This window comes from Chamaea fasciata, unplaced genomic scaffold (genome assembly GCF_029207755.1).
Source record: "Chamaea fasciata isolate MVZ Bird 193981 ecotype frontalis unplaced genomic scaffold, bChaFas1.0.hap1 SCAF_4, whole genome shotgun sequence".
Taxonomy (NCBI): Eukaryota; Metazoa; Chordata; class Aves; order Passeriformes; family Sylviidae; genus Chamaea; species Chamaea fasciata.
In genome coordinates, this window is record NW_027094089.1 from 53,750,162 (window position 1) to 54,021,245 (window position 271,084).

The 271,084-nt window shown below is 43.0% G+C and overlaps 3 protein-coding genes across 7 annotated transcripts in view; 1 reads left to right on the plus strand and 2 right to left on the minus strand.

The window, feature by feature from the left end:
- Positions 1–75,996: 75,996 nt before the first annotated feature.
- LPL (lipoprotein lipase) lies at positions 75,997–93,138 on the minus strand. Its single transcript, XM_066181605.1, has 10 exons — positions 92,930–93,138; positions 85,887–86,053; positions 85,598–85,777; positions 84,889–85,000; positions 82,798–83,031; positions 82,304–82,546; positions 81,106–81,226; positions 80,113–80,295; positions 78,836–78,940; positions 75,997–77,868 (listed from the first exon to the last, which is right to left on the minus strand). Exons 1-10 carry the CDS (start codon positions 92,991–92,993, stop codon positions 77,823–77,825), a joined length of 1,455 nt encoding a protein of 484 aa, XP_066037702.1. The 5' UTR covers positions 92,994–93,138; the 3' UTR covers positions 75,997–77,822.
- Positions 93,139–132,974: 39,836 nt separating this feature from the next.
- Positions 132,975–243,401, minus strand: PSD3 (pleckstrin and Sec7 domain containing 3). Of its 5 annotated transcripts, XM_066181607.1 has the most exons (16): positions 243,306–243,401; positions 230,412–230,520; positions 217,151–218,219; positions 215,288–215,668; positions 202,234–202,440; positions 202,052–202,132; positions 198,355–198,467; positions 195,484–195,542; positions 191,782–191,871; positions 169,782–169,825; positions 161,804–161,997; positions 159,318–159,388; positions 153,345–153,502; positions 152,288–152,432; positions 148,990–149,133; positions 132,975–142,660 (listed from the first exon to the last, which is right to left on the minus strand). In XM_066181607.1, exons 1-16 carry the CDS (start codon positions 243,324–243,326, stop codon positions 142,448–142,450), a joined length of 3,099 nt encoding a protein of 1,032 aa, XP_066037704.1. In that variant the 5' UTR covers positions 243,327–243,401; the 3' UTR covers positions 132,975–142,447. The 5 variants fall into 5 exon arrangements, with proteins under 5 accessions (XP_066037704.1, XP_066037705.1, XP_066037706.1 ...); XM_066181608.1 differs by lacking the exons at positions 230,412–230,520; positions 243,306–243,401 and adding an exon at positions 218,376–218,439; XM_066181609.1 differs by lacking the exons at positions 215,288–215,668; positions 217,151–218,219; positions 230,412–230,520; positions 243,306–243,401 and adding an exon at positions 212,566–212,855.
- A 23,046-nt stretch (positions 243,402–266,447) lies between these two features.
- Positions 266,448–271,084, plus strand: part of NIPSNAP3A (nipsnap homolog 3A) — a 9,263-nt gene continuing 4,626 nt past the window's right edge. The window contains 3 exon segments of the mRNA XM_066181612.1: positions 266,448–266,562; positions 269,196–269,346; positions 269,349–269,396. Coding sequence (XP_066037709.1) covers positions 266,464–266,562; positions 269,196–269,346; positions 269,349–269,396 — 298 coding nt within the window. The 5' untranslated portion in view covers positions 266,448–266,463.

Sequence of the window (271,084 nt, forward strand, 5' to 3'; positions counted from 1 at the left end):
TTGACTCTACTGGTAGAAGTAAGTCTCCGTCCTCCTGGCACTTAAATTTGTGCCTGCTTCTTTCATAGTTTCAGCTTTGAAAATCGTCAAGCGCACTGGAGCTAGAAATCAATTCAAGTGCTACACCTTGTCAATCATGAAAGACCAGAGAGGCCTTAGAGAGAGGCAAAGAACACAAAACATGGTCTAGCAGACTACATATCTACTTTTCTAATGCTTAGCTAAGCCCTAGTCATTCAGAAAGATCTGACACACCAGCATAGCTGAAGTGGAGATTACTGGTAACACATGTGAAAATATAATTACCCACACTTATTGCTTTTCTCAGGAAGCATGGGTGTACTCCAGGCAGGTATAGAAAACAAATCTCTTTTTAAACAAAGCTGTTTAAACAATGCTGTTTAAACAAACTGTAGTACAGTTTCTCTGCATCAGACTTGTACTTTGGTCTAGTTCAACCCTCTAGATGCCTCTACATGGATGTTAAGCATGTAACAAAGGCTTCCTTGTAAAAAGCCATATTGCCTACTGAAGCAGACAACAAAAATTTCAGACCAAGGAAAAATATGACTCAGTGTTTTATTTATTTTGATAGATAATTTTTTGTGTGTGTATTGTGTTAGTTGATTTGAAGCAAAGAATAACTGAAACAGTGCAAGATCCACCTATTAGAAGAACTCAGCAATATACTTCAGGACTTGATGGGCTATTTAGTTTCCATGTGCCTTCACAATTTTTTAGTTTTTCCCCTTCTCCAACGCATAGAACCACTGTGCACAAAAGGAGGTATGAAATGAGAGGTTCTTGGCAAACTGCTCAAAATTTTATTCAAGTGCCCCCTCCTGTGGATGTTGAGCTACATACAACTAAATAACAGTTTTAGATGCAATTTAGAATTTTACTTGAGGTTAACTTAACAAAGACGATGAAACAAATATTTTGATGAAGGAAGTGAACTCGGTCTTGTGAATGGGTCAGATTAGGCTGGCTTACACCACAGCTTTAGCTTTGAAAATACCTTTTGTTTTAAGAATAAGTGTTGGCTCTTGGATGTACTCCATATAGCACCTCCTTTGAAAATCATGGTTTACAGAAATAGTTATGTCAACTCAGTCCAACTCTTGACAGTAATGTCAATGATAAGAGGAAGAGTGACAGTCAGTGATTATCTCCGGACCTGATTAAATGAGCAAAACTGCAAAAGAAAAGCATTATCTGGGGGAAGAATAACCAAAAATGACCTACTATTGATTGCTTTCTATTGCAGAGTTAACCAGAAATGTAGTCCTGCCAAAACACTATATAGTTGAATCAGGGGAGACTTAACAGAAGCATATTTAGTATTTAGCATTTAGTATTCTTCCTACTAGTTCCACAGTAACTAGCCACTAAGAGATAGTTAGTGTGTTCTAAAGAGATGGTGTGTTCTAAACATGACCTCAGTGTCAAAAACCACTAGCTTACCAAATTCCCCAAAGAATCTGCTACCATTTTACCCATGCAGAATCTGCTCTTCACAAGTCAAGAATAGTTAATAGGCTGTTCCTGTAGACAATACAGAGATGACAAAGCCAGGTCTGCTGCCTGTTTCCCTCACTCTCTCAGGAAGAGGCCTCAATCACAGACCAGATTTGGGCAGAGCAGGTACACACCTGTGCTAGTGAAAGGTCTTATTGAGCCAAGCAAACTTCCAGCATTGAATTCATGAACCACACTATTTGTGAATCTGGGTTCACCAATGTGGCTGGATTTCTGGTGTGACTAACAGTATCTCAGCACCTGGGATCTCACTGAACATGACCAGACTTACAGTGCTGAGTCATTTACAATCAGAAATGAAGCCTAGATGCACCCAGCCCCTCTGATTCTTCCAGGACCAGTTTGAATGCCAGATTTTTTCTTCTGCCAAATTTCTATACTGTTAATGTGTCTTGGTTTGGAAAGACAGGAAGGCAGGAACCTCCCTTGAAACGGAAAATATAAACCCCCTCCCTCTGAGTTACAATTTTGAACTAACCAGGCTCTCCGGCAAAGATATGGGAATAGGAATGAACAGTAGGAGAATTAAACTAAGAATGCAGTAATACAAAAAACAAAACTCTGACTGAGTCAGTATACAACCTGACACCCTGTTGGTCAGGGGTTTTGGTAGCAGTCCAATTTGGAACATGGCTCCAGTCCTCCTGTAGTGACCGATGTAGTTCTGTTGAAGAAATGATGCTGTAGAAGGGTGTGGTGAAGGTCCAGTGGTGGTGTAGATGGGTTCAGTCCTCCTCTGGGAATCCAGTGGAAAACCAGCTACTCTGGTGTTCCGAATCTCAGATATTTTTTTCCAGGTAGGAATGCGCCCCTTGGGTGAAATACCTCACAATGGGATGATGTAATTTTATCAGTCATGCAGTAAGACTCAATGGCCTATTAACAGAAGATATCCCCTTGGAGGGAGGATGGGTTGTGGAAGATATAAAGAACACTGCCCCGCCTGGTTTTAACAGCTGGTAATAGAAGACACACTTTTGGTTACGTCTGGCATTGCAACCCAAGAAATAATGCAACACTTGTCACAAGAGAGAGGACATGGGGCTCAAGCAAGTGCCTCTCAAGGGACTGCCCTGGCTGTGTCTTGGGCAGGTGTGCTCAGCAGGGACTCAGGAGATACAAAATGCCTGTGTCACTAATAGTTCTGGGAGCCATGACACATCATGCAGCCAAAAATCTTCAGAGCCATGACATCTGGTGGCAGTTGCCGTGGGGCTTGTGCCAGACCCAAGAGTCCCTGGGGAAGCACATGGCCACACCCTGACACAGCAGCCGCAATTGAAAAGGAGAGATAGATCTTAAGGGTCATCCAGTCTAAATTCCCCTGCCATGATCAGGGGACACCTCTCACTACACCAGGTTGCTCAAAGCCACATTCGGCCTGGCCTTAAACACTGCCAGGGATGGAGCATCCACAGCTTCTCTGGCAAGCTGTTCTGGCTCCTCACCATCCTGACAGTAAAGAATTTCTCCTAATATCTAGTTTAAACCTACTCTCTTTCTGTTTCAAGCCATTCCCCCTTTCCTATCACTTCATACTCTTGTAAAACGTCCCTCTTCATCTTTCTTAGAAGCTCCCTTCCAGTACTGGAAGGCTGCTATAACATCACCCCAAGGCCTTCACTAGCTGAACAACCACAGCTCTCTCAGCCTTTTCTCATAGGAAAGGTGTTCCATCCATCTGATCATCTTTGTGGCCTACTCTGGATTTACTCTAAAAAGTCGTCTTCCTTTTTGTGCTGGGGCCCACAGAGCAGTCCATAGTACTCCAGGTAAAGTGTCAGAAGAGTGGAGAAGGGGGCAAGGATCACCTGCCTTGACCTGTCACACTTCTTTTACAATACTGAAGGGGGTAATATTAACAATGGTGATTCCTGATTTCCTTAGCATCTTCATATTAGTTGCTAACATGCATTCAGTTCTTCTTCTTTTCATCACCTTTTTTCTTCAGGATGGAGATGGTTGGTTACCATTCATGCTACTTAAGTTCTGCAACATTTTTGCACATGCCTCAGGAGCCTGGGCTCTCTTTGCTGCGCCACACCTTCTCTGCTTGTATGACAGTGCACAGAGACGACATCATACCCCTCCCCTAAACACAGCAGTGTGGCACTGCCCACATACACTCCCACCCCTTTTATTGCAACTTTTCAGTGCAGCCTTTCTGCTATGATATCCTAGGTGCTGTGCATAGAGGGCTGCTGTTTAGGCAGCGTCAGGGAGGCTTGTCTGTCCATTCCCAGTTCAGCTTGTTTGGATGAATTGGCTTATTGGTGCAGGTTCTGCCACAGTACAGAGGTGTTTGGGAAAGTTTGGATCCATCCTGGATTTTGTTTATGAGTGCTTTAAGCATTTTCCCATCTACGCCTCAGAAGTCTGTTTTTAAAAATGTCAGTTTGCAAGGTCAGAGCATGAGATGCCTCAGTACACATACAACACTAGACACGGAAGCAAGGAAGAACCCAGGAGATGTGAGAACATGTCAGCTCAGCTGCTAAGAATGAAGCACCAACTTTTCCCGTGCAGACATCAGTTGTTTCAGTTTACACAATGCTGTGCAGACAGAACTTAACAAGCATCTGCTGCAGGTGACAACAGCTAATGTACTAGCACCCACAGAAACACACACACCCACACTCACACCTTGTAGAGTTGCTGCTGATTAGAAGCAGCATGTTTATTACTTAGAGAAATTTAAATGTTTCGTTTACTTCTACAGCTAAGAGAACTTTAAAATACACATGCATATCCCAGAAATTGTCAGTTTAACATTCTTCAGTTTTGGGGGGATAGAAAGTGGAAGGATTCTTTTCCATAGAGACAGCAGATTTCTGACAGTGGAACAGACCTTTCAAACCAAGAATTGAAGAGGAACACACCATAGCTAAGGAACACCTGATTCATAAAAAGCCTCTCCTTTTGTATGTAGTTGGCTTTGTACAAAGAGAGACACAGCTATTTGAGTCAACGTCTTGGTAAAACTGAACTGTTCCCCCTCCTGCCCAAAAATCCTTGAGTACACAATCTTTATTTCCATTTACTTGCCAAAGAGCCATCAGAGTTTCTCAGGAATCAAAAGTGTGTAAATACAAGCCCTTTGGGCAAAATAGAACCGTTTGGCTTGTAAGTGTCCACTGAAAGGGCACAGTCGAAAAACAAAGAGGAAATCAAGTGGAAAAACATACTAGCTCAAAGAAGAATGATGTTAAAATTGCTCTGGGCATCCAAATCTCTGTGGCTGTGTGCTGTGTAGCTATATATCACATCAAACACGGCTTCAGTAGCTACTGGGACAGACTATGTTCAGGTACTTTGGATGTCACACAGAACACAGTGCTCTCAAAGGCATTGGATACCCAGCTTGCTTGAGTTCAGACTGATTGCAGAATGCTGAGGTTCTTGCAAAATCAAAAACAACTAGCAGAGTTTATATCTATTTAAAATTAGGTTATGGTACTCCCAGAAGAATAGACACTTTAAAAAACTCCACTGCCAAAATATTCCGCTGCCATCTATTTATCTAAACCAAATCAATGCTTTCTGATGTGTTGGCCACATGTGCCTATTAAGTGTCTCAGTATTTTGTTTTTACACACAAGTACCAAGTCTCTTTCAAATAAATAAATAAATAAATAGTCTTCTCTCTCAAATTTCCTGTGTGCATTAAAGTAATTCCCAGTTTTAATAAGAACAAGCATGTAGGATCTCTGACATAATGAAGTAAGAGTGCACAGATTAAGATTTCTTGAATTCCTTAATGTCTGGTTTTGGATGCAACTAACTGGCAGTGAAAGAGACATTGAAAACTTTCATGTAGTTTTGTGTCTAAGTGTTTATCTGCTATGTAGAAGCACACATCTAAACAGACACCTGAAAATGGTGCCCTATGTGTTCAGATTTTTCTAATATTGATTGTGTATATATAGTTGAAATTCCTTTCTGAAAGCCAGTGTATTGCAAACTGGGCTTTTACAAAGCGATTCCAGCCTGCCCTTAGTCTGCTGAAAGTCTAAGGGAACAGAGCAGGGAAGAGCAATCTTTGTCATCCACAATTCTGAAAATAGTTTAAAAAGATCAAGCACTTGGCATCTAGTCACCTTAATCATAGTGATATTTCAGTTCCTTGCTCTTTCAGACTCTGAATACCCTAACTTCATCTTTCACTCAGCAGAACTGCAGACCATCACCTGCAGACGGCTCTGTTGGCTAGCTGTTGTCAGAGGCAACCTGGCATTACAGCTAGGTGCCATGCAGTTGCACCCAGACCACTACCCTGCCAGTATGACAAGCATGAGAGAGGGGTTTTGCTCACCATCCTCCCTTGTGCTTCCTTCTGGCCCACTCCCGGCTTGTGTCTTTGCACTAAAAGGACTCAGACTACTGGCCAGCTCTGGCTTGCCCTGCAAAAGCCAATCAAACTGGCATTAGCAGTCTGAAGAGCCATCTCCCTGAAAAGCTGCTTAGATTACAAAATCAAACACAACCTAGAGCTTAAGAGAAGGGGGGGTTAACTTGTTCAAGGCATCAACAGCTAGCAGCTAAAGAGGGGCCAGGACGACAAATGCACCCAAATCCTTCTGGGTCAGTTTTGCGTTGTTTGAGATGGAATCAGTAATTTTTTTTTTTTTTCAGCTAGATGGATAGATTCACATCCATGCCCAGTTCCAGGTGTACCACCACACTGGCTGCACTGAGTGGATCAAGCACTCATAAAACCTGCTAATTCTGTATTTGTGGCTCAAGCCTTCAGACAGCATAATAAAAAGTGATTAGTGACATTTTCACTAGACACAAATCTGATTGCCTCACCAGAGAACATCTTCAGACACAGATAAGGAGCTGTAAGGTCAGATATCTACAAATACTTTAAGATGTTGGGTGTTTTGGTTTCTAAAAATATTGTGCTATAGTTTCTGTGCTTTCAGCATCAGAAATCTTCAGAAGCTATGGGGGTAAGATGTCCAGATAACCAGTGAACTTTGTCTGATGCTGCCAGTACCTAAAGACAGTTGAATGCTTTGGCACATTTGACATTAATCTGTAGCCAGTATCAGTGATGCAGCTCAGGGATTAATATGACAATCAAGGCTCCTTATCTTCTTCGTCCACCAGTGTGACAGGACAGCATGTACTCAAACAAGTTTGAGGCTCTGTGCACACCTGTGGGGAGATTTACATTGAGCATTTATTATTAGCTGTGAGCAATCCCAAAGCAGGGGCAGAAAAGAATCCACAGGAGCTGAGGCAACCAGCCTTACGCATGTGTGAACAAATAACACAAATTCAGTGTACCAGACAGTTTTTTGGAAAATCTAAACTAAAGGTGTGAGGCTTCTTAGAATGTGTTTGTGAGCAGGACAGTAACCTCAGTGCCATCCAGTGGTCACTGGATATCAGACAAGAGGAAAACTGCAGAACGTCCATCCATTAGCACCAATTTCCCAGCTTCCTAATGATACATTGAAAAGACAGTCTGCCTGTAACAGAGATAAACAGAGCTGCCAGTTCCTAATGCCAACATATTTATAATTTTCACAGCAGTTATTAGGACTTGCTAATAGTGTTTGGGACCTGACTTAATGGGTGAGAATAAATTGTCTGTTGGCTTCTCAGGGCTTCAGAAGTGGCTGCCCAAGTAGGAGTAATTTGTTTGAATCTAAACAAGCACGATTCAGATTCCTGGCCAGTCTTAGCCAAATATTCACCTTGAGCATTCCGGGCTCTTTCCATCTGATGAGAAACTGAACTGCAGTCATCAGAGAGCTTTACTAGCCATTGTGGCTGTTTCCTGAATAAAACTGAGAGGGAACTAAGACAAATAGTTTATCCAGTTTCCAATTAAGAATTTTGTAAAATACAATTTATCAAAGTAATCAGACAAAAAAAATTGTTCAGGAATAGTCTTTGCCTTTCAACTGCAAGATTAAAGAAGTGGTCACCTAGAGACTGCTTGTTCTCAGGAGAATCACAGCATGGAAAGCCATTTCATCTGCCCCACAATGCAAGGGAGCAAAGCAAGCAACTTCCCAGTACCGTTATCTTAGGATGGGCTCCTCAGAGAGTTTACCCAAAACCATACTGTGACAAGATCTCAACAGTAGGTTTCATCCAACATTCCACACTATGATATCAATCTCAGCACTTCAAGCGACTGACAGAAACAGAAGAGAGATTATAACCTCTTGCATCATGCATTTCTGAAAGGACTCTATTAAAACTGCAACTACACTATGTTGTAGCATATTTGGATATTACATACCTATTTATGGCTTCTTGACTCTAATGATCTAGACAACTGCATTAATAAGGCTTATTTTTTGAAGAATATGCTTTAGTTGGGCTTGAAGTTATGGCCTTTCAAGTTATATGTACATATATAGTAGCTCTTCTGGTTCCATCTAAGGAAATGCAAAAGTTTGACACTACTTGCTAAAGAAACAATAGCAAAGCAAGATTAAATATAATTTTGGCCATGGTTGTCTCTAATCTGGCCCAACAGGTTATGTTCATATATGTATTCTAATACAACAATCAAAGAGGATGGATAAAATTTTGCTTCCAACTTCATGCCACAGTACTTGCCTAACCAAATGAGTAAATGAGACAATGCTGACTGAGCAACTTAAATTTCCAACCTCTGTAATCCTATAACTGATAGTCGAATGAGGTGATCAAACGGCCCTGTTTACCTGCAGTCTGGTTTGGATTCCACTGGTGTCCAACAACTGAGGAAAAGCATTTTGTTGTTTAGTTTCAGACAATTCTGACAGCCAAGCTGATGACTTCTCCCAGTAACACTTGACATTAGTGAAGAGCGAAAAATAAGCTTTCTGGTTGTGAGTAGGTTTGAAAAGTCTCACAGAACTAAAAATATACAGTAGTAGCCAAGAAGCAGGCAAAGAAGGATAATTTTTATTAATTAGAAACATCAACATCAGAATTGGTTTCAGCTTCAAAGACACAGAAACAGATAAAGTATGATAACATTGCACTGTGAAGACTGAAGTACCAGACAGCAGGAATTCCATGCTGCACATGTGGCAGACATAAAAAACTCTTACACTCCCATGAGTTATTGGTCACTTGATAATAGTTGTGTATACGTCAAAGGCATGTCCAGAAAGGGAGAAATGAATGTTGCTATTAATATTGCAAATGAAAACCAACAGGCTTCCCCCACTCATTTGTTGCTTAATGACTCTACTCCCAAGACACTCCTTCTTTGGTAGTAAAATAATTCAAAACCCCCATTTTCTGTAATCATAAGAGATCGTCCAAATAGCAGTCTACCTGCAAAATGCAGGAATTCTTCTGGCCAAGCTAAAGACTGCTGCACACTGCCCTCATTTTTGTGCTTTATCTTTAGTGAGATAAAGCCTAATGCTCAGAAGCTGCCCCAAACCAGTGGAGGTAAAGTTAAATGAGTTTTAGGCTGAGACATGGATATTCTTGCAGGTTCTCTCCTGCCTGCCAGTACTTCAGTATTTCAGTGACTCAAGTCTTCGTGTTGCTCTGCCAGGTAGTGCTAAGACCAGGTTACTCTGCACTCTGCTCACTTATTTCATCCGCTTACATCTTCATGGCCTCTTGAGGCCCTTGCGTGCAAACCCTACTTGACCTGTTATCAGGATTTTGTTTCAGATGCCTTTTGTTAAAAGCAAGTATTTCTACCTCTGTCCAGTCTCAAAAGACCAAATCCTGGAATATTTGTTAGGGGACTGTTCCAAAGTCTTCATGCCTTTGGGCATTGGTTTTCCCCATGAAGTGATGCAAGGGGTGCAGTATGTTTGTTACACTTATGACAAACCACCACAGTTCGATGAGCAGTTGTTCTCTCTTTCATACTCTGTTTTCATTGAGAGTTTTTGAGTCTAGGGACAGCTTAAGGATGAATGCTGAACAGCTTTCTCACAGGCAGCAGAGCTGTCAGCAAAGGAAAGAAACTGGAAGAACCAGGTATAAAGCAAGGACTGATTTTAGATTGCTTGGCTATCAGCCTTTTCTGGTTCTGGTCTGGCAGCTCGTGTTCTCAAGTGCCTTTGACATGCTCAGTATGAGGATGAACATACCCTAGACAAGGATTCTGCTGCCAATATTCTTTAGTATTGCTCTAAATATAACTCCTTTCCCCTTGCCAAGCCCTTTCCTACTACATTTTATGGGAGAGTATGCTCTGCATCAAGCAATGCTGCACCTTCATTCTCCTTTCCATTCCCTCCACCAGAAAACTACCACCTGAAGAAATAAGTCTTAAAACGATGTAATCTTGCTAGAATTTTGTGCTAGGCTGTCAAGAGTTTTATTTTAATTTCAGTGCTGTCAGGTATGTTCCAAAAGACCTGAAAGAACAAAAACTACCTGTAGAAAGATATCAAACAAGACATGCCTTTTGTATCTAGTAGGGAGAAGTACAAGGAGGTCCCATAATTGAAAGAGAATCTAAAGGAAATTGAACCTTGAATTTTGCACATTTTCATCCATGATGATAATTAATCATTGGCGTGTTCAACTAAACTTTATGACAAATGTTAACCACCTCCATTCAGACAGGCTGAAATGCACCAGCAGAAGAAGAAAGAACGGGGAATACATATTCTTCCTGGGAAGACAGATTGGTTGATCACAAAGATCTGTCTTAGCCTTCAAAGAACAGATGGGTCAAGATGGGAGACTGGAGGAAAGCTGTTCTTCCGTCACAAGGACACATATTGCACTGAACCATGCTGCTACAAATATTGTGACCTCTGCCATGTACCTTACAGCAAGTCCTGCTGTAATCTGTATTTGTCAGAAAAGTATATTCCATGTGTTCTGAGGAGTTCATCAAAAGCACATGGGAGATGATTGGGATGTGATTAGCAAGGCTCTCTCCTGTCTCTGGAAGAAGACGTCCCTACAAGTCTTTCATTCACCTCTTCATGCACGTTATGATCATGCTACATTTTTGGAACAGTGTTGGGAATCATTCCTTCCTCTTTTGATAGACAGATATTTACAACAAAGTGTCAAGTCTGGATTTCTAAGACCCAGACATCTTATCATAAAGCTCATTTTGCTTTGTCTTGGTCTTTGGAAAGGCAAAAATTACAAAAAATTGCACAAAATATGTGCTTGGCTTTTGGGCATAAGGGGATTTGACTGTGGCTTTCAAAATTTCAGATACATTTTAGGTGTCTATTTGACATATATATGATTGAATGACGTTCTCATGACAAGGTAATTTAGAATACAGCGCATGCATTCTTTGGGAGAGGTGTGAACTTCTTTTAATGAGAATTACCCCCACCGCAAAGTAAAGGAGACACACAGATTTCTGAACCCTGCCCACTGCAATGTCTGTTTCTTCTGGTTTTGGAGAGAGGGAGAGGGTATGTGTATGACCAGCTCCTTTGTAGTTCTGAAATCAGAAAGAGTGGATATAAAAGCAGATTTTTTTTTTAACATTGGATATATTTAGGTTCTCCAGCTTCTCTCAAGAGATTTTACTTTCAAAGTGCATGAATAGTTTTCCCTGCTGTGCTCTTAACCATGAGGACTTCCAGAACTGGAAAGACAGTCAGTACTTGCCTCACAACAGATGAGCATTTCAGATCTTCCTGTGTGGCATCCCTGACTGATTCTGGGTCAAAGGACTGGGGAGAGATGGAAAATTGAAAGAGGGTAAAGTAAAAGGTATGCCTGGTTTCCCAACTGGCTGAACTCTCTTCTTGCTCTGTTCCAGCCCAAGGTTCTGGTCCCTCTGTCATAGAAGCCATACAGTGTACCAGCCGATCACCAACCCAGATCAGGGCCGGAGTGCTTTCAGAGGACTGGCAGTGTCTGTACTTCTCCTTCCCTTGGTAGACAATTCCCTTAGAGCTAACTGTCATTTGAACAGAACAAAAAACAATTCAGAGGGAAACAGGTCTTAAAACTACCAGGTGGTTATTCCTAATTCTTGCTTTCCTGGCAAGTGTCTGCATCCTGTAGATTTCTTAGGTTAGAATTCTCTGTTTCATCCACTTCCAAATACATTTGATAAACAGCCCTTGAATCCAGCTCAGACTTTTGATTTGCCTCTATGTAGAGATAAGTTACTTTCCAACTACTCACACTAATTTGATCCATTAACTCATAGCATCAAAAAAAATTTTATGTCAAATTTGTGAGGAACAGAATGGGCATGAGAACTTCAATTTTGTCTGGTGCATCATGAAAACCTCCCCACCTTTAATGCTTTTTGAGGTAAAAAAATCTGGTGTGATATTTATCAGCACAGTTAGAGTCTCCAGTAAAGAGTTTGTAGGAACCCCTCTTCTGCATATTCAACATTTTTTTCCAGCTCACCAAATGACATGACTGGGGGAAACAGAGCCAAACCAGGAAATAATCATCAGCAGTGATGTAAGAAAGGAATTTGGGTTTGTTTCCTTTCCCGTACTTTGAAATACAAGTGTCATTTAATCTCTAAGTAGAAACCAAGGGGTGTTTATCTGCTGCATTATTTTATTGTGCTACATGGTTCTCAGGGAAATGGATGAACAGCAAAAGGGAAATGAAGAATTTTCTGTATCATATACCCTCAGCAACGTCATAATTCATATGTGGAAGGCCTGTTGCTCTGAGTTAAAAAAAGATCATGCTACTTTCAGAGTGACTCACGGTCCAATCTGTTCCTTTCTGCAGAGAAACAGCTTACAGAGCTCTGGCTCATCACAGTATAAAGCACTGTATCCTCCTAGTGATATAGAATACGTTTAATTTTAAGGCTCTTCCTCCTTTCTATGCAATTAACTAGTCAATGCTTCTCTTCCCATCTCTCCTCTTGGGCTCTGAATCCTTCACCTTCAGCAGCAGGACTAAGCAGGGTCCAAAGGGGACATAAATGTGAAAAAATTCCAGTAAGACTTGCAAGGCCAGGAAGTTTGGTTGTCCATCTCTGGAACATACTGCTGATCAAAGTCCTAAAGCCTCCAGTGCGGTGTTGAGTTGCATGTGACATGTGGGGGTGTAGTTTCAATGCTGACAGCTCTGCTTATCAGTTCTTGCAGACTTGGAGCGTGTTCCTCCTGTCGCGCTTACACTGAAGCTTATGCTCATGCAATGTGATATAGAAAATTAGAAATCCAGCACCTGCTGACCTACATGTCACTGGTTGTCTGTGTGGGGTGTACTCTCCATCCTGCATCCTGACACCTTCTACTTCCAAATCCACAGGGATATGTGGCAAGAAATGACACCTTTGGCTGTGTTGAGAAAAATCCCTCAAATATAGGATTGGACCCATCAGCTTCTGTTTGCCTGTGCTTCAGTGGGACCACCTAATGTGGCTCTGACCCTCCTGTCAAAGAGAAGAAAATGAACCACTGCATCACTTAACAAAGACATACGCCAGTTAATAAAAGAGACATTAGAGCTTTCCAGAAATCCTTTCTGACTGCAACTCTGATATAAAAAACTCACCCAAATAAAGAGGCTTTGCACTAAAGAAATATTAACAGAATTGGCAGCAGGGGGAAACATCAGAGAAATTTAAGCTGCCTGTGTTTTGGATTGTTTGTGTTGGTAGTTATGGTACAAGCCAGCCAGATCATTAGTACAGCCATGCATGATGAACAGCCTTGTTTGCCACTTGGCAGAATACAGTTTTGCTCTTTCACCCAAGAAATCTAAACTGAGATCAAGAATTAGGTAAGAACTGGCCCACAATGCTACAGAGTCAACTTGACACTGGACAAGAAGTCTCTCTAAAGAACACAAAGATGCTTTTCTCCAATGCTGCATGCCATTATGTGGCTGTGTTGGGAGCTATGGGTAGCTATATGTGTTCTTCTCTCTAAGCAGCTACTTTTTCACCCCAACAGACCATTCAGACCAGTCATGAATGGATGGAGCTTGGGGATTTAGTCACAGACACAAGCCAATAGTGCTTACATGTACTTTCTTTGGAAGGACGGCTTCTTTCTCTGGTAGCAGGGGATCAAGGAGTTCTGCCTTCAAACCTTTAGCCACTGACAGCAGCCACATGGTATCCTGTCTGAAACAGATGTTAGATACAGAAAGGAGAGGTGTGGGAAATTTTCTTTGTGAGAAAGCAGGGACAATGGGACAGCTGTGGGCAGAGGTGAGTTGTGTCTCACTGTGGCAGCTGGGACACAAGGCCAGGACCTTAGTCAAGGGAAGAGGGATATTTTCTAGCTAGCAGCCTCCTTCTAACCTCCTTCTAACTTCTCGGACCATGACTGGTGCAAACCATGTCCATTCAGGCAGATACTGACCTGCCATAGTGTTTGGTCTGACCCACTCATGCAATACAGATGTGCTGTGTTCGAAAGGCCTCTTCCGAGGAGTGAGGTTCACAAGCTAAACAGAAGGCAAAGGAATGAACAGGAGCCTTTTGAATAGTTAAATAATACATTTGCAATCCACCTGAATTATATTCTTCCCTTTTGATTTTTTTTTTCTCTTGTTGATACTGGAAAAACAAAGGCTTGAGCACATCCTAGAAGGATAGACTAGATGAGAACAGTGCTCCATACCCTACGATTCCAGGTAAGTTTGTCCCTCAAAGAAAGCTCTTATCAGTGTCTTACAAGCCTAGCAGTGCCAATGTATTTAGAAGTGTAAGGAAATGTTACACAAAGGGAATTTATTCATGTCAAAACCTACCAAATTAGTAGGGGTTAAGGGACCTACATGCCATTTGGGCAGATTATCTTTCTTGTGCACTCACCTTCTCCTTGGCCAATACCAATGATATGTAGAATGGAAGAATAACTCATGTATGCTAACTACCTCTTTCAGCTGTTTTCTCTTTGACTGCTATTTAAAAGCATGGATTAGTTTTGCAGCAGACACTGACTGGGCTGCTTTCCTCTCTGATTTTTTGCCACATCTCCGGCTAGACAGCCAGAGGATCATGGATGTTCTGTGTCAGAGAGGTCAGTGTTCAAGTGATCAGCATCTCAGTCACAGCGACAACCTATTTTCTTAGCAGACCAGGTGAGATCTCCAGAAAACTTTTCTGGATTTTCATCACCAGATGGTGCCCCAGCACTGGGCTAGTGCTGCCTTGGTCACTTGCTGAAGCACCAGGTTCTCCTGAAGCTTTGGGCTGCCTGTTCTCCTGCAAAATCAATTGCATCATTCTGGTCTGCAATTCTGATTGCCTCTGCCTTGGGCCTTTCTTCAGCAAGGGTGAGTGAGCCCTCCACCTGTTTCTCAGTAGCAGTTTTCTCATTGATTTGGTTAGCTCACAGGATCTGTCCAAAACAGGCTGTGGCCTCTTGCACTGCTCCCACAACAGGCATTGTAGTTGGATCTGGCCATACTTCAGGCCTCTTCTGCTCCTCAGATCTCTTTTCAGAGCATGGCACACTTCTATCATGATTTTCTTCACTGAAGATACCAAAGTCTTTTCCTGGCCTGGAGTTTTGTTTTAGCACCAGCTAGACTGAAGACCAATCAGGTAGACAATGTATATGACATGAGTGTAGTGACTCCCTTCAGTATGCTTTTGTTCCCACATGAGGAGTTTGAACCTGGAGGGGGCTCAGACATTCCCCACACAGCACACAAGCTGCCGTGAGCTCAGTGAGGTGGGCAAGGCTTTGGGGAAGTGCAGAAATGCTGGGGCCAAGAAGCCTAGTTCTGGGGAGCAAAATGTCAAGTTACACACCTACAGAGTGGCATATGCCAAATAAGTCAGCTCCTGAGAAAAAAGAGATGTCAAAGCTGTAATAGATGTAGTGTATAAAATTCGAGTATTAAAATTGTATGTGGAAAATTATACATTGGAATTAAAAACCTGTTCTTGGAGACAGTCCGAGGGCGTCTCCAAGAATTCCAAAGTCTTTTTTTAGTTTGGAGGTACCACCATGACGTTTGCAACATAACAGAGGAGTTAACGTGAAAATGGCTCATTAATAACAGGCAGGCCACATCTTCCCAGCCACTCAAGGATCTGATGTCAATCGCAATGGAAAATCTAGCAGATGATTTCATGAAGTGCCCCAACAAAAAATTCAGTGACTCTTTTTGGACTTCTTTACAATTCTTCAGGAAATCCTTTCAAAAACGTCCCTCCAGGAATGAAGGACATTGAAGCAACAGTGCTTTTTGCCTTAGGGCAGAAAAACCATATAAAGTTCCTACCCTGGGACTCCGAATTTGTGGCCATACCTGAGAGCACCATTGTCGCTGCTGGGTTGTCCACCCAACATTCGATCAATGTTGTCCTGATTTATCGTGGCTTTTTCAAAATTGATTTTTGAAATTGTTGAATAAATCTTTAGATTTTGAATTCGCTCGTAATCATTTATAACAAAAGTTATGGCCTGTAAAGCCAGAAACTCCAGTGGTGCCACCATGCTGCTTCTGAGACCACAGAAGAAATTTTGTAGGCTACCAGGCAATGCCCATAGACACACAGGCTCTCTGAAAGCACACTGAATGCAGCCAGATTTGTTTCAGCCAGGCTGGAGCTGAAGTTTCTCACCTTGCACTTGAGAACAATAGAAACTCACTCCACCCAGTCTGGGAAAAATAAAGTCATTTCCACAAGCCAGACCTGTTCGGTACAAGGGAATTCTGCCCTGCACATACAACAATGGGAGCAGCACAGTCCCAAAGAGGTTTGAGAAATCTGCCTTTTTAAGCTCAAATATTTTGGTAAATGACATCATCCAAGCTTCATGGATTTGGCTTTGTCCACATCTAGTCATATAACCAGAGCATAATAAAAGGGGCTTTTCAACCTAACTGCTCCTAAATCTCAAAAGATGCAACTTTGTGCATGTGCACATTGGGATGACATAATGATGTTTACAGTTCTTTAGGGGAAAAGGAAAGACAGGTGCCCTTTCCCTTCAGATGGCCAGTGCCCCGGTCATGTATGGTGTCATACAGTGGTTTGTATCTTTGGATTGCATTAGAATAAGCAGAGATCTGAAATCCACTCTCCCAAACTAAATGTTGAACACCTCAGACACTTGCTTTGCCACTGAACTGGGAATTACACCTCATGACTGAGACATATTTCCAATAGAAGTTTTTGGTGAACAACAGGAAAGTTGTCAGGAAGCACTTTTGGTAAAAATATGCTAGCTTTGAAATTTGACATTCTAGACAAGACCTGCTTATGCATTCTACTACCTCAAATCTAGTAGGTAACAAAACAAGAGACACTTTCTTTTACCACTAAAGACCTGGATTATATCCCTCAAAATGTACATCACAGAGAATTTATTAAAAGCAACCTAATTTGGGATTTGTACTGCAGATCAGAAAAAATATGCGGACTGTCCTAGCCTTTTCCTGGTATTTATTTGTCTCTGGCTTTGTTTTTCAGCAAGTCTGTTGATTACTCCAAGCTGGTAACCTTAGGTCATGCAAGACATGTCTCTAGACCCAAAGGCAGCATACATGAGAGCAGTTTCTTCTCATGCTAAGGAGGAATATCTCACAGAGGCCCTCTGTTTTATTACACGGTTAAACATCATGGTATGAATGCAATTTCTTGCTCTGGCTCATGTGTATGTATGACACTGGTACAAGAGTCAAGACATTAATCTGTCTGCGGGCAGCCTGAAAACATGGCTGATATCACTGAGAACTACTCGGTTCCTTTAGAGGAATGCTAAGTCTGATGTCCATTTTTATGACTGCTTATTAACCCGAGTAAATGAAGCTATGCTGAGGGAATTAAATATGATCCTATTTGACCAAGAAAATCCAATTAAAACTCGTAATTTTGTACAAAATTTGAAAAGGTACTTATTTCACTTTGCTTTCTAATTTGATGTGTGAAACATAAGATATGCCTTGACAGTGGTTATTGCCCACTATATCACACCAAACCAGTATTTATATCATGCAAAATATACATGCAGCATTTTTACATCTGTGCATCTGATTCAAAGTCTGTCTGTGAAAAGAGTGTCATAAATACAGCCTGAAAACTGACTTAATATTATGAAACAAATAAAGAAGAGCATTTCTTTATTTCCTCACTTTTTCTTACAAATCCAGATTCTTGGAGCTGGCACAGCTAATAAAAAAAGAAACTGTGATAAAAAGAGCAACTCATATTTGATGAAGGAATAATTGCAACAGCTGCATCATCAGAAAATTACAGAATCATAGAATGGTTTGGTTTGGGTTGGAAGGATCTAATTCCAACCTCTCTGCTACAGGCAGGTACAACTCCCACTAGATCAAGTTGTTCAGAGCTCCATTCAGCCTGTCCCTGAACAGTGCCAGAGATGGTGCATCCACAGCTTCTCTGCCTCACCACCCTCAGAGTAAAGAATTTCTTCCCAATATGTAATCTAAAACTACTGTATTTTAGTGTAGAGCCATTCCCCCTCGTTCTGTCACTACATGCTCTTGCTAAAACTGCCTCTCCATCTCTTTTGTAGGCCCCCCTCAGGTAATGGCAGGCAACAATAAGGTCACCCTAGAGCCTTCTCTTCTCTGAATAATCCAAATTCTCTCAGCCTTTACTCGTGGGACAGGTGCTGCAACTGTCTGGCCACCTCTGTGTCCCTCCTCTGGACTCACTCCAACAGTTCTATGTCCTTCCTATGCTGGGATCCCAGAGCTGGATGCAGGGCATCACAGAGCACAGCAGAGGGGCAGAATCCCCTCCCTTCCCTGCTGCCCATGCTGCTTTGGATGCAGCCCAGGACATGTTTGGCTTTCTGGGCTGGGAGTGCCCATGGCTGGCTCCTGTCCAGCCTCTCACCCACCAGCACCCCAAGTCCTTCTCACAGGGCTGCTCTCCATCCCTTTATCCCCCAGCCTGTGCTGTTACCAGGGGTTGTCATAGCCCATGTGCAGCACCTTGAACTTGGTCTTGTTAAAAATCATGAGATTCATGTGGGCAAATTTCTCAGGCTTGTCCAGATGTCATTGGATGGCACTTGTCCTTCAGGGATGACATGAAATACATTTTTTGTGATACCTTTCTTGTCAGAACAAAAGTTTATTCTTTTTTTACTTCCCTGGAATAGAAATCACATCCACCATCTTTTTTGTTAGTTTATCTGAATTAAGGAAAACTCAAGGAAGATGGAAACTAAACACAATGAGATGAAACAAGTTCCAGCATTTAATTTTCACCATGAACTCTCTGGGATGAAAGTTTTGTTAGAAAAGCAAAATACGTCTGGAAATATAACTATGAGGGACAACCACTGTATAATTAGTAAAGAAATTTAGATTTTATAATAGATTTGGGAAGTTTTAACTTTGTTTTATTATTGGTGACACAATAAAAACCAGTAAGCAGATAGTAAATAGTAGATAGCAAAACTTTCCAATGGTATCCATGTTTCAGAAAGACATGAGCAAGCTAAGTAGAGATGCTGACACTCGTTAGCATTGCCAAAGACATCCAATGGAGATAGCCAGAGACTCCTCCTAAGAAGTTCATTATGTGTTCCTGATCAAACCTTTAGCCTATGCAGCTGCATTCTAGAATGGAGGAGACATACTCAGGCTTAAAGCTACCTGGGGAGGAGCACTGGAGGTTTTCCAGCTCATATTTCAGTAACCTTCATCAAAAGTTTATTCTCTAACAGCTGCTGGATTATTTTATTTCCAAATTAATTATGCTACATCTACACTCATATCCACAGCTGCCTCAGTCTCACCAGAGATTAATACCTCACCCTGCCTGCCTGGAATGCAAGGAGGGAAGTTTCCTTCGCCCAAGGCACTCACAAACATACACCTGCTTTGCAGTATGCCAGACAGCTGGGGACAGACAAAGGCCTGCCATGAATGTCATAGCAGTGCAGTTGCATGGCTTCCTACATGTACCCCACACGCGCACAGAGGGGGTGTTTGACAGCCCCAAAAATGGGTATAGGACTGTGCTAGGGCAAGAGTCATTCCCTCAGCACTTTTGCTCCCAGAGTAGAAAGACAGAATACAGATGCTGTAGGGAGATGAGAGTCCTTTTGTAACTTTTCCAATGGTAAACCAGTATCTGTCTTGCGCAGTAGGAGAAAGGCCAGCATTTTAGATGACACTTCTGCATTGTATGCAAAACTTACTATTTAAATATACAGCATCCTGGAACAACTTACCTCCTCAGTCTTTCAAAGCAACCTAAGATGGAACACCCTGTTATATAGCTAAAAGAATGTCCTGGGTTGAAGTACATTCTATCACCATCTTCATGAACTGTTGAAACCAAGTGAGGCAGTGCTCCCTGCCTCCCCCACTCTGGCTTCTGTTAATGGGCCCATCAGCACCTTTGCCACACGACTCACAGATAACCCCCTCCTGGACTATCTCCTGTTAATGGGCCCATCAGGCCTTATCACATGACTCACCATCCCATTGTGAGATGCTCCGCCCAGAGGGAGAAACCAAGCATTCCAGCCTGGATATAAGCTGAGACTCTGAACACCAGAGGGGCACTTACCCAGTGGATTCCCAGAGGACCCGAGCTACCAGACCTTTCTACAGGATCACTGCTTCAGGAAGACCGCCTCATCTGGACTGCTTCCATCACTCTGCTCAGGTTGTATTCTGACCCTGTCAGTGGTCTTTTGTATTATTGCATCTATTTTATTTTACTTTCTTTCCTTTCTGCCTAATAAATTGTATCTCTGACTTGGAGCCTCTCATTTGTTTTGCTTTCAAACCACTTCAAAGAACAACCAGGAGTATACCAGAGAGATTAAGGCAGACTGCTGTTTTCATGACAAGACATTATTACAGAACACTAAAAACTGGGCTTGAAAGTAAGCATGAAAAAAAGCACAGAAGCAAAACTACTTTTTGTGGTATGCTCCTTCCATCATGTCTCTAAGCTAGAAGCTAAATGACTGACAGAACTTAGTCAGAATGCTCCTGAAGACTAGTGGAAGATGAAAGGGTGTATGTGGAGCGGTCAGCAGACTGTGACAAAAACATCTTGTTTTGTCACCACTCTTCCCTTTCAATGGTGAGGGTTTGTTTCAGGTGTTCTAAATCTGACTTTGGCTTTCTTGTCCTTTTTTTCCCCCTTGCTTCCACAGTCTTTGTTTATAGACAAGGAAATTCAGGGCCTACCCTCCTCCTCTGTATCCCTTCCTGCTAAATTGTTTGAGTTGGTGACTCAGGGCAATTTGCCTGCATGGATCTGCAAACCTCTCTGCTCAAAGCACGAGAATCACATGTGGTCTAAGGAGACAAAGTTCTACAAGTTCAAAAGTATCTAACAGACCACCTTACACCAGTTTTGTGGTTTGTGTTAAAACCTGTGCAGTTACACTTTACAAATACCTTTGTGATGGAGTAAGTAATAGGATTCCTGCTCCTACAGTCAAAGTACTAAATGTGCATGGTTTGAATCATAGTTCCCATGAAGTTAACTTCAAGCAATAATAGATTGTGTCTCAGTGTGTGCCAAGGACTCAGCCTAGAATGCTGAACATATCCCAGCTGGATTAGCTTCTTGCAGCACAGACTAGTTACATCTTTGAACACCAGCAGTGGGGGTACTGGCCCTCTTTAATTCCTTGGCCTGTCGTAGACATCTGTGTGGAAAACCTTAAGTTAGCTATTTTAGGCTGTAATGCTTCTAAAAGTGCATACCAGTGCATGAACACTTGTATATTTCATCAGTATAAGGCCAGTTGCATTGGCTTCTTGTGATACTTACACTAAAACACTCTGTGAAATAGCTGCAGTTAAGTTTCTGCTAGCACAGCTCTCTCAGTCCATGCTCATCTGCTTGAAAGCAGCAGTCTGCAGGGCCCCACTGACACCAGATAAAGGACAGAGCTCAAAACAGATGTCTGTGCCATCCATACTGCTTAACAAACACAGAATGACCCAGATCTTGTGCTCTTGATGGCTGTCAAATCCCAGTTTCCTCATAGGAGAAAAGTAGATTTGATATGTAAATAAGACATTGGGTGTGGGTGTTTCAAATATGGCCCAAGTTTTTCTCAAATGACTGCTTCAAGCATCACTATATCTCTGGGAACCCTCTGCAACATAGATGCATACAAGATACATCCATAGTTTTTATTAGAGAACAGCCTCCAGACATTCCTCCATGCCTTTCCCCTTCCTTTGTGAGTACTGTAGGGAAATGAGAGTTGTTAGCTCATCAGGTGCCATGAAAGCCAATCACCAGAGTGTCACAAATAGGAAGCCTGACTGAAAGAAGGGCACAAATTATTAAAGAAAGTCTACATTATCATTTCTTTATTCTATCTTTGGGGCTGGGTGTGCTTCATAACACAAACAAATGGTGGAGAGTAAAGGTTCTTCTTGGTCTCACCTTTCCAAAATAGTTCTACAAATGATGCTTTTTCAAATCTCCCTGGAAAAAGGCAGAATGGAGAAGGTAAAGGTGAAGCCAAACAAAATTTTTATCACAGATTATGGTCAACAGGAAAATGCAAGTAATGTCAGCCACAAATAGAAAAGGCATCTGCCACTCTACAAACAGCCAAGTTTACCTTTAACAGATGAAATTCAGGGAACTCATGACATCCAGATGGTCCTAGCAGATGATCTTTGCTGGAAGGCACTAAAAAAAATTTCAGAAGTCCCTGGCATGTTGTTCTAGAAGAAATCTCATTTCTGCCCCACCGGAAGCAGCTGGATTGACCTTGCATATTTAGGCAAGGAACACAGCAGGAGGACACATTCCTGTGGACTCACATCAATCTTCATGATGCCAGCTCTGACATTTTTGGGGGTTTTTTTTGTTGATTTTATAAAAGAAATAATATTGTTTCTGAGTTTAAGATCCTCACTTCCCTCCAAGGTGCACATGCAGTATTGACATGAAGTTTGAAAAGGGGGTGTAGTTTTAATTAATAAGTCAAAATTATAGTGTGGTTTCAGGGCAGTAAGTGTGCAGTGCTGGTCTTGCAAAATGGGGAGGATGAGATGACTCTTGAAACCGTAGGCTGTGACTTGGACCAGGAGTGCTGGCCTGTCCAGGGGATTTCTGCAGGAGGATCTCCTCTCTGTGTTATGCCACACAGACATAACAGGAATACAAGTGCTTGTACAAAGCAGGCCAGCACCAGCAGGAATTAGATGACTCACTGCCTTGTCTTGGGTACTGCATGTTTCCTTGGGTGATGAGTCTTTGATGGGGGCAGTGTGGCTCTTCATCAGACAAGGACACGGAGCCTAAAAGGCAAGAGGGAAAGAATCAGTATGGATATGATTAATATAGTCAAGGAGCAACACTGAAGTGGAACACTTCTATCTGGTAGAAGACAGCAGCACATTAATGCATTGACTTGTGCAAAGTGGTACTGTCTGTGTCTTTAGAGCTGCTGTAATAAGCTGTCTGGTTTTATACCACACTTCCAGGAGCACTAACTGCATGATACATTCATTTTTACACTCCCTCTTTAATACTTTTGAAGCTGTGTGTACCTTGACTGCCACGATATTCCTTCTGAAAACCTTTATCATTTGCTGTTCTCCTCTTCTGTCAAATTTGATCCTTTATGCTCTCTCCATAAGGAACTCCTGTAGTGGACTTGCTTTTATTCCCTCTCTGAGAGAAGTCTTCAGTGCAATAAGTGATCCAAAGGACAACCAAGACTCCTCATTTCTTTCCCCAAATCTGTTGGACATTCCTGATCATGGAAGAGCTCCAACAAGGCAAATGCTTTTAATAAATCTTAACTTGCAAAAGCAGTGTATGTTGATGACATTACAGGACTGAGCTCCTGAAAAATGGAAGCATAATTCCTCTACAATCCCAAAATCCCAAATGGCTCTTTCTCTCTCTGGAAGTGGGTGGAGAAAGATAATTATATATTGGAAGTATATTCCTCCTTTCCAGAACATGACCAAAGGTAATAGCTGTAGCCTGAAACCTGGAGCTCCTGCCCTTGTTTGTTTTCATCTTTCTTGCTTCTTATCACTTACCTGTAAGCACTTGAGCCAGTCTCTTTGAATTTTGATTTGTACATCAAAATCAGGTCAACCTGAGTATGAAAGAGCTCCCCTATGACAAGCAGGTATGATAACCAGACAGACTGCTGTAAGACTGACCAAGTGCTCTGAAATGCATTAGATGAGAAAAAATAATTAGAAGTTAAGTTCATACTACACAATTGTTATGTATTTTTTAATTCATCCCATGCACTTGGTTTAGAAATGCTTGAGTGGCATTCAAATGTGTCACAAAAAGCTGCAGAAGTGCAGCTGCTCTTTGAGTAATCAGGAAATCTACTATGACTGTTGTTTGCAAGATCTGTGGAACAACTTTAGACATATGAAACAACCAGGAGTTCCCAATAACACAGTTTCCAGTATGGGTTGCATTCAACATATGTATCACTACCTTTTTTCACACTATCCAGGGGAAGATGCAGCAAAGCCTTGTTCTGCCACTTTCAGACGGGCTGAGGAGAGCTTCTCTAACCTTGTTTGCAGGCAAGAAAGGTTTGACTGGGGTGGAAAATTGGGCCTGTGTTATTTCTTGGCATACCCTCCCCATCCCTGCTCTCTTTATCCCCCTTTGCTTTACATATTAACAAGTCTCTGGTCTTGGACTAGATCTTGGATCTCCTTAGCCAATGTATCATTCAGAGGGCATACATATATGGTACAGAAGCAGGACACTTCACAGTTCTTAGAAGACCTTTACCTCCTACATAAGTAACTCTTAAACCTGCATCACGTCAGAGTACAAAGATACACAGTCTCTTATTTCTGGATTTTCAGAGGAATTGGACTATAAAAATGGAAGGTACAAGGCCGTTAGGGGGAAACTGAAGTTCTTCTGCTTTGGCAGTGGTACATGTTTCCTCAAGAATCCCTCTACTTCATTCTGCTGGATGCTCAGGGTCATTTGGAACAGATCAGTCAGTCTGTGGCCATGCCAGATATACCATCAGTGCCTGCCATCTCCTGTGATCAGTGAACACTTGTTTCTTGAAATGGGAAGTGGCCCTCAGCTAGGGACATTAGACTTGAAGAAAAAAATTACCATCTGAGTGTGGTTTTAAAAATTTAATGATTATGAATCCTTTCTGATCAGTTTCCAAGACTGAAGTATCCACTTGGAAAGAAGTTTTTTTTCAGTTATCACACCTGCTTCTCCCATGGCCACACCACAAGACTTCAATTCTTATTTAGATTTGTCCCCTGCATCGTGCCTAAGTAGGATACAGAAGTTTTACAGTGTGAACCTTTGTGATCTAACATAATATATATTAAGCTTACATCAACCCCTACAAAATAGTGCATTGCAAAGATCTTGAAGTCCTTGGTTGTGAATGAAAGAAGACTGTGAATACCCAGAACAGTGTTACTGATTCAAAAAATTAAGGCTGTCTTGTCTTATGACCTCCTAGGATCAGATATCTCTTCTAATGTGACTCACCTGCATTTCTTCAGAGCTCCCTATGTCAAGTTTTGCACAGACTTCCTGACATACTGTTTTGGTTTGGGAAGACAGGTATCTGCCAGGTAAAAGCTGGAGTTTCCTTTGGAATGGAGAGTGTAAACCCCACCCCCCTCCTTTTTTTTCTTTTTTTCCAATTATAAATTTGCAATCAGAGGCTCTTAGGCAAAGATTTAGGAAATAGGAATAGCAGCTCTTTACTAGTATGTATTACAAAGCAAACAAAAAAAAAAAAAAAAAAAAACACCACCCCAAAACTACAGCATGAATAACAAACGAAAACAGTACCAAGAACCTTGAGGGCTTTGTTTCACAAAACCCAGGGCAGTTTGGTTTTGGTGTCCCTGCAGGATCCTCAGAGCAGCAAGCTGAAACAGTGGAAAGTCCCGGGCTGGTAGCTGGGATGGCAGGGTGTCCCGGCAGGCAGCGGCAGGATGTCCCGGCAGCGCAGGGGGTGCAGGGTCACACTGTAGCAAGAGGAGCGGTGCCGAAGAAGCCAAAGGCGAGGCAGGGCTGGCCCAGCACCCGCGGGTGGCAGAGAAAACTCAGGATTCAGGCCGAACCGGTGATAGTAGATTTCTCAGGACTGGATCCCTTTGGCCACAGTGAAACTCTTCCAGCCAGCAACAGCCCAGCTGTTCTCTCTTCCCGAACGCCGAAAAAAGAACAGCCAGAAGCTGCCTCAAGCTCTGTCTTTTACCTGCATTATCTCCCTCTTCCCACTTTGTCCACCTCTTTGTTTCAGTTAAGTACTCTCAAGTATCCAACACTTGGTCTCCTTGGTAACTTATGGGGAAAAAATTCTTTAGAGAAAGAAGGAACAAACCTAACCCCCAACACATACAAACAGTAGGGCATGAGCTATGCAAGGCAAGTGTCACAATAATGAACAAAACTATGGTCTGGGGGAAAAACTAAATGAAAAACTAATTCTGGCAGAAATTTCAAAGTAAATTTTAAAACAAATTTTGCTAGACTGAGAAGCCCAGTGTACATTACTGAACAAGAGGGTAACATAAAGGTCTGAGCCATGGCATTGAATTCAACAGCCTTTCAATTCAAGCTCAGTTTTACCTGCAGCAATGCCCACTGAAAGGATCGTTGTCTGAGGGTGAGCAAAATTGAAATAAACTTACCCTTTAACATCCTGCATATGATGGAGGAAACAGCTGAGGGTAAACCTAGATAAAACAAAAAATAATAATCAGTGAATTAAGCTGATGCAACTGAGTAAAAGTGGAAAAAAATGGAGAATAAGACATTGGAAATAAATGGGCTGTGGCAGGGGTTGTTGTGTTTTCCTTTGCTGGATTCACATGCAGCTGGGTACATCAAGAGCAAAGAGAAGATTTTGATGGTTTTAGCAAGTGTTCAATACCATGAATGCTGGAAACAATGACAAGGACTCTACTTTTGGAGGCACAGACAGGTACAGACGGCCAGTCTGCTTCACTTGTGTGCCTACTGCTGGCTGCAGGCCAGAGCCATTTAAATGCATTCGCTCAGGGCTGTACATATGCTGAATGAGACTATTCAGTTCCTGGAAGAGAGCTGGTCAGTCTTGCCATCAGCAAGGGCAGACATAGCAAAGATGTATCTGCCTACATCATTTGTGTAGGTGCAGCTGAAAACAGCATTGAGGCCCTTGAAGAGAATTTATGGCTTGGTTTTACAAATGGATTTTTTTATACAGATGGATGTTTTTTGACTTTTTCTGACTTTCTGTCACAAATTAAGTCTCATCAGGTGATTCTTGCTTCTGACAGAGAATAGGATAATTTTGTCTAGTCAAGAGTAGCCACAAAAAAATGGCATAAATATAATTGTGTTACAGTAGGTACCGAAGTTATGCAATAAATCTGTATCTCCTTGGAACTCAAATGCCCTGAGTTTTGTGGTGATAATAGGTACATTACTTTAGGAAAAAAGCAGTCAGTGCACATATTTGAACAAGACTAAGACTCGCTGAGCAGGAAGAGAATCAACTAAGAGGTAGCAAAAGAAAGAAATGTTAAATGGCATACTGCGTAAATGGAATGTACTTGGCTTAGGTAAAAAGTGTATCTATATGAAGGAAGTACTTTACCTAACCTCCCGTCAAACCATCTCCTGTTCTTTGTACATTTTCAGCAGCAAAGAAAGTAAGGAAGAAAACAAGCCATGGTTTGTGGGGGAAAAGGAATGGTAATATCTGTTACTAGAGCAACCGACAAAGTTGGAAAAATACATAAGCTTTCAAGCATACTAGGACTTTTTTAACATTTGCATTATTTTATTTCCTGAAATAAATCCATATGGTAACAGAGTTTATTTCAAGGCTAATAGCACAAAGATAGATAAAATAATGCTATGACATTTTGTCTGAAGTACCACCCTCTACCTCCACAGACAAAAAACCTCAGACTTCACAGGGAAAGGAGATTTGCGAGTCAACCTTTATCTGTAGAATATAGGTCTAGCCTTGCACTGGAAAAGAACAAAACCTACACACCCCTCAAAGTTGTCAGTGGGTTTCTATTGAATAAGACAGCCTGAAATCTATCCATTTTGCTACTATAGAGCCAAATTTATAAGTCAAATGAGCACAAGCTACTCCAGCTGAAGATCTCAGAGGATATATTCTGTCCTGACTTGCATGATGATCACCTCTGAAAAAGTATTCCGTTACTTCCCAATGACATTCATTACACTTTCTCCAGACTGAACTGGAACTATAAAGGGTAGTCATGCAGAGATAAACAATGAGATCACTGTACCATATCCAGCTGTGGTAAGAATTTGGCCACTACCATTCCTAATAGAAATAAACACTGTCTTATTTCAGGGAGTCAAATTGCAGGGATGGGTCTGGCAAAATATCTGTAGCAAATAATGTCCAGAAACTTGTACAAGCCAAAAGAAAAGATCCATTTCAATGGGCCTACATAAATGAAAGATGCCTACTGTTCACTTTTGGCAGCTGGCAGCTGCTGTTGCCATATTCAAGAAAGTTCTTAGTGAGATAGCTGCCACCCCTGTAGGTCTAGGATCTGCTTCAGTGCACAAGGCTGGGACTTTCTTGGGCAGCAGCAGTGGGTTTTGATCTTGCAGCCTAGGTTGATGTGGTCAAAGAGGTTTCTGCTCTTGGGGTGGCAATGGTGTAGGACAGATAGGCATTGTGTATTCATACTGCAAGGAAAAAATACAATGGTGATTGAACTGTGTAAAAAAATATTATCTTTCTGCTGCTGTCATGATGTCAGCTTTTTTCCAGAAGGAAAAAATGATGGATAAAGAAAGTAATCTGCCTTGCAATGACTGAGGTGATTTCTCACAGTGCCCTGGTGGCACCAAGTGTTTGTCTGTTCCATCCACAACCTTTACAATCAAATCAACTGCTGCAACATGCTCTTCAAAGTACCTAGAAAATTGTTGCAACTTCTTGATTAACCAATGTAGAGTGGTTTCTGCCTCAGTACTATCTGTGTGAAAGAAAATCCCTCCAGCATGATGATAGGCAAAAGTCAAGCTTAGATTTGGACCTTAGGTTTAGAAGACAAGCTTAGGTATGAAGCCTGGGCTTCATATCTGGATATTTACTTGCTAGTGGTGTCAATTCATTTTGGGATGGCTAAATGATTGGCAAAGGCAATGCTAGATCTCTGTGGCAGAGCAGGTATTCTTTCCTCAACATCAGATCTCCTGGGCTAGCTACTTTCCCAATGTTAGTTTTTAACATTGCCTGGCATAGATTACTTCTACAGTGTATTTTGACAACAGTCTCCACTTGACTTTTATTAAAAACTTCCATTATTCAGCTGTACCCTAGGGATAAGGTGTTAGATGACCTGCAGCACCTCTGTAGAAGTCACATTCATATGGGACTCTTCATCTGAGAACATGGAGTTTGCTTCTCATGTCAGCAACCCTGCCACTCAGATATCATATTATCATGGAACCACAAAATTATTTTAGTTGGTAGAGATCTTAAAGATAACCTGGTTTCAACTCTACTGCCACAAGCAGGGACACCTTCTACTACACCAGGTTTCTCAAAACTTCTGACCTAGTCCTTCTCCTGTTTTCTTGTTGGCCCACTTGGCATGCTGGAAGGCTGCTCTAAAGTGACCCTGGAGCCTTCTGTTCTCCAGGCTGAACAGCCCCAACCCCCTCAAGCTTGTCTTGATAGGAGAGAAGATGTACTCCAACCTTCTGATCGTCTTCATGGTCTCCTCCAGACTCACTCCAAGGTCCATGTCCTTCCTGTGCTGGGACCCCAGAGCTGGATGCAGGGTTCTAGTTGGGTTCTCACCAGAGCAGAGCAGAGGGGCAGAATCCTCTCCCTCCCCTGCTGCCCACACTGCTTTGGATGCAGCCCAGGACACGTTTGGTTTTCTGGGCTGGGAGTGCCCATGGCTGGGAGATGCCCAGCCTCGCACCCACCAGCACCCCCAAGTCCTTCCCAGCAGGGCTACTTTCAATCTATTCATACCCCAGCCTGCAGCATGAAAATGTGAAACAGGGATTATCTTTTTTTTCCAAGGAAATCGAAGTGACATTAAGTGTCCTGTCAAGATGTCAGAAGAAGTTTGAGGTTAAGTACAAGCTTCAACCTTCTATATCATGGTTCAAGTCCTTAAACCATGGATAGATTTTTATCAAAGTGTTTGCCTTCTTAAGGTCTGTGATGTAAAAGACTGAACTCTTTGGGGGTTTGGTTTGTTTTTTTCTGAATATCTAAAGCCATTATGTACATGACTCTGTCAAGACATGTCATTTTACATTGCAGTCTGTTTTCAGTAGTGTCTACCATCAGCTGCAAAAGTAACTGAGTGTCATTACCTATTCTGCTAAGCACTATTAGAATGAAAACCTAGGACATCTACAGAGGAGGGTTTTATTTTTTTAATCTGTGTGCTATTTTAATTCATGTGTTTTTGCAAACACATATAAAGTAGACTCAGACTTTTTTTATAAATATGCACATATGACAAATAATATGTTACTTGAAAATAGAGGAATAACCACTTGCAGAAGCATGTTTGTATTCTGTCATCCACATTATCTCATCTTTTCAGAAACAAACAAAATTATCATAATTGTTCATTCCTTTCATACCTTACCATTTTCCATTACTATCACTGTCACCATTCACCTAAATGTTAATGCTCTCATCTGGTTTTATCTCATTGCAAGCCTCCTCTGGTTGAAAAACAAAATCTACTCTTCAGAATTTTTAAAATACCTCTGCCTGAAATGTCATTTTATGCTGCTCAACATCATGCAAATTATATTGGAGATCTTCTCATGCAGTGAATTATGCAGGCTTGTCACATTGCAAAAGTGTCAGTGAGAAGGAAAGTTTGCCTTAAGAACAAGGAGAAAATATTTATCTTGATAGAGGGAGACAAAAGAACCGTTTGTTTAAAAAAAGCTTTGTCAGAAAGGTTTCTTAATGAAGCTAGTTTTGTACTAATGTAGTCAGAACAAAAGTAAAGTAAAACAGTTTGGCATGTCCTCAACTTTTCACCATCCTTGATGAATATTATCACTGTTTTTATTTGGGCTGTTCATGAATCATGGTCTAAGTGAATTTCTTTGCTTGTTATTCATCATGCTTGCTTTCTGAATAAAAACAGTTTAAAATATCCTGGGACTTTTTCAACAGCATGATCCATTCTCTTAAGAATATGATATTAGAGTCGTCCAGAGTGCATCTTTTTTGTTTATTTTGCTTTTTGTGGTAATCAGGAGTTCCCTTCTTGAATGTTTGCTGTTTTGAGAGGCCTGGCTGGGCCTGCTGATCTGCCATTGAAACAAGTGTGAATGCTACAAGAAATCGGCATTCCTTGAGGAATATACCATGACATCTCTACAGAAGAGAGGTTTTCAGTAATAGAAGCTGGAGGGAGCTGATATTGATACAAAAACTGCAACCATATGTCCTGGTTACAGAGAAAAGGGGGTGGAGCTTTTAGGGCTTTTAATTTCATACTGACTGTAGCACTGGTGGGGATAAGGTTTCATCAAGAAGAGCCAAGTGCCAGAAATTCACTATCTTGCCTGGCTCTCTCCTGGCTTAGTGGCCCCAACTCCCTCTCTGCCACCACCCTTCCATCTACTCCTTCAAGCCCAGCAGAACACGTGCCCCCAGGACTGAGTCAAGCTGGGCCAGCACTGCTGAACACAGAAAAACAGCAGGCAGCACAACTCGGATGATCCAGCTCCCAAGGGGGTTGTTTTGTCCCAGTTCGTTGTGGTTTGTTTTGGGTTTTTTTCAGACCTGGGGTTGAGGAAGAATTTTAAGCCATGAGAGTTCTTCTCAATGTATTGCCTTTGTCTGAAAACCACATGGGCAGCGATGCTTTCGGAAGCCTTTTTTTTCGTTCCCAGTGGTGAGCAACTTTTTGTGGGTCCCTCTCTCTTTTATACAATTTCTGCTATCACTGACTATCACGAACTTAATAAGTGGCTATTCCAATTTACATCTTCTCTTCATTGTTCCTCCATTATTGGAATGGGTGGGGCAAAAGGGTGGGGCTTGTTTGAAATTTACTTCCCTGCTAGTTGGTAAAACCAGCACACCATAGTAAGTGCTGCAAGGAAACTAAGGGTAAATCCAGCACCTCACTTTACACAAATACCATCTGTTAAGACTGGGACATCTTCAAAACAGCATTATTGTCCACCTATTTGAATAAACCATGGCTATCGTTAGCAACTTCTAATTTAACTGATGGGGATGTTAAGATGGCAAGACGGAACTACCTCAAGATTGTCATTCTGGTTTGCCTTATTAAAAAGTTTGAGTATCAAGTTTGATCCTGGTGGCTTTTTTCCCTTCTTCCTTCTTTTCCCTCCTTCCTTTCCCTTCTTCTTCTTCCCTTTCCCTTACATGTCATAACTTGTTTTAATGAATTGGATGTAGGTTTATGTCACTATGTCGTGTTGTTAACATCATCTTATTGAAATACACAGACCACAGTAAGGCTTGGCAGGCAAGGAATAATTCTATTTTCTTGACCAACAGGCATTTCCTAAAAGATCATCAGGCAATCAGCCAGAAGCAAGTAAGCTGCTCTGACATGAGGGACTACTAGAGGCGAACATGAGTAGATGCAATGCAAAAATACCAGAAGACCGAAACAAAACTTCTGAAGAGGGAAATGCAAGTTTAACCATCAAATTTTTAAGCTACACTTTAATGCATAAATTCTTTTCTTCCAAATGAGTTGTATTTCAGATTATTACACAGTTTGTTTAGTGAAAAGTGTTGTCCTGCTGTTCTCCTCTCGTTTTTCTAATAGTCAAGGAGATTGAGAAATGTTTAAACTGAGTCATCAAGATTCTGACCATCCCTATTTCTGAGGCTTTGCTCTGCATTTTAAGGACTACATCATATTGAACCATGATAGGCAAGAGGTGACAAATCACAGTAGGGAAGATATTATCTGCAACAATACTTATCCTTTTTCATTTGCAGCTGACACCTTATTATTCAAGGTGTGATCATGCATAGCTGGAAGGGACAGTACAGAGCTCAAGATTTATAGCTGCCATTCCCTGTGGCCTAGCACACTGAAGGGACATCTGCAAGTAGACAGAACAGACATGAGAGCCCTCTTGAGCAGGGAATAATACCTACAGACACGGAAACAAAACAAGCTAGGGGAAATACACTATGTGTACCTAGGGTTATCATATGTACTGATATAGTACCAACTTCAATATAACATGAAGAACAGTGATTTTTCTCCTGTGCTTTACATTTCCGTGATAAGACACAGGTTGTGAAAGGAGTCCTGCTTCTTTTATGGCACAAATTATTACTGGTGTACAGATTTTTAGAGTTGGTCAAACTCTCTTGATGGCATCAGCTTTGAATGGACACCACAGTTAGGTCTGTTCACCCGTATGGAAATCGCCTCCTTTAGCCAATGTGTGGGAAATCAAGTTTGTGAGGTTTCCATGCTGGAGCTGTGATCTCAGGTGGTGAGGAGAGAGGACACAACAGGAGGATAGAAATAGAATGAGTCTAAACAAATACAAAAATATTTTTGTAAAGGACTCTCCTCTTCTAAAATATTACATCTTTTCAGCAATTAAATCGTAGAATCATAGAATATGCTGAGTTGGAAGGGGGCATCAGGGATCATTGAGTCCAGCTCTGCACAGTATCATCCCCAAAAATCACATTGTGTGCCCAAGAGTATTGTTCAAATGCTTCTTGAACTCTTTCAGACCAACAGAACTTGAATTCTGTCAGGAACCTCCCAGACCAACTTTCCTGTGGGGCCTGTTATAGTGCCCAGCCACCCCCTGGGTGAAAAATCTTTTTCTAATACCCAGCCTACACCTCCCCTGACACAACTTCAAGCCATTGCCTTGTTCCTGTCACTGGTCACCAGAGAGAAGAGATCAGTGTCTGTCGCCCCTCTTCCCTTCATGAGGAAGTTGTAACTGCAATGAGGTGTCCTCCCAGTCTCCTCTTTTGCATCCTGAACAGCCAAGTGACCTCAGCCACTCCTCCTACAGCTTCCCCTAAAGTCCCTTCATAATCTTGGTTGCCCTCCTTTGGATGCTCTCTAATAGCTCAATGTCTTTGTAATAAAACTGCCCCCAGCACTCGAGATGAGGCTGCCTCAGTGCAGAGCAGAGTGGGACAATCCTCTCCCTTGCCCGGCAGTGATGCTGTGCCTGATGCCCCCCAGGACACAGCTGGTCCTCCTGGCTGCCACAGCACTGCTGACTCATGTTCAACTTGCCCTCAACCACAACCCCTAGGTCCCTTTCCATGGCTCTCCATTTTCTCATCCCCAGACAGTCCATAGATACAGGGTTGTCCCATCCCAGATACAGAATCCAGCATTTCCTCTTGCTGAACTTCTTACAGGTAGTGATTCTCCTGGTCTTTAATTTGTGAGGGTCTCTCTGCAGGGCCTCCCTGCCCTCAAGGGTGTTAACAGCTTCTCTTTGTCTTTATCATGTGCAAACTTGCTTAGTATCCCTTCCAGTCCTGTGTCCAAGTCATTTATGAATCTCTGTATTCTTCTCAAGTCACCTGACCTTGCTTGCACTGGGCCTACACCTTCCTTTTTGCCTTATCCAAGACACCAGATCACTTTTCATTAGGAAGAAAGTCATTTACAGTTCTGAATCTTAGTCTCAGGAACCTTAGCTTCTCCTGTTGGTGTTTTACACAAGCTTCCTCAATATGCAATGAAGACCAAAAAAAAAAATTTTTTTAATTAGAGGCAGCACCTAATTCTATTTACAGTTTTTGACACTGACGTGAACACTTTCAAGGAAACAATAGTCTATTTACTGACAGAAGCTACATTTCTTCAATTAATATAAAATTGTGCCCAAACTTTTAGTCCCAGTATCATTAAAAAGGGTCTGGCAAATGTTATACCTGCCATTTGAAGATGCTTAACTGGATATTTGTGTTATTTTTGTCTGTGCTGTTCCTGTGTTTGTCTCCTTATGGCTTGGTGCATGTATGTGAACATTTGTCTTTCCAAAAGAAAGAATTCAAAAATATAAACAACAGGGCCCAAGGATATTTATGTTTAGAATAAAAGGGTTTGTGGCACACTTTCTACTTATGTAACTGAACAGCTGGCAGAAGTTCAGCAATAAGATGAATTCCCAGTTCTCTTGAAATCACTTGCTTTTTCAGGCAAGGTACCTTAGTGGAATTGGACCTGAATCCAATAATCACACCATATGGTTTTGTCATAAATATCTGCCAATGTTTGATAATAAAACACATAAGGATTTCACTGTTTTACCCAGGATTGCATTAGTCTGAATGGGATCTATGTATTTAAATATCTTTGAACCTCTGAACCTAGAACACCAGGCTCAATTATAATATGTGGTTACAAGTGTTGAGTCACAGCAAGATGGCTGCACTTTGGTAAATCATGTTCTCCAGGAGGTTGCAGGGCATGTTTTATCAGTTTTAGAATCAATTACAGTTCCTCTGACAAAGTTCAGGTTCCATTCAATACCTGTAAAGCAAACATCTACATGAAGCATGGATCTGGTTTGATATCATTTTTACAATCCTTGAAGATGGCAGTTTGTCTTCCCTATAGTGTTGTTTTGGTTTGGGAAGACAGGTATCTGCCAGGTAATTAAAAAAAAAAAAAAACAACTGCAGTTTCCTTTGGGATGGAGAGTGTAAATCCCAGCCCCCACCACCCCCTTTTTTTCTTTTTCAATTATAAATTTACAATCAGAGGCTCGTAGGCAAAGATTTGGGAAATAGGAATAGCAGCTCTTTACTAGTATGTATTACAAAGCAAACAAACACAAAAAAAACCTCACCAAACAACTACAGCATGAATAACAAATGAAAACAGTACCAAGAACCTTGAGGGCTTTGTTTCACAAAACCCAGGGCAGTTTGGTTTTGGTGCCCCTGCAGGATCCTCAGAGCACCAAGCTGAAACAGTGGAAAGTCCCGGGCTGGTAGCTGGGATGGCAGGGTGTCTCAGAAGGCAGGGGCAGGATGTCTCAGCAGCGCAGGGGGTGTAGGGTCACACTGTAGCAAGAGGAGCAGCACTGAAGAAGCTGAAGGCGAGGCAGAACTAGCCCAGCTCCCGCGGGTGGCAGAGAAAACTCAGGATTCAGGCCGAACCGGTGATAGTAAATTTCCCAGGACTGGATCCTTTTGGCCACAGTGAAACTCTTCCAGCCAGCAACAGCTGTTCTCTCTCTCCCTGAACGCTGGAAAAAGAAGAAGAAGAGCCCGCAGCTTCCTCAAGCTCTGTCTTTTACCTGCATTATCTCCCCCTTCCAACTTTGTCCACCTCTTTGTTTTGGTTAAGTACTCTCAAGTATCCAACACTTGGTCTCCTTGGTAACTTATGGGGAAAAAATTCTTTAGAGAAAGAAGGAACAAACCTAACCCCCAACAAGCGTACAGGAGAAAGATTCAACTACAGCAATTTTCTGGCAGGAGCTTAGCACCACCAGCCCACCTCCTAAGCACCTCAGCAAACCCTAGGAAATACATAACCATCATCCCTTTGGATTAGGCAAATATGGTAATATAGGAACTTCCCTCATTCTCTCCAGAAGAGTGGACAACCATTTCTTAAAGTGAGAAAGTACTGACCTCTCTCAGTAGGAGCACAGTTTCTGTTTGAGCTCCATTATGTGGGGACACAAATTCACCATTCCTTTCCCACCTGGAAAAGAAGCTGATGGTGCATGATTATCATTTGAGCACAGCTGCCTGAAAAGGGGAGGTAAAGCAAAAACAGTACACAGATTAACCCGGGACTGCTCCTCTGGCAGCTTCAATGACACCATTGTCATTCTGCCAGCTTTTCTGGAGGCTGGCAGGAAGGACTGGACCAAGTTCACCAGCAGTGCCATTAGGGTTTGGTAGCTGGCCTGCTGGTAGCATACGTCTATCCTGGTAGCATGAGCCAGGAGGGGCCCTGCCTGGCCATGCAGGAATGACATGCCTTGAAATCCAGATATAACAAGTCCAACAAGGATCTCTGAAGCTTTCTAATGGAAACAGAGACACAGCTAATAAGCAGAAAGCCTGGGATTAAAAGCTGTACTGCTGCAGGTCAACAAATTATATGCTACCTGAACTGTTGAAAAGGAATTGTGTGCACTTCTGGTGTGCACAAAAGGGGGATAAAATAAGCCAAATTATATCAAGTTTGCAGAGGGCATGCTTACCCCTTCATTAACCATGGCCTAGTGCTTGTTGCACCATTGTCATCTACAGATGCATCACTGTAGACTTTAGCACTTAGGAAAACAGCTGTCTTCAGAAGGATTTGCCTGTGAGCTTTTGGGAAGTGTTCCTGACACTTCTTTTGAGTACACAATACATTCCCAGGTACAGGATAGCAGCAGATAACTTGGGAGAAGCAGGGATGCTTCTGGAACCTGTGCGCCTGTCAATACAAAATATATGTGTAAGAGACCATCTGGGCTTAGAAGCAACCCAGAAGATAAAAATAGGCCAGCCAAACCACACAAGGGAAAGCTCTTGCACAGGTAAAGGAATGAAAACTGCTGGATTGAAGACCAAAATGAATACTGCAGATTTTGGTGGCCGTAATTCCTTAAAATAATACAACAGCAAAACTGCCAAGAAATGCACTTATATTTTGGCAATGAACCAGTCTCTCACACACTATTTCATATTCTGGCAGTACAGAAAGAACTACTCTGAGTCAAAGGGCTAACTTCAAGCAAAACCTGACAAGAGGGGGGACAGGGCAGCAGTAAGTAGCAGATTTCTGGCTGCACGAAGAAAACCTATGATATTCTCCTGTTTGCCCTCTTCCAACAGAAAGGAACTGAAACTTTGAAGAGGAAAGAAAGACAACTGCTCCAAAAGTGATGGGAAAGAAGTGACTCCCCATACTGCACTTCATTAACCTGTTGTCTTGGGTTTTGTAACCTAAAAAGGAAAAAAATGTTTATTCTATTCCATCTACTGAAACCCAGTTGGGGAGTTTTTTTCTTTATCTGTGGTGACTCCAGAAGGGAGAGGGTAACTGCCTTCTCAGATAACAAGCTAGTTGTTAAAAACTGGGTGGAGCATTGGTTCTTATCTCTGCTCAGTGGGGCAATGTTTTTTATCTCCGCTCACCTTCCCATTCCCTCCCTGGGGATATCTTTTGTTAATGGGCCATTAAAGCTCACCAATGACATGACACATTACATCATATCATTGTGAGATGCTCTACCCAGCAAGGAGGAGCCAAACCATCTTCACCTAGGTAAAAGGAGCCACAAATGTCACCAGTCATCAAGTTTTTCACTGGATTCCTGGAGGAAAACCAGACCCATGTCACCATTACTGGATCCCTTTTCTATGGGACCATCTCTACTCCAACAAAACTACATCTGCCACTCCAGGAGGGCTTACTTTGGACAGCTTCCAACACCCTGACCAACAGGGCATCAGGTTGTATTTCTGACTCTGTCACAGTTTTCTAGGATTTCGTGTTTCTTTGTTTGTTTGCTTATTCTTCTGTACTACAACATTTGTATTTTTATATCCCTAGTAAGGAACTGCAATACCTATTCCCAAAATCTTTGCCTGACGGCCTTTTAATTGCAAATTTATAATAATTTGGAAAGGGGGGGAGGGGCTTACATGCCAAGGGAGACTCCAATCTTTCCTGGCAGATACCTGTCTATCTAAACCAAGACACTTGTGGAATTAGCTGCTGAAACATCTCTCTCAGGCTGACCAGAAAGATAGATTAAACATCATAAAAATCTGAAGTATTTCTACATCTAATTTAAAATCCCCAAACCCCACCTATAATTACATGACAGAAGACAAAAAATATTTATGAAAATAATAAAATCACTTCTGCCTTGGCATATAAGCTGCCATTCTAAGTAGGAGACAGAAATTTCTTTTTATATTTAGTCATTGTTTATTGTGAGGTTTCTTCCACGTTTAGCTGAAACAACATCTCTAGTCACAGTCAGACATGAAATTTTGGGCTAAAAGTAATATTAATACCAGCAATTCACCCTGACCTTCATCTGTTTCACTGAGTTTATCCTCCAATACAAAAATTCTAAAAAAGTAAAAACACTACTCGCAATTTTCTCAGGGCTAAACAACTCTTCGTAAGAAAGCAAACAAGTACAGTCTGCTCAAGTCAGCTTAAGGGCAGTAGATCCTTTTTAATTTATAGTCACCATAAATTTCCTAGAAGAAGGAAAGAGAATGATACCTTAATGCTTCCTTAAAAGACATATGTAGTCCTAAAATAAGGATCTTAGGCTCGGTATCCACATAAAAATTTGAAGTCATTTAACTCAGTAAGTTTGAGCTTGCTATATCTGTACCAGTTCTTATTATACTTGCAGAGGCCTTCAGTTAACTCAACTTTCTAAATAAACAAGAAAAATGGATATGATTACAAACCTAACATTAAATCACTTTCGGTTACCTATTGATATTAACAACTGCAGAGTTGTATCTTCTCAGCTGAGATGTTGTTGAACTGAGTCAGGCAACTTACACGCCCTTCGCCTTTTGAACTTTGAAGTAACATGTCAGTTTATGACTGCATGTTTATTTCAATCATAAATAAGAAGCACATGGTTCAGCCAAAACATGATTTCAGGGATTCAGGTTTCAGAACTGCTTCTTTTCAACTAGCTCTGTCTAACAGGAATAAAGTTTTCCTGTGATACATTGATAAACACATCAAGCATAAGACAGATGAATGTTTTCTTCCTTAGAATGAGAAGATTATGGAAAAGTTGTATGCCTTAATCTGCTAGCTATTCTCTTTTGAGGCACCCGTGGCACACTCAGTTCTCCTTGTTACAATGGGACACATCAGGCTCACGTCCAGCTTACTGTCCACCTGGACCCTGGTTGTGCTAAACCGCTTGGTAAGCATGAGTGTATTATTCTAAACTGCCAGTGCTAAGCACTCTTACCCGTAGTCCCATTTGGGTGACTAAAATGGCAATCATCTGTGTCACCAAAAACCAAAAGAAATTGAGGACAGTAGGAAAAATGAAAAGGTGATGCACTAAAATAGCTGGCAAATTCAGTCAGTAATTCTACAACATGGAGCTCAGGCAGACCAATGACAGTTTAGGCATCTGCTATGCAAGGTCTTATCCCTGGACAAATCATAGAGATTTCCTTATTCTGGAAAGCAGAATGGATGTGTGGGAGGATGTATTCCATTTCAGCCCAATGGAAAGAGAATACCAAAAGATGTGAAAACACCCGAGGAAATAGAGGAAATACAGTCTCCTGCTAGCCTGGAATGTCATGCTGCAGAACAGCTAAATTGGTCAGAGGAATTGTGTCCTATTTCTGTCTGAAAAGGAAGGCTCGACAAATAGATCAAGGCAGCCTTTTTGTTTTTCCTGACATTTTTCTTGGGATAATTTGAACACAACTAGGTGAAGTGGAGCTGCTGGGACAGTCTGGCTGGGAGGACCTCAGAATCTGCTCAATCACAGTGGAACAAGACTGAAGCCAGAGCTGACCCCTGAGGAACCCCACCAGCTACATGCCTCCAGCTACCCCCTGTGCCACTCATCACAGCAGCTGAGCTCTGTCATTCAGCCAGTCCCCAATTCACCTTACTGTCCTCTCAGCTAACCCACACTTCCTGAGCTACCTATGAGCATATAGGGAAAAGAGAGTCAAAAGACTCGCTGAAGTCAAGATGTCCCCACTTTTCACTTTTCCTCTGTCCATGCAAACCATATGTAGTTTTGACAAAGCCCTCATTCAGAGATATTTTCCCCAGTTTGAAACCAAATTGGAAAAACTCATGAGAAACATATGTAATTGTTTGATAGCTGTTTTTATATTGCACATTTCTATTCCTGTCCAGCTCTGTTCTGCTCCAAAGGATTTCTCATGCCTTGATCTGTACAGGTATTTAGGTCACAAGCTATGTCCTGCTTTTGCCATTCTCTGTTGTGAAATACATCTCTTTCCTGGACAAAATGACACTCAGATGGTGCCACAGTACGACCTTAGTGAAATTAATGTATCAACATGTTGTTGTTGTTATTGTTGTTGTTGTTGTTGTTGTTATGACCAATGATTTATAGTTCTTAAAATTATAATTAATTACAATAACTAATTGCTACTAACAGCTGCTTACCAAGTTGGTTCAGTTTAGATTTGCATGGTAGGGAGATCTTTTACCCACGCCTAGTCCTTGACTGCAAATTTTCACTCCAGTCTGTAGCATGATAAGCCACAATTTGCGAGGTGGAAATTTCTTGGTTGGAAAGTGAGAAACTGGGCTAGAAGGATGTGCTACACTTGTGAGAGGGATACACAGCCTGCTCACATGAGAGTAACCAAAACCTCGTGAGTTCATAAACAAATTACTGCATGAGGAGTTGTTGATTCCTGCCTTCAAACTACAGTTGACTAAGGGCTTCCACAATCCCAAATTGCATCCCAGAGTAAAAAAATCCTGCACATGGTACCTCTGTCTGCTGGGCAATATTAGGCAAAGTGCTGTATGTCTGCAGCAGCTACACAATCTGAAATGTGAAAGCAGGCATTTGCAAACCCCACTGCTTTAGATGTTCCTCATAAGAAGAAAAGAAAAAATACATGACCTTTGCAAACAGCTTAATATTTTTAGACAATCAAGCTTTTCTTTCAAGGTTCAATTAGAATTCTACTCCTGTACATTAAAGCAGCTTTTATCTGACACTTCTGTTAAAATCCAAAGACAGCTCTTATCCAAGAATAATTTCAGCTTCTGAATTAGAGACATTTTCTCTACACAGTAGAGCAATGAATCAAAGTATTTAAATTCAGAGTGCTGTAATATTTCACAGTCCTGCCAGAAACAGAAACACAGTAGCCAAGCGGTAAACAGCCCTGTTTCCTTGCAGTCCTGCTAAACCTCATGCAAGCTCTTACATCTCCCTTTAGCATTGGAACCCATAGAACAAACCATAGATGTTAACCTAAAGTTGTGCATAAGCATTTTCAGGACTGAAATTCGGTAATTCAACTGCAAAAGTGCATGTTTTTTAGGTGAGTTCTTGAGCATCATGAAGAAGCAATTCTTTGAAGGTATTTTTCCTTCAAAGGAAAATATAGGTCCACTTTATTTTTCCTTTTTTCACCCCCTTTTTTAAGAAGGTATAGCAACACCAGACAATTTGGAAATCCAGGCCAAGAAAATCGATTGGACAGCTTAGCTGCTTTCTGAATTGTACTTCTTCAGTTTATTTATTTATTTATTTATTACTATTAGTAACACTAGGCAAGTACCAAACAGGAATCTTCACAAGTTAATTTTCAAATATTCTCAAAAGCACAGATAGCTCATGGAATATTTTTATCCTGGAAATGAAAACTATTACTGATCAATTTTATTTCACTGTAACACAAGTTGCAGAAAAAAAATATGACAGAAAACTGTGCCGGAAAAATGTAATTATAGTCTTTATTTGAGAAGAAATTTTTTTTTTATCACCTGCCTGAAGTTTTGTTACTGCTCACATTCCAGTGTGCCTTACCCATGGATAGAAACAAATTTTTGCTTGACAGAATATGGCTTGATTAAACTCTGCTTACCTGCAGATAAGTAGTTATGTCTTCCCACAAGCAGTCTTCAGTCTCTGGCTTGATATCTGCATGAAAAATAACAATATTATTCTTTCTCTCATCTGTGCTTTCAGAAGAGCATAGCCTCTTACTACTATTCAAGCATAGCCTATTACTACTATTCATCCCTGCAGCAACTTCTCTGCTCCAGTCTCAGGCAGTACCCAGTGGTGTCTGAATCATACATGTTTACTTACAAAGACCTCCAGATGTTTGCAATGCCATGAGCACCATGCCCAGTTTGAGTTCTGCACTACAGACTAGACAGAAGTTATTTAGGTTTTGACCACTCTCCAGTGTTTAATCAGTTGCATTATCAGTCACAGACACATCATTATGACTCAAAAGCATCTCCCACTCAGAACCAAAACTCCTTTAGAAGTGTTATAAATTATCAGAGCCAATTTCCAAAATCAAAGATTTATTTAACAAATTTGAAAAGCAGTTTCAGAAAATGCCACGATAAACTCAGACAACATCGATCAAATGTTGGGTGGACAATCCGGGAGCAGCAAAGGGTGCATCTCCAGAGTACTGCCTACAAATTCGGGGTCTCAGGGTAGGTGTTTTATACCATTTTTCTACCCCGAGGCATAAACAAGACGGTAACAAAGAACCTGAAGAACATTACATCATGTACATAACACAATCATTGAAATGTCCGATATCCCGCAAGGAATATCTGAAAGAGCTTCCTGAGAAGTTGAAAAGACGTCTGAATGAAAAGTCTCTGAATCTTCTGTTGGAAGGTTTCTGCCACCCTCTGCCCAGATTGATATCGGATCTCCTGATTAATTGTGAAGATGTGGTCAGCCCATGCTTAATGGGCCATTTCCCGGTTATCCCTCTGGCAGATGTCAAGGTAACACTTTTGGACTAAGAAAAGACTGTGGTATGTATAGAGATGCCCTGGAATTGTTTCCAGGAATTCAGGGGTTTTTACATTCCACTGCAAAGTTTAATACACACAATTTTGATCCACGAATTTAATACCATATATCTATTACAGAAGAAACCGAGGAAAACAAATATGATCTAAACAAATCTGAACAAGTATCCCTCTGCATATATTAGGGAAATCCTTGAAGAAAAGGTTTGTCACACTTCCACATGAAAGCTGAGCAAAACATCTTCTTGCAAAACCTCTAGCATGGATCCAGAGCATATGTTAGGAATTCTTTTCATGTCAACAAAACAGGCTGAATTTGCAGGTAATATTTTCAGCTGACATTTTTCCCACTCAAGATGTAAAAAAGCTACATTATTTTGCTACAGTATCTGTCAACATCAGAATATTTTCTCATTTTTTGTTTTGAATTCTCTTGAAATTTTGATTGTTTTTAGCCAGATACAGTGCAGGTCCTTTTTAAAACTATAACCTGGTGATAATCATTCTCTAAATAGGCCTTCTCATGGAATTTTGCAGTACTATAATAAGAATTACGTAGGAGCTTGACAGGTCAGGATAATTAGTTTATGTGGATCAGCTTAAATTGTATTTCCCCATTGCCATTGTTGGTCCAGTAACATTCATGGGAGAAGATACTTTGTGCTAAAATCAACTGAAGCTGACCAACACCCTGAGCACTGTGGCTGCATTCAAACATCTAAAAAGAAGGCACTACATTAAACTAGGGGTGGAAGGAACTTTCCTTCCAAAGTGACATGATTAGAGGGCCACCTTTATTTTGTGGTTTTTCTCAATTTCCTTAAAGCCCTTACTGTGCTCCTTAATGGAGCACAGTAAAAAAGCACCCCAGGCAGACATCTAGCCATACCAGTTTCACCGTGGTCCCATTCTCACATGGCTCTGCTGTTTGGAGAACTGTAGGGTTGTGAATTAGTGCATCTCTACTGTTTATCCACCTTGAAGAAATGACATGATGGAAAAGCACAGTCTTGGTGTACTCTGGAGGTATGTCTCTGCCAAGGGATCACCCCTCATGTTGAGAAGTATGGAGCAGGTTAAGTGATCACATTTTCACCCTCAAATACTCTTTGTAGGAGTTGGGATCATAGAATCACAAAATTTTTTGGATTGGAAAGTACCTTAAAGTTCATCTAGTTCCAACACTCCTGCCAGGGCCAGGGACAGCTGCCACTTGATCAAGCTGGTCAGGTTTTATTCCATCCTGTGGCAAAATGTTTTGATCAAAGCACAGACTAACCCGTAATGAAAAGCAGAATTGCTAGCATCAGGTCTGTGTAGCAACAGGCGGAAAGGAGTGCTTTTTTTGGAGAGTGTAAGAGGAAATGATTAAACATGCCAGCTCTTGAATATTAAGAGGAGATGTAGGAAACAAATCCTGATTGGCATAATGAAGAAGAACACTTTTGCCCTCAAGAACTCTACAAATGGAGGAAACAGCTTGGACCTAGATTCAACATGACCAGGACAGCAAACATAACATTTGTCTTGCCTAATACCTTTAAAAGTTTCGTTTAACCTTATTTTTTTCATGATTTCCTGCTCATGATCCTACTACCATTTAGGTACACCTCTGATGCAGTAAAACAGTATCGCTGTTGCAGAGATACTTAAGAAACGTGTCGTTCTTTCTCTTCAGGTTCAAACTGATTGTTAAAATTGCCTCTAAACAAAATGTAAATTTACCCTCCAGTATTGGCCAGGACATTTTGCCTGCTTAGTAAAATACAAACAGATTATTTTCACTCTGTTTAAGTGTGGATAAATTGCATTCTTTCTGCAAAAATCCCAGTGCATGCTAGGAGCTAGGATTTGTTCCCCTCCCTGTGGACAGTGATGGACACTGCACCTGCTATTTTTGCAGGGCAGAAATGTGTCTTTTGGTGAATAACAAACCCAAGAAGAATCCCATCTGTTCATTTTTTAAAATCCATCACTCTATTAATAGCGCTAAAGGAAACATTTTCCTGGTGGTTACGAAAAGAGGTTTAAAAGTTCCCAGGGAACAAAAAATAGCTCCATTTCATTTTCCAGAAAACAGAAAGCATTTCAAATTCTAAGTTCACTGGGATTGTCAGTCATCTCTTTTTTGCTCTTTGAATCTGCATGCATTGACATGGACAGCAGTATCTCCCTCTTAGTCTCCTCTTCCTTGTCTCCCTGCGTGCCAAGGTTTGACTGGAGCCAGAAAACAGGGTTCAAGAATGCAACCTTGTCCTTTGGTGCCAGCATGACTCTGAAAATACAAAAGAAGCCTCTGATACAAGTGTCTTAATCTGTGTAGCATATGTATTGCCAAGGAAACAGTCAAGTCCCATGGGAATAACTATGAACAAGAACATAGTCTGGGCTAATTTATGTCCATCTGTGCATTAATGCTTTGCTCCAAGAATAACAAGAGCAAGACAGCAAATTTTTCAAGCTGTTACACCAGTTCCCTGCAATAATGTAAAGATCTGTGCTGTGGTTACAATATAAGAACCCAACAGCAAACTCACTGCTAGACCCACCCCCTATTAAGAAACAGGCTCTCTTGCCAACTACAGACCTCTCTGAGGCAAGATAAAGACAGGAAGCACTTTTAATTCACCAGGTCAACTACCTCCTTGGAAACATTAAGACACAGTACTATCACAGATGGAAGACTCACCCTGCAAATGCAGGATGAAGACATTGGTGCTCCCTGCTGCTGCTGCTGCAGAGATGAAGTGTATGAGCTCAATCCCACGAAAATCTTTATCACCACTAAGAGAGGCAGCCACATCTCATGCTGCAGTCCACTGCAATTCAGCAGACTTTCCTTGTGCTAGGTGAAGGACATACACAGGTTTACAATAGCTCAAGTCTGACAGTTTTTAAGTATGTTTTTTAAGGATACATTTCAGCTGAAATATTCTTAGGCCTGTCTGACAGTTTTGTTGCATTAATGTTTATCCCAGCAGAAGCAGAAGAACAGGAACTGGAATACTAGGATGGGAGTTTCCCTGTGAGGACCAGTGCAGACATATAAAATTTTAAAATGACAGAAAACCACAGAGGGGTTTTTTTTGTTGTTTTGTTTTGTTTTGTTTTGTTTTGTTTTGTTTTTTAGGAAAAGGAACACACAGAAAAGAAGACATCTTCTTAATGTATATAACCTTGAAAATCAGACCATGTCCCTGATGTTCCTAAATTCCAAGGAATTTAGCTAAGATAAGCTAAGCTCTTTGGAAAAACACTTCCCTTTTCTTTTCCATTCTCTTCCCTCTAGTAAGCAAACAACAGAACAAAGCAAGATCAAAGCTGAGTCCTTGGAAGTTGGGCAATATTACACAAAACTGAGTAATAACAAATACAGCCTTGTTGTCTCCATGTCTGTGATCCTTGTTTGTGGCTTAAGAATCCGGATGCCAGATTTCTGAGGGTTTTAAAGATAAACAGTGAAGTGCAGCAAATAAGTAAACATGCAATAAAGAAGAGCTCCTATGAGTGAAATTTTACTGGATGAATTAGCATAATTAAGAAAATTTATTCCTACCCCTCCTGAAAATACATTCATATAAGTATACTGTTATTCCACACTGCTGTCTGTCAAAAAATGTCAAGATAAGGCATCTGGGATGTGCCTGCCTAAGGGAAAGAAATTTTCTGTAAATCTTTCTTTCTTCTTTGGGTAATGGCAGAGTCTGGCCCTTTCCTGTAACATGCTACCATGACTTTGCAAGCTCATTCCCCCAAATCCTTAAGCAAACTTTGAGTTTATGATTCCAAGTTTCCTTACTCAACAATGCATGTGAGCAACAGTTGCTGGCAATGAGGCCTCAGTGGCTTCTCAGTGAAAAGTTCATGAAGTGCTTTTTGGATAGAGATGGATTAACGGACTGAGACTCCAAAGGTGAGTACAGATAAAACAGTTCCTGCATTTAGTGAAGTCCTTCTTTTAAATAAATTCTCATTCACAGTTTTTGCTTTGGGTCCCATCCAGCTTATAGGTGCAGGAGAAAGTGTTCACATGTACTTGTTAAGATTCTCATTCTTCAAGACCCCCTATACCTCAGCTTCACTCTTTGTTGGACTACTTGTCTAGTTTAGCCTTTCCAGAAAGCTTTATCTGTCAATGACCCCCAGAGCAGACTTCTGCAGGACAGGGAACAGCAGGGAATAGCAGTCAGGGAGCAGCAGACAGCTCCCAATCCACTTATCAATACATTGCTATTTTTAGTTTCTTGATAGAAGAAATATTTGATACAGTCAGAAAACACTAAAAAGTGGCAAAAAGCTCTATCTTCTGGACTCTAGAGAAAATAGAGTTTATCTGCAAATGCATCTGTGAACCATTCTTCACTTTTCATTGCTGGCACACATTTTGTAAAAAACCTACAGGCCTATGCTTTGCCACAAGTATATAAGCACACTGGACTTTTCAGGTTTTGTGTGGGTTATTTTCTGGACTTTACAGCGTAAGTATTGTATTTTATGCACAGCCTCTGGACTCCTCACAGTGAGTGGAAAATTCCAGGTTTTCATTCATCTTAAAATATTTCCAAACCCTGAAAGCAGACAGCTTGAGATCATCAAATAGCAATAATATCCTTGTATGAAGGCTTGACCATCTCAGCAGCTGATGACAGAAATCTGCAAATCAATGACAGCCTTAGACATCATTACACATATATTTTCTTTGTCTCAGTTTACTAAGTCCAGAGGGCTTTCTTGAACCAATCTGAAGACTCAGCTCAGGAGAAGCTCCCTGTTATTTTCAAGAGATTTTTTTTCCCCCATGATGAAACAGCCATGTATGTCCAAAGATTGCCATTCTCATTTCCCATATTTTTGGATCCATTCAACTGAATTATCCTGAGCTGCCCTTGTGTACACATATGGGGAAATAATTACATTTCTAGCACCTTCATTTGTCAAAATTTGTTTAGGTTTTCTTTAGTTCTGTTATGAGAAACTGACTTCTTTTGAATGCCACCAGACTTACATCGAGATGAACAACCACTTTTATATGGATTTCCTCCCCAGTGCTCATTTTGTTTTCTTGAACAAAACAATACAAAGATTGGAATATAAAGCACACAAGAAGAATCAGACTGGTTCACACCCAAGACCCATGTGGTCCTGATTCCCATCAATGCACAAAACCACATACTTCAGAATCCGTGTAAGGTCAGAGCAGAACTGCTATTATACTTCTCCAGATTATTACCACAGTTAAGTTTTGTGGCTCTGGAAATATCATAAGCCACAAGCATCTATGAATTAACCACCCTCCACGTGGAACAAAACAAATTGTTTTCCATCAATTTGCCCTGTCTCCTTCTGAATCCAGGCAAAATTAAACCTACAAAATTTTGGGGGGAAGAAAGCCCATGGCTCACCTACATATTATGTGGAAAGCCATGTCCTTTCCTTTGTTATGAACGTGCTATCCCTTAGTCTAATTTGCGGTTCCCTAGTTCTTTTAGTGTGCGAAACATTAATTTCCTTGTTTACCTTCTCTGTTCCTTTCAGCACAGACCTCGATCATATTCCTGTCAGTCATCTCTCTGCTTAAACAATCCTGCTTGTTCCACACCATCAAAATCCCAGTGTTACACACATACAAAGAACCACAGGGCCCTAATACCAGTTGGAGATTCTAAAAGCTACAATAGCACAAATACTACAGATAGAAAAACTGACAAAAATCAAAAGGAAAACTGATAAAATAAAATCTAACATTGTCAAAAAAAATATTACAAATAACTGAAGGAAGCAAAAAAATATGAAGAGCATGCGTTTCTATAACCTTTTCTTCAATGCAAGGCAAAGATCACAGAGTTTCCATTTGCATTTCAAAAGATTTACTTTCAGAGAAATGTGTGGGGATGGCTGCAGATCAGAGAAGACATTAATGTTTCTCTACCAAAACCCTGGTCATTGTGACAAAAAGTCACCTATGTATAACTGAGCTTCAATAGAAAAGCTGATACTGTTCTAGGCTGAACACATCAGCCTAAAGTGTCCCACTTTTCCCTCTAGTATATGATGTGGGATTTGAAGCACCTTGGAAACAGCAAAAAAGTGAATCTCATTAATCATAAAATCCTCTTATGACTGGACTGACAGCTACTGTGAGAAATGTCAGCTTCATGTGACACAGACACAGAGAAGAAGCTTGTAATGGAAAATCTGCCTCATCTGTAACTAGAACACCATGAATTAAAGGCAATAATTGGCCTTACAAGTAGAGGATAATGTCATAATTATTCTTACTACTTGTCACTTTAAGTCTTGGTATTAGATGATGGCTCTAAGATGTTCACAGCTAAAAATTTCTGGCTTCAGTCCACGTGAACATGTTATCCCCTGTCTATTTGAAAAGGAAACTGCAAATAGCCACGTTCATATAGGACCTCCATCTGGAGTGCAATTTCACTGTGAAAAACTGGCATGCTCTAACTACGGCTAAGCATACTATGAAGTCAGCATGAAACTCTGTGCACTATGACGTTTTGATCTTTAAAAGGATGATAACCTTAATTTTCCAGTTAGATTTTTACATACTGAGAATAGGTCCTATTACCAGGAAGAACAGAAAATCTGTTACCCAATCGTACAAAATTTTCTTTTTATAATACCAACACTTCAAATAAGTCAAATTCTTAACATGAAAAAAGGCAAAGTGAAGAAGTGTTTCAATTATACTTTGTTAGCATCTCCACTATTTCTACTGTGTGAAGTCTTCTACATCTGTGGCACCTGAGCTGCTCCAAACTCTGTAAACTGAAAAAGCTTGTGCTTTATATATGTTTCAATTTCTTAAAGGGAAGCAGTTAGCCACTGGAACAGGGATGACATGACATGACAGGATGTAATGTTTCTAATAGCAATTTTTTTTTATTAGAACATACACAAGGGATACAGGAACAGTTGAGTGAACTCACAAGGCCTGTTTACACCAGAATTCATATTATATGAGCATACATTCCTTCTTGCCCAAGAATCTACTCTCTGATTTGGTGCAGCAAAGACTTCAGCATAGATATGAAACACAAAACACCAGGGAATGTCTATTTTTGGCTGATGTACACAGCAAATGGCAGGACATCTAGAATAAACATAACTCACTTCTGCACAAAATGGCTTAAACTCCTGGTATTAACTAAGAATTTGGCTACTGAAACCAATCAAATATTGGCCTCTTGTACAATACTGGACTTGGAGCTGGTATCATCATCACTTTAAAATAAACTTCTCTAAAATCTCTGGGTATGCCTCTCAAATTAGTGTATTTTTTCTTTGGTGAAGCCCCTCATTAAACTGGCTCTGGACAAACTATCCAAATACAATTTTTCTTCCTGAGAAGAGTCTAGATCCGCACAGAGACAGCCAGGATACATCTAAGTTTGCCTGCAAAAAAAATTTAATGGGATTTAACAATGTAATCTGACCAGGACAATGGAAAGTTAATTTAGAATAAATTTAGGTAGTGAGGACTAAGATATCACTTACCAAATGTTTCCTGTGATGCTTGGATGAATCCTATTTGTCCAGTGCGTGCAAACTTTTTTGTCTCTATCCTTCTTACCATCCTTTGTTTGGCCAGGCCCAAACCACTTCAGTTTTGGGTTGCTGGTGGTTTGTTTTTTTTCTTTAACTGTTTCCTACCCTGTCAGTTTTCAAGTACTTTGGAAATCGATGTCATCTCTTAGTAAGAGGTCTTAGTCTATCATCTTCCTTGGAATCTAAAGCCAGTGAACTGAATCATCATGGTTTTCCTGGAATTGCCAGGTACAGAGAAGATAGACAATTCCTTGAACCACCTGCAGGAATCATGCAGTGTGAATTTTCAAACCAAAATGATGAGAAATATATTAATACTCTCTTATCTCATCAGGATAATGATAATAAATTAAGATAATATAGAAAACTGTCTTCTACTCTCATCTGATAGCATTATTCTTCTTTTTTTCTGACAGGAAATAATACCTATTTTTACCAAATTGATTATTTACTTGACAATCTATGCTCATTAGTTCAGACAAAGTTTTCCAGTGTCCTGAACAAGGCCAAACAGCACTTATTTTCAAACTGAGTGGTCTTCTTTCAGTAGTAAAGTAGCTTAAATCCAAGCAAGTCTGTACATAAAGAACTGCAAATGTAATGTAAAAGTAGATGAGGAGATTTAATTACAGTCAGCCTCACAGTTACCAAAGAATGAGTTCCTTTAAAATCTAATTTTATTCCATGAATAACAGAGAATCAAAAGTGGTTTTGTATAATTTCCTTGCTTTTTAAATTTAGTGGTTTTCCTCACTGGAAAAAAAGGACTCCCAATCTGATTAAATGTAATTAACCACAAGGAAAATGTGGTTTCTTTTCAAATTCCAGTGAGTTGCCACTTAAGAGAAAAAGAAAAAGACTTCTGGTTAGCATTATAATGAACTTCATTAGAATCAAAGCAAAATAGAGCTGCACTGCACTGTGCTAAGAGACCTCATCTCCAAGATAGGCCTCTGGGCTAGACAACAACATATGCAGTTAAAAGGTTTTTGCTGGAAGAAAGGGAATATGTCACTGGCCAGGTAAGCTTGTTAAAGCAGTCTAAGAGGAGACAGTGGCAGGACAGGCAACACCGTGGAATTTTCAGTCTGCTCCACCGTGTGACTTCTCTTAAGCACTCTACAAAACAGTGACTTAAATCCACAGTGCATCTTCCTGTAGTGATGATAGGTGAGTACCCCAGAAAAGAGACAAAAAGGTATTTATAAAGTAAATTTTTGATTGTTCTTCCTTTTGTCTGAACAGTGTCTACAATGGGTCAGATGCTATCTAAATTAGGCCTGCAAGCAAATAATATTTCTTTCACTCTGGGAGAACTTGTGGTGTGATAAAAAGGTGAGAGTTGGGGCACTCAGTTACTGTAGGCTCCTTTGAAGGCCAAGATTGTCAAACCTGAATTCCTGAGATAGCATTACTATCCATATAGTTAAAAGAAGAGTAATTTGTCCCATTTCTGAAAGTCTTGCCATTTCAGATTGCATAGCTGCAAACTGGAAAAATAAATCAATCTCCCAGATGAAAAGGCATTCTTCAAATTGCTTACTGAATTAATTTCCTTTAATGAAATTGTATTTTACAGCCAAAGTATAAACATCATTTCAAACAGAGGAGACAAATTTGGAAGGTTTGGTCCTTGAAAGTACAGTCTATAATGTAAGGAACCAAGGAAACGCCAAAACTCAGTCTGCCTCAGCATCTTAAGGAAATAGGCCACCTGGAGAAAAATTACTCTTCAGGATCTAGAGTGAGACATGAGGAAGCTGAAATACAGACTTGCAGCATGAGCCTGTTGTAGCCATGTTCAAAAATGTAGCCATGGACTGGGCTAGTGGAGGATTTTCCTTCTATAAGCTTTTGACTGTTTTTCTCACCTGAAAAAGTTCCAACTAGGGAGACAGGCAACGTAAGTTAAAGAGGTGCCTTTTATAATGGCTGCCTTCACATTATGCTGCTTTGCTGATGATTTTGTAAAAGGCTGAAGATATTCTGCTATAATGCCCTTGTCAGAAAAGCTATGGGAAACCCAATCATGGACAGCACAGCGGTTTGTGGAAAAAAGAGCCCTTTTTGAAAGAACATGCCCATTACTGTCATTGAAAATAGTCTACCCTTTCTTCACCTTCCTCTCTGGCTCCTATCTCTTTGTAAAGCTAAATATAAGGTGCCTGGCTTTGGTTTTTGCACACTTCTCAAAGCCTGCTCATGCCCTAATGTTTACCTCATTTGTTTGTTTGTTTACCCCAAGTACCTTGGGAGCTGTGGTAGCTTCTCAGGACCCTTAAAATTTCATTGTAGCAGGATTTCTAAGGATTTTTAAGACTGAGACTAGTCCGATGAGGAGATTTGTCCCACCTGCAATCATTAACATCTACATAACTACCACACTGTTCTCAGAACTCCCTTCTTTTGAGGTTCTTCCCAAGTTGAACTGCAGGGGTAACACAGGAATATTTCCCACACTGATGAAGTTGTCCCCCTGTTTTGTGTCATCTTCTGGCTTTTCTGTCTATCCCTTGTGCTTAACACTCAGACTGGATGTCTTCCTGGACCAGGATGCTTTATTTTGGACCGCCCATATATAACCACACAGCAACAACATAAACAAGGTTCTTAACCACAACATCCAGCATCTTTATAACAGCAGGTCTGACTTTCAAATATGGCTTGTGGTAGGTCTGATTCTCTTCAATTCTGTGTTCAAATGAGATGTGAAAATGTGGGAAAGGGGTCTTGAAAAAGCGCATGCACACATATACATACACACACATCTATATATTGATGACATGCTAAAGGCAGATAGCTAATAAACATAAATGTGCAGTGGATCTGTTTCCTGTCTCACTTTTCCATAGTCCAGCACATAAACCCCTGTGAGACTCTGGGCAAATATTTCTAACCCAACTCTCCCCTTCCCTTATCCCTTCCTCTGCACTTGGCTGGTTCTCTGAATCACTATGCCCAGGGGCTGCCAGATGTGTATTCTTCTTGCAGCTGGAGAGGGACCAGCAGGCACATCTAGCTAGGGGCAGCACACCCTGCTTTCTCCTCCCTTGCCCAACAACAAAGATGTGTCCTGCTGCTTGCAAGGAGAGACATGGCAGCAGGAAGGGAATTGTCCATTCTTGGATACCACAAACAAGGTAGGGAGGATATTCTGCAGGCTGTGGGCTTCGATTTGAAGTTCTGTTTGTGATCAGCATGGAGACAGCCCCAGGTGGGGGTTGATGGTGAGGCAAAAGGACCATTTTGCTCTGGGCACACTAGCTCTGAGAACCAAAGTAGTAGCCACAAAGGGAGGCACCATCCCTTATGTGAGGCTGCAACTTCTAAAGTAGCTGGACCATGGCAAGCAAGTCAGAGTGGGCTGTCGGAATGTATTACAGATCTCCAAGACCTGTGGAAAGTTCATTTGGCCAGGAATAAGGAGGCCAAATTTATGAGTTGCAAGTGTTTTGTAAAATGGAGGAGGGTGTCTGTGGAGAGAAGATTCTGATGGTGGCCAAGCCTCCCTTCTGTTGGAAGTCAGGCAAGGCAGACTTCACCCAAGCTTTCAACCCCAACCACATGGATTTTTTATTGTCATTTTAACTATCCTTTCCACTATGGAGGCAAAAAGGCAAGACGAATCAGATGCATGTGACACACCTGGATGATTTAAAGTCCCTTGAGAAGAACTGAAACACACAAATTAAATTTTTCTAATTTGGACAAAGCATTCAAGGATCTAACATTGTCTCTTGACAGTCTGTGGAAAGGAATCAAGACCTTCATAGCTCTCCTAAAAGCTGGAGCCAGTTAATACAGGCTCAGAATTGTTTTGGTTTGTGGGTTGACTTGTGGTAATTTGCCTTTTTTCTGTTTCTGGTTTTGTATGTGCATGTTGTGCCCAGCCTACTCTGATGAGTCAGCCATAGCCTTACGTCTGTGGTAAAGATTGCCAGTAGAAAATGTTCTAGTGAACCTTTCTTATGGTATGAAGTTGAACTCTGAAGGTTCTACTGTCTTCTGAATAGCTTCTTTAAACTATTGTGGCTATTTTCCAATTTCTGGCTTTTCTCCAGAAGCGTGATTGAGTTTTGATTTTTAAGATTTCCTCATAGGCATGCTCTGATATCAAAAAGAATAAAAACTTAAATAGTTGCCAGTAATCAATGGAAGTGCTTGAATTAGAACAGAAAGTCAAACTGGCTTTTTTAACATATAGTCCAAGCTGCAGTCAAGGGCAGACTTCCTGCTTTGTCTTTGTTAATTTTATACAGAAGGTTTTAGCTGAGGGTGTAATTAATAAGGCAGAGTTCTACAAGTGCAATCAGAGTTCCTGTTGCAGTTAGAGAACACTTGGGTTTTCATTAGCAATAATAATAATAATTCAAAAGCAGAACAAAAAAGAGACAGAGATTCAGTTATTGAAAATATTAATGACTATGCAAAGTCTGCATTTAAAAGATCAAAGATACAAATTTATGAATAATTCTGGGGATTTATTTTCATGCACCTAAGCAGTTGCTTGAGTGAAACTTAACTACGCCTTGCAATAGAGATAAATTATAAACATTCTGCATTTTTCCAGATTTGCCTTACTAAACAAGCAACAGTTATTTTCTGGGCTCATTGGTATTGCCTATTTCATAGTTAAACAGACTTTTCCTAACACTGTCAAGACAGTACTACAGCAGCAGAAAGTTTGTGATGTTGTAAGTACAGAGTATGTTTTTATTAGCAGAGTAAATTCCTTCAGGTATACAGCAACAGTATGGTGAATTCAGCATTGGAGAAATGTGTCAGAAAGAGATTTTGGGGCTTTTACCAAATATCCTTCACAAAGCTGGTTTTGATTTTACGTTATGTCTGCCTAGTATCTTGGTTTACAGAGCAGCAGAGCGAGTGGAGTGGTTAGACCAATACCAGAGGCCCATGGTCTGACCTTCTGTATATTGCTAGGTAGGTGTTAGGAATGTGACACTGCCCAGATACAGTGCAGATGCCATTTCACAACTGAAATCTGTGCATTAATGAAAGAGGAAGTTAAACAATGAAGAACAGAAAGATGATATGTGAGCTCAAAATTTGGAGATGCAAAGGAAGCAGAACCTGTTGGACTTCTGTGTGGTAAACTTAGGGTGCATCACTATGCCCTAAACATAGTGAGAATGACCACAGGCTAGCTGGAAACTTACCCAGTAGCCTATGCCACTACTAGAAGTAAAATGGTTAAGTCTAAAAAAAAAAAAAAAAAAAAGCTTATAGACATAGGACACACAAAGTAATTTAGTCTAATGATAGCTCTCATTTAAGAAATAAAACAATGAAGCTATGGACAACTAAAACATGGACTTCAGCTTGTGTAACGAATTCTCTCTTATCTTCAAGTCTTAAAGATACTAAAGTGACATCTTTAATCACCAGCAATTTTATATTAAATTAAAATTTTCTAGGATGTAAAAAACCCCTGTTCATAAAGAAAAACATAATGTAAACAAGCAGTTCCAACTTAAAAGTATAAAACAAATGGAAAACCTGTGAAGAGCTACTTGACTAAAGCAGTCAAAAGTTGAAAATGTGGTGAGTTTAAAAGTGTACAGAAATAGGAGCATTTATCGCTATAGTCCAGCATGCAAAGATCTGCATATTGTTGCAGAGAATGTTATTTGTGATGCAATTAATTTCCCAAAGTGTATCATTAGACAAGTGAGATGTTGGAACTGTAAAGCAAGTGGTTGCTTAGTGTTCTAGCCTATAGAGCTGGCACTGCTGGAGGGGAGAGACTATTATCAAAGTCTGACCTTCATCATGTTGCTAGGTAGTTGTTAGGGAGGTACCTCTGCTTAGATAAAGCACAATTAGGCAGGTGTTATGAAAAAAACTCCCAGCTACTGGCAAAAAGTAGCACATCTAAAATGATTCTAGAATATTTGCTCCATGACTCACTACACTCATCATTGCACAGTATTGTCGGAGAGATCCATGGGCCAAGAAAGTGTCAACAGCCTGGGAGATGTCCTCCTGTTCCACCTCCACCCAAGAGAGAGGAGGGTGACTACTCTGGGGGACATCTGGCAGTGGACAGGCTGCAGGGAACCCTGCTCTCATGGCCGGAGCTATCTCTTTTAGCACCCTACCCCTCTTGCCTCCTGAGGGCTCCACTCCTTCCTGTCTTCAGGAAAGGCGAGTTACAGGTAACTGCTTTTACCTGGCTTTGCAGTGTCCTTTGCAATATTAGCTACTGTTTCACAGAGGCAGTAAACACCCAAACTGTTTTTCCATTTATGGAGTAGTAATGACATTGTGCACTGTATCTGTCCTATCCATGACGTTTGAAAAATCTCATACAGGAGCAACACCATTGTATGGAGCAGCAGATAAAAATAATCACAGTCTTGTTTCTTGGGTAATCTGAGAGGGATGCAAAGCAGCCAAGTGGGTGAGTATTTAAACCCTTAACTTTTAACTCTAGGTATGAAGGCAAAGATTATTCAAGTGATTTATCCAGGGTCACAGAGACAGTCTATGAAACTGATGCTATATCTCTTGAAACATTGGGCTAGTTCCTAGGTTGCCTCTGAATCCTCTTTTATTCACTTGCTTCATGTTCCACTTTCTTGCAAAGAAATGTTTCATAAAATAGTATCACAAAACTGGTCTTGTTGGGGCAGGATCTGTCGCTGCTCTAACAACTTGCAGTTTGTTCATCACAACTTAACTTTCAAAGCCAAAACAAGTGAGAGACATTAAACCTACACTGACCTTTTGGCCCTTTCTGTTAAACAAAGCAGCTAGCACGCAGACAGACTGTTGTGGCTCTCATATGTATTGTTGTTTCTGTTGCCTTGAAAAAATATGTGTATCTTTTCTCACAAATATTTGGAAAGGTCAATTAGACAATGCAAACCTCTGCATCTTCTGTTCACAAGCTGTCTTTAACTTCCTTGAACCAGTTTCCTCTACAAATAATTGCATGTGTCAAAATAGGGGAAGGTAATTTAAATATATTTCTAGGTATTTTTATATGTATGTCTGACAGTACCATAATCTGGTATCATCTCTCCAACCTCATGTGTAAAATGACATCAACAATTATTCACATACATTTTTGAAGGAATCCCATTCCCTTGGAATGAAAAATATAGGTGAATACAACGTGGCATTATGCTTAAATCCATCCATGGAGAAGGCCAAGGCACAACATGCTTTAATTGCAGCAGAAAGTTTCAGATGACTCCGAGTGGAAGCTGTATGCCTATCTTCTCTGGTCTCTTTTGAAGAGCCCAGCCTAAAAGGTTCTATCTAAACCAGTCTGCTGTAATACAAAATCCTTCCAAGAATATTTCTTCTCTTCCTAGCTTGGCATTTGTTGTCTTCTTTCCCTGTACAAGATAGCTGGTCACTTCTACCTTCACATGTGTTTGGTTTGGAAATCCGACAACTTAATTCCATGGCTTTCCCCATGGAGATTTCTGGATAGATATCGCTACCATAAGAAATCTAAATTCTTCACAGCTGGTCTTCACACTGTTCCTACTGTGATCAGAATTCCAAATAAAATGTAACAAATAAAGTTACATCTCATATATAAGTTGAGTATTCTTAAGAATGCTTTCTTAAGAAATATTCAGCCTTTCCATAATGCTGAATACTTCTAAAAAAAAAAATAAAGTATCCTTCAATACCCAGAGAATATGAAACAAAGTATTTCCCAAAGCTAATTTCCTTTCATTATGATGATTTCATTATCAGTAGTAATGAAAAAATACGGACTAACAAAACCTGGTGACAAAATGACTCCATACAAATAAATTCTGTTCAGATGATTGCTCTTCTGTTTGACTTTGACCACAGCCTAATCTTTTCTGTGCCTTGATTTCCTTTTCTCTCTCATGTTTAGCTGCTGGGCCCTGCAGTGGAGGGATGCACAATAACTAAGCACAATGGGGTCAGGATCACTCTGTAAGATTCTCACAGTTTTTGCAATAACCGTGTTTTCTTCATTTCTAGCGACAGAATTGTGTAAACTGTGGCTGGATTAAACTTGAAGATTCAGGGTTTTGCCATTGATAATCCTCAGAAGGACCTGCTGGCTTTTTTCTGTGTAGCTGACACTGTTTCATTTTTATTGCATATGCATGGGCAGTGGAATTCATAATTGGATTTAGCCCACTGTCAGCCTTTATCTGTAAAGAAAATGGAGACTGGACTCTAGCAGAACACAGAATGATGTGTACATTTTTGCTTCACTCCTCTAGAGGGAACTCTTACTTTAAATCTCTTCATGCATTTTTCTGTAAATGCGGTGGGTTGACCAAGATGAGGGAAGACCTACAACCTCCTTTTGCCAAAATGAAACTTGGCAGAAACCAGCAGTGGTTGTCTTCAGGTACAATGATTTTCAGTTTTTCTCCTTTCTTAGCATGGTCTGGCAATTCCATCTCCAAGAAACATGCAGGACACTGTTAAGGATGCCCCAGAGCACTGGATTTGGATCTTTTCCGGTCCTGACACTGTGTGTGCTACATCAGTTCTTCAGGCTGACAGGAGAAACATGAATTCTGTTGTTTGAGTATTGGCCTCAGACAACAGAAAACTTTGTCCTGAGGATTTAATGTAAAAGATTGCTTGGGGGTGTGAGGACTGGGGAGAAGTGCAGAGTACAGCAACTGTATTACAAACATTTCTAACCCACACCATCCATTTGTGAAGCTGCCCTGTTAGCTGCAAAGGCTGAGGACCATTTTCAGACCTGAGTAAGTTTCAAGATCCATGGCTGGCAAATAAAAAGAAGAGTACTTCTCTGTGGGAGGAACAACTTCTGCTTTCAGAGGAGTGTGGAGAGTCGTCTTGTGGATATCATGAGGTCTCTGTTTTGGGCTGTGCTGCTCACAGTAGATGAATGCAGTCCTGTCACGGGATCTCAGAAGAATGACTGGATAATAGGGCAGGCTTCCTCCCACTACCCACTCCAGATCTGTGCCTTTCCCAAAGACCAGTGTCAATCTGCCAGCTTCTCTGATTACCCTTATATGGAAAAGTAATAAATCACCACTTCTGTTCATATTGCTTTGGTAGAGTGCCAGCCTTCCTACACTATCCAGATGTCTTTACAGGGAACATGCCATGACAGAGTGCAGATGCAAACCCAACAGTGCAGCATTGACTAGCTTACTTCTAGGAAAAGGGACAGCCATGAATATAGAAGAACTTTGGTCTGACTCAGCTTCCTCAACAGCTGGAAATTACAAGAAACAAGATGGAGAAAAGTGGATAGCAAAGTCTGTTGGCACTTCATACTTTGCATTTTGCAGAATTCTCCAGTCCACTTACTTGGCTCTCTGTGAGAACCACTTCCAAAATTCTCTGAAAAATAAAGCACGTAACTTCAGTTATGAGCAATTTGCAGTCCCCCACTTGACTGGATAGATCATGTGTACTGGAACCAGAAAGGAGGATAATAATAAAACAGCAGCATTTTGTTCTTTTCAGGTCTTTTGGGTAAGAAAACATTTGCTATGGGCAGGAATTTCTAATTTACCAGCATTGGTTCATTAGGGAATGGTGTCAAAAAAAGTTATCCAGGCAAGAAAAAGATGACAGATCAAAGAAAAATTGCCCATGTTTCTTGTTGTTAGGCAGCTGTGAGGACTGATTCATGCCGGTGTTGCCAAGGGGTCTAGGTATGTGATAAATTCAATTGTTAGAACAACAGTAATCACAGGAACTAATCTGATTTCATGAACTCTTCAAAGTGAATGATCAAGAAGTGGGTAAAGGTTATTCTAAGTCGCATTTATACCAAACCTAACATCTCAAATTTTATACCGTCTGATTCCCAGATTCTGTCTCATTTGTTTCTGCTGTATGGGCCCCCTGAAGATCTTGTGCATTTATCAGAGGGTAATTAGTTCTCTCTTAGTGCTGAACCCTCTTCTAGTCTGCTTCATTGCTCTGAGATAATTCATGACAGATAAATAAATGCCAGAGCCACTCTTTTCAGGGAGAAAAAATGGATTGACAGAACAGAGGTGTGCCAGAAAATTGACAGTCCAGGGGAAAAGCTGCTTTGACTACTTCCCTTCTTCTACCTTGACCTGGTCCTATTCATACTGCCTTTACAAACAAGGATAGGACATGAGCCCCAAACCAATCCCTAGCTTGTGTAGATTCAGGACTTTCTGTGTGGAATAGTTTCATTTGCAACATATATTGAGACCTTATCATCGGGGCTTTTCAAGAAGTTGTTTTGTTATTTCTACTGTATTTGTTCTGGGACAGTAATTCCTTTTCTGTGGCAAGAAGGCTCTTTTTGCAGATCACCATGACAATGCCATACTGTCAGGTAAGTACACCTGAGGGGGAGCAAGAGGCTTTTGAGCATGCAAGTCCTGCTGAGACAAAGCTGAAGGACTCTCAGGTATGTGCAGTACAGTACAATGCAGATACACAATTTAGAACAAAATGTGCTCTCAACAGTTTATTTTCAGAGGGAAGTCCAGAAGATATCTCGAATGTATGCAACATGATCAGTGAGGGCTTGAGCCTGGGAGTGAAATGGGGACAGAGAGCAGAACAGTTGAGTATACACGGGCTGCTAAACAGGCACTAACATACATTTGCTTTTCTATGTCAGAGGGCAGCTGGCTTGTCTTTTTGCAATTGCAACTTATCTGGAAAGCCTTGCAGAAGCAGGTGGCAGAGTGAAGTACATGTTTTGCAGCAGTATACACAGCAGTCATACATGGCATTTCTGGTTTGGTGTCATTAACCAGTCCTGCCTCTACTTGCATGAATGTGCTTTCCTGAAGTTTACAGTCTACCTCTATTCATAGTCCTTCAGTAAGGACTGCTAATCATAAGCATGTCTGGCTGTGGTCCTTGCCTAGTTAGGAGAGAAACAGAATGGGGAAAGTCCTGTCATTCTTCTGTTTGGGCAAGCCCAGAATGCAACTGTCAGAGTGAAGGAAATTCATGCTGTCAGAATTTACGTTCTTCTGACACAACACCATGTCCATCTTCAAAGCACCTTCCTTTTCTAGCACGGGCGAAGAAGAACCCAGAGATACGGAATAATCTGCAAAACCTTAGGAACTAGAAAGATGCTGGATTATGAATCCCAGGTTATCATGTGGCCTGCTGCTAGGCTGCTGTACAGGATATTATCCCTACACCTTCACAGGGTCCAGCAGTTCTGCCTGTTGGAATTAGAGGACAGGAGGGCATCTCTCCCATGACAGCATCTGTTGCTTGGCACTAAGGAGAAGTCTATATCTACAGTCTTTGGGATGCAATGATCAGTCTTCCAGAAATACAGTACCATTGCCTCAGGAACAATATTCCTTCAGTGTGGAACAAATGAGAAAATTTTTCATGAGCTGAAAAACCCACCAAGTGTGAAGGCCTTCCTTAACTGCTAATTAGGCTCTGTCTGTCTCATTACTGTCTTGAAATCTGAGATTCTATTAATACTCATTTACCCAGAAAGATACTTGAGCTGTGTCTACACTGTAAGACAGAGTAGTTCTCACAAGGAATCTTGTTACACCGAATTTTGTAGGACCAAGAGAGAGAAAACCAGCAAATATCTATTTTAAGCCTTAGCTTAAAACCTAATTCTAACTCTAATTCCCTCAACATGTTAACAAATGAACATTCAAGGACTGTGTACCTTGGCCTTTAGTATAAACAGTTTAGCAATAGGTAGTATCATATAACATACTTTGTACCTGCATACAGTTAATGTATACACTTAGATACAAAAATTTTACTTCACAGTAAAAAAAAAAAATTACTTTACTTCAGTTTATCATGAAACCTTCATTTTTAAACTAATATCTTCACTGTCACTACAGAGAATTTTTAATTTCTGTTTGGATATTTAACTTGTTAGAATAGAAAATCAAAGTTATTGTTTGTGTATCTACCCTCTGGGAAATCTCAGGTTTTCAACAAAGAAAATAAAAAATATCAAAGGGCTCACCTGCCATCCTCTTCTAAGCCCAATGAGCAGAGAAAATTTACACACTTACAATTGATTTTAACCATCTCCTTAGGGCAAACCTAAGGACCAAGACATTAAATAAACCTTGTTTAAGTGTACTAGAATTTCTCTAATTTGAAAGGTGAATAATATGTAAATAGGACTATCTGCTAGAATATGTGCAAATGCCTAGACCAAGCTACAGTTTTACTGGCTAGTAATTCTTCTCTGAGAGTGATAAGACCAAGCACCTGCAGAATAAAGCAAATGTAGCCAAGATTCTACAGGATGATTTCCCAGCCTCCAGTCAAATGATGCCCAGATATTTCCAGTACTACAGACAGTATTTCTGTGCATGACAGGCCAAGACAGACCTTTCTTCAGAAGCAATATCTGATAATTTCTGAGCCACATAGTCCTTTCGCATCTAAAATTCTTGTGTCAAGGTGCCCCACCTTTAAGCTACATTTTCTGTGAAATACATCCCTTCTTTTGGTTATATCACAGATACATTACTGTCACCATCTGAACTGTAAATGTGAGGAGGAAAAGTTCCCACAAGTATCCTTAGCACACCAGGGTACATTCCGAACTGCTGCTTGATGAACCTGCTACGTTTGTTGGCCACATGGCATGCATATTGTGTATTGTAGAAAGTAGGATCAGAATAATATATCTATTTTTCTTGAGAGTGTCCTGAAACATTTTCCATACATGTGAGCTCCTCACATAGCAGCAGTATGGCTGGGAATGACACTGTGAAAAGGCACAATTAAAGAACTTGCAGAACTTTTTCTCTAGTCCCTAGGACTGCTGTGACAGTCGAGATTCAAGGTCTCATTGCAGAGCTGTTGACCTGAAACAGTGGAGCAAGGACCATGAAAAAGTAAAAAGACCTCCTGTCTAACAGTGAGATAACCAAAACACCTGCCCAAGGGTTAAACCTAAGTTTCATTCAGAAATTACCTAAAGACACTGTAGATAAACTCTTCTGCTCTCTTCAAAAGTGCAGGGTTCAGACTTTCAGACACTATGTTGATGACTCTAGGAAATTATGGAGTCATCCTGAATGAGAAAAATGGGAAAGACAGGTCTGTCAAACAAGGATGTTCCCCACACCCCTTCCCTTCCCTTCCCTTCCCTTCCCTTCCCTTCCCTTCCCTTCCCTTCCCTTCCCTTCCCTTCCCTTCCCTTCCCTTCCCTTCCCTTCCCTTCCCTTCCCTTCCCTTCCCTTCCCTTCCCTTCCCTTCCCTTCCCTCTCCCTCTCCCTCTCCCTCTCCCTCTCCCTCTCCCTCTCCCTCTCCCTCTCCCTCTCCCTCTCCCTCTCCCTCTCCCTCTCCCTCTCCCTCTCCCTCTCCCTCTCCCTCTCCCTCTCCCTCTCCCTCTCCCTCTCCCTCTCCCTCTCCTCTTTCCTTGGACTCAACTTGAAAGAAAGTTGATTTTTACCATTGTACCTTCATACAGTGATTCCATGTTTTTACACACACTGGGATCTGAGGTGACTGCAAAATTCTTTTCTCCTCCTAATTATATTTGAAGAGCCAGACAAGAAAGAGGCTAATGAATTAATGTTTATGAGCACTGAGAAACCTGCTTACAATTTCTGAATGATCCATGGTCTGTGTAGGTGAGTCATTTAATCTAGCCCACTATTTCTGTTCTGTATTTCTTAAATATACTCAATTGAGAATAAAATTCATTAATGATTGTTGGACATGCAAACTTCAGGAAGGTGTGGACCCACAAGAATCTAGATAACAAAGTGGAGGTATAAAATGGAAATAATATGCCAGTCCAAACCCATCTTAGCTGGCAGTATCTTAGAATAAAAAAGAAGACCTTAAGCTCTGTCAAAAGTTATTCTCTTAGCGTGCCTGTATTCCTAGCCAAGACAATCCTTTCAGAAATGTTACTTCTGGAGTCAACTGCTCAAAACATCCTAGCATCTTACGTCAGCATCAAACTTAGTGTTCCCTCCTGCACAAGTTGCTGTCACATGCAAATAGCCATCCTGGCCCTGCAGCAGGAATTTTTCCAAAAGCAACCTTTCTCCGTTGTTTAATTCCCTTCTCATGTTAGTCTCATGGTGGGCTGCTTTACAGGCAACACCTGTAACAAGCAGGAAAAGGAGTTTAGATCAGTCAATACGCAAATATACATAAATATGTATATGTATATTCTTATGGATTATATGTATATGTAGTGATTTTAAATGGGGTAGTACTGCAGGCTGCTGATAACAGAGACTTCAAGCCCTGCTTTCCCCTGGAAGGAAAGGAAGGTTTTATTTCCATGTGGGAAGAGATTGTCATGGGCACTTTGAAAGGTATTTGTAGAACTTAACTCTTTATTCCTCTCTGGTTTTCCTCATGTGCCTCATGCTGGGAAAGCTTCTGCAGGAAAGAGACTGCTAGCCTGAAAATGTAAGTGGATTGGATTGAGATCACAGAGGTGAGAGAGGTCAGGAAAGCACTGGAAAGAGCTAAGCATCTATTTGTACGCTGGGCACAGGGGACACAATATATTTTGGAAGGTGAGTAACATGACAAGGATAGAGTGTGTAACTCCTCACTGCCCACTTATTCCATTTGCATACCATTTTTTCCTAGCCTATATTGCTTTCAAGTTGCTGTCTCTTCCAAAGCCATAGGTTGCCCAGTTTGCCTGCTGGTGCTAGCTGCTCCATGCCTACCCACACCAGAAGGGGAAGGGTATATCTGCAGAGGCTGTGGTTTTCCCAGTGTTGGCAGGTACCACTGCCACTGTTGAAAAGAGCAACTGGCTGGCATTTTAGCTACTTTTACAGTTCTCAGACCACTCTAGATCTGTTCCTGGAGAATTTTTCCCCCTTCTAGCTCTCACTAACTTATCTCCTCCCCACGGGGCCTCTGAAAGAGACAAACAAGTCTCCAGGAACTGATAATGTGTAAGGGTCATTTTTAACACATGGTCAGAGGGAGACATGAAGCCTACCCACCGTTCTGTGGAAATACCCCAGGCTCAGAGCCTCTTTTCCTCCTGTGGGAAATGTACAAAGGAGGTCTTCTAGGGAGCAGTAGTCAAGGATTGATCTCTCCAGGAGAAGTAAAGTCTTCTAAATCTGTCCACCTGATTCTGCCATTTACCAAGAGAGCAGAAATTGCTCAAAATATCTGAAGCAACCCGCTTGCTACTCTGTACAACATGAAGAGGTTGTGCACAACTGCTGGAAGTTTTCTTTGGCCATAGCTATCAGGAAATTTAAAGACGTGTGTATATGGAAGTATGTGTGTGTGTGCCATTACCGTACATGCCCTGTATAGTAATTGAGAAGAGATGTGATAACAAGTCCAGCAAAGGAGACTGGCAATCCATTCTTCTCATATCAGCAGGACCTTAAACATCCATAGGGATTTTACAATGCCAGACTACTGGCCTACATGCAAGGCTGCCCATGCATATATCCCTTGGAGAGTTCTTGGTAATGCTGCAAAAGGACATTTTCATCCCCAGTTTTATTCTGAGGAATTTTTCAGTCAAAGATAAAAACCCTCTGACCCTAGAAACACTGCCTGTCAATTGAAATGAAATGTGAGAAGAAAAAAGAAAAAGAAAAAGAAAAAGAAAAAGAAAAAGAAAAAGAAAAAGAAAAAGAAAAAGAAAAAGAAAAAGAAAAAGAAAAAGAAAAAGAAAAAGAAAAAGAAAAAGAAAAAGAAAAAGAAAAAGAAAAAGAAAAAGAAAAAGAAAAAGAAAAAGAAAAAGAAAAAGAAAAAGAAAAAGAAAAAAGAGGAAAGGATCAGATTCCTGAGTTTACTGTTATATTGTTCATGCTTTTAAAGAACATGGGGTTTTCCTCATGCTTCCTGAGGGAGAAGAGGAAGATCTGGGGTTAGCAGCAGACCAATACAATCCGTCTGGTAAGAGATTTGGTAAGAAGCTGAGGAACTCTGGCCTAGGTGTGCTGTGACTGAGTAAGAAGGAAGCCTCTGTTTCACAAGGCTGGGAGGGTGAGTATGCATGGTATCCCTGTACTGCACAGCAGCGACCACCTTATCTTCAGCATTCAGTCTTCAGGGTAGTGACTTACCAGGAAAGCTTTCTTACCCACCCCCCTCCCCCCCCTTCCTCTCTCTTTCCCTCACTGTTTTTCAACAAATGTGAAAGGTGCTGATAAATACTGCAAGTGAATGATACAGTATTTCCTTGTTTATGCTCCCCTTCATTTGTGAATTTGTCTCAACGTTGTTAAAGAGCAAGGATGGTTCTTTCATTGCTTTTTCACACAACCATGTCTGAAGCCCAAATATTGATCAGGGTCATCTTCTCCTCTCTGTTAACTCTTGTTTCTTCCAGCTGCTTGGAGATTTACACTGGACTTTCCTTTCTTTACAGAAGATTGATTCTGAGATTTGTACTCTGTAGTTAATTCAGCAAAGGCAGCAGGAACACAGCCATGATTCTAGTCAACCTGCATGTACTAAAGAGCTCTATTCCTGGCTACTCTGCTTTACTATACTTCACACCTCTGTACCTGGTGACAGTAGCATTGACAGGTTTTCTTCTACAGAAGATGGCATGAAATTGAAGTTACAAAATCAGTGAATATTCTTAGGTAAAGACAACAGAAATATTGTTCATAAAAGTTTCCTTGTGATGTGTTTTACTCTGTCAATCCTTAACAGAATATGGGGCTACTCTTAGTCCTGAAACCAAGATATTCCTTTCTAAGTTTTGCATCCACTAAATGTTTTCTGACATAGCTACTGTCACTTTTCAGTCATCTTTCCTTGAGGCAGAGAGCTGTACAATGTTTTCCCCAAAGTAGCACCTGAAATCCCTGTGTTGAGTACTCTGTCAGGGATTTAGGTGTTCCCACATGCCAAGATGTTTCACTTGCTCATGATTGATTGAAGATGCAAAGGTTGGGTACAGCCTTGGCTTCAGTGACGTGGTGGAATTCAGGATCTGGCATGGAGGAAGCAAAGCAGCAAGCAGGACTAGAACCCTAAATTTCTGGAGAGCTAACTTTGACCTCTTCAAGAACCCATTTGGAAGGATCACATCAGCTATAGATCTAGAAGAGAACAGAGTCCAAGAGGGCTGGTCAATGTTCAAGCATCACCTCCCCCAAGCTCAAGACTGATGAATCCCCATGAGCAAGAAATCAATCAAAGGAAGCAGAAGACCTGCATGGATGAGCAGGGAGCTCCCAGCAAATCTCAAATGGAAGAAAGACATTTATGGGGTGTGGATAAAGGGACAGGCCATGTGGAAGGACTGTAGGTATATCTTCAGAGTACACAGGGATGTGACAAGGAAGGCCAAGACCTGCTTGGAATTCAATATGGCTAGGGATTTCAAGGACAAGAAGAAGGGTTTCTACAAGTCAACAGCAAAAGGAAGAATAAAGAAAATGTGAGGCTGCTGCTGGATCAGATGGGTGTCCTGGTGTTGGCAAACACAGAGAAAGTAGAATTATTGAACGCCTTCTCTGCCTCAGTCTTTGCTGCTGAGAGCAGCCCTCAGGAATCCCAGACCTCAGAGGTAAGAGAAAAAGGTAGAAGAATGGAAAACTTATTTGTAGAGGGTTGGGTTAGAGAGCAGCTAGGTAGATTAAACACCCATAAAGGCCCGATGGGATGTACCCATGTGTGCTGAGGGAGCTGGCAAATGTTGCTAAGCTAGTCTCAATTATCTTTAAAAAATCACAGAGTGGGAGAGATGTTTAATAACTGAAGGAAAGCCAATATTACTCCCATCTTCAAAAGGGCAAGAAGGAGGACTGGAAGCTACCAGCCAGTCAACCTCTTCTCCATCCCTGGAAAGGTGGTGGAACAGATCATTCTGGATGTCACCACGCATGTAAAAGAAATTAAGTTCATCCTTACTCAGTTTGTTTATCAACAACTTGGATGAAGGGATAGCATGAACCCTAAGCCAGTTTGCAGATGATACAGATCTGGGCAGAGTGGCTGACACACCTGAAGGCTTTGCTGCCACTCAGAGAGGCCTTGATGGGCTGGAGAGATGGGCAGAGAGAAACCTGACGGGGTTCAACAAGGGCAAGTTTAGAGTCCTGCACCTGGGGAGGAACAACCCCAGGCATCAGCACAGGCTGGGGGTGACCTGCAGGAAGTCAGCTCTGTGGAGAGAACCTGGGGGTCCTGGCAGACAACAAGCTGTCCATGAGCCAGCAGTGCCCTTGCAGCCAGGAGGGCCAGTGGGATCCTGGAGGGGCATCAGGAAGAGTGTGGCCAGCAGGCCAAGGGAGGTGATTTTCCCCCTCTGCTCCACTCTGGTGAGGCACATCCAGAGTGCTGTATCCAGGTCTGGGCTCCTCAGTACAAGAAAGACAAGAACTACTGGGGGGGCGTCCAGTGCAGGCCACAGAGGTGATTTGGGTTCTGGAGCACCTCTCTTACAATGAGAGACTGAAGGAGCTGGGCCTGTTTGGTCTGGAGAAGAGAGAGAGGGGATCTCAGCAACACATGTAAATATATCCAACGTGGATATACTCTTTTCAATGGTGCCTTGTCAGGGGGCTTATTTAGTCAGGACTAAATAATCTCCAGAGGTCCTTTTCAACCCTAACAGTTACTTGATTTTGTGACATACATTAACCAAGAGATGAGAGTAAGGGATCTTAACTGTCTCTGCTTTCATGTGATGGCCCCTCACTGCTTGATTGTACTGATTCTTTCAAAGTTAAAATGTGTAGAAAGTGTTGAAAGAACTTGCATCATATAAAAAACAAAGTGTTCAGGAAAAATATTACTGAAGTTGTATTTTGCTCAAATGCATCACTCTTCAAGCTTGACCTGTAGGGAGCTCACAATTAATCCTCTTCTCCTGCAGTCAAACATGTCTCAATATAGTTTGGGGGATTTATTCATTAAATCCCTTCTCCAAATCTTCAAGCATTTCTTCCATAAACAGTTGAATTTATTTCCGTTCACCATTAGTTTATGTAATGTATGAAAATCTAAACGCGTAAAATGGCAGGAAACTTGAACTCAATATAATGTTAATTCTGTGGACAGTTTTTCCTGCAGTCCAATACAGAGTATGCTACTTAACTGAATGAGGAAAGTATTTCTCTTCATGGATTTAATGTCCTGCATCTTATCTCTAACATTAAATACAGAATTTAAACTCTAAAATGTGTATTTTGGGGCTTTTTTAACTAACACTAGGCAAGCATGTAAAATTGAATCCTCCCAGCAACACACACACAAAACATTATAGAGAGAATTGTGTTCCTGCTTAACAACACTTTTTGTACATCAGCAATGAATACTACAGAAAACAGAATATAGAATAAAGATTAATTTATCTACAAGATACACATCTAGAGTCTTCAAGATGTTGTCATGGCACTGAGGAAAGTGCCATGGAACTTTCTGCAACAGGAAATTTCTGCTCTTTCTTTAGTTGGACATACACTGCAATTGAGAAGACAGTGTACAGCTAGGTCCATTTATTCTGATCAATGTATGGAGGACCTTCAAACACCTATTTTGTTGTCTTGGTACAGTACCTTTTTCTCCCCATCTCTGTGGGAGGTTTTGAACCACATGGTGGGGTGAAATGGAACCCAATAGAAAAGGCAAAAAGATGCTGTAGGACCCTTAGAGAAGTAGCTGATGCAGGCTGGTCTCCTATCTGGGTGGAGGCAGGATATTCTTGCAAAGAGTAACACACAAATTTACCAGGGCCCTCTACAGTCATGGGACAGGGAGAACAGGGGTGTTGGTAGGAGGAAGGAAGCTGAATTCTGCAAACTTTGCCAAAAGAGAAATGAAAAGAGAAATGGCAAACAGGATTCAGCAGCAAGCTAGGATAAGTTTGGAGAGAAGGTCATAGAGACTTAGTCATACCTACACAAAGATGCCCAAGCATCTGGTCTAAGCTTGGTAAGAGAATACAAGCTTTCATCTCTGGTTATGTAAAAGCTACTTGTCAGTGCTCTTTGCCAACTTAATTACACTTTGTCTGGAAGAAAATGCTCCCATATAACTGCACTTATCCCTACCCCTAAGACATCCAAGGAAGTCACTGAGACTACTACCTTGTCAGCTAAAGGGGTGCCTTCATAGGCATCCTGTCAGAAAATGACTAAAAACAGAATGATGTTCAGGGACTAATCAGTCAGAAGAGGCACCACGTGAAATGTCTCAGAGAGGGTTGCTAAAACACTGACAAGAAGCCCCAAACAAACCTAGTATAGAAGTACTGCCCTCTTTTCCTCTCCTGATGTCTCCCATGCAAATTCAAAATTATGCTTTTGAATTCAGAGGAGAAAGAGGGGTATGACACCCAATTTTGAACATGATTGAGTGCTTCAGCCTTTCATTAAAAAATATCCAGCCATGAAAATGGATTTTTTTTTTTAGTGGGTTTTTTTTTTTTTTTTTTTTTTTTTTTTTTTTAGTTTTTACACAAAATATGCGAGTAAAATTGCTGTCTAAAGAATGTTCCCCAGCATTTCCCATTTCTCCCCGGGCCTTTAAATTTGCTGATGTTAAAAGAAAAAAAACCAAAGAACTACGAAAAGGCACATGAACACAGCTCTATAAATAAAAATGGGGTGTGGGGGGGGAAAGCAAGCATTTTTTGTATTTTGAACCAGCCATTGTATAGGCATTTGCTTACTCCATCACTGCTCTGTGCTCAGGACATAAAGAGAAGGCTGATACTAGAAGGAGTCTTTCTACTGCATTGAGTCTGACTGACTTTCCTTTCTAAGGCCTGGGAAATAAAATTGGAGAGATTAAGATCTACTTTTTACCCTTGTACTGAAAAACTTCACTAGCAAAGGGCAAACTTTTTCCAAGATAAACAAAAAATTTGGCTTAATTTTGTGTCTGAGTTATAAATACATTAGAAAGGGGGGAAATTAGTCATATGAGCATATAAATAATAGCTCAATTACATTCAAGGATATGTGGGTGGGTGTCCTGGGTGGAATAATTTGCTAAAGCAGAGTTCTTCTTCCTTGCTATTCCTCTTCCTCTTAATTTATTCCTCTTTCTGACTATGTGCTTCTTCTTTTTAACCTTTATTTATATCTTGCTTTTTGTTCTTTAATCTTGGTGATCTTTCTATAATGGGTCTATACACATTTTTCTTTAGGATTGGTTTGTTATGGACTAAATATTTTTAATGGATACCAACACAGCGTAAAGCACTTAAGTGAATACCTAACCTCTAGTGCACACTTCTCTTCCCCTGATGTCAAAAAAATGCATATTTAAAATCAAAGGAATGCTTAACAGCCCTGTCGTGCAAGTCTTGGTATTGTTGTTTTCACCCTATTGCAGTGCAGTACAATACTGTACAACCTACAGCAACATCAAAGACCCCTCCATCCTTCTTGCCTTTTCTTAGACATTTCTGCTTTTGCTTTTTACTTCTTGTTTTGAAGCTGTTTGGATTTCACTGAAAACTGATGCTGACACATAATAAAATTCTCCAACATTTAAATTTCTGTCAAGCCTCCTGGCTGATCGAGGCCGTCAGGCTGATCGGCCCCCTGATTCAGATCCAGGAGCCAATCACTCTAGCTACACTGTTTCTTTTTGTGCAGCTTGGCAGCAGTGAGGAATTTAAGTACCAATGTAACCAAGCCTGGCTTCAGGGCAAGACTCAGGAAGGATCGGAAGGAGTAAACCACCTCCAGACATGGGGTTACTGCAGAGAGCAATGAGCTGGAGCCATGTGAGAGCATCCCTGAGATGGCTCCCATTGTCCATGCCTGCCTGCAAGAAGGGCAGGGGAAACACTGGAGTTTGTTTGTGATTGTCTGGGTCTCATACCTTCCTAGATGATAAATAAGGTACTGTGTTTTGTGTATGTCTTTCTCTCAGGTAGTTATTTTCTGTTAGTTGATCTGTTTTAATTTTTATTGGGTGCTATTTACATCACTGCAATTATGCAGTTTGTTCTGGTGTCCCATAAATACAAATGTTTTTACTGCCAAGAGATGCTGGCAATATTTGTGAGAAGTCATCCAGATCCAATATTTAACCTAGTACCTGAGCAGAACATGACCTGACATTACATGCACTCAGTCTGGAAACACTGCATAAGAGTATCAAACACAAGAAAGTCGGAGCTGTGCTTTCATTTTAAATCTGGGATCTTGTGTTAGGAAAGCATTCAAAATTCCACAATGTCAACAGAGATTTTTCCTGGCCTCAGTGGAGTTCGGATTGTGTCTCTCACTGAAGGCAGGGTTGGCCCTTTCACCAGAAGCACAGGGCTGGTAGCCCCCTCCTTACATACACAGTTAGCCATGGGAGAGGTTTCGAATCCAAAGGATAAGACATGAGTCCAAAGGTAGTTTTGCACAGCATAAATTTCTCAGGCTGTGGGAGCAAACCTCAAAAGCTCCTGAATGAAGCCTCCCAGAGGAAAAAAGCAAGGGCTGACCAAAGCCTGAGGACCTGTCAAGAAAAACTGCTGGAGTCATTTTTTTTTCAATGTTACTTTTGAAAAAGTGTGAATATTCTTAGCATCTTTTCAACCTATTCTATCATAGGAATCTGTTCCTACTGCTCCTAATTTCTGTATTTGGAGTGTCCTTCTTTCGCTGTTTAGAACATTCCATATTTACAACGAATTGTCAGTAAAAAAGCCTTTGGTAGGTGGAACAATATGAGACATACCCTCACTTCCTGACTGTTTTGAGGACAGTAACCCATGGCCAGGCAGGCTTCCTTACTTCTCACTGAATGGTCCTACACAGTGGGGTGATGCACAGAAGCAGATACTCTCCAGTGTTATTGGCAAGAAGTGGGACTGGTGATATTGGGTCACTTCCCTCAGGAAGAGCCTACAATGAAGAACATGGTGTTTATCTGACATGAATGGTTGGGAGATTATGTCATTGAAAATGCACTGCACCCCCACACTAACACCTGCTACATCCAAAGTGGTCCCCATTTAGCATCTGCATTTCTGATATGGATGCATTGTTCTGTCTGAGTTAACTTGAGCTGTTTTAGGGAAGCATTCTGAGTGTTGCTGAGCAGAGATAGCACCACACACGGATATAAAAGCATTGTTACAGCAAGCTTTATATGGGATTATCTGCCAAATGGTTCCCTCCCCTTCCTCTTCTCATTTCCTTGTTGTCCTTCACCCACTGGAGAATGCTAATCCCTTTATTTGCTTATGCGTAAACTGGTGACTTTCCAGACATGCCACAAAAGACATTTGACTAGATGACTTCTGGAAAGATGCAGCAGGAGGAGATGGAAATGTATTTCCTGAGGATTTTAATGCTGCTATGTTTGTATTGACAGTCAGAATATGGAGAACCTTGCACTGACAGCTGTAAATAAGAAGGACAATACTACAGTTAGTTCCATTCTTCCCTCTTACAAAAACTTTTTTTCAATATCTGTTTTTGACCTTTAGAAACAACACATGCACAATGTCTTGCTCATCCCAAGCAGCAAGCTTTGACATTTTGTTCTTAACACACAAAAGAGCAGGCACAGAACTATAATCTGAATGGAGAAGGTATGGAGACACCCCTGGAGAGCAAAGTCATTGCTGGTTCAAAGAATTTCTCAGAATTAAATATGAAAATGACAATCTAGGCATTGAAAACCTGAGTCAGGATTTCCTCATTTTGCAGGTACACTGGCTAAAATCCTTTTTCTTCGCTCTTTCCTTCCAGCCAAGAATGTCTCTTTCTGTTTGTTCACCCACTGGTTGACTGCTGGACAGTTTATGCCCACAGCCCATTCCAGAGAGATGGCAGGGTGAGCAGAGATCATCACCTTTTCTGGTGTGGCTGGGCATTGCAGAGCAACACGCAAGAGTAAAGGGGCCCAGGATTTACTTTAAAGCATCACAGGAGGCACCTGGATTCTTGTACCTCCACCAAAAACTTCTCTGCTTTACCTAACACATTTAGTGTATTGAGGCTGTTGTGATGTTAAAAGAACAGTTATATCATGGTATTTTTAGGAGATGTTATCCCAGGCCACGTCTTGTATAACTGTAGGAGTCCTTCTAGTCCCCTAACCCAGACACTGACATAGAGGATGAGCAATGTCCTTAGAATCCCCCATTTCCAAGCATTCCCAGTCTGCAGATTGGGTTCTTCCTTCTTCCACTGATTCCCTTCCCTTCCCTTCCCTTCCCTTCCCTTCCCTTCCCTTCCCTTCCCTTCCCTTCCCTTCCCTTCCCTTCCCTTCCCTTCCCTTCCCTTCCCTTCCCTTCCCTTCCCTTCCCTTCCCTTCCCTTCCCTTCCCTTCCCTTCCCTTCCCTTCCCTTCCCTTCCCTTCCCTTCCCTTCCCTTCCCTTCCCTTCCCTGTTCTTCTTTAATCCCTCCCTCCATTCATCCTCTTCAACCATCCATTTTCCATGGCATAGCTTCCCTCTGCTTTCACAGGGAATGAAGTTCTGCTCTTGTCAAAGAGCAGTTATCTTTCACCAAGGAAGACTGTTGGGAACAGAGTATCCCAGGTCATCTGAGAACTGCTCTAATTACCGCCAGTATGATCCCCCATGTGTGTGGGATTCTCCTTAATGTGTACAGTTCTCCTTAATTCAAGCAATCCCCATCCATTGCTTGGGTGGAGCCTCACTGTGTATGACAAAAGAAACTCTTCAAGTGAAAACCTTTCTTGAGCTCAGCTGCACTCAGAACACATGGTTAAGAGTGATTTTTCACTGTAACTTCCTAAAACAATAGTGGTGGCAAGGAACTGGTGCATTCCTCCTGCACCCACAGTGTCAGAACATTTCTGTTTCGGTAGAACATCTCCATTTTCGTGGAACAGAAGCATAGTTCTGACACCTGCCAAAAAAAAAAAAAAAAAGGAAACGAGCCTCTCAAAATAAGGACAGTTCTTGAACAGTTCTTAAAAGGACCTGAAATTTGTAAACCACAAACTGCAGGTGAAAAACTACTTCTTTTATGATGCGGGATACTTTCTTCCACACCGTGATTTCTTGATGTCTTAATACATGAGTTTTGCATTTTCCAAAATTAAATGGGGGAGAGCAGCACAGAAATCACATATTGCCTTTTCTTTCTAGTGTCTCATTCCATCTTTCAGCCCAGAATTCAAGGACAGGCTCTGGCCTTCACATAAAAGTTATAAAGCAGATGGTTTCACCAAAAGGAAAGTAGTGACTTCAGATTTAGTTTGAGAATTTTATTAAAACCATAGGTTTCTGTTCTATACAAAACTGAGGAGATTTCTAAAAAAAAAAAAAAGGCATTAACGACATAGGAAACAATGCAATGTAAGTGGCTTGTTGATAAAAATCTCTGAAAGCTATATACAGGATTAATTTCACTGAAAACTGTGAAATGACTGTATTAATGTAGAGACAGTCAGCAACTACAGCAATATATACAAACTACCTTTTCACTCATAAATATCTTATTTACAGCTAATAAATAACATCCAAAGCTAAATCATGTTTCCTTATGAAAAGAACCTTCACTATTTTGTATCCAAATTCTAAATGTGTTTGTATTTGATCCTGTATTAACAGCACAGGTGTCCAGATACTTAGCTGAAGAATTTTACTTTTAAGAGAAAATTGCAACAAAATGCGGAATCTATAGGGAATAAATCACTGTATTTATTTTTAGAGGTCTCAAATGCAGTGGCTCAATACTCCACCCCACCCGCAGTGACTCATCACATCTCTGCTGTAGTTTAATCAAATGTGAAATCAAATGTGAGCAAATTCAGAGCTATTAATATTCCAACATATTGCACTGTTTAAGACTTTTATCCCAAAATATACTAGCAGCTACAGTTGGAAATAGGAAACAAATCGTGCACATAAACATACATTTTTTTCTTTGCTTTTAAGATGGGATGATGTTGGAGAAATCACCATCTCCATGCTGTCTTGCACATGCAGGAAAAAGCTACAACACCCAGCATCAATAGCTAACATTACACTTTTCCAAATGTCTAACTTCAAGCCCGTGTACCTCCCCAGCACTTTGTTTACCCTCTAGAAAGCTAAAAGAGGTCTATTGCACCTTTCAGCACACTAGAAAATTATATGTTACTTAAAAATGGGGAAGCAGACTGCCTTCAATATACCTATTTTTTAAAACTTCCAGCATTGCTAATTTGGGTGTTTTTCAGAGCACTCCTTCTTGTGGAGCACACAACCAGGCTGCTTTTAATTGGCTCAGCTCCTGCTTGCAGCTGAATTCCATCTCATGGCAGAAAACGAAGCAGCTCTTAGCACTGTACCACAGCCAAGAAACAAACTGAGGTGGATCACTGGTAGTCACAATTCCAGTACAGGGAAGTATAAGCATCCTTGTCAGCTATCAAGCGGATTCACTTGCACTGAAAACTGCGTGCAGCAGCCACTCAGCTGCATGACTGACACTTAGTGTCAAAGAGCAGAGAAACTGTGACAGTTTTGGCAAACATGACTCAAGCAAGCAGGGAGAGGGTGGAGGGTGGGGGAAATATCTGTTTCCTGCATTTACTGGTAGCTCAATTCCTCTGCTGTTCCATTTTCACAGTGTTGAGGGCTAGACAGTTTCATTTGCAGTAACTGAAAGCATAGATAAAATATTAAATGTCTGCACAAGACACTGGCATTGCTACCTTCTCCTACAGCTGTTACTTATTCCAGGGTAAGAGGCATAGAAGTATATAGCTTAACAGATCATACCTATTGCTAAGCAGCACTGGCATCTACCCCCAATTAAATACATTCATAACCACAAACTAAAAAATTCATCCCCATATTAAATCAGTCCCTGACACCTTCTAATATTACACACAGCAAAGGTGAGTTTTTTTCACATGGGAAACCTACTAATTTGCTATACACACACTTGAAAACTCTGAACTCTCTCCACTGAACTGCCTGAAAATTCAGTTAGCAAGACAGAAAAAAAATCTATCTAGTTTCAAATGACTCCTGAAAAAAACAAACAAACAAACAAAAAAACCCCCAACCAAACCACACAAAAAAAAAAAAAAATCAAACAAAAAAACCCAAAAAAACCCCACAACAACCCAACAAAAAACCAGATAAAACCAAGTACAGGGCTTTGTTTCTTTTCAATAAATACTCAAAAATTGCTATATAGGATCTGATGTCAAGAAACCTTGTCACAATTTGCTTTTGATTAAGCAAAATTATCTATATCTTTTCAGCACTCCAAACTTCAGCAAGCTGTTTTTCAGGTTTCTTTTTGTTTTTAACTATTTGGATAACGTATCTTTACAGTTAGTAACTTCATATGCTGAGACTTTTTTACAACAAGTCTCTAAAATAGCTAGGAATAGCAGGCAAAAATCCAGCAGCAGATAAATATTTCTATATATTTGATTCTGAACATCCAGTCCACAGGGATGAACAGACTCTTCTCCTCCCCAGTGTGAAAAACCTTTGTTCTTGTCACTTAAACAGATTCATGAGCTGAATTTTCTTTTGAGGCTTTCTTGGTACTGTGAAGAAAAAAATAAAATATAAAGGTGATGGGGAAGATGTAAGATACTTGTTCTCTCTTGTCTTATTTTTGAGAATTAAGATTTTAAAACTCCCTACTTAACAGGAAGATAAATTACATGCTTGGGCTTCTCCTGGCTTCTGCTTGATTTTATATCAGATACACACACAGAGGTCTCAAGGCCTGCCCCAGGTCATTGCCCCAGAGTAATGGTCAGCACATGTGCATTTTTATGCAGAGCTAGATCTCAGTCCAGAAGTGTCCCCATGTGACCATTCACACACACCAACTGAACTAAAATAAATATAACCACTCGTCTATCTCCAGCTTTAGTGGGTAATGTCCAAAGACTGTTCCCACAATAACCTGGGTCAGGAAAATGATTGATAAAAATATTAAAGTGCACCAAAGGGGTATTAAACAAAGGCAGAATTTCTGATCCACAGAGAGGAAAATCTCAGGAATTCTCTCACTTAATGGTTGCCATCAGAAAGAAGTGTGCTAAGAAGAGCACCTTCATATGCTTGCTCCATTCCTGTACCAGCCTCCAAATCTTCTCCTGGCCAGTAAGGAGGGAGGGCTCTGAGCTGACCCAGTATAGAAGTTTGAGTGTTCTGCAGCTAAGGGTAAGTGCAGGGAATCTTGAGACAGAGACATACTTTCCTCTTTGGGCTAGTGCCTTCCCTGTAACCCTCTCCAACAGTCCCTCATACTTGGCCACCAAGTGACTGTGAGAAGCAGTGACTAGCAACTGCTTCTCAGACATGTCAACAACCACACAAGGATGGCTAGCAGAGAAGTAAGCTAAGAGCTTTTTTAAGTGGCCATAAGCAAGCCTCTGGTTAGTCTGAGCTCTGAGGTTCCTGAACCCTTGAGAAGAATAGTGCACAGGTCAATTAAAGGGAAGTTTTATTACCACTCAGGTGGTAATAAAACAATCTAAAACCAATAGTGATTACTCATACCCTCCTCTCTTCCTGTTGACGGGCTGTTCCGAGCATTTCACAAAAATTGCTGCTTCCTCCCCCTTACCAAGACGTGAGGTGCCATCTCGAGAACAGAACACCACTCTGTGGAATAAATATTGGAAAAATCACATGACTGAGCCAAACATCCCTTTTTAATCTTAGAAAGAAGACTTGTGCTTGGAACCAGTCTTTATACATTGTCACGTGGGGCACTGCTACTTCACAGGCCTGTGAGAAAGTTATTTTTAAAAGAGAACTCTGTAACAAAAGAAATACTGTGCAAGAACTGGTAGATGAATTATATGTGGGCATCAAAGCATAGCCATAACTTTCACTGATCCTTTGCAAAAAATCTTTTTGTGGCTAAGACGGCACAAGTTCTATCCCAAAATCTCTTGGATCTTTATTTACACCAGTCTCTGCTTGAGTTTTTTGTCAGGTGAATGAACTTGGAAGAAAGCCACACTCCCTCAAATGTTTGCAAATGAAGCAGGTTTCAATTTCCAGAAAACATGAGCACTTGCTTTTCTATTTATCAGCACTTTCCCCACCCCTGTATTTGTTCAGCTCTGATAACTGTTCTTTGATCAAGTGACTGACCTGCTTATTCAAAGAAGGAACTTATTATTATTTACTATACAATACATATGACACGCATACTCTGTTCTGGGTCCATGTTCTGCAAACAGATCTCATGTTTAGTGAATATGAGTATTTCAAAAGATTCATGTCAAAGCACTTCTATTCAGACTTTGATGTTTCAACATTCCTGCCTTAGCAATGTCTTGCAACAGTCACTTGTTTCAGTTTTCAGCCACCATTCAGGTATTCAACCCCTAAGAAAATCCAGCTTAACTAAGCGATAATTTCTTGCGCAAACCCACTTTTGGAAGGATTTTTAAAAATCTTCATCTAAGCATGCTCTTTGTGACAAAATCTATGCAAACACCCAGCATGAAAAAGGAGGACAGAAATTGCAAACAGTCACTGATGCTGGTTCATGGAGATACTCTCCTGTATATTATAACTGACCTTATAGCAGGATACAAATTAATTACATGGGAGTAAAACTACAAAATGCAGATCCCAGTGGAAGTAAACAACTGAACCCAGCTGATGTAAGTGGTGGTTTGACACCACTGAAGCCCTCATTATCATTATGCTGCACTTACTTCTAGTTGCCTAACAGGTTTCTCCCAGCCTGGGAGACACCAGAAATTAGGAAGCACTGTCAATTAGAACTAATATAGCTTATAACAATCAAAACCAGTTACTTTTTCTGAGTTTCTCCTGACTTCACTCTGATTCTCTGAATGTCAAATGTAAAAGGAGTCCACCAGTCTGACCAGCTGAAGAAGGTGTCTTTTTCCCACTGCAGCTTCAGCATAAGCAGGTCTCCAATATCCACTTCTGTGTAAATGAGGAAGGAGAAGGTCTTGTTTGAGGAGACCTCTGGCCTATTGAAAGGAGAATAAGAAAAAACAAAGCAAAACAAAACAAAACAAAACAAAAAAACACCTAAATAAAACCACCTGAAACTCTTGGACACACAAAGAAAATTAAGGAGCAATAGTATGTGTAATTTTTGTACTCCAGTGAAGGAAACAACCTTCTTCATAGTTCTGATGGATGAAGTAAGGAAAAAAACCATCTCTACCTTTTGTAGAGGCAAAAGGAACATCCATCTGCAGCAAGGCTGGTAAAATCCTGGGACAGTCTGCCAAGGCAGGGGCTGTCCTCTCCTGTCCTGGGGACTCTCAGAAAAGCCAGACAATTGCCACCCAAAAACAGTATACACTCCTCAGAGTAGAAAACAGGCTTTGGTGTTTTCCAGCTCCATTCCCTGCCAGCCTGTGTCAAGGGACGTACAGACAAACTTCTGCTTATTTGCTGAGCTGTGAAAGCAAATCCCAAGTCTCTGTCAGCTTCTGCACTGAGATCTTCAGACATGTATGTCTACTTTAAAGAAGATGTAACATGATATAAAGATACTAAGAAGAAAGTAAAAAAGCACTGGAAAAACTCTTATTAGGCTGAGTCACAGGTCAGACTTCATGTTTCCATATTTCAGATATCTTGTTAAGAAGAACTCCTGTTTTGGTTCATTAGCTTCAGAAGTGAATGCAACTACCTGATCAAGGACAAGAGCAGATTCTGGGACCCTGTAAGATTACTGGAGCTGGAGCTAAAACAAGTTTTTCAGTTGGGACTTTAACAAATTAAGGTAAACTCAACCGGACTTTGCAGCTGTTTCTGTAGCTACTTACAGTGTGAAGGCAATGCTCTCACTCTCATCTAGAGTGCCATAGAGAGAGATCAGGAATGGCTGGTCTGTCTTGGTCATGTTAGTCTTTCCAAAGAAATGGATCTTGACCTGGTAATGAAAGACTTAAAGAATACAAAAGAAAATGCCATTAGGAAAACTCAATCTCCAGAGAGACAGCTGGTGACAAAACTACCCTGCCTCACCTCTGAAAATCCTAGAAATCCTGGAATATGCCAACTTCACTAAAATGAGTTTATTTTCCTGCAGATGTCCAGGGAATTATTTTTGTAAGAACTTAAATATTAGCAAGCAAGGCAATCACCATTAAAGAACACCTTTGCAGTTCTAGCAGCTAAACTCCGCACTCAAGCTTCCACTATAATAACTTTAGGGTATGTAGTATCACCTTCAAACTTGCTATTGAACATGTAAGCCTTGCTATACCTGACCTGAAACAAGTGAACTGTGCCCTTCTCTTACAGGAGGCTTGGTAAAAGGAAAAAAAAAATCAACCCACTGACACTGCAGATTAGCACCAAATGCCATCAGAACACCAGCCTTGCAGCAGCTCTAACAGTGCAGGAATGTACCTTATGACTGGTGGTCCACCACACAATTCACACTATAAGCATACCATGGGGTACAGGCAAAGCTAAGGAGAAAAATAAAGTAGTAAAATCCAACACTATTCTCCTAGCTGAAAGCCTCACAGTTCTCTCTGGCATTGTCCTTCTCAGACCTCCCACAACTGCAACTGGAATCAAGAAGTGCTGTGATATTTTAATGAGGGCTGGTGCTCCTCTAGCACATAAAGTACCAAAGGCACAAATCTGATGCTTGCATATCTTTAAATAAGGCACTCACCAGACTGAGTTCTGCTGATTATTTCCCCAGCAGAAGGAAGTCATTTGGATGAAAAACACTGAAAATTTTCCAAGTGATCGGGCAGCGGAGGAAGTCTAGCTTTTGCTACTTAGAAACTTGTCACTAAATCCCTCTTTTTGTACTCTACCCCACACCACAAGTAAGACAACACTTTTCTCTGAGACTTGTATTCAATGGCAAACTACAGGCCAGCTTCACCCCTGTTCACCACAGGCACCAAAGCACCAATATTCTCATCTGCAGCACATGCTCACCAGGACACACAGCTGAGTAAAAGTGCCAGTCTTGTTCACCAGTAAGCAAGGAGTACCTACCTTTATAGGGCATCTGAGCACGGGTTTTCAGATACATTTTGGTGTTTCTCTTTGTTCTCACTCTGTTGACCTTGTAACCCAAATTGTTGCAGCGGTTCTTGCGGCAGCTCAGGCAGAGGCCCTTCTCAAAGGCCTCCTTTGTGTTGCAGCGGTAGGCCATGCTGGGCTTTTCTTCATTGAGGAGAGAGTCAATGAAGAGGTGGATGGATCTTTCATGGGAGCATTTCACCAGCTGATCCACATCTTGAAAGAATGAAAATGTGTAATATGTATACACACATGCGTATAATGATATAAACCCCTAAGCAATGCTGTCAACAAGCACGGCAGCTTGTTAGGCTTTATGGCAGAGCTGGGCTTTACAGGATGACTTTTAAAACCACTTGAAAGAACATATTCCTGTGCCTCTCAGAGATCTTTCCTTGCAAGATACCTTGCAGGGTTATTCAGGATTCCCTCGGAATGTTATACTGTTTGTTTCAGATCAACCTCACCTCCAAAGCCTTTCTCAGCAATCAGACGCAGTGCCTCTCCCAAATTGCAACCTGGCTGGAAACCTCCACCATTGGGATAAATATCAATGTGTCCAACAGGCTTCTGGATCCCAATGCTGCGGTCTGGAGAGCCTCGGGTGTAGGTATGTAGGACATCCACAAACTGAGCATCATCCGGGGAGAGGCGAGTGAGTTCATCAGCATACTCAAAGGTAGGACCAGCAGGATCCAGGCCTTTAAGGGGCAAAGCACAAAGAAAAACTGATATTGTCTGCCAAAGATACTGACATCGATAACAAATGCCAAACTCATGGCTGCCACATTGGGCTCACTGGGAGTATTGAGTTTTCCGGCAGATATTACAGATGGATCCTTTGAATAACATTCATGTATACGGATAATCAAATGCATTATCTTGAAATGTTGTCACTGTTTAAAAAAATAAAAGTGTATGCAAACAATGGAAGGAAGTCCAGCTAACTTCCTCAGAGCTGTAGCATTTCCAGTGGATGGAAGAAACAAGCTCATAAGTATTTTCTCAATGTCTTCCTCTTTTGTAAAGAACTGTAGAACTTGTATCTGAAGTGTCTGAAGTATGGAAAAGTCTTGCTGGCAGCTCCATGCCAGGAGAACAAGGGGGAAACATAAATGAGGGCTTCACTGTCTACATACCTGAGGGGAAGGGGATTATTACGGTGACCTGCCAAGCTGCAGCAACACCAACATCAAAAAAAAAACCAAAAACAACCCAGAAGTATTCTGCCAGTGAAAAAGTACTATCTCCTGTTCAGACAACTACCTGAGAGATGGCTGAAGGGACACATCTTTTCTGCAGCCCCCAGCTGGGGACAAGCATCTGTGCTGTTCACCCAGTTAGCTCAGCTCAGTCTGAGCTGCCTCCCCCTCAGCTGTGAGAGCTTCAGGGGCCACATTATGCTGCTCCCTGTGCTTTCCCCAGGGAAAGATTCATACTCAGCATCAAGAGGAACTGTGGAGGCATAACAGAGGGCTACTGACATGTCAGTGATTTGGCAGCCTGAGTGAAATCAGCAAAGCTGCAAGTTAGAGAAAACAAAAAGGCACTAGAGCTTTGGCCTCCTGACTTTAATGTGCCACCTCTCAGGACTTGACCTTTCCAGATGTGACTGCTGCCTAGCCCACCTCTCAGCATTTTTGTGGATCTGGGGTCATAGCCAGGCTCAGGTGAAAGAGTAAAGCGTGCCAGGAGCTAGACTCCCTTCTGAATAGTGCTCTCAATCTCTCAGCAACAAAGACCACAGATGAGCAATTTTCTTAGCCTCATTTGCTGACGCTGGCAATTCCTTTGTCACCGAGATCAGTCCTAGGGGCTCAGCTCTCCAGGTGCTGAGTTGTAAACCAGTCCCAGAGTGGCCATGCACTCTGCCTTGTCTAGCAGATTTCTCAGCCTCCAAAAATCATCTTAAACAGACATCTAAGCAGACATGGCAACAGGGCAAGTGTATGTCTTCCCCAAATTCTCACAGTACTATTTACAGCCTAGAGTATTTCTTGAGCCTGCTATGATTAACTTTGTAATAATCCACACTGGATCTCTTCTGGTTATCTGTCCAGTCTCCCTGTAAGCCCATATAAACTTCTTACATCTGCATCATTCCATGGCAAAGTGTTCTGCAGGTACTAAACGTGCTGCAGCAGAATTTATTTCCTGTTCTGTTTCAATGGCTCCCATCAGCTGCAAGGAATGACTACCTGGATAAAGACAACCTGCTGAATTTCTCATGCTGAAAGAGATACTGTGACCTTTTCCAAAACATGGTTTCATCAGTCCCCACCACAACCCCCAAACTACTCTTTTATCAGGGCCTATTCACTCATTTCTTGTAAAGAAGCAAATAAAAGGCTTCTCACTCACCACTTTTGTTGTTATTTTCTGAATCTTTTTCCAGTTCTATCCCAGAAATATCAGCTCTGCTGTTTCATTAAATCATGAATACATAACCAAAGTACTGCCAGCAAGCAACAATTATTCTGGTGATTTTTCAGTGGAACAAAATATTTCAGTATGGAGAGAGTTACATCTCTCCACTCTGCAATCACAGGCTTTCTTACCAGTAATTCTGTTCACCTTCTTTTTGGTCAGGTTCCCAGCAATCCCAGCAGCATGGGCCCCTAGACTGTACCCCAGCAAGTGGAGATTGTTGAGAGGATAATTGAATTCCTCCTGCAGAAGAAAACAATTCAAAAACAAACACAAAAACATCAGAAGACACAAAATAAAATGTTTTGTTAATACTGTGATTTTTGTTTGAGCCGTGAATAATAGAAGAAACTCTACACAGTTATCATGATTTTGTGCCATTGTAGGTTTCTTGATCTAACTAATTTATGGCCAAAATCTAAACTGAGAGGAATGCAAAATAAAGGACAGAACACAGGGCTGTTTATTTATAAAGGTTTTCAGCCACCCTATCCCCACCAGTTTCTGGATCTCCTAAGGCAGAGCACATTTCCAATTCCCTAGGGCTGGCTGCTATATAATGCATAGGAACTCTTCTTTCATAGCTATCTCTCACAGAGCCCTCAGAAATACTCTGGGCCCACAGACCACAATGTAAAGTTTCTGGAATGCAGTAAAAAAGGCCTGTGAGTAGGAGACAGCCAGTAAATCAAAGCTGCAATTTCACCAGTCCAGGAGAACATCTGTCTGCATAGAGTTTAACTCCATCTACCCAACAGAGGATGATTAAAACAGCTGCATCATTGCTGTTTTGTCTCCTATGAGATTACACAGAATGCGAGATGTGTCTCCACGTCTTACCTCCAGCCAGTCAATAAACGTAGCAACATCCTTTCCCACCAGCCTGGTGTACGCTGCAGACACCGGGTAGTGCTGCTGAGCTCGAACTAGCCAGTCCACCACAATGACGTTTGAGTCAGGCTCCCTCTTGTACAGAGCATCCACCAGCTTCGGCACCCAACTTTCATACATCCCTGTCACCTGTTGGTTTTGGTGATTTTAATTAAAATAGGAGATATGTTAATATATCTGTGAGACACTTCTGCAAAATTTATTGATTAAAAGGGAGACTGCTCCTACTTCCTCTTACCGTCCACCCGTGGATCACCACGAAGGTTTTACTGGTATGATTGAAGTTGCACTGTGCCAGGCTGTTCACCTGCCCAGGAACCAAGTAGCAGACATCCTCATCAGGATCTGCAGGTGTCCGTAAAGAAAACTTGCTCTCGATTCCTTCAAAATTGTTTTCACCTTCCGCTGTAAGAGCAGAAAAAACATATAGCAGGGCTTTAGGAGTACTAGGACAAAGTATGAAGGCATAGGTACAAAGTTGGAGAGATATTTGGAACAGTCAAGAAATGGGATGCGTGGTTTTCATGTCCTACAACACACAACGGACACAAAACAGCCATGTAAAGAGGAAATCAAAGGGTGAAAATTGCTCTCTTTCTAAGGTCCTGCTAAAACACCAACAATCTGCTGAGCTGTCAGAGAGGTATGAATCCATTTTAAGAGTCAGTATTTTCCCCATTACATTAAACAGGAAACCTCTTAAGTATCACAAAAAAACAGAAAACTGCACGGAACAGTCACAGACAGTCATCCAGGACAGCAGTGAGTTACTACCATATTATTACATATTTTGGTGGTGTGTCTTCCACATCACCTCACCAATAATCACTGCCTAACACAGCCTTTTATTATACCGTGTAGTTGCAGTGCATTAAAAGCTGTGAAGTCACCACTGTTTTACAAAATACTAGTTTTAAGCTTTGACCAACAAACAGCAGGTGAGAAGATCAGACAACCATCAGAGAAACTGAACTAGCAAACCAGCAGTCTATTTTGGAGTACATTTTCAGGTCATCTGATAACCTACAGAAAAATAAGCTACAGAAAAATATCTTCTGCTGCCTGAGGCAGAGGGAAGGACCGTGGGGAAGGAGGTGCAGATCATGTACTGGTGGTAACAAAATACGTCATGGCCTGCAAAGATCACTCCCTCCAACTTTCAGATTCAAAATTTAAGTACTCCTTTTCCTGGCAAGACAGAGAAGTGACTTTAGGTTTCATACTCACTATTACCTTTGGGAAGAAACTTAAATGTCTCCTCTTTTTATGTCTTATTCAACTCTTAAATGCCTCTATGTACAGCACACCCTGTATTTAACTTTTCAAAACCCAGTTTTGCCCCAGTTTGGCAACTTGAGTTAGACAAATATTGATTGCCTCTTTTTCAAGTGCAGCTGAACTTACGCCAACTCTGTACTGCTAAGCATTGTCTTTTCTGGCATCAAGACCACCAACCTTTCACAAACTCCTAAACACACATTAATCAATGGCTCCAAGCCACCATAGGGAATACGAATGGACAAGGTAAGGACCTTACGCTAGGCATGCAAAACAGATTTCCACTCTTTTTTTCCCACTGCAAAAGAGGTTTTCTGTGATAATAGGTAGATTTGTATTTCCTGCATTAAGTTGTACTGCATCACTCAGGTGATAAATAACTAACAACTTGGGTTTTTTTCCAAAAGAGTTTTTCTGGCCTTCTCATTCAAGCTACCATAAACAGCAGGGCACTGACTTATGTCTGAGCTCACCTCAGGGAGCTCTATAAAGTCTGGGAAGTTCTTGCTGTGTTTGGAGGGACACAAGAAATCAGGGTCTAACCTTTTGCATTAGGTCTGAAAACAGCACAGAACCTTGTAACAAATGCTTATGTAGCAGTCTCAGAGAAACTTGTCAGCCATAATCAATGGCTTAACATTGCCCAAGTTCAACAGGATTTCTCACCTGTCAAAGCACGAAAGTAAGAACCGTTCACTGAACAGAGGCAGTACTCAGCTTTAGGTTTTGACCTTGACTGTGCTAGGTTGGCTAGCTAATCCAAGATAATTACACTGAGGGCCCCCTTCCTGCCTTCTTCCTCCTAAAGAAAGGTGTTTTTCATAGACCTTACCCTTCCTTCTACCAGCAGAGGTATTCACATAATGGTAAATATAACATTTTGCCCACTAATGAAAGCTAAACTTACCAAACTAACCAAATGTTTGAACCTTTTCTATATTTTTGCATGTTCAAAATTTCTCTTTGCCATCAACTGATGGTATAAAACACCTTTTTGGAACAAATCTTTAGACCTATATTATTTATCTTTTAGCCTGAAAAAGAAAAAGTCCCAAAGGCTGGTTGGTCAAATACCAGCTATAACTTTTCACTCAGCTGTGAATCAGTAAAACCTTGAAAGGAACAAGAACAGCTTTCAACTGTAAGGCATACAACGCTAGGACTTTCAATTATGTATATTCCCTCCTAGTACAGGAAGGTGAAAAAGAATAGTCTACCTGCTCACTAGCAAATAGTGCTTCCTCTCATACTTAGATATCATTTCCCTTCTGGATTAAAATTATCTGATAATCATCCAAAATCTAAATTACATTGATATCCTGTCTTGTAGTGTATTTTCAATTACAAACACCTGCCAGAATCTGCATGTAAGTTCAGACCACAGCTCTTTTGGAAACAAGCTCAGAGCAAATTTACAATTCAAAGTTTACTATATTTAAGGGTACACTTGGAAAAGTGTACCAAGCTTAGAAAGATTGCGGGACAGTGGCACCTGCCACTGAAGACGTGCTAAGTGCTTCACACGTATTTGCATGTTTTAGTCTAAAAATCTTTGATGGGGATTTGAGAACATAAAATCACTGAGATACAGTCACCACCAGGAAAGCAGCAGCTGCAAAGCAACAGCCTAAGAGTTAGGGAAATGGCAGGCAGCCACTTTTCTCATTTAACTATGTTGTATGAGGAATTAGAAAGTCAGAAGAAATTACTGTTATCATCTTATGCCCACAAAAAGTGTCATGTTATCTTATGTCCACATATGGTCAGTTCCCAGCAGGCAAGATACCCTTTGCATGAGGGAAGTGTGTGTAGTGGAGTTTATTACATACTTCTTGATGGTGTGCTCATCAAGAAGCTTTCCTCAGAATTTGCCTGAGCTTGGCTTTGCAAATTCTATATGGCTCAGGGCAGAAGACGTCTTGTCTACACCAAATGTTGTGCTGCACACATGCTGCAGTACCACCTCACATCCCAGCTTCTGCAGAATACAGGTACACATAGTCTGTACACACTCACCACACAGACCAACACTTACATTAACCATGCTTTAAACCTGAAGCAGAGAAATTACACAGCATATCATTTCAGAAAACCAGCATTTACTACTTCTGCTTTCATACCTCAGCGTATTTCTGGGTCTATTTAAAAAAAATTATTCAGAACCAAGCTTTGTCATTCATAGACTTTTGCCACAGACCCTTCCCTCACAGACTTAAAGGGAGAAGTCTCCTTGAATCATGTCCTGAGTCAGTGAACCATTGGGCCTCATTCTTACACAAAGAAGTGCAGGGACAGCCAATGTACACATTCACCACGGTTTAGTTAATAAGATTAACGTTAATTAAACCATGGAAAAAACAAAAATAGGTTGATTTCAGCATGTTTCTGAGAGGTGGATAGAAATTTATCTGAATTAACATCATATTTTTCATAATGTCAATACAGAAATTAGATATCAAGAAATATACATACATCCATGCTGAGATACCAAAGTAGCTTTTCATGAGAAGAATGCAAGTCCCATTTCTAAACAAGGCCTTTGAATAAAACAGGAGGTAAACACATGCAGACAAAAAAGAAACCCATGCTTTTGCTAAAAACTACACTTTCCCAGACATAGTTCAGAAAAGGTACAAAGGCACATGTGTATTGCCAAAGCTTCCAGGCACACAGTTACAAATACAAGCACCTGTTGCAAAACAAAGTTTTCTATCTATTGCTATGTGTTCACAGTTAACATGACCTACAAAGGGATTATTTAGAGAACTGAAGCAGAATTAAGGGGGCAGAATTAAGAATTAAATTGCCAATTCCAGATGGAAGCTGGCTTTTCAGGCTGCATCGCCAAAACGCTACCATTTTGTCATGCTATACAAAGTTTTCTGATGCTTTTCTTACACCTCTACTTCCACAATATGATTTTTCATATAACAAAAAAAAAAAAAAAAAAAAAAAAAAAAAAAAAAAAAAAAGCAGCTGTCTTGTGCAGCAAGGTATCAAGAACCTCACAGAACTCAAAGAAAGTGGGGGAGAAAAAAAGGCTTACTAACTGGGAAGTCAGTAGTTTTTTTCTTCCTGTCCAAAGTTTGTGACACTTTGGACTTGCAACTTGTGAAATTCCGTTCAGTTAGGGACCCCGATCAATTATCAATTTTGAAAGCATCCCACGGACTTTAGGCATTCAGACACACTAATCAAGAGAATTCAGTTTGAAGTTTCTTTCACAGGAAGCCCAAGGCAACTTGGCAAATTATTTTGACTGTGAAACTTTTTACCACTGGTTAGCTAGGTGGAGAATGTGAGTCTTCAGGAAGTAACAACAGCTGGAATATTAATGAAAAGTTACATTGCCCACATCACACAGGTTGCCAAAATACGATAACGATACGTTTGCCAGAATGAGTGCACCTAAGCTATGGTTTAAAAAAGGAATCTTTGATAAACAACAATTTTCTAGCATTATGCACTCAGAAACAGTAATGCTATTAGCTAGGTTCAAAGATCCTTAGAAATTATACTGCTAGACTGCGTCTACTATAGCCCACAGAGACATGCACGCACATACGTGCACAGCACCAAACATCTGCACAAAACATTGAACATTTACCAGCTGTAGTTAACTGGGCTAAAATCTTCCTTCAGCAGACAACCAGCATTAGGATCATCCATCAATCAGTCATACTAAATTTCTAAGAGTTCTGAAGCAAATTCACAGCCAGTTGTAGTAAAGGCCTTATACCACAGAAACGGTTATCCTTTAATTTGATCTACACTACAAACTGAAAGCAGATTACTGTGTGTTGCAATTCCAGAAAACCTACCTCATACATCAGGTTATTGTTTAACCTTGCTGCAAAAAAATTACAACTTCAAGTTTATTTATATATTCCTTAACGGCAGAGTCCTGAGATTAAGTTCTGCTTCACTTCCCAGGTGGGGCCAATGGAAAGAGCAACACCTCTGGAAAGTTACTAGGCACAAATTCAGAAGATAAGCAAGAACCCCCCAGCTCAAGTTCTGCAGCTGGCAAACTGCTGTTCTCGCACTGTACACAGGGGTGCCCACCCCTCTCCATGGTACTCCCTGTCAAATCTTGACTCAGCTGCAGCTGTGACACTCGAAGCTCAATCCAGCAGATATCTAGTCATCCATCAGTCCCTCTGGGATATCTGGAATTAGTCCAAGACAATTAAAATGCAGCCACTGTCAGACTTTGCAGTAATATAGAGGTAAGGATGCATGAGAAAGTCCTATCATGCAAGTACTTCTGCACAGAGGAGATTCCAGCAAACTTTTAGGACTGCTGGTGATCATGCTAATCTCCAGCACAACTTCATGCCTGAGAACCTCACCTCCTTCTCAGAAAAGCGTTTCTCAAAAGGCCATGCCACAGCTGTCCTGGTATGTCTATCCCAAACAAAAGCCATAGAAAAATTCAGCAGCTCACATCACACAACACTGTAAATATGCTGACTGTGGTATTACACTGGTAAAAATAAGGATCTGACTGTATTCCTAGCAATGTTTTTATCTTTTCCTGGAACACCAACATTTTCTTCACCTAGAAAGTCTTTTTCTATGTTGTTTTTTTAAATACTCTGGATTCCTGGAGGGCTGGATCATGTGTTTTCTGTGGTTTCAAAAAACTTTTTACTGGGGTGTGCATGGAAAAGTGCGGAACTAAAGGCTTGAATTGCTTTAGAATGAATACACAACTTGCTTTCATATAACCTGCTCCTAAGAAGAAATGAAATTATTAGTAAGTCTGTGGAAAATCAGTTCCTGCAGGGATAAAAGCTTTCTATGAGAGGAGTTATTTTACTGTATAGAACTTGGATACTGTGATGAAAACTGATTTTGATTGTCCCTGATGGCACAAGATTAGATTCAAAGCTAGAATACATTCCTTTCGCCGTACCCTAGCATCCCATCCTCTTACTTTTGAATACTTCCCTTCAGCTTCCTTGTACATAAAGAAGTAACAAAGGCATCCACAGCAGAAAAAACGGCAGTTTATATATTCCGGTTTAGAATCACAAAGCAGCTCTAGGAGCTACAGCCACCCTTTCTTCTAAGGCAAAAAACTTTTAAAAATAGATGCTATGTGTGGGAGATCAGTGTAAGAAAGTGAGCCTGTGACAGGGCACTGGTAACAGTATTTTAAGAACTTTTTTTTTTAGTTTTTAAGCTTGAGGAGGAGTAGTGGTCTCGTAAAACTAGTCTCTTTGTTCATAACAGCTTCGATTACATTGTGATTAATTGAGAGAACATTAGTGAAAATCTAGCAACATTTGCACATCTTCCACTTCCTGTAGCCTGGACAGAGTGTCTATGCACAAGTGCAGGTACAACAGGCAGAGTGCAAACAGAGCCATTAGTGAACCTCGAGAGAGTAAATCTCTCTTCTCTGTCCACTTTTCCCCGAGTAGATTCTGCTCATTACAGGCGTAACTACAACTCAAACACATTACCACATTAACGATGAAACTCAGCCTTGCCTTGTCTAGGATCAAGAACTGTACGAAGCTGGGATGCTGGGATGGATGAGTCCCACGGAGGAGGAAGCCGAGGGACCTTACCGTGGTACTACCGCTGCGCAAATCCCTTGCTGGGGCAAGGGAATCTCTGAAGACACCTTGTCTCTGGGAAAAAAATATATCCCAAATATCAACAGGTCGCGCCATCAGCCCGGCAGGTTGTGCCTGAGTTTGGGCTGGGGAACAGGATCCAGGTCTCTCCTAACAGGATGGTGGTTCCCCCCAGTCTCGCTCTCCAGCGCCCTGCAAGTCCACTCCGCGGCTCCCGGGTCCCGCAGCATCCCAAGCACCCCGGGACAGCTGCACAGCGGAAAGATTACAAACTCCTCTTTCCCGCCACGCCGGCAGCGCTTCCCCTCAAGCCCCCCTCTCCCAAAAGCAAAAGGCAGGCCCTGCAGCTCCCTGGCGCACCCCATGCCCCGGGAGCGCTCCGGGCGCCGTCCCGGCCCCCTGCCCCGGGACTCACCGCCGAGAGCAGCCGCCCAGCGCAGGCACAGGCACACGGCCGCCAGGAACGCCTTCCTCCACATCTCGCCTCCGACCACAAAAGTTTCGTGGCGGAAAGAAAAATAAATTTTAAGAAAAATTAAAAATAAGTAAGTTTTTTTTCGCTTTAAAAACTTACGATAACTAAACAGAAGTGTGGCGCAGAAGCGCAACGATGGACAGGGCAGCCCGGGGAGCGCCCAGCAGCGCACACACCGCGACCGCCCGCCCTTATGTCCCGGGCAATATGCAAATATACAAATGGAATATGCAAACATGCAAATGAGGGCCCCGTGCCCATTGGGCGAGCGCCTGTGGGCGGGGCGGGGCCGGCGCTGCCCGGGCCGGGCGGGGCGCGGGGCGGGTTCGGGTCCGGGCTCGGCGGTCCCGGGGGGCGCAGCAGGGCGCGGGACGGGGTGGAGCGGCACGGCACAGTACCTAGAGCCTTTGGCTCCGAGCCCTCCTTGGGCCTGGCTCTCACAGCCTCCCACAGCCCTCTGGCCAGCCCTGTACGCACAGCCAGGATGCGGCCCCGGCGTTTCACCCCCTTGGTCCTTCCTGCCTGTAGCGTCCTAGCTCTGCTATGCCTCTGGTGGGGTCTTCCTTCCCATTTCTGCTTTTTCACCAGTAACCAGCAGCTAACTGCATTTTCTGTACAGTGCTTGCAAGGGACCTTCTGCTGTTCCCTTGAAAAATCTTTGCCAGGACCTTGTTTTGCCAGCACTCAAGGGGATACAAGTTTGGAGAAAAAATTAATTCAGTGGCAATTGCATCTGTGGTCCTGAGAAACAAAAATTTGGTTCCTTGAGCTCTTCAACTCTCTCTGCCCTCCTCTCAGAAATGTGGTTTGCACTGAGATTTGCATTGGCAGCCACTGAGTGAAAGATCAGTTATGTAAGGACATTAATTTAATAACAATGCCAGTTTTAATTTCATTGTGCAGTTTGTTGCCACAGGCCCAGCTTCATAAAGAAACTTATGAAGAAGAAACACAGGGAATGAGGACTCCCTGGGTTTTGCAATACGAAGCAAATGGGATTCACTTCAAGGGGAACAGATCTTTCTCATCATACCAGACACCTTAGGAGACCAAAACATACCTGGTTTATATTAGTGAGATTGTTCAGTAAGAGATTGCTGAAGTGTAGCAGTAGTACTGGGTCACCTTTCCAAATTCAGGTTCTGCTCAAAGACCAGTAATATCTGTAAGTGAGAATACACTTACACTTACCTCCAAGACACAACTAGAGTTTCCTCCATCAACAATCGCTATTTATATCCAGAAGGCATCAGAAGAATTTACTGAGGGTACAAACTGTTCATGCTGAGACTTTTCTATTGAGACAACTGAGTGGCAGGAAGGGGGCTAACGCAGCATGTGAGGCAGGGAGAGAGGCTAGAAGTCTGAGCAGGAGATTGGAGATGAAGAGGGAGGAGAGACCAGTCTTCCTCCACAGAGGATGGTGGTGATGTGAACAGGGAAAAATACAGTTTGTGCTGCTGCTGGCTAAGTACTGAGCATATCCTCTGACACACAGCATTTGAGACCCTCTTGTCAAAACAATAGCAAGATCTTTTTCATGTCTTTCTTTTCCCCACGTATGGACTAAAAAATGCATTTCTCTTGATCTAATTTGGTTGAAAGTCTATAGTGTAATTTCCCCCTCTAGAAATCAGCCTGACTCTATCTAGGGTCAGACATCCTTCATAGAAAATTTCATTCCCTGATGGCAGCATAAGGCAAACTAAAAGAACAATTTAAGGCAGGCTGCTGTTACAGAGACTGTCAGGTCATCCTAACCACAAGTGATGCTACCTACCCATCAGAACAAAACAGAATATGAAGTATCCTGATTTGCACAACTACATCCACGGCTACTGCAGGAAAAAAAAAAAAAAAAAAAAGAAAAAAAAAAAAGTTGCATATTACATTAATTTTCTAGGAAAAGAAGTAGCGTCGTTTTAACTGCTTATAGGATCAGGTAGAAAGGAGCAGTGGCAGTGCTTGGCACACCAGCCCTGGATAGATTGCTGTGGAATCTATCTACCTGTCTCTATCTGTCTCTAAATCCACAGGCTGTAATCAGACTTACAGTTAGCTCCTGATATAGTTTGTGAAACCCATCAATAGCAAGGCCAGGCAGCAGATTAACACAGAATGAAATCTAATTTGTTACACTGAAAAAGGCTTATTTGAATGATTTTTTCTTCATGCCCGTGCCTCACTTTAAGACATAGTTATGTATTTAAGAAAGAGTTATGCAAAGTGTCCACCAAATTATGAGGGAAAAAAAAAGAAAGAAAACTAAAAGAAGGAAGATTAAAACCAAAAAGCTAAAAAAAACCCTTTCAAGTGATAAAAGATGGGGGGAAGGGGATAATTCTGATTTCTTGGATCTTGAATAAATTGCCTAAGTCTGTTGTAAACTCAGATGTAAAATAATCTGAAATAGATGGGACACAGCACATTTTCCAACATTTAAAAAACGTTTTTCCCTTGCAGATAATAGTGATTGGATGGAAAAGAAGCTTCATGGCATCAACTCAAGGGGCTTCAGTGCAATCATTAATTGGACTTGAGTTCCTCTTCCTCTGTGAAATAGTTAATCCTGGAGGGGAAAGCAAAGATCCATCTGTAAAACAGAGCCTGATTTACAGTATTCATGGATTTCAAAGTGGGTAGAAGGTACTATAGTAAGAGCTAAAATACATTGCTTCAAATTAGGACTGGGGAAAGCCTGGACTTTGGAGAGAGAACTTGCGTAACTAGACTGGTACTTGCACCCACAGACCATGTAGAAGGTTAAAGTGAAAACAAGCCCAGAAGTGTCTCCAATACAACATGGGCAGCATTGTGGTGCAGCTGTGCCAAACCCCAAGCAAATTCACTGGCCTCACACAATGACAAGCAAGGGGAGAACCAACCAGAAAATTTTATTTTCACAACAATGCTCCAAAGGGAGCTTGAAGCACAGTGAGAACAGAAGGGGGGTGACACAACATGACACTTTTATGTTAAAGCAGTACCAAAACATTCAAAGATTTTATAACTGAGGGTGAGAAATCTTCCAACTAAAGTACCTGCTTTAAGCAGAAAACATTCTAGTCTCCTTGTGACTAGGAAATACAAATAAGAAGTGGTTTGGTTTTTTTTTCCTTTCTGTAAATATTTGAATTTTTTCTTTCCCCACCCAGAAGAAAAATAGTGAAAATAAAGCCAAAAAGTCAGCATAAGCTTACAGATGATTTCTGCACTAGTAAGTTCAAAGAAAGAAACAAAAAAAAGATCCTTTTCTCCTATTTTTAGTTTGTTCAGAGATATCAGTGAAATGGTTATTTTTATAACTGTATTTTCTGAAAATCAGTCATGGTTTAATGAAACTCCAGTTTGGGAATAAAAAAAATTACTCTTCCCTGCCTGGTTCAGTAACAACTAACTGGGCTACAGCAATAATTTTACACGCAGCAGAAGTCCTCTTGTCCTGGGCTGAGCCTCTTTGCTTCAAGTAAGGATCAACACAACATCAAGACATCAAGACACCCAGGCTTGAGGGTGACTATTGAGCCTGTCCCACCTACATTCATTAACAGGCCCTTTCTGTGGCCCAGTATTTGCCTGCTTTTCCACACTGGCAGTGAGCAAGGAACACAGGTGTCTTTCGGCAGGGGCAGGGACAGCCCGGTGACAGGCAGGTGTGCAGAGAGGTGAGAGCTGTAGTTGCACCAAAGCCTGTGTGTGGTGGTTATCCTCAACCTCTCTACACCAGCAGTAGTGGGAAAGGTGGCAGCAGGAACAGCCTGGGTGTCTGCTTAGGAACATAGTATGTGTGCCTTCACTAGCACCTGTTAGTACCTGGAAGAGCCCAGCAAAGACATAGAAATATGGGGAGCTATGCAGCAGCTGCAGCTCTGACTGCAATAGACAGGACACCTGTTCCTCCTGCTAACTTTCCTACTTCTCAGAGAGGTTCTTCCAGTCTTTGGTGTCACATAGGAAACAAGAGCCTTGTGTTAAACAGCCTTTAGCTGTTATGTCTTGAGATATTTGTCCTTTCTATTGCTGTGATATCACTTGCTGTTCTGTTCCCAGGTTGTCTTATCTCACAGACAAGGTCCTATAACTGATTAGCACAAGGATTCATTCCTCTTCATCCCACTCTCTTATTTCCAATGTACTATGTAAGCTACTAATTCCTTAAAAAAAAATAGAGATATGGAATACAGAAGGATGCTCTGCTCGGGTAGTGAGTTGTGGAGTAACCTCATGCTGTGATTTTCTCAACTGCTCTTTAATTAATTATCACACTAATGGCAGTGCCTGCCAAAGTCAGCTAGCTGTCTTGCCAGACACATCTTTCAAAATGCAGTGCCAAGGGAGAGACATTCCAGCACCCTGTTTGGGGTGGAGTGTAGGGGAGTGTAGTCCAAGTCCCCCATTCATTGGCCATGGGACTGGTGTTCTGACCAACTATGGTCCCTTCTTGCTTTTCCTCACGTGGGTCTCAAGTCCTGCCTGCAGTAGGTTAAAGACGACATTGTCTGAAACTTTTGTGAGGTTACGAAAATGTGCAAGGGCATGAGGGAGAAGGAGAGAAGAGATTTTTGGCTGACTGAAAGTACTAGCAGTGCTCAGGTGCCTGTAAAGGCAGAAGCAAGTTCCTGCATTTTGCCAGCAGTGTGCCTGGTAGAGAGACTTCAGGATCCCCTGTTCTCTCATGTTCTTCTCCTGCAATTTGCTACATCTATATCTCTAACCCTGGGAAGAGAGCCTTCTCATGCAGGTCCCAGGCTGGCAGTCTGTGTTTCTGCTTGCCAAGGGGAGAGTGAGTAGGATGAGAGAGCAATGCACAGCAACAACACTGTGGGAAAATGAATGTGTCATTTCTGTCACAAGGAATGTATCAGGGAAGAAAATCCACTTCTCTGGCCTCTGGGCTATCCAACAAGGGAGAGGATAATTGCAGGCTCTCTTCTTCTCCTTTATTTCACTCTACAAGGTTGACAGATGGTGTGTGGTGCAGCCAAGGCTGGATTCCAACTTGTATCTCCTTTAGTTGCTTGCAACTTACTGAGAACAGATTCATCCTTGGGCTGACATTTCCATCTCATCCCAAAGGGGATTTGTTTCAATTTTCATTTAAAGTTTTGGCTGACTTAGCATTGCTTCTCTGGAGTTTTGCAGCTGGTAAGTAAAAACACCGCCTTGGCCTAACTCTCCTGCTATGGACAGCCAAACCTGGCGCTCATGGAGTGAGGGTGTGCTCCCCAAAGGACAGCTCAGCCTGCCTGCAGTCAAAGCACACTTGTGCAGTGCCTCCAGGAACTACAGAGAAATCCTGCAGTGATTTTGTGTTCCTAACCTTTATAGTTATCGATTTTACTTCTCATGGAGGTTTAAAAGATTTCAGGCAAAGCCTGAGCTCAGTTCATGATTTGCCTTCAAACTATGACAAGAAAACAGGCTGAGTTTACATACACACAGAAAGATTTCCCTGACTGATCTATTTTATTTGACACACATACGCAAACAAGAAATAGTATTTATTTCCACCTACTTCTTTAACTGTATTACTTCACTATCTTGACAAGTATGCTGACATTTTCAGGAGCATGTGCAGCTATGGTCACTGTCCCAGAGATACTCTTGCCAAAACTAAGAGATGGCAACAAAGAGGAGACCCAAGAAAGAAGAGAAGGGGAAAGCAAGGACAAGGGCCACAGTGATAAGATCTCACTATTCCTCCATCAGCTCCAAACACAATGGAAACTATGGGAGAAACCTGAAAAATGGCCAACCTGAGTCCCTAGTAATGGAAGTCTTCAGACCACAGACAGGATTCTCGAGGTTGGAAAATCACATTTTCCCTGGGGGCCTCTTTTTTAGAGACAGCTTGTGAGGGAAGTAGGCATTAAGTACATCAACTTGGCCTTCAGGGCACCAAATGATGCCATGATTGTCATCTACAGCCACAAATCTGGCAAACACTTTTTCTGGTTTTGAAGTTGCAAAGTGCTCAGTTTGTCACATTTTACTGTGCAAGTCATGTTCCTGTCCTTGAAGATATTGCCACATAACACACCACAGAAAAGGCATATTCCAGCTCCTGCTGGAGTCCAGGGGCATCAGCTCTGCGTATCAAGGGCAGCCTTGGAAGCAGAAAGAACAGCCAGACCACTTCAGGGTCCTCTCCACCAGCCAGAGCACACACAGAACAGATGGAAACTTGGCTGATTTGACGGTCTCTGACACCACCTTCCTCCTGACTCATTGTGGCTGTTCCTCAGCACTCCCGTGGGATCCTAGCAGGCAGCAGTGATCTGGGTGAGAGGAAACCACCCCCTACAGCCCCTAAGGCCTCGTGTAAGCACTTTACAGGACAGTGAGAAGCTGAGACACCAAAGATTGAAATGGCTTGCCCCAAGGCTGTGTACAAAGTGAGGAGCATAAAGAAACCCAAGCATATACTGCCCTCAGCACGGCAGGCCCCCCACTTAATGTTCTTCCTAAGGGATGTAAAACCAGGAAAAAAAACCCCACAAACAATGGAAAAGAGGGAAAAGTATTTTCTGCCTCCATCTCCTCCAGAAGACACAGATATCAGGCTCCACCAGTACCTTCATCTCCTCCACGCTCACATCTCCCAGGGAGTCTTGTGTAATTTTCGTTTTCATGTATAGTGGTGACAAAGTAGTCATGTGCATTTATACACAAGTCTGTAGTTGTGCAGATGGTAGGACATCAAACAAAATGGTTATTCTTATAAACTGTCCTGTTTTCCCACTATGGTAGGCACCTGACTAAATGTCCCTGTGTTTAAAGTTATAAAGAGGCCATTCAAGGCATCACTAAAAGGCTTAGAAATCTCCAAGGATCAGACTCCAGGCATGAATTAGGTAATGATCACATTAACAGAGCCTGTTTTTCCAAGGCAGCTGATAACATTGTAACTACCAAACTATGACATAAATTTGCCCCAGGAAACAAGCAAAATAGCTTTGTGGGTTGTTTCAAATTACTTATCTTGAGGGAATTTTAAGAATTCCTGTTAAATAATTAGAGACATGTGAACTTGATTTTAGATCTGTCTGATGCCATGAGAACTCTGGGAATGCAGCTCTTTTAATGTATTGGTTCCTTTGTTATTGAGTGAATTTCTTCCTCAAATTTTCCAGTGTCAGGATTTAAAGTCGTTCACATCCCTAGGTACTATTTTAAATTGGTATAAGAACTGAGGCTTCCAGTCCTTTGCATGTAGGAACATAAAAACACATTTTTCAACCTAAGGCAAATATAAAAAATTTTTTTTTCAACCTAAAACTCACGGCTAAATAAAATCATGTGAAGTTCCCAATGAACATAGTGCTGTGAACTCAGACAACTGAGGTGGGGCTGCAGAGGCAGTGAAAACTGGCTTTGACTGAGTGGGAAGGTCCCAGTAACATGTCTGCTTTGCTGTTGGAAGTGGACCCTCACACCAGCCATTCACCAGCCCCCCGGGACCAAAGCTGACCTTTTGCTGGGCACAGGAGCACACCACAGGTTTGGTGCTGCCTCAGCCAGCACACCACAGTGCACCAAGGCCTGTGTGCTGGAGCTAGGCTTTTCCTCTCCAGTGAAATTACTAACTCTCCACTGCTGATTTATATTTTCCTTCAAGCAGTTTCCTGAGGCTACTTTGATGTAAACCTGACAAAATTTTCTTTTGCACAAGATTTCCCACAGACGACCAAATGGCCTCAGCCTTCTTGGTGCTCAGTCTTACCGCTCAGCTCTCATTGGATGCCTTAACTTGCCTCCAGTCCAGGACCAAATGAGCACTTTCCCATCTAGGAGCTGGAGCACAGACTTCTATGCAGAAGGCACTTTCTATCTCTTCCACATGCTCCCATTGCTCCTAACAGAGATGGCTTTTTCCAAGGAAATCTGCATTTACCAGTCACTCCAAAGATGTTTGGCTGCTTGATGCTTATGCACCCTGAAGACCAAAATGAGGACTCTCTTCAGTAGCAGTCCTGACCTAGATGTGATCCTGAGTTCAGCTCTCAGAAATGCCACTAAACCTACTCTAAGTGCTGTTGCAGAAAAACGTGATGGGGGGCTGGGAATGGGATGACACTGCCCATCCCACTGGAGAGGTTGGGTATGCATGAGCCCAGCCCATGCATACCTTGTGGTGTTCCATCACAAAGAGAAGCAGAGGTGCATGCAACTGTATGCATATCCTGTGGTTTTCCAGAAGTCCTACTTCTGGTTGAAGTGTGGGGGTTGAACTGACAGGCTTGAGAAGAAACTACAGAAATTACAAACAGCAGAAAGAATGAATACTACTGAGCCGAGCTTAAAAACTGCTAGGCTTTCTTTGTTTTGTTTCAAAGGACAAATGCTGAGGTGATTTTTATTTGCCTTCTGGTCTTTAAGGTTTAACATTCTCAACATCAAACCCTCCTTTGTGGCCATGAAGGCTAAATATTTACTCATCTGTAAAGCAAGCTCTGAGTCATAAGCAATTGCGGGACTGGAAGGGGAGTCTTACAAAAAGTACCTGCTTCTATAAAATATGCCTTCATTCCTGAAAGATTCAACCCCTTTTAGGACTAGTGAACAGTTCATAAGCTGCCACTGATTTTCTCTTGTTTGCTAATCTCTCTCTTTTATCATTTATTTATGTTGATGAGTAAATTAGTGGAAAGCCACTCTCTGACTCCTTCAGTAGTTTGTATCTGGGTATTGTGGTTTATCATCTCAGCCAAGCAGGGTTGAATTTTTTAAATTGCTGCATTTATTTGCCTGTATTTCTTTTCCTTAACAGTCAAGGGGGGAGGGGGGGGGGGGGGGAAGGCTTTGTAGAAGAAAAAAAAATAGCCTGAAAGGAGCTTCCATTATTAAACATGGTAAAACCAGTTCCTATGTAAAGTTTTTCTTTCACAAGGGAGATCTTAAAAAATTCTTTCCTTGTGTTTTAGGGGCATTACAGGACTTTGATTAGAGGAAAAAAACTACCCTGTGAGTTGCTTTGCAAGCAATTGAAGAGGACAGTCCTCCCCTGTTTGGTTCTGGGCTGTCACCTTTATTCCTTCCCAAGATAAAGAAGAGACAGACAACAGAGCAAACAAAGCTAATGGATTAAGGCAAATTTGGGGCTGATTAGGCATGGAAAAGGAAGGATTCAGTGCTCCATGGATAATTCACGATGAAACAGCTGCAGGCTTCTCTTTTGAGGCAGAAGTAGAGCTCAGCAAAGTATTTTCAGCCTAAATAGTTCTTGGCTTTGGAAAGTTAGGCCATGACTCAATCACCAAATTTTGCAGTTTTGGGTTAAATTAACTAAATTGCTCAAGATTAAAAAGTAATTCCATTCAACCTTTTTGTTTTGACACTTTTAAAGCAAAACACTGATTTTTCAAAAATTCTGGTTTATAATCTCCTTTTAAAATTCTTTCTTAAAGACTAAAAATGGAAATGACCCCCCAGCCCCTGAAATTGAATTTGAATAATGAACAATTTTTTACTTAATTGGATTTTATTTTATTTTATTTTATTTCATTTCATTTTATTTTATTTTATTTTATTGATCACTGGTGGTTTGAAGAAGCATTTGTGTTTGATCTTAGCCAGGAATTTCAATTTTTTTTACTTTCCAATTATCATTTGTCTGAAGGAAGAAAATGTAGCACCTTTTAATATATTTTTATCAAAAATGAAACATATATCCCCACAGAGTAATTTCCACAGCTTTATAATATCAGCATAAATTTTATAATTCTGAAAACAGAGTCTGAAAATGCAAATACATGAAAAATATAAATGACAATTCATAATTTGGCACCTGTGTAATTGTTGCATTCGCTCTCTGTGAAAAAAGTGCTTTCTTCTGGAATAACACACTAAATACCATTTAAGTCAGCTATAATTTGCTACTAGTAACTTTGCAATATCTGGCACCAAAGGTGTCCTTACAGTGAAACAAGATCTTTTACTATACTGCTTTTTTCTTTGCCAGATTGCCCTCCATCTACAATGATGGGTTTACACATGTGGAAACAGTCTGGTATCTCCTTGAAGAGGAATTACTGATTACTCTGATAGGGTTTGCAACGGAACAGGTTCATTTCTCCCAGCCCAGCCCGTTGGTAGGTTTTGGTGCTGTTGAAGCACAGGGCTGGGAGCATTGATTGACTTGAGCAGGGAACAGTATTAGTTTCCTCCTGGGGGCCTGCTAAAATATGTCAGTGTGTTTATCTGTGCCTGGTTACTCTTTCTGTTGCACTCGCTGATGCTCAGTGAGAAATGCCCTTCCCCAGTTTTTTTTATCATGGTTGAATGCAGGTATAGAGAGCAAGAGACTTACAGCAATGGTATATTTGCTCACTACCTGTCAGCCAGTGACCACAGCATGCGTTGTGGAAGCTAAGTTTCCAAAACCTCTGTAGGGTGGGTTGCCCCAGGAACAGAAAAAAGGAAAGAGTCTGGAGGAAGAGGACTCTTGCATCCTGAAACTGCAAGTGAAATTTATATGGACAACTGCCTAGGAGGTTATGACCTCCAGGATCATGTGAAGTATAAAACACCTGATGAATCCAATATGTCTGAAGGAACATATTCCTTTGTGTCAGCCAGCTAGCTAGTGCTGGAGTGGTGTACCTGCAGCCCTCCCCTAAGCACCTATGCCAGAGGCAAAATTTTGGACTGCACATAGGGTGGTATAGTCTGGTCCATCCATCAGCCCCTTTTGTTTACAACACTCCTGTAACATCCAACTCGAAATTCAAAGTCCCGAGGTGCATACACCAATCCTTGTGAAATGTACCATGAAAAAAAAGGTCCCGAAGTTCCAGCAACTTCAACCCTAAAAAGGAACAGCAGATTCATGCAGACAGTTGCCAGTTTCTATGGCAAATAATTCTTACAACATCTGTATAGTACAAAAGTGGCTTCCCATCTACCTAATAGGAATTCAAGTAGGATCAATTCACTAGCTTTGTGTGCTATAGCTGCACAAGCTGGAAAGATGTCTCATCTTTTAAAACGCTCCAGATATGTGATCAACCAGGGCACATGAAAAACGATTTGTTTCTTGCTAAATTTAAGAATCCTGCTGAGAATAAAAATATATACATTGTAAATTCAGTTTTTGAGTTCTTCCTCATGTAACAAAGCCCTCTTTCATCTGTTCTCATAAAGGTCTGTATTGCAGGAATATACCCCTTTTTCTAATTTTTTCTTGTGCTGATAACTTTTTTCCTGCCTTGTTCTCACTTAAGGACATCCTTTTCTTCTAACACAGTAAAGCCAAACTTGTACTTAAGGGTCTTTGCACTTGGGTAAACCATCTTAGTAAATGACTGCATAATAACCCAAGAGAATCAGGCGTCTTCCCCTCTAGCCTCGAACTTACTTAAACCCCAGCCTGATTTTTTTCCAAGACCTTACACCATCCTTTCTCTATCTACACCCACATCTACTGGAAAATTAACCTCTTCCCCAAGGATAGAGACGGGCTATCTCAGTCTCTTGGGAATCCAGTCATGACCTTTTTAAAAGTTAGAGGCCTTTCCTGCATGACACAATACCCTGGAGAGAGTACACAGTTGAAATTGCGTGAACTGTGCTTGCAGTGCAGCCAGCCTTGCCAAGTGATTGCTAAATGAAATTCAGCATCCACCACAGATGATTATCTACATCCTGCAAATTCCATCTCTCTGTGGTGGATCTGGGAATTGGTGCAGCTTTGGAGACAAGTACTTGAGGCAGGGTTGATGTGCATGCCACAGACTGAAAACACTCCACTGTAAAACTACCCCTTGAATACAGCTGCAGCATGTTCTCACCTCCTTCTGAGACTTCTCATTCATTTACTGGGTCTGGACATTTTTGATTGTCTCAAGTGTTTGTATCTGTTTCCACATGGGCATATGGGGGCAACTCACTTAGTTATCGGACACCTTCCCTGTGAAACCTCATCATGGGTTTCAAAGAGGGCCTCCGAAGTGCTTTATGTGATTACACAGAAATGTCCTGATCCAGCATAGACTTATTACAGTGAAGCATTTCTGTGCATCCTGACTGGAAACACGACAACCTTGTAAGACTTTGGTTGACTGAAGACCACCCAGTGAGGTCTGCTGAGAAATAAGCAGAAAACATGTCTGAGTATCATGTCTTGAATGTTTTTCCCCCTCTTCCCCCACAGAGGGCCAGTACTCACCACTTTAAGCCCTTCCAAGCCTGAAGTGCCATGGCAAGCAGTCAGCACTGCAGCCCTTCCCAATCACATGTTCAGCCATGGGAACCCCAAGAGAGTCAACTGGAACTACTCTCTAGGAGAAAGATGACTCTGTTGCTATCCCACCACCTACTCAAGTCCCTACCACCAACTTTTGGCAGTCACCTTCTAATTTTTTCCCTTGCTCCTTGTCCCTCCAGTATATAGTTCAACCTCCAGAAAGTCAAACATAAATTCTAATTCAGCCAGAGGAAAGTTCCAGTTGTTTTTATTAGATTACACACAGGATATGATGAACTGGAAAACAAAGCAATTTTAGGGCCTCATCCAACTCAGAGTGTTCTCCCACTGTATTCTGTTTGAAACTAGATGTCAAGACACAGATGTCATGCTGAAAGATGAGAAGTTTCACAGTTTCTTAGGGGAACACTTGACACCCATTTATTTCTAAACTGGGCACCTAAATCCATTAACTATTATGGAAGAACTCCACATCACTAGACAGTATCAAAAGCAAACAGGCTATTTAGGAAGGAACTGTCTGCAGGAAAAGCATGGGAGTTCCTGTATGTTCCAGACTGGGTGTTCAGACATGAGAGTTAAAAGGACACACAGTTCTGAAAGATTTGTTGCTAGTTTTCCATGCCCTCAACAAGGAGCTCAAGAGCATTTCTGTTATACCAGATGAGAGCAGGGGAAATACTAAGAAATTAAAAAAGAGTTTGCAGGCCCAATACATACAGCATTACATACAAAAGATAAAGGAGGAACCCTCTTGGCAGCTACTGACAAGACAGCAAGTTAAAGGCAAAGGGGGGGCAGGTATTCCCGTAAGTCTGTATCATAAGCAGTGAAATGTGGAAGAACAAAAATCTTCAGACAGAAGACCATCATTGTGCTACAGAAGTATCCAGATTGTTGTGAAAATTCAGGAAAGAACAGCATGAATTGGTTAATTTTGCAATAGGACATAAACTCCTACCATTCATCCCTGGTGTACAGTTAAGAAAAGACAGTATTACACATATTATGAAACATATTGCTAGTCCTGATCTATTTTAATTTTTCTTCATTATTACTTAAATTAAATGCAAGCTAAGAAGTTCAGAAATATTTCTTAATATGTTTTTGCCTCAGGAAGGTCAGTTGCTGCAGGAGAATTTATTCCAATGAGGTTGATCAGTATCTAATAAACAATGTTAGAACAATTTACCATTTTACATCCTGTAGCTCTCTTTCAGCCAAATTGACCAAGACAACTTGGCCATAACCAAATTGACCCTTGACAATTTCCTATACTTTGGACAAAACACAGTTTAAGCCTTAAAGCTACTTGAAGCAAGCAATCCCTGTGCTAAAGCATGTAATCCAAAAGCCTGCCTTCAGTTCAGGTATCATGTTCAATACTGAGATTGCAAAATTCTCTGGACTAATTCTGTTTCATATCTTTTCTCAGAGGCATCCCCTGCAGGTCTTGGTTATGGGCATTTCAGTCTGCAGGAAGGAACAGATATGGCTTTTCAGCGAATACTGGTTATTTTTTTTCTGGTGAGCTGTTGAAGAATTTGTGGCCCTCAGGAACTGAAATACATTCATGCAGTCCTAAAAAGGTACTGGAAGACTATATGACATGACCCTGGAAGGAGAAATGATAGCACAAGGCAAATCTTCATTTCAAACTGAATCTGAAAGACCTTGGTCACTAAAACCCCTGACACATGGGCATCAAGTAATGTTCATTATGGGCAAAAGATCTTGTACCACTTTCTCCCACTCTAGAGCCACCACAAACACTATCAAGATAGGTGAAACACTTTGTCATGCCTCACTTTCCTCCTTTGGGTCTTTGATCTGTCAAACTGTGGGAGACTCATTGAGGTTCACAGCACTATATAGCTGAGGTTCTTGGCCAACTGGTATTTCTAGGAGCAGAGCAATCACAGGCATATTCAATGTGCATTCTTGCTCTGAAAACACACCGCTTGTTGCCAAACACAGCCATGACAACTCCTTAGCAATAGCTAATATGGCCTTAGAAGGACTTACTCCTGAACTGGAGGAGAAAAACCCTTGAAACCTACTCCAAAGGAACTCCACTGCTCATGGAGTGATTTGGTAAGAAGTTGCGTCTGTGATTTATTGCTCAAGAAAAATAGACCTTGTGGACATTGAGAAACTATTTCACTAAGTGTCTATCATGTGAAAATAGTAGAAAGAGGACCCTGGTCTCAGAACCTCCAAGTTTCAGCATGGCACAACCAGCAGTATCTGGTACAACTCAGATCAATGCTAGTGCTTGCTAACAGGCTACGAATGGAAGAAAAGATTTTTGGAGTTCATTGACTAGAGGTACAAAAAAATCCCAAGGCCTATCTCTGTGGTATATCCTGACCAGCTTCTTCTTTCCTCTAATGTAGAAATACCCATTGGCTGCAAATCCAAGAGTCACACAGTCTTTCAGAGACACAATGTTAGAACAATTTGTCATTTCCTGCTGCTAGATGGTTTTTTTTTTTAATTTTCAGGACTCAAGAAAGGTCCTAAGGAAATGTGTATTCTGGACATATCAAACAGCAGAACAGGCTCCCAGCCAAGTCTGAGGAGACATCACATGTTTTGTGCTGCTGCTGCCTCAGAACTCTCTTAAAGGAAAAGGCCCATCCACAGAAGACTGACCAGTGAGATGTGTAGCCAAGAGCATTATGGCCACAGGTGGAGGAGTTGGATTCCCCAACAGTAGACAAAAAAAATGGTCATGACATAGAATATGGAAATTATGAGCCATGGGAACTAATTTCCTCATAACTCCTCCAATGTCAGAGAACAAAAACATGCAAAAAAAATTTGTAATCTATATCAAAGGGCTAGCGGGCTAGCTTTGGTAAGTTTTATCTTGCAGTCAATAGTCTGTGAATCCTGTGGGCCCACAGGTGCCATACCAGATCTGCCTATTTTTAGTGGAGGGTTTGTACACCCTAGGAATATCTAAAATATGTCTGGGTACATGTGTTTAGGAATCTGAATCACCCTCAAACTTTCTTTGAGAGTCAGCAACCAAAAATGGTAAAACGACTACGTAAGAAGACAGTCTGAATCCACTCGGGAGAACATCCCACAGCTTGTCATACATCACTTTCCAAGAAGAATAGACTCCAGTGCTTTGCTACAATTTAAAAATAAATCATGAAAATGTAACGTAAGTAGGCTCCCTAGAAATCATATACAAAGGAATCAAAACTCTTTTAATTCACAGTGAACATCACCTGATGGTAATTATATTCGTCACTCAGGAATCTTCATTCTGGAACAAAGGAATATTATGAAACAAACTGAAAGGTATTTAATAATGGTCATCTGATAAGCAAATGTATTCTCCATGCCTTGCTCTTGCTGCACAGCTGATGTTCAAGGGCCAAAAATCATCACCTCTTGTCAGCAATTTCAGGCAAGAGTTAGAACATAAAACCTTTCAGGTATGGGTGAAGAGAAAGAAGTCCTAAAGTCACTGTCTGTGTTTTCAGGATTCCTGATGTTTTCCACATCAGGTTCCCCTTCCAGATAAGCCACATTCCTACTCCATCAAGACCAAGAGTGGCATCTCACTGGGATTGATGAAAGATCCCAGTGGCACAGGAGAGACTATGTAAGGCCTGGTTCATTAGAGCTATTTGAAAGAGCAGACATGCACTCTAACAAGCCATTCCTAATCAGAAAATAGGGGCAGCATGTAGTAGAAGACCGGTATAGAGCCAGGAATGGCCTGTTTGCCTTTGCCATGGGCAGATTGCATGATATGCAATCAATATTCCATATTTGCCCAATATTCCATATTTGTGTCAGCTGCCATGCATAGTTCAGAAAAAGGTGGTCTACCTGCTGTGCAAACAAAGGCAGAGTCATCCTGGTTGCTGGAGGTAGAGCACTGGCATGTGGTCCTGTTCCAGAGCCAAGTTGGACCTGGTTCTCATTCAGAGAGCTGCTCATCACTTTTGTGCACTGTCCTCTGGCAGCAGGTGAATCACACAGTCTCCCATCAGCATGCTCAGAGCATAACATATGAGCATGTGCAATGTGCACGTCCCAACATGCCACATGATGACACAGAAATGGTTGGATAAAAGTTGTTCCTGGACCTCCACTTCCCTGAGCCAGCATGAACAGAAAGATGGTTAGTCCTTTGCTTTAGACAGGAGCCCAGGCTGATCTAGGCCACGCCACATATCCTATCCATTTCAGGACATATCCATGTCTTCTCATGAGCAGCTGAAAGATACGTCTTCTGCTCATAAATCTAATCTAGTGGTGTTGAGTTCTCTTAGTCCTCCAGGAGACTCCTTGCCCACAAAAAGATGAGAGACACTGAAGTTTACCCTGGAGTCATGTATGTGTCTGTGTAATTTTTCCTGGATGCAAGACAACATTGAAGGCAGTTCGCACTTAGACTTCCAATTGCCTTTGTGCTGCTTGCCTTTCTCCTCATACACCACCCCTCTTCTAGTAGCCTGTAGGGAGTCATCTCCTGTGATGACACCATAGCCATCCCCAGCCTGCCAATATGTCTTTCCTGGAGTGCTGATTCTTAGCAAAGCTGCATTTGCAGTGCCAGGAGCTTTCAACATCCACTAGGAAAAATCTCTCCAGTCTTATTATTATGAAGAGATGATGTTCCGAGTGCTATATTTGCAGGACAGGAAATGGTTATCCATTGGGAGAAAGACGGCAAGGCCATATCTTTGTCAATCTGTGTAATGGAGTGACATATCATGATTGCAATCAGGGGTACAACCCAGCACAAGACAGAGCTGTAATTGCCAGTGGGAAGGCTCCATTGAGTAGACTGCATCAGCACGCCACTGTAGAAGTGGCAAGATCATGGACTGCTGTTCTATCATATCACACACATGCCACCTTGTTCACAAATTTAGCATATTATGGCACAAAAGTACCTAGTTTTTCTGCTCCTGTAATTTCAGCAGGGAAGCACTAGCACAACTTCATGCCTCTTGGGGATAGAAACCAGACTGATTTCCAGCCAAAATTTAGATGCTGGATTTGGAAGCTGTTGCAATGTTGGGAAGGGCCGTGACTTTCCAACTAGGTACTACTTCTAAAGGCTTGGCCAAATGTTTTGCTTAACTTTTGGGCATTTAAGAGAGTAAGCAATGCCACCTACTGGCACCAAAAAGGAAAACTTAACTACTACAATGGACTGGTGCGATGGAAAGATCATAAAGGAGAAGGCTGTCAATGTTCTTCAGAGGGTCTTTTACAGCTGAAAGCGAGGTGGAGGCAAACAGGAACTTTTCTCCTCGCAAGTGTTACTCGGTTAAGCTCAGTAGGAAACATTTAGGAGTTGAGTCACCTGCTGTCACCATTTGAGAATGAATAATGAGTAAAGCAGCATCTAGACCTTGGTGTTGATGTGGAGCCTGCATGCCACCAAGGCAGACCCTGAACTTCCACAGAAGGTGAACATGCAATGATTAGGTGAAATTACAAACTTGCCTAGCAATATTTGTGGGTAAGTGCAAACTGGGTGTAGGAGACACCTCTGAGGAAGGCAAGAATTTCATACAGTTTCAGGGATCAGGACTTCAGGGATCAGGACTTCATTTCAGAAGGAGAAGTCATAAATGGAAAATTTATGCTATGTCTCAAACACCTAATGGCTTGGTGGATGGGCAGGTGAGTAATTCCACTTTCATAGCAACATGGATACAGAGAGATTTGCAAATAATAGGCTTAGATCACATGAAGAGAAATAATAAAGCCTGCAACTAAACTACAGAATATGCCAGAGGCAACCACCACTGTTTTTGTGGGTTCCCCCATGCTGTCCAGCTGTCAGATGCACTGAGGCAAGCACTTACACAAGAATTAGTGCATCAGTGGAGAACATTTCCAAGGTGCTGATTATTTCCCAGTCTTGCTTACTCTGATGTCCAAGCAGCGGAGGATGCAAAAACCCAAGACACCATTGCCAGGAGTCAAGCCAGACAGCAAAGGTGAGTGCCAGTACTGAAGAAGCCCTGGGAGGGAAGACTCCCTACTTTTCCCTCTGCAGCAGCCATGCTGCTTTTCCACGACCCTGTTAAAGGTAGCTCTGACCATTTTGTCAGCCCCTGTTCTTGCAAGCACAAGTGGTGCCACAGACACCCACCTCAGGGCCAGTCCTATGCCCCTGGCTCCACCCAAGAAGGACTTTCCCCCTGGTTTGCCAAAGTTTCCTTTCCCCATCCTCCTTTATGCCCACAGCATGGATAGTCAAGTTGTAGCAGGGATGTACACAAAGCCAGTATGTGAGAACAGGACAAGAATGGGTCCTGCATTCCTACCTCTGACTCACCGGCTGAGTGAAAGCACACAAATATTTGTCCAGTTTCTGATGCAAAAAAAAAAAAGAGTGTCAGATCTAGAAAAGGGTGCTCTTCTTTGCCTGTTTCCCATCTTCCAGGAGATGCTGCTCTCTGTCTCCCTCAGTGCATTGTCATGAAACAGGGCTTTCGGTGTGTGTATTAAAACAAGGGATACTGGTGCTGCAGAACCATACTCTCTTGACTAAGTCCCATGCTCAAAGATAGACAGGCAGCAACATGCAGTTTGCAAAGATCTGAGACAACTGGAGACACACTGGGAAAGGGGCTGGAGTGACCCCAGGGCCATGACCAGACTGCTGCAGAGGTGACACACAGAGCACAGCAGTGCCTGGACTCAGTGATTTTAGAGGCCTTTTCCAAACCTAATGGTCCTGTGACTCTATCTATGCTAGCTTCCAAGAAGATGTACCTGCTTTTGTCCCTCTCAGTCAGAGGTTTGTCAGCATTGGCCACAGCAAGCCAGAATTTGTTACTCCCCAGAAATCCTTGTGGGTAGCCACCATCCTTCCAGTGCTTTCAGGTCCCACTGCCTTCTGTTACTGTGACCAGTGGGGGTGACATCGTGCTGCCTAAACATCTAGACTAAGGCAGCAGCCAATGATGATGTACTACCACCAACAAGGTCTTTTTCTTCCTAAAGGTTTCCATATGGTGAGCACTGGGAGTTCACAGCCTGAACAGACCTGCTCATGAAACCTACAGTCATAAACCTGTAAGGACTGCTCCATCTTTTGTGTTGGCTTCCCTGACCCATACTCTCCTTGTCCACTTCTGTGGCCTGGCCAATTGTACAGCTAGAAAAATCAGTAAAAGCGCTGCTAGGTCCATGGAAAATCCTTCTTGTTGCATTTTGGACATACAGAAGATCAAGCCTTATGGCATCTTGCTAATAGTTGCTGGCATCCACATGCAACAGGAAAAAACCCTGAGGTGTTGCAAGTAGTGAACTCAGAAACACATACAGCAAAATAAAGCACCAAGCTGTGATAATGAGGTGGTACCACAGAAGCAAAGTAGAGCAGCATGTGGGACATAAGACCCTACCAGCTGCTGTCAGTCCTTGCAGCTGGTGTATCTTTGGCTGCAGGTGCACATTCTGCTCTCTTTCCTGAAAAATAAATTATAGAACTAAACAACCAATATTTCATACATACAGGTTTTCTTCTTCCTGTACCCTGGCTGGATCCTGCCCAGTGTTTTTTCATAATTTTTCTGCCTATCCTTAATAGGAGAAATTAATAGATGAGCAATGAAGTAAAAATGGCCCTAAGGAAAACCAGAGAAACACTGAGACACCTCAGTGAATAAAAAGACAGAGTAAAACATATGAAGTCACATCATTTTACACAGTGCAGTGTCTTCACATTGTACTACAGATACAGTTTAATAAACTGAACATTCAGTCAAATGCATACAGATAGTTCATTGCTGCTGAATTCCCTGTTCAGCTCTTGTGAATATTTTGTGATACTAGACCGTATCCAAGTTAATAAATTAGAAGAGACTACAATTAATTGCTGTTTAAATGGCTGAGATTGAAGACACCTTTATGGAAGCATTCACCTTCTCCCCTGCCACCTGTTCCTGAAATTAGTTGCAAAGGAAAAAAAAAATTAACAAGCAAACAAAAGATATAAAATCTGAAAGAGTACAAGTCACAGCTTTGCTAAGACTCTTTTATTTTCACACCAGCTTCAGTTCAAATTCATTTAAGCACATGCTAAAATTACATTGAAGCCAAAGGAGTTGAAGTCATCCAGAATCAGCAGCCAGAATCACTGTAATAAAATAACTTATCTGTGACACGAAGTGGGTTTAGGCAGCGGTTTAGAAGAGATGGATTCATTTATGCCATATTATTTTCCTCATGGGCTAACACTCTTGGACATAATAGGATGTGTACCTCATAGCATAGTTGCATTAATGCTGCATCAAGTCATTGGTGGTGCAAGATGAACTGTGCCTAAATGTACTGCTTCATTTCCAATCCAGTAGCACCCTTCCAGGAGATGGCATAGGCATCTGACTACAGTAATGTCTTGAGTCACCTAAACCTAAACTAAAACCACAGAGAGTACAGGTTAGGAGGGTGTTTGCACACTGCCAGGATAGGAAATAAAGTAGTATGGTAGTAGAGGAAACCTGTAGGCACACAGTTTGTGGTGATTGGGAATGGGTCTGCAGCCAAGCCTCATCCCTAATAGGGTACAACTGTGTAGGACAGATGAACAATATTGAAGGTAAAGAAACATGGAATGCTGAGATGTACCTGACCAATCACAGAAGGGTAGATAAGGTGCACAGGTGGAATGCATGTAAGATAAAGGGTATAAAAGGCTGTACTAGAAAGCAATAAAATGCTGATGCTTGAAGCCTTCTTTGGTGTCAGCCCTACTTCCTCCATCAAAAACCCCAACTAGGACCCTCATGAGCAATGAAGACAGTATGCTGCCAGAGAAAGTACAAAAAACTCTCTCTGAATATAGGGAGAAGGGGAACAGAAAGATCCCCCTTTTCCTTGCCCACAAGACAACCTGGCAGAGCTGTGGCTCACCTGAGCTGTAGCTGAGCCCTCCACTCAGTGTCACCATCCAGGCCCTGGAGGATGTGCCTTACACACACCAGTCTCCAGCAAAAGCACCCACTCTCAACAGCATTTAGGCACAAGCTCCACAGAACTGTCTCTTTCATGATAGCGTGTTGTGGGTAACCCAAAATGTTATTGTATTCCATATCTATCTGTGCCCAAAATTTTTTAGTCTCTCTAAGACCCTGCCAGGAAATGGAACTGGGTGGGGGGAGGGGAATGGTACTGCAGGCGCTTTTAAAGTCTGCTCAGACAGGCAGCTCGGCTTCTTGTACCACGTTATTTTTGCTTTTGCACTTATATTTACTCGTGTTTGTTCCTTATTGGTGAAAATGGATTGGCTGAACCTATAAAGAGAGGCAGCTCATTTGAGAGTGTTCTTTAAATTGTATAAACCCAAGACACAGCATTAAGGGCATGAAAACTCAGGCTATTCCCAAATACTACTTCTGCCCAGCTGTTGTGCTCAACAGTGCACCAATCTTGTTCACCTGTGAGGCCTACCAGTGTACTGCCTTGTTGGGCTGATGTTTATGGATGTGTTGAGCTGCTGATAGACTGAGCACAGCACCTACTGAAGTTCAGGAGCTCACTTAGGATCTGGCAAAACCCAATTAATTCCAGGAGGGAGATGCATCAGCAGCAAGCTATCAAGTACACATCACCCATGGAGACACTAAAAATCATGCACACAGACACCAAAAATCATACATGTAGAGACCTCTCCAGGCCAAGGCAAGGCATCCAGGCTTTCCAAACAGCCAAGCATGGGGTCACACTGATTGTTTCACCACCACATATTCTTCCTGAATTCGGGAAAAGATTTCAGTTATGGTGCAAGAACAAGATCTGCATACCCCAGTTCTTTGGAAAAAAACAAGGAATAATTAGTTCAACACAGTGCCAGCAGAAATAATATCACCCACATATTTTCACTGCTGAGGGCAAGAAGAAGCTCAGGGCCATCCATCTGGAGCAAATTCACCCAGAGACCACTGTGGAGTCCAGAAAAAAATGCAATGTTCTGTTCTGGCTATCAGCACCAACTATTAAGAGCAGGATTTTTCCCTCTGCAAAGTCTCTCCAGAGAGGCAAGCTGTGTCTCTGCACCCCATGTGAAGGAAATCAAAGTGGTAATAACTGTCTGAAAACACTGTCCATTAATGCCCATGAGCAGGAACATTGAGAAAACTAGAATGCCCATTTGAGGCTAAAACAAGAGCAGATGCCTGGTAGTGGGAAAGAGTGAGAGCTCAATCTGTTTAACTCATCAAGAAATAACTAAATAGGCCATGACGGCACTGCAAGAGCACCTCTTGCAGGACAGAATATTCTGGATCCTGACAGGCTGTTTAATCAAGTAGAGAAAGGTACCACAGGAACCAACGGCTGGAAATTGAAGTCAGATATTTACAATGAGTTTAGTGATATCTGGAAAATTAAGGCAAAATTAACCATTTGAGGGAGGTAACAAGGACATTTAGACCCCTTCTGGGAGTGCAAAGCTTGCTTGGCTTATCCATTGTACTGACATACACACTACTGAGGCAATACAGGCAAGGTAGTGCAAGTCTAAATGGCATCACAGCACCTCCATTGCACCTTCCCCACTTTTGATTTCCTTCACATTGTGCACCACTGGAAGTGAGTGCAGGTGGACTGTTCAGTAGCACCATTACCAGCAAGCTTCTGTTTAGCCATTACAGCCCACTGTAGCACTTTCCAGTTATAGCATGCTATCTTCCTTGAGGGATTTTTTATTTCTTTTCTCTCCTCCCTTTTTAAAATGATAGAACACCTCCTGAAGCCCTGGAATCTTACCCATGGGTTTTTTCCTCATGGCTCTTGCTATGCTTTCCACGCTTCTGCTTTTAGGAGAGCAAACCTTCTTTCCCAGTTCAGCCCTAATAAGTGAGAGAAGGACACCTTCAGCTAATTTACATCTAAGTGAGCATTTGTCAGAGTAAAGAATAAAGGTCTTACTGTGCAAAATGGTTCCTGTGGCAGCACTAATCAATAGCTGCTTGATGGATTGCCTGCCAGGAGTCTTTCAGGCACATCATTTCAGCTGCTTGCTCACTGCTTAACGAAATAAATAGACATGAATCATGGTATTTAACATAAAGCTCCAACTCAGAATCAAAGCTGTTTAAAATGCACAGTGGTTTGCCCCACTCCATCCTTCCCTTCCCGTTGCTCACAAACCACGTTAAGTCCCAGCTTCTCTGGAACAGGCACAAAGCATGAATGATAACCTCTTCACCAAGGACCAAGAACTGCCTTTTCTTCTGCAATCAGTGCTTACATTCTCTATACAGCATGCCATTCCTCTCTTTCTTATGAAACAGGAGCCATTTGGAGAGAAAAGAATGGAGATGTATGTCTGTGTGGCTGATGGAAGGCTGATATTTCACATATGGCTTTCTTAGCTGCTGTGATGCAACAGCACAAACTGTTCCCTCTGCTCCTGCACCCATTGTGCTACAAATCTGTGTGAAAGCTCCCACCACTGAACAGTCCCCACGTGCAACTGCATCAGATTTCAAAATATAAAAAGCAACAAGGAGCCACATTTTTTAGAAGCAATTGGTTTTCCAGTAATAATGAATAAAGTGTTTGGATCTCCAGAAATTCCTATTTCTATTCAGAAACATACCTTGTTTCAGATTTTTCTTAATTTTTCTTAATCTGACTTTTAAATGGATAATGCTTTTCTTGAAAAAGCACTGCCTACAGTCCACTAATAGCCTCAGAAAGGGTGAATAATCATAGCATCAATTTTTTTCGGCCAAAGAGCAACATCTAACTTCATCTAGCAAGTTCTTCCCCCTCTTTTATCTTGCCAAGCCCATCAACACCCTGTGGCACAACTTGATCAGGTGGGAAGCTTGAAGTGATGTAGGATGTATACTCAGACTCTGAGTAATGACTCATGTCTCGCTGGCACCAACACCAGCAAAAGACTTCCAGGCCAAGGCTTAGGGCAAAGGATAGAGGTGCCAGTGTTTCTCCCACCCAGTTCTTGCTTGACCTTGCCTCTTTGTAAGTCTCCCCTCCTGCTCCTTCATCCTCTTCACAGCCAGGAAAACTTGTCATGCTCCTGTGATCCAGATTTCTTCACAGCACTGAGTTTTGGTTCTTGCCCATTGCTCAGTACTTCAGCCCATTCTGCCTTTCAAGCCCTCTCATGGCAGATTCCCCTGGCCACTCTCCCAGAGCACCACAATCCCTTGGACTGTTACCAGGGTTTTTGTATTCTGTCAGGACATTTTGAGCTCTGCTCTATCACATTTAAGGGGCTCCTGCCTTTTCCTCTCCCTCCCCACGGGCACTGACAGCTGCAGTCACCAATCCCTCATCCCTTCTATAACAAACAGGCTCATGCAGCCATCCAGAGGTGAGGTGACCTCTTCATCTACCTCTGGGGAGCATTGCTCAGTACTGCTCTAAGCCTTCTGATTCCTCCAGCAGCACTGGCAGAGGAGCTCAGGCAAGAGCCAGGCAGGGTACATGTTCTGTGAATCGTGCAGATCACACAGTCCCCTCCCTGTCTGGCAGTTGAACATGGGGGAGATTTCCCAGTCTCATGCAGATCAGAGCAGCCAGGAGGGTGCCACTAGTGGGAGAGCTAACAGGGAGAAATTTGGGCACTGAATGCTGGAGCATCAAAAAGGATGAACCCAAATAATCTGGGTTCAGATGAGAGCAGACGTCTGAGCAAGACAGCATTGCAGCTGCGCACCCAGAGAGAGTCCAGGAAGCTGGGAAATCCACAAGAGAATGATGAAGAGTGAATTTGGCAGGAAAGAGGTGCTGCATCCTGTTGGAGCTCAGGATTTTGGAGCACAGCACTACACGCTGGCATGCTGTGGGGCAGAAGCAGCATTCAAGACCTGGATGTTCCTAGGGCCATGCATACTTAGTGCCAGGGGCAATGTTATTTTGGAAAGTCAGAGGGGAAATCTGACATTTACAAGTTGATGAGTTACAGACGTAGCTCAAGTCCACAAAGGAGCAAGATGGACTTATAGCTTGAAAGCTCTACCTCTGCAACCCCACTTCTCCATCCTCCACTTACAAGGGAGGCAGCCCAGGGATGTAAATGGAAAGCCAGTAAAGAGCATAGCACTGGGAGATACTAGAACGATGCATTGTCATCCTGCTGGGTGGAGTTCTTATTTTTGACAATGCTACAAATATCTTATGGCTACACGGTACATGAAGAGCACAGCACGGCACCTCTTTTTCATGTGAAAAGCAGTTTAACTGGGCATAACATGGGTCCCTTGAGAAATTTCCATTGGGGCTTTCCAAGCTCAAACGTGTGGGAACTACAGGGTGATGTTTTCTGGAGCAGCCTTTGCAAAAGCTGGGACTGCACTAAAGGACACAGTGCAGTCAGTCAGCTAATCTGCTGTCATCATGTGATGACAGATAAGTGCCAGTAATAATAACCCCATCCAGTGCTTTGCAGACTGAGCAGTGCTGGCTCTATCACATTATCAACAAGGTCATTCCTAGCCATAGTATCAGGGATTGTTTCTCATTTGCATCACCCAAGGAAAAATCATGCATTCAAAACACTTTGTTATGGTTTTGGAAAATCCTTCAGTTTCCAGCATCCTTGTCCCTCCTCTTCAGCTTAGTTGTCACCTGACGTATCCATGTGTAATAATTTCTGTGTTAGCAAATTGTTTAAATTATACATAAAGAATTCAAAAACAAACAGAGAAGAACTTCAATATTTCATGTTAAAACTAAATGCTTTATGATAGCTTATAGAGTGAAATTAATAAGGAGACTGTGTCAATGCTGTATAATTTACGCTATGCTTAAGTAGAAAACCAGAAAGACTCTAGGGCCTAGCTCTGTTTGAAGTTGTGCTTTCCTTTTCTCATCTGGCAGGATGAAGTTCTAGGGCAGAACTTCTAGGGCAGAACTAAGCTCTACCCTCAATCCAAAGAGCTCCTATTTTTTTGTTTATTGTGAGTAAAACCAGCTTTAAGAACAGTTAACAGTAAGAATCATCTGATCATAGGCAAATAGCCAGTGTTTCTTTGTTTTTCTCTCTTTCCTAATTATTTTGTCTGCTAATTTTCACGCTCTGCAGCCAGTCAGTGTGCCCTGACCTGCGTGAAATTTAATGGCAAGAAGTCCAATAAACCTCTACCCCTGAATTTCAGTTTGGGCATAAATCTTTGGAACAAATCCATGGTCTGGAGGTATGAGAGGCCTACACATTGCTTAGCATACTAGACCTCTGATCTCAGATGATGACTGCTGCACAGGTGACCAAAAATACATCAGTTCTATTTCTTGGTCCAAAAATAGGGTTCTGCACTGAGTTAATAGAGCTGCACATGTAACAGAGATGTTAGCCAGAATTGCAGAGATTCAGCCAGTTGCTGAAGTCTTCCTTAATGACAATCCATAACTAAACAAGCTGAGAGCAATAATGAAGGATAAGACTGAGATGATCTTAATAAAGGAGATCATAAAGCTGTCAAAGTGGTGGAGGCAGCAAAAAAAGGAGTGTGACATAAAGTGATTCACTGCTTTTTCTGGAAAAGGGGAATTCACCTTCCAGATGTGTTCACTAATTCCTGTGTCACCCAGTCACTTAGGCTTTATGTGCTTTGTTTTCCCTGTAGAGGACATAGGGACAATAGCTCTCAGAGAAGATACAACCTGGTGTGGTCAATGACAACAATAAGAGCACTAAAGGGCACTGATAGGCAAAGAATTACATACTCCAATGATACCAGTAATACCAGCAGGCAGAACAGTAACAACGAAAACCACAGTAGCATTACACCATTCAAGGTGAGACAGTGTAAGGACTGCAGAAATTCATCAGGCCTCACGGCGTACATGCTGAGGAAATATGGAACAAAAGTTTTACTTTAACAGGAGTGTCCTGGGTTGAAGTATATTCTATCACCATCTTCATGAACTGTTGAAACCAGGTGAGGCAGTGCTCCCTGCCTCCTCCACTCTGGCTTATCTTCTGTTAATGGGCCCATCAGCACCTTTGCTGCACAGCTCACAGATAACCCCCTCCTGGACTATCTCCTGTTAATGGGCCCATCAGGCCTTATCACATGACTCACAATCCCATTGTGAGATGCCCCGCCCAGAGGGAGAAACCAAACATTCCAGCCTGGATATAAGCTGAGACTCTGAACACCAGAGGGGCGCTTACCCACTGGATTCCCAGAGGACCCGAGCTACCAGACCTTTCTACAGGATCACTGCTTCAGGAAGACCACCTCATCTGGATTGCTTCCATCACTCCGCTCAGGTTGTATTCTGACTCTGTCAGTGGTCTTTTGTATTATTGCATCTATTTTATTTTACTTTCTTTCCTTTTTTTTTTTTTCCTATTAAATTGTATTTCTGACTTGGAGCCTCTCATTTGTTTTGCTTTCAAACCACTACATTTTTGGCGCCCAATGTGGGCTCGAGGCACTGAGAAAAGTCAGAATTACAATTTTGTATTGAAGAAGACACCTGTTCGCTATGATGCTCAATATGCTTACATGTGTTTAATATCTATCTCTCTATATTTTTCCACAACTGGGGCACTATCTGCCAGTCTTAATGCTCCTGTGTAGACCAGGGTATGGTACTAAAATTGCTTTATTGGTCTATTATGTCTATTGTTTGATAAACTCCGAGGCAATGAACATCATTCAGAATATACACCCAGTTTTGTTTTCTTGTTCTGGTCTAGGATGCTACATCTGGGGGCTCAACAATCTCACCCAGCCCCTGTGGGGAGGGGTGAAGAATGATTTTTTCCAGCTTTTCAGGCATGACACAGCAGTTTTTGAAAATATGGAGTGCCCTCTGGATGCCAAGGACAGCATGATGTTGTTGTTAGTCCTGCTTTGTCTTCTCTGCACGGCCCGCACCATGCTTAGAATCAAAACACTACATGGTGTGATACAGCGTGTTCTGAAGGAAGAGGAAGAGGGAAAAAGAAGCAGAGCAACAGTATCAGTGTCTACACAGAGTGTCACAGAGGCGAAAGGAACCAAAGGCAAGGCAACAGTGTCCTCATCTACACAGACCTTCACAGAGGAGAAAGAAGCCAAAAGTGAGGCAACAGTGTCCACATCTATGCAGACTGTCACAGAGGAGAAAGGGACCAAGGGTGCCATCAGCATCTCCACACAAACCATCACCGAACCGGAACAGCCTAAACCAGTAGCAGTTGCCCCCGTTCAGAAGAAGAAATCAAGGACCAAATCAGTCCGCATAGTGACTGATGAGGGTGCAGCAGGACCTTCACACCCAGCAGAAGAGACAGAGCCAGAAATCATCACTCGCTCTCTATCTCTGGGTGAACTGCGTGACCTGCGAAGGGAATTCACCCACCAGACCAAGTCCATCCTGACCTGGCTGCTCCGCATCTGGGACACTGCAGCCAATGACAACATTCTGGATGGAAGTGAGGCCAGGCAACTGGGATCGCTGTCCCAGGATGTGGTCATTGACCCGGGGATTGGGAAAACCCAAGAACCTCTCAGCCTCTGGCAGCGACTGCTAACTAGTGTGAAGGATAGATACCTTTGTAAAGAAGACCTCCAAGGGCACCAAAGAAAATGGAACACAATAGAACAAGGTATCCGATGCCTGAGGGAATTGGCTGTGTTGGAGATCATTTTTTCAGAAGATGAGAGATTTCCTAAAAACCCAGATGGTGTCTAGTGCACATCACGGATGTGGTTGAGATTTGCACGGCTTGGACCCGAGATGTACTCACGTTACCTGGCAACACTGCAATGGAGGGAAGGTGAGGACAGGGTAGGTGTCTTGGCTAATAAACTAAGAATTTACAAGGACACCGTCACTGCCCCAGTTCGTACCCATGTCTCGTCTGTGGAAACAAGACTGGCTGAGCAAGTCCGGAGCTTGATTGAAGAAGGCCATCAGAAACTGAAAAAAGAACTTAAGGAAGAAATTTACCATATCCAACCAGAGCCAATGAGAGTCTCTGCCATTAGGAGCAGGCGCTCCCCAGCCAGGGAGAGAGGATACACACCATGAGGCAACCTCTGGTCTTTTCTTCGGGAGCATGGAAAAGACATGAGGAAGTGGGATGGAAAACCCACCTCCTCCTTAGCAGCCCGGGTACGTGAACTGAAAAGAGAAACACCTACCACAAAGAGCCCATCTAGAATCAATGCTGTTCCGGTCTCTTGTGCACAGAACTCCAGACGATACAGGAATGATGATATGACTGATCCTCTTGAAGGAACCTCAGAAACATATTTACAAGAAGAGAGCAATGTATGCCATGACCAGGAACAGGAGGGCCCTGCCTCTAGCCAGGTAGAGGAAAGGGACAATCAGATCTACTGGACTGTGTGGATTCGATGGCCTGGAACATCTGACCCACAAAGATATACGGCTCTGGTTGATACCGGTGCTCAGTGTACTCTGATGCCATCAAGGTATGTGGGAGCGGAACCCATTTCCATTTCTGGGGTGACAGGAGGATCCCAGGAGCTGACTGTACTGGAAGCTGAAGTAAGTCTAACTGGGAACGAATGGCAGAAACACCCCATTGTGACTGGTCCAGAGGCCCCATGCATTTTGGGCATAGACTATCTCAGAAATGGGTATTTCAAAGACCCAAAAGGATACCGCTGGGTTTTTGGCATAGCTGCTCTAGAGACAGAAGGCATCAGACAACTGAGTACCTTGCCTGGACTCTCAGACGACGCCTCTGCTGTGGGACTACTGAAAGTTGAAGAACAACAGGTGCCGATCGCCCGAGCAACAGTGCACCGTCGGCAATATCGCACCGACAGAGACTCTGTGGTCCCCATCCATAAGATGATTCATGAGCTGGAGAGCCAAGGGGTGGTAAGCAAGGCTCGTTCACCCTTTAATAGCCCTATATGGCCCGTGCGTAAGTCCAGTTGAGAATGGAGATTGACAGTGGATTACCGTGGCCTGAATGAAATCACACCACCACTGAGCGCTGCCGTACCAGAAATGTTGGAGCTTCAGTACGAGCTGGAATCCAAGGCAGCAAAATGGTATGCGACCACTGATATTGCAAATGCCTTTTTCTCCATTCCTCTGGCAGCAGAATGCAGGCCTCAGTTTGCCTTCACCTGGAGGGGCGTGCAGTACACCTGGAACCGACTGCCCCAGGGGTGGAAGCACAGTCCCACCATTTGCCATGGACTGATCCAGGCTGCACTGGAAAAGGGTGAGGCTCCAGAACACCTGCAATACATTGACGACATTATCGTGTGGGGAAACACCGCAACAGAAGTCTTTGAGAAGGGAGAGAAGATTGTTCAGATTCTCCTGAAGGCCGGCTTCGCCATCAAGAGGAGCAAAGTCAAGGGACCTGCTCAAGAGATCCAGTTTCTGGGAGTGAAATGGCAAGATGGACGGCGTCAGATTCCCACTGAAGTCATCAATAAGATCACTGCAATGTCTCCACCGACCAACAAGAAGGAAACACAAGCTTTCCTAGGTGCCATAGGCTTCTGGAGGATGCACATTCCCATGTATAGCCAAATCGTGAGCCCTCTCTACCTGGTTACCCGCAAGAAGAACGATTTCCACTGGGGCCCAGAACAGCAGCAAGCTTTCGCCCAGATCAAGCAGGAAATCGCTCATGCGGTAGCCCTTGGCCCAGTCAGGACGGGATCAGAGGTGAAGAATGTGCTTTACTCTGCAGTCGGGAGCCATGGTCTGTCATGGAGCCTTTGGCAGAAGGTGCCGGGTGAGACTCAGGGATGACCACTGGGATTCTGGAGCCGAAGCTACAGAGGATCCGAAGCCAACTACACTCCCACAGAGAAGGAAATCTTAGCCGCCTATGAAGGAGTCCAAGCTGCCTCAGAGGTGATTGGTACTGAAGCACAGCTGCTTCTGGTACCTTGACTACCGGTGCTGGGGTGGATGTTCAAGGGAAAGGTTCCTACCACACATCACGCCACCGACACCACGTGGAGCAAATGGATCACCCTGATCACACAGCGCACCCGTATTGGAAACCTGAATCGCCCTGGGATTCTGGAAATTATAACAAACTGGCCTGAAGGTGAGACCTTTGGATTATCCTCTGAAGAAGAGGAGGAGCAAGTGACACGGGCCGAGGAAGCCCCACCATACAATGAGCTACCGGAGAGTGAGAGACGATATGCCCTTTTCACCGACGGTTCCTGCCGAATTGTAGGTACTAACCGGAAATGGAAAGCTGCTGTATGGAGCCCCACACGACGAGTTGCACAAGCTACCGAGAGAGAAGGTGGATCGAGTCAGGTCGCAGAGCTTAAAGCTGTCCAGCTGGCTTTGGATATTGCTAAACGAGAAAAGTGGCCGAGGCTCTATCTCTACAATGACTCGTGGATGGTAGCTAGTGCTCTGTGGGGATGGCTGGACCGCTGGAGAAAGGCCAACTGGCAGCGCAGAGGGAAACCCATCTGGGCTGCTGAGATTTGGTAGGACATCGCCACCCGAGTAGAAAGGCTGACCGTGAAGGCTCGACACGTGGATGCGCACGTACCCAAGAGTCGGGCTAATGAAGAACATCACAACAACGAGCAGGTGGATTGAGCTGCCAAGGTGAAAGTATCTCAGGTTGATCTAGACTGGCAGCACAAAGGAGAATTATTCCTAGCTCGTTGGGCTCATGATGCCTCTGGTCATCAAGGGAGAGATGCAACATATCGATGGGCTCGTGACCGAGGTGTGGACGTTACTATGGACAGCATCTCCCAGGCTATCCATGACTGCAAGACCTGTGCTGCAATCAAACAGGCCAAGCGAGTGAAGCCTCTGTGGTATGGTGGACGATGGTCAAAGTATAGGTATGGGGAAGCCTGGCAAATTGACTACATCACCCTTACCCAAACCCGTCAAGGCAAGCACTGCGTGCTCACCATGGCTGGAGACCTACCCTGTGCCTCATGCTACTGCCCGGAACACCATCTTAGGCCTGGAAAAGCAGGTCCTGTGGAGACATGGCACCCCTGAGAGAATTGAGTCAGACAACGGGACTTATTTCAAGAATGGCCTCATAAGCACTTGGCCAGAGAACACGGAATCGAATGGATATACCATATCCCATATCATGCACCAGCTGCCGGGAAGGTGGAATGCTGCAATGGACTGCTTAAAACTACCCTTAAGGCACTTGGCGGAGGGACCTTCAAAAATTGGGAACTGAACTTAGTGAAGGCCACCTGGATGGTCAGTACCCGAGGGTCCATCAATCGAGCTGGTCCTGCCCAGTCTGAATCCTTGCACACAGTGGATGGAGATAGGGTCCCTGTGGTACACATGAGAGGTATGTTAGGAAAGACTGTTTGGATTAATCCCACCTCGGGCAAGGGCAAACCCATCCGTGGGGTTGTCTTTGCTCAAGGACCTGGTTACACTTGGTGGGTGATGCAAAAGGATGGGGAAACCCACTGTGTACCACAAGGAGACCTTATTTTAAGTGAGAACTGTGTGTAGGTTTTCATTATACATATGTGTGTGTGTGTGTAGTTTAAGGAAGGTATTGATTTGGGATGATGTAGATGGTGATAGAATAAGGGGTGGATAATGTCCTGGGTTGAAGTATATTCTATCACCATCTTCATGAACTGTTGAAACCAGGTGAGGCAGTGCTCCCTGCCTCCTCCACTCTGGCTTATCTTCTGTTAATGGGCCCATCAGCACCTTTGCTACACAGCTCACAGATAACTCCCTCCTTGACTACCTCCTGTTAATGGGCCCATCAGGCCTTATCACATGACTCACCATCCCATTGTGAGATGCTCCGCCCAGAGGGAGAAACCAAGCATTCCAGCCTGGATATAAGCTGAGACTCTGAACACCAGAGGGGCGCTTACCCACTGGATTCCCAGAGGACCCGAGCTACCAGACCTTTCTACAGGATCACTGCTTCAGGAAGACCACCTCATCTGGATTGCTTCCATCACTCCGCTCAGGTTGTATTCTGACTCTGTCAGTGGTCTTTTGTATTATTGCATCTATTTTATTTTACTTTCTTTCCTTTTTTTTTTTTCCTATTAAATTGTATCTCTGACTTGGAGCCTCTCATTTGTTTTGCTTTCAAACCACTACACAGGAGGTACCTGAATGGAAAAGAGGGGGGCATGGGCTTTTTTTTCTGCTCTTTCATTTTAGCGCCCTCTGGCAAAATCAGGGTTCCACGGACTTGAATGAAAAACCTGAAAATCCCATCACTTGGTGCAGGATTTGGTTTCCTTCATCTTTTAAAAACTATTTAGATGAGAGACAGATTAGAGCAAATTAACAAGGGAAGTTTTTGGGGTTTGGAACCCCAGTGAATCTCCAGGTTTTTCCGCCAAAATGTTCAGTTCTCAGCTGATAAAAGCTACTGCATATTCTCTGTCTTTAGTACCTGAGTGATCTTTCCTTGAACTTCTGGGAGCTGGGGTCAGTTGCTCCAACTGTCATTTCAGTAGCTAGAATTTTTAAGTCAAACTCCTTAAATGCTTAAATCAAGTGGGTATCAGGGTTCACATTCAAGGAATCAGCCTTGGTGAGTCAGAGGGAAAAGACTGCTCCTGTGATTGATCACACTAGTGACTCAAAGCCCAAGTACACATTTGAACAAACTAAACTGGCCCAAGGGCTCATAAAACACCATGCCAGGTGTTTCACATAGCAGTCTCTGAAAGCCAAACAGTTTGCAAAATATTAGGATTAATATTTATTGGTATTGAATGTACACAGCCAAAGCCCCTGCCTTGAAGAGTTTGCAGTTTAAGTAGTATAGGCAGAACCGGCAGGCACAAATGCAGCTCTGGCCCTGGTCTGCTCCTGGGGAAGCTGAGGGTAAAACCTCTCAGGTTTTTCTAGGCACAGAGGCAGATCACAGTGCAGCTGTGCTGGAACTGATAGCTCCTACCAGGAGCACCAGATCCTTCTCCGTAATCATGGGAGGCTAAGCCCCAGACTGCACATCAGCACACAGGAGTCCCTGCAGCTCCTAGCACTTGGCAAAAGAGGCCCTGTCAGTCACACTGCACACTGAACTAAACATCAAGACATGTTTGATGAATCACAAGTGCAGAAAGAACTCAGAGGGCTGCAAAATACCTCCAGAGACTTGTTTGTGCCACATTTCTTAAGAAGTTTGAATTAGCTAAAGAAGTGAATCAAATTGCTGTGGAATTAAAAAACTAGATTGTGCTTTGTGTCCATATTTTGAAAAGGGAATCGTCTTGTCTCGCTCTGGAAGCTACATGGAGGCCACCCTGCCTCTGAATTGGGAGGTCCACACCAGTGTTCAGTGCAGTGCAGGTCATCCATTTTAAAAGCAGGATTACCTCACTTGAGATGTAGCTATCCAGTCCAGCCCTTTGTGGTGACTTCAGACATGGGAGTGGGGCAACCTTGACTGACAGTGCAGTTCAGCATTATGTTCATGAAAATTGTCTCCCCTGAATGCCACTGTGGCTTCAAAGGCTGGACAGCTCATCTTATCTTCCTGACATGTGTATTGTCGAGAAATGAGGAAAAACCAAATAAAAAGTGAGCAAGCAAGTCAGTGTAAACCAAGGATGCCCACCATGACAGGCAGATACATATCCTGAGAACAATGCAACAGTCCCCAGTCTTCACACAATGGCAGTGTAAATGCTACAGCTGTGAGATCTAAGCACCACATTGATTAGAAATGTGACGTCTCAAAATCCCCAGTTCCAGTGCTTGTCAGCTGGATGGAGCCCAGTGCTGCAGGATGGAGAAAGGCAGAGCAGCTCACTGAAGTAAAGCCATCCCCCAGGAGGAGCTGTCGTAGATGGAGCTCCCAGGAAGGCTGAAGCTAGACCAGAAGCATGTGTCTTACTGGCTGACTGGGCCCTTCACAGAAGAGGTTTCCCATCTACATTCAAAAATTCCCTTTATATTGCTGCAGCCCAACATTTTGGTCTCTCGATCACCTTCACTGCACTCAGAGGGTTATGTGCTCACCTGCAGGGGAACAAGAAGCTAGGGATTATGTACCTTGAGCAGCTACCTCTGTGGCTTCACACCTCTTCTCAGTTCCCAAAGTTGGATGTTCAGACCCCAAAAAGGATCTAGTGAAGGATGGCAAAAAAACTAGCCTGAAAGGAGTTTGGAGAAAGAAAGCAGCAGCGAAGGAAAACACAGCTCTGCAAGGTTTCAATGTACCAAGTCCCCATCATGTGCCTACATTTTGCCCACACACCATTTAATCAGCATGCCAGGGAGCCTGGCTCCCTGCCAGTGGGAATGCAGATTCTGACAATTCGTCCAAAGTGCCATCAGAAATTGCAGCTAAAAGGAAAGAGCACTTCATTTTTTAATTCTGTGTGTGTATGTATATAGGCCTTTTTTCTCCCATGAAACAATTACAACCTCTAACTGCCGCCCACACTTCAGTTGCCTGAGAAACGCAGCGTGGGTACGGCTGTGGTAACAGGACTCGGGTTTTACACCATTCTTGCTATCACTGGCTGGCTGTAAGGCCCCCACAAAACTGTCCTGGCAGCTAGACATGGAAAGTATTCCTGTCCCAGGTACAGACCACTGCAAATTTCTGCCAAGGTGAGCATCTCTAGTGTCTTTATTACTCAGGTAATTACACTGCTAATGGCATTGGCCCCATCCCTCCCTGTCTCAGTACTTGTACCTACAGAGTACTCAGCACAGTTCAGCCTGGGATGGGATGGAACAGGAAGCAGAGCACACCAAGAGCTGGGTATCACACATGCATTTCTGACTGGAGAGGAGCATTTTCTACACCACACCCACCCTCAGAGCAGCATCCCCACCACCATCTTGATCAAAATAATTTCTTCTCAAAGGACAGGGCACATGTCTGTGCTGAAGACTGTACTCGCAGTAAGTGCTCAGCGACACACATGTTGGTTTACAAGCCCTGACTGGAATTAAAGAAGAAGTGTACTTTTTTTTGGCACTGGACATTTGGGCAGAGGAGAAGGTTGCCCAAGCTGACTAAAAATAGTCACCTTCCAAAGAGTTGACGGAGCATATCTACTGCACTTCTGAGTGAGGTAGAGCAGAAAGATGATTTCTGGCTGAACAAAAACCATTTTCTTGAAAAGGAAGAAAGCAAACCATACCCACCCACCTAAACCACTTATTTTGAACAATCTTAGTATAGTGATGGTGGAAAAAAGACTTCAGCTGGGTTTTGGGTTTTCCTTCTGTCCTTTTGGCAAAGACACGCCCCATCCAGCACACAGTGCGCAGCCCCAGGGATACTGCTGTCTTCCAAGCTACTGGGTGCAGGGGGGAATACCTACCTTGGCTAACTCCAAGAAGGCCAGCACACAGCATGCTTTCCTGACCCTATAGCAAGTCCTGGCAGTATTCAAAATGCCTCTGTGAACAACAGGGGAATTAGACCTTTTCATCAAAAAGCACTCTGATAAAGGGAGTGGTCAGGTAACCTTCACAAGAGGCTGGTCCTTTCCTATTAATGGACTGTCTTTTCCAAGTGGTAACTGAATCTGTGTACTGTTCAATTGCCTCCCTTTACAGTCTTGTTCAGTTTTTGTCTTACCTCTGGCTTTCAAATAAATCCTCTCCCTTTGGGCAAACCCTCCTTGCAATCTTACTTTCCACAGAGTTTTCAGTCTTCAATGCTATATTCTGCTTTCTTCCACAAATTTTTAATTTTCCCTACATTTTATGACTGCATATGATAAAGGCCCTTCAGTTCCTTTACACATTGCAGACAAGCAGTGTTAGCTGAGAAAACAGTACTTGTACACGATGAAAGTCCTTCCCTGAGATTTTAATTCAGAGACCTTGCTTTCCCAATATGTCATTTTTATGGCATTTGCATTCTCAAGACTCATCCTATTTAGCTTGTGGCCTGTGGTTACTGGCATAATTCAAATATTCACAAATATTCCTGCAAGCGTCCTTGCACTGGTCAATGTGTTGTTGCTGAAGCAAGTTAAGACTAGGTAGGAAATGTTCTTTCCCTCAATATAACTGCTACTTCAGGAAGCAACTCCCTCCATTTAGATTGCAGTATCATGATATAAGTGCTATAACAAAATTACAGCCTTTAGTGATTAACAACACACTACTAAGGAACTGGTCAATCTATTATGTAATCGATATACTGATTACCAAACAAACACACCACTATTGCAAAAACTGCAATTATACTATTTTCCACCCTGTTACACACAATTACAAAAAGTGCTTATTTCACACTCTTAAATCTTATGAATACATAAATCAACTATTCACTTACAAATCCATCACTTTACCTCTTTACATGACATACCACTGCAGTGGAAATCTATCCCTCTGAAGCCTACCCTCTCACAGCAAGTTTTTCAGACTCAGTCCTGAAGGGAATTCCTGGCAGATCAGGCGGCAAACCAGCAAGGCATCTGTAGGTACCTGCACTCCCCCTTTCAAAAGGTGCCCTTTTCTTTTGTTCTTTATCTGTTTTTTTTTCTTCTTTGCCTTATTCATCACTGTTTCTATTTCCTGGAACAACCTTTTTGCCATACTTATGCCTCCCCTTCTCTGCCCAGGCTCCTCCTTAAGACACACCCCTTGTTAGTTTATCCTGACTGGTCAAATTCAACAAATTCTGTCCCAAAGTCTCAACCTCCCAAGGTTGTCATTGGGACAAACTCAGACTGTTATTGATACACCCTTCCTGAGAATAGGGGACAAAAACATTCCTACAAACTTTCAGTTCATAATAGAAACACAATTACCTCCACATTATTCAGGGCAAGTAAGTGTACTTAGTCTTGATTTCCTTCACCTGATCCCAGTTTCACTCATCTTTGCATCTTATTGTGAGAAGCAGGCCCGCAAAACAAAACCCCACATCATTTATATACTGATCTATCCAAAACCTAGCTGTGGAATGGGACCAAAAAAGGTGTCATAAAATGAATATGACCATGACACAGCAAACTTGGCAAGGTGGACAGCTGTTGTGCAGTACCTCATGTTTCCTGGGATGGCCCTTTTTCTGGGAGAAATAGTTAGCATAGTGGCTGATACAATTTGAGAAACATCAGTTTAGTAGAAAATGCGGAAAGAAACAGATGTGATGTGCAGTGACCTGAAACATGAAAACCTGGGTTATCATCACAGGATTTCTCTTCCAGTTCTACCTTAAAAGCTTCTGGGTATTTTTGCCCTTACCTTGTGGATTAGGAGGCCACTGCAGTACGTCAGTGCTCTGATGGGTAAGTACTTTCTTCTCATTTCCAATCTAGAGATAACCATGACAATTTCAGACCAAACTGTGCATTACATTGGGTTAAGTCTCCTTCTTGTGCTACAGTGTTTATAAATACCCAAAGAGCTCCTGTAGACTGTGAAGGTTTCTCCTGCATACACAAACTAGCCTTTACAGTCTTCCTTGATAATTATATTCTGTACTTGGAAACTTGAAGTGAAAATGGACAATGAAAAGAATATAAATGCATCTGTCTTTCATTTTGCACATGTTCTGTCATTTTGTTCTAGCTCATTGCATTGTGAACAACGTGATGTGACTAATGATTCCAGGTACAAAAACCACCAGAAAATGCTCAGCGTTGACTCTGTCAGCTAGGAAGAAACAATAAGCAAAGATGTGGTGACCAGTACTGACATTAACATTCAGACACAGTTCAAACATTCATTTGGGCTTAGAGGAGGCATTTAATACATTTTTGTAAAATACTCCCACCCATCCTTACCACCACTTTGTTTACTCTTTTCATTAGAAACATATTAATCCAGAAGCATGCACTGGAATCAAGAATCCCAAGTGCTTCAAAGTAACCAGGATGATACAACAATAAAAAAATCTGATATCCCAAGGCATAGCACAAAAAAACAAACAAACACAGAGCTATCTCAAGTGTGAGTCTTACCATTCATCTAAAGGCAACATACTGAGGAAAAAAAAAAGAAACAGTCACCTCAAGATAGTCAAACATTCACAGAAATCTTGGTAAGAAACATGTCTTCCTTACTATTTTTCCAAGCTGCCAGCCCTGTTGTAAAGCTTGGGCATGCCCCACCTGTGTTGGACACATCATCTCCCATCTGCCCTGTGACCCACTCTCCACACAGTGCACTAACTTCCCATGCTGAGCTATGCCCAACCCAAGACCTGCAAGCACAACACTGTTTGCTGTGTTGTACAGACTGTTCCTCCTTAATTTGGATAGGCATAATTTCCTAACCAGTCCCACATCTGCCTTTTTTACACTCCATCTTTTTCTTTAGTGTCTGACTCTTCTGCCTTTCATGGGTCTTTTCTTCCCACACACCGTGTCAGCAGAGCAATTCCCAACCTCAACAGTGAGCTCCTCATACAAATTTTGAGATCAACTCCCAATCCTTTCTAAACAGCTATTTATTGCAGCCTCGCTCTTTCAATCCACATACTGGTAAACCCATTTTAAATCAGCTAATTCCCTTCTTGCTGTCTCTTCACAGCAAGCAGTGGTAGCTCTGCAGGCTACAAACCCTGAAACAGCTGGAAGGGATGCCACCTCTTGTACAAGTGCAGAAGGAGGAGAGATGTGCTGCTCCAGCTGGACTAATCCAGACTAATCCATCTGATCCTCACACAGGACTCATGTGCACGAAGTGCCACTGGCTCCATTGGTCACCCCAACCGCAGGTCAGATCCAGACTGTAAGGCAGACAGTACACATATGCTTGAGTTCTGGAAACCTTGAAATTACTGACTGCCAGGAGTCAGGAGCAGGATTGTCAGCCACTGTAAAGCCACCTTCATGTTCTTACTTGTAGGAACAACTGTCAGGGTTCAAATAAAAAACATGCAGCTGCAGAACATGAAATACATTTGGTTTATTTCTTTCTAAAGTTTGTACATATACATATATCATTATACATATGTGAGATCCTTCAATAGGGTTGCTTGAGTTCAATGACATAAAAATTATTGGGAAGCTTGCAGGCTCTTTGTTGCCCGTAAGCAACATTTATTCCAACTTATAAAAACACAGAGGAACAGAGTTATAGTCAGGAACATGGACACAAGAGAGAAGTCTACTTTATATCTCACAGTTTCAATACATCAAAGGCAAATTATTTGTCTGTATACTGTAGGCTTACTTTATCAGCAATGATAAAATAGAGGAAAATATTTATATACAGTCACCTCAAGTGAAAAATAAAGCAATGTAAACTTAAATTCCAAAATATTATTTTAAATGATATAACAATATCCCCAAAAGTCCTTCTTCCAAGGGGAAGAGGACTGATTAAGTGCCTTCATTTATCAGGAAATGATCATTCTAGTACCAGATACATGAAGCAGAATAAGGGAGGGCATCCTGTGATACCTGTAGAAAAGAGTGACAACTCCGCTTCAGGAAAGCATCTCTGTGTAAGCAAGTGTATGTTTGAGTCCTTATGGACATCAGCAGCACATGGAAAAATCTCCCCTGAACCAGGGCTTGACTTAAATCTGCACAGCTCTGACTCCTACCACCCAGTCTGCTTTACTGGCCATGCCTACTCCCAGGGACAAAACAGGGTGTCCTGGTGGTAGGACAGCATCCAACCTGAGATGATGACCTCCCCAAGAGTCAGAACTCTAAGTTCCATGCTGCTGGAAAAGATTTAATGGCTACCTCAATGTTGTTGCTTCACAGCAGACCAAGAAGTTACCACAAAGTGGTGAGACTGGGACTGTGTCTCTAGTGTATTACATGAAAAACACCCCAGCAATTCAGTGATGAAAATAAACTGAATTCAAGCTTACCAGAAAGAAGGTTCCTACACATCACAAAAGCGATAGAAGACCACCCAGAGGAAAGGTCTTGCAAGGACTGCTGTCAAGCTCTGGAAGGTTAGTTCTGCACACAAGAGATGTATAAGGTGTATGTACACGCATGTGTAAAATGTTTCTCTGCACTACCACTGCTGAGAGTTATGCTTCCCATATGGCTACCAAGCAACATTGACTGAAAATTCAGTCCTCTTTCTCAGCCTAAGAGAAAACAACATAGCAACAGCTCAGGTGGAGGGTAAATGACACTTCTTAACTGCGACTCTGAAACTGACAGTGCTCACCCACATCTTGCCATCACCCTGGAGGGCAGGAAACCCGAGGGAGAAGCCCAATACCTGAAAAAAGATTACAGGACTACAGCTTGCCTAAAGCAAGGTGACAGGGTGGTCCCCTTCATTTCATTCTGAGCTGCAGCTCACTCGTGTCTCAGCTCTGCAAGACATAATCACTCTGGCTGTGGTCCAGTGAAGTGCAAAGGCATAGTTTTACTGAAGTTGCTCATGTGCTTCAACCTAACTGCACGACAGAGAGTTTTATGACTCCAGCTAAGAACCACACCCTCAGGTTTTGCTCTCTGTTTCCAAGAATAAAGCAGATCATGCTACTGTTGCCCTTACTAGAGCACAATAGGAAAACCTGCTGGGTTTCCCTATGTCTTTTTCCTCAGACCAGCAACTTGTTAAAACATTGTTTAATGCTCCCAAGGGAAACCTCTGGGATGCCCATATGAGATGCCCAAGAGAGAGATTTCAGCCCTGCTGCTCCTCTTCCCTGCTGATGAGCCACTTTTCTGGAAATTTGTACAGTTGCAGAAAATAAACCCCCTCACTACTGCTGTACGGCTGTATCTGCAGGAGACATCACAGGCACCTGTCCTTCTTGGACACTTTGGACATGATGTCCCTTTGCTGAATTTTCACAGAACAAGGTCAACGTTTTCAGAAGTAAAGCTGTGTATTAGATCCCCAGAGCATGATTTTCAGAGGAAGTCAGCATGGCTGCTCCTTGTACAGGCATCGGCTGATATAAACAGGGAGAAAGCCCAGTGTTAAGCCTGCAGAAAATTCCACCCACTAACTCTTGCTTCAACTCTCAAATATATGCCTGGCTTTCAACACGCAGAACAGGCAGCCCCTGGTGGACAACACATGAAGATCAAGGCAGCTCAAAGTACACCTTAGATCTGCAAAAGCTCTGATAGCTGTTTAACTAACCATCATTTGAGAACAATTAGAACAAGGAGCATCCGAACAATGTTTGCAGTTGCTGAAGTGCTTTGACCAAATAAGCCTCAGAAAAGAACAACTGCAGGCTTTGCAGTGCTGAGCCATAGAAGCCATACTATACTTATGAAATACACACATCTATAGACATCACTTAAATATGTTCACCAAGTAACATAAGCCTCAGAGTGTACCTCACACAGAGAAGTGATTTTAAAATTTTTAAACAGCCAAAAAACTCTGTCCTTTTAGCCAAATTATAATTCTAGACTCAACTAAGAGGACACAGTTGTCATGAATATGTACAAATTTAAAAAAAACTCAACCACAACCCACCCCTGTTCTCATCCTACAGTCTTTCAGAATCTGACAGCTCTGAGCATGAGATTTTCATAAGTGTGTGAGTTAAGACTTATATTACCAGTAGAGTTTGCCCTGTGTGGTGACACAGACTCGATAGCATTTATCTCCCTCTTCCCAGCAAGAGGCTAAGGGGAGTTGGAGGATTTTGTGTCAAACAAGTCTTCATGGCAGTTTAGCTAGTTGCTCTGTCACTACACAGTGATACTCACTTGGCCCAAGCTGAAACCTGGCCTGTTTAGACAGAAAGTATCTTCTTGTGCTAGTGTCATTTAGGTGAGTTACAGATAGGACCACTGCTAGAGTGGCTACTAATTGCAGTGGTTTATGTCAGAGAAAAATCATGCCCTTGTGGCTTGTTGCACTTTCAATGCTTGCATTGCTAAGTGATGTACGTTTATTGGTCCAAATAAACCTCTGGCCTTTACCCCAGCTGGTTCCTGGCCCAGATTCAAAAGCAGATGCCATGGGAGGTCCCTCACTGATTAAACATCTGTAATTTTTATTGAATAATTAAGCGTTCAAAGGCGGGGAAGAGAGAACACTTTGAACTAGCCTAAATTTGCTCCTTCTGACCCCAAGGGCAACGTCAGGTCAATGGTCCAACCTTTGGGAAAGTCCTTGCTTGCATTTGGTAAGGGATGGGCTCTAAAGAGTAACCAAAACACAATCTTAATGCAGTTAACAAAACAAATGCGCAAGGGACATTCTCTCAGGCAAGGCTGGGCCTGCCTCCTTTCAATGTTCAACTGTATGTTGCCATCAGCAGCGCAGATACTCCCAGGTGGCATACAAACTTTCTTCAAGGACCTGTCCTCCTTGCTCTCATGTAAACCAGTCTCCTCACAAAGGGACTATGGTGACCCTGGACAAGGGTGCTGCTGTCACATGAAAAGCAGCAGGTGATAAGGACAGCTCCTCAAGCAGCATGGACTAGAGGGAAAAGGAAGCCAACCTTTCTCATTAACCCCAGCACTGAGGGCAATGCTAGAGCTCACAGTCTCCAGCAGGTGACCAGCCATGGAGGGTGGCTTCCTCCTACAGCATCACTGTCTGGTGCAATGGTGCTCATTTCAGGTAGTACCATTCCTCTGAAGGCTGACAAAGACTCTTCTTCCTGGAGCTCATGTCCCCACAGTGAAGCTCCAGGTGAAGCAGCTCACTATGCTACACCTTTGCTGCTGGGAGAGTTCTGGGAGAGAGGACAGGAGAGGCCAGACATACTGCTTCTATATGCACTAAAAATAACCTTTAAAAAGCACAACCTGCAGACTAGCTCTTTCTGAGACAGCTTCTATGGTTCATCCCTCTAGGCAGCCTAGATACCAGAGGCTGAGAACACATGCTGGAGAGCAATGATTGTGCTCTGACAGGAAATGTGGACTTCTTAACTGCCCCCTCAGAGCAGCTGTGATGTCCCAGAGCCCGGGGAGAGCAATACTGGAGAAAATTTAAACAAGCAGCAAGCTGTAGGATTGCTGGACGTAAGATGTGTATACTGCCTTTGACCCTGCAGAAGCAACCAGTGTTTCCAACAACCTGGGTACTAGAAGAGTAGGAATGTTGCAAGTGTCTGGCCTAAGTGCAGAAGGGGGGGAACTTTGCATCCCTGCAGCACGCAACTAGAGGATCATAGCAGTCTAAAACTCAGTCTCGCACCTCCCAGCTATAACTGTGGCTGGAAACACAGGCTATTGACAAGCACAGTGAAAAAGTTTTTCACAGGGTTATCCACTCAATGCAGCACTGCTTCAGAGCCAGTTTTCTCAATGCAAGATGGAAGAGTCAAATTTTCTGGATTTCTGCAAGCATGGAAGGAAACAGACCTGTTATACAGAAGCAGCTGAGGTGCTAAGATGACAGACGAGCAGCTTGACAGAAAAGGAGGAGGGGCTGTCAGCTAACTGCAGTAAGACCAAAATTCACTTAAAAATGGAGAATGCAGACACAGTAAGCAGTATGCCATCTGCAGAGAAAAGCCTTTCCCACTTTCAAGAACATTGCCATGCAATGCCTCCAAGAAGCCTGATGATAACCCTTGTCATCTCTGACTTCCTCCACTGCCATTACACGTCTTCACTGAATGGCCTGCTCCAGTCAAGCAAGAACCTCATTTCCCCACTGGAGAAAGACAAAACTTTTGGCTTTTTCAAGCCATACGAGCAACCAGCCTTGTTATCCTGGCATTAGAGCTGTGAAAAGTCACTGAACAATTCCAGTCCCTGGAGGTCTGCGAGGCCAAACTCCTCCTCAAAACAGGGCTGTGCAGAGCATTTCTCTCCAGGAGAGCCTCATAACAGGGACAGACTGCAACCTGTGAGCAGGCAGGATCAGAGGGAATGTATTTTAGTGGACCAGCTGTTACTAATCATTAGAAAGTTTCTGGTAACCATTTACAAGTGACTGGTTACAGATGAAAAACTCTGAGTTGGCAACACAGCTGAACAGCATTCCAGCACAACTCTGCTGCATTAATCACTCTGCTGGCTGACTTATCTCTCTACATCAACTAAAGACACAACATAAATACTGGATTTAGAAGCTGTAGTCATGTTCACTGGTTCATGCGTAATTTATCAGCAAGATGCAGATAAACACACAGCCAGTCCAGGGACTCTCTTTTGCAGCTGCTTATGAACAAAAACCCTCTCAACCAGTGTGCGGTTTTGGCTTCAGGAGAGTATCTCACCCACTTTGGTTGCTGAGTGGGGAGAGGGGAAGGCAATTTTCCCCTTCTCCATCAGCTCTCTGCAGTCAGGTGCAGATTAGCGGGGCCCTTTCCTGTCTCTCCTTCCTTAGCTGGGGATAGCAGGTTCAGCCCCTGGAGGATGAGTAAGCCAGCAACACTTCAGGGTGGGTCCCTCCAGAACCACTGTCTGCACCTTAAAAAAGGGGAAGCAAGGGGGTGTTGGTCCCAGTCTGCAGCCCCGCTCTCTACATGCAGGCAGAGGCTTGACTTGAGCACAGTGGAGCATAGTGGAGCAGGGAGGGTGACAAGGAAGGATGACACCTCCCTGCATCACCAATGCAAAGGCTCTCCTGCAAGCACACATGCTCATGGTGGCCAGCCAGTAGCTCCTGCTTGCACAGAGCACACCCAGAAAACTGCAGGCTGCTCCAGTGATTTGCAGCTCAGGTCCCAGAGGAGGGCTAGAAACCAGCAGAATATCCTTACATACTGCAACCGGAACACCTGACTTGCTGCAGTCAAGCACTGACCTCCCCTGAAGTCAAACATTTCAGCAACGAAAGGCAGCATGCAGGGTACCATGCAAAGCTACCTGGTCAGATTCTCAATGGTGCTACTCAAGGAGAAGCACCACTCAGACCACCTGAGAACCTGCCCCACCCTTTATATCGGGAGAGAAAGCAAGGAATTAGAGTACTGATTGGTAGATGAACCTATTCCCAAGGGATGGCAGAAGTCTTAGACTTTCACAAAGGGATCACATTTTTTTCTTGATCTCCAAAGCAAATGTGTGTTTCTACATGGGTACTCGGATGCTTATAAATTGTAAAGTAACAGAGGAAAATGGACTTAAAACTGGAGCAGAAACGATAAAATCTGGGTAAACTAATGTGCATGCCTTAGCAGTCTCAGCAAGACTGCTCTAAGCTCAACAAACATTTAATGACTAAAAAATGCAGTGAAAAACTGCATTTGATATGCCCAGATGAAACCTAAAAAACCACCCTAATCCATTTACAAGTATACATGGAAATAGATAATAAATAATGACAAAAACATCTTTTTTGCAGTTCTTTTTGATTTTTCCTATTGCTTCAAATAATCTTTTCTGCAATGACTTTGAAGAGGAATTACCCAGTTTCTGTGTCAAAGCTAGAAAATGCATTTAACAGGAGTCATTTCTTTTTGAGCTCAGCAATTTAACTGGAATTTTCAGCAACCAAAATACATTTAAAGCCAGGGAAGAAGAAAGTTAAATGTCACCTTTTTGCCTTATGAAGCAGTGCACTCCATAAACACAAGAGGTTTGCCAAGTGTGTTCTAGCCTGCCTTCAAAGAGATCTAGTCAACCCAACCCTGACATCCAAGCAGGGCCATTTACAGATCTGCACCTTTCTTGGGTTTTGTTTCTGCTGTATGTATCCTGTTGCTATATAAAATAATGTACTGGTTCTGGCCAGGACAGGGTCAAGGCCTGTACTTGAAGGTTATGCTATACCACCTCCTGTCATTTTCCAGCAACAGAACATGTCCCTTATGGGTTGGAGTATTGGAAAGCGAGTGGTTGGGTATCGTTGGGGTCTGCGTGGTGAGCATTCTTGAACACACTGTTATTAAAACTGTTGTTTAGCATTCATTTTCTTATCTCATTGCCATTTCCAGTGAATAGTTGTTAGCTCAACCTGTGATCTTTGCCTTTTATGCCTCCAATTCTCCTCTTCAGCCCAATGTAAGGATGGGGAGGGGAAGGAGGGAGCAAGCAAGGACCATGTAGTTTGGAGAGTCTCAGTGGGAACACTAAACTGGGGAATACCACTCCTTAATCTTCACAGAGATCAAGTTTTCTTCCTAAATGTGCAATCAGCATTCCCCAACTGAATTTCTTCTCTCTGTTCTGCGTGCTCGTTTTCAACCTCCAAAGCATGACAAACAGGGATCTTTGTTACCCCTCCACAAGCTGTTGATCTACCACTCTTAATAAAACAATCCCTCCCAATGAGCACTATCATGCATCTCTCTACACTGAGTTTCCTCACTAAATAGGCTGCACCACACCCCTTTTGCTCCAGTAGCAAAGACATCTCACTTTTTCGAGAACTAAATGCTAACTCCACCTTAGCAGAATGCACAACTTCTAAAGCCAAAGCATTGCCAATTTCTACTCAGAACTCTGCAGCTTTTAGCAACGTTGCCAAGATTAGGAGCCAACCCCCTGACTTTTAGCACAGAGTGGTCACTCTCAGTGGCAGATGCCAGATGGATGCGCATCCCAACATCACTCATGTGAACAGTCTCATCTGGTTTTGCAGCCAGGCTGCAGCTGCAAGGATCAATTTGCTCCAAAACCTCACATCTGAGAGTGCAACGTCATTGCTACAGCCAACAGTCAGCACAATACCAGGAAAGCTGTTGCATGGTGACACACGGTAGGGGAGGCAACTCATGCAGTGCCTGTTAAGGGCCTTTTCTCTTTGATCACATCCAGCTCTGCCCACTGGACTGGCAGGTCAATACACTAGATGAATTGACTTGGACCCTTGGGAAGCCTGACAGAACACACATCCACTCAGGTAGCAATTTTTTTGATGTGTGGCCCTTTGACTACTTGGCTGCAAACAGTGAATTTCTAAACAGTCCTTGCACTGATCTTGATGTTTCTGTATGCATTAATAACTGCATTCATCAAGAAGGTTGTCCTGTGCCAGGCACAACAGATGAACAGCAAGGAGCAATTTTCAACTGGCCCTCAACATTATCTCCCAAGGCCCTCCACGGGAAAGGCCAGTTTGGTTGTACTACTTCATATAGGGAAAGGGCAACACAAAAGAGACACGTGAGAGGGCGAGACCTGTCCAAGCTCACCCTGTGGGCCAGTATAAAAACTGAGATTAAAATCCAGGCAACAGGAGAGCCAGCACTCTCTGCACAGGCATGACACTGCCACATAAGAGGGGCTGGGAAGCAGAAAAAATATTTCTATGTCATCTTTCTGCTCTCTGTGCCTGAAAACTGCTGGCCACCACAAGGGTCTATGGCACAAATGGGCCTTTAAGGTATGAAAAGATCTAGCCATGGTGGTCTCTGCAGGTCCTGTGCTTCCCCTGGAAAGCCTGGTACAGGGTATGCAGGAACTATGAGGAGGCAACAGCCTCTTCCACCTGTATGTGAGCTAAAGAAGGAAAATGGAGAACTAAGAAGAATCCCTTTCTGAAGAAAAAAGGCAAAGTGCTTTGTCACTATGAGAGTAATTGAAAGCAGCTCTCTGTGCACACCAACAAGGAAACCCCTGGAAGGGGAAGCAACAGGACACAATATATCATAAGGCTCTATATAGCAGCTAAATGAGAGCGTATAGTTTAAAACTACACAGAGGCTCTTTGTCTTTAATATATAATTAATATATAATGCTAATGGCTGACATCTACAGCAGCCTTGTCTGCAAATTAATGTGAAGCCCAGGATAGCCATTCCAACTGGGTAATCCCTAATCTTCCTGACTGCAGAGACAGCATGGGTTTGGATGCCTTCCAGCCTGCAAACTCAGGAGAAGGCTCTCTGCTTGGAAGGAAGAAAACAAATTATTCCAGTGCCCTCCTCCCAGCATTGCCAGAGGTTTCCAGGTTTCATTCCTTCGTACTTGTGTGTCCAGGGTCAATGCAGTAACAATAAGCAACGGTGACTATTTACTGTGCCACCTGCTACTAAGTACCAGTACCAACATGCCCCATATTGTCAGGAAACTAGTGTTCCCAGCACCCAATCTTTAGTCAGCCTTCTGCAGCTGCATGTTTGCACAGCTTTTCTCACAGCTACAGCTCACATTCGCAGCACTGCAGCACTTGTCCAGTTATTTTTCCCACCCACCACGTAAATAAAGTGACAAGTGACTTGAGAGATGAAAGCCACATGCCGATGGGAGGAGATAAATGGGAAGGAGACAGAATAAACGTCACAGCGCTCTACACCTTCCCCAGCTCCTTTAGAAACAGAACAATACAAAAAAGTCCCGATGCTTCAATTGCTAAATGATAAATTAACAAAGCAATGCAAAGCAAAGCAGGAGCAAAGACATCTCCCACAACCTGCACAGAAACAGCAAAATATACAATAGAAAATGTCACTAACACCCCATTCAGGCAGATGCACTTATTTTTTCTGAATGACAGGTTATTAAATGAAAAAATTTTGACCACCGATACTTTGCTGCATGGCTGTTCCCCTAGGTGTCATTTCCACCCTAAGTGACCTTCTGCTTAATGCTGGGCGTTTCTGGCCTGTAGTCCTTCCTCTCCGAGACATTGCGTTTCACCTTGGCACTAACTGGAGACTCCTGATTCAAAGAAGGACTTGAGTGGGATTTCTTCAGTCCTGGCGCATCATTCTCTCCTCCACTCAGCAGCTCCTTCACCCCTTCTTTCAGTAAGCCAACATAAATCTCATAGCGATTTTTCTAGGAAATGAAAAGAAAGGCACAAATCAGTCTGGAAGAAATTCTGCAGGGACACATGAAAGACCACCTAAGTAACTTAATGCTTTCTGCTGGCCTTTAAAGCCAGGAGCTCAACATGTATGCCAACAATGGCGCCTGATGTGAACATGAACAACAGTGGCTAATGTAAATTAAACAAAGAGGATTTCAGGCAGACTGAGGCCTGAGGTGCTGTGTAATTAGAGGCACTCAGTCCTGCAGCACACAAATTCTGATGCTCTGCTGAGTGGTGGCTCCCACTGCAAGTAACACCACCAAACAAAAGCTTGCGACCTTAGTCATGCTAAGACCTAAGCTGTGCTCACACATACTGAGATCCTATGTGCTCAGGCAGACATGGAGATGAAGTGCATTAAACTAAGAGAAAACAGAAATCCTGCTCTGATGCAATCCTCCACTCCCACCAGCAGGTCTTGCTTTTCCTGCTTTTCTTATCCATGGGGGAGAAACCAAAGAAGGGTTTAAGTCTAGACAGTACTAGCATGGCCACCACTAGGCCCCTGAGACAATCTTCTAAAAAGCCAGACCTTAACAAAAAAGAGCAGATGAGAAGGCTATGACAGCAGCATGGCATGCTCCCCTGCTACATCACTCACAGGGAATAATGAAAGTTGCTGTCTGTCCAACTGTATTTTTCAGACACTGTATTTTTCAACTGGAAAAAGTTCCCTTCAATGTGCTCCATGACCATTTGTTCTATTCCTTGTCTGGACCAGAGTTTTCCTTCTCCAACAGGAAGATTTTGTTCTGTTTGCTGCAACTGCACAATTTTCCAAGAAACAATTCAGCAAAGAAGAAAATAAGGGTACAGAAACAGAAGTTCCCTGAAGGGTCTCAAAAACAGATGTTGGGGCACGGGATCCTGAGAACAGAGCAATCTACTTCACAGAATTTATTTAATAACCTGCCCCTGATATATCCACTAACGACACAGCGCAGGCATTGTAATTACAGCGATCTCGGTGTAAGGGAGTCAGGGAAGGTAGATGTAAACATTGGTACTGATTGCTAACTTGTATTTCAAAGTGGCAAAACAGCAGCCAAGCTATTATGTTCTTGACAGAGGAAAAAGTATTTGAGAAAATATTTTACATTTTCTAATAAAATAATAAAGTTCTGTTCCAAATAGAACTTTTGAGGGCATGAAGTCAAAAAGCATGCTAACCACTTTGAAGTGTAGAATATAAAGGGGGGAAAAAACCAGAAGAGAACATGACTGGCTTTTGAGAATCCTTTGAATAAGCAAACCCTCATAGAGGAGCATCACAACAGAATCCTCCTACAAATTAAATAAATAAGCATTCCTATGACTTCCATATCTGGAGCTGGAATTCTCCACAATGTGAGAGACAAACACATGAAGCAGGTAAGATGTGCCATTTAATAAAAATGGAAATGGAAAAACAGCAAGAAGAACCCTGACGATGATGCACTGAGCTGATGGATGATTCATCACAAAATGAACCAGACACTCTGCAAAAGGCCACCCAGCGCCCTTAGCTTGGGAACAGTGTAATATCATGAAAGGAAGAGGGGGGTTTTACTGCTGTATGGATTTATGCTTATACTAGTCCAGTAAACACCACCAGAGTCTCAAGACTCAGCAATCAGAATGGAAATCCAGGACCCGCATGTGTGCAAATGGCCGTTTTCCCCTGGGCTCTGTGGACCCTTGATTTCTATTACAATAATCAACACACTTCTACTTTGATTTCAACCACAACGAAGTTGTCTTTCAGTGACCTGACATTTGAAGTTAGGGAAAATCCGGTGGAAATTTTGCTTTAAAATAAATTAATTTGGAAATTTCTGTCAAGAAATAAAACCACAGAAGTTGAAACAATTCAAAAGTTTCTGCAACATCTCTGAACAATGAATGCACATAATAAACTATGAGGGAGGTAGCCGCACATCAGTATTCTGGCTTCACCTCTCACCTGACAGCACTCAAAAGATCTTTCTCTAACTGTAAATTTTCTGCAATAAGCAACATTTTTTCTGCAATCAGATGCAGTACTTCCTCAGAGAGCAGGCAATGAGAACTGTTCCCTCTATGGTGTATAAGCAAAGACACCATCAAAAACAAATGCTACTGGCTGCATTACCTGAACAGGGACCAGTTACCTTCTGGTTCACCTCCCCTCCAGCTGATTTGTCCTTCATCAGGAACAAGAATGAAGGCACTGCCAGTGTGTGACCAAAAAGAAATTGTAAGGACCTACAGAAGAGGAAAATGGCATTTTCCTTCCTAAGCTACTGTGCTGCTACCTTCCTGCTGCTTTCTTTTAGTGTGTTTCCTGAGACGTATCAGCATGGCCCCTTGTACACAGACACTTGGTTTGGCTTGCAGTCTCAGTCTGAAAGAGACAGTTGCAAAATCCTACCTCACCTGCCTCTTGCCCTTTTCATTTAACCTCACGCAGCCAATCTCTTTCATCACCGTCTGCCAACCCTGACAGGTCATTGTTCTAAAGGGAAGGTTTCCATTCACGAAGTTTCCTTTCACAATTTTCATAGAGCTCAACATTTAGGTTTGGTGTGGGATTTTTACTGCCTCAAAGAATAACAGAATAAACTGAGTTGGAAGGGGCCCACAGGGATCATCCAGTCCAAGTCCTGGCCCTGCACAGGACCATCCACAAGAATCACACCCTGTGCCTGAGAGTGTTGTCCAAATGCTTCTTGAACTCTGTCAGACTTGGTGCTGTGATCACTTCCCTGGGGAAGCTGTTCCAGTGCCCAACCACCCTGTGCGTGAAGAAGAACCTCTCTCTAATGTCCAGCCTAAACTTACCCTGACACAACTTCAGGCCATTCCCACACATCATCACAGACATTTCAGTGCCTGTCCCTCCTCTTCCCTTCACAAGGAAGTTGTAACTGCAATGAGGTCTCCCCTCAGTCTCCTCCTGGCTGAACAGACTAAGTGACCTCAGCTGCTCCTCATACAGCTTCCCCTTAAGGCCCTGCATAATCTTCACTGCCCTCCTTCAGAGGTTTTGGGGCTTCATATCTGTCTTACACTGAGGGGCCCAAAACAGCTCCCAGCATTCAAGGTGAGGCCTCCCCTGTGCAGAGCAGAGCAGGACAATCCCCTCCCTTGCCCGGCAGTGATGCTGTGCCTGATGCCCCCCAGGACACGGGTGGTCCTCCTGGCTGCCACGGCACAGCTCACTCATATTTATCTTGCCCTTGACCAGGCCCCTGCTCTCCATTTTCTCATTCCCAGATGGTCCATACACCCTGGGTTGCCCCATCCCAAATGCAGAATCCGGCATGTTCCCTTGTTGAACTTCATACAGGTGGTGATTGTCCAGCCCCGTAATTCGTGAAGGTCTCTCTGCAGGGCCTCCCTGCCTTCAAGGGAGTCAACGGTTTCTCCCAGTTCTGTATAATCTGCAAACTTGCTTAGTATCCCTTCCAGTCCTGTGTCCAAGTCATTTATGAAGACACTGAAGAGTACAGGGCTGAGGACAGAGCCCTCAGGAACCCCAGAAGTGACAGGTCACCAGTCTGATTCACTGCAGCCCTTTGTGCCTGACCTATGAGCCAGCTGCTCAGCCATCACATGATGTGTTTGTCCAGCTGTGGGCTGGACATTTTCTCTAGAAGGGTCCTGTGAGAGACAGTATCAAAAGCTTTATGAAATCAAAAAATTACATTAACTGGCATCTGTTGATCAACGAAGTGGGTTATCCTGTCATAAAAGGAAATCAGGCTGGACAAGTAGGACTTTGCTCTCATGAAGCTGTGCTGGCTGTGATGATGGCTCCAGTGTCCTCCAGGTGTTTTCCAATACTTCCCAGAATCATTGTCTCTGTAATTTTACCAGGCACCAAAGTGAGATTGACAGACCTGTAGTTTCCAGTGTCATCCTTTTTGCCCTTCTTGAAAATTGGGAAAACACTAGATAGTTTCCAGACAACTGGAATCTCTCTAAACTGTTCAAATATCAAGAGAAGTTTTGTGATGACATCAGGCAACTGTTTGAGGTTTCTTGGATGAATCTCACTAGGCCCCATGTATCTATAGGAATCCAGCTGGAACAGCTAACACCACACAACTTCAAGATTAACTGGGATCTGACCATTCTCACAGTCATGGTCCTCCAGTTCATGGCACTGAGATCTCCCTTGTCTGTTACCCATATTGAAGACAGAAGCAAAGACTGCATTGAACACCTCTGCTTTGCCCATATCCCTGTGAGATGACCATCCTCATCCTGTAAGAGGCTGATATTATTTCTACACTGCCTTTTGCCATTATTTTATTTTAAAAACTCTTTTTATTGTCCCCCACAGTTCTGGTCAGCTGCAAATCCAACTGAGATTTAGCCACAATAATTTTCTTGCTACAACAGTGAACAGGATCTCTCTCTGTATTTCTCCCATGCCACCTGACCTTGGTTCCACTTAGCATAAACCTTTTTTTTTCTGCCTTAGCTTCAGAAGAAACTAACCCAGTTAGCTTTCTGCCTCATCTGTTTGACTTCCAATATTTTGGAATGTTGGCTCTCATGGCCCTTGGAATGGTGTCATAGCTCAATGTGGCCTGTGAAATCTGTGCTTAGTGTGAAGGTAACACAGCGTGGCACAGCAGCACCTCGAATAACCATTTCTCCCACATAACTGAAGTTGTTGCCACAACTTCCCTGCTTAGATGAGCAGAGCTGATCACTTATCTGAACTGCACAGTTGTTCAAGACTCTCACTAGTGAAGAGAACATCTTTTGTATCCTGGGCTATGTTGGTTCTGATTAGTACTGAGGTACCTGAGGAATATCTCAAAAGATCAGCCTGATAAAACTGACAGGAAACAGAAAAAAACCCCACAACTATCTACTCTTCCATCAATCCTTCTACAAACGTTCAACACTCCGGCCTACATTTTATCCTAACTCACCAAGCTTCTAAAAGTGAGAGAAAATAAACTTTGTGTCAAGAACCCAAAGCTAAGAAGCTGCTTGATCTTCCAAGTTGTACAAGATCGCCTCCAGAGAGAAAGTGTGTGGCTTACTCTGTACATCTGAGTGCCCTGCTCAAAACAAACTGACACCGTGCTATGGATCACAACCCTTTGATCTCGATGGTTCAGCCAAACCACCTCACTGTCAATTTCCTAATCCACATCATCAGCTTGACTACAAGTACTCTAGAGGAGACAATGTCAGAATTCTTCTCCAAGTGAAGAACAAACAACAGCCACTGCTCTCTCCTCATCCATCACACCAAATATCACTGTGTAAAAGACTACTACGTTGGTCAGGTTATGACGACTCCTTTATAAAGCCATGCTGACTGACTTTGCTACAGCAAACTGAAACTCATAACAGTGATTATGACCTTCTACAAAATCAAAAGTATGTAGCGAGTTAAGTCCAGGAGTAAAGAGAGTCCCTCTGACAGAAACTGGTAACACAGGACACAAGGCTTACTGCAGTTCTGGAGGCTTGTGTTGTGTTGCCTCCAGCATGAGCTTTGGTGGTCTCATCTGTCTTATCTGTTCTTCCTCTTTTTCAGACTACGTATTTTCCTTGCCAAGCAGTTCCCATTTTGAGTAGGATCCTTTCAGACCCAAGGCAACACTGACTCTCAGTCCTGAGGGGAAAAGCTCAAAGGTGTAGTCATAACAAATAGCAGACATCTGCTGGGTTGTCAATTCACTCCCACAAAGTCCTAAAATGTGGCAAACACCCTTACAGATAAAAGCCGCTGTCAGATACTCGAAACAATCTCCTAATGCATCTGCCTAAGTTGCCTCACTCAACCCTGTGATCTTTGTGATCTTTAATTCCACCTTTTTCCTACTCATCCTGACATCCATCTCAGTGGCATACAACACAAATGGCTCTGACGAGGGAGGCATGACTATGACAGTTAACTTTAGCCTAGAAGTTCCTTCAGAACCTACCAACAGAAGACAAATTACCATGATCTGCATTCCTGCAGAATGCAGTCGCTTTCTAGAGACTGAGATTCCAATACACTAGGCAACCCAGTTTTACAACATAAGATGCTTTCGGCATGAAGATCTTATAATCTCTTCACACAGATACATCAGGAAGGACAAGAGTCTCATTTCTATGCTCGATGTTACAGACTAGGAGCCAAATTCACAGCTAAGGAAGTTCTCACCAGAAAGAAGGCCACATCTCAGCATCTGCAGTTGCTGTGACTTTTCTGTCTAGCAAAAACACACTTCTAGGGAAGGGAAAAATACAGAACTTCAGGACTGTACCCCAAATATACAACCAACCCAAGAAGTAAAAGTAATAATGTTTCCATATATACCTCAAACTCCAGATAGTGGTCCTTCAGTTTGTAATCGTCCACTTCCTTGCCTTTGAGCTTCTTGTCAGGAGGATAGGAGCGATGTTCAGCAAGCTCAGTGGAGATCTGCTTCAGCTTAGCTTCATGGGACTTCAGCTGTTCATCCTTCAGAAACACATTAGGCACTTAAGTGACAGAATCTAAAATATCCAATAAGCAAAGAAAAACAGAGAGGTTCCTGTACAATAATACCTCATAGTTTCTTTTTCTCAGATTGATAAGGTCTGTCATCCCAGAGTGCTGCCACCAACAGCTCTCTTAAAGGCACTCGAAGTGGCCAAGCTTGCAGAAAAACTCAGCAGCTAGCAGATGTCACTGGGAAGGAGAGCAAACCTGTCATCCATTGCCTTGCTGTGAGCAATGGAAGCAACTTGCTGCCGAGCAGTAGTGACAACATGACACTTTTGCTCTAATACACTTTTGATTGATTAATTAATTAAAACTGTTGTGTATGCAGATAAACCAAGAGCAGAATGAGACAGGCAAACACCCTGCCTCAGGTCTTTGCAATGTGAAAAGAATTCCTTCCAGGATAGAAAAGACATGGAGTCAGGGCCCCTCCGTCTATTTCTGCATTACCAGAAGCTCTCTGGTGTGTGGTTTCTATTTGTTTAGAACAATACAATGCATTCAGACGAGGAAGGGCTGTCCAGTCCCCAAAAAGCATCTCATTTTGCTAAGCTGCTACCAGCTTTTATCCCACTGTGCAGTTGGAGAAAGTGAGGAGCTGCTACTCCCACTTTCTAGGCAATTTCCTTTATCATAAACCCAGGCCCACTCACTTCTTCCAGTCCATCTGTCAGCTAACCTTCCCTCATGTCAGAAGGTTTCCATCTCCTGCAGGATGGCCTTCTGTCCATTTCTAGGCTTGGATCTGAAATTACGTTTGAATTAGGTAAGTCCAAAACAGATACATGACCGTGCAGATATTGGAGAATTAGCCAAGAGGTAGTAAGTACCCAGGTCAGCTTGTGTGTAGGCACCTCGTCTCAGAGGAGGCAACAGCTGCCAGTGTTGTCCCTCCGTGGTGTGGTTCTGAGCGCAACCCACAAATCAGACGAAGCCCACAGCTTCAAACCTAGCTCAGATATGCCTGCACTGCACTGAGTCACACCGGAGATTGAACCTCTCGGCTGTCTGAGCTGGAGCTGCGGAAAACAGCAGAAAGGGGGAAAATTCTACAGATGATGATAGCTAAGCCCCAGCTTATCTTGTGTTTCAACTCTTTTGCAAGAGAACTGAAGAAAGAAACATGTGGGATAATTTGCCCCGCCTAAATATGGTAGGGCTGAAACCACTTGCTACTGATTGCCAAAAAATTCTTGTTGCTGTTCGTTACTACCCTAAATGTGCATTCTCTCTCATTAGTGCCCAATCAGTCTTTACATTGTGCTGATTCTCTCGTCCCAGGGACACCCTGCGTAGTGAGTTCTACAGCCTGAAGACAGGAGGTCTTTGAGCAGCTATTAATACAGCACTTGTCATTTCCAGGGCACCAGCTTTGGAGCTTTTGTGTGTGCTGCACATTCTCAGAAAAAAAAGAAAAAACCCAACACCCTAGTAGATCTTTTCTAGACTGGCTGTTCCTTTATATATAGCTTTGTCACATCCCTCTCTGGTTGGACTAACCAAGATCAGACACCACTCTGCTTTTGAAGGAAAATCTGGTACAATCATCTTGCACAACCTGTCATCATGTCCAGCCTTCTTCCTTACCCATGCTAGGGCCTCATTGCACCCTGACTTCTGTCTGACCAGTAACAGACCCTCTGAAGAAGTAATGTCCATCATGATTCATCCCAAAAAATGTAAACATCAACCACAGGGATGTGACTTTTTTTTTTTTTTTCCTACAAATGAGAATCAGCCTGCTGGCAGCTTTTCCACACTGACAGATGAAAGCAGACATGCTTCTGCTTGTCTCTGAATTTATCTACTTTGAACACTTAACATTCTTCTGCTTGTCCAAAACAGCTTATCTTATTTCACTTCTCATGTCTCTCCTTCTTCAAGATACAAACCACAGGACTGCGATCTATCTTTTCCCTTTCCAGATTAAATGGAAACAATGAGACTAGGAAACAATGTGCTAAATGGAATAATCACACAGAACAACAACGAGTAAAAAAAGCTTCCTTAGGTGATCAGGGGTAAATAATGGAAGACCCATACTGTGTTTTTAAAAAGGTATGCATGAACAAAAAGTAAAACCACAAGGATGAGACAAGTTAGTATTATTTTTTACATAACATGCTTTAAAATTTTAACCTAGAAGAGAAGATGGTAAGTCAGTCACCACATCATAAGAAGAAAGGCTACTGTCATGCAGAGAGAAAAAGTAGGGGCAACCTAAAAAAATCCACACCCATAAAGAAACACAGATTTTGACACAGTGGTTTCTCAGGACAGTTGCTAAGCTATGAAGATGGTAAAAAAAAAACCCAACAAATTCATTTAAGAAGCAATCCTGCATGGGCAGATCACTTTAAAAGCTACAGGAAGATGTCATGAAGTATAACAACCTCTGTCACTCTGTCAATCTGATCAGCACAATCAGTATCATGTTCCCACCAATGCAGGAGGAATTCCAGGCAGGCATTGCATCTCCCAAAGTACAAAAAGCTATGGGCACAAGCATCTGACACAGCCAGTCTAAGACACGCGGAAATATGTGCGTTTGTGCAAGAAGCAGTAGAACTGTCAAACTCCCTGCCACAGGATGCAAAAAGCTAGTGTGATCACAAGGGAGACCAAAGACATTCATGTAAGACACAGTTTATAAATATATATTATACAGGAAATCCCTGAGCTGATAAATGGAGTCTGGAAAGTCTAGTGGGGGAAATATAATTGATGCTTGTCTGATGCATCAGCTTTCACCTTCTACCAATTCAATAAGCCAAAGACCAGGAGTATGTCTACTTCTTCTGAAATGAGTGGCTTTCATAAACACTCAAATTCAATAAAACCCCACCAATCAGTATTTGAAATGTCCTCTGCAGAGCCATAAGCACAAGAAGAAAATTCTTTATCAGGTACTATTTTCTTAAAAAACATGAACCAATTGTAATTGAGTCTGTTCCTTTTCCCCCCTCACTTAAATCTTGCACGAGGAAATGAACAGAGATTTACTACGCAAGCCTTCTCCTCTTAGGACTGCTAGTGGAAACAGATACAAAACAGTGACAAGGACCACCACCAAGTCTCCAATCAGAAAGAGAAATCATCATCACCGACACTCTATATAAAAATATCTCACCTGAGATAGCTTTGTTGTGGTGGCTGGCAGGAGTGGGCGACTGAACTTCTTCTGAGAGCCAATGGCTGCTGGAAATGGTGGTGCAGAGAAGACAGCAGCCACACAGTTAATCTTGTTGATCCAGGTCTGCATTTCTTCTTGGCTCCTGAAGAAGCAAAACATATTAAGCACTTGTTGACTCAGCCCCTTCTACATCTTTCCATCCCTTCCATAGCATTTTAAAAGTCAGAATAACCAGAACTGGACAACTCCTAGAGTCTGCTCTGTCTTCCTGCCTATATCTGCAAGCAGTCAGTGCTAAGTAACTCAGACACAGGCTGGCTTGTAGTTAAGTCCATACTTCACCCTAACACACATCTTTTCCTAATCCAATCCCAATAACACAGGTGACAGAGCCAACTAATGCCCTAACTCAGACATATGTCCTAAGGTCTCAGTTGTGCTGGACACCACAGATCTCTGGGAGGTTTCATATGGATCTCAGTAGAAAAGGGCTCAGAAGCAAAAGTCAGGTCATCTGTTCTTTCTGGGGATCACAGCATGAAAAACTTAATCAAATCATTCTTGTATTAAGTAGAAACTTTGCTTCTAACCGCAGCATATCTTCTAGAAAGACATCTGGCTAGGACCTTATGACATCAGGAGACAGACAATCCAAGACTGCCTTTGGTCATTTGCTTCAATGATTAATCACCCTGACTGTTCTAAGTTTCTGCCTTGTTTCCAAACTGAATTACCTGGAGCTTCAGCTTCTAGCTGCTGCATCTTCTAGCTGTGCCTCTCTCAGCTAGATTAAAAAGCCTCTTAAAACCTGATGTTTCTTTCTCATGCACTACTTGTGCACTCTAATCACATCACTATTTAATCTTATTTCTGTTCAAATAAACAGATTGAACCTCTTAATCTTGTTTCTGTTCAAGTAGAACAGAAACTTGTTTCTGTTCAAATAAACAGATTGAACCTCTTAAGCCCCTATTTTAACCTGTCCAGGCAGGAATTTACTCCTCTTTCAGCAATGCCTTCCTTCCTCAATGAGTGGCATGAGGAGAGCACTTACTGGGCTTGGAAAAGCAGGACTCTCCAATCTGCTGTTTTAAGCTTGAGGACATTGGGTTTCTTCTCATAGTCTGTTGCCTTGGATGCCAGCGCGTGGTGCACACTAACCGCATTCTTCAGATCTTCCTCCGACAAAGCCTTTTCCGGCTTATATTCATCCTGCAGGAGATAGCAGGGGGAAAATGGCATTTTATTTCTGCATGTGCTATTCCTTTTTCCTTAGCCTAGGGAAAAACCTTGTTCCAGAGTTCAGAAATAGTAATAAAGTACATGAACTAAGTGCAACCTGACATGCACACTTGAGGTTTCCACTACCTTTAACATGTTTTCCTTTCTCTTTCTTTCTCTGTTTTGATGTCTTTCCAAGGGAGAGAAGTAGTTCCACAACCTGCTTGACAGGAAGAGATGCAAGCAGGAAGTATTTGACTATGACAACAGCTGTGGATTATTTGTCTTCATTTCAAGAATCCTTCATAATCAGCTCCCCACCTCCACTGCTCAGCTACTTGTGTTCTCAGCCTCTGCTGCCTGATTTTAATTTTTCTCAACCAATAACTTTTGCAGATGCTCCTAGGCAAGTCCTCACACACTGCAGAAGCCATCTTACCAGTGTCCACAAAGCAAATTACAGAAAACTCCCTTAAATCTCTCTGATGAGTCTACAAATAGCAAGCACAGCTCCATCTGGGTTTCTGACACAGTAACAGTACCACTCCTAACACTAGATAACAAAAACAGGGACTCTTGTTTTGCAAGCATCAGCCTAGAAGCAGTCTTTGATCTCCTGAGTGACAGAAGCTGGACAGGGGCTTAACATAGCCGCAAGTTCCATCCAAAGCCCAGACGACTATAAATGGCCTGGGAAAGCCAGGAGCTTTTTGAAAGAAAAGTGATTTGCCAGCAAGGCTGCATCACTTTGTTTCTGAAGGGCAGGCTAAAGTTGTCTGTAACTGACTCCATTTCTCCCCCTTAGTGTATCAGAGAAATCAGTCTCACCTGGAAATGCACCAAGCATGACAGCTGCAAAGCAGTGAAGTAACTCCCTGCAGGCATGGTAACTATTGATCTTGCACTTGAAAACAATTTATGAGATGAGGTTTAGCAGGAAACACAATGCAGGATGCCAACTGTGTGCAGGGATAAGCACTACCTTCAACAACCAGGGAGGCACCCACCTTCAGAGAAGAGCTGGGTAATGTGCATGAACTAGTATACAGAACTTCTCTGGCAACACACCAAACAGGACTGCAGCCAAAGGAATCCACACCACTGCCAGAGGTATCTGAGCTTTCCACCAGGCTGGGCTGGAGCTCTCCAGGTTGAGTTACAGTGGATGGGGAGTCACCAGCTGTGGTGACAATCTCTTGGAAGGTAGGAGAAAATATCTTGCTCCTCTGCCATGTCTCATCCTTTTTCATGAAGGTCCTGCTAGTGCAGGCCCACAACTTACCACACTGCTGCTCAGACACTTAACCTGGGAAAAGGTAGCTACCCAGCAGTCCTGCCACCCCACCACTTCCATCTGGAGCAAGGCAAGGGCACAGCCCACTACGGGTCTGGCAGGCCCAGCACAAAGGCAGAGCATTACTGCACAGGTGACCAAAGCCAGATGTCCTTCTTCTCTCATAATTTGAGACTCAGCAAGATTTGGAGGCCTCTGTCTATCTTGACAGTTTTGCCTATGCCCACTTAGGGCATTCTTTAAACCTTTTTCAAGGAAGTCTTGAAGATGGAGGGGGCAAGGCCTCAGGTCAAGCCCTCTCCTTTAAGAATTTACAAGCTCATTTATTTGGTGGTAATTCTGGGGAAAATGACTGGCTCCACCATCCAGGAAAACTGGAAAAACCTCAGAGTCACGAAATGAACTTAGACAGGCCTCAGACATATGATTTTTACCTCAGACATATTCTATTTTACTTCATATTACTGCCTGGAGACAGCATCAGCTATCACTTAGCTTGTTACCTCCTAGCTTCCTTTTTGAGTTGCATCCAGTGTCTACAACCTGCTCTGGTGACTAAACCTGTTTCAGAAGAAGTCCACATTAGGCCAGTTTCAGAAGCAGCCCTGTCTGATAACCCCTCCTTTCCAACAGAAAGCATTCATGGTAGTTCTTGCTAATCCCACCAGAGCAGTTGGCTGCAAACTACCTTGACAGCTGGAGTTCTGCCAGCTTCTCCAAAGGCACTGATCAGCATACCAGAAATGTCTCCACATACTTTGACAGCCTCAGAGAAAGCTGTAAGGACATGGATGTGTTGCCAAAATTCCTTCTCCAAGGCTTTCAGCTCTTTTTGACTTGGGAGGGAATGCTAGGGGAGTAGGAGCATCCATTTTCACCTAGGCTGTCAAGGACAGCATGTGCTATGACGTGCTGGTGCCAGCATGCAGGTTGAGCTGAAATGGAAGGCAGCTCTATACAGTTAGACCTAGACAGTGGCAAGAAATATATATGGAGCCAGAAAGAAATTGTGATCTGTCTGTCAACTGAAGGCTGATGTGAGTGCTGCATACAGTGCAGTGGCATGCTGAATTAATCCTTCTCAAACTCCTGGAGAATGACTTTCCCACATCCTGATGACCCAGAGTCAGCATACTTCTAAACAGATTTCTGGTAAACCAGAGAACGACATCTGTCTTTTCTTATCAGTCACTGTACAATGGATGGATATCTCCTTGCAGCTGCATTGTGACAGCTGAAAAACTCTCTTTCTGAAAGGTTCACCACCAAACACTTTACATCAGTTTGGTGTTTCTCTATTTTTTTTTTTTTTGATTTTTAACAGAGGAAATTTGAGAAAACGTATATAAAAATTCCTGAAGCCTGCAAGATATTAAGTGCCATATCAAAGAGCAAAGGTATTGAGAACCTCACAGAAGAGCCCAAACAAAACACGAAGGTTTGTGTCCTGCACTGTTTGCCCAGAAGCAATTTCTAGCAAGGAAGTGAGGTCAGCCTTATGTCCTCTCCTTATAAGCTTCTCTTGTGTATGCGCATCACATCCCATGACAGTCTAGTGAACAGACATTCTGTCAAGCTCCTACTTTGCAATACCCTCTCGCTGTGAACAGAGGGCAGGAAATTAACCTTGGCCTGAGGATGCCCAGAGACACAGCCAACATCCCAAACATGTCAAACTTCTTATTTTTCTTATTTTATATAATACTGTGCAGGCACATTTAGTTGGCTAACTGTGAACATTTCCACTGAGCTCCTCTGGTGCTCTCTGTGCTCACTAATTCAGAAACTATCTCTCCTAAATCACTCATTTAAGAACAAAACAATTTGCACCACAGGAATTATCACTGGAATAATTCCAATTAAAAAAAAAAAAAAAAAAAAAAAGATGGGCAGGAAACAAGTCTGCCCAGAAAAAGTCCTCAGTAAATCTCAAGTGACCACCATCTATAAAATAATTTCATACATGGACTTTGACAGCAAAACAAGGAGAACAGGAATGCAAACAGAGTGACAGCAGAATTGGGATCACACTGCCCACAGAGGGAATCACAGCTGCTATGAACAATTAATATTTATATTACAACAGTGTCTTGAGGGAACAGTTGAGTTACAGATGAACACAGAAAGCAATACTGCAGAGGTTTGTACATGTGTTGGACTGTAGACAGCACCTGTACGGGGAGATTTCTCTCTATCCTGCTTGAATAGCACTCACTGCAATGAAACCACCATCACAGATGTCATCTCCACAGATATATAGAAAACGAGAGAAAGAGGACGTGCATGTCAATGCACCCCACCCCACTGCACTCTATAAACAGGAGAGAAGGTGAATTGAGACAAGGAAATCCTTTGACCAGGACTATTGCCAGAACTATGCACTTCTGCAAACAAATGAAGCTGTTCTAAAATGCTTCAGTATTTCCTAAAATTAGAGTAATTTCAGTTCCTAGTATATTACAAAAGGAAACAGCAGCTCAACAATCTTTACTATAATTACTTGGCCTAGCTGTGTATTTTTCAACTCTAGCACCTTTACCTTCTATGATACTACATCCCTAACAGTGTAAAGTTTATTTGAGTGCTGAAGGAAAGCCCTGGTGGACCTTCTGAAGCTGAAATCACCGGCTTATTCACAGCTGCAGCATGTGGCTGAGCAGGGGCCAGAAGCACCCCAGGGAGGCTCACAGCTGCCCCATCACTCTTGGAATTAGTTACCTTCCATCTAACCCTTCTCCCAGCTCGAAAGAAAAAGCCTTGCTTGTCAGTGTGCTACAATAAGATGGCTTCAATGTAATGGATGGCTCCCATGCAAATAGGAGAATACAGCTCTGCAGAGTACTGCCCTGTAATCACTGAATTCAAGTGCTCTGGCAAGTGCAAAATACACAATTAACAAACAAATAAGAACAAGAATTCCAACAATGCATTTCATTCTGCAAAGATGCAGTCGTATGTGAAATTACTCCCTGCTCCTGAAAGTATGGAGAGCAACAGGGGTAGGGCAGCATTCTGTAGAAAATTTGCATGCTACATCAGCATCTTTACATTTTATTACACAGAAAGCATTTTAACCTAATATGCCAGCAATACTCATAAAAATATTTAATTAAGGTGCTAAAATAGACAGTATCCTCAGTTCTTTACCTTGAATATCGAATAAAAAATTAATTATTGTAGTACAAAAAAGGAGCCTTCTTATTTCTCAGAGAAGCATGCAGTCTTTTCAGGTGAACATTAGAGATTACTTATTTCAGAAACTGAGGCAGAAGAATCCACTTTGGTCAGAAAAGGGCAAGTACAAGCCTGCCATGAAGGCATTTTAGTAAAACCTGTACTTGCTCCCAGCAAAAGACTTGGGATTCAGCAGAGTTGGTTTTAATCTCTTGCACTGGCTCTGAGCATATCACATCCAACTTTCAGCCCAAATCTTCTCTCCTCACTGCAGATTGTTTTGTCTGTTTCTGGATTTCAGTCCCCTCAAAAAGGTACTGCACCCTGAGCATTCACCTTGTAAACCTCATGCTATAATAATCTGATACAAATCATTCTTTCTTCTCAAGAGACTATTCATGTTGGCTCCAATGAAACCAGCAACTTCAGAAAGCTACAGCAGGGGAGGAGAAAACAGCCGTATGTAGTTGCATTCCTGATAGTTACAAAACTATCAGGTTTTGAGTAAAAAATGAAGAACAGCTTTCAAAGAAGAATACTTCTGCAATATAGGGCAGTCTGGACAAGCAGCACATCTACTCCATGAATATTTCATCTATATTGGAGGGCAAAAAGCCTTAACAACCTACTCAGCTGCTGCCATTTGACAGTTCTCACTCATATGTTGCATTTTATGTTCTAACACTATAGTTTAAAACATACTATAATATATTTAAGCTTGCAACAAAAGGCTTGAAGGGTTTCATCTAACATTTTTTTTTTAGACATCTTGCTGTCAGGAAGCACATTTTGTTAGAAACCAGTCTTTTCTTGCTTTGTATCCTTTTATCCTTCAATTTTGCATAGAAACAGAAGCTGCGTATTCCTACCAAGGCCAAGCTGTTGTTCAATTGTTTTGCAGCTGGTCTTGCAGGCACTGCATAAAAGTATACTATGAAAAGGTGGAAAAGGAGGACAACCTTACAGAAGGGAAGTCATCCATATGAAATGTGAAGTTAAAAGTTGCCTAGAGGCTGTGCATGACACAGAGGTGATGCTGTCTTTGCTAGTGAAGCTGGCTGTTTTCTTCAGCCATGTGAGACAGCAGTGGCATACACTGGAACTTACATGGTACATGTGGATGTGGGCAGTGGAACTGAACTTGAAATTGTAAAAAGGGAGAGGGTGTCAATGAAGGATTCATGCCTGAAAGTGTGTTTTAATAGGGTGGGGATAGGGAGATCAGCCATGCTGTGCATCAGAGGGAAAGGACCCTGGAGGTGAGCTGAGAGAGTGAAGAAGATGCATGCTGCTTTATCCCTCTTTAATTAGTTTTCAAAAGACAGTGATTTCCCCTACCTTCTGTAAGTACAGGATTGTTCCCTTCAGCACAGCATAAAAGGTTTTCCAGCCTCGTTTTCCCCGGGGAGCTGGAAAGAAAACAAATGAAAACTCATTTAACTCAGATCCATTTTTACACTTTGTCTAGGCTACAGGAGAGGTACATTAGTCCTGTGTTAAACCTCCTTCATACTATCTTTTTCAAAGGACAATGCAACTTAGCACAGTGCCTGCACATACCTGCTGTGAGAGAGAGTAATACAACAACCCTGATGACAGCCCTGGACTGGATCAGAAAGGAACAGCAGCAATGCAGAAAGCAGGCCACAGAGACCCAGTCTTTGGGCTCTTGAAGACAGGCAGACACTGCCCCTACACAATGACATCTGAGCTCTGCACCACAGCAGTTTTCAGAAGGAAACAGTCTTTCTACATACCACAGCAGGCTAGCAGGCACTGCTCAGAACCAGTGGGATAATACTCAGAAAGCAGTGTGTCCCCATAGCATCCTTCCCCTTTACTGCTGCTGCATCCCCAACCTGGCACTGAGAAAGGAGAAGGGTGCCAACCAAAATACCCAACCCCACAAGAAAGCCAAAGTCAGTCAGAAGTTGAAGAACATAACAGAGACAACAAATCTAGCCCATAAATTCCTAGAGACAAGCCGGGGTGGGGCGGAGGGAGGGAGCGAAGTAAATTCAGCATGAAGGCTGAAGGATCCAGTCTGAAATTCAGGTGCAACAGACAGAGAGAATTAGGCACAGGCTGTACAGTCACAGCCCCTGAGACCAGAAGCCTGTATCTAAGCTCACTCCCCATCAAGCACACACCACTCACCAGCGTCCATATAGTATATCACTGATGCTATACTGAAATTAATATTCACACAACTAAAGCATGACACTTAGAAAGGCATCACATTCTGATCTGAAGAGAGAAAGCTAAGATGAAGAGGTTACAAGTCCCTTGTCCCAGAGGTTAGTAACTTTCATCTTGCATAACAGGCCTTACTTCTAATTGGTACACGTTCAGTTCAGTTTCCAGCCACTGGCCCCTGTTACATCCTCCTCCTCTAAGTGCCTAAGTGCTCGAGCCCTCAAATGTAGGTTCCTGAGAAAATACAGATGAGCATTCTAGCACATCACTTCACTAGAAATCCTACACAAGCTAATCTCTGCCCTGCAAAGACTCCATTAGGAAATATTAAAAGGTCTAAAAAACAAGCAAACAAACAAACAAACAAGAAAAAAGTTTTGTTTTATTTGTGCCTGGAAAGCCAAAATGCAACCTTTTTGAGAAGACAGACCTTTAAATTGTACAGGAACTTCTGAAAACACGGCCCTAATTACATTACTCATAAAGGAGCTCTCCCCAGAATACAGTCTCCAGAGTGCTGAATAAGGAGCAATTCTGGTATTTACAATTAAAGAAATAATTTAATAAAGGCAACTAGATAAAATTATTTATTAAGGCTGAATATGATGTTTAATACAGACAAGTCTATTTAGTCATCACAAAGAATTAGGTCAGCTTGACTTTGACACCTCTGTTTGGATCCAGTTGAACAGCTTTCAGTTTTCATCTTGAAAGTACTGACTTTCAACTTCACCTTCTAAAACAGACTTGCAAAACACGTGAACCAGAGAGCTTAGCTCAGCTAGGACAGACTGGCTGTTAGTAGAGACCCATCATAAAGCCAGACTTTGTCTCTGGGATTTAGCCCAACAATGCAAACCATGAGTAGGCAATCATCAACAGTGACTGGGGAAAACGCAGATGCTCTAACCTCAGCTTTTTCCAAGATCTATAGACGACAAATGAAGATATCCAAACAATGAAACACACACAGGTGCATCAGAGGCCCTTGATAATTAGTGCATCACAAACAGAAGTAGAACAAGAAGGGAAGAAGATAATTCAAGTAAGTAAGAGGCACAGCAGGATTATTACAAGGACGGGGCAGGGAGGAACTGCATAGTAAAAAGCTGGGTGGTGCCAAAAGCTGCTGCCCTTCATTGGATATGTGACCCAAGGCTGGGAAAGTAGGGAAGGGAACAGCATCTTCCAAACAGAGGTAAAGAACAGTCGTTCTTTAAAGACAGACCCAGAGGGGAAGGGAGATTTGGAACAATCTGATGTCACATAAGGAAAAGGAGAATTATCAAATTACTGCAGAACTGCTACTGTAATTCACTTGAAATTGTTTTCTATTCTGTAAACCACTATATTAATTTTCTTTTAGCACAAAAAAAAATCATACTGCTTTGCTGTATCACATTACTTCTTATACTCCTGCATTACAACTGCTACAAATGGGACTGTGCATTGTAAATTCTGGCCTAACAGTAAGAGTGTGATAATCCAATTGTTGTGTTGCTGCTATTGCTGCTATTTCCCTTAATGAAGCAGCACTGTTCGCCTGGAGAAGTATATGGGCTCATTCGTATGTGGCATTGTGAAGACAGAACAAGAAAATAACACATTAGGATTGAAAAATTACTCACTTTTCTTTCCATCCATATCTGCATGGATTTTCCGAGCCAGAAACCCAGTTTTATACACGGAAGCATTGGGGTCATGAGGGATGTCCAGGAATGGGTTATTTGAATTGCCAATTCGACTGACAGCTTTTGTCTGGTTCCCATTATCCTTTTCATCTGTACCATCCGAGTGAGATTTTTTTTTCTCTTCTTCATCCCTTAAAAAGCAATGAATATCATGCATGAAGGACGGACTGACCAGCATAGTTTCATTTCAATAATTTCTGAACACTCCTCATCAAAACATACCACTCTTTTTATAGGGGGCCATATTTAGGGAGAAACTAGAAATATATCAAAATGTAGACATATCACAGCAAGCTTCAGTTCACCTACTTCACCAGCACAGGACACAGATTTTCAATAAAGCCCAAGTTTCCATTACTGTCTGAAAAGATAAGACTTCAAGGGTGTTCTGTGTCCTCCAACTTCACCTATTTTTAATTCCATGTATTTGGGTGCTAAAATAGGAAATATTTGCTTGCTGAGTTCAGCTGAAAAATCTCCAATTTCTTCATGAGTTCACATGTAGATGAAAAGAATTAGAATACTACAGGTCATTGTGGCTTATCCCTTAACTTAGCATATGAAACACAGACTCTACCTCTTTTTCTTTGTTTTCTTCTGCAGACTAACATAAAATCAGTCATTTAAAAATAGAAACTACACTTGGTGAATTATATTATCTTTACTTTGGAAACAAAATGCTGCTCAAAATGTTACTTATTAGGGCAATGTATTCCACATAGCTTTTGGGTACAACAATGCAAGTCACAAGCATTGCCTGACTAATAAATACCTTTTTGCTTGTCACAGGCAAAGGCTGAAAACGACTAGGCAAACTAGAAAATAAAGGGTGTCCATCACAAGAGTAGGGCAACAGTTTCCAGAGAACAGGCCAGATTACAAAGTAGCCCTTCATCCTTTGAAGTCTGCATACATTACCCTCCAGGTGACCAGGAAAGGTGTGTCAGGGAGTATGAAAGCTGTCACTGCAAAGTTGTGGTAGCAACGCTTCCTGAGACCAGCATCTGATTTTAAAAGAAATTATCATTTGAGCATAATGATGGCTAATATTGCCAACCCACTGGGGGTGGACTTCAAGTTGCTGCATCTTACTGGACCCAGATGACTGGCAAAGAGGGCAAGCTCAGGCAGATCTTCCAAACACATGTTCATGTTCAACGCATATATTATAGATTAGCAAGGCATGTATCAATCCAGAAGCTCCTTTAGGGATTCACTTCTACCAGTGCTGCTTATGGGAATGACCATTCAAAAAAAATCCTCCAAGAACTGCAGGCTACAGCAACAGATCTATCTTATCCTCCTGCAAAGGAGGCCTACAAGTCCCTACAACTATCTGAAAGGAGGTTGTAGCCAGGTGGGGGCTGGCCTTTTTACCCAGACAACCAGTGACAAGATGAGAGAACATAGTCTGAAGCTGTGCCAGTGGAGGTTGAGGTTGGACATCAGGAGAAATTTCATCACTGAAGGGTGGTTAAGCACTGGAACCAACTTCCCAAGGAGATGGTGGAGCCACCATCCCCGCAGATGTTCAAGAAACAAATGGTTGTGGCACTTGGTGCCATGGTCTAGTTGAAAAGGTGATGTTCAGTCAAAGGTTCCACTTCATGATCTTGGAGGTCTTTTCCAAACTAGATGGTTCCAAACAAAATGATTCTATGATTCTATGAAATGGTCTTCAGAGAATAACTTAGTCTAAGGAGGTTAAAGGATAAGAGACTGGTTTCACAACAAGGAAACCAAATCCAGAAACATGGGCACTGTATTAATGAACTCTGTAGTAGCAGGGAATGTTCCCAAGCATTTGACTTTGATCACCTCATATGAATTATAGAAATATAGTCAAGGAGGTGCACTATATCTTCATGATGATGTCTTGTAAGGTCTTCTAATTAAGAGGAACAAAACTTTTACTTGAAGACCTGATTCCTGCAAGGAAGAGCAGTCCTTGCATCTTCAGCCTACTGATATGTGCTTTCCCTCTCCAGCACAGAAAGTTCTACAAACATTTTTCATTAGTCAAAGCAATAAGGACTTCTTCAAGTATGCTTTAGTTGAAGCCCTCTCCCAATTGAAAAAGTGTAGGCATTTCTGACAATTGTGTTTGTCCCCATCCTTGATGGGTCCACTACACTCACTAGCTACTAGTAAGTCTGAACCCCTGCGTGTTATGCGTTACTTAGATATATGTCCATTCCAGAAGCAAATTCTCTCAACTTGAGTCTAAGGCACTTAATCCAGACTAAAATCTCTCAAAAGGACATAAGCACGCAGGCTGATTTGTCACACATAAGTGCCTTGTGAATTCTGGGATTTCAGCCAAGGACACAGCAGATTTCTCCTTGTCAGCAGAAACCAACTGCAGTAAAAGGTTTAACACTTTTTTGGAATAAGCTATCTCTTTTGAAGATATGGGAGTGACTGAATTACTGTATACGAATCAATTGCCCTGTGGGAATATACTAGTGCCCTTAACCAAGCAGCTACAGTGGTGTGATGAGCAATCCTGTGGGGATCCTGGACACCACTAAGAGCTGGAAGCAGTGCTCTTAAACTCAGCACTTCTAGGGCAGCTATTAAAACAGGAATTCCTCAAAAGACATGGTGGAAAGGACAAAATAGCATCTGCTGTCACAACTGCTAGCAGCACTGAACAAAAATTTAACTGGTCTTTTGTTCTATCATGAAAATAGGACATCTTTAAGACTCAGAAGCTTCAGGCATTTCTGAGAGCTGAGTGCTCTGACAATATGCACAAGGGCAAGATGCACAAGTCGGTCTGCAACTGAAGGGAGACAGAGAGGCAAGAAGGACTCATAACAAACAAGCAGTAAATGAAAACCAGGGGATCTGGGACTCATTTACTCAAATACTCCATCTTTACTTCAGCGGTCAAACAAAAGAAGAAAGTAAGATGATTTGAAGGAATGCAAAAGTAGCAAAAATTGTTCAGTATGTCAATGTTCAGAATGTCAAAGTTCAGGAAAAAAAGTAGTAGCTTTTCCTCAGGTATCTTCCAAAGCTAGATAGGTCCCCAATACTGTTTATCAGGGATTTAACAATTTGAGCTTACTTCCAGCAAGCCGTTAGGGTACTTTTGCAAGAAAGAACTGCAGAGAATTCACAGGGCCTCTGGATACATAAACCTGAAAACTGATCTTTGTTTGAAACCCTAGACTGTGGGGAATTTGACTACATGCCCATCCTCAGGTGGCTCTCACAAATCATTCATATGCTGTAACATCCCCAGGGTGAAGGCCTCCAGTGATGTGGGTAAGAATCAGTCAGTGGTCATCTCTGTGCAGTTATGATCAGAGTCGTGGATGTGGTGTCACACAGGCATAGCTCAGGTCCTTTCAAAGGGCAGGACCACGGCTTCTCTTTTCCATTTCACACAGGACATAGCACAATCATCGCATCTTTAGGGGGAAAAACCCCACAAAGGTTCCAAAACACCTTTCAGTAGGCAAACCATCATGATGAGGGTTCAATTAGGGTTACAGAAGTCTTACGAAATTTTTCTGCTCCTGATTAAAAGAGGAAAATCATTCCCTGCTCTGGGACTGGAAGCAATTCCTCTGGTGACCCCTCGCTGATGACTGAAAAAGGTTGATAGCTGCAAAACTTTTTTTAAGTCCCACTTTCCATTCACAGGAAATGGGACCCACAGCTCTAAAGGATACTGGTGACAGGAAAAGGTTATCATCTGTAGAGTTCCTCTAAGACTCTGCTTATGGCACATGATGTTTGCAAGGCTTCCCAAAACAAGGAGCTTCAGTTCCACCTCCGTAAACCTGTATCTTTGGAAAAGGACCTGCAGGGAAAGCAGTAACTAGCCCTCTGATTTCCCATAAGAACCAGCACACCAAAACCAGGATCGGCCTGTGCTATCACTTGCAGTCACAGCATTGAAACAGAAATGTTTTCCTTCCCAAATACAGGATAACTGACAACTAAAAAGAGTTTACCCCTTATTCTCAACCACATAGATGTGAAAAACATAAAAATTTAGATGCTGCCATTTTCGTGAAGAAAAGCATTTTCTGCCTCTCCCAAGAAGACCCTATAGAAGGAAGACCCATTTCTGTCTTCTGGGAGAAAAGCACCATCAGGTTCTCTCAGTAACAAAATTATTTCTGTACACTGTATGGTCTGATTTGAGGCTCTGCCGCAGAAAGCTTTGATATCACTAATCTGGAACAATGCGGTCAAGCCCTTCATTTGTAAAACTCTGCTTTGCCTCTGCATTTCTTCAAACAGCAAACTTATATGACACAGCAGGAGGCTGAGTTCGTCTATTTAAATACTGCAACTGAAAAAAAAAAATAAGGTTTGTAACATGCATCCATGGAACTAACAGCATCTGTATTAGGAAACTAACTTAAGAGAAGTTTTGGCATCTTTCCCAGCGGGAGGAGAGAAAAAGAAGAGAACCAGGTTGAGTACCACCTGACCCTGCCCTAAAACCAATCAAGAATTGAAAACAGGAAACATCCTAGAACTTGGGAGATAAAAGTTAATTATAATAGGGAGAGATTTCCCAGTATGACCTAGAAAAAAGTGAGCTTCAGCACGGATGTCTTTATAACTACCTTGATTTCAGCATCACAGTTTGATTTGGCAGCATCTCTTTCCCACCATCACAATCTGAATGACCTGTTTTGTTTTGGCTGGAATGAGGTAATTTTTCAGTGTAGTCCAGAAAAACAAAAAAAGAATATACTGTGTCCCTGTAAACTTCTCTGGATAGAGAAGTGTGTAACTGGCTAGTTAAAAACCAAGTAATTCTCCTGAAAACTACACTGTTCTGCTGAGAGGTGGCTTTTGGTACACAACTGGCTCAAACACAGCCATTTGGCTTTAGTAATTTTGTAAGCAGTGCTTTGGGAGTTTATATATTAATTCTAGACCACCTATTTTAAGATTATGATTTTTTTATTCCTATTACCTTCAACAGTAAACAGACACAGTATTACAAACAAAGGAAAACAATAATGGCCACCATGACATTTTCATGTAGACATCATGCAAATAAAATGTATTTAGTTCCGGCACGTTTGTAATCAAATGGATTTTTCTTTTTCAGCTTAAAGCTGACAATGATCAGTGTGAAAGCCAAAGAATGAGTAACACCTAAAAACCTTGGGATATAGTATTATACACAGCGAAGGGATGTTAGGAGGCCAGGCAATCTATCTCTTTGCCTGTGCAGCTGGTTCTTCTCTTTCTAACACATTCCAGACAGAACAACCAGTTCACAAAAACCTCAGATGAAGTTGTTTCTTTAGTCTATCCAGGCAAACCTGTGCCTTGGTTTAAACTGATAGAAAACTTTTTTAAAGGTTGATTTCAAATTTCCCTTGTTTCAAATTTAATCCTATCCACAACAGACATGAAGCTGAATTGCAGAGACAATTCAGTTCACACCTTTGGGGCTTGCAGTGTTGAGCAGAAGTATGCTTTCAGGATTCCACATTCACCAGTTCATTGTAAATTCCAGGTCAGATCTCTTTATTTTACAGATTACGGTATGTGATACACTTTTAACTTTCTGGAGAACTTGAACCAGGAACTACTGCAGAAGAGCTGTAATGCAATTCCCTCTTCAGAGCTGTACTCATCCTTTCCTGTTCAAAAAGGATAAATGAACACTCCTACTGAAAGTCTCTGGAGAACATCTGCTGATTAAGGTGTCACTTCTCGTGATTACAACATTGAAGTCAATGGTAGCCTTTTCTTTGCGTGGGCTTTGGATCAGACTGTAATTCTACTGGAAATGTACTGCAAACTGTTTAAGATGATAACACACCTAGCTCTTAACTAGTAAGATAAGGATTGGATAGCAGTCTTTTCCCATCTTATGTTTCACCACTGCCCTTTCCTGCCTATGGACTTACTGGTAGCTATTAATCCACTAAATAATGTACTTCCAGAGCAGCTCTTAAACCTCTGCTTAGCTCACAAGTGTCTTAGATCCTCAAAGGATTTCTGGCTGGAGGAAAGGCATTCCTTCAAAATGCCAGCACTGCAGGAGAGCTTATACTGGGGCTTGCAGTTCTATCTTCACCTTTGCCTTACCTCCCACTTCTTATCCTGCCAAGTGCATCAGGGCAGCAAAGAAATAATCTTTGAAAGGGAGAGAGGATTTTCTTTGGTCCCATCAGAATAAAACTGACCGTGTCTCCTTCCCATTCAGCTTTCTCTGCAGATCACAACAGTAGACCAGAAGCGTTATGTGCCTCGTCCCTCAAGCTCAAGCAGGCCAGGGCTTCTTGGGGTTATTACTTTATACCAACCACACATCTCTACAAAAATGAAGAGAAATATCTTCACACTCCCTGCCAGTACTCTCAGCTCTAAAGGTACTGACTGTGCCCAGAAGAAGCTACATGTCAGTCTCAGATTGGAACGGACAATTGGCACCTTTGGGCATTCTCCTGTAAGAAGGCAGCTTTATAAATACCCAAAGCCTTATTTAAGAAGGAGTCTGAATTATCCCTCTTCCAGCCTGCTTGGAATTTTCCCCCAAACAAAGGACATAGACTAGACTATGTAAATGCCAAAGCAGTTATCACCTATACAAGACCAATATCTCATAAGTCATCTTGACTGAGGTTCACAGGAGCAGAGCCAGTTCCCACCTGGAGGCTGCCCAAGTGTATTAGATGCAGTACAGTCTCTTGGCAAGAGCTGGAGGAAAACTCTGACATTGAGAAAGTCATATAATGGATTCTGCTTGTTCTAAAGTACCTGTGACAGTGTCTGGCAAACAGCTTTGATGTGACATGTAAGATTCACACAGCATGTTCCATGACCAAGACACAGTCTGTGAAAATGTCTCCCACCATGACTTAATGCTCATCAGAGATGGCACTTCTTGCTGATTCCCATTAATTACACACCTTCGTTACTACTCTGACACCACCTAACACATTTCTGAACTGCAACAGCAATCCCACTTGGACCCAGCTGCCCCTGTGAGGCTGCACACCCTGACAAGAAATTTGTTTGCACATCACGAACTTAAAACAATGAATATCAGAAGCCACTGAGCTTGCAAGACCTATGGCAGTTGCTAAAACTTCTAGCACAAGAGGTGCAGGAGCCTGTATTCCAGACATACATTGTTCCCAAGAAGGTGAGGTTTCAGATATGTAAATATATGCAGGGAAATAGCTTTATATAGATAATATATATAGAAGACATAATTTTCCTATTTTATACCAAAATCCACTGTTCTGCAAGTGGCAAAATCAAAAGAAGGCGCTTCTACCCATTCCTGGCATAACTAGACCACATGAAACCTAAGCACAGAGAAATGTCAGTTTAACACAATCAGAAACTGAAGCTTTTTCTTTCTGCAGCATTTACATAGTTAACAAGTGTTAGCTTGTCAAAAGTGACTACGGATAGGAGGGAGTGATATCAGACTTTGTCCAATTTATCATCTTTCACATTCGGTTGTTGTCAAGTTATCCATAGTTAATAAGGAGACAAGCCAAGACAATGAACCAACAGCAGGAAACTCAATCCTAGAAGTGTGTTTCTATTCAGCAGTTCTGACACAATGAACAGAAAGATAAAGGGAGACGTCAACTTCTATTTTATTTATGCAGCCATAGAACAACAGAGGATTTAATTTCTCTCTTTTCAGGCTGAAGTTTCTTACTAAATGAAATGTCCTCTTTCCTTACAAATGCAGTTGGCTCCTATCATTAACAACTCCTCTTGCTGGAGAAACAGATGAGGTCGTATTGCCAGGTCATTCATTAGCAAAAAAGCAAACTCATTATGTACACTGGCTATCTTCTACAGGCTTTGGAGCTCACACAGACGGTGACATAGGATGTATAAACAGATTATTTCACAGGTACTGTTGTTAAACTTCTAGTCTCTACAATAGAAGTATACTTACACTGCCCATTCCAACTTCTCATTCTTGATTGAATTGTAGAGGGCCTGCAAAGGGAGAGAAATGAGATGGAATTATTGTTTGACCCCTCCTACACATATATTAATAGGCTGAGCAAAGATGTCCAGCTAGTACCTGCAAGCAGGCTGCCTCTGATCAAGAAAATCCCATATCTGCTAATGGCAATGTGAGAATCTTCAGCAGAAATTTCACCTAAGAAAAAAATACTGAATGCATGTTTTGAGATTACAGTAATTTTCTCCAGCAGATTTTTGGGGGTTTGTGCCTTCTTAAGAACACAGAATCATGGAATAGCCAAGGAAGGGACCTTAAGACCATCTAGTTCCACCACTCCTGCTGTGGGCAGAAACACCTTTCACTAGGTCAAGTTGCTTAGTGCCTCGTCCAACCTGGCCTTGAACACTTCCAGGGATGGACAACCACAGCTTCTCTGGGCAACCTGTTCCAGGGCCTCACCACACTCACAGTTAAGAATGTCTTCCTAACATATAGTCTAAACCTATTCTAACCAGTTTGAAGCCATTGTCCCTTGTCCTTTCCTTACATGCACTTGTAAAAACTACTTGTAGGCTGCCTTCAGGGACTGGAAGACTGCAATTAGGTCACCCTTAAGCCTTCTCTTCTCCAGACTGAACAATCCCAGTTCTCTCAGCCTGTCTTCACAGGAAATATGGACCATCCACCTAACCACCCTGGTGTCCCTGTTCTGGACTCACTCCAGCAGTTCCATGTCCTGCCTGTGCTGGGACCCCAGAGCTGGATGCAGGGTTCCAGGTGGAGTCTCACCAGAGCAGAGCAGAGGGGCAGAATTCTCTCCCTCCCCTGCTGCCCACGCTGCTTTGGATGCAGCCCAGGACACGTTTGGCTTTCTGGGCTGGGAGTGCCCATGGCTGGGTCATGTCCACCGTCTCACCCACCAGCACCCCCAAGTCCTTCTCACTGGGCTGTTCTCCATCTGCTCATGCCCCAGCCAGTGCTGACACTGAGGGCTGCTCTGACCCAGGTACAGCACCTTGCACTTGGTCTTGTAAAACCTCTTGAGATTCCCATGCACCCACTTTTCTATCTTGCCCAGGTCACTCTGGATGCCATCTCATCATTCAGCTGGGTGTCATCTGCAGATTTCCTGAGGGTGAATCTGATCCCTTCATCCATGTCATGAATAAAGACATTAACTAGGACTGATCCCCATATGAACCTGAGGGACACCACTTGTCACTGATGTCTATGAGGACATTGAGTCATTGACTACTACCTTCTGGATGTGACCATCCAACCACTTTCTTGTCCATCTAACAGTCTATGCATAAAATCCACCTCTCTGCAATTTAGAGACAGGCACATTGTGAGGAACTCTGTCAAAGGCTTTACAGAAATCCAGATAAATGACATGTGTAGCCCTTCCCTTGTCCACTAACATGGTCACTCCATCCTTCAAGGCCGCTGGGACGGTCAGGCAGGACTTGCCCATGGTGAAGCTGTGCTGGCTGTCTAGAATCACCTCCCTGTTCTCCATGTGCCTTAGCACAGCCTCTAGGAGGATCTGCACCACGATATTCCCAGGCACATGGTGAGGCCGGGAGGTCCCTGGTTGCCAGGGTTTTCCCTTCCACCCTTTTAGAAAATGGGTACAATGTTTTCCCCTTTTCCAGTCTCCTGGGACTTCACCATACAACGGTGAATTCATTACTAAAGGGACTCTACAAATATCACGGAGAGTGGCTTGACAACTACACCAGCCAATTCCTTCAAGACTCTGGGATACTTCTAACTGGTTCCAATAGAGTTAGGTACATTCTAGCTCCTCAGGTGGTCATGAATCTGAACTTCACTTAAGTTTGTAAAAGCCACAAGACTATGGCCTTGAAATTCAAGGTTCAGTCCTGTTCCTGACACTCAATGACACCTTTCTGTCAATGACTTTAATGGGGACTTCAAGATTTCACCATATGGGCCAACCCGTGAAAATTTGCCAGAATCGCTATCCAAGGTCCCTGAGCCTCACAGACACCTGAATGCTTTCCCAGCCACATACCTAAACAAAAACATATTCAGTTGCTAAGTGCAAAACAGAAAATGAATGTTAAGCAACTTTTGTGCTTGAAGATCACTGTCTTGGACTGTTGTTTACTAACACCATTCCTCTTTTAATTCATAGGAAAGGTGCCCAGTAGGTTTGACACCAAAGGAAACAGTTCTGGTTTTGATACAAGCCTGCAAAGAAAAGGATCTGAAACCTGACTTAAGACTGGATGAGTATCAGACAACTGGGATGCATTTTTTTTTGGAAGTACATATATCAGTTGGCTATGTATGTCTTATTTCAGCCCTCCAGGAGCTGATGCATACAATGGTTAAACCCCTGGTATTACTACAAGCTAATGGAGTTCTTCAAACAGGTCACTTAAGTGAAGTATTTTGGTTTGGAATGTCCCTGATTCTCACACATATCATGTGCATTTGTAATTCACCTTATATACATAGCTAGATTTACTCCCTCTGGCACATAACTCCTACACAGCCTCAAAATATGTTAACGTGTAGAAGAACTGTTGATGCACATGATTAGCAAAAAGTAGCACATCAAGTATGAACAAGCCCAAAAATCACATACTATAATAACTATGACATAATGCTCAACAGAAACAGTAACATTTAGACAGCTTTAATGCTGACCCAAACCAAAAATAATTTGGAAACTGGAGAACTTGAATTAATCTTGTGCATATACCACAGCTGAATTCACATGAGCAATACCATGAGCATATACCACTCTTGATCCTGTCATCCACTGGCTCCTTTCTGAATCTGGAAGTCTTATCTGAAGATCCTTAATACCAGCTCTGTGGAAATCTGGCTTAACTGAACCATACACAAGCAGGTCAAACATTATGGTGGTATAATTCACCTCATGCTGATGCTACACAGGCTGCAACTCTTGGTCACAGCACTCCAAGAAAGTAGGTTTCTCAGAGCAATACAACAGATATGAACACCAGGAATAATCATGCCTCATCCTATTGACACTAAGCTAGCAAAGAGAGGGCCTCACCACTAACTGAGCTTCACTGCGCCATTCACAGAAATACAATCAAGTATTTCCAAGTCTGGAGTTTTCACTATTTCTATAGAACCTATCTTCTCTTAAGTTGTATAAAGAGCTCTGAACCAAAGGCAAACAGCCAAAGGTGAACAGACAGGCATTTCCGGCAATTTGTAGACACTTGCTTAACTTTCAGGTGAAACATATCAAGAGATTTTAAGACCACTTTGCAGAAAGAAAGCAAAAGAAGGAGTTATTTCTCCTGCCAGTTCAGCAGAATTAGACACAACTCCATTTCTGTACACAAACCAATTCTGATTGGTACTGGTTCCTGCAGTCACTGAGCATTTCTTACATGATTTGGCTAAAGCCCTCGTCTTATTCTTTGACTCGTTCTTTTCCTTCTGCTATGACTAAAATATTCTCTTACATTTTGAGCCAGAAAATGACTTCCAAATACAAAGCGAAGAGGCTGCATACTTCCTCCAGTTGCCTCCTCAGTTTTTCAGAAGTAGTATTTTTTCCTCATCCACCTGAATGAGTTTCAGAAACAGCAAAAACCTGGCTTGAGGAAACACATTTGTTGCTCTCTGGCCCAAATGACTACAAGATTGGGTCAAAACCTCTGAAAATTAACACCTGCCCTGTACAGGTTTTTATGAGATTTCACTGCTAAGCACACCTCTAGGGATCACTGTAGCCAAAGAGCAGAACACACAAAAGCAGCAGTCCAGATTGGTGCAGGGGTAACAAATGCCCCGGCTTTTGCCTTTTTAAAAGAGAGCTATGTTTGTCCCAGCCTTTACTAATGAGCCAGACATTGTCTCCCTTTTTTAGGGAGTAACAGACACCAACCCAGTCATAGGGCACACACCTGACCAAGGACATGGTGTCCCCCACAGACCATCAAACACAGCCTGTTGAAAAGTTTCTGGTATGCATGAAACAGAGAAAACTGTAGAGAGTATGCACAGCCTGGGCAGCAGCATACAGCATGTTCACTGAGACATCAGCAAGCAGACCTCCCCAGGGATGAAAATACATGAGTCCTCATGCCTGTCCCCCATCCTACCTCTCTGACAGAGACTGCTGCGAGGCTGACCACTTGCTGCTGGACTCACCAGTCTTTCAGACCTGCTTTATGTGACTTCTCCAAAACAATTTATACTTTAACATTTTCCTGATGTCTACCTCGGCTCTCATATGTTCCAGAGAAGCAAAATTTCCTCCTGCCGCGTTTTGCAACCAGAAGCATCCACACACAACCCAGCACCTGCTCTCTGATTCACTTCATGGCTATTCCCCAAGGCCCTGATTTAGACAGCAGCTCTTTTCAATAGACACTTCTCCAGAGTATGACTAAATCAAACAAACTTGGAGACAGGCATTTAAATGCTTCACTAAATTGCAACAACGCTCATCAGAGATTACAGCATGGTCATTGCTTTCATTGTGCTTAGCTAGCTGCAAGGACAGGTTCTATTAACTCATGTTTTCTCTCTGGGAAATAAAAAAAAAAAAAAGAAAAAAGAAAAAAAAAAAAAAAAAAGAAAAAAGCTCTTGTTTAAAGCAGTCTTACAGATTGACAACCACCACCAGTTCCTACCTGCTAGCCTGGGAAGTGTTTGGCAAATTTGCTATGTAAGCCAGAAAACAAGTTGAACCACAGCAGTGAATGACAGAATGAATATTGTATAGGTGTCATCTTCCAAGCCAGACCGATACCACTCAGAAGGTGGAAAGACTTTCTATCTCTTTTGTCACCCAAGGCTACTCTAGACAGGATCCAAACCACCAGATACCACCTACTCAGCAGTGTCTGACTTCAATGCTTCGACTTTTTATGCCTATTACCCAGAACACAAAGACCTACTCCTTAGCACTTTACAGCATTTCCCCTTTCTGGTAAGAGTTGATCACTAGGTCCACCACACCTCAAGCCCCGCACAGCTGTTAGCTCCTTGGAGAAACAAGTGCAATTTTGAAGGCAGAATGAAAGAAACTGACTGCTGCAGAAAGCAGAACAGTAGGCAAAATCCTAGGTACCTTCCTTGTTTTAACTCCAAGGCTGTTTCCCATAGCTCCAATTTGACCCCTAGAAGACTGCAGTGTAAAAAAAAAGTGAGATTTGTTACGTGTTTGTGGGATTTGTTTGTAATTGTTCATAAACTAGGCAAGAAACACTTTGCTTTTTAAGTGGAAGGCTGTAACTCTAAAAAACTGCTGAATTCCACCCCCAGTTCCCCTTTGGTAAGCAAGTAGGTATGCAAAAACCCCGGATTTTCACAAGCTCTCACTAGTTGGTTTATTCCAATTGGAAAGAAAAGCCAAACTACGGAGAGAATGCTTCTGAAAACTCCTGTTTATTTTGCAAAGTTACTAAGGGAAAAAAGGTGATTCACCACCCTCACCTTCCTGAAAATCTTGTCACGTGCACGAACTGCTGGATCCATTTAAAGAAGGTGCTCCTGTCACCTGCCGGCTGCCAGTGATGCTGTGACTCAGCCTCTGCATGCAGAAGCAGTGCACAAAAGAAAGGCACAACCAGGTGTGTATGCAGGGACAAAAACATAGCAGATTACCCAGATACTGAGAGTGGTAAATCATCTAAGTTACAAGTAGACACAGGGTCCCCAAAGCCTGGCCAGCAGGGTGTAAGATGCTTGAAGAGATCCCAAAGCACTGTACAATTCCTCCCCTCGAAGAGCAACATAAGGGGTGGTTCTTGAAGCAAGCTTGAAGCAAGTGACTTTCCATTTGAACTAGCCCATGCAGAAAAGCCTGCCAAGAGGGAAAGGAATACACCACACATTTTTTACACCTGCTCCACACATAGCAGAGGAGTCAGAAACACCTGCTGTGAGGCAGCAAATGGGCAAAACCAAAACTAAGTTCAGGGACAGCACTGATGACCCAGACTGTTTTTCCAGTTCTTGTCTCTCATGGTCTTTGCTCGCACCCAGTTCTTCCCTGATTTTTGGAGTCATTGTTGGAAGAATGATCATCTGACCATTTCAGAGGACAGCCTGGGTGGCTTTTGAAGCCCCCAGGACAGGGATGCACGTGTGCTCTGACCCAGGCCCTTGCCACATTCTCCTGCTACCACTGCCAGAAGCAGACCTGCCTGGATACACTTCTTCCCTTCCAGATGATAATGGCATGATTGACTCCAAGCAGCAAGGAAGCCCCAGACACACATCTGGGCAAAGACATGCTCAGTCTTTGCAGTCACAGCACCTACCCCAGTCACTCAGCACCTGTCCATTGGCTTTGCCCTTTGGAGCAGAGCAGTCATCAGCATCAGCTCTGGCTCCTGCCATATGTGCTTTACTGGAGGGAGAAAAAACAACTGAAGTAGCAGAACTCTACAAAAAAGAAACAGGTTACAGAGGCAACAGATACTAGACATCACAGGTGTCTGCACGGAGTCCTAATAGGTGTTCATGTGCTCATCCTTTGGACCAGGGTGTAGCTTTGTATCATTGCCTTCTGCCAGGCCTGGAGCAACATGTTGCTATATACAACTCCTAGCTTGCTGATTTTGTGTCTGCCTGAAGGCTGGCCCGCACTCAGAATACAGATCTATACTACTCCACCACCTGCTATTTGCCACCCTCCCTCAAAACCCAGATCTTGACATTTTCTCCCATCCTCATGCATGGATCTGTAACACCTGGCAAGGGGAGGATCAAGGTTCTGATCAGTGAGTGCCTGTAGCTCGCTGCCAGATTCAAAGCCCACATGCCCTCAATTTCTCATGCATCTTCCCCCATTCTGATGGGGATGCAGCAAGGATGCCAGAATAGTATCCCAAGAAGCCTGTGCATTAGTGCATGGCATCTCATGTCTGCTGATACTGCTCTCAATTTTAAATTCCACTGGTTTGTACAACAAACATTCTTCCAACAAGCCAGCCATACATTATTCATTAAACAGCACAGAGCTGTTCAGCAGCATATGGAACCGATGAATATTGTTTTGGTGTAGGAGGAGATAAGGTTGATAGGAATGTTTTAGGGGGAAGGAAAGGAGATCATTTCACCCAGGGAATTTCAAGTGCGTCACCAACTGGAGGAGAACGTTTCGAAGAGAAACTCCTCTGTTAAAAATCTGGAGGGGGAGGGGGGAGAAATAAAAAAAAGCAAAGAGAGATTGTGCCAGATATATCATCATAAAACAGAAAAGGATGGTTAGCTGCGGCTCCTGAGAGCCAAGAAATTAATGCCACACATGAAATCCGTCCTCTGTAGTGATACACACACGCTTGTTAGAAAAGATTTTTTTCTGTCCTTGCTGAAGTGTTTCATCAGTGTTATTATAAAGGCAGCATACTGAATTATTACTGAAAAAGAGAGAAAAGGCTAGAGAAGTACTTCTTGATAGCGGAGCATCTACACAGCCTATTTCAAACTATTTTATTGGCCCTGTGCATTTGCAGGCAGGACAGGTGCAAGTACTTGGCAATTCAGTCCCTGGCTACAGAAAAGAAGTCTGTCAGAGCCTACTGAGCATGTTGGGTCACACAGATGATCCCAAGATCCTTTGACTCACCGTGCATGCAGTCTGGACTGGAGCCTGCCCTCCAGAGAACAATGGTACAGAATTCACAGTATCCTTTCCACAGGTTTCCTGCTGATCCAAAGCTGCGGTGCCTGCCTATAATACACATTTAGGATGCATCCCCCTAGTGAAGCCTGTCCACACAAAGGCACTACCTGATGTGTGTCAAGGAGATGAAAGGTACTTGGGCTACCTAGCTTCTCTGACACTGACAGCAGGCAGACCTCATCTGCAGGCACCATGTTGGTGCTTTGTTCATACTAACTAAAGCATGAGGATATATAATACTCTATAGCTTACCAAAATAGGCTGAGTCACATTCGTGAAATGTAAAAGAGGAGCATGTTTCTGAGGCACAAATGGTTTAAATCTATCTCCTGTCCAAAGTCAGCTGAAGTAATCACAGAAACAGGTCTTGAGCATTGCAATCACTTTATATGGGGAGCAGATAAAATACAAGGCAGTCCAGACACAAAGAGGGAGACACACCCACAGAATTATGAAGAGGACAAGTCTACAAACCAAACCTTACTTAATACTGAGGAGATCTAAATGGCATCAGTATCCAGAAAAGCCCAGCCTAGAACTGAAGACATTTCCTGAGAAGTGATGCACAAACATATATGTACAGTTACACTGATAAAAAGAGCTCCTCTGCCACACTACAGATTAACAACCTCCAGGTTCTTCCACCAACACAACAGTATTGAAGATCCATAGCTCAGTTATAAATCAGTTCTCGAAATCAGTGACGTCTTAGCAAAATAAACGGGCAGACAAAGATGAGAAGGGGGAACAGAGAGATGGAAAGAGAACGAATGTCCAAAATCACGAGACCAATCACTTGCAGAGCTGCTTATCAACCAGGCAGGCACCACTGAAGGGAATGCAGGGATCTTCTCAGCCCTCCCTAACACAGCTTTTACACATCTTAGATGCTCTACAGATACAAAAACCTTTGTTCGAAATAAAGAAACAGTGCAAGAAACTGAAACAAAGCTGCAGGGCTCTTCCCTGCTTATTGAGATAGGCAGGAAAAGAAGTAGATCACTCAAGCAACAACCTACAGCACTTACAAGGAAGAAATATGAATTCCACAGAGGAATGAACACAAAGCTTTCATTACTGCAGCAGTTAGCTAATTGTGTCAGACACCATTCCTGGGAGAAAGTCCCAGCCCTGAGGATGCTACACCATGCATATACAGTGGACACAAAGCCCAGGAGAGGGAAGATATAGAGATTAAGTAATTCATCCAATGACAAAAGACTTGAGTTTTTGCCATATGCAGAAGAGTTTTCATGTATAAATCGTCCCACCAAATACTGTGTAATTATTTCCATGCTTAGGGTGAAAGTGTTCACAAGAGCAGGGTCCTAGAGCACCTGCAAGATGCAGCCTTTACTTTGATATTTGCCGGAGAAGCACATACTGCATCAGCAACAGCCTGAAAATGATGCCCATGCTATTTCTCTGCCCCAACTCAGCAATACACTGTTTCTCAGATATGATTTATACGGGCCTGAAAATAGAGGCTCATAAACTTGAACTGAAAAAAATACTTACATTTATTTCTGGTTGCAGTACCCTGTGATTTAAGTTACACAGCTCAGGCTCTGAAATGCCATACAACCTGTAAGCTAACAAAGAGTGATCTGCTAGGAACTACTGTGCAGCACTGAGGTCTTTTCAGCACAGCAGAGGAGGTTTCTCACATAACAGATAAGAGATTTAGGGAAGGGACCCTACAGGAAGATCCATGCATGTGCCAGCTTTGCATGCACATGGACCCACAACACAGTTAAATGCCTGGCTGATGCCTTGAAATACTGATTCAGCACACCTTTGCAAGTGGTTGTATTTTTTAATCCCAAGGTCAGAATCAACTGGCAATAACAACGAAATTAGAGGCATAATTTGGTCACTGCATAAAGTTCATCCAACCCTTGGAGACATGGAGCACCTTTGAGAGGGAGACAGCTCTTAAAGCACTTGCCAGGAGTTCCTGGGTGCCCCTCAGTTACTGTGTGGGAGAGAGGGATGAGAAAAAAAAAAAAGATGCTGCATGGAGTGGGGGTTGTTTGCTTAGGAACTGAATAACTGGGCTGGGCTGGGTGAGGAGATGCTGCACACAGTCAGTGTAGCAGCTGGGAATCGCCTGTGCTACGAACCATTACAATACACTAATGTATTCCTACAAATGCACAAACAATGCCTTCCTAATGAAGACTTGACAGCAATATTTAATCATGCATGCAAGTGAGACAGTATTTTCACCTCACACCCACATCTACTAAACCACAGAGCTGTAGATAAGGAGTAAAAATTGTTTTCCTACAGAAAACAATTCCCATTAAACCGATAATCCCAAGGACATCACCTGCCAACTCTGGCACGTTTCCCGAGTAGAGCTCCAACTAGCATTGTCACTAGCAAGTTCTCCCTGTTTACTATTGCACCAAGCTCAGTGACAGGGCATTCAACTAAGACCCGATCATTATAACACCAGACCTCTTTCACCTTCAGTTCTCTCCTCAAATGCAGAGATTTTTTTCATGATCTGACAGCAATTGTGTGATCACTGCAGATCATCCAGAGCCTTTAACTCCTGTGAAGCATAACCTTTTCACAACACCAACCCCATGCCTCACCAAGCAAACATGCTACTAATATTTAGTCATTTACCTTGCTTTCTTTAGTAGAAAACTCAGAGGAGTTGGAGATTTTCATAGATTTTGACCGGTGAGACTGTCGCCAGAGAGATTCTTCTCGAGAGTATTTCACCGAACCTGTGGCTCTCACCCGGACTTTGCTGGTGCTCTGAACACTGTTAACTCCAATCATTTCCAAAAGTGAGTGTATGGGATTGGAAAGGAGAAAGCTAGTGAAACTTCCCAATTCCCTGCAGAGGAACTGAAAAAGGTTACAACTGGAGAGCCCAGGCTCAAGCAATCGGTGTTTGCTTAAAGCACACTAGGCTGTTTTCTCCAGCATCTTCAGGCACAGTGTTCGGAGCCAGCCTGATTGTTCCAGGCATTGCTCACGTCACTGGACGAGAGAAAAAAAAAAAAGAAAAAGAAAAAGAAGAGGCTGATAGAAACTCCTCCCCTGCTCTGCTCTCCTCTACAGCATCAACTCCCCCTTCATACACACACCAACAGTGAGAGGGAGAGAGGTGGAGAAAAGATACTGGAACAAATGCCAGCAGATCAAGCAAGATATTAATTTTCAGTTCACGTGGCCACACTTCCCTGCCTGCAACAGCCTGCCATGCTCATTACTGCCTGCAATAACAAAGAACACTGCAAAAAGAGTCTTCAATCACCTGCCAGCTACAGGCTTCTGGATGTGAGAAATGCTGATGGATTCTCAAAGCACTGGAGAAATGAGTGAAAACCCATAGCACCATAACAAAGTATTGGCAAGCCCCAGAGAGACAAAACAGCAAATTTCTACAATTCTAAGTGTTTGCACTCATTAGCCAGAGTCCTCGGGGTGCCTTCCCAAGATGGAAGAGAGAGCAAGACCACTTTCACCTTCTAAAAGGGGCTTAGGAGAAAAGAGATGACTTTCCCAAAGTGATCAGTGCAAACTAGCAGTTTGTCAGAGTTGCGAACAGGCAGCTAGGGACTCATCTCCCCACTTGGCAGCCAGGACAGCTGTAGCCATATCCCTACACAAGCAAACCACATCTTCCAGTGGCTGACCCCCCACAAGTGATGCAGCTCCCGAGTGACACACTGTTTCTCCCTTGTGGCAAACCCACACGGCCTAGTGATGGGAGGGCCGCTACCACTGCCAGAGGCAGGGCTCCAACCCACAGGAGCCTGGCTCCAGAGGCCAGGCATGCTCTCTGTGCCTGGAGCCATCTGCCTTCATGCAGGGGGCAAGGGGAGACTGATGCTAAAAGGAGCTAGTACTCTTATTGAGGGGTGGATACGCTAAATATGGAAAAAGAGAGATGTTTACCTCAATGTTGCAAAAGCACCATCATTTCTGGCTCCTGGAGACTCAGAGTGCAGCAGACTGTGCATTGCCATGGCAACATGCTCCAATGTGAGAGAGATTGCTGTGCTCTACTCAGCTCAGTACAGGATCATGACAGCTGCCGACACACACTGGACAGGTGGAGCAGCTTGTGTGAGCAGCAAGGCAAAAGTGGACAATGGGGACATTGTCCCAAAACCCAGAAAAGGCCAACAGTTTGTGCAGAGGGTGCATGAGGAGCTGGAAGACCCTGCAGCAAGGCTAACACCAGGTTCAGCAACCTGCCCCATACCACCATATCACCAAGCAGCAGCGGTGCTGGGGTGTGGGAGGATATGAGGGCTATCATCCCACTCACACCGAAACACACACAGGGAGCAAGGCTGTGCAGCAGACAGCAATGAGTGCCAGACACTGCTGCTTGGCATGCTAAGGTGAATGTCCTGTGCTGATATACACCAGGCAGCCAATAGCTGGGTGAAGAGGCTCCAGTCTCCATTCACACCTGAGTCCCGTACCATGTCTGCCAAGCCATGTGAAAGCAAAGTGAGAGCTTGTTTACCCCACGTCATGCACTCAAGGGCACCCAGGGGTAAATAGGCTGCATATGAACTGAGTGGACTTTTCCCCTGGTTACATCTTCCCAGCCTCTTGCAATCAGGAATTTACACCCTTACAGGGCAAATGGCTAGACAGTCACATGATGGTCCTAGGTGCATTTTTGCTCATAAAACATGCTGCTGTCTCCCCAACATGCAGTAGTCTTTCTGACAGCATTAACCCTTTGCTCATGTTGCCCCCAAGGATGCTACAAGGTGCATATCCTTCCAACAGACTGGAATAGGTGTTGACCCTGCTGAAGGACAACCGTCAGTGGAACAGGGAACAGATTACCTAAATACCAACACAAAAACTGTCCCTGGGGTGGGAAACTTCTGATTCCTCACAGACTGTGCCTCCATCCTGCTTGAGGCACAGATATCTTCCCTTCCGGTCAACAAGAAAAACACATTTTCATTTCCACAACAGTCAGATCTAGCAAGCCTATTCCTACACATTAAGATCAAATCCCAAATGTGCACCTTTTATACACAAACCCGTCATTGCTAGAGGATAACCAAAAGGAACCTTTTTCTCTGGCAGTAATCATGCTCTGAGTTACTTCTGCCACTTAGCAAAAAAGGTTTCCCACTGCTTGTGGGAAAGCTTTTCAAAGAAAATCTCTTCTTAGAGGAAATTTGCACTGCAGTCAAACTGCTCCAGATGAGCTAAGCAGCAGGTCCTGACAGGTGCTACGTAAATGGCCACAAATCACTCTCTATCCTAGCAGTCCCCTGCCTAGCAGATTATTCTTGCTCTCAGATTTATAAGGCAAACTCCCCAAGCACCCTCAACACATCTGAAATAATTATACTCCCTAAATATCACACACAGACCTAGGCCAGTGTCAATTACACAGAGCAATTTTATTATTAAACACAAGCTAGAGTGAATCAAAGCAATATTTCTCTTCTGTTGCCCACAGCACCATCACTGTTGCCTAATTGCAGCAGTTCATCTAGCATTCTCTGAGCTGAAGTTAGCAGATCCTCAGGTAAGACAGGAACAAGTCTGTTTCTGCAGCAGTTCAAAACTCCAAGGATGACAGAATGTTCTTTCTTCTTTTTTTTCCTCTATTGAGTATGGAAAACACTTCTCAGCTCACACTCTCCCAAAGATCCTGAGACAATGCATTTGAAGCCTTAAATATCTTCAGATTGGAGATTCAGTTTAGATTTCACCAGTGCCCCTGATTTTCATCTGCAAGTGATAATAAAATCTTGTACTCCTGACTGAACCAGTATTCCGTGTACACACTGACTGTTATTCTGGGGAAAGACCATGCTTCGACATTAGAAAAGACCCACCATTTTAGAAAATCATATGCACACAGGATTGATTTATGTCTGTAACTGAGCAACAGGGATTTCTGAGGCAAAAGTGTTTTGTTAACATAAACAGAGGGACAGAAGAGATACTTTTTAAAAGGGACTGAAATAGCTGCGCAGTATCAGAAAAATCAGAGCTGACCATACCATGGGGACCTTCCCAGTGTGTCAAGCACCCTCTCGTACAGAGGTCAGCAAAGAGGTGGTAGGAAAGAGGCAGAATGTAAATATTCTTTTAGTCAGTGACACCACTGGGGTGGCCAAAAGGACTGTGAGCCTATATAGAGACGGCCCCTATCAGTTCCTCTAAGGAATAAACCATAAACCAGCAGGAAAATTTTAGACTTTGAGTCAAAACAGATACCAGAGCAGAAAACCAGTCTCTATTATTTCTTCTGTCTCATTCTTCTAAATCCATACAAAAGCTTTTCTCTTGTCACAAGGCACTATGTCAGACCCCATAATCCATAAAGAAAATGGGCAGCTGTTCCAATTTACCCTGAAATAAGCTCCTTCCCATCTGTTCCTCCCACCAGTCAAGTTTCCCTGGGAGGCAAAACGTACTCAGTCCTTGCTTGGTCTCCCTAACATTGTTCAGCAAATCAACAACACAAGACGAAAACCAGCACAATTTCAAGTAAAATTCAATACTGGCTTTTGGGGTACAAACCTAAGGACCACATTACTGCACCTAAAGAATTCCAATGTCTTTAAACTAAGACACATAAGTATCACTTAAGCCTGATGTCAATGACAAATACAAACAACACAGGCTGACAAAATACATAAACACATGCATATCGATTACTTAAAATATACCCTCAAAAGCCAGTAACGTACTTGCGTAGCACAGAAAGGCAAAACTATTCAATGCTGCCATTAAATTCTGTTTGTTAAATAAACAACATTAAGTCTTTCTTTCATCCTTCATCTTTCCTTCTTTCATTTTCTTTTCCTTCTCCCCAAAACAGGAAGGAAGAGGAAGGTTAATTCTGACAGATAAGCTACTCTTACACAATGGCTACATAACTAGAGCTTAAAACTGAACAACAGTAAAACTCCTGTAATATTAAGATAACAATTTGAGGTCTGCTGACTAGGGGGAGCTGACAATCCAAATTAAATCTAAGTGTCTCCTGTGAACAGCAGAAATACTAAAGCAGCCACTTCATTTTTTTCTACATGCACATTCAACAGGAATCCTAGCAGGGTAACAGCTGGAATGGTGGGAAAATGATGGATGACTGCATGAGGGCAACTGAACTATCTCTGGTTTAGGTTACATGAGAAAAAGGCTAAAAGAACATCCACAACCAGCAGCTCATGGTCCCAGCACAAGTCTTTACAACTGACTTTTTACATCAATAAGCACCTAGAAGTGAGCAGAATGACAAAACCACAACGACTGGTGGAAGATCAAACAAATCCTGGTATCACTGTACCTCTGGGATCCACACTGCATCTTGTGCCAAAAAAACCCATTCCTAAGGTAGGTGCCCTGCTGAGAATGACAGGAGATCACAGGTTCAATGAAAACAAGCCATTGGATAATAACAGGGATGGAAAGAAATCATGCACCCTGTTATCCTGACCAGCACTGCAAGTGAAGAGATGACTTCAGCCATCTTCATATTCCTTGCAGCAGATCTGAAAACAGCTGTTTGATGGACTAGCTGTTGTACTTCCTAGGAAAGAACTATAGTATCCAAGGGGAAAAGTTCCTCTTCTTGAATTCCTCCTTTTAGGAATTATCATCTATTATCAATAGAGCTCACAGAAACTAAGTGAGCCATGTGGTAGGCAGACTAACACAGACCCCCAAATTCCTTAAGTTAAAGTTCACAAATGTAGCTACAGAAAACAGCAGCACTTCGAACAAATCCATGGAAACATCAAAACCCTAAAATTCTGCATTTGTGTGATAAAAACCCAGAGGAAAGTGATTAAAGAAGTGATATAAAACAATCTCAGATCAGCTGCAAACAATCTCTGCCACTGTCCCTGAAGTGCACGTTTCGAGTCAACACCATTGAAATAAACCCCTCACCCTAAAGATCTGCATTAAAAAAAAAAAAAAAGAAAAAAAAAAACAACCACCCTCCAAAGCTTCTCTCTGACTCAAATAGCAAACACAACAAATCAACAAAAGGAAAAGAGGAAAAGGAAGGGGAGGACAAGGAAGTGGAAGAAGGAAGGAAGAGGGCAAAAGGAAGGGGCACAATAGGGAGAAGTGGGAGAAGAGAGGGGGAGCAAGGAAATTGAGGCCATTCTAAGACCATCACAGGTTTCAAGTGGGTATCACCTGTGGCTGTGGGCATTGCACTATGGAAGGAGAAAAAATAGGCATAGCCCTTCACATCCCTTTCCTCCACAATTCCATCTACCTATGGAGTCATGTCCAGCTGCCTTGCCCAAAAAGCAGGTGAAATCCTTCCTACCTCTTTTGACACCTTCCAGAACCCATCTGTCAAAAGGAAGAAAACTGGTGCTTTGGATTTGTCCCATATTTGCACAAGGATCTTGTGAATACTTAATCATCCAAGAAAGTGTGACCTCAGAAGAAAACTAAATATTTTCTTTAACCTCACAGGAAACAGAAAAAAAAAATCTGAATTTAAGGAGCAGCCTAATACTCTTGTTTGAAAGAAAACAGTGTAACTGGGTCTGAGAGAGAACAGTCCAACGCTATTTGAAGTGTGGCAACAAACAGAAGGAAGAAATATTAACCATTTATACAGCAGCAATCTTAAAGCTGGTGGAGGAATGTTCTTCCTTTTTTTTTTTTTTTTTTTTTTTTTTTTTTTTTTTAATATGGTATAAATTATATTCCTACTCCTCCTTCCCTTGAGATGCAGCACAGAACTTAAATTTCAAGCAAATCAGTGGGTGGAAGATCAAAGAATGTTTTTCAGAATTTGTTTTCTACCTACATGGAGGTGGGAGTAATATGTCATAGGGACCAAAATGTATGTGTGACATTGTATTAGAGAATTCCCAGTCTGCAAAGAGCCCAAAATTCCTCTTTTAAAGTGGCAGAGTGCATCATTCCTGGAGATTACCAGCCTGTATCCTCCACACCTGACAGCTGACATTCATCCTTGAGACCTGCTATGCATTTCAGTTACAGTAGGAGACAAGTGATGACCTTGGCTGACAGGCTGGAGAAGCCAAACATCAAATAATTTCCTTGTCTGATCAACCTGGACAAGACACTACATATAGCTTGCCTCCACAGATGAAAATTAACCCCCCAAATGCTCATTATGAGGCTGGTATTGAGCCATGTAATTGCAGCCAGTAGCAATGGAAATTCTTAGCTGACTCTGCTTGGGTTTCAGTCCTTGCTGACACAAAAGCCTGGTAAGCTAGGTGAGATCTTTTGAATAACAATAGGAAAGTAAAGAGGTGAAAGGTTGAAGGAGCAAAAATAATTCTGAGAAATGCACATTGTCAAAGCAGAACAGGTCCATCCTGAAATCCAGCCTGCTTCCTAGTAAAATTAGCAATCCCTCGTACCACCCCTAGACTATGCAGAGTAATCCTAATCCTTAAATCACCTTCAAAAAATTTTATGTTTTAAGCCTTGTTTGAAGTTCTGCTTCCCCTGCTCAGAGACACAGTTGGTATTAGGCTTTTCCCATTACGAGGCTTCCCTCAACTCAATATCTGGGTTTATTTGACTGGAGAAAAAATACATAGATTACAGATTTTTCTTTTTATATGCACTGAGCTAAGTTCCTGAAATGCAAAAAGAAAGTATATTTGCATTTCAACAGGGCAAGAAGATGTCAGGAATCTCTGTAATTCAAGAGACACAAAGCGATACACACACCATCATAACTTGGTCCAACTCTCAGCTCTGCTAAGGCATGCTTTAAACGGTTATTGCTCTTTAATAGGACAAATGACAACACCCAAAAAACTCCAAGTTGAAGGAAACAAAGGTTATCGTGGTAGGAAGGTTCTCAGCAAGGACGGAGAATAGTGAAGACAAGCCAGGCGTTCCCAAGAGTCACTATGGATCTGTGGCTCCTCTGAGAGTGAAAGTATGCTTTCACAAACAACTGTTTAAGACAAGGTTTAATGATTTCATCCTGCATTCCCTGACTTTTATGCTGCCAGATTAGACTCTGTTGTTTCCTAGCAGGTGAAAGGGGCCTTCCGTAACAGATCTTCTACTTCATACAGATGAGAAATGGCCCAAAACCACTATTTCCAACAGAAACATTTTGGGAAAGAAACAAGGAGGCAGAGTTCTGTCTTATTCAGTGGAGCCAAGACACTCGGCCCTCTGCCTCCTCTGCCCACTACTGCAGGGTGTTACAGCAGTCAGTGGGGTCCTCTCGGGCCATCCTGGCATGCTGTCACATGCTTTCATCTCATCGCCTTCATCAGGTTTCCCTCGAAGGTGGAAATTTCTTGCCAAAAAGCCATGAAAAGGATGAAGAGAGAGACTGATGAGAGCACTTAGGGGGCACACAGCAGTCCAATTAGTGTGAGTTCCTCTCCACAAAGGGGGGCTGAGGCTGTGCAGGGAGACGTTAGCCACCTGATGCTCATTCTCTCCGCTAAATACCTGAAATGATTGGAATGGATGAAGTAAGATGCCAGTAATTCTCTTCATATTGAGTGTTTGCTTTGGAGGGCTTTAAAAGGGAATTAAAAAAAGAGGGAGAGAGAGAGGAGGCAGAAAGAAAGACAGTGGCAAAAAAACCCCTTAATTAAAGTGCATGGAACTGACAGCAATGTGAGATAAACCCTACTTTGCAGCATCTACAGGAAATTGCACATCCCAGGAATTGTAATCAAGAATTCGGATCATTTAGGAAATTAAGGGGGACTGGTTCTTCAGTAGAGTTCAGCACGAGCAACTCCAAGTTAATTTGGTCACTTCAGTACAGTGCTTCTGCAGGAGACAAGGCCCCCCAAAAAAACTGCCTTTGAGAAAAAGCAGATCTTTTATGCAGGATTGGCATCTTATCTTCATCAGCAGCCCCTGACAGGATGAGTCTAGCCAAGTCCCTGTAGAGCATCCCAGGTACCTCAGCATGATGGAGGTTCCCAGATGATATAACAGGTCAGTGAAGAGCTACCTCCTGCCAAAAGACACACAGCCAGGTATGACTTCCCCACATCCAGTGTTCGTGTCATGGGGCAGCACCACTACCAGTCAGCCCATGTCACAGGTTGGCTGATGCCCCTGATTCCATGAATGAGGTGTCCCAGACACAGTAAATGCAGAGGACATTTACTTATGCAGGACAGGTGGTACTTTGCACACAGCCTAACAACAGAGTACCCCTCCCAGAACACTGCCTAACAAAAGCAGGGAGGGATCCATTTCCTCAGTGATGCCTTCTTGCAGGCTCTCTGTGGACCACAGAAGACATTTTCTCTCCTTACATAGGAAAGGACCTGTTTCTGCCACCTTCCTGGAGTGGAATCCCACATACCTTGTCTCAAACTGACAAGAGGAAAATGTGGCCAGCACCATACCAGCACTTTATTTATGGGGACTACAATGCCCTTAGGAATTGAAGTGAGAACGTATGGCCAAAATTAGGCTCTTTCCAAGCCAATCTCCTCCTCATTCCAGAAAATCTTGTGAAGCCCAGCTTTGAAGAAGGCTACAGTCACACAGTACAATTTCCTAGCACATCACTGTGAAGATGGTATCGCTACAGCAAATTAAAGCTGGTCTGAGCATGTGAGAAAGAAGCCACTCCTACACTGTAATCATGAGGGTCTTGACACTGCAAAAATGTCAGACTGATTTTTATTTCTTTCCAAGGAGGGAGATCCTAGCCATGACTTCCCCTTCTACGTATATATATGTGGTGAGTACATGAATACTACAAGCAGACCCCATAGGGAGAAACACACTTTAAATCACAGTTTGGTGCATTTGTCTTTATGGGTCCTAACTTTAAAAGCAACCTCAGATCCAACTAAAGAAGTGAGGAAAAAGGAAAGGCAATGAATCTTTGTGCAGATGGGTGGACAAAAGCAAAACCTTTTGCAATGTTAAATGAACAGATAGCAAGACACAAAGTGAGCAAGATCACATTAGCATTTCCCACCTCTACTTTCAAACCAGAGTGAAACCAAAGCACAACTAGTGACACACAGAGAATCAGACCATGAAGGCCTTATGGTTTGTAGCAAAAGTGTTCTCATTGTCAGAAAAAAACTTAATAAAACATAGAGACAGCTCCCCCACAGAGGTGGAAAAAAGGAGTAACTTGATCGAATGCCCCAAGTTTTCTGAGGCTGATCACACAAAAGTGTGTACCTCCTCAGGTGTTTATGTCTGGCCCTTGATGAGCTATTTTCCTATCCAGACAAAACACTCAAGGCCATACTCTACACTCGGGGTGAACGGATTGACTGAAGGCAATGTTTGACTGATGCCTGTCAGCCAGCTGTCCTGGATAGCCCAAGCATTCATATTTGCAACCCCGACTCTGGGAACCGGACCCACAATAAATGCTGCATAGAGCTTCACAAGTCCTGGATAAACACTCAGCTCTCCCTGGCCTTCCTTCGCTCCAGCACGGCTCAGCTTTGCTCTGGGGCTCAGCAGAGTTGCAGAGCTTCATACAAGGGTGCAGCAGGGCCACGAGGATAACACAGGGAGGCTGCAGAGGCAGAAAAGCCCACTCGCTTTGCCACAGGTCTGCATTAGTCACCAGCGTGTGCTCAGGACCTCGCTCCCACAGGGACACACTGCCACCCTGTGGAAACTGCTCTTCCTCGCCCAGGGCAAGGATGCAGGGAGAAGGCTCACCACATCACCCATGCTTAGTGGCTACACAGCTAATGCAGCAGCAAGCCACGTGCACTTTGGTGCTGTGCTGAAGCAGGGTGCTGTGAATGTAATTCATTGAGACTAACGCAAAAATTAATTTCCGCTAAGTCTTTGCAATTGCACATTTAGTGGCAGCATGGCTGCTGTGAACACAGTAGCACAATCACTCATACTCACTTCCCTCCACTGACGAAGTAAAGAACAAAGGTCAGTTCATCAAATCGTCAGACAAGTCAGATGAGAAACCAAAGGTGGGCACCACCTCTGTCCCCAAGACATCAAGGCAGCACACAGAAAAGGGCAGAAAGCCTTAAGCAAAGTGGGACACCAACACCAAACTTCTTCCATCTGTCAACGTCCAAAAACTCCTGAGCCCTGGTATTTCCTTTGGGTGAAGAATGAAGACATCCCTAGCATTAGCAGGTGAGCACTAAACACCAAGGTACAGCTCTAGCTGCATAATTCTGTCAGCAGGAAAACAAACAGCAGGTGAACACCAGTGGAAGTCTCTTGTCAGTACACTCAGGTTATTTAAACACAATCTGGAGATGTATTTATTCGGTAAGGGCTGTAATTAGTCTGCAAATTAATCTCAATACATCCCTTTATGGAAAACTGAGAAATGAGATTCCTTACGGGAAAAAATAATTTAAGTGTGGCTGCTGACAGATACACAGACTCAAAAATTAAAGACATTAAATCTAAAATAAAGGGGGGCTGCATTTATATTCCCAATTGCTTAGTAAGAACTGACGCAGGAGGGCCCAACAAAAAGCTCCCTGAAGAAAATTAAGAAATTACCAGCACTAGAAGACAAACTCTGCTGCATTCAACTATGCAGGTACATCTATATTTCACAATGGTCCTAAAAACAAAACTCTCAGAAGAGATGGCAACTCATTTGGTTTGCCTCTGTAGGCATTGGGTCACCTCTCAGATGCGGCAGTCTCTTATTTTTATTTCCAATACAAAAAAATAAATAAATTATCAACTCCAGTGTATGCGTACCTGTCTTCATTTAAACAAAGTGCTGTTTCATGCTAGCAATCAGACAAAAAAGAAGTGAAACATTTTCATTATTACTGACAATAAAACAAGGTTTGTCCTGCTCAGCCTCTTCCCCCATTCTTCGGATTTAACTCCTGGCACAAAGTTAATGAACAAAAGCTGAAGCAATGCAGTCTTTGCCAGACAGCACATTATAATCTGAAATTGCATCTCCAGCTCTAATGTGAATACCCCAAAGCACCTTTGATGAAAAAACACACACGCCTTTCAGATTGTACAGAGAGATCAGCCTTAGCCTTTATGTATTTGCATTCAGAGCCAACTGGCTGCTTCTGTCTACTGTAATCAGGAGACAGCACTTAGGGATGGCATGACCACGTGAGTTTATAAGGCACACAGCTCTGGGGCAAGACCTGCTGCAGCTCAGTTTCGCCCCTCTGTGCTGCAGAGTCTCCTTCACTATGAAGTGAAGGCAAGCGGGAAAACAAGAGAATAAACACTATATATATTATGTATGTTCAGGGCAGAGAAACGTGCCCATCACTTGCCATGTTTGACAATTAAGATTCAGAAAATGCAAGACAGGTGTTTTGTTTTGAACCATCTTTCAGTAAAAACGAAACCCATGTTCTGCAGTTAATTCCTTACCTTCAAGAGCCCTCTCGGGAAGTCTTTGCCACTGTTCATCCCCTGGAGGTTAGCAACAAACTCTTGGCAGGTCATCTTTTTCCCAATGTTCTGAAGAGTGTCAGAGAAACACAACATCATATTCTTGCTGCTTTCCAAAACGACAGGAATGAGCAATATCAGATTAAATGCATTTTCCTGGTCTCCTTTAAGCCCAAGGCAGGCAGCACTAAGAAAGCATTCATGAGATTACTCATAGATGAGCATCCTTGTATGCATATAACTAGCAAAGGGAAAGTACTTTTGCACCCAAAGGCCCACAAATACCCCCCCAAAAAAACCCCAGCTTAACACTGAGGGTTATGAAGAGGACAATGGTGAAGATCTCTGGTATTTGCAAAGTGCCTTATATCCCCATGTCTCCAGAAGCTCTACCATTCTCTGACGGAAAACCTCTACTTAAATCTGCTGTGAGGCACAAGGAAACACATGACTGAGGCCCTTTCCAGACCCTTCTCTTACAATTTCCAATGCTCCCTTTCACTGGCAACTGGCCTGAGTTGGAGTGTGATGCCCAGGTGTGGCCATTACCTTTTCTGACCCACAGGCTGAGGCTGCTCTGACATTTCTATAGGCTCGCTCTCTTTTCTCTCTTCCTGTTTAAGCCTCAGATTGAAAGTTGCCCAAATAAGACACAAATGCAAAGAAACAGTTTGGCTGTGTAGGAGCCAAACTATAGCCAGAGTTTTGAGGCTGCCCTAAACTACTCTTGAATTCCCGCCTCCATCACCCCCAGAGGAGGTGTCCACACTTGGTGAGAAGTCTGTAGCAGGTGCGAGAAGGCTCCTGCTTAGCATATGGAGAACCTTGTGAGTGGGCAATGATTACAACACTGTATTGATGAGAAAGGACACCAAAGACATCTGAGGAAAGTAAAGCAGCCTGAGATGAGCTGTGAAACGTGGTATAGACAGAGGGAAAAATAGGGCTCTGTCATGGTCATGGTATCTTTGAGGATAGCACCACCGTCAGCAGGAAGAGGGAAGTGAAGACTTTTCCACTGTCAGGCACGCTTTGTCTGTAGAAATACAGCAAAAGAACTCTGTGTGAGCTTTGTCTTTGGCTAGGAGCAGGACCCCAAATTAACACAGGACTGGAGCCCAAGGAAGGGCACCAGTTGGTAATACAGGTCATTCAATGTTAAAGTGCATATCCTCTATTTACCTTCCATAATGTGTGATCAGGAAAACCACTGAATCTTGGCCATCAGCCTCACCTAGCCAATAAGGAAGATCCCATAGCCTGCAGCCAGCACAAACCCACAGAGAAAGTAAGCAGTAACTCTGGAACAATACATGGCTTCCCACAACAGGACAGCTCCTGACAACACACACAGGCTGTCACCGTGGCTCTGTGGTTGCAAAGCTTATAGAACACAGCTCATAACTTCAGTCTTCAGGTGCAGGCTGGAGCTGGTCTAGCAGACTTACAAGTACTTTCCTTTTTTCCTGCAATTTCAGCCTACTTTTATTTCCTCCACGCAGCAGTTTGCAGCTTCCCCATGCTGACCAAAGCCAATAGCAATGTGGCATTGCAGACAAACGGTTGTTTTGCTGCAGGACCAAAGCTAACATCTCCATCCAGTGCCACAGAGGTTCCAGAAGATATGCCTGGTGGTCTAGAGATACCTCAAAACTTTCTAGCACCACTGTGGGCCATGACCTCTGTGCAGAGAAGCAAGCATGCATTTCCAAGACACACCTAGCAAAAACTGTTTAGTTACAAATATAAGTGCGGCAAGACAGGGAAAATAAAGGGGATAAGTAAGAGTTTGTCTACAGGAGTTAAAGGTAAGTGTGAGCTGGAGGCAGAGCAGCTGCATTACAGCCCTACAAGCAGTTGAGCTGATTGTGAAATAGAAGTGTCTGTGCTCATAATCAGTATGTCAGTAACAAATAGAGCTTAGTGTATAGACAAGCCCAGTGACTCATTTGCTTCCTGCTCTAGCAGAATCCTGGTAAGGATGGGGCAAAGCGTTATCTTTGTTAGGAAACAGGCAATTAGGCGTATCTCCAAGGGCTGCATTCCAAGTCAAAAACACCAAACTTACCACCTATGTGGAAAAATGCAAAGCAGTAAGAGGAAGACCAAAATTAGAGGAAATCAGAGGGGTTGGAGGGAACACAACGACCACACATGGACATAATACAAGCAGGAGTCTGGCAAATACTACAGATGTGTATACATAACAAAACACTTCTAACTGCTAGTGGGATAAGCCTCCAAAGTTATACACTGCAACAACCAGTCAGCAGCAATGATGGGTCAGAGCCAGATTGTTTATTCCAGTACCTACTGAAGACAGTAGGGCCCACTAAAGCATCACAGGGAGCAGTGGGAATGGCTGTCAGGCTGATGTGCAGCCACTATTTGGTCTTCCTCCCCAGACTGTGAAGCCAGGCAGGCTGTAAAGCAGGAGCCCCAGGCTGCTCACCACTCCAGGGAGTGGGATGCCTGTGCAGAAAGACTCAGGCGTGCTCAAGAGAAGCCATGTGTGCTTAAGAGACAAACGGGGTCACATTCCGGTACCCCTCACTCACACTCGACTGACACACCCTTCAGTAGGGAAGAGTGAGAGAAAAAAGTTCCTCACAACTCCCTACCGCTCCTGCCTCCACAATCTTCAGAAAAAGGCATTCAGTTAAATGGGAGGTGGGTCTCAGAACTCCTTGTGAACACTCAAGTCTTGGTTTTATCACCAGCAACCCCAGAGGGGCTAAGCAGCCTGTTAAGACAGAGCTAGGGTGCCTCCATGTCCTGCTGCCCAATACAACACCATTAATGTGCGAGAGCTCCCCGGGGACACCCTTCTGGAAGAGCCCTTGCAAGCGCAGTGGAGGGCCAGAGAAAAGCCCCTGAGCCACTCAGCTGAAGCCACTGCTTTTGCACACTATCATGCCATGCTCCCTGTGTTTTTAAACACACCACCCTAACTCCAGGGAAGAAGAAGACTCTCATCAGCATGGGAATACCTTGCATACCAGATGTATTGCACCATGGGTGCAGAAATACCCATCCTAAGGCTGATGACACCTTGCAGCAGTGTGACTAAGAGGACTCCAACTAGAATACTATGTCACCCAGGCAAGCAGTGGGGAGAGGTGTTCAGGGAAGGAACATGGGGAAGGAAGATAGGGCTCCCACTCAGCATGCCCATATCCCCCCTCCGTTCTCTTGGCTCTAAGTACACCCCTCATTTGTCTGTGCAAAACTCTGCTTCCACCTGAACTGCCCCCTGCAACTGAATGCCTGCAAACATCACCTTCCTTTTGTGACCTTCCCAAAACTTCTTCACGTCCGTCCCTCTTTATTCTGTCTTCCCACATGTTTGTACATACTGTAAAGGGGAAGCCAATCCCACACACGGCTTCCTGGTCAGGGTCTGCTGCAGGAAGGATGGTAAGCACACCAGAAAGACAGGCCTGAGGACAGGGAGTATGCTCAGATATTATGGCAACACCTGGCACAATGCCAGCTTACACATGACTGATCAAGACATGCTGGAAAGGGCTGCCCAGGACAACGGCCTGGGAGTGCAGCCTTCTCACTGTTTGCTGTCTGCAGGGCTTTAGAAGGCGGCCACCAGCACGGGGACTGCCACAAACCACCCCATCTCAGCATGGTGTGAATAGGAGTACTCTACAGAAATCTGTGCAGACTCACATGGCCATGCAGGTCTGTGTTCAGCAGCATCATGGCACACGTGAGACAGTGAACTCCATCTGCAGAAAGAGAAATAACCAGAGTCACATGCAAAACCACATCTGGACCTTTAAGAAGCTGAAACTGGGACTTGTACACTAATTGAGTCTGTTCCCTTTAAAAGAATCTGTTTTATCAAGAAATACACATAATTAAACAAATGAACAATGAGGTCACCACATAGCTGCCAAACCACAACAGTCTTTCTTTCATCTCTTAGCAATTGTCAAAACTGTCCTGCAGCACCCATGGATGAGGCAAGCAAGACAGGAAATCATGCTATCACTCTCAGCTTGCTAATACCAATATTACAGTCTGAATCAAGACCTTCTTCTTCATTTACTTCAGTGCAGAAAGGGAAAAGTAAAATACATTTCTTCTTGTGTAAAGAGTGGGTGCAGCAGGGTACCCTGTTTTTCTGTCCCTCTGGCTCAGCCCTCATTCAGAACTCAATTAGACCTAGTTTTGGAGAAGCACAGTCAGTTATTTATGCTGCTTAGCTCCATGTTGAGTAGAGAGTACTCCAGGGGTTTTTAAGCTGGTCCTGCGGCCAAGGCCCTGAGCAATAAGCCAGATTCACAGAACCACAGAATAGAGTTGGAGGACTGAGAGACTGAAGAAAATGATTACTGGCTCAAAACAACTGAAATGTGTGTATAGGGGGAGCAGCTCTGCAGAAAATGGGATAGTGTACTGCTCCACACTGCAGTCTCTGGAGCCCCTAGTCCAGAACTGCCACCAATCACGGGCACACTGAAAGCAATGGCCCACACCCTGCCCTGGAGCCCCAGTCACACCCTGGGGTGGCCAGATTACTGAAAAACGCTCCCTGTGGTTGCTTGCCACAGGAAGCCAGACCAGACCCCAGGATATGTGATTGTGTCCCTATTGTCTTTGGATTTTATGGAAGCTGAAACCACACTAGGATACAGGCCAGTAGCTAAATCTTGGTTTTCACGCTTTCTTTTTGTCTCTTTTTCTTCTTTTCTACTCTTAATTTCCATTTGCTGAAATATGGGTAATTGAGGTTGGATGAGTAAAGTTCGCTAAGTCAATGCTTTGTGAAATGCTTTATTCTGATTGAATGTTTGTTTAAAATTCTGCCAAATTCCTGAACTTCTAAGGTTTGCTAGGAAAGTCTGGTTGTGAACTTTTGGGGAACTTTTGTGAAGTTCTTCTTTGTGTCCACCTCAGGAAAAAGTAGTAGTCCTTTAAGCCCTTTTGAATAAACTTTCCAAGCAAGTTTAGAAGGCACCCTACAAGGATCATGGAGTTCAACTCCAGTCTCTGCACAGGATATCCCTAAGAGTCATACCATGTGCTTGAGAGCATAGTCCAAACACTTCTTGAGCTCTGTCAGGCTGGTGCCGTGATCACTTCCCTGGGGTACCTGTTCCAGTGCCCAACCACCCTCTAGGAGAAGAACCTCTCTCTAATGTCCCACATAAACCTCCGATGACACAACTTTAAGTCATTCCCTCAGCTCCTGTCACTGGTCACAATAGAGAAGAGTGCCTGCCCCTCCTCCACCCCTCCTGAGGAAGCTGTAGACTGCAATGAGGTCTCCCCTCAGTCTCCTCCAGGCTCTGCAAACTATGTGATCTCAAGGCTCCTCATCTGGCTTCCCCTCTAGACCCTTCCCCATCTTCAAATCCGTTTTCAGGACACTTTCTGATAGCTTTGTATCTTTGTATCTTTATCTTTGTATATAATGGTGGTGCCCAAAGTACACATAGTACTGAGATCCTGGGTTAAGTGTGCAATATTTAAATGCTTACCCCGGGTGTGAAGTTGCAATTTCCCTCTTGCACCCTGGACTAGAGTAAGGCACCCACATCATCAGTCAAGTCATCATTTCTCTCTGGACATGATGCACTGGTTCTACCTGACTGCCTACAGTGTCTTGAAATAAGAAAGGCAATAGGCAGAGGACAGAGAGAGCAAAGAAGCAGATCCTGTTCTTACTACCAACTCTTTCCCTCCCCTGTATGACAGCCAGTAAAGCTGAAGAGCTACGAAGTGCCCAAACATCATCTCACTGCAACAGGGGTAGGTCACAAAGCAAGGGGTAAGGAGGCACAGCGGTACCTCCAAGTGTAGCAGATCTTTATCACTTACACTTGAAACTAAAGGTACAGCTAAACGCATGACTGCCTTCTTTTTCAACCTCCTCCTTCAGTGTATGATCACCGTGTGCTGCAATGACAGGGCCACAAGGCTCTGCCAACACGTCTGGCTGAACACAGCAATTACACCAACAGATAGTTTGTCCTCTTCTGCAGTCCCAGTTTTCTCAGGTTTGATCTATGTTCTTGTTTGTTTCCATCACTTATTTCCAAACTGACTGAAAATACTGGCAAGGAGGAGCACTCTGATGTTAGCTAGTCGAGATGAAACCATGCCAGGATCTGGATACAGTACCCAAAATTCACCCCCACAACTGGCAAGAACTGGCATGCCTGATGCCAGTAGATGCAGACACAAGCGCTGAATGGAGCATGAAAAGTGAACATCCTCTCCTCCTGCTGACACGGGACCTATTCTTGTCCACATGAGTGCAGCTGGAGCACAAGTACCCACACACCAAGGCCAGCGAGACCAGAAACTACAACCGAGGACAAATCTGGAGGTGCCACAACTGAAGATTTATATTGAGGAGGCCTAAACACCTTCCCTGCTGAGGGTTTTGATGCTTGCCAGAGACAGTCTCTCAAGTGTGGTACAGTGACTACATAACTTCATTTTACAGGCATACACTGTATGCGCTGCTAAAGGTGAGAAAGAAAGGAAGACAGCAGCAAGCAAAGACTTCAGTATCAGAAACAAAGTTACCTTGAGAAGAAATGGCATTTGGGTTGCACTGGTAGTATCTGCTGGAGAAGTGGATTAAAACTCTCTCTCGTTCCTGAGTTTCTCCAATAAGTGAAAAGGCTTTAAAGAAACTCCTAAATGAGGAGTGGGGAAAAAAAGTGAAATTAAGGTAATAAATCTTTTTTTGCTTCACATAGTGCACAGAGCAAAGCATACATCACAGTAAGAAGTACGTAAGCACATATTCAGTTCCAAGGAGCCTTTCTAGGAAATTGGACTATCATTCTGTGTGCAGTTAACTCCAACATTATAGTAAATGAAGGAAGGTTTAAATTACTACCAGCCTCAGCCACAGAATATACAAAATAATAAGTAATCCCACCATTTGAAAAAGCTGTTCTTACTTTTAATTTTTTTTGGGCAAGGAATTGGAACATGTGTTTTTTATGCATGGTAAGACATCCAGGATGTTCCCTATTCTATTCTAATTGTCCACCACCCCTGCACCTTTTAACTTCACTAGTACTGCTCCCCAAGTCAGAGAAGGTCTTTTAGGTGGTGAAGTCAAGCAAGTGCACAGCACTCACAGCTAACACAAAATGTGTTGTCACTTATCAGAGTGGCCAGGATCACAGCAGTCAGGGAGCAGTGTGAACTGCCGACCTGCGGAGAACACCCGAGCAAAAGGGCAGAAGAGTAGCAACAGCTCTCACTGAGCTTCAATGGCAGGAGGAGTAACTTAGCCCTCCTGAGGTTCTAACTCATGAGAGCCCAAGGTGCAGGGCTGGTGCACATTTGGGCACACTCACTGGATATAGCTAGCAAGCCTGTGAAGAGAGGTAGGGAGAACACATCTTTCACTTCTATTGTCTTACTTGACCACCCCTCCTCTTAACCCCACTGCTATTCTTCCCACTAGAAAAATGCATCTCACAGCCAAAGATGACCTCCATTCATTTATCAAGATGCTTCTAAGAAAATACTACACAAAACTTCTGGATCTAAAGTAAGACAACATACAGAATGACGGTCTAATAGACAATTTTTAAACATCCCATGAGATTGAAACTAACACCAGATCTGAGAGGAACAGGATATATTGCTGGAACATTCACATCTATCTAGTCTCAAAGCACAAACTTTAATTTTTTTTCTCTCTGATGTAAGGTCAGAGACAGGTTGTACTTGCAACAATCTCACACCCACACAGAGTGTGATCTGCCTGGCAATAACTTAATTTCACACGTAATGTATTGCAAATAATTCAATTCACAAGTAGATACAAGTGAATCTTCACAGGGTTTCTCTGTCCTGCCTACTTTGTGCTCCTGTCCTGGTTCTGGTCAAGACAGAGTTCATTTTTAATATAAGGGCTGATGTTACTTCTGATTCTCTTGAAGGTACCTCCAGTTCACATTTACAAGTGAGCAACATGTACTATTACTAGAACTACAGAGGCCCCAGCCAGATTTCAGAAGAAAGGGACAATCAGACCTACTGGACTGTGCAGATCCAGAGCCCTGGCACATCTGACACACAGGAGTGTAAGGCTTTAGTTCACAATACCTCATGATATACCCCAATGCCATCAGGATAGATGACATCTGGGGACAGAATCCATCTCTTTCTGGGGTGCCAAGGGGATCTCAACAGCTGACTGCACTGGAAGGTGGAGAGAGCATGACTGGAAATGAAAAACACCCCACTGTGACTGGCCCAGAGGCCCTGTGCATCCTTAACTTAGATTGCCTCGAAAGAGGTCCCAAGGACCCAAAAAGGTGTTGTTAGGATTTTTGGGATAGTTGCTGTGGAGACAGAGGAAATAAGACATCTGAATAGCTTGCCTGGTCTCTCAGAGGACCCCTCTGTTTTGGGACTGCTGAGGGTTGAAGAACAACAGGTACCAATCACTACCACATCACTGCACCATTGACAATACTGCACCACCTGGGACTCTGTGACCCCCATCCATGAGATGACCCATGAACTGGAGAGCCAGGGAGTGGTCAGCAAGACTCTTTCACCCTTTAACAGTCCTATATGGTCAGTGTGTAAGCCCAAAGACCAACAGATTATCACAGCCTGAATGAAGTCACACCACCAAGTGACACTGTGCCCAGCATGCTGTGACTTCAGTACGAGCTGGAGTCCAAAGCAGCAAAGTGGTGCCACCATCAACATTGCTAACATGTTTTTCTCCTTCCTCCAGCAGCAGGATGCAGGCCTCAGTTTTTTACCTGGTGGGGTGTGACATACACTGGAACCTACTCCCCCAGGGTGAAAACAGAACCTCACTATTTATCCTGGACTAATCCAGACTGAACTGGAAAAGAAATGGGTAAAAGGGTGGGGTCCAAGAATACTTGCAATATATTGATAACATGATCATGCAGGGCAACACAGCAGGAGTTTTTGAAAAAGGGGAGAAAACAATACAAATCCTCCTCAAGGCTGTTTTTGCCACCCAGCAAAGTAAGGTCAAGGGACCTGCCCAGAAATCTCAGTTTTCAGGAGTAAATGGCAAGATAGATGTCATCAGTCCCACAAGAGCCTGGGCACATTTTAGAGAAGCTCGTAACTATTACTATTAACAGGGTATCTACAAGGAGCAGAGACCTCCTAAATATGTGGCACAATGCAATTATGTGTTGGATTTCACAATTTGAAAGAAGGGTGTATTTAGCATCACACTTCGCGGTACTAAAACCTGGAACAAGCGGCAGACCTCCCACTGCCCAGCAGCTCCCACCCCATGCTGAGCAGGTACTCCAGCTTGGCTCCACTCCACCTGCCTCAGGACCAGGCAATTCATGCCTGTGCAGGCATGTTCCATCTCCACCGCCTTCAGCAGGCAGGACTTTGTGGGTGCCTTGGATCTGCAATGGTCTCATGGCACCACATCCCCAGAAACGCATTTGCAAAGGGCCTAAGAAGGGCACGCACACCTCCGCCTAGATTTCCATTAGAAAAAAAAAATTCCCACTTAAGGAACCTCAGTCAAATGAGTTAAACTCAATTAAATCCCCTTAAACACCAGAACACCAGCAACTGTGCTAACAGGCCACTGCTACACAAACTCAGTGTTTTCACTTCTGAGAAAAAAAGCACTGAAAACAATCATTGTTGAGGTCTGATTCCAGTGTAAAAAGGAAAGAAAATGGAAGGGCTGAGTTTTCAAACACCCACGCCGACAGTTACCAAACTCACTACAGCTTTTTCCACGTAGAAGTTTTTGCTGTTTTGCACATTTCTGGATTCCTCAGGGAGACACAGACGGGAGCTGCTGAGCCACACCAAACCCTGGTCTTAGTACACTGCAGCAAAGCAGGGTAAGCTCCAAAAGGCATCAGTCAGGAAGTCAGTGCAGATCAGCTGTGAACAACACTGTAATTCCTCACTGGCACCTGGCAGACTACAAGTTCCCTGTTTCGAGAGTAACTGGACACTTTTCTTCTCTCACTTTTTTACGGCTTGTCTGTATCAAGGACTATTCCTAAGCAGGTCCACCTAAATATTTCCTTCTCCACATGGCTACCACTTCAGTAGCACTAGAGTATGGCAGCACACCAAGCCAAACAGAAGAGGAAAGCTCTGTCCTCAAAATACATCACAGTTCTCCATCTTCTTACATCCAAAAAGCACAACATGTAAATGAGGACAACATGCAAACATAACTGTTATGATAATCCCAATGTAAAGTCCACTAATGGAACTGTACCTGAGCGAACAGTCCAGTGTCATGCCTGTGAAGTCGAAAAATTTAAGATATTCTTCAGCCACAAGCTTGCTGAATTCATTGCTAAATAAAAGCGAAGAAATAAGTAAAGGTTATCATTCAAAAGTGAACCCCTTCAGAAGTACCAATCAGAATGTGGCCAAAGGCCTCATAACAGCACATACTTTTTACCCAAATGTTTTGCCACATCAGAGCGTTTGAATCTGTCCAGATGGTAGAGGCGCTTAGCCAGCCGCCTGGCTGCTTCCAAATTGCTGCTGCTTCCATTGCTGAGATCATGGCCAGGGGCTCCAGTGGCATCTTTCTCCTGAAGTTCATTGCTCCCCATGGCTGCACTGGAGTCTAACACCACATTCTGTAGTTCAACATTGCTGTGAGATGAAAAGAATAAGGAAGGAAGAAAAATAATGTAACATTAGTTTCCTCTTAGAAGAGAAGGCAATTAACTGCAAGGAGGCAAGATGACGCCAAGTAACAAAATCCATTTAATTGAAGGAGGAGTGTAGAACAGGGACATTCACTTAGCTGTCAGCAGAATTTAAGGGTGTTTAACAGACAGCCAAATATGGACCTTACTTCTGACTGTGCTAAGTATCCTCAACTTGGGCTCACTTTAGAGAGCTCTTTGCTATTATCAGTCTACTACTGCACCTGAATGATTTTTGCATTAGTATTTTTTAACCCAATTGCTTGCTTGGCTTGAAGAGGCCTCTTTAAAAGGAGGAAATTAACCATTTTTCAGGGGAAATGAAGTGATTAAGCTAGCATGATCAGTTACTCCAAGCTGAGTCAGAACTCATTCTCCCCCAGTTGTCCTGGAAACAACACAATTCCTTAAATCTAAAATAATATCACCAGAACTCTCAGCGGCTTCTGTGTTGCCCATGAGCAGTGGACATCCCATGGGAAGGCACTGCCAGAAAAAGCAAGACTCAGAGCAAGGAACCCAGTTCAGATTATGAGAGACACAAACCACCCATGTCAGCCTGGAGAACTCCTTGCTTCCCTCCTGCTCCCTCATGGTGGCAATTATTTCCCTCACCAGCTGCTCAAAGTCAAGATGTTCAGCATGGCACTCCCAGGCCACTTCAAATAAATCATGCACTTACAGATTCCTCCCACTTCTAGTACAATAGGGAAGCTCTGGCTGAGCTGTGTGACTGCTTTGCTTCTCCCACCAAGGGAGGCAAGAGCCCACCACACCAAAAAGTGCATCCCCCCCCCCACACCCCTGCACAAAGGAAGGCTTTCAAATTTAGAAGAGCTTTTCTCTGACACTGGCATGAAAATTTTTGCAAAATCTCAGCTCTGCATATGTGTGTGTATGTGCACTTGACAGCATTTCTATTTTTATTTTTATACTACATAGGAATTCTTTCTACTAAAACCCCATTTATGCAGGGCTAATGAATGATCAGCAAAGGTCATGCACAAGGCAGATATGAGTGGAATGAGTTAAAACGACTTTGAACACACAGCACTTTAAACAACATACCACAGCTTCACACAACACTGTAATTTTCAAACTTGACAAGCCATGGTTAAAACAACTGATTGCTGTGCTCCAGTAACAATTGTCTAGCCATTCACTCAAATGTCTGCCAGCCACTTACTGACTTCTCAAAGGTGAGATTTTCATGTAAGGTGAGCTTAAAATAAAAATATTTGGTATTCTGCGTGCCACAAATCATCACCTGTTTCCTACTTCTCTTCTCATCCATGGTTTAACAGGACATGTACGAAATGGAGATTTGCCCATTCTACCTCTGTTTCCAACCTTTCAGTGCTGCTACAGCATCAGAAATATCCCACATCTACTCTGTAGGTGCAACTTCTTTATCAAGTATTTGGGGAAAACAGAAATCTAACCTGTTCCTGCAGGAACTAGGGATTTGCATTGGTTTGCATTTATTTCAGTATAAATAAAATGGTACTATAACAAAAGGCAGTCAGTCTCAATGCTTAGTAGGAAATTAATACCGTAAATACAATTTCAACAACACTAATATTACTAGCCATCAGTTACCCTAGAAAAGAAAAAAAGCCCATCCTGACACCACCGTTGTGGAAAATACCGCCTCACCCCTATCCAAAACCACTAGCCCATGTCTGAAATTCTCTAAATTTGGCCTATATCAAACTTGTGAAGAAACCAAATGACAGATCACCCTGACACAAGCCCTGAGCAACACCTTGTCCATTCAAATCTGGCACGACTCGTTCCAAATTCCCATCTCTAACAATTGACAAGAACAAGGCATACCCCGGTGAAATAACACGATCTGTGGAGTCTTTCATGTACAAATGCTGCTTCAAAAGCCATGCCAACTCACAGAGCCTCACCTCACTATAAATCACAATCCTCTTTCACCACTGCTCTTTATTAAAAGTAGTATTTATAGCCCTGAAAGATGGCCAAAGCTGACAAGATACATCTGTACCCTGCTAGGAACCAGTGCACTACGAAAAGTCAACTTTACCACAAATCACCACGAGTTCAGAAAGAAAGGAAGTGCCAGCATCTGCCACTTAGTGAAATTAACAGTACCACAGCTCCCAGCATCTGCTTTGCCTCTCAGAGTCATGGCTGGGGTATGAAGGAGGAACACCCAGCAAGAGCGAGGGCGTGCTCTTTCCCCTGCTTGCCAAAACTAGTCAGCAGGGCTGCAAAAGAAACCCTATCTTCCAGCTTCTTCAATTTAAAGCTTCATCCTGACTGAGGGTGCCCATACATGCATCGAAGAATAACAGATGCTTCCTTCTGCTATTTCAGTTGTTAATTCTGACAGTAGATTAGCTTATTACTTAGTACAAAGGGGGGCTAAGTAAGAACTTTTTGTACCTAGTACAAAAAGTAAGTACTAAGCGAGTACTTTTTGTACTTCATACAAAAGTACGAAGTACAAAAAGGCTGTCAAATCAGTTCAGTTGTCTGTAACATAAACCTCTCATTCAGGGGAAATGGCAACTTCTTAGCACTAAAGTGAGACTACAGTACACAACTGGCTTTAGGTGGCTTGAAGACTCAGTGCACATATCACTGAGGGCTTAGGAAATGCAGATGCCCTGTGCAAGCTGCCTTCAGGGAAGGATATTTTAGTTGGGTCCAAGTGCTGTTATTCAGGGAAAAGGCTGACATCTCTTCTTATTTTCAGCACTTTCCAGGTGCATAATTTTCCCATCGTGCCTCAGTTTACTAATCTGCTAAACTCAGTAATACTTGCCTCTGTCTGTAAAGTGCTTATGACGAATTCTAATCAAGAGCTAAGAGCAACCAAGGCTGAAAATAGGTCTCTCTTCTGCAGTCTACAGTTTCTACACATAAAGAATCCACTGCAGCATTACCATCAAAACAAGTGCCAAGAAAGAGCTTTGTGATACAGAGCAAGGCCAGCCATGGATTTCTCATGCAGCTTTACTCTTTATCAGACAGAAATGAGAAACCTCCACTGAAGAACACAGGCTGAAAAATGTAATAGATTATACTCCCCCTAATCCTAGATTCAAGGCCAAAAGTTTTTGTAATGATATTAATAGTAATTGCTTGTCCAGCACTGGCTGCTGACTTTTATCCAGAGACTCTTACATTTATCTGCTATCAGAAAACACAGAAAACAGAAGCTACAAAAAAACTCCAGACCTCTCTAGTCTCACAGCACATGAGCTGTGACCAGAAACCAGGTCTACAGACCTTGTTATTTCTGTCCCCAACAATGGACTCCTGATGCATCCTTTCTCCTGTCAAAGCATCCCCAGATCCACATGGAATGCAGAGGCTGCAACCACCATATCCTGCAGAAATTACAGGATTTCTATAAGCAGCCGCTGTGGTAAATGCAATACTTTCTAAAAGCAGCAGACACCTCTCCAAACTCACAGATGAAACATGTAAGCTGAAGACAGTAAGCTCTGCCAGGCTTTCCAGCTTTCCTGTATTATACCATAACTGCTAGGAATTTTATACTGTTTTCTTCACTTATTCTATTATAGACCAGTTCTACAGCAATTTAGCTCCCAATGCCAAGCTATCTCAATCTTGTCATGTTCAGCACTTAGCACACTTGATCTATTTGAGAGTATTCTAGATTCACTTATTGTCCCCGTCTCCCATTCCAAAACTGAAACTATATACAGCCATGTTTGACTGAAGATTGGCTGCAATTTCTAGAAAAAACATAGCAAGGCCAGTAACAAAATGGTTACAATACAGGCACCTCATATCTCAGTGGTCCAACCTCCTAGCCAACCGCAAGAGGAAACCTCAGCCTGAATGTGAGTTTATGATGCCTGAAACCTTGGTATGCTCTTCGTTTTGTAGCAAATCCATGGAGATAAAACTCACTGATTAGTTCCAAGGAAGAAATGCATGTTAGCATTTTCCTTTATGGAGTAAAAGCATGGAGCAATTGGCCTAGCTGCTAACAAAAGAAGTGATGTTCAGAGTTGACACTGAATGGCACGGTGTGACAACTCAACCTAAGTGCTGTCCTCATCACAGCCACTTCAGTGACCCCCGCTTGACACTGCCTTTCACTTTTACCAGACTGATGCACAGCATATGCTCTGTGGCACACGGATTCCCCTGGATGCCTACGTTCCTTCCCCAAGGAGCACTAATTCATCTGGTATATACGTCTGGAGGCAGTGCACTGGTTGCACCAATTGCAGGAGAGTTTGGATTAAGACAGGGCTGGAACCTTCACAGACTTTTTGGAAAGAGAGAAGGATGGAACAGGAGAAAAACCAACCTTTTCTCTTAAATAAACGTGCATGTCTTCAAAATCAGCTTTATTCCAAGGCAGGCTGCGTCAGGCATTTGCCAGCAAAACCCATCAGAGCAAAACACAGCAATAATTACAAGTAAGGAAGGGTGGAGACACATTCTGGCATGCTGAAGCTAGGGCCAAAACCAACGCTCTTTTCAGCAGGGGTAAGGCATCGACTGGGGAACCGCACTGAAGCTAATAATCACCCACTGCAGGACAGTGCTAGCCCTGTTGTTTTAAATGCATTAACTCCGAACCTTCTCCTCCTGGTTCTGAACCAGGACAGCAGACCCTCCACAACCACCAAGTCTGTCCATGAGAAGCGTGCTCTAATACTAGTTCAACAGCCCCTCAGAAGCATGGCAACGACAAAGCAGAAACAGTCAGGTGCCTGCCCCCAGTCCTCCACTTCACCTTCTACGTCCTGCCCTGTGGAAACAAATCCCTGTTCTGCAACCCTTCAGAGAAATTTGGCTGCTCAGTGGATGATATCCTTTTACATTTCAGAGTAGACCAGACATAAGCAGTGGTACAGCCTGAATTTTGTTTAAAAGGACCTCAAAAGTTTTGCTTGAACATCCGAGCTCTGAAAGGAGCAGCGCTACTAAAGAAAGTGAAGAAATCCCGGCAGCAGTGGGATGTGATGACTCAGTTCCTGTACAAATGACCTGACCACACAAATGGGCTGGGAACGGCTGTGCTGCAGCTTTGCTGCAGTTCCAAACCAGCTTCTTCAGGGCCAAGAGACAGTGAGCACAAAAGCACTTCAAGCAATGATTTACCTTGCCAGTTACGTTCAGCCCCAGGGCTCTTCCAAGATACAACTGTAGGAAGGGGAGAAAAATAATAAAAAATAAAAATAATGCCCTTTCCTAGCAGATGACTCAGTGTGCTATTTTACTCCAAAAGGTTTAATCAGCTTTGAAGTCCTATGTATGGATTCTCTCCAAAGACATGCTTTGAAGTAGATCCCTCTTTGAGGACTGACACAGCTGCACTTTGCTGCAACTCAATTCAGTGGGTGTCTCACAAGCACAGCATCAGCCAGGACATACAAAACAAGGATGGTGTCTACAAGCCAGAGTAACCACTAAGCATCTATTAAAAAGTACTTTAACCATGTCACATCACACAGAAAGGAGCAAAGTTAAAAGTAACAATCCCTGTAATCCCCTACTGGTTATCAATAAAACACATATGCAAAGTCAATTTCAGATCAAAAAATACGAAACGCATACTGCTGTTCAAAAATAACCTCTTATTTCCTGTAATCATTTGTCTTTTTCTTTCATTAAAATAATTCCTACTGATTGTTAAAAAGGGAGCTAGCAGCAAAAGCATTCAGGAAACACCATTTCTGTAGGCTTGTATGCAGCAAATGCAATTGTCATTAAGGACACAGCATTAGAACGAGAAGTCCTGCCACATGCAGCGACAGGATTGCAGCCCTTCCGAGAGACAGTGTGTACTTTATTACACAGACATGCTGGCCCGCTGCCACCTGAAGTACAAATGTCTTGCTGAAAATACTTCAGGTTTGATTCCATTTTGACCTCATGCTTCATATATCGCGATGGCAAGGGTTAGTGCTTCCAAAGAGACACTAATCACATTAATGTCACCATGCCTAGAAAGTGAAAACCTGGTTCTCACCACAGGGGGTATCCAAAGGCAATGGGTATTTCTCTCCAATGGATATTTTTGACATGCACAGACATATAGACGGGTCTCTTGAAAGCATTAGGACTGTCCCATTCTCAGGATCTGATACACCTGCCCCCCAAAAAATTAAAAAACAGACCCAACAAATGCACTGCACACCTATGACCTTGCTCAGAAAACACTCAGCCCCTACACGTTTCAGGAATCCTAAGACTCTCCCCTCAGGGCCCACCTGCTCCAGGTGTCAAGAACCACCATCCCTGCAAATCAGCACCCACATGACCCTCCTTCCCTATAAGGATCCTGTGGGGTCCTCCAGGATAGAACCAAAACTGGGAAGAGAGCAGAGTACTTTCCCCCCCCCCCACCCCCCCATGCTTGGACTTGGTTTAACTATTGGGAGACTGGCTCAGGAAGAGCATATTTACCAGGCAGCTGGTCCTTCCTGGCAGGGAGCAAAGCAGATGCATAAAAATACATGTGTTCACACCTTTCAGTTCAGGCTTCCCTGCAAATGTGCAGATGAAGCACTTGAGCACTGGCACTGGTATCACACAGGAGCTTTACACTAAAACCATGCAGCAAAATGAACCACCTGTCCTCAAAAAGAATTGTAGATAAAGAAATAACAACTACTAACCAACCCACAGCTCACCCAGCTGTACTAGAAACGAGTGTGTGTGCTCTGTGCCCTGTTCTTCTCCACCACTGCTCCTGCATCACATCTGAAGACATGCATGCCTCTCTATGCCATCCTGCCAGCTGCCAGGCTCTGTCTCTCTCTATCCCAGCACACACACAGAAGAAGATGAGACTCAACCAGCAGTAACATGGAGAGGGGCCTGACTAGCAGTCAGTCATGGCTAATGGATGAGACGGCAGGCTGCACTTCGGGACCAGCTCAGAGCTGGCAGAGGCGCCTCAGTTTTGGTGAATCAAGCCTTCCTGACCTAAATGGCTTTGACTTTAATGGAGATGTGCCAACAGATGCCAGCTTAAAAGCTTAGCTGCTGACAGCTCTATACTGAGGAGCTTTGTGTAGCAAACTGATCAGCTGCTCCACTTTTTATTTTTGTTTTCTGTCTCTGTGAGCTGCTGGGTTTCTGTTTTGTTTTATTTTCAGAGGAGGCTGGGAACTGAAGAGGCGAAAAGTCAGCAGCCCTTTTTTTCCACAGAACAACAGTTTATTTAGGAACTAGAAGCAGCTTTACAAACTCTCACTAAACTGGTATTCCAAGCACCTCATTAGCCAGAGCAAAGGCAAACTCTGTACAGCATATCTCCTGAGCCTTGATAAAGTGATGACACCTTCGTGGAGGGAATACCAAGGTGAACAGTGCAGCAAAACATTTAGAAGTTACTAGGCTGTGTAATAACAAGGCAAATCCTCAGCTGTCAAAATGCCAGTGGTGTTAGAAATGTCCCTCTGTGAATTGTGCCACTTCCTCCTTACCTGTATTCAACATATACCAATGCCAGTATATTGTGGTTAGCAGTGGCTCAACTGACAGATGCATTAGCCCATGTGACAGCAAATGGGCTCCAGTGCTTGTTTGCTTGCTCACCAGCTGCAGATGCATTTAATGCATTTGCTTTTCTAGGACAATAACCAATGCCATCCTTCTGAATACACTTCCTTATCCTGGGCATCTGGTTGACAGCAAATATGAAGTATCATGTTCTGACTTACCTATGTGTCCTAATGCCCAGTCTGCCATGAGCTGAGGCATGTCTGAAGGTGAAAACGCATCCAGAAAAATAGGGATCTCACCAGATTTGACACTAAACGAAAACATTCAATTGCATCTCTAAGTGAATCTTCAAAGTGCAAAAAGATTCAACCAGACTTCTACCAGACACACTAACAAAATGAATATATAAAAGTTTCATGTTAGATTCCTAAGTATTGAGTCTTGTAACTACACTGAAAAATCAAAAAGAAGCTCCTTTGGACAAAAATAGCAGTGTGCAAACTGAAAACCAAAATTATAACTGGCATCCGGGTACTGATAAACCGGGAAGAGACTGAGAGAATCAGCCTGGAGAGAGGAATCAAAACTGGATTTGTCAACAAAATTTATTGTCTTAAAGAAGGAATATGCAGAGTGCCAAGTAAGAAACTGCTGGAAATGACTATTCACAGAAGAAAAAAATCCACCATGGGAACTACTACAAGAGGCCCCAACAATTAAAAGTAACCTGGTACCCATGGGAATTTCAGGCTATGTTCTTGTGAATTTATTCTGAGAATCACCAGATTGCTTTAGGGAGTTTGTTTTCTTTCCCTCTTGAATACATATGCAACCAAATTTGTGTTTACATCTTTAGGAGAAAAAAAACAACAGAACTTGCAGAATTTGCTGAGCAGCAGCAGTTCTTTGAAGATGATGGCAGGTGGCAAATATTTAGCATTTTTGAGGATTAGGAGTTGCAATACAGATTTTTTTATTTTCTCTTGCATTTACAAAAATCTTGGGCAACGTCCTGCCAGCAGAGATAATATTTCCCAAGACAACAGGAAAAGGCACTTATGGCAGGAAAAGAAATGCCGCAAGTTTTCTGTTGGGTTTTTTTGTGGGTTTTTAAAAATTTCTTATTCTGACTCTAGCCTACAAGGGGAATGGAAAGCCTGCTGCAAAGTATGCAGTAAAAGAAAAGACTAAAAGAAGTCCAGTCTTTAAAGTCAGGAAGTATAGAGATCATCATAGAGATAATTTCACACTTCACACTTAGTCACACAGATGCTTTTTCTGTGGTATACAGAGAAAAGATAACTCCTTTTCCCCTAAAGTATACCTTTACTGCTTTGGAAACACATCCCCTTCACTGTACTCTGACTTGGATCATCAATCTGAATCAATTTGCAAATGGTTACACCTAGTCCAGGCAACACAAACTCAAGCTCAGTGTCTTGGTAGCTGCTTTCAAACAGATTTCCTTACTGCGTCTGGAAGACTGAACTCCCAGACAGCAAGGTTGAGCCTTGCTCGCCTTAACACAGGCCACTGGCATGGGAAGGGAGGAGTACAGCACCTGGGGCGTGGGTGTGACAGTAGGGATTGCATGCCTCTGCAAGGATAACAAAGAGACAAGGTAACAAAACACGGCCCACATGCAACGTCCTTACTGCCATTACAAAGCTTCATCACACAGGTAACCTGCGGCTCAGCCTATTTCGTGAGGATCCCATGGTGCCCTGACACACAGCAAGGCTGTCGCTCATTCCGAAACCTCACACGCCACCCCTCCTCCCTCTGTTCTCTCACCCCCTCCTGTGGAAACTTAAGGCGACTTCAGCTCCAGAATTTTTTTTTTTCCCCTCAGAGGGATAATCGCTACAGGATGACAGAATATTCTAAGATGGAAGGCATACAAAAGGATCATCGACTCCAACTGTTATGTGAATGGCCCACACAGGGATCAAACACTCAACTTTGGCATTATTAACACCATGTTCTAACCAACTGAGATTATGTCAGAGGCCTGAAAGAGAATAAACTCCACCCCCAAAGACACGAAGAGTCCCAAAGGAAGGCAAGCTGCATGCCCTTGTCCCCCATCCATCCCGCCTCCACAAAGAGCACCTAAACTATGCCAAGCAAGGACTACTTGTAAAAGCAAGCCTGCCTGCTCTACGTTAAACCCAGGAGCAGCTGACATCCCCCTACCCTAAGGACGCACTGCAGGTGGCTGTCAAAGCAGGCAGGTCCATCATACAGCTCTCGCCAGGACTTACTGCGTTTAACCACTGCCAGCAGCTGACAGGGAGGACAGCAGGGATGAATCTTCAGACACCCAGGAGCTCATATGAACTTGCAGCCTGTAAGCCTCTAATAGCTTTTTTTTCCTCTTTTTCAGTTTTGAAGGCATGTGACCGGCCCTCACATACCAGAGCTGACCCCTCCCAAAGCCAGCAATTTCCTAAGAGCGGAGAAGGATGTTACCCTCCCGCTTATTCATTACGAGGCTAGGTTTTCTCGTCCTTATGCATCAAAACCTCATTCCCCGTGTGAGGTACGCTCTGGATCCCTCTGGACAGGTGCAAAAGGGGCTATGGTGCTCAGCTACCTGCTTTCAGGACGGCATGGCCACGGGGTGCCCCGGCTCCTCCTTTCCCAATTGGCACGCGGCTTTCAATTTCCAGGGGCAAAACCACCAGCTTTTTGCTCTCGAGTCGGCCGTCCCCTCCTGCTCTGGGCCAGAAGAACTGCTCGTGTTTCACACCCCTCACCCATTAATTAGTGCTGGTACTTGGAAGCATGCTCCCTCCCCAGTCACTTTTTACATAACCAAAATACCACGGCACAGGGCAATGCCGAGATTGGTTTCGGTTTTTGCTCCCTCGGGTTGGCAGTACCGTTTCCGGAAAGGGCGGGGGGGGGGGGGTGTCTCTTATGCTCCGCTCCCAAATCCCCCGCACCCGAAACCCACCCCCTTCCCTTTCCACTTGCCAGTATCCACATGCCGAGCCCCCACAGCAACCCCCACCCCCCTGGGAGGGGCTTCTCCCGCCGCTCTCCTCCAGGCGGGGGGCGACGGGAGCGGAAGCCCTGGCCAGCCAAGGCGCACGGAGCGCTCCGGCGGCACCGCGCGGGGCCGGGCACGGCAGGGCGAAGGGCTTGTCCCCCCACCCTCCTCCTCCGGGAGGGCTGGACCCCTGCGGAGGGTGTCTCCGCTGCTGTGGAGCGCAGGGAGGCGCTACGCGTGAGGAACTGCAGCCCCAAGCACAATTGCAGGCTCTCGGCACGGTAGGAAACGAGAGCTTCAGCAGCGGGCACAGAGGTGCCACACACGGATCGCAGAGGCAGACTTGGGTAAACCTAAGTCTCGGATTGCTTCAGGCAACACAACCGTGCGTTCAAAGTCCCTGAGCCGCCAGGGCTCAGGTGGCTATTTCTGGTTCACCTGAGCATCACCACGACACACTGCCTTGACCCCTCTACGATAAACCTCCCGCCGCCCCCAGCAGGCACACACTGCTTCTCACCCACGCGCTCCTGACACCGTGATTCCCCACTGGCTCCAACAAAGTATAGTACTCACTACCTGTCAGTCGCCTGCCAGTCACCACACAACATACACGCCTGGTGCAATACAACATGATACTGGAACACTGGAGGAGGAAGAGTGGTGTTGGCTATAAGATTATCGCTGGGAGGATTACTCTGTTAGGCATACTTGTGGCTAGCCGTCCTGCTGTGGTGACATTCTCTACCGGCACTTTAGGTGAGCCCTTGAGGCTTGTCCCTAACAAACCAGAAACACTCTTTTTTCCCTTGTTTTTTTTTTTAAATAGGTGAGGAAAAAAAACCTATTTAAACATCTACTGCTGGTTTATCAGTATGGCTGCAAATCTAAACTAAAATTAATTCCAAGTGAAATCCACATTAGGCAGGCACCTGATGTGACTTACCTAAGCACACCTTGTCTTTGTGGTAATTTTTGTCTTGATGAGCCAATGTGGGCCTTACTTGACAGTATCTTTTAGATACTTCAGCTAGGGAGTAACAGAATCAGGATCTGAATATGCTGCTTGTTCTCCTCTGTCCAGTTTTATGTCAGTCTTTGGTTTTGCTGTAAGGAGCTGCAAGTCTCAGGACTGACCTCAGTTTCTGGCTCCATACAGGTTATTGCAGATTAGCAGTCACTTATTGCCCATTGACAGGCACCATGCATGCCCAAGATTTAAACAACTTTTTTTACTGTATGATTGAGGGGAAAATATTTTGAACTCAAAGGCCCTTCAGCTTGTTGTTTTAAGAGCAAACTGTACCTTAATCCATAAAGTTGGCAAAACTACTTCTGCTCAAAGGACTTCTTTCATTTTAGAACAAAAGAAATAAAACAGATAAAAGATCTCCCACCCTTACTCTCAGGAAACTAGACTAGTCCCATCTAATGGAACAGTCCTAGAACTCTTAGATAACATCCTGTCCCTGGAGGATGAAGACCAGAGGCATCTTTGTCATTCACAATGTCCTTCACCACTTTACAGGTGAGTTGCACCCCCACCACACTGCTTTTAACTCAACCTCCCCCTCTGTCCATGGCTGCTTTTCACCCCCCCCCCCCCCCCTCGGACAGCACACTATTACAAAAGTTCGCACATGAAGTGATTTTCTACAATTGTACAGTATTTTCCAACCACTCAGCCTAGTTTTTGCTTCTCACATCACTCTTCCTTTTAATAGGTCTTCTCACCTCCCCTTTAACCTAAATAGAAATTGTTAACATTTTTACAATGCTTGCACCTCTTTCCGTAAGTACGTGCACAAACGCAAGAAGCAGCTGACCTGTGAATGTGGTGGGAGCAAAATCTCATCCCAGCAGAAGTAACCTTCTATACTCCCACTGGCCTCAAGAGAGGAAACACTGTGCCCAGAGACACATCTTTAACATCCAGATCACAAACTGCATTTGGACAACTCATTTGTGTACACAAAGTGTTACCGCTCCTAAAGCTGCTGCCAATAAATTCAGGTAGGAACTGGAACCGAACAAGGTTCATTTGTAACCAATAACTAACTCCTCCAGAGATGTGATAATACCAGACAGACTTTTATCAATACATCAGCATTGCCAAATAAACCTTCATAATGTAAATTTGTACTCTTCTTATGAATGGCAGGTTTGGATGGCTCATTCCTCTCCTGCAGTCACCCCGGGAATTAATCTCTGTAGAAAATTTGAAGTGTTGAAAGAGTCAGAACTACACTCTGTGACAGTACACTGAAGTAAGCAGACTGGGGTAAATCAGCAGGCACACAGAAAGCTCACCAGCTACTTTTACCTTTCCAGATGACAGACTTCTGTGACATCTCCTCTGAAGAGTGTTTCGCTTGCATCCCTTAAGCCATTGGTGACGCCTTCACCACATCTCTTCACCTCCCCGTCAGGGACATCTGTCTGCCCCAAGGCTGATGTCCTATCTAAAAACTGTCCACCCTCCTTCATGCGCTGCTGGATCATGGGAGTGAGTGGCATCTCAAAGCTGAAAAAGCTATCAGGCTCCGAGTACAATGTCTCCAGCGATTCCACACTGTAGTACAAAGATGCATTGTCTAGGATGTTTTCAAACTGTGAGCTGTACATATCAGTGGAGACGTCAGAGTGCCTCTGCCCAAGGAGATCTTCGTATCCTCCTGTGGCTGCTTCCCCCTCCTCCACCATCCTGAAAATTAACCAGAAACAGCTCATTTCAGCTTGGTGGCAAGGTTTAGACTTTGAGCAACCCTTCTCACCTTCCACCTTTCTGAGCAGAAAGGTCAACGCAGCTTTATGCACTGCAGGTAAAATGCTATTTTTTGTTTGCACTACCTTTATTTATGATTGGCATCATCTCCCTCTCCAGGGACATAGAAAGAAACATTTTTCTGGGTAAAAGAAGAGGGCTGGGAGACAGCCTAATATTGTCTAACAGATAACATCAGCAGCTTACGTGCAAAGGAGGAAAGCAAAATGTGTAACATCTATTCAAGCACCAGTGCCATACCAGAGGCTGCATATGTTGGGAGATATGTATCCAGAAGGAGCCTCTGCCACTGAAGGATAATTTGCTACCTCTGCAGTCCTAGGACTGAGGTCTTCAGCAAAAAGCTGAAGGAAATCACTCCAAAATACAAAGGGAAGCACAAGGAATTAAAAATATGGAGCCTGAGGAGATTTGAAGGGAGAAAACTCAGCCTGCTTGCTGATGCAAGAAAAGCTATACCATTTCCCTGAAGTGTTTTCTCCTCTGCTGCACCAAATACTGTGGGGCTCCTCAACATGCCAGAGGTTAGGGTAGCCACCCCAAGTAATCCCATGCACTAGCCAAAGCAAAACACCACAGATCCAGAGGTGCAGAGGCAGGAGAGCCTCCCTTGTAGGGAACTTGTTGTCTCAGCAGCAAACACCTCTCCAGGTCAAAGTGGGCATGGTTTGCTCAGATCACACCAGTGGAACCCTTTGTTTCATCAGAGATGTGCATCAGGAAAGAAAAGCAAGCACATCAGGATGCAAAGCAAATCAGGATGCAAATGCATATTGCCATTCTTCCAATATCTACTGCTAAAATGATATAAACAGGTAGATAGATAGATAGATAGATAGATAGATAGATAGATAGATAGATAGATAGATAATACGGAAAGCACATATTGTAGCATTTATCCTCCTATGATCTACATGGCCCTGGATAAAATGTCTTTCCTCCTATGATGTACATGGCCCTGGATAAAGTATCTTTATTATCCAACCTTTCAGAGGTTCTCACACTGTTCTTGCACAAACTCTGAATGAAACCAGAAAATCTGTATGGCCAGGCCTGCATGCCAACTGTATTTAATTACATGACATGTCCAGATCCCAACTACACCTGGTACAGATGCTTCATCACACGGACATCACTGTGCAAACAGCAAGACTTCTGATCTTCAAGTTTCAAAACCTGAGATGGACAGGAAACTTCAGTAACATGGTGTGGAGTGATTGCAGTACTAACTTCAGGCACTAGCCAACCACCAGCTATGAACCACTACTGTGAACACCACACCACAGGCAGCAGACAAATATTTGCTGCTTCTCATTAGCTCCTAAACAGGTAGGCACAGGCCACATGCCTAGACAAGACAACCCCTGCCTGACCCCTGCTCCCCTCTTAGGACCAGCTCACCTGCCCATGCCTCTTGCAAGCACAGCCATCTCCTCCTCACCACAGTTCTTCCTGTCCTTTGCAGAAACTTCATCCTTCCCACTTTCATCGAGCAGTGCTGGAGGAGTGGCTCCAGAGGCAGTGGGTCCCAGCCTTGGGTCTTCACAGACCTCACTCCACGCACTGTCTGGCAAGGCAATCAAGCCTGGGGAGAGCATTGGTGACACAGGGTGGCTGGATGTTTTGGGGAATGCCTTCCTCTCCACAGACACAGAGTCCAGCAGTGAGTGCTTCTTTCTTCTCTGCTCCTCAGCTTTTTGCAGCCATAAGATCTCCACACCTTGAAATTCTACATGTTTACTCACAGCTGCCTCTTTAGCAAGCCTTCTCTCGGGACCTGTTTGCATTTTGCCTTGACTGTACTCTGAAAACTCCTCAAAACGTGTGCCCCTCTCCACACTGCTGACTGCTTCCAGGTTTGTCACAAATGATTTGTGACAGCTTGGTTCCTGAGCTGCGTGGACCTCCTCTGCTTTATTACTTATGGCTTGTGAGGATTCGGACTGCTTTTCTCCAGCCCATATTGAAGCCAGATCTTTCTCCATGATCAAATGCTTTTTTTCCTCAGCTGTTCGTTCAGATGGAAGAACCATGTCTGAGAGTTTTTCTTGGCCTGCTGGAACTGGTTCTTTGGCTGCCTGCACATTTTGGCTGCCAGTAACACTCTTTTTTTCCATTTGTGTCTCTGAATCGAGAGAAGTATTTGCTCTTTCTTGCACCTTTATTGCTTCTAGCTGTCGAGAGATTTTCATAATCTCTGGCAGATCACCTGCAGGTTGCAAATCACCTTCTGAGGTGTGAAGCTGTGCTGCCCCTGCATCAGGCCTCACATTATCTGCAGGAGCTGTACACTGAGGAACAGGCCTGACCTGGTGGTGACTGTCCCGTCTTTCCGGACTGCATGTTACAGGCTCAGCCTGGCACATCGATGGAGCCGCTGACGCTTCTGTGCTTGACTCTACAGTGCCATACTCAGGAAATTCATTGATGATGGTATGAGGAGGCAAACTGCTGCTGCCACGGCCACTACCTGCAAAGAAAAAAAGAAAGAGACCCTGGATTTATCCACTACATGCACAAAGGAAAAAGCCTGATCTCCCTCGCCAGCCCACTCCTAACAGAGTAATAATGCTCTCCCCTGCAGGGTAAATACTGTTCAGTTTAACTCACTTCTGCACACACTCACACTGCAGTTATCCAGAGCTAGTCCTTTTATATAGGAGTTTTTGGGCAGCCCTGCTTTGGGAATGAGCACCACAGAAGAAGGAATGCCAAAAATGTCTGCCAAACTTCAGAAAAGGTCCCAGTGGCACATGCACAGTCTGAGGCCACAGGCCAAGCGCATAGGCCTAAGAAAGCAGAGATTCAGATGTCTGACAGCCATCCACAGCATGCACCACCACACGTGATGATTTTACTTACAAAAAGACACTACACATGACGGTTTTACTTTAAAAGACATCACATATGATGATGTTTTTAAGTAATTTGCACTTGTAAAGGTGAAACACAGGAAGATAATCAGCCACACCCCTTACGTTCTACAGCGTTGACAAAACTAATTAGCTAAATTACAAAGCAATTAATGAGCAATTCAACTTTCTGCCAGCACTACCCTCTTCTTTTAACAACTCAGGTAGCTGAAGGTCACGTTGCAGTGATAGATGCATACTAAGCAATTCACATTTTCTACTGCAGCAAGTACACTGCTGCAGAAAAACCTTGCTACTCCTCCCTTCCTTGTGCTGCTTTTCCAACTGATGTAAACAAAGCAGGAGCAAAAATGGGTGGTCCCATTTTCCAAGTGCCAAGCACCCGCTGGCTCCCATTGTTGTGAGGTAACAGAGAACCATCTGTCCGGAGGGACCTCAGGGATCACATAATGACGGATAATTGGCCACCTTATGTCACAGCCCACGGAGGAAATGAGCGTTGGGGGGGAAAAGCCCCAAAACAACAAAAAAGCCAGCCATCAACAGCTGCATTTGTCCCACTTATTTAGAAAAAAAATAAAAATAATAAACTGGCCTGGAGTATAAAAGTGTTTTCAAACTGCAGGGTGTCGAGACCTGAACACCTACTCTGAAAAGCATCAGGGGTGACAGCTCTAAAACCAGACACCAACTTGCATTTGAATGGCATGGTCCCAAGGTGCATCTCTAGGTGCTGCGTTGCAAACTGATCCCCAGCTCTGCTCCTAGCAGACTGACCACGGTCTGTTTCTGAGGAGGAAGCCATGTAGCTGTGGTTAATGATAGGTTGAGTTCAAGGTGAAAGGGAGGATAATCTAACACAAATTCAGAATTGCATTAATATGGCTGCCTATGTGCCAGTGGCTGGATAAGGTAAGCAGAAGCTTGTAACTGCCAGTATATCCCAGTATATCTAGCCACAGGGTAAATACCACACACTGGGCATGATGCAGGATCAAACTGACAGTCTTGTACCCTGCCAAGCCTACGAATCTTTCCATGTAGGTTCTCCAAATGCCTCCATGCCATTGACTTAAATCACTACATAACAGAAATTAAACTTCATCCGGATGACTTTTGTTGCTGTTCAGGACAGTGACTGGACAAAGCAGGGACCTCTTCTCTGCGGCAAGGTCCCAGGGAGATGTAAGGAGCAAGGATGCCCTGTCCACAATTGCATCACCTCCCATCTTCATAGCAAGGTTTTCAACACACAGCTGTGGGTGCACCTACAGTGCTTTTCCCAAGCGTCTGAAGCAGCAGACAAACAGTCCCCTTTGCACACAACTTAGTCACACAGTGCTTGCACGCATCTCAAGCCCGTATTTTTCATGGCACAGCTACTAGGTTACCACTGTGAGACAATTCCAGCAGGACAGACTCATATATGACAGTGATGATCTGTGATTACAAGATCCCTACACCTGCATCAGAACAACATCAAGCAAGCAACCCCAAGCTGCTTTCTCATCCCACAACTTTGGTCTTCTCTAATGCAGAAGCTTTAGTGCTTACTGCTCTCTCAGCTTGGTTTAGAGGTGGGATTTCTTAAGATAGGGAGCCTGTCACTATAGATGGTAACATAAACCCTTCTTGGACACAACCACCCACAGCAGTGCTCAGTGTGTGCCCTCAGCACTGTGGGACAACACTTGACCAGGCCACCTGGGGCCACACTTTCTGGCTGCACTGCCTGAAGAAAGGCAATACATAGTGCCGCAAGATCTGGGACGCCCCGTGCCTCACTCCAACCCACACACCCCACCTTGTTGGAAGGAAGCCCAGAGTGTCAGCCCTGGCCTTCTGTGGGTCTGGGAGGCAGCCAATGTGCTCTGGAGGCCAAGCCCTAACAAGGCACCGCACACAGATCCTGCCAAGGGGCCTGGCTCATCTCTGCTAATTGCTATCTTAGCTTCTGAACCAACTCGAGGGAAACAGAGGGGACCTTATTCCTCGTGGTGAATGCTAAATGCTCTGCTGCGCATCCCTATCTGCCACCAATAGCCAATGGTGATGGTGGAAAGAAATCCTGAGGGAAGTTTCTGATTTACTTCTCCTGAACTTCATACTCTGGCATGCCCATCAGCCTCCAGAAGAGGTACACGTACAGAGCCCATACTCACACATGCGGGCAGAGAGAGATGTCCAAGAAGAGAGAGAGTGCTTACACGTACTCCCCTCTGCCACACCTGCAAGCTGTGCTCCATCTGGGCAAGAGAGCAGCGCTACCACAGAAGAAATGTAAGGCCTTTCCTAAAGTGAGATGTCAGCAGCCCTCCTCTGGACGAACTGCTGCTGCTGCCGATACTGTAGTACAAGTCAGTGGGATTCTTGCCTTTGTGCAGGAATATTGCCTAATTCTCTGTCTGACTGAAAAAAATTTGCACATGACATCAAAGCAGTGTTCTGTTGCCATTATATTAGGTACCACCATGCACATGACTGCCAAGGTCTCTATTTTCTGAGGTAAACCATGACCAATCTGCCCCTCTCTGCCAAAATTGCAAAGCCTTTCCTTTTCCTCATAGAGCTATTTCAAGTACAAGAGCTTAGTGGAGCTTGAGCTCTTTAAGGGAAACTCCTCCCTTATTCCCATCCACCACCACAGCATCATGTCTTGCTGCAGCTACTGGCATATCCTGTCCAACCCCATCCCCCAATATGACTGCATTACAAACAAGGCTAGAAAGACAACAAAATTTAAGGACTGCACTGAAGATGCGCAGGGAAAAAAAAATACCCATCACCAAACAAACAAAGAAAGGACACACACTTCCAGGTAACACAAATTTCTACTTTGCATTGAAGGTGGTTTCTTTCAACAAATTAAAAAAAAAAAAAAAAAAAAAAAAAAGGAAGAAAAAAAAAAAATAAGGAAATGGATAGGGAAAAAGCTAAAATAGAAAGGGGGTGAGTGACTAGAAAACTGAGACTGGGCAGATATAACCTAACAGCATTTGGCAGCCTTTCTGATGACTAGACATTGAAAGAATTAATGACTCAAATCAGGCATAGATATGATATTTCATACGTAAATAACCATTCCATGTCAAACAAACTTGTCTACAGCATAATAAAAGGAAATTCTAGGAAGCAAAACACAAGTTAAAAGCATAGACAGACATTTTGTTTACAGGTACATTTTAAAAAAGAATGGTGTGAGTGTCTCTCTCTATACAGTGTATATATATATATATATAATATATATATATATATATATAAAATATATATATAGCTTGAGAAATTAGATATATTTGCTTGAACAGTCTCCTTACTCACAGAGGTTACTGTAGCTCCAGCAGTTACCCATTGGTCAAAGAAATAAAATGCACAGATCATCAGTTTATCTATAGCGATACCAGCTAATTCAATTGCTGCTGTTCTAGTCAACTGGAATCGAAATAGTTTCAAATTTCCTGGCAGCTGCTGCCCTGCACTGCACACAATGATGTAAATGGATGCTTTCTGAGTATTATGAAACTGATGGGGGAACTGCAGTCTCATTCAGTCTATCGCAGCTAAGGAGTCCACCTTGGCAGCATGCAGGGGGGAAAAAAATTTTCTCCAGCAAGGCTGCCTGACAGCATGCCAGGGATACGTCTGTGCTTAGCTGCCGTTTTTGTAACTGCACCTGTAAGGGGAGAAATGGACGGAATGGCGATGCTGAGAGTTATGTGCTGGTCTCGGAATGCAGGATGCTTTATGGCATTTCGGCATTAGTGAGCTGGAAGCATTCACTAAGCAGCCCAGTCATCCTGCATTTGATGTCTCTGCAGCTCCTTGCGCCAATCACAAGTAGCACGTGGGTGAGCTTACATGCAGCATCATATCAGTTACACTTTCCTGGTATTTCTTGCCACTATTTGTAAAAGGCAAATTAGGGCAAGTAAAAAACAATGTATGCATTAATATGAAACAAATCTCTAGGTGACAGAGCTTAATGAACAAATCACAGGATTTATAGTATTATATCACTACTCCAGCCTGCCAAAGAGGAGGGTTACACGTATCTGTATCTCCTCCTGCACTGCATCATGTTACAACTTCTATGGTCACTAAAACTAGACCATGGTGTGACAGCCAGTGGCTCAGGGTTACCCAGAAATTAAACTAATTTGTTTAGGGAGAAAAAATAATCCCCCTGCAAGCATGCAGGGGCAGTGCGTTGCTCAGGAAATTGTACACCCACAGCTTGCTGCACACTGGAAGAAATTCCCAAAAAGGTACTGCTCACCACTGCTCTTGTGCAGTTCCCTAAATTCTGGAGGCTTTGGGCTACCAGAGGCTGTGCTAGATGAAACTTCAGTCTGCCACAGGACAACCATGCTCATGGTAAATCTGTCACAAATCTCTCTGCTAGCCAAATCCCAGTGCTGGAGGTAGTAATGTGATGATGCCAAGTTGTCACTGGTTTGGAAAACAGAGTGAGAAAGGCACTCAGATAAGAATGTAAATCCTGTGCATTTAGAAAGCATGTAAAATAGATGCCTCTTTGTGCCCCTTTGAGAGTTTGTGTGGATTTTTTTTTTACAACTGCACAAGTTCTAACCCTATTTCTGATGGAAAGCTTTATGCAAGAAATGCTGTGACTTGGTTGCATTTTTTACCCCACAGATTTTAACTATTTCCCAGTAGTAAACAGGGTTTGGCACAGCTTGCATAACCCCAACTGCACTGAATTAAGTGTCCTCCAAACACCCCCACACCTTTCCCCTGCTTGCAAGGATGGCACTTTCCCGCAGTCACTCACAGGCCTACGGAGAGCTCAAAACAGGACAAAGTCCAAAACTAACATGCATCACATGCTGAGAGGATTTAGTGTGAGGGATTATCCACTACAAATTGTTGTATGGGCCACAGATGGTCAGTGAGATAGCTCAGTCCCAAGAGTCATTACCCTGGAAAGCAAAATGGTAGAGTGGAACAGCTGCTAGCATGACCAGGAACAAGAGGGAATACAAAGGGAGTATCTGGATTCCTTATCCTGACATAAAAGTGCAAGTGGGTCTTAGGATATTTAATGCACTTTTCTTCTTTAAAGTCCCACATTCTGGAATGGTATGGCTGTAAGAATCTCAGGTTTTGATTTAAGTCTTATGTTTGGAGAAGTCTGAAACCCAAAATGTAAACAACAGATAGAAAAAGAATCTGAAATTTTCTCTTCTGCTGCTGTGATTTAGAAAGGAAGCAGGTAACAGGTGATTTTCTAAGTGTAGATACACACAGTAATTAGCAAGAATTACTTTAAAAGCTCCTCAAGAGCCTTCACCTGAAGAAGAAACTTCCAAAGCAGTGACAACTCACAGCTGCTTTGACACTTTCAGCATCTACAAAGACTTTACAGCCTCTCTAAATTCACTTGTAATTAATGTTACATATTTAAAATACTGTATTTTTAAAGAATCCTCTCAAAACCCTTGGAAAGTTGCTTTGAGCAAGCAAAAATGGCTTAAAAATCCCTCACTTCTAAGCACAGATCTCAGAAACTCTAGATTTTTGTAGATCCAGAAACCAGGTACATTTGCAGAAAAGGATATCCTTTACTCCATTTCAGGGTTTGGGACAAATTAACCTAGCTAAGAGTAGTCTTGCTAGGCAGTTATTAAGCACCCTAGGAGATGGATCTCAAGTTATGTGCCCAGCTAAAACAAAAATAGGACACAGAGGAACATGTGCATCTCCCATGCTCCAAGAGTTTGTTGCTAAAGGTGCAGTTGGACATTGCATAGAAACTTTTCAGCAGGCTCTCACAGCAAATGAGACTCCCTTCCTCAGGAAGCTGGATAGAGTTAAATAAACAACACAGGGATCTAAGGCAGAAGGTACTTGTTAAAGCAGTGAACTGTGAAAAGGAAAAATACTCTGTGTTACACTTTTTCAGTCCAGTACCAGGTCACAACTGCATCTACCCACATAACTGTATTTAAATACCTTCTCCGTGTGCATATCAACAGCAACTTAACATTCATAATTTACTTCAGAAAGCTTCAGAAATGCTTCGAAGCAAGGCCAGCACAGTAGAGGGTTTGTGTTGGTGTGCTATAGATCTCACCAGATGATGGGGCTGAGGGCAAGGAGAGGAGGCCATGGTGACAGGTAAAAATACACCTGTGCCTCACTGTACCTGCCTATAACAAGCCAAGTCAGCTGGCTGAGCCTCTCCTGTTGTGCCCACTGATCTGCATGCCTCATCTTCTGTCTGCCTGATGGAAGTGGATGGCCTGACTGCCTCCAGGAAAGTGTTGCTGAGTCCTGCCAGCTTCAGCCAAATTCAGCCTGTGCCACGTGTGCTCAGAGCATCTGATGTGGCCAGACACTGACAGTCTGCCAGCATCACAAGGTCCCCAAATATTTGTGTACTCACATCAGCATGGCTCTCAGCTTCAGCCAACAGAGCACAGACAGTGAGACATTCACTGTCTTAACTCTGGTATTTCCTAACTTCTGAGTGCTTAATTCTGCACCTTTAAAAAACAATAAACAAACAGCCCATGTTTTAATGATTATTTGTACTAAACCCTTGGCGTTCAAACAGCTCTGTTGTTTAGAAAGTTGAGGATGTGGTAAGCTCCTCCCTACAGCTGTAGGTTATGATAACTTGAACTATCCAGCTTTCAAGTGGAGGTCACAAGACATACAATTTCCTCCTGTGGAGCAAGGGACTTAGCATAATGCCTTGTGCCCCCTTTAGTTTTCCTCTCCCCTGGACTGGAAACCCAGACATCCATCACCCCACACCTGACAGCTCCAGAGCATGCCTGCCTCAGCTTCTCCAGCCCCAGGAAGCAGGACTCAGAATGTCAAAGGAGATAGCAAGACAGCTCCTCCTCTGCAGCCAAGATGCAGAGCACAATGGAACCTGTCCTCCTGCACCAGCATTTATTTTTCCATATACACAGCTCTCTTCTGACAGCACTGTAAGAGCTTGCTGCTCTTCAGAGCATCCAGAATGACCTGGTTTACTTGGAGTGAAAGAGGAGCACTCAGCATGGCCAGTGAACATGCTGGTGCCAAAGAGTTAATCACTTCCTATAATGCACAAACTCTAATGGAAAAGTACCTTCTAATACAGTACCTCTGGAGACTTAAATTTAAAAACTTAACCTTCTTTTCGCATCATTGCCAATCAGCAATGCCAAACATCAGGGATATTTATGACAAAACTACTGATTACACACTATGATTTAAAAAATCCTGCAGGTCTTCTATGTATCAGAAAATGCAGTGGGACACTAGAAATGACAACAACAACAAGAAGCTGATAAAGTCAAATATGCACAACAGGATGATGGAATTTTAATTAGGGGGGAGAGGGGTACCACAGCTCCAAGCCTTCTGTATTCCAGCCTTGTTTGTGCTCCTGGTAAATGCTGCAGGACATCTGATGTGCCAATCCTTCACCATAATTAAGCAAAATTAATGTAAAAATCAGGCAGTCCTCCAACCTTCAGAAAATGCAGTTTTGCACCTTTTAAGGAAAGCAGAGCTGGAGAAGAAGATACCAGACCAAGGACCCCAGACTTTGAGGATTGCCTGGAGATGGAAAGAGCAAGAGATGGAAATATGACAAAGGGTGGTGCCTCAAAATGGGAAACAACAGGGCTGGAGCACTGGGCAAGACTACAGTCAGCAGTCTGGGCTATCATGAGAAATATGCAATGAGTGCCTGTGGTCTAAGGGCAGTTACTGCAGTGAGAATCAGAAAGATGCCACTTCCATGCAATGTGAGGAGGATGCAGCAGAGCTAGACATGCGTGCCTTGAAATAACAGAGCAAACAAGCAAGGCAGAAGATTAAGGACAACCTAGAATGTGAGTGATGCTCATTTTACACAAAGATACTGGGATAATTTTCTTAAAGCTGTTTAAATCAGCCGCATGGAACCCTCAAAAGGCTTTGTTTTTATGAAACAGCAGCCATTGTGTTCTTCCTTTGCTCCTGAAACAAGTTCTAGAAATTCTAAAGTAAAAGCAATCATTTTTGTGATTGCGGTTCAGGAATGGGTATGTTGTATGGGTCAAAGTATGTGTTTGATTTTCTTTCATGTGTCAGATTTGGCATTGTTTACCCCCTTGCAAAGGTGATTCAGTACTCATTGCCAGGAGAAAATAAGCCCTTTTCTTAGAATTGTTCTTTTGGCATCATGGGGGGGGGGGGGGAGTTGTTACTCAGTTTTTACTGGCTTGAGCTTGCAAAGTACACAGGTGAGCACAAAAACTGGAATGAGACAATCCGTGGCAGCATGTGTCTGGGGCCATCTCTTTTGGCAGAAGCAAGATGTTAAATGAGCTCAGTTGCCTCATGACACCTCACTGAACACAAAACAGCAAGTGACAGGCTTTCCAAAAAGCTATTTGTTTCACCAGGAATTCAAAACCAAGCTTCTTCCAGCAGCTGTTGGGAAAGACCAGATTTGCATAGCAACACAGGCAGTATTTGTACAGGGCCTTTTTGTGAAGGATTAGATTAAACCTCTGGTACACGGGAGAGATGAAAGCTTTGTCCTCTCAGAAGCATCAGAGAAAAGTCTGTTTATTAGTCTTAAGAAGCTATTTTCTTCCTAACAATGGTCTTGGATTTATTTTCTCATATAACAGGAATTATGGGGTATTTGGACTTCGTGTTTATTTAAGGAATTATTTTGTAGTATCCCCCCCTTTTTTCCCCAAGGAAGCACTTTGAAGACTAAGTCACGTGGCTGTGGCTTTTTTTTCTTTTTGGTATTTAAATGTATTAACGGCAAAGTCATAAAAATCAGGCCTGTAGCACAGCCAAGCCTGGAGAAAAGTCTGCTCAGTAGAGATCACTGTTTCCACAGCAGTTTCCAGAAGAGGAATGTATGTTTCCACATACAACAAGCGGCCTTTTATGTCAGTGAGTCTGAGAAGAGGTCTTGTCCAACCCAACTAAATTCAGTTTCTAAAAAACATTTTCTTTAGCTCGAAGGCAGAAGGCTGGGGTTTCACCAAGGAAGGTGGCCAGGCTGTGCAAGGCTACGTGGACAAGTGTGGTTCATCCTCCCCACGCCCCCAGTGGGCGGGGTCTGCAGGGAGATGTGTGGTCCTGAACCCTTCCACAAGGGTCCCGGGGGCTTGGACCTTGGCTTCTGCTCTGAGTAATGCATCCAGGGCAGGAGGATAGACAATGGACAAGAGAGGAGAGGACCCAGACAAGAGGCATCATGCATTAAAGACAAGAGCACATTAGGGCATCACTGATCACAAATATCCCAGATAAAACCAGATTGAAGACAGCAAAGGAGAGAAAATGTTTTACACGTGACAGCTTTATTAACATTTGAATATCGTTGATGAAACACCTCTTCTAAAGCCATCAAACTTTTTATTTTCCCCTCTCTCATCTTAAAATGACCAGCAGCTTCAACCTGGAAGGTAAAAATCAGCACAGAGATTATTAACAAAAGCTGCCATCTCCCACCTGGGTAAATAGAAGCGTTTGCCACAGTCTCCCCCAATTATTTCTCCTTCTTTGTGAATTGACTTGTCTGATGCGAGTGTTTTAGTACTTAGTCAAGACTTGTATATCCTCAGCAGCATCAGCGGGGCTACAGTGACATGGCTGTGGCCAAAAGGGAAAGGAAAAACCAGAAGGCAATAGTAATTAAGCTGTTCAGCAGCTTACATGCTACATTTCGTTTCTGAGGCCAGCCATGGCACGGGTCAGCTGCTTTAGGTTAGATAAATTAAAGTTCAGCCTAACTGGCCACAATGACAAGCTGTTTTCTTGATCAAGTTCAAAACCCAACAATTCTCCTAGCCCTGCCCCTGTCATTCATTTGCTTGAAATACTTCATACTCTGACCCCTAAAAAGCATGTCTTCTTTCTTTTAAAGGGAACTTCAGAAAGTGGCATGTTTATTTGGCTTTTTAGTCATGTTTTCTCCCTTCCCATCTAACACAGAGAAGAAGAGAAAGACTTTAAAGCATAGCTCTTCCCCTAAAAGCATATGTCATGACATATTTGACATATATCAAATACAAAAAAAGGCATGATTTGGTGCACAAAAGCCCTGAGTTTGTACTTCTGTCCCCTCAGTCACCCTGTCCTCATTTACCTCCAGTTAATAAGCAGTTAAAACCTGCTCGCTTGAAGAAAAAACTAGAAGGGGCAGAACCATTCTCATTTATTCATGGTGGTCAAACAACTTAGAAGAGAAGGAGGGGGAGGAGGAGGAGGAGGAGGAGGATGCATTTGTCTGTGACAGCATGAGGTCAGTCTGGGTAGGCACAATGTCACCCAGTTTTTGGGTGCAATTCACAAATGTTGTATGTTAACCACTGTTTAATATTCACAAACCCTCCTGTGAGGGTTCCTTGAAATCAGGCTCACTTTGCAAATTGTTAGCCCCTAATGGTAGTTTCTCATTAATAAGGGAACAGGACGAGGTCCAGAAACAAGTCAAGAAGGAGATCCAGACACAAGGCAAGAAGCAGCACAGGAAAAAAAAAAAAAAGAATTAGGCACATGAGTCAATATACGTAGCTTACTCTTTGCCATCCTTTATTTTAGACCTCAGTACTTAGCTCAGAATACCCATCATATTTGATAATTGTTTTGGCTGGTAATAACAATAGATTCACTTGGATTTATTAGACACAGCATACTTTATTTAATACCAATCTCTGGATTTGTACCAATGCCTGCTGACAGTGCTCTCACACTGTCTCTTTCCAAGCAAGAAATTAGGTCATCATGATTCCTGTAATAAACTGATACACATTTTGTGGCAATTTGGAAGAGTTTTTAAAATTCCTAAATGTGGTCCTTTTGGTTTGGGTTTGAGGGTTTTTTCTCTTTTTGGAAACATAGATTTTTTTCTGCTTTGCAATTAGGATTTCCTGAGTGGGTGACCAAACTTTATAAAATCCAGGAAGAAACTCAAGTTCTGCTTTTTGTTTTTATTTTTTTTCTTTTTTTCCTTTTTTTACTGAAGTTGAGAAGCCTACACAGTTTGTTTCTGAACAAAGTGTTGGCTTTTTCTGGCAAGAAGGAAGTTTTCTTTAATTAAGTGACATTCCAGAAAGTTTGCGATTAGAAAGGATCAAGGTACAAAGAGAATAGCCTGAGGAAATGCTTCTTCAAAGAGGGCAGGGCTTGTTGATAATTTTGATGAGGCAAGAGAAATAGCTACAATAACTACATTTATTTTCTTCTAAGCTTGGGCTCTTAAAAGGTAGAAAATGTATTTACAAGAAGTATTTACTTACGAGAAAGACAACAGGAACAAGACAGATCCTTAGGCATAACATTAGATACTGCACCTGGACTTCTGGAATTACTGACTACAGAGGGCAGAGCAGTTCGGGTACCACCTCAAGTATCTAAATTAAAATCTTACCTACCTCTAGAAAGACCACGAAGTGCATTTCTGGAAGGACCTCCAGGCAGAAATGGCCATGTTTCAGCATGTGCAACTGCAGAATTCGTGGCTGAACAATGAGAAGTGCAGGGACTCCCTCTGCCAATGTGTCTCCAGCACATGAGTCCCTGCTGTCACATCATGGTGGCCCACGTGAGCCAGAAAGAATGGCAGGGGTATAAGACAAGGAACCACTGTCATTTTCTGGGGCCAAACCAGCAGGATCCTATATCCCGGTACTTGTGAATGGCAGCATAGCACAGGGAGTGAGCCCTCATGGGATCATTAAAGGAGCAGCTTCCGCAGAACTTTCCTGAGTGGCTTAAGGGATTTTTTTTTTTTTCACAACATAGTAATAAACAGCACTTACCCATTCCTGAAGGCTTCTCTTCTTCCAAGCCAAATAAAAATTCATATTTGGCCTTGGCAACATTCTGGGCATGAGCCGATACATCATTATCCCACACGAGTGCTTCTGCCTAGAGTCAAAATAAACAAAGCTTATCTACCTTTTAGTGAAAAAACAGCAGAAGGAATACGAAATTCCTTCAGCCACCATTTCTGAAGTATCCATTTCACTCTGCTACCACCAATACCAAGCAGAGTAGACATGGGCCAACTCAGAGCATGTTTGAAGAGCTCACCTGTGTGTCACTGAACCCAAGAAATTCAGTATTAAGAGCAAAGATCTAACAGAGATGTTAGAACACCCAACCACTCTTTGCCTACTCTTTAGCCAGCTTACCCACTGAAAGATCAGCAGCAATGGCCAACTATCTCAATAAGACCAATTGGGGTTAAAAATATCACAGGAATTCTATCAGAAATAGCAAATTTGAGTATGTATGTCATAAAACTGGGATTCATGGGAAAACCAGAAATGAGGCAGACTGTTTCTTTGAAAAGAGAGTGGTGCAGAGAAAGTGAGGAGCAAGGGCTACAACAAGGATGATTAAAAAAGGGAAGAAGGATGCAAGCATGTAGGAGTCCAAGGGTCCAAGGGTCCCTGTTGGGCAGCCCATGCATGACCACCACTGTGTAGGTCAAGACAAGAGCCCAACTTGGTTTTACAATCATACCATACAAGTCAAACCTGCTTATCTGGCCAGGAGGCAGGGAGGGGACACAGGGTGGTGAACCCACTGAGCAGGGGAGCACTTGGAGGAGTGGATGGACAGATGGATTGAGCAACCTATTCTACCCAGGCCTGATGCCACCAGCACCTTCCCACTGCTCCCTTCTTGTAAGAAACACTCTGACAGAGTGAAGATCCAGTTTCTCAGAAGACAGAAAGGCTACAGGACTAAGATCAAAATACTTTTCTGAACAGGTAGGGACAAAACAAATCTATAAGATAAAGCACACACCAGCAATAAACTGTAGTACAAAAACTATCTAGAGTCAGCATTAAGTTTCTTCCCAGCTGGGCAAGACAGAGCCCGTAATTCTTCTGTTTGAAGTGACAGATAAACTAAATCACTAACTCTATAAATTCTTCAGTGAACTTTATATTCATATGAGGCAGAAAATTGTTGTGGCGTAGCAAGCCACGGCATGGTTTACATTGGTGGAAGCATTAGCTTACAAAAACAGTCTTTAAAAAACAAAGTTAAACGGAACATTCTGCCCCCCAGGACAATAATAACTTTTATGCATTTCTATCAAATACCTCAGGATAAGCGTCAGATACAAACAGAAGTTCAAAGCACAAGGGACACATAATTCACAGGAACCCATAGCCACGGCTCTTTAAATAGAGATGGATGGAATCACAAATCCATATATTCCTCCAATGCCATCTGTCCAACAATTACATTTTCTTCCAAGAGCATATTGACGAATAGCTATCTTGCCCCATGCTCTAGAATGGTTTTGCTCCAGGTTCTCCTGGCCTTTTACACCGATTTCTTCTCCTGCCTTTCTGCACTGTGCCAGTTCTGCAAGATGTAGTCCAACATTCTGCCCTAAGTCGACGGCAGATCTTACACAGGGGTCTTGGACTAATTTATTTGCCATTCCCTAGTCCAACTACTCTGCACTAGGGCTTCCAGTACGCAGATGCACGTGCTACCAGCCTATCCAATCCTTTGGTAAAGATGTGATGGAACAGATAAAGGGCTTTCTAGTACAAAGATGACTATCACAAGCATGACAAAATGAGCTTGGAAGAAATCTCCACGTCTGTCCAGCCTTTACAGGGCTGCATTCATTCCCTGGCAGGGAGGTAGGGAGGGCTAGAAAAGGAGTAGCTGGAGCCAGAGTACACAGGAGAAGGTTTTGTCTGCAACAGCTCAGACAGGAGTAGCTTACAAAGCCAGACAAAAATTCAGCCTACTCAGATGGATGTGAAGGGATGGGATGGCTAACAACTAGCTGGTGCCAAATCCTAGTGACAGATGAATGAAAAGGAAAATAAAATGAACCAAACAGTCCAGTTCCTGAGCAGTAAGGAATTTCTGATCTATACCCCTCTGGGACACTGCTTCTCCATCCCTCAGCCTTGCTCTTTGAGATTTCACAGACATCTGCTGCAGTGAGCATCCCTGACAGCAAACACATGTTCCAAGGATCTCTATTTGCCTGCACCTTATTGGAAGGCAAAGAAGAAAACTCCAGCTCACAGCACTCTGTGCATCATCCAGTAACAGTCACAAGTAAATTGTCAAATTAATGGCGTTTCAGTGTATAGGACATCATTTATCAGAGTTAGGTGCCTAAACAGAGGCTGCAAGATCTTAGTCTTTCAATCTGAAAGGGGTAACTTGATTTTTAGAAGGGCTCTACACTGCTGATGAGAATTACAGATACTGGCTTTTGTATGGGAACAGCTGTATTTAACATCTATTTAGGTTGTCAGAGCACTAAAAGGATGTATAAAGGAAGTCCAGATCCAGACTTAAGGGTAAATTTACCATATTTCATCCAAACAAGAAATATTTTAAAAAATGCAAGAGCAGGAAAGAACGAGGATGCGTTGAAGTCACAGCTAGTTTTTAAGACTATTGCTTTACCAATGTCCAAATCAAGAGACAACATGTGCTCTCCTTTCTTTCTTGCAATCTAACACTCACCCAAGCCTTGCAGAAGTCAAGATGCCCTGAAACCAGGAGCCCAGGAATGGGCTGGACAAACATTCATGGCACTTTCAAGCTGCATTAGCAAAGATTAAATACGAGCAAGATTGAAAGGGATATAAAACTCCTGCTTAAGCCTTCTCTCTCAGCTCAAGGGCAAAGAAATCTGCATCCAGGTCAGCTCATTTCATAAGTGCTTCCCTCAGAGGGCTTTAACCACCACTTTTGATGCATCTCGTCTTTGTCACTGCTGGCGAGGGTGACGCTTAGAGCACCAATACCCTTAAATCAGCCCAGCTGTACATACATTTCTCATAAGCCATATACATATTATTTTTCACTCCAGTGATGCTCTGGGCAGAGAGGCAGCAAGTTCCTACCCATTTGTTCATCACTCTTGCAGTGCTTTCTGCCTGTTTGAACATGTTTGATCAAGCCTACTTCTCTAGGTCATAGCTCTTGGTCAGGAGTTAGGAAGGCTGCATTTGCCTCTCAGTAAATTTCAGATAACATTTATGAGGCTGCATTAGTTTGCACTTGGCAGTTTGCACCCCTCAGACCTGCCAACAAATTGGACCAGTTTCTATTGACCTCACCCAAGGCACTGGCATGGGTCAACAGTAGTCCCGCCTAGCTAGCCTTCTGTTTCATGCTTAGGGAGCAGAAAGATTCTTTAGGACAAGCCCGTGGTGCTTGTGGTGGTTTCAGGCCAGCACAGGAATGAAGCTGCTGAATCAATGTCTCAGCACTGAACTGAACAGCAGCAGGATGCTAAGATCACAGGGTTCCTGCTACCCCAGCAGGAGATGCCAAGGACAGATAAGTCAGCCCGGCACCACGCACACACATTGCCTCTGCTCTGCTGTCTGGATGTGTGAATGGAGCAGCAGATCAGTATCTGCAAGGAGAAACTGTTCCCACAATTCACCCTTGAGAGGTGTCTTTAGCTCCTGATGAGAGCCAGGTGCTGCCTTTCCTGAAGCACAGTTTCTCTTTCTGGATGAATTTCATTTCAATTCATAAGCTCCCCTCAAACTGCCCTCCAAAAATCCCAGTGAATTTTAGATAGCTGGAGTGAGTCATAAAAAGCTGAAGAAAATGCTTCTCCTTTCTCCACAGAAGAAAAGCAACCAAGCATCCTCTTTCGACTTTCACCGAGGTTCTGGTTATGATCTTGGGGCCATTTTTTTCTTTTCATACTGTCTTGGGGTGAACATTTCCTCCTAACTTGTCTCAAACCAAGACACATACCTACATGTCACAGAGCTTTAAATGAAGAATATCAAGTTCTTGCTATCGCACCACCGTTTTCAGCTGAGCTGACAAGAAAGCTGGGATCTGTCTCAGTGGACTGGGATAACATTGTCTGCAGCTGCTGACAAGGAACAGGTCAGTCCAAGCACAAAGGAACAGTATAAACCCATGCCTCCTGAAGCATTCACATTTAAGACCATACATTTTCTTTGAAAACGTCTAATAATAAGGAGGAAGTATTCAAAGGAGCAGATAATTAAATGGCAAATTCCAGTCTGGAATTTTTCAGAGTCCCTGAGAGGACAAATGCTGTTAAGACAGACCCACTCCTTCCAGGAGACCTGGGAAAAGTGCTTGAGAAAAAGCAGAACAGCATGGGTGCTCAAGCACTAGTCTTCAGGGAGCAAGAGTCAACCAAAATTCTGGACAGCAAGAGACCACTCATGCTAAGGGGAAACACCAGAAGGAAGGGACCTAAGGAGCATTCTTGAAGAACAATTAGCTGGGACAGACAGGTGCAAGTGTCCTCCAGCGTATCTCCACAGCTAAGCCATACCATGAGGAAGTCTCAGTTTTACACGCTTTCACATGTGAACAGCTCTGTTTCCCAGAGCTCCCTGCCTTCCCCCTCAACCATACCACCACTGGATGTCAGCTCCCTGACAGCAGGCAACAGTCCCTGCACTGGCAGCACCTTTTGGAGGTTTCATTGAGGCTACTGGGGAAACGCTGCAGTATTGCAAGAAAGCAGAAAAAAGCCTTGAAGAATGCCTGTAAATCACATTCTACTATGGAAAACTTCACAGCCACACCTGGACCATTTCTAATCTCAGGCTATGCTTGTTCCATTCTCACTGCTTCACCAATATCTCTAGTAACAAAAAATTCAATTGCCTGTCAGCATCCTATCAAATACCCCGATACAGTAAGCTTATGCTCTCAGCAGGAATGATGGACAGAAGATTCCCACAGATTTTAAAACTTTCTCAAGCAAGTTGCAATGTCATGGACAAGTCTTTACAGAACCCAGCATTGAGAGCCCTGCCTCTGCTGTCACTTCATCCCTGCGTGGCCAAAAGCTTAGCAAGCTTCACTGCTTTTGACAAGTCGTACCAATTGTTCTGAAAAGACTATGCCCGTTGAGCTTTTTTAAATTCACTTTCCCAAGTAACAGGATTAAATACAGAAAGCTGGCATTAAAATAAACTTGCTAACTGGTGAAACCTAGTGCACCGACATCACAGGAAGAGTGTGGATGCTCACAGTAAGACCACTAGCAAGGGTTGTAGTGCTTAATTCCACGTGACCTCATATACCATACTTGTGTTTTCCTCATCCCTCCTCACACTAATACACATATTTGCAATTCTTGAATTAAAGCATTAGTAAAATAGATTAAAATTCAAAAGAATGGGAGATTTGCATGGTTTAATCTCGGCTGGAGCTGCTAAAGCTTAATGCTAGCCAAGGTTTTGAAAGAGAAGAAATCTCAGCCTGGGTTTTAAACTGATTCCTAACTACCAGGAGGCGCAGGTATATGTATAGAAAGCCAGAAGGTAGAAAGGAAAAAACAGGCTTGTGTGAGACCACTGCCTATAGCTGTTTTCTAGCGGAGAAGTCAGGACTTTAGAGAGGATCATGAAAGACTTTTCAGCTACGAGGCAACTGAGAGATGTGGCAGGGGTGCTTGCAGTGATAAGAGGTCTGAAAAAAGCAAAGAACAATCAGAAATTCAGCACCTTTTTTTTAATGCAACAGCCAGAAGACAACAAAAGAAGGTACTGGGAGTCAGCACCACACCAAAAAGGACATGGTTCCTGTACAGCTTGTAGTCAAAACCACCAACCTCCTTGCAAAGCAATGTCACAGTGTAATATCTGATGAGGAGGGTGAACAAGCTCAAGAGATACAAACCCGCAACAATATAGAAATCACATCCATCTCATGAATCTCTAAGCTGAACTCTTCCTTGGCATCTGCTGACCTCCATGACCAACATACATGCTCCTGGGCTAAAGCAGCCTTGAATCCACACCAGTGCAGTGAGTCACTATAATCTGCTCACCCAGGCCGTGGACTGGAGAGACCTCAGGCTTGGTACCATCCAGCCAACTCCTCTTGAGTCATCACTAAAACACACTCCACAGCCTACTCCAGGGATCACTGAAAGGCACCAGGGCACTGCAGGCTTCCTATGCCATTATTCCCAGCACTACAAGATTTGTTTACTATAAGTAGCCTCACAGGAAGCAGTCAGGCTGGAGAGAGCAAAACTGAAAGGGTGCAGATACTATCAAAGCTGCTCTCCCTACGCAAAGGCAAACTTCACAGAAATTCAGTGTCTAAAGAGAGGCTCAGTTCAGAAATTAAGCAAAGGACTTGCTGCTTAGAATAAGAAACTGGAAACAGAGACAAAAAACCCTCAAATTAATGCCTTAGCAGCAGTATCAAGCAGGTAAAATTTGTTTCCAGTCTGGCCACCTTGTTTTAGACCTGCACTTGAGTTTTTCTCCCCTTAAAGAAATGTTTGCTTTGTTGTTTCATTGAAGTTGTTACGAAGAAGTCAGCTGTTACACAGAATTAAATGCTTTTTATTATGCAAAGGCTGACGCTGTCTGAGCTTGTCATGGGTTTTGTAAAGAGCATGTTATTCTATTTCATCTGGGTGGAGCAGAATTGCTTATCTTTGCTCAAATGGGTCAGTGTCACTTATCAGATGGTGGAGTGCTACTTATCTCTCTTCATTGTTTCACTACTTCCATGGGAATGTCTTCTGCTAATGGACCATTAAGAGCTCATCAATGACATTACACATTACAGTGCACTCTTGTAAGCTGCTCCACACAGGGAGGAGGAGCCAAACCATCTTACCCTAGATAAAAAGGAGCCACAGTCCCACTAGGGATCCAGTTTTTCCACCGGATCCCTGGAGGAAGACCGGACCCATCTCACCATTACTGGACCCCTATTTTTTTCAAGAGGACCATCTCTACTCCAACAGAACCACATCTGCCACTCCAGGAGGGCTTACTGTGGACTGCTTCCAACACCCTGACCAACAGGGTGTCAGGTTGTATTTCTGACTGTCAGGGTTTTCTAGGATTTCTTGTTTGTTTGTTTGCTTATTCTTCTGTACTACAACATCTGTATTTTTATATCCCTAGTAAAGAACTGCTATACCTATTCCCAAAATCTTTGCCTGACAGCCTTTTAATTGCAAATTTATGATAATTTGGAAAAGGGGGGAGGGGCTTACATTTTAAGGGAGACTCCAACCCTCTCCAACAGATACCTGTCTATCTGAACCAAGACAGAGCTGTAACTGCATGACTGTGGACAGCATATTAATTCAAAGTCTGTATGATTACACTTTACCAATAAAGGTCACTCAGCATTTTGTATTTGCCAAGTCAGTGATTTTTGATGCATGCTGTATGGACCTTTGGATATCGAGGCATTATTTCTAAGGTATGTACAAGAATCAAAACAAGCGCTCTGAGAAAAAGGCTTTAGCTCACTGTCTGAACCACCATGTTCTTAGACATAACACATAGAGATAGTGAAAAACACCCCAAACTTTTATAAAGCCACAGTGCAAGTATTTTTTCCCAAGTTATGTCAAAAAGCATTGGGGTAACGATATGATTTAAGAAAAACTGCGCAAAGACAGTATATTTTATCCAGAGAATTCGGTGATGCATGTAGTAGACATTGCATTTACTGTTTTTGTTCAATCTGTTCCAGTATATTTAGCAAACTGACAGACTGCTTCTCTTCAGCAGGTAGGGTGCTTCCATTGTCTTTAGGCATCTCAGATGGCAGAACAATGTTTAGACAGGCTACAGGTCGGCTCCACATACTCCATGGAAGCTAAAATTTGAATATACCTAAATGCCTTATGAGCCTACCAGAAGTTAGTTCTGTATCTTTAACCAACTAAATTCTTCCCAAACCCCTAGCCAACATCTGCTGTCCCTTGAAAATTTACAGAGAGCATCCTTTGCTGTGTTCTATACATTCTTTATGTCCAGCTAAATATACACTGCTTTTATGGATGGAAAAACAGGGTTTTGAGGAGCTCATCTTCATTTTTCAAATCCATGTTATAAACATAGTTTAAGATAGCATCCCCAAGTCATTAAAATATTCCATTTCTGTGAATAGGTAAAAAAAAAAAAAAAAAAAAAAAAAAAAAAAAAAAAAAAACAACAAACCCAAACCAACAAACAAAAACACCCCACACCCAACCATCAGACCACTCTACAGTGGAAGAATTAACATTTGCAAAAGTGAAAAAAATCTGCATTTTCTCTGTGGCAAGCGCAGACTGTAGAATTACAACACAGCAATGGAGCACACAAAAAGGGGTATGTATCTCCTGCAAACTTAGACATAGCTTATTGATTCTGCATGATTATTTCATATCACATATTTAAATTAATTTTACAGCTCTCACCTCAGCAGTTTTTTCTGAGCCTTACCTAGATTTAACAGAAGATTTTTGGAACAGAAATTTGACTGAAGTTTGATCTGAGCCATCTTATCTCTGGCACAATTGAGGCAGAAGCAAGAAGACACATCAGCAAATTTCTCCTGATGGGCAGGCACTAGGGTACGCAAAATATTGTAAGACGGTTTGCTTGCTAAGAAAGTGCACCTTAAGGACTGCAGCACTGTCGGGCAGCTATGGCCCTGCAAGTGGTTTCAGCTGTGGTAGGAAGGCAGAAGACATCAGAGATGTTTCATCCCCCACAAGCAGCACAACACAGGCCAGCTGGCGCTCATGTTCCACTGGTGAGGAAGTTAATACCTCTTCTTTCTTCCTCATTAAGTCACAGCAAGTCCACAGACAAGACAACTGACAACAACCAGAACTTGCTGGTACTAGAATTTGTTTCCTCTTGAGAACAGGGCTTCCCTGGCAAGCATTCTTCTGTTAGCACTGACATGCAGACATATCCCAGGCCTAAGTGCATCTTGCCATCACACTTGGCATTCATTCAGCCTGGGAGATGCAGTTATTGCTCAAATGACACTTCCATTTGAAAACTGTTGTAAAAAAAAAATGAGTACGCTCTAAGCCACCTCTTCCACTGTGCCATTTCATGCCAAAAAGAGAAAGCAAGCCCCACTCATTGCTTCTGCAAAAAGGGAGGCTTGTGTTATGTATTCTGTGCCATTTAGGTTGTTTTCTTAAAACTATTCTCAAACTACTGCAACACAGTTTCAAGACAACAGCCTCTTTTCAGTCACAGAATCATAAAATACACTGAGTTGGATCGTGATCATCAAGTCCAACCCGTGGTCCTGGGCAAGACAATCCTTTCACCAGGCAGCAAAAAAGTTGCTGTGGCTATGACGTGATGTTCTTGGCAAGCGTGGCAGTGACCAGTGTGTTTCTACCCTTGCAGGCTGTGTTCAGAAGCCAGCTCCAGCCTGGTTTTCTTTGGCTTAGCCCAGCACTTGCAACACTGAAAATCTTTTCGTGCAGTTAGCAAAGGAAGCCACAGCAAACGCCACATCCTTCCCACAGCCATCACTGGTGGCTGAGGTACTCAGTGGAGGTGGAAATGCAGTGCTCACACTCTGATGGACAGCTTTATCCCTGACGACAGCCTGATCCAGTGCCCAAACAGGTTTTTTTACTTACAGCATCCAGGAAGTACAGTCAATTCAGGAGCCATTCAAGCTTCAAGGGCTAGATAATAACCGAGCTGCTCTGACTCCTGATTCAACCCTGTAGCAACCAAGCCAGAACCCAGAGGTCTAGCTCTCACCCCACCCTGCTTTCAAGCACCATCCATAACCTGTCTTGCGCATCTCTTTAATGCAGTGAATAAATGTTTGGATGCATTAGCATCACAGGAGTCTGTGGTCTCAAACAGAAGCTGGCAAAACAGCAAGAAACATCTCAGAGCAAGGAGGAGCTGCACTCAGAAAAGTATCTCGACACATACTGCAGAAGTATACTTCGAACAGCGCCATTCCTGAGAGTACTGGAACACTTACATCCAGAATGAAAGTGTCAGGCAGACGCTTCGAGCTGGTCTCGAACAGCTTTTTTCATCTAACACACACCCCCCAACCCAAATTTCACATCACTACAAACTGGAAAATAAGGTCTGGAAATAGTCTCTGTGATCATGGGGTTTAGAGGGCATCAATCCATTTAGAAAGATATTCAGAAGTTTAGGACACAAATTGCACAAGACCTAAATTTGTTTATCTGCAAACCCACTTTGCTGTATAGTGACTGTCCAGAGAAGCTCCCTAGCACACATCCCCCTTCTCAGCCAAACTCCCAGATGGAAGGAGCCACACACAATTTTACAACCCACCAGGATGCAATGAACCACCTAGGTCACAGAGCAGGTCTGGGTGGGACAGGCAGATCGAGAAATCCCTGCTCCACCACAAGCCAGCTCTCCATCAGGGACCATTTGCAAGGAAATGTCCCTTCAAGGATGGTGGGTGGCATATGTCTCTGCTGAACCCAGGAACATTCTCCCACCTTTGCTGGGGGAGCTCAACAAGACTCACACCAAGCAACTCTAACAGCTGCTACACCCTGGGGATCCTCAGCACTCTCAAGGCAAAGCTGATCTGGAGCAGGATACTCTGACAGCCCCAATCTTTGGGTTTTGGCAGCAGTTCACAGGTTTGTCCAGCCTCAGCTGAAGAACAGTAGCTTGGCAGATGGCTCCCCAGTACCCTGGGGACCCACCCATATAATCTTACCCTGCAGACACAACCCCCTCCCTCCTTTTCTTGGGCTGCCTTCACTAGGCCACTACATTGGGCTATCTCTAAATTACCTTTAAATCAGCACTCAGCAGTACCCCAGCCTCTTGCTTTCTCTCAAGACCCTTGCAAGCAAACAGAGGTTCTCCAAAGAGAAACACATGCCTGAGAAAAACCACTGCAGCCCTCAGGTCTGCCAGTCTGTCTCTCCATGAAGCAGGGACGGTTTCAAGCAATCAGCTACTGTGCATGCACAAAGACAGTTTGTCAGCCACAGCCCAAGCACCCTTACTTTAGCACTGGTGGCCTTGTGTGGTGTACAACTTGTGCTGCCTAAACGCTGTATCTTCCAGCTCTTGTCTCAGAACACACACATGCAGACAAGTGCCTGCAGAGATGCTTCCTGGCACTCCCGCAGAGAGCCTCCCTCTTCAGCCCACAGGGATCAAACCCCAAACCATCTCTTATATCAAAGCTGCAAAATCAATTGCCAGACTTCCCTGGTGTGATGAGCAAGAACAGAAAGGACTGTGTTGGTGTGGAGGCAGGGAGGGAAAATACTCTGAACAACATCCACGTCTTTCAGCGATGCACCTTGACAACAGTAAAAGAAGGATTTTCAGGGAAAAAAAAAAAGCCACTAGCACATTCATTAAGATCCTCACAGCTCTTTTCCTTCTCACTTTGATGGCACAGAGATCAATTTGAAAATTGGAAATAGTAAATCAAACAATCCACTTAAGCACAAACAGCACAAGAGAACCACTTTCACACAGGTCAGTTGTGCAAGAATTTTCTGTATGGATTAAGAAGTCCTAGTTTTTTTGTTTCAAAACTTGTTTCAAGTTTTGAAAAGAACAGTATATAAATTTCTTGGATTTTTTTTAACATCCCCACTACCACAAAGGATGTTCTTACACTCTCCAATGAACCAAGGCTCTAACTGAATGGGACCATTTGCACAGGGTCTCCTACATGGTTAACCTCATCTCTCTTCCATCAAAAGCATGCCCCAAAACCAACTCGGTGTAAATTAACAGAGCTAAGACAGAGAGCATTTCATGTGCTGAAACACATCAACTAAGGATGTGACCGATGAAAAAGCACTTGGAGTAGAAAGAGGCTTCTTTCTACTAGCTAAACCAGAAAGGCTTGGATGACTCTCAAGCGGTCTATTACAGTTGCTTCAAACACTGGGTATGCAACCTCCAGTTCCATTACAAATACTGCATTTGACTTTCCGTGTTAATGGTCCTATGCACAAACAGAATTAAAGTGTGACTGAAGTTACAAAACTAATAGTACTTGCAGTTGCCTACTAAACACCCACATCACTTCAATAACATATACATGTGGCTTTGCCTGACAGTCTACTAACTGGACCCGCGGGAGCCAGGTAATTGATGTTTCTAGCACGGAAATACCTATAAGGGTGTTATCAACTTCAGCGGGTTTGTGTGAGGTTCAGACTCATTGCAATTGTATGCTTATGTTCCCATTGAAAAGTGCAGCTCCAGTTCCCGGGAGAAAGGATGAAGATAGCACTTCAATTGCACAGAAGCATGCTTGCATAGTTTAATATTCCACAGTTTTACACTTTCGGTGAAATCATCTAAACCCCACTCCTGCCCTGAAAGTGCAACGCTAGTACCCAGCCAAACGCTGACTTTTCTGACAACGTCTTGTTTAATTCAAGAATTTCGCTAGATTGAGAGAGCTTGTCAGTGCAGCAACAGTGCTGATGTGTTACAGAGATAAGTTACTCGGAGACACAAGCAAAACGAACTGCACCATTTGCAAGCTCAGGGTCCCAGCCCTGAGTGCCGCTTCCCCGCTGCAGCTGGGGTCTCACGGGATCTAGCAGTTACGAGCGCAGAAGTGGGCTCCGAGCTTTTCCCCTTAGTGAACTGCGAAAAGGATTTAAAAAAAAAAAATGAAAAAAATTTAAAAAAAAAAAATAAAAAAAAAGAGAGAGAGAAAGAAATTGAGGAGAAAAGGAAAACAATAAAAGGAAAGAGGAAAAGGGGTAAGGGAAGAAAGAAGAAAGGAAAGGGCAACAAAAAGAAAACAGAAAGATTAAAAAAGAAAGGGGGAGGTGGAAAGGAAAAAGAAAAAAATGCAAAAGTAAATGGGAAAAAGTGCCTCCGGCTGAGCGCAACACCCGCACCCGCACGGGCACACACGCCGCTCCTTACCGCACCGCCGGCTCCCTCCATCTCCCATCGCCGGCCACGGTGGATCGCAGCCGCCCTCTTGCCGGGCCGCGCCGAGCCGGGCCGGGCCGTGGTACCCCCGGCCCGCAGCGGAGCCGGGCAGCGCGGTGGGCGCGGAACGGCGCGGACCGGGCAGCGGGGCCGGGCCGAGCCCGGCGGGGCGGGGCGGCGGCCCGGGAGGGGAGGGCAAGGGAGACGGGGGCGGGGGTCGGCGCGATGAAGGGGAGGGGAGTGGAGTGGACCACGTGCTCCTTGAAAAGATTTTAAAAAAAGAAAAAAAGGAAGGGGGGAAAAAAAAAAGGAATTATTTCAGGATTAGCAAAGCCATAGACTGAAAAGCACAACCTAGACCGCGTGCCGGCAGCAGCAGCGCTGGGCAGGAACACCTCCAAAGCCCGCGGGGGCTAGGACATGCCGTACTCTGCTCTTAAATCCCCTCACTGCGGCTCGCAGTTGGGGGGGGGGGGGGGGGGGAGAGGGAAAAAAAAAAAAAAAAAAAAAAAAAAAGAAAAAGCAGAAGCCTTTTCTACCAAAGGCTTCAGAAAGCCCTGGGGCTTTCCCTCGCAGTCCGACTTCAAAAAGCAGAAGAGCGCAGATGTCTTCGGAGTAACCCCATCTGAACGCTCGAAACTGATTTTCCACTTTTGTTTTTTTCACAGTTCGCTGGAAGCTCTCTTGCATCCTCAGATTTTAGCGCACTCAGCCACATCATTAGAATTTCTCTAAATAGGACCTCTGAGCCTTGTTCTTTTAAGTAAAAGTGGGGTTTCCCTGTCAAGAGCTGTGCCTTAGAAAATACCCCCAGATCTCATTAGTCCAGTTAGAAGAGTTAACCACACAAGTAGCTGGCAGACTGAATAAAGAACGCTGTCAGTTTCTGTAAGTTCAGTATATCTGTTTTTGTTCAGTGGCAGCTGAAAACTTCTTTGGTTTTAACCAATCAGACTTGAGGATAGGCTTTCTGGAACAATCTCTGAGGACCAGGAGGCATTGAACACAGTGTATGTTTGCTTCATTCTTATCATGGGTAAAAAAACCCTGTGTGTTAGGTGGTAGGTAAGGTTGTTGTCTAATGCTGTGCTCTTCTGAAAGGCTTTGGACAGTGGTGGTGGTAGTAGTGCACCACTATGAAGTCACTGACCTAAGTACCACATCCAGACAGAGCAGCACCTGTGTGGCTGAAGAGACAGCCCTGCTTTGTTCCCCGCTGGCTTCACAGCTCAGTGCCAGAGCCACCCTCCCTGCCAGCACTGGGCGATACCAGCTTTTCTTCAGCCCCATGGGGAAAAAAAATCTATTTCCAGCAGGATAAAAGTATGTCCAGGCATAATGCTTGCAGCACCCTGGCCTAAAGCTTTCCCCGTTTGGCAATAAGACAGGAGTAGCAGCACCATCTCTGGGCTCTTCCAGCTTGTCTGGGGCCTCCATCCAGCAGCACCCCTCCATGTTCTTCACAATAGGGCTATGGCATGCAGAGTTCACACTGCTTCTCCTAGACTGAATCCACGATTTCTCACCACTTCCAGCTCCATGTTTACCCAAATAGTAGTGATCCTGCTTTTACACCCACATCATCTGGCAGCAGACTTGCACTGCCTCTGTCGTCTGGGTGCCAGTGGTGTACACTGTATTTCAGAATGCATTCTCTTCTTTCTCTACAACTTCCCCTCTCCCTATCCTAATCCTCTCGCCTGCTCCCCAGCACCACAGGCTGTCTCTAACCATCCATCCCAGGAGCAGCGCAGGACCTGTCCCCTGCCCTGCTCAGCAGCACTCCAATCCAGTCGTTTCTGTCCTTTGGGAACAGGTGGGTGAAAATAGCTGGCACGGGTCCCGAAGAGGTCCCTGTGATGCAGCTCCTCCGTGCCTATCGTCTGTGGCTGAATTGTGCTGGCAGGGCTGGGTGATGTGCTGAAGGGCTTCACCCCTCTCCTCTCCCCCAGCCACAGCTGTGATGCCAAACATGTTCTGGCCCCGCCAGGGTTTTGTCCCATCTGTCAGACACCCTGGGGGCCCCGGGAGTCGGTCTGGAGGCACAGGCTGCTGATTCCCCATCTGTGCCCCATCTGAAATGGCTAATGCAGCGGAAAAAGAAACCACCCAGCGCCTGAATCTCCGGGGAGTTGATCCATTCTGCCTGCCTCTTCCCTGACAGGCTGAGGTCATGCGACTGCAGGCCGGGAGGCAGCTGGGAGCAAAAGCAGGGCTGGAGTGCGGGACTGGTCATGTCCATTGCAAGGCACATCCCCCTGCCCTGGGCACCTAGGTTGCTGATGCAGCCACTGCACTCCAGTTTGAAGCTTTTCCCCCACTATTTGTGTTGAGAGAAATTTGACCTTTTCTCTTTGATCCTGGCATCTAGCCTGAGTCACCCAGACATTTAGGCTGCCAGGAATATGCTCTGTTCGAAAGACTGGGAAAGGAGAGCATTTGCCAGCCTGTGGCAGGATGGTCCTGCAAGCCTCTTCCGCGTGTGCATCTAGCTCTTGGTTAGCTTCTCTGCAAAAGAGGGTGATGGAGTCTTGAAATTGGCACAAACTGGTGTTTCTTACACCGCTGATCATTGTTTTCTGCAGAAGGGCCCTATTAAATCCTAAAATATTTCTGTGAATGAGTAATCAGCAGAGAAATGTGGTGGGGTTAGTACATTAATGAAGGAAATCTGTATTTTTCCTCCAAACACTTGATATAAATTTCCTGGTAGTTATATTAAAAAAAGAAAAGTCACAAAAAGCTGACACAAAACCTGACAGTTTGCTAAGTAGTTACTGTAAGAAATAAAATACAAGTTTCTAAACTCAGTTAAATATTTCTACTGTAAAGTGCCTTCTCTCAGTTAAATACTGGTTACCTTGTTACCTTATACCTATTGAAAGATATCCTTTGTTAAATACCGTTTACCCCATACCTGCCTTCTCTCGGTTAAAGGCTACTCATCTCATTATCTCATACCTATTGAAAGGTCTGCTTTGTTAAATACTGTTTACCCTATACCCATTGTTATTGTACTGCTTCCCCTCATAAATGCTACTTACCTCAAAACCCCTTCCTTTAGAATTGTACTCTTCCCCGTCGAGTACCCATCCCCGCCCTGCTGCCTCCCGAGCCCTGCCCCTTGCCGAGCCCTGCCGCTTCCCGCCCTGCTGCCTCCCGCATGGCAACCGATGACACCACCCGGCATCTAAATGAAGGAGACTCCCATGGACCTCAGCACCCAGAAAGAGTGGAATGGATATAAAAGCATGGATATAAACCCCCTAAAAGCAACGAGACAACACAAGACCAAGGATTAAGAAAAACCACTCTGGGTCAGCAAAACCATAGAGCACCTCACACCAATCAAACCTGGATTCCACCTCGTCACCATAACTTGAACAGCACTCGACCAGAAAGACATCCCTATACCACACACCTAGTAACAGCTTCGCAGAGACTCTCGCGAGGATGGAAGTCCCAGCTCTGCTGTGCTGCAAAGCGGAACACCGTGTCCCCAGCATCATTCATCGGGAGCGGCAGCGGTGGGTGTAACTCCTCGAGCCCTCACCTGGAGCTGATCTTAATAAAGGCATTAGAAAGGAGCTGGTCTCGTTGCCCATTCTTATTAGTTACGAGCTACGTGTCAAAGTTAGAGAGCGCTCTTAATTGTTAAAGAATTTAGTTGTGAGCATACAGCATGTATTTTTACACAACCCAAATAGAAATTTTAAAAAAACCAGAAATTCAGAAGATGGCAAACAGTCAAGTCCAGCCTGTGCAGTGGCTAAGCTGCTCCAAATTCCCCAGCCATGGGCAATGATGGGGAGCAGGGAGCCAGCACTGGGAAGGTGACTTGCATGGGTGCAGGCTCAGGTTGAGCAGGGCACGTGAAATGGGAGACAATCTCAGAAGCTGGTGGCTGCAGCAGAAAGAAGTGTGAAAGCACCATGAGGGACAGCTGATCCTACAGCTTGGATAAGGGGCATTTGTCTGAGAAGTGGCCAAACTGCAAAGGCAGTTGCTGGGGGTATTTGGAGGAGTGGAGCCTTGCAAGGCCAAAAGTGCTCTAGTAACCCTCTCAGCTGAGATTGCCCAGATCATGGTATTGAAAATACCAAGTTTGGGTATGCCAGGTAGAAAAATTGGTACCTAGGGAAAAAAAGTGGTTATGGTGGACTGCCTGTTTGCAAAGAGTCTTGAGTATAAAAACCAGGAGGTCAATAAACAGGAAAATGGGTAAGAGAGGCAGTGTCAAGGGCTGCCAAGGTGTGCTTGCCAAGCAAGCTCACACTTGACCACCAGAGTGGGAAGCAGGACAGCAAACCAAACCTGGTTTTCTGACTATAACCCATGGGTCAAACTTGCTTCTGGTCACAACACAGGGGTCATAGGGTGCTTCTCTCATCAGCAGGGCAGCACCTAGGTGGATGCATGGACTGGGCATTGCTATGTCAGTGCCTGTTCCAGCCAGACGGCACCAGTCTCTTCCCACCACTTTGTTAGACAGCCTTAATTGTCTGGGTCAAAAAGTCACAGCTGAAAATACCCTAGCTCACTATACCACCCCATAATGAAGGAAAAAAAAAAAAAAAAAACAACAAAAAAAAACTAAGAAGGAAAAATAAAAAAGTGGTGTATTAAAATCAGTATTCTGCAAAGAGTAACCAGTGCATAAAATCAGTAATTTTTTGCCAGTAAAAATGTTGCTGTCTTGCTCATTATTCTCCTCTCACAGGGAAGTAGTACAGGAAACTCACTTCCAAATAATATTTCCTTATTCAAAAGGCAGAAAATGACAAGTAAGCAATCATCCAGGTACTCACCAGAACCTTTCTCAGGACATTGCATTTCAAATCAGAGACTCTCTTTTGTCTTGAGGGATAAGAAGGCTAGCGATATAAAAAAAAAAATAATGCCATTTAAAAAGCCTAACCAGAAACACCACTATCTACAGATGGAAAATCTGAGTTAATCATTTATTGGATTTTCCTTGTGTGTCTGGATTTTCTAGACACAGCTGGGAAAACATTTTTTTTTCCATTTTACTCAGAATAATATAATGACCATCACAACCAATTTTTTTTTCTGAATTAAGGGTGGAAAAGAAAGTGCAACAGCACAAGGGGAACAACAAATTTGGAGGTGAGGTACAGAGTAAGAAAAACTGGGCATGTATAAAGATGGTAACCTTCCTGTTATTTCTTTAAAAGAGTCAGGTATAAATCATTATAGTAAGGCCCAGAGTGACAGCTACAGCATGGAACAGACCCATGAACACACTGGCTGGTTAGCCAGTTTCACTGTGAGAAGGTGTATGCTGCAAACCACATTCTTCACTTTGCTTTTTCCTCACAGGCTGTCACGTTTGTTTGGCCTTATACCCAGAGCTCCTGGAAACTTCCCTTTTATGGGTTAACTGACTCTTGTCCTGCTCCTTCACTCATGGACAATTCTCTAGAGTCTTGCTGTGGCCAGGAAACAATCCAGAGATTTCACTTCACTCCCTCCTCCATCTGACATGTTCATTGGGAGAAATTACCAACATTCCCTGCCCAGGGAGCACTATAACTATCCAGAATTAGACCATTTGATGGGAAATCTCAAATTTGTTTTTCTATCTATCGGAGTTTGAGGATCTCCAATTCTATATTTATTTCCAAAACCAGGGACTTCACAGCCCCAGTATGTCCCCTGCTGTGTGAGTCTTTAGAAATCTCCTTATTAGCCCGAGTCACACTGAAGAATACAGAAAATCCTGCTGAATATCCCAGCTTTGGAAGGTTCTTGGTTACCTCATGGGTCTCTGCTGTCACGTCCTCTCTTAATCTTAACCATTACTCTTCCCCATGTCTAGCAAATCTGTCACTTTGGCCTTCTCTTTAGAAAGGGCTGCAAGGTCCTGAAATCAGGCCATCAGTAGTGTGTACAACCTTCTAAACAGGCTGCCATCCCCTCCCTAAGAAGCAGCCACAGCTCCTGGGTGTTTGTATGGAATTGATGAACCCAAGGCAGAGACAAGTTATTGAATCTTTTCTTTGCCAACTCCCTCCAAAAGTTGGCAGCCCAATGCAGTAATCATGATGTAACCTAGGGGCCCTATTAAAATTTTCCAGAGTGAAGACCATGAGGAAGGGTTCCAGTCAGACTGATGTTGGCCATGTTCTTCCCAAGGATCTCCAAAAGTGACAGAGAAATAGCCAGTTGTTCCTAGGCTACCAAGCCCTAGCAAGTCCTGCTCCTGCTGCTTCCCAGCCGTAAGGGTACAACCTAACCTTCTCACTGGATGGGGGAAAGCCCTCCATCCTGCTTCTGACAGGCAAGCCAGAGGCTGGGTCTAGGAACTCAGGATACTCCAACAAGGGGAACACCAACAGTGGAGGCAGGGAAAAGGAAATGTCAGCCGGTTCCCAGGAGCTCGGTGCTGTTTCTCTGTCTGGATCTTTGCCACGTTAAATCATAAGATGGAGGTTTTTAGGGATCAAATCACCAAGACTCTTTCCCTTCCACCAACTTGCCACATAAAGGATAAAGAACAGAATCACATTTTGGTTTCTTTGCCATGTCATCCATATGGCAAAGATAGATTTGACTTTGGGAGAATATGAGGGAAGGGTTCTTTCACTGTGTCATGGTTTAAGCCCAAATGGAAATTAGGTACCATGCAGCTGTTCACTCAGCCTCCTCCCCTCTCCTCCTTCACCTCTGTGGAATGGGAAGGAGAATCAAAGTAAAGCCTGTATATTGAGATAAGAACAGTCTAATAGTGATGATAAAGTAAAATAAAATAATAACAGTAAGTAATAACAATAATAAAAAAGAAACAAGTAATGTATGATGCAATTACTCACCACCCACAGAGTGGACCAAACCTTCCCTTCCTGAAACCATATCATCCACCCTTCCAGCTTACTCCCCCCCATTTCATATACCGGGCATGACATTTTGTGTGTGGAACATCCCTTTGGCCAGCTCGGGTCACCTGTCCCAGCCATGCTCCCTCCCACTTTCATTTGCATACCACCTCCCTGGCAGAGTATGGGACAAGGGAAAAATCGCCTTTGACTTAGGATAACCACAACTAATACCAAGCCTTTAGTGTGTTATCAGCATCATTCTCACACTGAATCAAAAACCAGCCCTGTAACAGCTACTGAGAAGAAATTAACTCTGCCCCAGCTTAACAAGGACACACTGCCTTGTACTACAGAGCGTGCATCACACCAGAATCATCAGTCCCACAAGTCAATCTGGCATGCACATCTCCAGCTCTTTCCCAGGGGATACAGTGGCTAGTAGAAAAGCAAAGGAGTCATATAAAGAAAGAGACACCTTTCTTTCTCAGGCTGAAGCACAGAACCTTATGTTCATCTGTTGAATCAAGTTATCAAAGGCCATCTCAAAATAAGTGAAAAACTTCTGCCTAAGCATGGCTACTCTTAGGAGTCTTCCACTCAGAGTCTCATCTGCCCTAGACTCACTGATTCCTTCTGTCATCCCTACATTCTGCCTGCATTTGGTAACCAGATGGATTCATTAGCAAAGTAACACATCTAGACTATCAGCCACAAGAAAAAAGAATGTTTTGCATAAATTTCAGCAGTGGTGTTCAAAAGTGCATTCAAACACAACAGGTGAGGAGATATGGCTATTTAACAGAAGAGAAATGGTCCAGGTGGTCTTTTACCCTCCTGACCAATATGTGATTCTACAGAGCATTATTTTTTCTATGGAAGCCTTAGCCAGTCTCAGAGAAATCTTTCCGATCTTGACCTCCAAAAGGAGATTCCAAATACTGTAACTGTATGGTATGCTATCATCAAGGCAAGCATACATTTCTAGCCAAGATATGGTGGCTTTGTGGTTTTGGCTTCCTTAGACCCTGGCATATTCCTGTTGAGTCTCCTATACAATTTTCCTTTTTTCATGAGTGTCTTCTTTATCCTGCTACATATGGTTCAGAGGACTGAGACTGCACATCAGATACAAAGCCAATGAGAGATGAGGGGAAAAGAACATTTATTCAATTTTTGGGGGTTTTTTGTGGTTTTTTTTGTTGTGTTGTTGTTGTTGTTGTTGTTGTTGTTGTTGGGGGTTTTTTGTGTGTTTTTTTTTTTTGTTTGGTTTTTTTTGTTGTTGTTGTTGTTGTTTGTTTGGTTTTTTTTGTAGGGTAGATAGCGGCTTTTTACAGGACTATCAGCACCTGGAAAACTCGAGTCAGGGAAGGCCTGCTGCAGCTACAACATGCAACAAGCAGCCTTCAGAGCTGGGCAAATGTAAAGTATAACACCCCACTCTCCTTCCCAAAATGAGATAAATATGGCCTGTAACTCTGGCATGTTCATACAGCAGCCTCTGGCCGAAATGCTCCAGTCAAAAATGCAAACATTGCTCTGAAGAGAAGTACTAACAGGATCACTTCCTCTGCTTAAACAAATCTGCAATGGGTTGCGGCAGAGAGCTGGAAATGGATGGGCACATCCACATCCCTCCTCAGCTCTGCCCAGGCAGTGAGCATGCATCAGTCACAAATGACAGGTGGAAAGTTAAATGGGGACACAAGTCCATTTCACTGGGACAGAGTTAACAGACCATTATTGGCTTTGGTCAGAACTGCAAGGTCTCAGCTGGCAGATCTCTCGGCAGTTTTTCTAAACAAAGGTAAACGCCTTTCATTCCCATGGCAGAGATCAGGAGCCAAAACTGAAAAAGACTCGAGACAGAAGTATCATGTGTCAGCCAGAGAGTGACACCAGAGACAGCCACTCTTGTGATGCAGCACCATGGTAACAGCCATGGTCTGCTGTGCAGTGGGCTGTATCACCAAGCACGGGGGAGTATGGTGTTTTTCCTCTTCTGTGGCTGGTTTCTTGGGACAGCCTGCCACACAAGGCTGCTGCATAGCCTACTGGGCTAATATCAGCCTGGAAGGGTCATATGAAGGGATGGAAAGCCTTAGAAGAGCAACAGCCCTGAGGTCCCTGGGAGGACAGAGCAAGAAGGGAGCCATAGTTTTGCATCAAGAGACAGAGAGCATATGCCTGGCATCACACACTGAGTATGTGGATAGAAAACTGGCTACAAGGAAAGACTTGCATCCTCTCTTCTCATATAAATCTTCTACAGTTTCTTGCTCTTCTCCAAAGTCAGACACCACACCTCCGTTCAAACTTTTCATCTCTGTCTCTTCCCTCTCCAAAAGTCAATGTCAGCACAAATTCTCTAAATGTCCACTGTCTCCTGTACCACCTCATTTCCTCACAACCAAACTCCACCTCTTGCTCCCTACAGCTCTGGCTTCCTACAGCACTCAAACCCATACCCCAACACTGGAGCTCTCAGTCCTCCTGCTCTCCTGCTCTGTAGCACTGCTGCCCTATTGGAGAAGGGTCCCAGCCTCACTGCCATACACCCCAACACTCACACTTCCTATCTCCTTAGATATAATTTATCTTATTAATATTGTTCTTTCCCCAGCTAATTGTTAATTACCACCCTGCCCATGGCCTGGAGCCAACACCTCATCAATGAGATGGGGGCACAGATTTGACATTTCATAGTACTTGAAGCAGCAGGAAAGATGTAGGAAGTTCCTACCCACCCCACTCTCATTAGTTCCTGCTATTTTGCAGTTGTGCCAAATGCTACATTTAACCAGGTGCATGCTTTGCAGACAGAATGCTCTAGCCAAGGAGCATCATTTTGCATTTCAACTTTTTTTTCCTACCTTTTTTCTCTTCAAATTAGTTATCACCTTTGCTCCCCCTACTCTTTGCCTCAGCCTTACTCTTCCATCAGCAACTGGGTAAAGCCGCTCTTACCTGCTCCTGTGCTACAGCTCACAGCATTAGTTTACACCATTGCATGTATCTTCCTCTGCACCCCAGATGCCTGTACTAAAAGCCAGAGTGGCTGCTATACAGCATCTATCTCTTCAAATTAGCATCTATCTCTGTTCCAATCCTTCAAAATTTTTTCCAATTATATATTTTTAATTAGAGTGCTAGATTTTGATAGCTAGGTACAGAAGCAACATGCTGTTTTCTTCCCTTTTCTTGATGTCAGAAGTAGTCTCTTCTGGTTTGAACTTGCTGGATTCCTGTTTTCTGAGAGAAGCAGAAGATGAAGAAGCATGTATGGTGAGGAAGTGATAACTATCTGAGACAGTTGTGGGAGATACAAGTTCATTCAAAGCCTGAGGGAATTTGTGGGAAGCTATCACTGCCTGCCTCGGCCTTTGGAGTCTCTCTTGGTTATTCCCAAACTTTGGATTTTCAATGGCTGTCTTAAAAGGAAATTTTTAGTCTGATTCCAATCCTACTGAGCATATTCAACCTTCACTGTCGTAAGTACTAGTGGCAAACGGTCAACTGTGCTCAGGATAAGGCTGTGTGCAAGTGTTTTCAAGTGCAGGACAAGCAATCTTAATTATAGTTTTTCATACTGGTAGGCTTGTCTGAAGTCCAGGGTGCACACCCATGAATTAATCCTCCTATGCCACTTGTCCAAAATGCAAGCCCTAGCAATCTGACTTCTCAAATGAAACAGCTGAGGTAGAGAAGTTAAATGACCCAATCACACCACAGATGCAAGGGAGTGTTATACTCAATATGAAAAGGCTGCTCTTTGCATGGCAATAAACCAAATGTCTCTCAGGCAAGCGCCCTAAACACAGTCCGTACTAAACACATGGTTCAATCCCACTGCAGGTAGTCACATACATGAAATTAAACAGACACATGACTACTTTATAAATCCAGGACCTAAAGATCTCAGATTCACATTCACATTTTTAGCTGGTCAAGAACTTTGTTGAATGCATCCACTACATTTGATGTGGCCACAAAATAGCCAGCCAGCCCAGACACCTCAGGAGTGACATCTGTGGAATGAGATGTCAAGGAGGGCCTTATTTTCCCCAGGTTGCCTGGGCTTTTTGGAACTGGATGGAAAAAGAAGAGAATGATATTCCTGAAGCACTCAGGCTTGTCCCTCCATCCCCCTACCTGAATGGGAAAAGCCTTTCAATCAATGAGCTCAGATTAATAAACCTGATTCACACCTTGGATTTGAGTTTGAGGGGATTTTCTGAATTGGATGGAAGATTTTTGCCTCTCTTTGCAAGTCAGTATTTGTAAATGTGTTAGTGTCTCCCTCGACACCGAGAAGAGATCACTGTTTTCTGTAGGTAAAAATATAAAGGCTCAGATTTTCCAAGGAATTCCTCCAGCAGTTCTTTAGAGACACCCATGAAAAGCAAACAGTTTTGCACTGGATATTAACAAAAGCCAGAAATACAATGGAAAATCCGTCTATTTCCCATTATGGGAATGTGATTATTGCTAAAGTAACTTACTTAAAGAATGGCTTTGATCTCTAAAGAAAACAAATACTGCAGGCTTATGATGACACACAATTGTCAAATCATCTGGTGGCATGACAGAAATCCTTTTTGCATTTTCTGCATTCTCTGTGCATGTCCTGCACAGAATGCATTTTATAAATGGAACATATACATCGCAAGGGTAATCTTGTGTTGAGGCTATGGACCTCAAGCCATACAGCTGCACTTGATGCAGCCTGAGGATTTGCAAGTACCTCACCAAGGGTTTCTTCAGATATGAAACATTCAAATACATGGAAAGACTCATTGTGCTACATGCACTGTGGTAACCTGGCAAAAACAAGGTTGTCAGAAGTCTTTGATACTCTTTAGGAAGCTGTCAGGGGTTTTGTAAAGAGCATATTATTCTCTTCCATCTGGGTGGAGCAGAATTGCTTATCTTTGCTCAAATGGGTCAGTGTCACTTATCAGATGGTGGAGTGCTACTTATCTCTCTTCATTGTTTCACTATTTCCATGGGAATGTCTTCTGCTTATGGACCATTAAGAGCTCATCAATGACAGTTTACACATTACAGTGCACTCTTGTAAGATGCTCCACACAGGGAGGAGGAGCCAAACCACCTTAACCTAGATAAAAAGGAGCCACAGTCCCACTAGGGATCCAGTTTTTCCACCGGATCCCTGGAGGAAGACCGGACCCATTTCACCATTACTGGACCCCTATTTTTTTCAAGAGGACCATCTCTACTCCAACAGAACCACATCTGCCACTCCAGGAGGGCTTACTGTGGACTGCTTCCCACACCCTGACCAACAGGGTGTCAGATTGTATTTCTGACTCTGTCAGGGTTTTCCTAGGATTTCTTGTTTGTTTATTTGTTTGCTTATTCTTCTGTACTACAACATCTGTATTTTTATATCCCTAGTAAAGAACTGCTATACCTATTCCCAAAATCTTTGCCTGACAGCCTTTTAATTGCAAATTTATGATAATTTGGAAAAGGGAGGGAGGGGCTTACATTTCAAGGGAGATTCCAACCCTCCCTGGCAGATACCTGTCTATCTAAACCAAGACAGAAGCCATGTTTGAAATTAATAAAGCCAGATGATCTCTGGGATCCAAGGACTACTTTACAAGACTTTGCAGGGGTTGGGCATAGACTCCAACATTTTAATCTGGCTAAATTATGTGCCTGCAGATCCAGTAGAGGAAGGTAGTGGAAGCAAAGAGAGGGATCCAATCTGCCTTAACAGCCACCACAATCATGGGTTTTCCTATACATTACAGCCCGTAGAAGATCTGGCAGTTTATAGCACACCACACAAATCTACCTACAACTAATGAATCTCAAGCAAACATGATCTTCTCCAAGACAAGACAAATCACCAGCCAAAAACTCCCTTTATGGACTGGAATCATCTTTCAGATATGGCACTATGTATTTCAAATGGTATTGCAGTGATAGACTGGACAACTATGGGGAAAACTCATATGCTTGGAGTGCATTGGAGGATGAAAGCCATCCTGAAAAGGAACACAGTGAAATGTATTCAGTCCTGCCCTACAGTCACAAGGGTGTCTTCATCTCACTTGCCCACAGTCTGCTGAAGATGTACTAAGAGCACTGCTGAACCCTGAAGCACAATCCAGCCTGAACAGAGAATTTATATTTATCAAAGATACAAAACCAAATACTATAAATATTAAAATATAAACATATTCATATAGTGTATGTTTCCCCAAGGAGTCTCTTGGCTTTGTCCTCCATGGTTTTTCAGGTTCCGGCTTTCTCGAGTACCTAACTTGACCAACATACAGGCAGCAACAATTTGATTAAACAGTTCTTGTTTTATTTCTAAGAAAACAAGAGTTTATGGGGTTATGCTACCTGTTATCTGTTTGTTCATCTGTCTGTTTACCATAGCATCTTTGGAACTGGTTAGCTAATTTCAAACAAATGTAGGACAGAGGTCTCAGAGACAATTAATTTAATGGAAATCAGCACTTTATTCATGCTTGTTCCAAGGCAAAGACAGAGAGAAGTACATCTCTTTGGGCAATAGTCAGCATTGGCCAGAGATTTTCCCATCTAGGCATTTTTTTCCTGCCAGAGGTATCCAGCAGGACACAAATGGGAGACGGGAAATACTGACACAAGTGCAAGAGATATGCCCAATAGAGTGAATCTGTAGGAAGAGACACTTCACAAAATGTGTACTTTCTGTTACCATTTGCAGAAGTTCCTTGTGATACATGTGCCCTGCCAGCAGGCAAACAAGGCCATAGTTTGGTGATTCAACACTAACAACACAATTGGTCCTCTCAAATCCTGCCTGCTTTAACTAGAGGACTCCTTCATTCTCTTTGCTAGCAGAGGGAAGAACTCCTGATTCCCAAAGGGCAGCTCTTTGGTGAACACCCAAGTTGCTTCCCCAACATCAGAGAAAGAGAAAGAATAATGAAAAGATCAGCAGAACTGAGTTGTGGCACAGCACTCACCCCTTTTCACCCTTCCCTGCGTCTGCATCGATCCCAGCAAGAAATTCTTCATGGCATATTGAGGGCAGAGCTGCATTGCAATGTTTAATCTTGAAGCATCCTTGATTGTTCTGCTAGTCACTCAAAATGTAGAAGGCTCAGAGAAAAAAGGGCTGTCTCTTGGCAGTAGCTGCCTGTTATGAAACCACTGTAAAAATCTTTAGGTATAAATAAAAGTTACTTTGTCACAGAAATTGACATTTGATATCTTAGACAAGATGTACGGGGGGAACCTAGAAGGTCAAGTAGTTCAAAAATGTCACAACTTTCTTTAGTTGGGAAAGAAAAGGCTACAAGCCATTAAGCATTACAGGATCTGAGGGTGATTAGCAGGGATGGCATCACATGGGTAGACTACTTAGCATTTGGTCAAAATGTTGACCGAGGTTTTACAAAATGGTATTTTTTCTCCCAAAATGTCAAATAATGCCTCAGAGTAGGGGGCAGAGATAGTCTGCTAGGTGCAGACTGAGGGGTATCTTTAGATTGTTCTCCCATGGCCCTTGCACACTGCATGGGCCATGTATGTCTCATGGACTGTTTATCTGCTGTCCATATTTCACAGGATAAAGATGCTAATCTAGCCCATACCAGCTGTGTGAATGCATGAACATAATTTTAACCATCCCTATTATTTTTGGGCATGATATCCTTCTTTCTCCCATGTAATCTTTTCAAATGTGTAACTATCTTAACAATTGGAAAACATCTAATCTAATTTTTCCTTCCTGTAATTTCAGCTAGCTTCATTTATCTTATCGAGCAGAGAGAACAGATTATACCTTTCTCTCCTGAAGCACTCCTGTAATTACATGAACAAGGATCATATGACCCCCAAGTTACCTCTTCTCTAAATTAAAACAACCCTGGCTTTTGTTCAGCATTCCTCGTAAGTCCTGCTGCCTGTGTAACTTGTTTGTATTGAGACAGGCCTAGCAGCCAGATAAAGCAAAAATGCAAGAGTCTACCTTCTCATTAGACCTCAGCAGTGATTACTGAAGTTACCAAGTGTGAAGAAAATGTTCCAGGCTTGTAGACTACAAATTTTTGGGACATGGAGCTAGAAATGCCTATATTCAAACTCAGATTCTGCCTCTGCCAGTCTGATCCTGGGCAAACTGAATCCCAGTTCATAGCTCCTTCACTTGACAGACAGGTCTAGAAATAACAACTTGCTTTACTGAGCGAAGGATAGCCAAAGTAATTTAAAGCTGAAGATTGTGCAGATGTTGTAAATTCTGGTGGTAGAGCTCACTATTATGACAGTCTTCCTTCCAGGTGGCCAGGTGTCCTCTTTTAGAAGTAATTTTATTTTTTTTTTCTAAAATATTCCATGTGTTTTTTTAAAAAATCAAAGTTCTTCAAGAGGACTACATCAAACTGTTCGGATATGAGTAACTTCCAAACAAACATGGGCAAGTTCAGGACTTCAGAATACCAGGAACCCCCTGGGTAAGTATTGATATTTGAAGCTCTCCAAGTGAATCATTAAAAGAATTTGCCTAATGTTGTTGTGACCCATGAGTTTCCCAATATCAAGCCATCCAAACCTCCTGGGAGGATTCTCTCTATAATAGGTGTATTCCTTCCTGCAAGTTGATGACAAGTAACAGAATACTTTCCAGTGTAGGCTGTTTTTATTTTTGTTTCACTGTAGGAGAGATCTACATGGAGTCACTAAAAGCACTTAACTGATGAGACTTTTTCTCCAGACTGGAACTTTCCATAAAATCATCTTCCCTTAGTTGTGCTAGCTGAGACACTCTGTATCAAAACTTCATACACGTTTCCTAACCTAAAACAAGAAGGATTTCATTTGTTCTGGGTTTAATGCATTAAATTCTAAGAGACATCTCTCTTCAGAAGCATTCACAGAGAATACCTTTTCAGAGCATTTTCTGAAATAGTGTGGGTATATTAAAAGACACCAACTTCATATAACTCTTCATTGAAAGAATATGGCCCACATGAGTAGATGTAAGCAAGAAAAAAGAAGCCTGTGTTTTTTTTGTAAAAAGGGGTATGCACTAATGTAAATTAACAATCCCCAGGTGAGTCAAGCCCACTTGCAAACATTCTTCACATTGCACATCCACTCACTGCACTACAGCCACTCCTGTGTGATAGCACAAGTGCTGAGGTTTAATCTCACAGCTCCCCTGCTTAATACCACTCTAGGGACTGCTTTGAGGAACATGGTGGCAGAACTTGTCTGTTCTGCTCCCAGTCTCCATCCTCTTAGCCCACTGGGTTATTTAACTGAGCTATACCCAGCTCAGCATGTTTAACTTGTGTTAACCATAGCTCACTCACAAGTAGATGAAGCAGTTCAGCCTTCAGCTCTGCCCATTGCACAAGCATCCAGATCAGAAGGACGGAGTCAGGGCAGGCACTATGCTGGATAAATGCTGAGGTAGCTGAAGTGTGCTGCTGCAAATTTGCTCTGTGTGATTAGCACCAACCTGCAGCTCATTACCCTAAGGAAAGATCAGTAGTGCCTCCTGAATTTTAGCAAGAGACACTGTATAGCAGGGAACCTCTCATCTTGCAATACCAAGAAAAGCAAGTTTTTTAAGGCTTGAGGGAAGAGCAACCAAGGCAGAAACAGACTGCTATTATCAGTGCTCATTTCAATGCAACTTCAGGCAAAGGAAGCCTTGAAAGAGGTTATTTACTGAGAGTGGAAAAAGGAATAACTTTTCCAGACAAGTGGGACAAGGCTGTTTCTCTACAAAAAACAGATATTTATCTAAGCAATGCATCAATAACTAGAAGAGGTGAGCTTCTGGAGTTCTTAAGTCTTGCTTAGAAATCTCACTTACTATTCTTGGCTTTTCATTTTTAAAAAATCTTCTAGGACTTTATCCCAAACTCAGAAGTTGAATTAAGACAGAGGAGCTAGCTCAGAACAAAAGAGCAACATGTTTTCTGCCTTTAACCCTAATGAGGCCAAGTGCAGCCATCAGGGAGTTGCTTTCATTAACACAGGCATTGGAACTTTTACTGCAGGCTGCATAGGTCAGTGTCATAAGTAGTATTACTGGTATTACAGTGGGTCACACATAAAGAGATAAAGAACAAAATACCTAGAAATGAGATGCTTACTATGTGCTAGCATTGGTGGATCTCCACCCAGCTAGATGAGTCCCACGGTAAATGAGCAGTGCTGTTCTTAGACTTGGGGCAGTGCAAAGGTCAGTCATGCCCTCCCCACACACACTTGTTATACCTGCAAAGGACTGTGTCTTTTCTCCAGCTATGGACTCGGCCTGGCATGACACTGCAAGGTAAGACAGCGCCTTCTCTTGTTAGCTGCCTGACACTGGACTCTCTCTTCCTTTACAAAAATTTGAGGCAAGGGGTATTTTGTCACTTCTATGGCATAAGGTCTCCGAAATATTAGGAGGTTAGGATGCATAATACTGTTCCTCAGCTGAAACCACTCAGGATTTCTCCAAGTTAAATTTAGCCAGGTCTCTGTGTAGAAGACAGAAAACATGGGACCAAGGAATGGTGCAGTGGCCCTGAAAAAATTATCTGTGCCACGTGGCTTTACCTACTTTCATTCAAGAGATGTTAGAGCCTGACATAAACCAATATTTAGCTCTCATCTTACACTCACTTCTCTTCAAGAAAACATGAGTTCACAATGATGTCCAGGTGTAGGAAGACAAACCACTCATTGGTAGAACTGCCTTGTTAAAGTTTAAAGCTTAACATGCATGAGAAATTTCAGAGCTACTGGGAGGTTTAACAAAACTTGGGGAGAAGGATGTACTGCTGATAGTGGACAAAAACAAAGCAGAATTTATGTGCCACAAGGACTTTTAGCACAACTCCTACGATAAGGAAGACCCTAATATAGCAAACACAGCAACTGTGCTGAGACCAGCTCCAACTGGGTAAAAAGAAATTCTGGCAGAGGGAGACAGGGACCACTGACTCACAGCCCACCAACTAAAGAAACCTACCAACTCAAAAGAAAAGAAATATGCACGTGTGAACTAATTATTATGACAAGAGAGATAATAATTTAACCAGTAGAAGGTATAATACTAATTGATAAGAGAACTGTGTAACTTGTAGACAATGATTTCTTTGTTTGCTAAAATATACAGCCAGTGTAAAATTTTGATGATTGGGGAGCCAGCTTTTTGTGGCTAACCACCTAGCTCATACTTTGCACAAACTAAAACAAAGAACCAGACATACCTTGTCTCAGTGTGTATGTCATTGCTGCATTTGAGACAAGAAGAATGCAAGTGCAACTTTGGTCTAATCCTAAAGAAAATCTCACCCTCTGCTTCCAGAAGAAAGTGTGTCATACACATGAAGGAGAAACAAGTAAGAGAAGCCTGTAGAGAGCTTTAACTAAGGTGAGGTAATCTGGGTGATTTATCAGCATCATTTAAGGTCTTAATTTTATTAGGGAAAATGTTAATTGAGTTAGTTAGTACCTGTGAAGTAAAAGGTCAACCCAGTTAGGTCTTCCCCATATAAGACTTGCATATTGACTTCTTTCAGTGCTCTTTGTAGCAAAGGCCTCCCAATTCTCAGCTGCATCGTGCTTTAAATATCTACAGTGTGAGAAGCTACCTTATGTCACCCCGTCTGTGAAGACAGGCAAGCACAGCATCCATTTTTTTCCCAATTAAATAAAAATGGATTTACTAAAAGGAATATTTCACTTTCAGCATTTAAAAATATAATTTGCAAAGCCTAAGTAGATATTCTGAAAGGAACAACTGCAATTGGAGTGGTCAATTAATAAGCATAAACAATTAATACCATTTTTAAATATTGTAATATTTTTGGCATGTTTACAGGGAAGAGCTTTTTCAATATATATAATTCAGAAGTTTTGAATAGAACCATTTGTACAAAAACAAGTGGAGGATTTCAGTGTGTGAGTTAACATGTCTTTTTTCTGGAATCATTAAACTTTTACAGATTTCCAAGGAAATAAAAAGAAAGGAAAAATCCATTAATGAATGAAGAAATGGGCCCTCTAAAAAAGGAACTGGGAACATTTATGTATGTTTTCTTTTGAGCTTAATTCAAATGGACTTAGTGCCCTGCTACCAGGTTTGTGCTACAGCTACTTGAAAGATGAGCAGAAAGCATTTTGATACAGTAGAATTTACCTCCTCCAAGATTTGATATAAGCATTGACACAAAGTGTCATGACAAACATCAGAATTAAGTGTTTTAAAAAACCCAAGCAGTATGAAGGAATTCCCTAATTCCCTTCCACATAGCCATAAGTATCTGCTATGCCCTTTTTCTTCCAACTGTACAGCTCTGGAAGACAATACCTCAGCCAGTCCAAGAGAGCTGATGGGCTCCATGCTGGTGTGGTCGGGGAATATTTGAAACCTCAGTACATATTTGGGTGTGGAGTGGATAAATCCAGAGGGAACAACACAGACTTGCTTCTCAGAGAGACAAGTGCTATGTTGTTGTCCTGCTGCCTTCTCCAGCAAAGCAAAAACATGGAACCAATTTTCTCTGTGCTCATTTACTGCCTGGTAGAGCACCCGCATATGACTTTGGTTCAACCATGTCCCCAGGCCCTAGGTACAAAGAACACTAAGGTGACTCTTACCCCTGTTAAACACAAAGATGACATTGGTTCTTTCAGGCATTCTAAAAAGTTCTATACAATAAATATTTATACACAATACAGATTGTTTTAATGAGATGAGGAATGCATACTGGCTAGGATAAACAGGAAAGAAAATACCAAGTTTGCTAAGTAATTATCCAGATTTTCATATGGAACAGCTGAGAGAATGGAAACCAGAGGATATTTACATACTCTGGCCTACTGGGAACATACCAAGAGGCTGCATTACATTCAGGAATGTTGCCTTGTGTGCATAGCAGGAAACAACTTGTTGCTTGCTCACACAGCAGCAGATTGAGAGAGAAGAAAGGAAGCACTCGGTATGAGAGATCTGTGAAAACAACAAAAAGCCCATGTCTAACAAACTAAACAAGCTTGTTGCACACCTTTCTCAAGCCTACAAACAGTACAGCACTATGTAATGGAAACCCTACTCCTACTGAAAGAAAATGCGCAGTGAATTATACCCTCCTATACTTTCTTTTGAAAACTGCCTTTCTGAGAAAGGAATTCAAGCTGAAAGATTTATGGAGAAATAGAAGGAAATGTCCTTTTTTATCACTCATCCAGTTTTATCAAACTGGAAGCTGTGATTTGCTGGAAACAAATGGCAACGTCCCCCTAGCTAAGGAACAGGTATTGTGCTTTCTCATTTTCCAAAATTCTGAGTTACTTTGTGTTTAAGCAAATGCCACAAAGGAAGTTTATGCTGCTTTTGAAAGCACTGAACCTTTTGGTACCTTTTATCCATTACCACCATCTCACATGGAGTGTAGACCCTACCCAGATCTTCGTGCCCACATTCAGAAGACACATACAGATAAGATTAAAAGTGTTTCCTGTTCCCTGGGAAAATGAGAATGGATGAAAATGTTTCATGCAGGGATTACAACGTGCACAAATCACCTTTTTACATTTTGTCTACATGGAGCTGTGGCTTCCAATAGAAGGAAAACCTTTTAATAAACCCTACTTGGGCAGCTTTGTCAGTCACAGCCACATAAATTGAACATAGCACGTGATTCATTAATTCAGTACCAAACTAAAAATAGCCCATCAAAACCAGAATACTATTCAGTATGAGTTCTTCCACAAGATCAATACTGTCATTCCCAGGTGTTCAGCACCATCTGTGCCTTCCTTGTCTGTGAAGCACAGTTCCTGTTCACCATTCTGTGTATTGGTAAACAGCCTTTTGAGTGGCTAACAGGAGTTGGAGCTACAATCCTCTCTTTACCACTGTCTGCCATGTCCACATAGAAAGACAGGGTTACCCATGGACTTCTAGAAGAATATGAATAACAAAATACCAAGAAGCATAGCAAACCCAAATTCCTGGCAAAATCACAGAGCTGAAAGAACAGTCTTTTCAACTAATTTAATCTTAGTCATTTACTTGACTGCAGTTTTCTCAAATTTTCTTGCTGTGCAAAATCATTTGCTGACTTGTTTCGGGGAATCATTTCAGGCCTTCATTGAATTCCAGGGCAGTTCTGTACATTTTAACTCTGCACTGTTTTGAACTGTTACGCTCAATTATGAAAATCATGATCACTTTTGTATTCCCTGACGACACAAAAATAAATTAAAAATCAAAGCTTCTTCTTGGCTATTCAGGTTAGCAAGAACAAAATCTGCTTTTTTATCACAACTCACTTCAAATCCTGGCTTGTGTGAACTTTACTGATGAGAAAGCAAACACAGAAAATGTTCAAACAACAGAAATTAAAAAAAATAAAATAATTTCAGAAAATAAAATCTTTCAGGAATGTGAAGGAATATTCCACTACAACATGGTTATGAAGAACATTACTTCAACCATACAATGAGATAAACAATGGAGAAGTTTAAATATTTTGGAATTTGCCATCTCATTCTTTGCCTTCAGCTGAAACACAATTTGTTCAGAAGTGAAAAAAACCCCTCCATGTTAAACCAATTTTAAACTGGCAGCAACTGCATCAGTAATCACACTTCATGTCATTCTGTGATCATGTCATTCTGCTGGAGAAACTCTGAGACTTATGCTGTATTGCAAAAATCTATAACAAATGTAACCACTTGTAAAATAACATATAATGTATACACAATGTAGGTGGTTCATTCTTTCTACAATACTCATTTTGTTAGAACAACATTTTCTATCTTATTTTAATTTAGACAATCATCCTGAATTTGTCTTTAACAAAATAAAATTTTTTTTATTGTGAGAAAAAGCATGAAAGCTCCATAGGCATGAATTCATCATTGCTCTTATCACATTTAATTCCACGCAGAGACTCTCAAAATCAATTATTTGATTAGAGGAAAGAATCTGCTGCCCCTATTAAGAGGAATCATAAAAGATGCCTTGTAAATTTAGGTAATCTTCCATAAAGCATCCTTTGCTAGGAGCTGTCTCCCAAGGTAAAACTCTAGATTGCATTGATACCAGAAGAAAATTTATCTTTATATTTATCTTAGTCAATATTTGACCCTGCGAAGATACCATCTCAGCCATCACAAAATCTCATCCCTTGGTACCTATGTGGTTGGAAGAAGCATGCAGCTGGGCCCAGAGCTGTAATGGGGAGAGGGTTTCTGCTGCTGGGCACTGCTGTCACCTCTGGTTTCACCCAAAAGAACACCAGAGAAGAGTGCCATACGATTTTCTCATGAAGGAGAACTGCGGATGAAGGATTTGTATCTGCACAATCTTATGTTTGATTCTGCAAAGGAGGATCAGTGTGATAATTTGAAGTTTGATCCTGGGGTGTGGGTGATTTTATTGAGTGACTTCCCCCAGGGCAGTCTGTGAGGAACAAGGTCCCAGGTCTCCTCAAGCAGTTAGGGGATACTTTTTATTGTATTCAGGTGCATGGGCAGAGGTAGGGATACCACATTTCAGGCACCGATGCCGGGTAATTGAAACGAGCAATTCTCAGCTGTTGCCCCTAGTTACAGCTAACGTAGAGTTAATTTCTTCTCAGTAGCTATTACGGGGCTGTGTTTTGGATTTGAATTAAGAATGTTGTTGATAACACACTACTGGTTTGCTATTCTGCCAAGTCGTGTTGATCGTAAGTCAAGGACAATTTTTTTCCCCCTTGTCCCATACTCTGCCAGGGAGGCGGTACGCAAATGAAAGTGGGAGGGAGCACGGCTGGGACAGGTGACCCGAGCTGGCGAAAGGATGTTCCACACATAGAACGTTATGCCCGGTGTATGAACTGGGGGAAAGTTAGCTGGAAGGAAGGATAGTATGGTTTAAGGAAGGGGGGTCTGGCCCAGTCCGGGTGTGGTGAGCAACTGCATTATTGCGCTTGTTGTTGTTGCTTCAATGATTAAACTCTTTATATGTCAATGTACAACTTTTAATTCGATTCTCCTCCGCATTCCACCGATGTCAGGGGACAAGAAGGGCAGGGGCGGGAAGAAGTTGAGCAGCAGTCTACTTCATCTCCAGCTGAGCTTAAAACCACAACAGCTACGCCTTCCACATCCCGACGCGCGCCACCTCCAAGTCCGTGCAGCGGCGCCTCCGTGCGCAGGCGGCGGGGCGGGCTGCAAGGCGGTCCCAGCGGCGTCCCGCCCGCAGCGGGAGGGTCCGCCCCCCGTGCCGCCCTATGGCAGGCGGGCGGCCGCGGGGCGGTGTCTGTGGCCGGGTCGTGTCCGCCATGCTGCCGCCGGTGCTGCTCCGCCGCCCGGTCGCCGTCGCCGCCGCCGCCGCCGCCGCCGCCGCCGCCCGCCTGGCCCTGCCGCTCGCCGGCCCGCAGGTAGCGGCGGGGGGCGGGGCGGGGCCGATACCCTCGGCTGGGCCTGTGGCTGTCGCGACACCGTCTGTCACGACCCTTGCGCCGGGCCCTGCCCAGAGTCGTGTGGGGTCCTTTGGGATCCGTTCCCGGGTCATGGGATCGATCCGATTGGAAAAGACTGCTGAGATCAGCGAGTCTAACCCGTGCTCCAACGCCACTACCTTGCGAACCACATTGTGGCACCGAGTGTCACGCCAGCCTTTCCTTAAACAGCTCGAGTGGCGGCGACTCTACCACATCCCACGTCCCTGGGCAGCCCATTCCAATATTTCATCACCCCTTCTGTCAAGAATTTCTTCCTGATGTCCGATCTGAACCTTTCCCGCTACAGCTTGAGACTATGACATCCTGTCATTGTCCTCGGCCTGCAAGAGGCCAACCCCCACCTCTCTATATCCTCCTTTCAGGCAGTTCTAGAGAGTGATAAGGTCACCCCGAGCCTCCTTTTCTGCACGCTAAACATGCCCCGTTCCCTGAGTTTCTCCTCATAAGACTTGTGTTCCAGACCCTTCACCACCTCCGTTGCCCTTCTCTGGAACAGAAGTGGTCCTGCAGTGCCCCAGTACTTGCCTAAGCAGCAGAAAGCTTCAGGGCCTCTCATTTCCCACAGAAATCCAGTGTGGAATGGCTCACTACTGAAGGCTCCCCACACAGTCAGGATCCTGTAGGGGTTTATAATAGCCCCAAGGAACTGTGACTCGTGGCAGCCAGTACTAGATGTGTCATGCTGCAAAGGGCCCAAAGGGCCGTTGAGGAACAATGAAAGCCTTTGGTTTTCACCTTCTGTATTCAAGGACCTGGAAGTGCGGCCAGTGGCAGGGGGGGTCAGGCTCTTCTCCCAGGGTAATAAGTGACAGAATTAGAGAAAGTGGTGTCAAGTTGTCTAAACCGGAAGAGGTTTAGACTGGCTATGAGGAAAAGTCTTTTCACCGAAAGGGTTGTAAACCACGGAAACAGGCTGTCCAGGGGCGTGGTGAAATCACCATCCCTGGAAGTGTTTGAAAAACGGGTAGATACATCACTTTTGAATATGGTTTAATGGTGGACATGGCACATCTGGAGTCATAGGATTGGTGCAATGCTGGAGTCTTCTTGGCCCAGCCAGTTTTCACCCCAGCACCACACGGAGAATGGAACACCCTTTGGGATCATATCGACCCAAGGAGCAGCTTAGAGCTTAGTGCTCTACGGCAGTTGCTTTTAGTAAGGCACACGGCAGAGATAAAGGATGAGGAGAGTGTCTTCAGTTTGGGTTCCAGGAAAGGATTCATTCTCTGAAGGGTCCAGGCACTGAAGTCAGCTAATACCGACTTGCGAAACCTTACAAACAGGGGACGTTACAGTTCTTCTGCCAACCAGGAGAGGGTATGGGAGCAGTAACAGGTGGGCTTACATTTTCAGGGAGCAATGGGAGAATGGAGGGGAGGGGAGAAGGTGACATAGATGCTTTATAGTTTGAGGGATTTTCAAAGGGGTGGTCCAAACAGGGAGTTGGCCTAAGGGAGGATTGACAGCTTGGTAGGGTGACAGGCAGGGAATGTTCTAGAACAGGGTCAGGGTCGAGGGATGACTGATGGCAATGTAGGAGGGTACAACTTGGGAACAAACCATGACCCTGGCGAGTAACGGAGCAAAGTATTAAAAGGAAAACACACCACAACATAGGATGATCTTAAAGTATCTTCTAAACTAAAACAGTTCTGTTCTGTGGCTTGAGTTGCATGATGGCTCATGCCTGCAGATTCTTGGGAAAGAGGACGTGTCCAAAATCCATCCTGTAGCTGCCTCTGTGCAAACATGGGCTAAGGCCAAAGCTGTGTTTTTGCCTTAATTTTTCATGTTTTTTTCACATGTCATATTTTTTCACATGTCATATTTGACAGGTAAGTAGCATGTTCCAGGTTATTGAGGCAGTTGCAAAAGTACACTTAGTCTGGGACTCCCGAAGAGTTTCATCTAGTATGAACAGAAAAACTGTTCTTGATCAGCCCTTTGGAAGCAGCCGATAAAGGGCTAGGATGTGTACTTAAGCAATCTTGTGTTGGAATGAATCACTCTTTCTCAATGGTATCTTTTTCTTTCGTTTGCCAGTAATACGTAATTTGCTAATACTGGTATTAGATTGTAAGTAGAAAACATGATGCAGTAGCATGAGTTGGTTGGGTAACTGCAACACAGGCAGATGTTGGTGTTGCTCCCTCTTTGGTGGCATCTCAGCAGCCTTGCTTTTGAATAACATGTTCAGGCAAATGTATCTTGCTGCTGACTTCCTGAGGAAGAGGTTGAGAAAAGGAAAGTCCTGCTCTGTTATGAGCTAATAATTAAACAGTTGAGTGCATCAAATAAAGGACACATCACAGTCTGTTGCATTGCCCAAAGGAGTGGCAGTAAATAGTGAACATTGGAACTACTTCCAAAGAAAAGTGTCAAAAGGTAATTTTTTTTGTAGTGGATGTCATGAAGTAAGTACCACCTCTCCCAACCTGCAGTAACAGATCCTTCTTGTAGTATTGCATTAATTAAAAAAAAAGATGGACTGAGTACAACTTTCTGGCTTGAGAATTATTTTTAGTATTTTTTCTTTTTTCTTTCAGGCATGCCTTGCTACAGGGCCCAGACAAAATAATAGTGTTTTCTACGAAATTCGCACATATGATATTAAGCCAGCAAAGATGAAGGAGTTTGTGGAAGTGGTCGACAAGTACTTGCACTTTCGCACAGCTCACTCGGAGCTGGTGGGATTCTGGTCTCGGAGCTGGGAGCAATGAACAAGGTGTTACACATTTGGAAGTATGGTAATGGTCATCATCCTTTTGTGCTGCTCTTGCTTCTCTCTGTGTCCCCTGTCTCCTAGGCAAGAAGGTGAGGGGGATGCTTAACTGGCTTTTATTTGTTGCTCTTACTGTAAGGAGGTGCCCCAAAACATTGCTCCTGTGCTGATTTGTGACAAGAACATTTCAGAGCTTGTCAGGACAACTTTGATGCCTTGGGATGAGAAATGTTCTCAAACAGCAGTCTCTGTTCAAAACAGGTATAATAGAGGAACTGTGGCAGAGTGGTTCATTCATGGTAAATGTTTTAACGTAGGGTCAGTTCTACAAATGTCTTGAAACTTTCAAAATTAATGGGAAAAGGGAAATACACATATGCAGTCTACATGTGTTTATATGCATGTAAAATTGTTGTATTTTAGCTCTGAGTACCATTCACTTCCATTAAAAAATGAGCATGCAGTTTGCATGCTTAAACTCCTGCAGTGGGCCTGTACTGAGGTAGGAAACCACTCCACCAGGTCTGACTTCTCAAGCGTGCAGAGTGTTCTTGTTGCAGCTTTAACCTTGCTAGTAATATGATTTTTGCAGTATGATCAACTTTGTATGTTGTTGGATTTGGTGTGCTGACATGGAAGGTGCAGGTGAGCCAAAAAGAACGTACTATTATGCTAAAAAACTAGGTGTGCTGGCTGTGCTTTTTGTGGATCCCAAGGGACGTTATACTTAGGTTACAGAGGGGTGGAAGGCACACTGGTATAATTCCCAGTTAATATATACTGCTGCAGTCCAGGTATATCTGCAAGTTGAGACTGTGGTCTTTGAAGTCCATTGTGGTCACAATACCTATTTAGACTACAGGATCACCCCTTTGTTTTGCAGGGATGAATTGTGGAATCATAGACTCGAGGAGTTGTTTGGCTCCTCTCAACCATGTTGCTCAGGGCCACATCCAGCCTCTAACACTTCCAGGGATCGGGCCATCCACAGCTTCTCTGGACAATCTGCTCCAGTGCCTTAACATTCTCACAGTGAAGAATTTCTTCATTATATCTGGTCTAAATCTTGTTCCGTCCCAGAAGGTATTTAGGCCAGCTGGATGGAGCTCTGAGCAACCGGGTCTAAAGGCAGGTATCCCTGCACATGGCCCGGGGGTAGAAACTAGGTGATGTTTAGAGATCCCTTCCAATCCAAATCATCCTGTAATTCTAAATCTAGCCCCTGTCAGTTCAAAGCCATTCTCTCTTGTCCTGTCACTACATGCCCCTTGTAAAAAGTGCTTCTCCAGCTCTCTTGCAGGCTCCTTTAGGTGCTGGAATGATGCTGTAGGTCTCCCTGGAGCTTCTCTTCTTCAGGCTGAATAGCCCAAAGTCTTTCAGCCTGTCGTCACAGGAGAGATGCTTGAGCACTTCGATCATTGTCCACCTCCTCTGATGTCAGTCATTCTTCCCTCATCCACCAAAGCTGTAACCCCATCACAGAAGGCCACCAAATTAGTCCGGCACAATTTGCCCTTAGTGAAGCCATGTTGTCTGTCACCAATCACCTCATGGTCTTCTGTGAGCCTTGGCATAGTTTCCATAAGGATCTGCACCTTGATCTTGCCAGGCACAGAGGTGAGACTGAATCTCTCTCTTTTCTCTCCTCCGTTGTTGTTGTTGAGAGAGATCTCTCTCCTTTTCCTCCTCCTCCGTCTGTTGTTGTTGAGAGAG

Excerpts from the sequence above, each read along its gene's own strand:
- LPL (XM_066181605.1), bottom strand. The coding sequence starts at position 92,993 with ATGTGGAGGAAGGCGTTCCTGGCGGCCGTGTGCCTGTGCCTGCGCTGG. Across the intron at positions 86,054-92,929 it reads CTGGGCGGCTGCTCTCGGCG|CGGAAGGTGAAAACAATTTT; the intron begins GTGAGTCCCGGG and ends CTGCTCTTACAG. Across the intron at positions 80,296-81,105 it reads GAGAGCATTGCCTTCACACT|GCCAGAGGTCTCCTCAAACA; the intron begins GTAAGTAGCTAC and ends TCCTTTCAATAG.
- PSD3 (XM_066181607.1), bottom strand. The coding sequence starts at position 243,326 with ATGGAGGGAGCCGGCGGTGCG. Across the intron at positions 191,872-195,483 it reads ACACAGACCTGCATGGCCAT|AACATTGGGAAAAAGATGAC; the intron begins GTGAGTCTGCAC and ends GACACTCTTCAG. Across the intron at positions 142,661-148,989 it reads ACCACTATCTGGAGTTTGAG|AAAAATCGCTATGAGATTTA; the intron begins GTATATATGGAA and ends TTCATTTCCTAG.